Genomic DNA, 263,189 nt, shown 5'->3' on the forward strand with positions numbered 1-263,189 from the left:
ACCAGAGGTGGCATGCTTCATCATTGGGAATCCTCCTCGCATCATGAAGTCTAGTCATGATGCGGGCTACAACCCCCTTGCTGCGAGGGAGGAGCTCAGGGATGGTTTCGTGAGAGGGGTTAATACTAAAACCCAATGTGAGCTGACCTGCCGCATTGAGAGGTGCAGTGCAGGAAGTGAAGTGATGTTAAAACTAGCTACAGGGTTTACCACATTATTTTATTCTGCCTACCATGTGCTGGGATTAAAAACAAGAAGTACGACAGAAAACATTAGATCCTTTTTCGTAGTATACTTTCAGCCAGTGACCTATAAAGTGTTGTGGCTTTCTTCAGGATCTTAGTTGGCTACTGATGCAAAAGTGATAACGTTTCAAGTGTAAAGAAATTATTAATACAGCACCAGTTATCCATGTAGAACCAGGTAGTGGATTCACCGGTAATACCTATAAGGGGACATAAAAGACACGATAAGCAGTATTTGGATTAATAATGACTTGAAACAGAACAGCCAATGTGTAAAACTATAAGTCACCCAGAAAGAGATATATCAACTAGCTTGTGTTGGGCAGAGAAAACAAAATTCATAGCACACACACCCAAGACGCCTGTCCCGCAGGGTTGCATGGTGATTAGGAAGAGTTTATGGCACCATCAGTGGTTATCGTAAGTCAGAGGCCCTTACCTGCAGACGTCAGGTATCGTGCCCCACCTTTCCTTAGCATAAAGATTTAAGGTACAAGCATGTGTCTGACCTGTGCAGACAAGGTTGTAACGTTAATTGAAAGTGAGGGGAAAAGAAAGGTGCTGATTCAGAGCAATGAGTATGATTAAAAGAGGAGACCAAATCAACTTGAATGTATGATGAACACAAATTAGTCTTTGTTTTATTAAAAAAACAAGAAACAACGGAGCTATTTATGTTGTCATTAGCTCTGTACTGAATGAATAACAGGGAATGTATAGAGACAGTAAAAAGTAAATATATGTTTGTCTCATATCCCTCCTCCTGAAAGGTAATGATAAGACAGAGCTCAAAGCCCTGAAGTGGATGAGGCACAAAGGATTCTCGTGTACAAGTGGGCCCACTTCATGGGGTACCTTCTAATTCTCAAATGCAAGATAAAAACTAAATATGGCAGAAACAATGGACGATACGAAGTCGATTATGGTGGTTTGTATCATGTGCCATCATAGGGGCACGTGCATGGCAGAACTCAAGGGTTGCCGCCCAATACAGAAGACCGAAAACAGGTTTCTATACTGTCCCCTACTACCGAGGTGCCTGTAGACAAAGGTAGCTGCCCCAAGTGCATGCCGCCCCGCCCCCTTCCCTGCTCCCGCTCGCCTCACCGCTCTTACTAGTGACGGCCACCACTGGCAGAACATGAGTAGGCTCCACTCCAGTGACACATGTAACAAGCAGTGGCATAGCCAATAGGTCTCGCTTTTGGGACCTTATAAGTATTTAGTTATGCAGCACAATTTCCTTGGTGCAACAACATCAACTGTTGCATGGCTAAACACTATTGGCTTCACCCTAAGGCTTTTTGCGGCTTCCTTCAGTCTGATAGGAGTCCCTTTCTTCCGTCTCTTGTGTGCTGTACCATCCACAGACTGACCCTCCCCGGTCACCGGGGCGCGGCTAGCCAGGCCCCAATTAGACAGACACGTGGTACTTGAGGTTCTTTGGTGTTTATGTAAAGGCAGCCTGCGACCCCGCGCAGCAGCATGAAGGTCGGGCTCAGTCTGGCGGCTTAATGTCTAGAAATCTGAAACCAGGAAGCCGGGGAGTAAATCTGGGTGGCGCTGTGCTCAGGACGAGCTGTACATGTGCAAATCCCTGGGCTCGAGAGCCTGCTAATCACATGTCTTGCCTCCCACCTGTGACACGGTGTCATGTGTGGCGAGGAGGGTATCCTGTGAAGGTTGTTGTGATACCAAGTGCAAGGGACCGGGCTTTAGAACATTAGAGAGACGTTTGTTGCCATTTATGCGCCTGATTGTTTGCGCACTGACCTCCAAGTGAACACTGTATCGTGCTTTTATCCTGTTACCCACAATTCCACCTGCTCGTGTTTTTTTGGAAACCTTTAATACACTGAAGCACAAATGTTATTTACATTTGCCTGTCAGTTGGAGTCTTTCATGCATTCAGGCTCTGTCTGCAGTGAAATGTATGCGGGAAGAGAGTTTGCTCTGTAACACCAGGCTGATGTCTTTAGTACCAAGCAAAATGCCAGAAGTAGCAAAAGTCTGGTTGCAAATTGCACTCCAACCTTTTCTGATCAGTCTATAATTTTACAATACGACATATACACTAATAGCGGCATCGCGAGATTATTGGGTCAAATGAGGACATAGAACAATCTGTCTAATGAATATTAATTTAGCAGGTCGCGGTCTTTGGTCATCTGTGATTGGCTACAAAGGGATTGTGGCCTGCAAGGAACATCAGCCAGTCAACCATGTGTTGTTTTGTTTTAAAGCATCACATGTTCCTTAAAGGAACCTGAACTGTTTTGAAGAAAAATAAAAACAAGCATTGGCATAGCCAATAGGTCTCGCTTTTGGGACCTTCTAAGTATTTAGTTATACAGCACAATATCCTTGGTGCAACCACATCAACTGTTGTGTGGCTAAACACTTATAAGGTCCCAAAGGCAAGACCTATTGGCTATGCCAATGCTTGGTGTGGTTGTGTGTGTGGTTGTGTGTGGTTGTGTGTGGTTGCGTGTGTGTGTGTGGCTGTGTGTGTGTGTGGTTGTGTGTGTGTGGTTGTGTGTGTGGTTGTGTGTGTGGTTGTGGGTGCGGTTGTGGGTGCGGTTGTGGATGTGGATGCGTGTGGTTGTGTGTGTGTGGTTGTGTGTGTGTGGTTGTGTGTGGTTATGTGTGTGTGGTTATGTGTGTGTGTGGTTGTGTGTGTGTGGTTGTGTGTGTGGTTGTGTGTGTGTGGTTGTGGTTGTGTGTGTGGTTGTGTGTGTAGTTGTGTGTGTGGTTGTGGTTGTGTGTGTGTGGTCGTGTGTGGGTGGTTGTGTGTGTGGTTGGGTGTGGTTGTATGTGTGTGTGTGGTTGTGGGTGTGGTTGTAGGTGTGGTTGTGGGTGTGGTTGTGTGTGTGGGGTTGTTTGTGTGGTTGTGTGTGTGGTTGTGGTTGTGGTTGTGTGTGTGGTTGTGTGGTTGTGTGTGGTTGTGTGTGTGTGTGGTTGTGTGTGTGTGTGGTTGTGCGTGTGGTTGTTGGTGTGGTTGTGCATGTGGTTGTGGTTGAGTGTGTGGTTGTGTGTGTGGTTGTGCGTGGGGTTGTGTGTGGGGTTGTGTGTGGTTGTGTCTGTGTGGTTGTGTGTGTGTGGTTGTGTGGTTGTTGTGTGTGTGGTTGTGTGTGGTTGTGTGTGGTTGTGTGTGGTTGTGTGTGTGGTTGTGTGTGGTTGTGTGTGTGGTTGTGTGTGTGTGTGTGGTTGTGTGTGTGTGTGTGTGCTTCACAACATTTTACTGCCACTTCTAATCGTAGGAAATAATCATCAATGCACCAGATACTGCTCACAACCCAGAATTTTGTTCTGAATCGAAGGGGTTTGTAAGCAACTTACAAAATACAATACAATTCGTATTTTATCATATGCTTAGGAGACCCATGTGAAACCCTAGAACATCGTTCTGCACAGGAAGGCATAGACCACAAACTCAACTTTTGAATTTCATGTTCCTCAAAGGAACCTGAACTGTTTTGAAGAAAAATAAAAACAAGCATTGGCATAGCCAATAGGTCTCGCTTTTGGGACCTTCTACGTATTTAGTTATTCAGCACAATATCCTTGGTGCAACCACATCAACTGTCAACTGTTGTGTGGCTAAACACTTATAAGGTCCCAAAGGCAAGACCTATTGGCTATGCCAATGCTTGGTGTGGTTGTGTGTGTGGTTGTGTGTGGTTGCGTGTGTGTGTGTGGCTGTGTGTGTGTGTGGTTGTGTGCGTGTGGTTGTGTGTGGGGTTGTGTGTGTGGTTGTGGGTGCGGTTGTGGGTGCGGTTGTGGATGCGTGTGGTTGTGTGTGTGTGGTTGTGTGTGTGGTTGTGTGTGTGTGGTTATGTGTGTGTGGTTATGTGTGTGTGTGGTTGTGTGTGTGGTTGTGTGTGTGGTTGTGTGTGTGTGTGTGTGTGTGTGTGTATGTGGTTGTGGTTGTGTGTGTGGTTGTGTGTGTGGTTGTGGTTGTGTGTGTGTGGTTGTGTGTGGGTGGTTGTGTGTGTGGTTGGGTGTGGTTGTATGTGTGTGTGTGGTTGTCGGTGTGGTTGTAGGTGTGGTTGTGGGTGTGGTTGTGTGTGTGGGGTTGTTTGTGTGGTTGTGTGTGTGGTTGTGGTTGTGTGTGTGGTTGTGTGGTTGTGTGTGTGGTTGTGTGTGGTTGTGTGTGTGTGTGGTTGTGTGTGTGTGTGTGGTTGTGCATGTGGTTGTGGGTGTGGTTGTGCATGTGGTTGTGGTTGAGTGTGTGGTTGTGTGTGTGGTTGTGCGTGGGGTTGTGTGTGGGGTTGTGTGTGGTTGTGTCTGTGTGGTTGTGTGTGTGTGGTTGTGTGTGGGTGGTTGTGTATGTGGTTGGGTGTGGTTGTATGTGTGGTTGTGGGTGTGGTTGTAGGTTTGGTTGTGGGTGTGGTTGTGTGTGTGGGGTTGTTTGTGTGGTTGTGTGTGTGGTTGTGGTTGTGTGTGTGGTTGTGTGGTTGTGTGTGTGGTTGTGTGGTTGTGTGTGGTTGTGTGTGTGTGTGGTTGTGTGTGTGTGTGGTTGTGCGTGTGGTTGTGGGTGTGGTTGTGCATGTGGTTGTGGTTGAGTGTGTGGTTGTGTGTGTGGTTGTGCGTGGGGTTGTGTGTGGGGTTGTGTGTGGTTGTGTCTGTGTGGTTGTGTGTGTGTGTGGTTGTGTGGTTGTTGTGTGTGTGGTTGTGTGTGTGGTTGTGTGTGTGGTTGTGTGTGGTTGTGTGTGTGGTTGTGTGTGTGTGTGGTTGTGTGTGTGTGTGTGTGTGCTTCACAACATTTTACTGCCACTTCTAATCGCAGGAAATAATCATCAATGCACCAGATACTGCTCACAACCTAGAATTTTGTTCTGAATCGAAGGGGTTTGTAAGCAACTTACAAAATACAATACAATTCGTATTTTATCATATGCTTAGGAGACCCACGTGAAATCCTAGAACATCGTTCTGCACAGGAAGGCATAGACCACAAACTCAACTTTTGAATTTCATGTTCCTCAAAGGAACCTGAACTGTTTTGAAGAAAAATAAAAACAAGCATTGGCATAGCCAATAGGTCTCGCTTTTGGGACCTTCTACGTATTTAGTTATACAGCACAATATCCTTGGTGCAACCACATCAACTGTTGTGTGGCTAAACACTTATAAGGTCCCAAAGGCATGACCTATTGGCTATGCCAATGCTTGGTGTGGTTGTGTGTGTGGTTGTGTGTGGTTGCGTGTGTGTGTGTGGCTGTGTGTGTGTGTGGTTGTGTGTGTGTGGTTGTGTGTGTGTGTGTGGTTGTGTGTGTGGTTGTAGGTGCGGTTGTGGGTGCGGTTGTGGATGTGTGTGGTTGTGTGTGTGTGGTTGTGTGTGTGTGGTTGTGTGTGTGTGGTTGTGTGTGGTTATGTGTGTGTGGTTATGTGTGTGTGTGGTTGTGTGTGTGTGTGTGTGTGTGGTTGTGTGTGTGGTTGTGTGTGTGGTTGTGTGTGTGGTTGTGGTTGTGTGTGTGTGGTTGTGTGTGGGTGGTTGTGTGTGTGGTTGGGTGTGGTTGTATGTGTGTGTGGTTGTGGGTGTGGTTGTAGGTGTGGTTGTGGGTGTGGTTGTGTGTGTGGGTTTGTTTGTGTGGTTGTGTGTGTGGTTGTGGTTGTGTGTGTGGTTGTGTGGTTGTGTGTGTGTTGTTGTGTGTGTGTGTGGTTGTGCGTGTGGTTGTGGGTGTGGTTGTGCATGTGGTTGTGGTTGAGTGTGTGGTTGTGTGTGTGGTTGTGCATGGGGTTGTGTGTGGGGTTGTGTGTGGTTGTGTCTGTGTGGTTGTGTGTGTGTGGTTGTGTGGTTGTTGTGTGTGTGGCTGTGTGTGGTTGTGTGTGTGGTTGTGTGTGGTTGTGTGTGTGGTTGTGTGTGTGTGTGTGTGGTTGTGTGTGTGTGTGTGTGTGCTTCACACCGTTTTACTGCCACTTCTAATCGCAGGAAATAATCATCAATGCACCAGATACTGCTCACAACCTAGAATTTTGTTCTGAATCGAAGGGGTTTGTAAGCAACTTACAAAATACAATACAATTCGTATTTTATCATATGCTTAGGAGACCCACGTGAAACCCTAGAACATCGTTCTGCGCAGGAAGGCATAGACCACAAACTCAACTTTTGAATTTCATATAACTGTTCGTTTAACGCTTAGTGTATGTATTGCACAGAGGACTTAACTGGAATATGTAAATCTAACCTTGTGCAATGTGGTAACTGGTGCTCATGTAAAGCACTTCAATGCCCTTGGGCCGATGAAGCGCTATATAAAATAGCAAAAAAACACCTATGTGCAGTTCCAAGCACGTCTGCTTGATGTCCGTCACTTATTATAAATTAGGCCGCCATCTTGTCGCGGCAGTAGCAGTGTGTAATATATATGCATAATACGTTTAAGGACAGTTTTATTCAAGGTGAATGCATTTTTTTGGCTTTAAGTCGCTACAAACGACCGAAAAGCCATAGAGAAACATTAAAATATATGTACTGCGTCAGAGAAAAAGTTCAATGTCATTATTTTATTTACTATTTGCATTATGTTCACGGGCAGAGGTAAAGCGGCATGTGTGCGAGTGAGCGGATACGAAGTAAAGTCGAGTTTGAGGTTGAATTCGGTACATCAAACATACTGGAAGCCTAAGTAATCTGAGTCTTGTGTCTTCTATTGACAGTATATCGTGGGCGAAAGTGAAAGTGATCGCGGGCGCTTAGTGAGCATGACGAGGTTTGCCATATGGCGCCTCTGCTCCTAAACCCGCGCCCGCGCACATGCACTGTAGCTCTAGGCTGGCCATGGTAGCACTTTTTTGAGCCCTCACAAAAGTCTTGCCAGACCAGCGCATGCGCTGGGTCAGGCGAGACCTAACAAGCGGGCGTGCGGCCGCAAAAGTGAAAGTGATCGCGATCAAACATCAAAGCGGCCGCCTTAAAGTGAACGTAATCGCGGTCAAGCATTGCGCGCGCGCCCGCGCACATGCACTGTAGCTCTAGGCTGGCCTGGTAGCACTTTTTGGAGCCCTCTCAAAAAGTCTCGCCAGACCAGCGTATGCACTGGGTCACGCGAGACCTAAAAAGGCATGTTCTGTCTACTGATCATAATTACTAAAACGAAGTGTGATGCCACCACTGCGCTCGTCTTAGTTACGTCTTTGGTAAGGGGTGCAGCACTTTACCACTCTAAGGGTTGCGCTTTGGGTGCCTCTCTGGGTCTAATAAGACCATTATCTGTGAGACAAGCCTAGGTTATGGTGCACAGGCATGATCAGTGTTTTCCCATGATCATAAATCAGCACTAGGGATCCAGATGTTGTTGTAGCTAGACATTCAAGGAAGGGGTGCATGTCTGCCACCATCCAATCAGAGAGTGACAGAGATAGCAAGTGTGAGACACAAAGGCCCTCCTCACCAGTGGTAACGGCGATAGATGTGGTAACTTCTGATAAGTGTTAAGTATTGCCATGTCAAACCAGCCAATATTTATCAGGGGTAAACGGCCTGGTATTCACTGGATGTCAATTTTGGTGCAGTAAGCCCCAAAGTCCACGTTATTCCACAAAAACATGGATTTGGCTAGTATTTGTCTCACCCGGTAAATATCCGACAGGCGGAGTTTGGAGTTTTTAGCTGTGATATAAAGTATACAGGCGCGGTGCGTCCAATGAGGCGTTGGGGCGTTGCACCCCCGCACCCGCCCGTGCCCGCAGCTCCCTCCTCAGTGTCTCTGAACTTAGTTTACTTAAGTTCAGAGACGCCGAGGGTGGGGAGAACTGACAATGCATGTCAGTCAGCATGACGTCGGACCGTGGGCTGTCCGGCGTCATGTTGACTGACATGCATTGTCAGACAAGCCAGGGAAAGGCAGCACTGCAGCACAAGTGCGCATGAGTGGGCATGGAGAGTAATTTTTAGCCCGTGCCCAGTCATGCGCACTTGTGTTTTTACTGCCTTGCGCATGCCCATTAGGAGCCCCTCGGTCTCCTAATGGGCAGGCGGCGGGCATAGCGTAAGCTGTGCCCTCAGCCAATCCTGGCGCTGCAGCAGCGCCAGGATTGGCTGAGGGGTTGCCACTCCAGTGCTGACGTGGTGTTCCGGTTTGAAGGGGGCAGAGGTGCCAACGCGGACCAGGAGCAGAGGAGGTCAGGTAAGTTTGTGTTTTAATTTTATTCAGTTCTCCCGCTGCTGGTGGTAGGGTTGGGGTGGTTTTTAGGGTTAGGTGGTAGGGTTGGGGTGGTGTTTAGGGTTTAGGGTTGAAATTTGATAGGGTTCCCGGAATCTAGGGCTCAGGGCCCGATTCAGGTTCGTGCATAATGGTGTTGGGAAGGTTTTCGGGTGGTTTTGCAAAATTCCATCCAGATTTGGCTGAGTTGGGGTTGGGAAGGTTTGGCTGGATTTGATGCAGATTTGGCTGGGTTGGTGTTGGGAAGGTTTTAGGGTGGTTTGTCAAAATTCAATCCAGATTTGGCTGATTTTGGGGTGTTTTTGTGGGTTTGCGGGGGGCTTGTGTTTGGGTGAGAAGTCGTACCCCTTCCAGTGGATGGATTTGTGTAACTCTTGCTGGGATTCTTGGGAATGGCTGGAACTAGTGTCCCAGTGAGTTTGAAGATGATCGAAGTAGTGGAAGTGCAAACAAAGAGCATTTTCTGAGAAGGCCCGGATTGCAATGTTATCCAATGGGCGGTGTTGGTGTGCGTGGAGAAGTGTTTTTTAGGGGGTTCCAGTGGATCGACAGGAACGGGGCTGCTGTGAGTGGCAGGGAGGTAGAATTGATGGGTGTGCAGGAAGTTTGGGAGGAATCGATCGATGGGAAGGGTGTTTTTTGGCAAAGTCGAGGAAGGGAAAGAGCTGCCATAGGAGCCCATGTTAAACGGGAGTTTTGGATGTTTTTGGGGTTCGATTGTAGGGTGTTGCAGGTGGTTCCGAGTGGATTTGCTTAGCTGGGATCAGAGTTGGGAAGGTCTAATTTTGATTGCAAGTGTTTTGAAGAAAATCCATGGAGGGGAAGGTGTGTTTTGGGCCTAGTTTCAGAGTGCGTTTTGACACGACTTTAGGCCTTTGGGAGCTGGCGGTAATGCACATGTTTGGGATGTTAATTTAGGGTGTTCTAGGTTTTTGGGAATGGGTTTAGGAGTGTGGGAGCAATGGTGGGAAGGTCTAGTTTGTGTGAAAAAGAGCAGTTTGGTTGTAGTTGAAGGGGAAACGGTAATTTGGCCCTGTTTTCTAGGTGTATTTTGTGCCATTGGCGAAGATTGCCTGTACTGGGTAATTGCAGGTGTGCGGGAAACGAATAAGCTAGAGCGATAGAAATAAACAAAAAGCGGTTGGAGAGAGAGAGGTGAGGAGAGGTAGAGGCGAGGATAAACGGAAGCGTGTGCACCACACCAGGCTTGGCAGCTTTATCTCCCACCTTTGCGCCCAAGTGGTAAGCTAGCATCCAGGTTATGTTACGGGGCACTCCTCCAGCACTTTTACGCCCCGCCATTTTCAAATGTCACCAGCCACCCCTGAAAGTATACGTCAAATACCGCGCCACTTGAAACGAGGGCCAAAGATGTATGCACCGATAGAGGAGGAAGCAGAAAAACATATGCAGGAAAAGCTATATATGGTATGTATTCAGCGAGAGAGAGAGAAATAAAGAGATCTAGAGAGCGTGAGTGAGAGAGAATGGGAGAGATGAAGGCTGGAGTGATAAATGAAAGGTTTTGAGGTTCATGGATGGGTTTATTTTAGCCTTTACTCAAAAAGGAAATGCCTGAGGGTGGGGCTTGCGAGCAGAAGGGCCTCTGGGGTCGCCTCATGGATTCATCATACTTTTTCGCATAAGTCATCGGTTTGGTGGTTTCCCTTCTAAAATAAATGTAGTCATATTACAGGGAGGGCGGGGGGTGAGCGCCGCGAGGAGGCACGGGAGTCTCTGCATTCCAAAACTGATGGACAGGGGCGATGGAATAATTCCACAGGAGCACACAGGGATAAGCGAGGAGAGGGCTCCAGGGGAAAGAAAAGGGGAGAGAGAAGATAAAAGAAGAGGGGGCTCCAGGGAGAAGCGAGGAGAGGGCTCCTGGGAGAAGAGAGGAGAGGGCTCCTGAGAGAAGAGAGCAGAGCAGAGGGCTCCAGGGAGAAGTGAGGAGAGGGCTCCGAGGAGAAGTGAGGAGAGAGCTCCGGTAGAAAAGAGAAGGGAGGGGAAGAGAAGAGAAGAGAAGAGAAGAGAAGAGAAGAGAAGAGAAGAGAAGAGAAGAGAAGAGAAGAGAAGAGAAGAGAAGAGAAAAGAAGAGAGGGCTCCAGGGGAAAAGCGAAGGGGGGGAGAGAAGAGAAAAGAAGAGAGGGCTCCAAGGAGAAGGGAGCAGAGAGCTCCAAGGAGAAGGGAGCAGAGGGCTCCAGGGAGGAGAGGGCTCCAGGGAGAAGCGAGGACAGGGCTCCAGGGAGAAGGGGGAAAGGCTCCATCGAGAAGAGATGAGAGGGCTCCAGGGAGAAGAGACAAGAGGAGATGGCTCCAGTGGAAGTGAAAAGACGAGAGGGCTCCAGGTAGAAGAGAGGACTGGGCTCCAGGGAGAAGAGAGGAAAATACTTCAGGGAGAAGCCAGGAGAGAGCTCCAGGTAGACGCCAAAGAGTGCTCCAGGAGATGCAAGGATCGGCTCCAGGGGGAAGAGAAGAGAGGAGAGGGCTCCAGAGAGGAGAGGGCCCAAGGGGGAAGCGAGAGGAGGGCTCCAGGGAGAAGCCAGGAGAGAGCTCCAGGGCGAAGAGAGTTGACGGCTCCAGGGGAAGCGTGGAGATGGATTAAGGGGGAAGAGAGAAGAGGCTCCAAGGAGAAGAGAGGAGAGGGCTCCCTGGGAGAAGAGATGAGAGGGCTTCAAGGAGAAGAGAAGAGAGGGCTTCTTGGAGAAGCGAAGAGAGGTCTTCATGGAGAAGACATGGAGAGGGCTCCAGGGACAAGCAAGGAGAGGGCTCCAGGGGGAAGAGAGGAGGGGGCTCCAGGGGGGAAGAGAAGGGAGGACTCCAGGTGCAAGCGGGGAGAGGGTTCCAGGAGAAGAGTTGAGAGGGCTCCAGGGAGAAGCAAAGTGAGGTCGTCCGGGAGAAAAGATGACAGGGCTCAAGGGAGAAGATCGGAGGGGGCTCCAGGGGGAAGAGATGAGAGGCTCCAGGGAGAACAGAGGAGAGTACTACAGGGGGAAGTGAGCAGAGAGCTCCCCGGAGAAGAGAGGGATGGGGAAGAAAAGAGAGGGGTCCAGGGGAATAGATGAGCGGGCTTGAGGGGGAAGTGAGGAGAGGGCTCCAGGGGAGGAGCAAGGAGAGGGCTCCAGTGGGGAGCAAGGAGAGGGCTCAAGGGGGAAAAGAAGAGAGAGCTCCAAGGAGAAGCGAGGAGAGGGTTCCAGGCGAAATGAGGAGAGGGCTCCAGGGAGAAGAGAGGAGAGGGAGGGCAGAGAAGAGAGGGCTGGAGGGAGAAAGGAGTAGAGGGCTCAAGGGAGAAGGAAGGAGAAGGCTCCAAGAAGAAGAGATGAAAAGCTCCAGGGGGAAGCGAGGAGAGAGCTCCAGGAAGAAGAAAGAAGAGGGCTCCAGGGAGAAGAAAGGAGAGGGCTTCAGGGAGAAGAGAATAGAGGGCTCCAGGGGGTAGAGATGAGAGGCTCAACGATAAACAGGGAGAATAGAGCCTTAGGGAGAAGAGAAGAGAGGGCTCTAGGGAGAAGACAGGAGAGGGGTCCAGGGAGAATAGATGAGAGGGCTCAAGGGAGAAAAGAGGAGAGAGCTCGAGGGAGAAGAGAGGTGAAGGCTCCAGGGAGAAGAGATGAAAGGCTCCACGGAGAAGACAGGAGACCTGCTCCAGGGAGAAGAGAGGGCTAAAGGGAGAGGAGAGAAGAGGGCTCCAGGGAGAAGCGATGAGAGGGCACCATGGAGAAGAGAGGGCTCCAGAGAGGAGAGGACTATAGGGAGAAGAGAGGAGTGAGCTCCCCGGAGAAGAGAGGAGAGGGCTTCAGGGAGAAGAGAGGAGAGGGCTCCCAGGAGAAGAGACGAGAGGGCTTCAGGGAGGAGAGAGGGCTCCAGAGAACAGAGAGGAGAGGACTCCAGGGAGAAAAGAACAGAGGCTCTAGCGAGAAGAGAGGAGAGCACTCCAGGGAGAAGAGTAGAGAGGGCTCCATGAAGAAGAGAGGCGAGGGCTCCAGGGAGAAGAGGTGAGAGGCTCTAGGAGAAGAGAGGAGAGGGCTACAGGGGGAAGAGAGGAGATGGCTCTAGGGAGAAGAGAGGAGAGGCTCTAGGAGAAGAGAGGAGAGGGCTACGGGGAGAAGAAAGGAGAGGGTTCAAGGGAGAAAAGAGGAGAGTATTCCAGAAGGAAGCGAGGAGAGGGCTGCATGGAGAAGAGAGGAGAGGTCTCCAGGGGGAAAGGAGAATAGGGCTCCAGGGGAGAAGAGGAGGGGGAGGAAGAAGAGAAGAGAAGGCTCCAGGGAGAAGAAAGGAGAGGGCTCCAGGGAGAAGAGAGGAGGGGGTTTCAAGGAGAAGAGAGGAAAGGGCTCCAGGGGAAGAGAGAAGGGGGAGGAAGAAGAGAAGGCTCTAGGGAGAAGAGAGGAAAGGGCCCCTCTGCTGCTCTGAAGGAAGGATTCCACCACTCACCGTGCTCTTTTACAGACGTAGCAAACACACATACATAGGTTTATCAGGGTCTCATAACAGCGTAGGGAGTAAATATATATATTGTTCCAGAATGTGCGTCCAATGAAGTAACCCAAGATGGATTGGCTCAGATTCTAACTCGGGCCAATCGCAGAGTATGTGATTCCCCGTTACGCCTGCCATAAAGATCAGACAGCCCTGGTATTCAGCAATCTCGACCTTCAGCAGTGGTGTCGGTAGATGTCTGAGAAAAAACTATGGGCCTTGGTAGTTATGTTTTTACAAATTAAGCACTGCCTGTAGTAAAGGGATCATATGACAAGTTGTCAATACTTCACACCTAAATCTAACCATAACCCTTACCCAAATCATAACCCTAAACGAAGCCCTAACCATGGACACTAATACGTGTCCTAGGTCTAAGCCTAGCCCTCAAGATAAGCCAATGCACAACCATAACTCTTGAATAGCTCGTGAACTACTGGTAGCTCTCCAGCTACCTGTAAATAGCTGTCCTGTCTGCAGCCCAGGCTACTAAATTAGAATCTTTTGCTTGGTTGAATTAATTTATGTACACCAAAATTAAGAGCGTAGATTTGGGATGAAAATGTGCTTATATTCAGAAATCATTAGCTGACATTTGTAGCAAAATGACTGAATTTCCAAAATATATTTAATTCAGATATTTGAGTGATAAATCACATGGTCCTGGAGAGACATTTTATAAATGTTATTACGCTGGTACCAGAGTCATTGCAGCTATGCCTGTTATGCATTACCCATGCAGAGGCATTCCCTATTGACAAAGCCTTTCTTTTACATTATTGCTGGCAACTATGCCTGATGCACTGAGTTGATCGCTGGTAGTAATCTTGAGTATGGTGGTCAATATTGTAATATTTCATGATGCGGTCATTATTACAAACTAATAATATTAGTAGCTCTAGAAGAGTTTCATTGAACATAAGTAGCTCCTATTACAGCAAAGCATGGAGACCCCTGTTCTAACCATATTGGGAAACTTCAAATATAACCTTAATGAGTACTCATAGCCAATCCTAACCCTTAACTTAACCCAAATCCTGACCACTACCGACTCCTAGCCCTAAAACTCAACCACCAAACAACCCTAGCCCTACCTCTTCTAACAACTCTAGCCTGGTCCCCACCCATGCCCTTAAACAACCCTAGCCCTACCTCTTCCAACAACTCTAGCCTGGTCCCCACCCATGCCCTTAAACAACCCTAGCCCTACCTCTTCCAACAACTCTAGCCTGGTCCCCACCCATGCCCTTAAACAACCCTAGCCCTACCTCTTCCAACAACTCTAGCCTGGTCCCCACCCATGCCCTTAAACAACCCTAGCCCTACCTCTTCCAACAACTCTAGCCTGGTCCCCACCCATGCCCTTAAACAACCCTAGCCCTACCTCTTCCAACAACTCTAGCCTGGTCCCCACCCATGCCCTTAAACAACCCTAGCCCTACCTCTTCCAACAACTCTAGCCTGGTTCCCACCCATGCCCTTACAACATTTATATCATTTACAATGAAAAGTATCTTTCTTCTGTAAAATAGAGCATGCGCGTCTCCTGCCCCCGAAACTCCGGGCCTTACGCCTCTTTGAAGATGCTGTACTCCCGTCTGACCCCGATAGACTGCTTGCACAATCATAATGACCCTGCTCATTGATGCACATGACGCATACACTGGCTCCCGGCCTGATTAGAGTACAGTGATGGTTCCCCTTGATCCCCTCCCTGCCCGCCAGTATTCTCCTTATCACCATAGTCTTGCATAGATCCCTTCCCTCTGTATCCTTTCTCTCCCCTGACCTTCTTACTCCCTTGCCGCTCTCTACTTGTTCACTCTTTACTGTCTTCTTTCTGTGGCCTCTTGCTTGCCCTGTCTTCCTCTTTTTCTCGTTATGATATTATAGATGTTCACTTTGGGCCTTGAAATTCTCCCACGATTGCAATCCAATGCTATGACACATGCACTATGCGGCCGGCCCACCAAGGGTTGTAGGCATTTTACAACTTGCAAACAGCCCATTGGGCCATTTGCGACCGGTAAAATGCTTTTTGGCATGTATCAGCCCTATTTTGCGAGTCGGTAACCCATCACCAACTCGCAAAATAGGGTTAGTGAGTCGCTATTATAAGGGGCGGTTAACGGCGCACCTTCCTAATAAATAGCGAGTTGCACATGGTATGTAGGAATGTTTTGCAAAAACTTTTGCAGATACCACCAACTTCAAGTTGGTGGTAACACATTTGCAAACGGGAAGGTGTCCCAGAGGGACCCATTCCTCTTTGTGAATGTGGGCGCCAACATTTTTTAAGAGCAGGCAGTGGTCCCGGGGACCACTGCCTACTCTTAAAAAATGAAAAGGTAGCTTTTCATTTTTATTTTTGAAATGCATCCCGTCTTCCTTTAAGGAAAACTGGCTGCATTCCCCCCAAAAATTGATTTATTTAAAAAGAAATTACATCTGGCCCTTGGTGTTGATAGTAATAGCATTTCCTAAATGCCCAGTTTGCATTTAGGAAATGCTTGGTACATGTGCTTAGGGGTGCGCAAATTGCAATCCCTATTTGTAGTCATAATTTTAGGTTATCTAAGAAAATTGTGATTACCTAAAATGCACTGGACTCCAATACAAGCAATCCTGGAGCTGCTCTAATGCTGAGAGCAGCTCCAGGATTGGGTGGAGAAGGCTAACCTAGCTCTCATTTTGAGGCTGGGGCCTGTGCCAGCAATCCTCCGGCTATTTCACAGCCAGGGCATTGCTGGGTGCGCACTGCGCATGTCGGGCTGGCTGTAATAATAGAGCCGGCCAACCCAACACGCGCACTGCAGGGGCAGCTGTACTCCTGCAATGTCAAGATCCAGCCCAGCCCAGCCCCTGCCCTCGCACTGCGGCATTTAAGTAAAATGGCATTGACGTGCCATTTTACTTATATGTCTGTGCCTGCTGCACTAGCAGCAGTGGGGCCGACGCTCCTCCGCTCAAACGGAGGAGCGCCCCTGGTTCCTGCTGCATCTCTTATGATAGTCGATTGGGAGGATTTTCATTGAACATAAGTAGCTCTTATTACAGAAAAGGTTGGAGACTCCTGCTTTAGAGGAACATTTATATCTTATAAAATACAATTTTAAAATAAATTATATAAAGTGAACTGTGGGGAAACTATTGGCAAGATGGATTAAACATCAAAAGAAGAGTACATGCTTGCTATAGCTAAAACTCGGCAAAAAATGAAGATAACAGAAGAAACAAAAGCAGAAAATAGTGCATTCTCGAAAGATTTACACAATGAACCACGGGAAGCAAATGGTGAGACACAAACCCCCCATGTTGTTGCAACCAGCTGTCTTGACTGCTTTATAACACCTGTGGTTTAACCAGTCTCACCCCATACCTCCTAAAAGTAGTGCATTTGTCTGTGGCAGTTTTGCGCACCTGTTATCAGCCACAGAGTACTAGCGTGATGCAACCTTGAGAGATGTCAAAAAATATTTTAAGTGATGAATCTATCAGGAGAGTCAAAAGTGGCGTCACTTCCTTTGAATCTATCTCGGTCGCTGCTGCTCTTAATATATTTTTAGTGAAATTACAGCCATGAAACCACTTAATTCACTTTAGGAAAGTTATCAAGGGCCATATGTAGGAAGCCAAATACCGGTCGGTAACGGCCGAAATTAGGTAAATATCCCGTTACCGACCGGTATTGAGGCACTTGAGATGTAGGTGGCTGATTTCTGGATTCGGTATTTACCGAATCAGAATTTTAAGAAATCAGTAAAATACCGATTCGGTAAATACCGAATCCAGAAATGCTATGTAGGGGGCACTCAAGTGACTTCATTATTGGTGTCTGGATTCGTTATTTACCACCAACTACAAGTTGATGGTAAATGACGAATACCTTTAAAAAAGCATTTTTGTGCTATTTGTAAAGTGCCATGTGGCAGACATACATGCCCTTAGGGCATGTATGTGCGCCACATGTGCACACATGCACGAATCAGGGGTGCAACAGGGTGTCAATGTGACACCCTGCCACCCATGATAATGCCTCCCCTATTACCGATTCAGTATTTACCGAATCGGTAATAGTAACTGGCTTCCCATTCATTTCTATGGGCCTCCAGGCCCATAGGAATGAATGGGAAGGGATGCATTATTACCGATTCGGTAAATACCGATTCATAAATACCGATATTTACCGAATCGTTAATAATTACCGATTATTTACCTACATACTATTTACCGATTCATAAATACCGAATCGGTAAAATTCGGTATTTATGAATCAGTAAATAGTATGTTACCTACACATGGCCCCAAGTGTTTATGAGTAAGAAATTATGCCACAAAACAGGTGAATTGACAAAGCTTTTTATTTAAAACAGGCAAGACTTCTTGAAAAACCTCCGTGGGCTCTTTTTAGATCCTGGCAAATGATACTCCGGTCTTCCAGGGTGGCGGGGGAATTTTTCCGCCACCCTGTTGTGGGACCATAATCAGTCATAACTGGAGGTTTCTGCTTTCCCGGCGCTGTGCTCTACTGTGAAAGGGGCCCCCGTCCCCGTCATTGCAGCTGCTTTCGCAGTATTGAACGTTTGCCGAGCTGACACATGTTCAAACAATCACTCCCCAAACTTTTATGTTGAGGAAAACCAAACTCCAAAAGGAGTTTGTTTTCCATGAACAAAAAAATAAATGACCTGATGTGCAGACGACTGATCCCCTTGCTTTTTCCACTCCTATGGTGCACAGACTGCTGGGTTGATTTAGAGGGGAGAGGGTGTGGCTTAGCGGCTGGAGCGGCCGGCTTTGAAGCTGGTAAACTAGGCTTGGGTCTGGCAGGAAGCTCAAACATCCTGTGATTCTGGGCAAATCACTTAATCTCCCCATGCCCAAAAATGAATGCGTCCGTCTTTAACGCAACTTGTACTCATGTAAAGTGCTCCGATACCCGAGTTCGCGCCATATAAAACTGCAACAAAGAACACAAAAACTAAAAATTTAAAAGAGAACTGAAGAACCTCAGGTTGGGTACGACATTCAGTATATCGACAAAACATATTTATAAAGAATAAACTGATGTAAGTGGGAGTGAATCCCTGGTAATTTTTATTGACTTTTTTATTTTCATCTGAAGTAGTGGTCACTAATGCAGAAATAACATTAAACAGCAGGGCTGGTGTAGGGTGTCTTGCTACTGTAGGGGAACTGACATTTTTTGCCCCCCCCCTCCTCTTCAATGAGGCCAAATATACTCCCTGAAGGTGTGGTTTGGAACCTTCATCCTTCCAGTGAAGCTGCCAGAGGCCAATGGTCAGTATTGCCTTGCCAAAGAACTGACCCCCTTGAAAAAGGAGCTTGTTTTGCTATGGGAGGAGCTCCTATGTGAGTAGGTGGGTATGCGTATTGTATTGTACTCTAATCTGGTGGCCATTATATAAGCTGGCACGAGAAATTTTGATGGTGGGTGGTCACACATTCCTATTGTTGTTTAATGTTTAATTTGGTGATCAAGACTCCATTTGTGGGTGCGTGTGGTATTTAAGGGCCAGATGTAGGGAAGAGGTGTGGCGCCGCGGCCAGGGCGACTGACCCTGGAATCTGGGGATCACTGTTCGATCCCTGGCGCCGGAGGCAGATTAGCCCAGCACCATGTGACTCTGGGCAATAGCTTGCTTAATCTTCCCAACGGCCCCCAGCACCTAGAGACCCTTACGGGTGATTGTTCGCGCTTTACAAATGTATGATGGAAAATTACATGCGCAAATGGGTTTGTGACCCGCTTGCGCATGCAATTTTCCTCTGGGCCATGTACAAACACTATTTTGCGACTTGCAAATAATTTGCGACTCGACTCGCTTTTAGGAAGGGGCGTTCCCTTTCTAATAGCGACTCATAAGTCATGTACAAAGGTTTGCGACCGCAATTGCGGTCGCAAAACACTCGCAATTTGCCGCCCTCTTCAAGCGGGTGGTAATGCAGTCGCAAATGGGAAGGGTTCCCAGGGGACACCATCCCCTTTGCAAATGCAGGGAGAAATATTTTTGGGGGGCAGGCAGTGGTCCCAGGGACCACTATCTGCCCTTAAAAAATGAAACAAAAACGTTTTATTTGTTTTTTTCAAATGCATCCCATTTTCCTTTAAGGAAAACGGTCTGCATTTAAAAAAAAAAAATACTGCTTTATTGAAAAGTAGTCCCAGACATGGAGGTCTGCTGAGCCCAGCAGGCCACCATACTTGGGAGGGCCTGCCATTCCCAATGGGGTAGCAAATTGTGAGTGCCTCATTAATATTCATGAGGCTCGCATTTTGAGACCCCATTGGGAATCGCAATCTGTGTCTCTGACACTGTTATACATTGTAAACTGAGACTCGCAATCAAGCGCAAATTGCGAGTCGCAATTTACACTGGTCGTACATCTGGCCCCTAAAGTGCAGGAGGCCGAGAGCGCACACATGTTCCTTCTGCTGTGATTATCTGCTACTGTTTGTGGCGGAGCCAATACAGCTTGTGACAGGATCCGGAGGTTTATGCGAGTCTCTTGAAAGAGGCTCTGGGCTGAGATAAAGACAATCTCATTCCTACTGTTGCTTTTTTGTCAAGTTATCAAAAAAAAGACAACATGATGCTATTTGTGAAGATCATTGTAATCTAAACTGAGAAATTACTGTATTTGTTACTCTGCTGTTTCGCGATCTATTTTGCTTTAGTGATCCAAATTCGACGGAGCTGTGACTGAGCGGCCCCAAATTTCAGTATTAATATGTCAAAATATAGATGGGTAACAGTGAATTATGGGGATGCTTTTCCCTGACGGGATCTGAGTAACATCAACTATACACCGAGAGCGAAGCTCCAGTTTTCTATAATGCCACTCAGAAACCCGAGGTGGGAAGCCTCCCCATAAGTCATTTTTTAGCCTTTTATAATGTTATGTTATGTATGGCCCCCCAAATCATCAGCTACTTTCAACCGCTACACAGGGGCAGAGGAGTAATGGGTGAGCTACACACAACATGGCCTGTCCTCTGTGCCCAAAATCTATTTAAAATAAATAGCTGGCCTGCTGCCACTCACCCCACCACTCTCTGCCTCTCGCCTCCAGCAGCTGAGCTCTGCAGTTCCCAGCACTCTTCAGACAGGGCTCAGTGAGACTAGCCGGAGCAGCCTGGGATTCCTGATGGAGCAACAGAGGGCAGCAGCTTTTGTTAAGAAATGTTGGGGAATATTATCAAGAAACTGCGTTAAAATTATCGCCGCTTTAGCGGCAGAAACCTGCTGCTAAAGCGGCGATAATGGGCTTGATAATATGCCCTTTAGAATTCCCATAGAAGCCCATGTTCTGGTGTCAACATGGGCTTCTATTGGAATTCTCTGCGGCATATTATCAAGCCCATTATCGCCACTTTAGCGGCAGTTTTCTGCCACTAAAGCGGCGATAATTTTAACTTTTGACTTTGACTTTTGACTTTTTGACTTTTAACGCCGTGCTTGATAATATATCCCGTTGCTACATCATAGCAGTGAGTTAGTGGGTTTGAATCCAGTTATCCACACTAATGGCTCCCTACTAGAGCCATATATAACAAATGCATTTTGTCGATGGGTGACAGTGAATCATGGAGAAGTTTTCTCTACAGGGTTCTCAGTGACATCAAATAGACAACCAGAGCGAAGGTCGAGTTGTCTGTGACGCCCCTCAGAACCCAGGGTGAGAAACATCACCATAATTCACTTTTTACCCACCTAGAATGTGATGTTATGCATGGTTCATAATTTCACAAGTTCCTGATTTTAACTACTCCACAGGGGTAAAGGAGTAATGGGGAGCCATACAAAACATGGCCCCTCCTCTGTGTCCAAAATGTTAAAAGAAAAATGCCTGGCCTCCTCTCCCCCCCCCCCCCCCCCCCCCCCACGCTCTGTGCATTTCCTTCCCTCTCCTCCAGAAGGGGTGCTCCCTCGTTTCCAGCCGCCCTCTGACAGGCTCTTACACAGCCCAGTCTGAGCAGCCTGGAATTCCTTAATGGCCTACAGTGTGGAACAGCCTTTGTTAGCAACGGTTGCTACATCATAGCAGTGAGTTACTGGATATGATTCCAGTGATTCGCGGCAGTGGCTGGCTATCAGAGCCATACATAGCAAGCTGACTGTGATGAGCCAAGCACAGCCTTTGCCACCCTTGAGGTTCCCATGGGAAGATACGCCCATTATGAACAATGCCAAATTCACCTGTTGTTCTTTTGGGATAGGATTAACCTACTTAAAGAAACACTTTCAGCAAACTTTCACACCACCCGCACGTTTTCATTTACAATGTTTATAAGTAAAAGTTTTGTTGAAGGGCTGGTCCAGTAAAAACTGTGCCTCTTTGTGATAAAAAGTCACAAAAATACAAACATCTAATACTTGTTTTGCTAAAGCGACACAGTTTGTAGGCCTGTTTATGTGCCCAATTCACAAAAGTCTATATAAAAAGTCAGAAATGTACCCAACAATGGCCTACTGCATTTGGAGTAGATGTCCATCTTTTATGGGTTTTAGTCAAAACGGAAGTAATAAATATAGACTAGAATCAGTGCTATGTTGCTTCTGTTCAGCTGGACAGTATGAATTAATAAATTTGCAGTGAGGAATTTTACGAAAATACAGTGGGACACAGTCCTGCATCCTACACATAACAATGAACATCAAAACCAAAGGGACAAAACATTCAGGCAAGGTGAGGAGGCTTGTACACAGTGTGAGCAGTGAAACAAGCACCAAATGAGAGACAAACGTTACACTTAGGTATCAAATTACGTTGTGTATACGATGTAAAGCTAGTCGACGACGTTTCGATCTAAAAATTATGGGATCATCATCAGGACAAATAACATGCAAGTCTGAGAGCCATGTGGCCTGTAAGAAGGAGCGGTACGAGTCCGTGTGAGGAATCGGCTGGCAGATTCGTGATCTGCTAGGATTAGGAGGTCCACGGAGCAGGGGATAAGATTTGCAGTTCCGCGGTAGTGTGACTGAGATAACTCCGAGCCGGTGGCAGGATGGCCGGGAGGAAGAGTAACCTGCAAGGCAGTGGGGAACTTGGTCCATTTGGTATGATGGATAAAACCAACAAATGCGTTGTGGTTGGTCTGGGCAGAGGCTGCGGTGCCTCAGACAAGGAGGTGATCGCCGTGTGGGCCGAAAGCCTGTTCAGACCTGCAATATGATTGAATTTGGGTCCGTGTTAGGAGAAGATTTTTCAAGGGTCCGCAGTAGCACGACTTGATATGAGCAATTACCCCTGTGTGTAGTCCTATCGGCCACCGCTCCATTCACCGCTGGACTACACCACAGGTAATTGCTCATATCAAATCCCCGCAAGTGTTTGAGCTTCCCTCCCTCTCAGGTTCCTGAATAGCTTGTCATCCTGCGCTACTTCTCTGCTCCTCTCCCCTCATGGGCAGCAACTGGTGCTGTGCTCTGCTACTTGTTTTGTGTTATCTTCCATCATTACAACATTTCCAATTTGTGAACTGGTCCAAATCACAAATTGTGATTCGATATTTTGCAACCTTTTAGAGTTGTTAACTGAAAATGTCTTATGTTCGTACATTTTCTTTTGTGAATTGAAAATTTCCATCTGGTAATTTTCGCAGTTTAGGATTCGCAACGCCATTGCTTTGTACAAAATTCGAAAAGGTAAGAACATTTATTTCATATTGCCCCTCTAGCCCTTCAGTTGATTTTTCAGTGACTTGCATACTTTAGGTGATTACATTTCACAAGAATATGAAAATGTATTTTACATTATTTAAACTAAAATTATTTACTATTTTATGTCAGCAGAGCCTTTGGGACCTGAAGGCCCTTAATCCTATAAAGTCAAGGGACCGTCAAATATTCATGTTAATCAACATGCGCTAGACATATCTGTGACACTAGTAAGTTGGATAGTTTCAACTACTGGGGCTGGGTTGTACGATGGTACAACGCTGGTAAATGTTTTTACCACGATTATGCATTTACATCGCATGCCAATACCACACATTCTTTTTATATTTAAAAACATTGTATTTGTGGGGGGAGACCCCCCCAACTTACCTTAAATTTGTGGTATTGGTATACGATGTAAATGCAAAATAGTGGTAAACAAATGTGTGCTAAAAATGCGACGCAAATGCATGCGATGTATTTACCTCGTTGTAAAGGCTGTTTCCTCTGGGGCTGTATTACACACGCGCACCCGCTTTTTTTCCCCATGGGGCACTATGGTATTACAGAAGGGACGGAAGACACTAGCGCGACCCCTTCTGTAATACCAATAGCATTTTTCGCACATATAGCACCAGCGCTATCTTCAGAGGGTGTTCCTTCTTTTCCATGGGGGTGTGGTTTATGCAAATGCGGGAGTCACTTTGCAACAGAACCCGCGCTCTTTTCCGGAAGTGGACTCAGAGGCAAACCTGCCCTTAGGGGGTTCACTGAAAGTGCACCTCGAGGGCAGCCCTTTGGAGCGGAAAAAGGGGTCCCATGGACCCAAGACGTTTCCCTGTAGGCTAGTGCAGTAGCTCACTGCAGCCACCTGCAAGGTGACCCCTAAGCCATCTTTAAAGGGCAGGCGAGTTGCGGTCTCAACAGAGAAACACAGAGAGGCTTTGAAGCTGCCACTCATTATTTCACTGAATGGGCAGTGCATTAATTGCAATTTATAATCAATTGTAAGTTATCTATTTTGAATTTCCCTCTACAATATACAATTACTACATTACTTGCCTTACTATACTGACTGAACAGCCTTCTACAAATTGCTACTTAGACCACAAGAGAAGAGGTTGTGACTTCTGTACTTATGCATCTGTTTTAAGAATACTTTCCAAGACGAGTTCTACTTTACAAACAAATTAAATACATTACATTTCAAATATAAGTTAATTCTAGGGGTGGGCGGAATTTGCGAAATTCACTTTCGCAAATTATCGCGAAAATGTTAAAAATCTCCGCAAACACGCGGAAATATCGCGAAGATGTGGAAGTTTTTTTCCCGCCCGTTTGCGGTATTTTCTGCGTGGTCGCGGCTCGCCAACTTACCCATGCGGTTGCTCGCGGGCGCGGCCATCTTGTTTTCACTTGTCTCGCGGTGAATGATCGCGAGAAGAAAGACGTGATCGCACGACGCATGACGTTACTGCGGGTGCGAACTGTCGCGAGACAGCGCAAATGGCTACCAACAATCCAACATTTCGTGGAGAACGTGACCGGATCGGGAAAACTTGTCGGCGAATGCGGGGATTCAGGTAAGGCGATCGCGCGCACGCGAGAATGTATTATTTTACAGCGCGAGCAAGAAACAAATTATCGCTAAGCTGCGGAATGCGGAAATTTTGACATTTTCGCGCTTTCTGCGGAACACGAAAATGCCAAATTATCGCAATTTCCGCGAACGGAATGGAATTTTGGCCCAGGCCTAGTTAATTCACAATATTGTCCAGGTATGGAAATAGTTGTTTTCTATTGTAGCAATGTATGACTTTTACTACATTGGTTTACAAAAACCTTTAGCAATGAAGAATGAATGTAAGAGATTCACACTGGTGTGTGACATTTCAATGCCCAGGCAAACTGTGACAGACAGCTTCACTCCACACGGCAGCCACCATCCTCCATTGAGGGTAACCAGAGCCATTGGGTGGACACGCTTAATGCCAAAGACATTCCTGACCTTGCCTACTTGACCATTCAATTACTGCTCCGAGGAATCCAAACGTTCTATTACCGTGATCAGGCTAGCACTATATCGCACAGTGAGTCACAAGGACCTGAATATTGAGCCCTCCTAAAATAACTTTTCTGAACTCTCAGGTGCCACCAGTCTACCCTCAGGGTTGACCTCCTAAATAAGGGAATTTAGGGCATATTTATTTCATCTTCTGGTTATCGTACTTGCCCAGCTCTATACTGGTTACTCGTAAAGACTGCAGACCAGTGGGTGATCCTCATTCAACACCCACATGGCATCGGAATCCAACGACCCGCACTCCGATGGATCTGCTCCTTCATGGCTGGAAGGACCCAGTCAGTCAGCCTTGCAACGGACACCTTGGACACCCGTGGCCTCATTTGCAGAGTGCTGCAAGAATAATGCCTGAGCCCGACCCTCTTCAATGCATACATGATCCCTCTAGCTAGTTCACATGACATCAGCGTCCTCTCCTATGCCGACGACGCGCAACCAATTCTCTCACTCACTGACAAGACACCGAATGCAAGTTCAATGCCTACATGAGTGAAGTCGCCCACTGGATGAAGCCCAGCAGCCTTGGTGTCTCCCTGGCTCCGGGGGTCAGCTTTAGCTCGGGCTTCCTTGGTCTCTTGCTCAATTCAGGCGATTTCCTCTTTCTATGTGTGCTGCAGAATGGATAGAAAAAGGAAAAAGCAAGGAGAAATGAAAACATTTCTCCTCCTTGTGCCTCCCTAATGCCACCCCAGGGGAGGGATTAGATTCTGACGCATTCCCAGGTTTACGATTTCTCATAAATCTGGGAATGCTTCAGATTCCATGGGTGTATCGTGGGAATACCCACAGCTACAACCATGAAACACCCCTTTCACACTGTGTTCTGTGTAAAAGGGGCACATATTTACGAAGCCATGAAAAGCCATGTAAAGTGGCTTTACATGGCCTTGTAAATATGCCGGGGTACATTGCCCCACCGGAACGTCAAAAAAGTGACGCACCGGTGCCGCAAGTGGCCTCATAAATGAGGCCCTACATAGTTACCTGTATTGATCTATTTCATTCACCCTTTTCATCTTCTTTCTTTCTTTTTACGATTCATTCTTTCCTTCTATCATCACCTTTTTTTTAGATCGAGTCTATGCACGCTGCTCGCTCTGCGAGGCATGCTGTATTAGGGTATGAACTGGAAGTCCCGCCCACTCTCCTCCCATATTTGTCATTGGCTTGTGTCATTGTCCTTCGTAAATGCTGGCTTCTGATTCGTAAATAGGCTTGTTAGTCCCTCTTTGGGACTGCCTTGTCTACATTTGTTTCCTCCCATAACTACTGGACCTTTTACCTCTGGTGTTACACGGTCTGCTTTATAAGTTGGAGAGCACTATTTTCTTTAATACTCTTCCCCTATTCCACCATGACATTGCTTCTTCAATGCTCTTCCCGTATTCCACCCATGACATCCCAGCACTCGCCCGCTTTTATATTATTAAAGTGCTTATTTACTTTACAGCGCGGTCCGCTGCAACTATAGCATCCGTGCTTACTTACTTATTTATTTATTTATTTTATGGCGCTGTCTGAACTTGCTCCTTTTAAAATGTATTATTTACTTATTTATTTTGCAAGCACTGCACACTTTTATTAGAGCGGCCACGCACTTTATTTTCCCCTGGAGAAGCAGCCAATGGCGACCCCATGACGTTTTTTCAACAACAACTCCCCCCAGTGTGGAACAGCCTTTGTTAGCAACGGTTGCTACATCATAGCAGTGAGTTACTGGATATGATTCCAGTGATTCGCGGCAGTGGCTGGCTATCAGAGCCATACATAGCAAGCTGACTGTGATGAGCCAAGCACAGCCTTTGCCACCCTTGAGGTTCCCATGGGAAGATACGCCCATTATGAACAATGCCAAATTCACCTGTTGTTCTTTTGGGATAGGATTAACCTACTTAAAGAAACACTTTCAGCAAACTTTCACACCACCCGCACGTTTTCATTTACAATGTTTATAAGTAAAAGTTTTGTTGAAGGGCTGGTCCAGTAAAAACTGTGCCTCTTTGTGATAAAAAGTCACAAAAATACAAACATCTAATACTTGTTTTGCTAAAGCGACACAGTTTGTAGGCCTGTTTATGTGCCCAATTCACAAAAGTCTATATAAAAAGTCAGAAATGTACCCAACAATGGCCTACTGCATTTGGAGTAGATGTCCATCTTTTATGGGTTTTAGTCAAAACGGAAGTAATAAATATAGACTAGAATCAGTGCTATGTTGCTTCTGTTCAGCTGGACAGTATGAATTAATAAATTTGCAGTGAGGAATTTTACGAAAATACAGTGGGACACAGTCCTGCATCCTACACATAACAATGAACATCAAAACCAAAGGGACAAAACATTCAGGCAAGGTGAGGAGGCTTGTACACAGTGTGAGCAGTGAAACAAGCACCAAATGAGAGACAAACGTTACACTTAGGTATCAAATTACGTTGTGTATACGATGTAAAGCTAGTCGACGACGTTTCGATCTAAAAATTATGGGATCATCATCAGGACAAATAACATGCAAGTCTGAGAGCCATGTGGCCTGTAAGAAGGAGCGGTACGAGTCCGTGTGAGGAATCGGCTGGCAGATTCGTGATCTGCTAGGATTAGGAGGTCCACGGAGCAGGGGATAAGATTTGCAGTTCCGCGGTAGTGTGACTGAGATAACTCCGAGCCGGTGGCAGGATGGCCGGGAGGAAGAGTAACCTGCAAGGCAGTGGGGAACTTGGTCCATTTGGTATGATGGATAAAACCAACAAATGCGTTGTGGTTGGTCTGGGCAGAGGCTGCGGTGCCTCAGACAAGGAGGTGATCGCCGTGTGGGCCGAAAGGCTGTTCAGACCTGCAATATGATTGAATTTGGGTCCGTGTTAGGAGAAGATTTTTCAAGGGTCCGCAGTAGCACGACTTGATATGAGCAATTACCCCTGTGTGTAGTCCTATCGGCCACCGCTCCATTCACCGCTGGACTACACCACAGGTAATTGCTCATATCAAATCCCCGCAAGTGTTTGAGCTTCCCTCCCTCTCAGGTTCCTGAATAGCTTGTCATCCTGCGCTACTTCTCTGCTCCTCTCCCCTCATGGGCAGCAACTGGTGCTGTGCTCTGCTACTTGTTTTGTGTTATCTTCCATCATTACAACATTTCCAATTTGTGAACTGGTCCAAATCACAAATTGTGATTCGATATTTTGCAACCTTTTAGAGTTGTTAACTGAAAATGTCTTATGTTCGTACATTTTCTTTTGTGAATTGAAAATTTCCATCTGGTAATTTTCGCAGTTTAGGATTCGCAACGCCATTGCTTTGTACAAAATTCGAAAAGGTAAGAACATTTATTTCATATTGCCCCTCTAGCCCTTCAGTTGATTTTTCAGTGACTTGCATACTTTAGGTGATTACATTTCACAAGAATATGAAAATGTATTTTACATTATTTAAACTAAAATTATTTACTATTTTATGTCAGCAGAGCCTTTGGGACCTGAAGGCCCTTAATCCTATAAAGTCAAGGGACCGTCAAATATTCATGTTAATCAACATGCGCTAGACATATCTGTGACACTAGTAAGTTGGATAGTTTCAACTACTGGGGCTGGGTTGTACGATGGTACAACGCTGGTAAATGTTTTTACCACGATTATGCATTTACATCGCATGCCAATACCACACATTCTTTTTATATTTAAAAACATTGTATTTGTGGGGGGAGACCCCCCCAACTTACCTTAAATTTGTGGTATTGGTATACGATGTAAATGCAAAATAGTGGTAAACAAATGTGTGCTAAAAATGCGACGCAAATGCATGCGATGTATTTACCTCGTTGTAAAGGCTGTTTCCTCTGGGGCTGTATTACACACGCGCACCCGCTTTTTTTCCCCATGGGGCACTATGGTATTACAGAAGGGACGGAAGACACTAGCGCGACCCCTTCTGTAATACCAATAGCATTTTTCGCACATATAGCACCAGCGCTATCTTCAGAGGGTGTTCCCTCTTTTCCATGGGGGTGTGGTTTATGCAAATGCGGAAGGCACTTTGCCACAGAACCCACGTTCTATTACGGACGTGGACTCAGAGGCAAACCTGCCCTTAGGGGGTTCACTGAAAGTGCACCCCGAAGGCAGCCCTTTGGAGGAAAAAAGGGGTCCCATGGACCCAAGATATTTCTCTGTAGGCTAGTGCAGTAGCTCACTGCAGCCACCTGCAAGGTGACCTCTAAGCCATCTTTAAAGTGCAGGCGAGTTGCGGTCTCAACAGAGAAACACAGAGAGGCTTTGAAGCTGCCACTCCTTATTTCACTGAATGAGCAGTGCATTCATTGTAATAGGGCGCATTGGCCCTGTTTGCGCATGGCACAAACAGGGACAGTGTGCCCCATATGTAAAATGGGCCCTGGTGTGCATTGTCACACTATCATTTTAAATACCATGAAATCTACCCATAATTGCAATTTATAATCAATTGTAAGTTATCTATTTTGAATTTCCCTCTACAATATACAATTACTACATTACTTGCCTTACTATACTGACTGAACAGCCTTCTACAAATTGCTACTTAGACCACAAGAGAAGAGGTTGTGACTTCTGTACTTATGCATCTGTTTTAAGAATACTTTCCAAGACGAGTTCTACTTTACAAACAAATTAAATACATTACATTTCAAATATAAGTTAATTCTAGGGGTGGGCGGAATTTGCGAAATTCACTTTCGCAAATTATCGCAAAAATGTTAAAAATCTCCGCAAACACGCGGAAATATCGCGAAGATGTGGAAGTTTTTTTCCCGCCCGTTTGCGGTATTTTCTGCGTGGTCGCGGCTCGCCAACTTACCCATGCGGTTGCTCGCGGGCGCGGCCATCTTGTTTTCACTTGTCTCGCGGTGAATGATCGCGAGAAGAAAGACGTGATTGCGCGACGCATGACGTTACTGCGGGTGCGAACTGTCGCGAGACAGCGCAAATGGCTACCAACAATCCAACATTTCGTGGAGAACGCGACTGGATCGGGAAAACTTGTCGGCGAATGCGGGGATTCAGGTAAGGCGATCGCGCGCACGCGAGAATGTATTATTTTACAGCGCGAGCAAGAAACAAATTATCGCTAAGCTGCGGAATGTGGAAATTTTGACATTTTCGCGCTTTCTGCGGAACGCAAAAATGCCAAATTAGCAATTTCCGCGAACGGAACGGAATTTTGGCCTAGTTAATTCACAATATTGTCCAGGTATGGAAATAATTGTTTTCTATTGTAGCAATGTATGACTTTTACTACATTGGTTTACAAAACCATTTAGCAATGAAGAATGAATGTAAGAGATTCACACTGGTGTGTGACATTTCAATGCCCAGGCAAACTGTGACAGACAGCTTCACTCCACACGGCAGCCACCATCCTCCATTGAGGGTTACCAGAGCCATTGGGTGGACACGCTTAATGCCAAAGACATTCCTGACCTTGCCTACTTGACCATTCAACTACTGCTCCGAGGAATCCAAACGTTCTATTACCGTGATCAGGCTAGCACTATATCGCACAGTGAGTCACAAGGACCTGAATATTGAGCCCTCCTAAAATAACTTTTCTGAACTCTCAGGTGCCACCAGTCTACCCTCAGGGTTGACCTCCTAAATAAGGGAATTTAGGGCATATTTATTTCACCTTCTGGTTATCGTACTTGCCCAGCTCTATACTGGTTACTCGTAAAGACTGCAGACCAGTGGGTGATCCTCATTCAACACCTACATGGCATCGGAATCCAACGACCCGCACTCCGATGGATCTGGAAGGACCCAGTTAGTCAGCCTTGCACCGGACACCACGGACACCCATGGCCTCATTTGCAGAGTGCTGCAAGAATCATGCCTGAGCCCGACCCTCTTCAATGCATACATGATCCCTCTAGCTAGTTCACAAGACATCAGCGTCCTCTCCTATGCCGACGACGCGCAACCAATTCTCTCACTCACCAAATGCAAGTTCAATGCCTACATGAGTGAAGTCTCCCACCGGATGAAGCCCAGCAGCCTTGCTGTCTCCCTGGTTCCGGGGTCAGCTTTAGCTTGGGCTTCCTTGGTCTCTTGCTCAATTCATGCGATTTCCTCTTTCTATGTGTGCTGCAGAATGGATAGAAAAAGGAAAAAGCAAGGAGAAATGAAAACATTCCTCCTCCTTGTGCCTCCCAAATGCCACCCCAGGGGGGGATTAGATTCTGACACATTCCCAGGTTTACGATTTCTCATAAATCTGGGAATGCTTCAGATTCCATGGGTGTATCGTGGGAATACCCACAGCTACAACCATGAAACACCCCTTTCACACTGTGCTCTGTGTGAAAGGGGCACATATTTACGAGGCCATGAAAAGCCATGCAAAGTGGCTTTACATGGCCTTGTAAATATGCCGGGGTACATTGACCCACCGGAACATCAAAAAAATGACGCACCGGTGCCGCAAGTGGCCTCATAAATGAGGCCCTACATAGTTACCTGTACTGATCTATTTCATTCACCCTTTTCATCTTCTTTCTTTCTTTTTACGATTCATTCTTTCCTTCTATCATCACCTTTTTTTTAGATCGAGTCTATGCACGCTGCTCGCTCTGCGAGGCATGCTGTATTAGGGTATGCACTGGAAGTCCCGCCCACTCTCCTCCCATATTTGTCATTGGCTTGTGTCATTGTCCTTCGTAAATGCTGGCTTCTGATTCGTAAGTAGGCTTGTTAGTCCCTCTTTGGGACTGCCTTGTCTACATTTGTTTCCTCCCATAAATACTTGACCTTTTACCTCTGGTGTTACACGGTCTGCTTTATAAGTTGGAGAGCACTATTTTCTTTAATACTCTTCCCCTATTCCACCATGACATTGCTTCTTCAATGCTCTTCCCGTATTCCACCCATGACATCCCAGCACTCGCCCGCTTTTATATTATTAAAGTGCTTATTTACTTTACAGCGCGGTCCGCTGCAACTATAGCATCCGTGCTTACTTACTTATTTATTTTATGGCGCGGTCTGAACTTGCTCCTTTTAAAATGTATTATTTACTTATTTATTTTGCAAGCACTGCACACTTTTATTAGAGCGGCCACGCACTTTATTTTCCCCTGGAGAAGCAGCCAATGGCGACCCCATGACGTTTTTTCAACAACAACTCCCCCCAGCCCCAGCCCCACCCCCCAGAGCCATCGGAACCGGAAGAAGGCATCTGCTTACAGCTGCTGGTTGCCACGGAGTCAGATTTCACTTCAATGGGTAAGTAGAAATGCTTGTTGTACAAGGCAATAGGTCTCGCATTGTGTTTTGGTTTTTAAAACAGAAATAAAAGGCATTTTCATTTCCAATGCCAATAGCTTAAAGTTGCGTAAATGCAAGACCTATTGCGCTGCAAATGCTGTTTGTATTATGTGTATTTCATTCTTTCTATCTTTCTTTTCTTTTGTCTATTCTTCTCTCATTCCATCAGTCATTTTTCTAGCTTTCTATCCTTCTTTCTATCCATTTATTCTTATGTTGCTCCTGGTATTCTTTCACACATTTTTTGCGTCTTTTCTTTTTATATTCCTTCCATTCGTTCATTCTTTCTTTTTCTTCTTTCCTTCAATTGCCTATCCTTTCATCTCACATTTCTTCATACTTTTCTGCTTTCTTTCCTTTTCTTTTCTTTGCTCTTTCATTTTCTCCTTTCCATCCTTCATTCTTTTTTTTCTTCCTTCCTTTTCTTTTTACACCTTTTTACCCTAATTCTGTTCAGTTGTAACCTCCTACTTTCATGCTTCCTTTTTCCTTCCTTCCTTGTTTGCATTTTACTTGCTTTCCTTTGCGCTGTCTCACTCCATTGGTCTCTAACATTTTTGGTCATTTTAATAATTTGTCTTTCTTTCTATCCCCATTTAAGCTGCTTTTACATGTGTATTTGTAAAGCAAAGGTTTTCTTTTGGACCCCATACCACAACTGTGTTATTATAGTTTTTTCAAGCTGAGTTTATTAGTTTGTGACCTGCAAGCCAAAGATAAGCGTTAAGAAGGGCCACAAAACAATGCAATCTGCGCCAGCAGCACCCCTGCTTAAGCTGATAAAGCGGGTGATTCCTGGCACTTCCTCATTAGGGAGTCTTGTGTTCCCTCCGCCTTCATGCATGCCAATATACCAGAACAGGAAAGTGTGGGGGGGGGGGGGGGGGGGGGAAGAATATGTTTCCCCCATTTCCTTCTGCTGAAGCAGAGGCAGCTGGAATAAAACCACCTTTGGTCTAAAAAATCGGGTGTCTCCCGCCTGAGTCGAGTTTATTGACTAGAGACAGTTCACACCCCACCCCTACCTCGGACCAGGCAGTAGTGTTCTTGGGAAGAGAGTGTGCCCTGCCTTCGGCTTCTTTCCTGCTAGTTGTTTCTGTGAAAGTGTAACTCGTGGTTCCCCCAGCCCGGCTCTGTGTATTATTTAAGCGTTGCTAGGCAGTCGCGTGAATGTGGTAAGGCTCCCCCGACCGGTTCCTGTGAAATGCCGCTCTTCAGCTGCTGTGTGCTGGTGCACACAGCTGAAATATTAGTCGGGCCTCAGTGGCGTAACAACAGTCCCGGCAGCCCCCGCGAGGAGGGGGGCCCCTACGGCACTTTGCAGTGGCTGCTGGCCCCTGACCTGAGAGCTCCTGACTGTACTGTGCAGTGGGGGAGAAGGGGAGCTCAAGTTTCCTTACGACACTGTTCAGATGCACAAAACACTGATGCAAGGGGCACAGGCTCTCTCGTTCCAATGAAGCAGGCGGCACATATCTGGCACTCTTGCATGTGTGACTGCGCCCGGAGGCGGGGATCACTCAAGAGTGTTGCCAATGCGGTGGGGGCTGCCGGCCAAACTACGCCTGTTGCTGAATAATGATGCTCCTTCCCTACCATGCGAAGGAGCGCTTTTTGAGTGGCCCGATTTGGGCGGATACAGAAGTTTCCCCCAAATCTGTATTTGAACTAAAGCAGTGAAACCACAGCCAGTTTTCTGAGAACAGATTTTGGCGGATGAAACCTGGTGGAATTTGCCCCACAAATTGTGGAAGTACCTGCAGAAATCAATGCACAATGCCAGTGTCCCCGGCATTCCGCCATTCCATTGGGACCACTCATAATGGTACAGTAATTTCACATCTTAGAATAACAGATTCCAGTAGTTTTGCAATAACCGATGCCCGATAGAGTGGTCAGTAAACCAACCACCCATTCCATATACAATACCTATTTTTAGGTCTCGCCTGACCCAGCGCATGCGCTGGGCGGGTGAGACTTTTTGAGAGGGCTCCAAAAAGTGCTACCAGGCCAGCCTAGGAGCTACAGTGCATGTGCGCGCCGTGCTTGACCGCCATTACTTTCACTTTCGCAGCCGCACGGCCGCTTTGATGTTTGATCGGGATCTGTTTCACCTTCGCGGCCGCACGGCCGCTGTGATGTTTGAGCGGGATCACTTTCACCTTCGCGGCCGCACGGCCGCTTGTCTTTCTTCTATGTAAGGGGTTGGTTGGTCCTATCGGTTCTTTCTTTCAGGACCGCACTAATGTGATCTAGGCTAACTCGGGCAGCTTGTCTACCTTGACGTTTTTTTTTCCAGGTTCAACATCTGGCCATGAATGCACTTTGCCAAAAGCCTGTTCAGAATACATTGAGAGGCACATAATCAATGAATCAAAACCACTAGACCAATCAGATTCCTTTGAGTAACCTATTACGTAAGGGGAAATCAGAAACTGCAGTGCATTTCATTTAAGCATTATTGTCAATGACAGGGACCTCTCATTCCCTCTTATCGAGCACATAGAAAAATGAAGTCCTTTCTGATGATACTACTTCACTAAAATAACATGGGCACCTAATGCATGCACTTTTTCAGTAGATTGAAACAACATTAATTTCATTCATAGATGAGAGTCCTACTCAGATGAACGCATTTTTAATAAACATGAGACCAAAATTAAAATTTGACGCCTTTAGAATATGCAGTTAACTTAAAAAAAAAAAATCAAACAAATCCCAGGGCATGTTATTTTGCTGATCTCCAGCACGAAAACAAACCAAGCCACAGGGTTTCTGCCTTTCTGTAACTAAGCACAGTCACATATGTGTTCAACTATCACAGTCTGTGTCATGTGAATTCACATTCCTATATTTTAATTTCCCTCACCCCCACATCATGGATCATAACAAATTCCTAATTGACAACTAACCCAAGAATCGTTTTAGGCAGAATTATTTGTGTTCAAAGTAAAAATACATATTATGTATTTACAACAGAGACTATCTGTTGATGTCTGTGCCCAAGATTTATAAAAATGGAAAACTTTCAACAAACACTTTCAGGACGCTTTTATATGTAACAACAACGTGCACAAAATGACCATGTTTACATTTAGGAATACATTGGTTATATTTATAAGTTTCTATCAGTTGATTTGGTCACTGTCAAGCTGGCGGCCTGTTCTTTCCACAGTACATTAATAAGCCCCCCTCTCCAATATCATGACGTTAATCCTTTTTTATTATGTTTATTTTGTATTTACTTACTCTTCATCTGGATTGTGGATTTCTATTTTCTCTACCTTCAAGTCGGCCCCAGAGATCTGCGCTCGAAAAGCAAGAGTCACTCGCCCAGCACAGTAGGCCCATCTTTGAATCCCTATTGGTCACTCAGGGCCCAGGAGCGAGCACCAGCAAAAGGCGGGAATAGTCAGAAGTCCAGAAACCTCAGAATTCTAACCCCGGCTGTCCCTTGAGCCTTTTAGATGTATCCTCTTGACACACCCCCTTCAGCACAGGTTGGTATATGGAAAGGGGTATTTCTTTGGCCAGCAAGGAGCAGAGTTGAGCCATGGACCTGTCCACACACAACGGGGACCTGCCTATTTGTCTCTTGCTAGCGTTTCACTTTCACCACAAGGCACCATTCAGTGCATACTTGCAACAATTGTGATAAGGGTCTGTAACATAAAGGCAGTGTCCTCTGAGGCAAGATTACAGGCTCAGCCACCATGGCTAGGCCATGATTTTAAATCCATTTAAAGGAAGCAAGGCTTTTATTACAACGGATCACGCTGCTAGGGCCGATGCTCATTCCTTGTATATCTCAGAGGGACAGATTTGAAACTCTCAAATACACATTCACAATTGTAGTCTGAACAGTGTCTGCAGACAGCCTTCCCTGCTGTCTAAAATAGAGACTTTTAAAAGTTGCAAGTTGAGCTGAGCGGAAGTCTGTTTGACTTTGCTGACTCATCTGAAAAGCACTGTAATTTGACAAACGTAAGATGCTAACTCTTGTCCATACAGACAAGAAATAAAACAAGTAATTCCTTACAATGCGATGTTGTGTTGCTAATTAAATCTGTGTTGCTACGATCGTACTCATTATTTAGCAACAATTACTTCTTCAGATACATATGCTATGTAAATCTTTGCTGCACTCGATAGGTTTCAGACCTCTTTGTTTGGACTCCATTTTGCAAGACCTGTAAAAGAAACATATCCACCTGGCCACCTGGACCTCTGTTAGATACTCTAATTGGATTGTAGCTATCCACTACTTAACAGTGGCCGATCACTACATCCTTCCCTACAGTGCCACCAGTGTGGCTTGTGAGTGTGTGTAGTGGTGCTATCAAAGCTGAAATACAACAAAACCTTTCAAATAAACTAACTTACCACACTCTTTGGACAAGCCTCTGATGTGAAAACATTGTCAAGGGGACTCCTTCCCTCAGGGGCGATAAAGCTGCTACATCCTAATGGCATACCAGTGCAATTGCTAAATTTGAGATCTGTCTGGAATTGTAGATTTATTAAACTCATCTTTGTTGAACAAAACGCGTCCCGGTGAGAAAACTAAACGCTTACATTAATCAATGTGTTATCAAAAATGTGAGTACAAATATATCAATGCCTTACAACATGGAACCACAGCCATATGTCCATAGAAATAAACATCATTCAATGACTATTCTGTCCCCCATGTGGGAAGATGCTACGGATAATAAGCAGGATTGTCTGTCCGCATGCTTATCTATTCCTCCAAATGTTACTGAAGAAATGCCCATGTGAAAGTGCTTCTTTTGAATAATTGTTCTCCCATAATTTTAATGGACTTGAACATTCATCAGCTTTTGATACCTCTACCCACCCATCCGTGCTGCCAACAATACATGCCTTCTCCAGGTAACCTACCTTTTCCCAGAACATGTCTGTTCTCTGCCCCTGCCAGTCACAGCATGAGTAGAGCTGGGCTTTCCACCCCTTAGCCTGTTTGCCCTGGAATTCTTCTTCTGACACTGCAAGCACAGTCCTTGAATAGAGGTGGAGTGTGGTATTGTTTGAGTTTATCAAGCATACAGTAAAAATCAAAGAAAATTCCCTCTTAAGATGCTCGGTCCCCTAATCTATGTAAAACAAGCATTGGCATAGTCAATAGGTCTCGCTTTTGGGAACTTATAAGTGTTTACCCATGCAACAGTTGATGTTGTTGCACCAAGGATATTGTGCTGCATAACTAAATACTTCTAAGGTCCCAAAAAGCGAGACCTATTGGCTATGCCAATGCTTGTTTTCTCTGTCGGTAGTTCACCACACTTCTCCTGGGTCAGCTGTTCCCAGAGGACACCTTTGGTCCATCAGGAACTCAGTTGCTCATAATCATTCAATAGCCACCACCCCCGTAGGAAGGGTGCATCTTCCCAGAGGGTGCCAAGGTTGGTCCAGGAAGATACTGGCAAGAAGATGCTGGTCTGGGCTGCCTCCTTGGACTTCCTCCTCTTCAAAGGCCGTATCCCTCACCTCTGCTTTTCTCAAAGTACACTGAGGTCCTGAAAGGTATCACTTGAGTAAATACCAGATATACAGCCCAAATCAAACTGCATTGCACATAAGACATGCATGTGAAAGCTACTCATTCACATACCACAGAAGGTGCTGGCATATACTCCTCTTGCCGCTTCAGGTGCTGTTTGCCTATCACAGTCCCTTTCCGGCACACTGGCAACACAATTGGTAGAGACATCTAACAGGGTTCCAACTCTCCCTAGTAAATTCTAAGTGCAATGATCAGTCCCATTCTCCGTTTGCAAGTTGAACCTAGAGCTAGATTTATATACTTCTGATCAAACAAAAAAAGAGTATAAGGAAACCTGGAGCATGCCCCAGATCCAGTCTCCTACAACCGGTACACTCAGGTGCCTATTCACAAAGGTAAATTTACACAAGTAAATCTACACATGTAAATTTACTCTTAAACTTTGTAATAAATTCACTACTTTCAGCTGTTCACCATTTCTGAGTGTAAATTTACTACAACGTGTAGTCTTAAATGTCTCCACCCGAGACAAATTTGCAAGAGTAAAGTTACTACTGGTAACTTTTCACATGTTGGCGGAGTTCTCCACCATTGGGATGGATGATCAATCTATGGTAAAGTATAGGGAAGTTTAAAAACTTTAGTAAGCTTTAAAAAAAGTACCAAAAATATTTTATCTTAAATAAGATTTTATATATTTAGTTTAAATGTAGAACAAAGTAAAAAAAAATATGGCACTATAAACTCAACGTAAAAAGAAATATTTTATGAATTTAAATATATTAAATTACATATTTTTTTAAGCTGTATTAAAAAATTCCATGTAAAATAAAATGTTTATATTTATTTATTATGTATTAAACATTACAATAGGGCCTATATAGAATTAATTTAAATTGATTCCATTATTTTTTCAAAAACGAGTTACATTTATTTGAATAAAAAAATGTTGCCAATATATTGCCATAAAAGGTATTTTTTTAAATGATATATAGATTTTTTATATTAAAATAATTTCACAAAAAATGTATATATAATTACAAAGTTGAAATTAATTATTCTTTCTTTAATTTCTTTATTAAGTTTAACATTCATCATAATTATATTATGTCCAGTTCTTTCAGAGTACACAATGACTGTGTTATTATATACATGTAATTCAATCAGATTGTATAATCAAGAATAACATTATAAACGTGTTCCCCACCCACCCAATTCTTAATCATAATTCTTTGCGTGTGCGCACTTTATATCTTGAGTTTGTTGTTGGTCTTGTTTCTTCAGAGGTTCTATTTTAAGTCCCTGCCTCTGTTACATGCTATAGTAGGGTGTTGTAGTACCCATGGTTGTCCATGAGCGGTGCTAGACTTACTCCAGATCTGAGCTGGAGTACATTTACTACAGTTTCAGCACTTTTTGGCTGTAGGAACTTTAGAAGTGCAGTTTGTGAATAGCGACAGGCTTACTCTTTTTTGGGTCGGTGCCTGACACTCCCTAAACCCCTCCTTACTCCTCCCTAAACCCATCCCATTTATAGTAGTAGATATTGTAGAAATGAAGAAGTTCCATTTACTCAACAAGGTCAGGAAGTGGTGGTGTCTGCATTGTATGAGTGAATTAGGTAATTCAAAGAAAATAACCTGTCTGTGATCTGGAGTATTGTGTCGACACGTGTGTCTGGTAAACCTACCCTTTGCGGGCAACCGCTTTGCTTGTGGGGCAGGGGAAGGCACACGGTGCAAAAAGAAAATAACTACTCTAGAAAAGGGCTTGGACAGTGGTTTAATTCACAACGGCGTCTGTTGGGTGAGGATGCAGGTTCACGTGTCGATGCAATTGGTGCACAGGCACATACAGGGTCACGCTACAATAGAGTCTACTCAGTAACTAAGTCCAAGGTAGATGGATAAGAAGCTAAGATGTGGGGAGGGTCAGAGCTTCCTTCTCCAATCTCACAGGAAGAGCTTAGAGGGTCCACAAGCATTCTGGGGCAAAGGGAAGGATTAATTCTTAATGAGTGACTTCACAGAGAGCTTCAATCCCTCACAAGGGCTCTATGGAGCCGTATGCACAAACAACCTGCGGTGGGTCCTATGCACCTTCATACGCTGTTGGGAAAACATGAGCTGGAAAGGAGTCTGCGGAGAGGTGCCGGCTCTTTAGTGGACATGCCATCCCTGCATCCCAGATATCAGCTGGGCACCTGCTTGCAACAACTAACCAGAGGGGTGGCATCTCTGAGGGCTGCTCTCATGGGCCTGGCTGGGGAAGAACTGAGGGATGCCAATCATAACCAGAGAGCCAATACCACGGCTTAGGTGGCATTAATACTGATATTAATATATGTCAGCAATCCTCGCGCAAGAAGGAGCATGGCAAATGTCCCTAAGACTAGTTTCACAATGTTGATTGTTTTAATGTTTGGCTCAACTCCTCTCAATACAGTTAAATTGTAATATGCAGGCTGAACCTGTAATTTAACTTCAATGAGTGTGTGAGATCTGCCTCAAGTTCTCTCTCTTGCAACTTCTTAGATGAGAATAAAGAAAGGATAGTTCTGGGCGACTTAGGCCCAGCTGTTGTGGTACATCCTTGTTATTTTTGGGGGTCAGTTCTCAAGATACATAGTTGTCTGCATGAATTCCTTATCCAGCTCTTTTGGTATTTGGCGTTAGGAAGCCGCCGTGTCCGACCTTGCGTGCTTGATACATCCAGCAAAATACATTTACAAAATATTACATTAATTGTTCTAATTTACATTTCTTTTCTTAATCAACATTATAACCTGGAATCAAAGAACTGACTCCAAAGTGATGGTAAAAGCCACTTCATGTTCTAGATCATTGCTTAAACCATCACAGAAGTCAGTAAAGTAATTCCTAGAGCATCATCAGGGTTAAAGGCTAGATATGGTGTTGCCTTTTCCAGGCACTAGGGGGCGGGCTTTCATGTTCCAGACAACATGAAGACAGAGCAGTGGATCCTTCCAGCATCCTCTCTATGGAAATCTGCAGTGCAAAGGGATACTATGCAACATGGTCTTCTTGGCACTGGTTAATTTCGTAAAACGCACAGCACAAGTTGCACTCTCTCTGGAAGGCAATAACAATGGGGTCACTGGCTCTTTATAACCCATGGAATCTTGCAGTAAATGTATAAAACTGATTTTATCACTACTCAACTATATTACAGAGTGGCGTCGCTACTCTACTGGAATACAATATTACAGGTGAGTTGCAACATCACAATATCTGTCATTAGAAAAAGCAGACACTGAGCAAAATGGCAGCTTAGGTTTAAAGGAGGAAAGGGATAATTCGCTTTTTTTGGCTCCATCTTCTGAATTACTACACCACAGTTCACAGTAATTAGGTGTTAAGGAGGAAGGCATATCTGTACATGTATTCATTGCATCACCCCCGTCTATTATAGGAAAGCAGGAATCTCTGTGCATGTTACCACACATTCTGGACTCCAGCCTGTTTCTTGAAAGCAACATATTCAAAGGCTTAAAATATGTTTTGCAACCAAGCACATGCTGCACATTGGCGTTTCTTTTCACGGTACAGGTTCCACTCTGGTCTGTACTTCTGCCTTTGTAATATCTTTTTGATAAGTAGAAGCAGGAGGCAAGGGTTTTAAAAAGGGGCTGGGCAAGAGTGATTTTTGTAATGTATCTTTCTATCTTTTCTCATCCAACAATTATCATAGCACTCATCTGTCACAAGACGGGATACAGTCTTCTGTAATTCCCCTCAGTCAATGGACCATTTCTATTGCAAACACAAAACAAAACAAACCAGCCAAACAGTGAGGGATTGCGTCAGGCGTCGTGATTGGTGGTGGACAGAAGCATCTTCATTGTGATGGGAAAATAACCCCCTTTAACTTCCTAATCAGTAACCAAAACTTTGAAAATCCTAATGGTAAGTAATTTTCAATCATATAGTGTTAGCATGCACCATGTATGCACAACGTTTGTGGAGCTCTGCCCATAAGAGCCATTATCTGGGACACATCCCACTACTTTCCCCCTTTTTTAGGTCTCGCCTGACCCAGCGCATGCGCTGGTCTGGTGAGACTTATTGAGAGGGCTCCAAAAAGTGCTACCAGGCCAGCCTGGAGCTACAGTGCATGTGCGCGGGCGTGCGCGCAACGCTTGACCGTGATTACTTTAACTGCCCGCTTGGCATAGCCAATAGGTCTCGCTTTTGGGACCTTATAAGTATTTAGTTATGCAACTGTTGCATGGCTAAACACTTATAAGGTCCCAAAGGCGAGACCTATTGGCTATGCCAATGCTTGTTTTTATTTATACTAGTTTGCGCAGTATGGAGCTGATATGGGCCATCATTTTATGGGCCCGTGTTACTATCGAGGTCATGCTCAGGAACTTGCGCCATAGTTGCATGCTGAGTCGTAGATGTATTGTACATAACACTGAGGCGCCTAGAAGCACGCACCCAGATATTCAAGGGGTTTTATCATCCTAGTTTCTGCCCACCAACAGGAGCATCATGTTTTCCCGCGCGCCTGGACCGCTTCCCTGCCTCAGTTTAACACCAGACCCTTGAGTGCAGCCCACTACACTAGCTCATTCTGCCATGTTGTCACTGAGGGGTGTTGGTGGCCTTCCAGTGTCTGTGTCAAGAGGGGTGCATGTGTTATACAACACCCCCTACCCTGCGAGGACCCCGGAAGTCACCTCGAAGTCCAGTAACGTTATAAAGGAAATCGGCCTCCTCGCTCATTCATGGAAATATCATGGAACTCCAGGGTGACTTGGAATGTTCTTATAATGTATGGCGGTAGTGCTTGTTCCACATATATCATGTTTGGAAGAATGAAACCAACAGACTGCAAACCTGTCAATTTAGGTTAAATCCCCGCCGCAGTGAACTATATCACTGCATAAGAGAAGAGATAGCTGTGGCCTGGCAAGGGTGCACTGCGCCTTAATGCAAGCAAGGAAAAGGAGTCCTATCCCAAGAGAAGGGGTCAGAAAAATAAGGCATAATTGGGGTGAACTGAGCCTCTCGCACCTCTAAGCATGGGCGCCAGTGCACCTGCTTCCCCCATGATAGCTGCGCCCCGAGCGACAGAACACCCGGCATTCACTGCTTCTGAACCGCCACCAGGAAAGGGCCTTTCCCCATCTTATGTCTATATGTGGTTTTTCTTCACCGCGTGCCCGTTGCGCGCATGCATTGCTGCTTCCCATGCAACACTTCACTGTAATCATTTACTAACCGCGGGCGCGTCAGAGTTCTGGAACAGTCTAACACCCGCACTTGACCAAGGGCAGAGTAAGCAAAGAGCGCCCCTCCCCCCTCGCTTCCTGTTCTGTCGGCCTCTCGGGGAGCAGGACAAACCGGTTCGCTTTGTGTTTGTTCCCACACCTATTGTCTTGATTTCCTGCTTTAAAAGTTGCTAATTTCAGTTTTCCCTCCAGGGTACAACTTTACTCACGTGCCTATTGTGAGAAGTTGGCCTGATGTATGATGTCACTAGTTATAGTGTACACCTTATATCAGTCCAAATACCCTTATGGTGATTGGTTGTAAAGTCAACCTTATAGACCAGCTATCCTAGTGGTAGCATGGACAAGAGCAGTCTTAGGCTAAACTCTGAATGGCATGTGAAGCCAGCTGTGATACCATATATAATCCTTTGAATACCAAATGAAAGGACACCACAACAGATATATATATAAAATAAAGTATATTTATTCTAAGCAAACCCTCAGCACTCTTTATGAGTTTAGAGGTAAGTACAACACAGTCTTATTAATGCATACAGTAAGTCACACAGGTAAGTAATACAGTTAGGCCCTAGGGGCCACGCAAACCATATACTAAATAAGTGGTATAAGAACCACTGTCACGGAAATAGAATAGGCCTAGGCCTAGGGAATCGCTGGGGCTACACTACACTAGCGTTAGTTAGGAAGTGGGAGGCCCACGGGATTCGTGTGCAGAGTGGAAACACTCACGCGTAATGCGTAAAAGTCAATAGCAATATTACAGTTTAGAAAACGGTAGATTTAGGACACTTCCGGAGTAGCTAGGAAGTTGAGACTTGAAAACTAGACACTAGGATAGTCACTATCCTGATGAGCACCGGAGTACCCAAGTTACCTAGCCCACAGGCTGCGGGTGCATAGGGGTGAAGATGCGTCGTTTTCGTCATCGACTCCTATGGATGCCTGAAGAAAGATGCTGACAGGCAGTCAGGGGAGAGTGTCCGGTGGATCCCAAGGCTGGGATCAAGAAGAGAAGACACCTGCAAGCAGAGGGGACAGAGTCAAGGTCACTAGCCAGTGACCACGTGGAACCAGGAAGGAACCAGGCGATGTCGTGGAGAGTTGCAGGTGAAGGTGAAGCTTGTCGCTGCAGCCAGGAGGACCAGGAAGCGTCGAGGACGACCAGGACCAGGAGGCGAGCTGTCCCACGAAGGCTCTTGCTGTCGGCGGCGTCGAAGTTGGACTAGGACTCACCAAGCCTTGGCAAGCGGAACCCACGAAGAACAAAGGACTTGCTTCTGGTGCAGACCAGGAAGGTCTGGGGTGCTTCTTCTTTGCAGAGAAGCGGGAGCCAGTCTGGAGGAGCCAAACCAGCGCAGAAGATTTCAGGGAGCGTCGTCACCAAGGCCACTAGCCAGCGGGCAAGCAACCGGACAGACGCGGCAAGCAGGAAAATGCTGAAGGGCCCTACGCAGGACTCGTGGAGTGTGGGGGGCTGGTCTTCGGTGCAGATGGTGCTTGGGGTTGGGGCTTCTCAATCCCCGGTGCACAACTTCGAGGGTACCTCAGAAGCTGCGCTGTAAGTTACTAGCCACTTTTCCCAGGTAGCCGGTCCCACGTCGCTCGTCGCCTCCACGGATCTCAGCTCAGCTGCAGATGTGGATGAGGGTCGGAGAAGTCTGGAAATCAAGGCTCTGGTCGGGCTCTGCAGTCGGTTCCTCGTCGAACGTTTCACAAAGCAAAGGGTAGTCTCTTGATGGTGCCTGTTTGCACAGGGTAGCCACTCCTTGGCTACAAGGGAGATTCTTCAGTCTTCTTCTTTCGTCGAATATCGAAGGTCCAGAGTTTCTGTTCAGTTTTGCAGGTTCAGGATAATCTAATCTCTTGAGGCCCAACTCCCACTCTTATACTAATCTGGGGGGCTGGGATACCTGCTAGGTCACGCCTTATGGGTGGGACCTGGAAGGGGGTGGTTACACCCACTTCCCTTTGTCCAGTTTCGCGCCAGAGCTGGGGCTGGAGTGCCCCAGCGCCGGTTTGAACTGGACTATGCAAGGAACACCTTGTGTGCCCCAGGCATGTCTCATTCCTTTCAGCCCACCCTGCCCCAATACACTAAAGGCTGTCTGGGGAGGTGCTAGCACCTCCCCAAGCAGGAAACCTATTGTCCAGGCCTCCCTGGCTGGGATCACTCCCAGCTGCAGGAGGTCAGACTTGTGTCGTGGCAGCAGCATCCATTTTGTGATGCTGAGGCTTTGGTCAGAGGCTAACAGTTGAAGTATGATTTTAACATGTCTTTCCCTCTAGAAGGGGGGAATAATATTCTCATGTCCAGAAATGGCATGGGGGTATTATTCCCGAGTGTTAGACACCTTACACGACATGTTTTGATAAAGCCAAACCATAGTTACCATAACCGTCTAAGATTATAAGGCACTTTAAGAGTATATGGTAGGCTATATCATAGAACAGCTATAAGGACAAGGTTCCGAAAGCTGCAGACAGGCTCAGCTCATGCTAGAGCAACATCTCACATGTTACCAAGCACTCTGCCTCCAGGATTGTCAAGGCCTGCCATAGGAGTGACTGATAGGTACACATGTGTCTATATTGTAAGTTAGGTATAGGAATACTACACCTAAGCAAGGGGTGATTACACGACCTTGCCCCAGCTGAGTGATCAGCCAGTTGTGTCAAAATGGAAGGCCAGGCCAGGGGTGGCACAATACATGCTGCAGCCCCTGGTAGGCCTAGGGTACACCTATGCCCTGGGTACCTAGGGTACACTGTACAGGGGCCAATAAGGTGATCCTATCCAAAGGGGTTATGCACCTAAAGTACATAGTATTAATTTAGAGAGAGAACAGCAGGGCTGTGGGTCTGATTAGCAGGCCCACAGCCACATCTAAGTCGAAAACCAGTAAAGCAAAAGCAAAAAGTGGGGGTGAACATAGAAAGCAGACCCTACTCTCCTACACAACCCCCCCCCCCCAAACTTAGGGACATTAAACTAACCTTGACCAGTTGAGTCTTCATGTTCTAAGTGGAAATATCTGGAGAGTCCATCTGCATTGGCATGGTCAGTCCCAGGTCTATGTTCCACTGTGAAGTCCATCCCCTGTAGGGAAATGGACCACCTAAGAAGTTTGGGATTTTCACCCTTCATCTGATTTAGCCACAAGAGGGGCTTATGGTCTGTCTGAATCTTGAAGTGAGTGCCAAACAAGTATGGCCTCAGCTTCTTCAGGGCCCAAACCACAGCAAAGGCCTCCCTCTCAATAGCTGACCAACGTTTCTCTCTAGGGGTCAGCCTTCTACTTATAAAAGCAATGGGCTGGTCTTGACCATCTACATTCAGTTGTGAAAGAACAGCTCCCACACCTAACTCAGAAGCATCTGTCTGGACAATGAACTCTTTGGAGTAGTCTGGACTTTTCAGAATAGGTGCACTGCACATGGCCTGCTTCAGGTCATCAAATGCTTTTTGACAGCTTACTGTCCACTGAACTTTCTTTGGCATCTTCTTGGAGGTCAAGTCATTAAGTGGTGTCACTATGGACCCATAGTTCTTAACAAACTTTCTGTAGTACCCAGACAGGCCCAAGAAAGCTCTGACCTGAGTCTGGGTAGTTGGAGGAGCCCAGTCCTTTATGGTCTGGATCTTGCTCTCCAGTGGTTGAACCTGACCCCCACCAACTAGGTGGCCCAGGTATACAACCTTGCTCTGCCCTATCTGGCACTTAGTGGCCTTGATAGTGAGGCCTGCCTTTTGCAGGGCCTCTAAAACATTCCTCAGGTGGACCAGGTGATCCTCCCAGGTGGAGCTAAAGACAGCAATATCATCAAGATAAGCTGCACAATAATCATCCAACCCAGTAAGGACTTGATTCACCAGCCTTTGGAAAGTGGCAGGTGCATTCTTCAAACCAAAGGGCATTACCACAAATTGATAATGTCCTCCTGGGGTCGAGAAAGCAGTTTTGGCCTTTGCACTCTCAGCTAGTCTGATTTGCCAGTAGCCTGCTGTTAGGTCAAATGTGCTCAAAAACTTAGCAGCTGCCAGTCTGTCAATGAGCTCATCTGCCCTAGGTATTGGGTGGGCATCTGTCCTAGTGACAGCATTGAGACCTCTGTAATCCACGCAAAACCTTATCTCTCTCTTACCATCTTGGGTGTGAGGTTTTGGCACAAGGACCACAGGACTAGCCCAAGGGCTCTCTGAAGGTTCAATGACTCCCAGCTCGAACATCTTCTGTACCTCAACTTTTATGCAGTCCCTGACATGGTCAGGTTGCCTGTAGATTTTACTCTTCACAGGCAGACTGTCACCAGTGTCCACCTCATGGGTGCACGAGTTCGTCTGACTTGGGGTCAGAGAGAACATATGTCTGTAGGATTGCAGAACCTGTCTGCAGTCCTGTTGCTGATGGACAGTGAGGCTGTCAGAAAAGACCACACCATCAACTGAGCCATCATCAGGGTTCTGAGTCAACAGGTCTGGGAGAGGGTCACTCTCTTCCTCCTGCCCCTCATCTGTAGCCATGAGTAGCCCCATGTCTGCCCTGTCAACATATGCCTTCAATCTGTTGACATGAAGCACCCTGTGGGGGCTTCTGGGAGTCCCAAGGTCCACCAAGTAGGTGACTTCTCCCTTTTTCTCAACAATAGTGTGGGGTCCAGACCATTTGTCTTGGAGTGCTGCTGGGGCCACTGGCTCCAACACCCACACTTTCTGTCCTGGCTGGTAAACAGTCAGTACAGCCTTTTGGTCATGCCAAGCTTTTTGGAGTTCTTGGCTTGCCTCAAGGTTTTTAGAAGCCTTCTTCATATACTCTGCCATCCTGGAGCGGAGACCAAGTACATAATCCACTATGTCTAGTTTGGGTTGTCTGAGAGGTCTCTCCCATCCTTCCTTCACCAAACACAGGGGTCCTCTTACAGGATGCCCAAACAAAAGCTCAAAAGGGCTGTAGCCAACCCCCTTTTGTGGGACCTCTCTGTAAGCAAACAGAAGGCAGGGTAAAAGGATGTCCCATCTTCGCCTAAGCTTGTCTGGTAATCCTTTTATCATTCCCTTTAGGGTCTTGTTGAATCTCTCAACAAGCCCATTGCACTGTGGGTGATAGGGTGTGGTGAACTTATAGTTAACACCACACTCCTTCCACATTGCAGTCAAGTATCCTGACATAAAGTTGGCACCTCTGTCAGAAATGACCTCCTTTGGAAAGCCCACTCTGGAGAATACTCCAAGCAGGGCCCTTGCCACAACAGGAGCTGTTGTGGTCCTCAGGGGAATTGCTTCTGGGTACCTGGTGGCATGGTCCACTATCACCAGTATGAATCTGTGCCCAGATGCTGTTTGTGGGTCCATTGGTCCTACAATATCTATGCCCACTCTTTCAAAGGGGACCCCCACCACAGGTAGTGGTATGAGGGGGGCCTTTGTGGTGCCACCTGATTTGCCACTGGCTTGGCAGGTGACACAGGAGCGACACAACTCCTTAGTATCTTCTGACATATGGGGCCAGTGAAAGTGAGGGACAAGCCTGTCCCAAGTCTTGTTCTGGCCTAAATGTCCTGCAAGGGGAATATCATGGGCCAAGGTTAGAAGGAAGCCTCTGAACTTCAGTGGTATGACCAACCTCCTGGATGCACCAGGCTTGGGGTCTCTAGCCTCTGAGTACAGTAGCCCTTCATCCCAATACACTCTATGGGTACCTTGAGCATTCCCTGCATCCTCAGCAGCAGCCAGCTGTCTGAGGGGTTCAAGAGAGGGGCAGTCTAATTGAGCCTGCCTCAGATCTGCCCTGGAAGGTCCCCCTGTCCCAAGAAACTCAACCTGATCAGGTTCAAGTCCTTCTAGGACAGTTCCTTCAGGGCTCTCAGAATCATCCTCCTGGGAGGGCTGATCCACCACCTGAGGCAGGGGGGAAGGCACAGCCTTAACCCTACTGCTCTTTCTCTTGGATTGTGACTGGTCCATAGTTTCAGGATCCAGCACTTGTTCAGTGTTGCACTTTTTGGCCTGTGACCTGGTCACAGCAAGGACATGTGCATCTATCCCCAGCATTTCTGCATGGGTCCTATACTCCACTTCAGACCAAACTGAAGTTTCAAGATCATTGCCCAGTAAACACTCTACAGGAAGGTCTGAACTAACAACAACTTTCTTGAGGCCAGTTACCCCTCCCCAGGAGAAGTTAACAATAGCCACACTATGGGAGGTAGTGGCATTGCTAGCGTTGGTCACTAGGTAGTTCTCACCTAGTATGATCTGTCCAGGGTCCACAAAAGCAGGTGTCACCATTGTGACACTAGCTCCAGTGTCCCTGTAGGCCTGAGCCATTCTTTGGTTGATAAAAGGTGTCTGTCTGTACTTGCCCAGGTTACTGGGGCCTACAGTAGAGGACAAAGCTAAGTCCCCATCACAGATCAGGACAGCCTGAGTAGGTACTCTGACTAGGCCAGAATCCTCCTCAGTTCCCAGGGTTAACCCTACTACACCCTTTTGCTGGGAACCACCACTTACAGCTGAACTAGGGGGTACAGTTGCCTTAGGGGCAATGGTGGCTGGGGGCTTATCCTTTTTGGTGCACTCACTAAACCAATGTGAGGTAGACTTACAATAGTTGCACCATGGTTTCTTTTGACCTTCTTTCTTCTTATCCTTTTTGGAACCACCCTCCCCCTGAGCCTTTTGGGGGCCTGGTGAAGACTTCTGGTCTTTTTGTTTCTGCTCATTACCCTTCTGGTCTGCCTTTTTCTGATCACCGCCCTGGTTCTGGTTTTTCTGCTTAACTCTAGTCCTGACCCATCTATCTGCCTTCTTTCCCAATTCTTGGGGAGAAGTCAGATCAGAATCAATCAGGTGTTGATGCAATAGCTGGTTTTGACAGTTGTTAAGTATTTGTTCTCTCATGATCAAATTATACAATCCTGTATAGTCCTTAACCTTACTTCCCATTAGCCAGCCTTCCAGAGCCTTAGTGGCACAATCTACAAAGTCAGTCCAGTCCTGAGTCTGTGTCTTCTGGGTATCCCTGAACAACAACCTGTATTGTTCAGTGGTTAGGCCAAACCCATCAATCAGAGCACTCTTCAGGACAGTGTAATTATCTGCATCCTCATCACTAACTGTGAGGAGCTTGTCTCTTCCTTTCTCAGAGAAGGAGAGCCACAAGATAGCTGCCCACTGACTTTGGGGTACCTGCTGTACTTTGCAAGCTCTCTCCAAAGCAGTTATCCATTTGTGGATGTCATCCCCACACTTGTAGGGAGGGACAATCTTGCTCAGGTTTCTATTATCATAGTGCCTGTCTCTATCTCTAGGAATGTTGCTGCCACCAGTGGGTTCTAACCCACTTAACTTTTGTTCTCTAGCCAGAGCAAGCTTCTCTTTGGCAAGGGCAAGTTCTTCCCTCTGAATCCTCAGATTAGCCTCCCTCATTCTGGCTGCATGCTCCTTTCTCTCAGGTGAAGTCATTCCCCTGTGAGAGGAAGCATTAGAGATGTTAGAGACATGGGAGTGGATGGATTCCCTTGAAGGGGATCTGTCCCTCCTGCTTCTCTGTGAATGTCTACTTGTGGGTCTGTATGGGGGGATCCCATGCAAACTCCCATGTAAACTTAAGTTAGCCTGGCTAAGTCTCCTTACTTGGCTCTGGCTGTCTACCTCCCCATCTGAAGCCCCATCTGACTCCTCTGTGGTGGGTAGACCCTCCTCTGTGCCTAGGGCACCTTCCTGAGATGCCCTCTGAGCATCATACTCCTCTAGGAGTTGTCTTAACTGAAGGAGGGTAGGGTTTGCACCCTGTTTTATTCCTCTGGAGGTACACAATTGTCTCATCTCCTGGAATGTTAAGGTATCATACCTAGAGGGGGTCTTCTGCAGACCTGCCCCTCCTGAGAGAGCATCTACTTGATCTCCTCCCAGAGGCATGATCTAGTGAGGGTGTGGTGTGTGCACCTACCTACACTAGTTGTTTCTACTAAACCTCTCTAGTAGTTGTAGTCAGGGTGTGTTACTCCCTTCAACCTACAACCACTAAGTCCAGTAGGACTTAAGTATTATAAACTATGTTATATGTACCTAGACAATATCTGTGTGATCTTTCAATTTAGTATCTCAAGATTACAATGGTATTACAACAGCAAGCTCAGATCCCAACCGCTGCTCACCAATGTGAGAAGTTGGCCTGATGTATGATGTCACTAGTTATAGTGTACACCTTATATCAGTCCAAATACCCTTATGGTGATTGGTTGTAAAGTCAACCTTATAGACCAGCTATCCTAGTGGTAGCATGGACAAGAGCAGTCTTAGGCTAAACTCTGAATGGCATGTGAAGCCAGCTGTGATACCATATATAATCCTTTGAATACCAAATGAAAGGACACCACAACAGATATATATATAAAATAAAGTATATTTATTCTAAGCAAACCCTCAGCACTCTTTATGAGTTTAGAGGTAAGTACAACACAGTCTTATTAATGCATACAGTAAGTCACACAGGTAAGTAATACAGTTAGGCCCTAGGGGCCACGCAAACCATATACTAAATAAGTGGTATAAGAACCACTGTCACGGAAATAGAATAGGCCTAGGCCTAGGGAATCGCTGGGGCTACACTACACTAGCGTTAGTTAGGAAGTGGGAGGCCCACGGGATTCGTGTGCAGAGTGGAAACACTCACGCGTAATGCGTAAAAGTCAATAGCAATATTACAGTTTAGAAAACGGTAGATTTAGGACACTTCCGGAGTAGCTAGGAAGTTGAGACTTGAAAACTAGACACTAGGATAGTCACTATCCTGATGAGCACCGGAGTACCCAAGTTACCTAGCCCACAGGCTGCGGGTGCATAGGGGTGAAGATGCGTCGTTTTCGTCGTCGACTCCTATGGATGCCTGAAGAAAGATGCTGACAGGCAGTCAGGGGAGAGTGTCCGGTGGATCCCAAGGCTGGGATCAAGAAGAGAAGACACCTGCAAGCAGAGGGGACAGAGTCAAGGTCACTAGCCAGTGACCACGTGGAACCAGGAAGGAACCAGGCGATGTCGTGGAGAGTTGCAGGTGAAGGTGAAGCTTGTCGCTGCAGCCAGGAGGACCAGGAAGCGTCGAGGACGACCAGGACCAGGAGGCGAGCTGTCCCACGAAGGCTCTTGCTGTCGGCGGTGTCGAAGTTGGACTAGGACTCACCAAGCCTTGGCAAGCGGAACCCACGAAGAACAAAGGACTTGCTTCTGGTGCAGACCAGGAAGGTCTGGGGTGCTTCTTCTTTGCAGAGAAGCGGGAGCCAGTCTGGAGGAGCCAAACCAGCGCAGAAGATTTCAGGGAGCGTCGTCACCAAGGCCACTAGCCAGCGGGCAAGCAACCGGACAGACGCGGCAAGCAGGAAAATGCTGAAGGGCCCCACGCAGGACTCGTGGAGTGTGGGGGGCTGGTCTTCGGTGCAGATGGTGCTTGGGGTTGGGGCTTCTCAATCCCCGGTGCACAACTTCGAGGGTACCTCAGAAGCTGCGCTGTAAGTTACTAGCCACTTTTCCCAGGTAGCCGGTCCCACGTCGCTCGTCGCCTCCACGGATCTCAGCTCAGCTGCAGATGTGGATGAGGGTCGGAGAAGTCTGGAAATCAAGGCTCTGGTCGGGCTCTGCAGTCGGTTCCTCGTCGAACGTTTCACAAAGCAAAGGGTAGTCTCTTGATGGTGCCTGTTTGCACAGGGTATCCACTCCTTGGCTACAAGGGAGATTCTTCAGTCTTCTTCTTTCGTCGAATATCGAAGGTCCAGAGTTTCTGTTCAGTTTTGCAGGTTCAGGATAATCTAATCTCTTGAGGCCCAACTCCCACTCTTATACTAATCTGGGGGGCTGGGATACCTGCTAGGTCACGCCTTATGGGTGGGACCTGGGAGGGGGTGGTTACACCCACTTCCCTTTGTCCAGTTTCGCGCCAGAGCTGGGGCTGGAGTGCCCCAGCGCCGGTTTGAACTGGACTATGCAAGGAACACCTTGTGTGCCCCAGGCATGTCTCATTCCTTTCAGCCCACCCTGCCCCAATACACTAAAGGCTGTCTGGGGAGGTGCTAGCACCTCCCCAAGCAGGAAACCTATTGTCCAGGCCTCCCTGGCTGGGATCACTCCCAGCTGCAGGAGGTCAGACTTGTGTCGTGGCAGCAGCATCCATTTTGTGATGCTGAGGCTTGGGTCAGAGGCTAACAGTTGAAGTATGATTTTAACATGTCTTTCCCTCTAGAAGGGGGGAATAATATTCTCATGTCCAGAAATGGCATGGGGGTATTATTCCCGAGTGTTAGACACCTTACACGACATGTTTTGATAAAGCCAAACCATAGTTACCATAACCGTCTAAGATTATAAGGCACTTTAAGAGTATATGGTAGGCTATATCATAGAACAGCTATAAGGACAAGGTTCCGAAAGCTGCAGACAGGCTCAGCTCATGCTAGAGCACCATCTCACATGTTACCAAGCACTCTGCCTCCAGGATTGTCAAGGCCTGCCATAGGAGTGACTGATAGGTACACATGTGTCTATATTGTAAGTTAGGTATAGGAATACTACACCTAAGCAAGGGGTGATTACACGACCTTGCCCCAGCTGAGTGATCAGCCAGTTGTGTCAAAATGGAAGGCCAGGCCAGGGGTGGCACAATACATGCTGCAGCCCCTGGTAGGCCTAGGGTACACCTATGCCCTGGGTACCTAGGGTACACTGTACAGGGGCCAATAAGGTGATCCTATCCAAAGGGGTTATGCACCTAAAGTACATAGTATTAATTTAGAGAGAGAACAGCAGGGCTGTGGGTCTGATTAGCAGGCCCACAGCCACATCTAAGTTGAAAACCAGTAAAGCAAAAGCAAAAAGTGGGGGTGAACATAGAAAGCAGACCCTACTCTCCTACACCTATTTTCTGTTAGTTTGGAGAGTCAGTCAGATCTGGCCAGTGGGACCAGTCGGTCTGTGGATCTGGCGAAGTGGAGACCTGGCTGATTTCACCTGCATGTGACGTGGGGCGTTGCTGTGTGATTGTTTCGGTACCGATCGCGCATAAAGCCAGTGATCTGATGCAAACTATGGTTTAGAGCGGTTTACTGACATCTATTTTATTTTATTTATTTTAAAAGTTTTATATAGCGCTAGTTTGACCCGGAGGTATCAGAGCGCTTTACATACACACTGTAAAAACAGATGGAAATTGCATAGTGACCACACCGTCATCCGCTTCAGTCAACACGCATACACAGACGTCACCCAAAGATTACACTGACACTTTATTTGTGGGTGAAGAACTGCTGCAGGTTTATTTCATACAACACAGTATGATAATAAAATTGGGTTATCTTACGGGCGATCCAGGGCAGGCAGCCCCTTGCTGCTCCGCCCGCCTGGTGAGCCAGCACACACAGTGGGTCGATGCCCGGCAGTGTGGCACATAATTATTTACAGATCATCCACTGGGTCACGTGATCTGTCTCCTACTCCCGCCCCTTCCGACAGGGGCGGAGCGTGTTGTGGCACACCCCCGGTTGGTCAGGCCCCCCAACCGCCCGAAGGACTACCGGGGCGCCGTCGCGGTCTTCCCAGAACCCCCTTCGGCTCCTGGACCTTGGCTCGGGCACCCTTACTGTGCCGGACAGGGGTACCCTTACTGTACCGCCTGTCGCAGAGGTACCCTTACTGTACCCGTCTGCATCCAGATCGCCCTCTAACTCCGCCTGCAACGCAAAAGAAAACATTAAAACATTCCAATAACGCGCTGTGCCTGACACGTGGGGTAAGTGGAAAGGGTGGGAAATCGCGTGTGCAGGCTGGAGCGGTGCGCAGGAAACAGAGGAGGAACTGGGCGAGAGGGCCTCCTAAGTAGGGGGGCAAGCCGCGCCCCCCGCCCCCAATGGCCCGCCTCCAGCTCCAAACTATAGGGGGTTATACCTTAGTGGGCGTAGGCCTCGCGCGCGAGGCAGCAAGGGGGAAGGCTCCGACGGGCGGCCACTAACATGCTGCCCTGCTAATGTCCCACTGCTTGGGACGCGGGCAGCGGCATAGTGACCACACCGTCATCCGCTTCAGTCAACACGCATACACAGACGTCACCCAAAGATTACACTGACACTTTATTTGTGGGTGAAGAACTGCTGCAGGTTTATTTCATACAACACAGTATGATAATAAAATTGGGTTATCTTACGGGCGATCCAGGGCAGGCAGCCCCTTGCTGCTCCGCCCGCCTGGTGAGCCAGCACACACGGTGGGTCGATGCCCGGCAGTGTGGCACATAATTATTTACAGATCATCCACTGGGTCACGTGATCTGTCTCCTACTCCCGCCCCTTCCGACAGGGGCGGAGCGTGTTGTGGCACACCCCCGGTTGGTCAGGCCCCCCAACCGCCCGAAGGACTAACGGGGCGCCGTCGCGGTCTTCCCAGAACCCCCTTCGGCTCCTGGACCTTGGCTCGGGCACCCTTACTGTGCCGGACAGGGGTACCCTTACTGTACCGCCTGTCGCAGAGGTACCCTTACTGTACCCGTCTGCATCCAGATCGCCCTGTAACTCCGCCACAGCTCTGGGGAGGCTACCGTCGCTGCCAGAGCCCCCCTTCCTCCCTTCGCTGTTTATAGGTGCCCGCCCCTGCGAGCCAGCTTTTAGTGGGCTAAATAATGGGTCCTGTTCTGTAACCGTAAATATACGGCATTAAGTTGCAACATTACTCAGAAGCCCAGGGCAGACTAACAACGAATGACTCTTGGCCCCAATGCGGCTCAGCTTAGGCGTGACTGGAGTTACTAGCCTTCTTAGCGATGCCACTGCAGATCTTCCTAACGTAATTATGGGAAGATCTAGCACCTACATATGGAGCCAGAACTAAACCATAGCTGAATTCGTCAATCCATCGATTCCCTTCATATCCTAGCACTAAGGTGTTGTTTTCCGCTTTGTCTACAAAGGTGATGTATAGATAGCGTCATGGTACCTGAATAGCAGCTGCTGCTGCGGGGGATTGCATGATTTCTTTAGCAGGACAGAAGATTTTTATGTAACTGCTAAATGGACGTATTCTTCTTTCATGACTCCGGATAAAGCCAATATGACTGACTGAGCTGCCGAAGGTACATCGCTCAGCTCGAGGACCCAAATTTGTGAACGTTTCCCCCCCTCCCTGGCTCCAAGGAAAGGCTGGGCGAGAAGAGTAACACCTCATTCTGATTCTCGGGCTGGAAAATATGGCATCTGTAACAAGGCATTGGTGAAATAGGCGCTTATGGACCTGCAATCCCATTAAGATTTTTCAATTGGCCAAATTAGGCGCCACCTGGCACGGAATTGTGTTCCCAACAGCTACAGCACCATGAGCAGGGTGAAGGTAACGTGTGAGTTAACCACTTCACCTACGTATATAAACACAAGCTGACATCACGGTTACCTAAAATTGCTTCCTTTCACATCGTATTAGTCTATTGTTTACTACAAACTGGCCCATATCTTAGCAACATCTCCCGGTTTTAGCCTCTCTACTTGCAAATTAAGTTACCTTAAATTGGACGATAGAGTCTTATACTAGTCCCGCTGTTATCCCACTCTTTTCTTGCTCTCCACTGGGACAGCGTATCCAATTCCTTGCTTGTTGAATAGCAGCTAGCTTTGGACTCTATTGCTGCTGAAAGTAGTTAATATCTTTGCCTACAGTCCTTGTCACACCGGTGTTGCAGTGCTGTAGGTAAGTCGTGGCACCGACATCGTGGCTTGAAAAGGAAACTTCTCATTTCTATCAAATAATTTGTTGTGAGCCCCAGTTATGATTTCGTTCCTAACCCATAATTGGCAGTGTCTCTATCTTGCCAGTACCTCGGTCACGTCCACCTTAAATCATGACAATACATCTGGCTTTTCCGCTAGCCTTGTCCATTAACCTGTCAAATGTCAGTGGAGAGCAGCACATCTCTGGTCATGCTTGTTTCAGAAGGTGATAAGCCCTTTTCACTACTAGAAAGTTTAAGTGCAATATTCAAGGGGTATGGTCGCTCCCTGCTCTCTCAATATTACCATGTAGATGAGGGCATGCCATTCCCGGGTGTCTGGTTGAAGTATGCACAGGTAATTGACACACATTCTGTGGTGTCTGGGTGAAGTATGCACAGGGCATTGCCACTCTCCCCCGTGCAGTGCCGTGAACCGTTTGAAGTAGTTCATCAGATTCAGCCAACCACCCCCTAGGTGGAGGCTTGCACTCTCAAACTTCTGCTCGTGTAAAACCCGGCCACACCTTCAGTTCAGGGAATTTTAGTAATTCACGACACTGACAACCCCAGGGGCCAAATACTGCGCTGTGTAAATGCGGCCCAATACCACCATGAACAATTAGCTTGGAGGGATGGGTGTTAACCTAGGCTGGCTGAAGGCAAAACATTTGCCAATCACTCCTGGCAAGACGTGCCACCGCAGGTAGAATAAAGAGTTATCCAGCCCCCCTTCCTTCCTTTCCCAGTTCGACACAGGTCGAAGAAGAATGCCCCTTCCAGAAAGGTCATGGCCTTATCCCTGAAGCTTATCCATCCAGCATTCTACCGGAAATCTACAGCATTGCCTTGTAAAGGTTTTTTTTTTTTTTTTTTTTTATTGTTCCACAATTATTTGTGGTCGATATGCTCTCCCTCAGTCTGAACAAATCATAGCTCATCGTACGCCTGCCTAAGTCCTAGGGCTGTCTGGCTTAATGCTTACGCCTGGAATTGCCCCACCAAATGAAGCCTCGAAATGAACTTAACTTGGCTGTCTCAACTATCCTTTTAGAGCTCGGAACGCCCCCGTGCTTACTAAATACCTTTGTCATTTGTACTCCTGCTACCATGATAACACATATATATATATTTATATATATATATATATACACATATATATACATCCCCTCCCTTGTCCTGTTGCCCCACTCGGGACACACAAGGTTCGTCACTTCGTGAGAATGACTTTACGGATGGCTTGCATGACTCCAACCCAGACCCTCCGCTTGTCTTAAAACAGCTCAGGCTGCTGACTGTCCTGTATAGACTAGGCTGAACATTACACCAGCTGTTTCCGAATAGCAAGGCTAAAGATGAAAGGCAGCAGCATCTCCTGACCTAAGCGTGGAACTCACAATAATAAATCAGTATTCCGAGACCAAACATTTTAACCAAGACCCGATCTCATGTGACTATCTTATCCACCATCAGCCAGGCCTACTTCCTTAATAAAATCGCGGGTGGCTGGCAAGGGGTGCGTTCGCAATATCAAAGACATGCATGTTCAACATGCAGACAGGAATCGGAGGAAAGCTTGGGGGGCGATAGTGTGAATAGTGAAGGTGGCATCTGGTTCACGGCTTTCAGGAATGAAAACAGCCTTCAAGGTAAATTTTTTAAGTGTATGGTAGTGCTGCACGACCAGCAAGGTATCGAGTGTTTGTGCACCAACTAACGCTACACCAGGGACACACTCTTTTCTTATTAGGCACGGGGAGATTAAGTGATTTTCCCAGAATCACTGCATATTGATAAGGCGCTGAGACTTCTCTCTTCGTATGCAAATCTACAGTTGTCTTGAGGCATCACACCAGAGGTGTTTGATTGCATTTCCTACGTAATGAAAACACGCTTATATGTGATTAGATATTATGGGTTTTCCTAGCGCCACTTGTGTTTAAAACACATCTAGAGTAAGTAAACTTATTTGAGAAGCGGCATTTGTTGTAGGAGTTGTGACAGTCTGAAATTTAGAAAGTAAATATGTCCCCCATTTCCAAACACGAGAAAATATATGTTGAGGGGTTCACACGGAAGGAATTACGAATAAATACGGGTGGACGGGTGGATTGATTATGCTATATGCTCAAGGCCAATATGTTCATTGACCTCCCCTGGTTCTTACCCTTTTGATATCTGGCTTGACAGGGCATTTCTTATGACATTATAGCTACAAATGCTTTGAAATTCGAAATGGGATAAAATGTTGGTTCCCCAGAGCAGCGGTACTCACATCATGTTACTGGCTGCTCGGTGGATTATTCCACCTCCAAGTGAATGCTTTCATTGAAAGTATCAGGGACTGCTTAACATCTCCAAAGTACAATATATCCTCACACTCTTGTTTTCCCCATAGATGCATCAACTAGAGTGACCAATCGTTATTGCTTTATTTTCTCTGCCTTTTACGTGTTGTAGTTAGGATACAAACTGAATGCTCGCCAGGCATATCGGCTGTGCCATTGTTGCTTATGTTTGTATTATTGTTATGGTCAGTCTGGTACTTTGGTGTTTATGTGTGATTTTATTTATTCTAAACATAGTAATCGGTTTACATGAAGGTCAATGCCTTACAATTTAACCACTCATATTTATCAATGTAGGAAGTTTCATGATACGAGTGCCTAATTGCAAGTATTTCCAAGACACCTGCCTTAGTAGGCTTCAACTCACTAGCAATGTGCTGGGCTTACCCAATGCAGATAGGCTGTTAGGCCGCACGCCCAGAGTCTAGACCGGAGAATGGAGTTCTAAGTAGGCTGGGCCTCCGCTGTGTGGCCACCAAGGTTTGGGGCTTGAGGATCGCTGCAACCCAGATTCCCATATTTCAAAGTTCCCTCCTGGATGGTCTACCTTCTGCACCTATCAAGGCTGCCCGAACACTAAAACGTCTATTATTTCCATGGGGGATAACTTCGTGCATAGATGGGACCAGGGGCATACATATCCGTTGCTGCACGTAGGGCCCAGGTTCCTTGTTCTGTGAATGCGGGCAGTTCAGCCACCTTTCATTTTTTGGCCCCAAGCACCGACTGTGAGGCCCACCCCCCCAACTGCTTATGGCTGCTGCCGGCGAGACGGTGTGCAGACAACTGGGCACCACAAACGAGACAAACTGCCCTCGTGTAGCGGCGCCACGCACAAACACGAAACCACACCTGTAAAGCGCGAACAATCACCCGTCAGGGCCACCAGGCGCCGATTCGCCGCCGGCTCCGGGGAAAAGCGAGACCTATTGCCTTGCAAATGCCAGCCCGTGTTAGGCAGGGGCAGATAGGGTGATTTGCAGGATCACAGGATGCTCAGCGTCATTCCCGAGACTCTTTTCCATTCCCAGCGCTAGGATGAGCGTTCGAGCGCACTGTTGACTATCAGGGCTGTCAGATATATCCTGCAAGGAACAAAGGATGCCTCTTTTGAACCTACGAACCGGCTGACCTATTTAAATCATACGCACTCTGCAATCCGTTCTGCACACGTTCTCTGCAGCCGGCACACCACTCTCCGCACTAGCCACCCTGAAGCACAGTGGCCCACGGCGAAAGCAGGCATCATCGGCGCACAATGACCGAAACCGCTGCGCACCCATACAGCGCGAACTCGACCCGAAGGCAGCGGAGCGCCTCACATGAGCACAGAATCAAAAGAAGCGGAAGCGACCCCGAGACTCGAACTCCGGCACCCAGCCCCACAGTCGGCAGGCTAGCCAGAGCTCCACATCCCCCTCCCCGATTCATACAGGGGCCCGACCACCATGTATAGAGCGCGACTCCACCGAACCGCCCTGGGACGCACCAACGCTAGTAACCCTGAGATTCACATCGGCCCGTGACAACATCACACACCGCTGGCAATCGCTTTCAAAACAACCACAATTGTAAGGGGCGAAGCGAAAGAGCAGGAAGAGCCATGAAAGTGCAAACAGGCTTCCTCTGTAGTTTTTCCTCAACGGTATACCATTAACAAACAATGCACATTTTTGCTGCGTGCTGGCCAAGCGAGAAATATAAACACAATGAACATTATGAAATGGCTGCCACATTTTTAAAGATGGAACGAGGCATAGCTGAGGCCTAGTTTAGGCTAAGCCAAAAACACATTAAAGCACAACATAACGATTTTGTTTCAGTTGCAATCGTTTCCTGTTATTTCACGTATATAATTCAAATGTGGTATAACGTCCAAATATATACACAATGAACATTATGAAATGGCTGCCATATTCGTAAAGATGATATAAGCAACTTCGTGAAGCACAAGAGAAACACACTGAACTCCAAAACTTATAGTCATCAAGTAAAATCTGATTACAAATCATGTGAAGCGAAAAACCAATCATAAGAATAACATCAGTATTATTAAACATTTTCCCTGCGAGACTGAGCTAGCACACGAAACCGCCATGAATTCCGAAAATCTGCAACTGCGCAACCGGAAACCCACGGCGGCTATGCACGTCGATCCCTTCCTGGCCAAGCGAAACTCCCCCCCACGCCAGAATAGAAACTACAACCACTAGACTTGCGGCTTCAAAAGCATCACGTAGCCACAGTCTATTGCGTGGCACACGGACCCAATCGGGGCAGAATCTTTTCCGTAGGCACGGGGAGATAGAATGCTGTTCCCGGAGCCAATTGCCCAACCATCGAATTTAGAACAGTGGTGTAGCTCCATGCGATGCTCCAGCGCATCCCACCCCGGTGAGGCTCCGTGGAAATCTACCCGCCCGCCATAAAGCACCTAGCCATGCTCAGCTATGTTCCGCAGTCGGGGCGGCGCTGCAACCGCCAGCCCCAAACTCGCCTCCCGGGGAGCCAGGCCCACACGCACCCTTGCTCGAACCATGTGGCATAGGCCACTAAAGCCAACCAGGCCACGCCAAATATGGGAGGCCCAGGGGAGATGCCCCCCCCCCTAGACCCGGACCGAGGCATGCACTCCCACGGGGCGGGGGGATACCAAGTACATGTAGCGCGAACCTGAACCAGGGGGATTGGAGCGCTAGACAAACACCGGATGCCCTGGGGAGGATCTACCTTACACGAGGGCCTGCGCCCCCGCTCTTGTGAGGCCACCACGACTGCCTCTTTCGGGACCACTCCCGGCACCCGTACCACTTCTCTGGCCCCCACCCCTCTTGCAGCGACCGCTCACCTCCGCAGTCAAATGTCATGGGGGGGGGTGCGAACTGACCTCTTCATCTACCATGCCGATGGCAGCGTTGTCTCCCACTACGAGTGCAACAGGCAAGGTCGCCGAGAGGCCCTTGCATTCGGCGTCATTGTAGGCCTCGGCGACGACGGGACAGAAAGAGGGCTACTCTCTGGGGGGGGGGCGGGCGAGGAACAATGATGACGTAACTGAATACGTAAACAGTCTAAAAGAGCAGGGTTTAAGACTTTTGATGAATAGGTAATTATAATATGCCATGATTTGTATAGGCTGGGGATGTATGTACGCTGCCTGCATTCATTTTTATAACATAATAAATATTCTGCTATTTTTCCCAGCGTGACGTTCGTCGTGATGTTTCAATGCCCCTGGGAGCCAGTGCTGTTACTGCGCAGCTATATTGAAAATATCGCCCTTACTACCAGCTATTAAGTTATCACATGTTGAAAGCTCGCCTGCTAACAAACAGGGCAACTCTTCCAAGGTCGTCGGGGAATCACGCGCCATTTGTCCCTTTGAAAGCACCCGACACGTTTTGCACCATTGCTCGGTGACGGGAGAAGACAGACACGACTGTGCACTGAATCCTTAAAAGCAATTACCTCTGAAATCACGACAGTGTGACTAACCACAGGAACGTAAATTAATTTAAAAGGCTGCGAAATCTCCATGGATGACTTCTGACCTCTCGGGCATGTAAGTCAATCTGAAAACAGTTATCACGGACACAAACGTGTGACCCACGCCAGACCTGAGCTACGACTCCTGCTGCGGCACTGGAGACCAACGGCATGTAAACCTTGCACAACAAAGACCCCTCCCCCGGCCTTGCACCTGCACAGCATAAGTCTCGCTCCCCTCTGCCCACCTCCCGAGCCCCACCAGGCAACCCAGCAACATCCAGGCCAGTGAGGCTCGGGGACAGGGGACAATTAACACTCACCGGACTAACACGAAGGCACAACCCGACGCCAGACAGGACGACCAGAACGCCCAAGACACTCAAAACGGCAGCGTGGTGACGAATATCGCGTGTCCAGGCTGGAGCGGCGCGCAGGAAACAGAGGAGGAACTGGGCGAGAGGGCCTCCTAAGTAGGGGGGCAAGCCGCGCCCCCCGCCCCCAATGGCCCGCCTCCAGCTCCAAACTATAGGGGGTTATACCTTAGTGGGCGTAGGCCTCGCGCGCGAGGCAGCAAGGGGGAAGGCTCCGACGGGCGGCCACTAACATGCTGCCCTGCTGATGTCCCACTGCTTGGGACGCGGGCAGCGGCATTACATAGTAGGAAGGTGGTATGGAAGCAAAACAGAGATAACAAGCATTGGCATAGCCAATAGGTCTCGCCTTTGGGAACTTATAAGTGTTTAGCCAGAGAAATTGACTTTGTCTATGTCTTTAAGCTGTGCTGTACAGAAGTTTGCAGCATGCTGAAAAGTTATAATAAAGAAGTGTCAGAAGCATTTTTGTTACCTTAGATATGACCAAAGCATTATGTACAACTAAACGACCATATTAAAAAAGTATTACAAATAATGTCGAGTTTTTTTTATCCTTTCAATGCTGGCAAATTGTATCTGCCTGTCCCAATGGTTGCTTGTTATGGTTTTTTTTGTTATGGGGGGCATAAATAACAGGAGGGTGAAGGTCAGTCAGTCAGTGAAAGTGAGTGAGAGAGTCAGTCAGTCAGTGAGAGTGTTAGTCAGTTAGTAAGAGAGTGAGAGTCAGTGAGAGTCAGTCAGTGAGAGTCAGTCAGTGAGAGTGAATGAGAGTGAGAGAGTGAGTCACTCAGTGAGTGAAAGAGAGTGAGTCAGTGAGATAGTCAGTGAGAGTGAGTCAGTCTTTAAGCGAGAGTCAATCTTTAAGCGAGAGTCAGTCTTTTAGCGAGAGTCAGTCTTTTAGCGAGAGTCAGTATTTTAGTGGGAGAGAGTGTCAGTCAGTGAAAAGAGTCAGTCAGTGAGAGAGAGTCAGTGAGTGAGAGAGAGTCAGTGAGAGAGTCTGTGAGAGAGAGAGTGAGAGAGAGTCCGTGAGAGAGAGAGTCAGTGAGAGAGAGTCAGTCAGTGAGAGAGAGTCAGTCAGTGAGAGAGAGGGAGTCAGTCAGTCAGTGAGAGAGAGTGAGTCAATCAGTGAGAGTGAGTCACTCAGTGAGAGAGAGTGGGAGAGTGAGTCTGTGAGAGTGAGTCTGTGAGAGTGAGTCTGTGAGAGGGAGTGAGAGAGTGTCTGTGAGAGTGTGAGAGAGTGTCTGTGAGAGTCTGTGAGAGAGTGTCTGTGAGAGTCTGTGAGAGAGTGTCTGTGGGAGAGTGTCTGTGAGAGAGTCTGTGAGAGAGAGTCTGTGAGAGAGTGTCTGTGAGAGAGTGTCTGTGAGAAAGTGTCTGTGAGAGTCTGTGAGAGAGTGTCTGCGAGAGAGAGTCTGTGAGAGAGTGTCTGTGAGAGAGTGTCTTTGATAGTCTGTGAGAAAGTGTCTGTGAGAGTATGTGAGAGAGTGGCTGGTAGAGTCTGTGAGAGAGTGTCTGTGAGAGAGTCTGTGAGAGTATGTGAGAGAGAGTCTGTGAGAGAGTGTCTGTGAGAGTGTCTGTGAGAGTCTGTCTGTGAGAGACTGTGAGAGTGTCTGTGAGAGTGTCTGTGAGAGTCTGTCTGTGAGAGTGTCTGTGAGAGAGAGTCTGTGAGAGTCTGTGAGAGTGTCTGTGAGAGTGTCTGTGAGAGTCTGTCTGTGAGAGTGTCTGTGAGAGAGAGTCTGCGAGAGATAGTCTGTGAGAGTCTGTGAGAGCGTGTCTGTGAGAGAGTGTCTGTGACAGTGTGTCTGTGAGAGTCTGTGAGAGTGTGTCTGTGAGAGTCTGTGAGAGTCAGTGAGAGTGTGTCTGTGAGAGCCTGTGAGAGTCTTTGAGAGTGTCTGTGAGAGAGTCTGTGAGAGAGTGTCTGTGACAGAGTGTCTGTGAGAGTGTCTGTGAGAGTGTGTATGTGAGAGAGAGTCTGTGAGAGAGTCTGTGAGAGTGTCTGTGAGAGAGAGTGTGAGTCTGTGAGAGAGTGTCTGTGAGAGAGTGTGAGAGAATGTCTGTGAGAGTGTCTGTGAGAGAGTGTCTGTGAGAGAGTGTCTGTGAGAGTCTGTGAGAGAGTGTCTGTGAGAGCGAGTGTGAGAGAGTGTGAGAGTGTCTGTGAGAGAGAGTGTGAGAGAGTGTGAGAGAGTATCTGTGAGAGTGTCTGTGAGGGTGTCTGTGAGAGAGTGTCTGTGAAAGAGTGTCTGTGAGAGTCTGTGAGAGAGTGTCTGTGAGAGAGAGTCTGTGAGAGTGTCTGTGAGAGTCTGTGAGAGAGTGTCTGTGAGAGAGAGTGTGAGAGAGTGTCTGTGAGTGTCTGTGAAAGAGAGAGTGTGAGAGAGTGTGAGAGAGTCTGTGAGAGAGTGTCTGTGAGAGTGTGAGAGTGTCTGTGAGAGAAGAGAGTGTCTGTGGGAGAGTCTGTGAGAGAGTGTCTGTGAGAGAGTGTCTGAGAGAGTGTCTGTGTGAGTGTCTATGAGAGTTTCTGTGAGAGTGAGTACGGCATCAACCACCTGTTTACATCAGATTAGTGTATAGTAGTTAAAAGTTTTTTCATAGGGTGTGATATAAAATGTTGCTATAAAGTGTAAGCATGGCAAACCATTGCAAGAGTACACTGCACGTGTGAGCATGCACATTACAACACTCCAAAAACCATGCGGGTACAGTCACACATCTTACCCTAATTGCGAGTGGTTTGGGAATCATACGCATCAGACAGGGGGCATGTTACTGTAGTCATACACTTATGGCAGAAGCATACCATGATTAATGGTACTGACCACTTCTTGGAGCTACATTATCTATGCATTGAAAACACAAGTTTCTGGTCTGGAGCCTTTACAGCAACCCATGGTATATTGTTTAAGGAGATGGTCCAGAGGGTTTGCGTGAGTGAGTGGACGCTGGGGCCTCCCCTCATGTATGTGAACATAATAGGCTGGATGTGGGTATAAACCTGTGATGGAGGAGAGTGGGGTGTTGAAATCTCTTATTAAAGTTAGGGTGCGTGCATAATCCATATTAATCCCGGGAAGGGATTTTTCACAATCACCCAGTAGTCATGTTAGCCTTAAAAGGCCATAATGCTAAAATCACGGTATATGGCCAACCTCCGTGATGCACTGTCTAAATGTTGCTCCATAAGGCGGAAGCCTCTTATATATAGTCGTAATTGAGCCGGTCCCCCAGGTTCCTGCCCATAATGAACAGCATCAAAATAGTTTTGTGGTAGAAAAAATACCTCATGGTGAGTGAAAGGAACACCCCAAGGGGATGGGGCATTTTATCGTCCCCACATACATCTTCAAGGAATCAGTGCCCGCTTATGGCTGCTGAACAACTAGTGCTTTGGTGTGAGTGTCTTAAGAACAAGACTGGGAAGCAGGGATTGGTCCGTGAGCCGTGCGGGAGAGTGATGCAACTGCTGATGCAGTTCTGGGTGCTGCTAGAGGATCATAGGATTGGTAGTTTTTACTGAAGTCACTGTACCATGAGCCATCAATGCGACAAATACAATGGCTACAAGACTTGCATCTGAACGTATTAATGCGTTTCTTCAGAGGATTGATACAGCAGGAAGAAACTTTTGTTTCTATTCTTCTCAGAATAGCCATCATTCATATAGCAATTTAACCCAAACAGGGGTCTAGTAGTCTTATAAACGGGGCCCAGTGCAGTAATACACATTACATGACAAACAAGCATTGGCCGCGCGGCCGTAAAAGTAATACCGCGCGGCCTCGAAATGAAATAATTTTTTTTTTTTAAAAACGCGAGTGATGACGCGAGTTGTGCGCACACGCGCGCACAACGGGAAAAAGTGCTGTGCACGTCGCGCACGCTTGTTTGCGTAATAGCAAGCTGGTGGCCGGCCTGGGTAGCACTTTGAAACCACCTACTAGATTTCTCGCAAGCGCAGCGCATGCGCTGACTCTAGCGAGACCTAAAAAATACAACATGAAAAATAGGTAAACAGTTCAGGGGAGGGAGAGAAAACAAACGAGGGTGGCTAACACAATCCGGTCACCAACTATCCGTGAATGTCAAGAGAGAGAGGAGTTCAACCCCGTGAGGTCTCAGGGATGACCGTAGCAGTGCTTTCGGTCCCACTATGGTGACACCGATATTGCTTTCTCACGGATAATTCAACTAACTCCTTCACAGCGTACGTCACGTTTTGACAACAGCCTTGAACAACCAACCACATGCCCACAAAAATACAAACATGAGGCAACCTGCAGCTCGCCTCGTGACATCCTGCACGCGCCACAGTGCTGCAAGGGCTTTGCTAACGTTTTCTAGCAGTTTTAGAAGTTCTGGAAGTCCGCATGCGTAGCAGTGTCAGTGACGTTGTACTGTGCTTCATTTCTTCCTGTGCTTCCTTTAAGCCTGGAGGGTGTGGATAAGGCAAGAGGACAGATTTTTGCCCCCAGTATTAAATTCAACAACAGACCGCTGGATGCAAAACAAAGTCCACGGTTACTTTTTTGTACAAGAAAGCCTTTCTGTGAACATTTTGATCAAGTACCCAACATGTACCCATGTCTGTAAGGCAGCTACCGAGGAGGGCAGCTATCGGGTCCCAAACAAGTCATTGCATCCTTGACAAGCTCCGAGGAAGGGCACAGGAGTAGTCAAGACACCGCACCACTCCCTTCTGCCCGTTTCCACATGGCACAACCTGGCTGACAAACCATACTTCCCAAAACAAGCGCCATCATGGGAGTTTATTATCATTCAATTAACCTTTCTGCCACCTAAGTTAAATCAATGTATTAAAAAAAGTCTCAAAAAATCATGCCTCTACTCATAGGTAGCTGAACCCCTATGCACATAAATGTGATTGTTTACAACAACAAAAAATACCACTCCTAATGAGGATGATGAGTGGGGAGAAAACACAGCGTTCTTCGGTGAAGTTGCCAGCGGCAGATGAAGGCGCATAAGTCGGGGATGTAGTCACCATAACCCGCCAGGCCCCGTTTGCCTAATTGTTGTAACTTCCTCCAGTCCCAATGGCATGTCCCTGTCTGAACCAGAAGCAAACCTAGAAAGCTTTGCAATAGCAGTTCCATACTGTACCAAACAAGCATAGCAAGTGAGTTTCACCTTCCCGAGGAATGTTTTGGGGTGAAAATTGGGTCGCCTCCCATAGGTAATTTAGGAAAACATTGATCTTATCCCTGTTTTTTACATTTTGCCACAGTGGTGCTAGTAGGTGCAAACTATTTGAGTGCATCTATAGTGATATTGACTACTTGAGGGGCCGATTCCGATTTCGGCAGGAAGGACTCCGAACGATGGTCGGAGACATTCCGACCGAATCGGAACGTGTCGGCCTGATTCCTTTCCGACCAAGCCAGCCCGAAGGGCTCGGTTGGAAAGGACTTGGATTTCCGGATGGCTTCCGATGGGCTCGGCCCGTCCGCCATCCAGAAATCCTTCAGTACTCCCCGGCCGCCTCTTCACGACTGAGGGAGTACGATGGCAGTTTTTCACTGCCTTTTCGTGCCGGTCTTTCCGGCACAAAAAGGCAGTTGGAAACTGTCTTTGGGGGTCCCCAGTAGGGCCCCCATGGGTGCGAGGACGCCGATTGGTGGCCTGTGGGCATGTATGGTGCCCCTCTGTTGATCCCTGCACCCGGTGGCGGGCACCTTGGTGTGTCGGCCACAGGGTTCAGGGATGAACTGCATGCCTGCTTTTCACAATGTAAGCATGCATTCCGCTCGGAATGCATGCTCCCATTGTGAAGCATACGAGTGCGACCGAACAGGGTTCGGTCGCATCGTACTTGCAGGGCCGTAACCGATGACAGCAGGTCGGTTGGTTACGGCTCCTGACCGATGTCGGACGGACCCTAGTAGGAAGTCACTGTGGATTCACCAGCCATTTTTGCATCCTTGCATTCTCTAACAATGATCTTACACTGTCAAAGAGCTTCCTTTGCAATGCATGAATCACAAAGCGTCTGTTTGTTGCAGTGCACACAATCCTCAATATATAAATGGCTCCTCCTTCATCTACCAATGGAAGCAAGACCATTGGGTAAAGCTGTATATGTGGGGCTTGTTCTGGCCAGAACTGATGGTGTCAACATCAGTAACATCACACAGTCACCAACGGGGAGACGATGTGGTCTCACGGCTAGACTGCAACTTTGCAGCTGTGAAACCAAGGTTCGAGCCTTTTGGGTCGACTCCACATCCTGTGATTCTGGGTAAATCACTTAATCTCCCTGTGCCAACCAAAAAAAAAAATGAATGTGTCCTTGTGTAACGTAACTGGTGCTCATGTAAAGCGCTCCAATATCATCGGGTGGAGTTTGCGCTATGTAAATCTGCAGAAAAACAAAAAACGCACAGTGCTTGCATGGCTGAATATTGCTTTAACTCTGCCTGTCCCTTACCCTGAGTCTGCTCTGCCTAGTTATACCTCTTTCTTTCCAAATACTGCTTGTCCCCAACGTGCTCTACAACTGCCTGGACCCCACTCACGCCTCATCCAGTGGTGTAGGAAGGGGGGTGCGGTGGGTGTGGGCCGCCCCAGGTGTTATCACTGAGGGGGGGGGGGGGTGACAAAATGGCAAAAATATGTGTTTTAAACACATATTTTTGTCATTTCGTCAAGCCGGGGGTGACAAGTGTCATCACTGAGGGGGATGACAAAATGGCAAAAATATGTGTTTTAAACACATATTTTTGCCATTTTGTCAAGCCGGGGGTGACAAGAAATTTTCCGCACCGGATGCCACCTGACCTTGCTATGCCACTGGCCTCATCCTGTGCGAACTCTAGTCTGTACCCACAACAGCTAGGAGAGACCATGGAAGCAGGCACTAGCAGGCACATGCAAGGTGAGTGTGCAGGCATCACATGGTGCAGCTTGCTGTGAGTCCCTAGTGTGCTACCTTTGTCCTGGCCCCTTGCGACACGCTACCTGCCCCCCCCCAACCTGCTCGCGGTCTGATACCGATCATCCTCACTCCGCTGTCCATTTCAAGGGGACTGAACGGTTACACTACTGCTACCACAGTGGACTCTAGGGACAAAAGCTGCCCTACTGCTGGCCGAGCTGTACTTCTTGAGTGACGGCAGAAGCCTGCCCTTGCTGCTGCCTGGCTGTAGCTATGAAATGAGGAGAGGTGGCTGAACTGCTGCTGCCTGATATGTAGACTCCTTGCTAAGGCTGATTTAGAGGCATAATAAGAAAAAAATCATGCAGGGCAGCAAGCCACCATGCTGCGCTGCGTGATAGGGAAAAGGCAGGAATGTGCTGTTTTTAACAGTAAACGGCGCTCCATGTGCTGCCTTGTGCCAACGCAGGTACCCTTGCACCCATGGTGCAAGGGTGCCTGCGTCACAGGCAGGATTGCTTTTGTGCAGGAATGGACGCCTTCCTGCACAAAAACAATTCCCTGAGGCATTTTCCTCCTTCTTTGTGTGCTGGGTTCTGCAGCACACATAGAGAGAAGTAAAAACGAGGCAAACTAAAGATATCTCTCTTTGCTACGCCTCCCCTGGGGATGCGCAGCATTTTGAAGCATTCCCAGGTTTACCAGTAATGCTAAATGTATGAATGTGCCAAAATCCATGGGGGAACACCCACGCTCCACCCATGGAACGCCTCCTTGAGGCAGTGTAATGCAACGCAGTGATTTGCACTTTGTTTCTCTAGATTAATCCAGCCACTAAGGGCCGCACAAGGTGGCCTTGCATGGCTTGATAGATCTAACTTAAGAGTTGCGTCCCACTTGCGCCCATTTGCGTGGCGTAAGGGCGATGCAACTCTTTGATAAATTTGGTCTTTAGAGTCTGTGCTGCTCTCTAGCTTGAACTCTGTGTTACTTACCCCAATCCTGCGCTGCCCCATGAACCAAGCTACGCCTCTCTACCAAACTCAGTGCTTCTCTCCAGTTGGATGCTAGACTGCGCCCCCAGGACCCTGTCCTGCTCCCCCAGACCAGGCAATGACCTCCAGATGCAACACTGATTCCTTAAGACTCAGCACTACTCCCCCAGAACTCTTTTCCTATGATGCCACCTGTATCCTTCAATGCTCCCCGGGACCCTTCAGTTCTACCCATGCCCTTCCTAAACCTGTGCTCCCCCTTCCTTAACCTGGTGCTGGTTCCCTGTGGACTCTGTTCTTCCTCACTCTCTGGACCTTGTGCTGCCCTCTGTGCTGTTCCCTGCCTTGTTGACTTGGCACTGCCCTCATCTCCCTTTGCACCTTGTATTTATCCCTTACCACTTTGGGCCTCACTGCTCCCCACCCCTCACCCTCACTTGGATCTGAACGGCTCCTCATCATTTTGACCCTGCTCTACTGACCCACCTGAACCTAGCGCTGCCCTCACCCCTCACCTCCTTAGATCTCCTGTTGTTCCCTCCTCCTTCAACCCTGAACCCCTGTCCTACCACAACTCCCTTGTCATACCCTACTCTGATTCTACCAGTCCTTTTGGTTATCATATAGTGAAAAGGTATTCAACAAGTTTTACCAACACACGCGCAGAATGTACAGCGGCCGTGCAAGTTTCCCTGTATCTGAGAAATCAGAGTCTGCTGCTGCTACCCATGAGCTACCTACCTCTTCTGCATTACTGGAGCATGAAAACCACCCTGTGTATATTTGAATGCAGAAAAGACTGGCATTGCCAATGCTTGTTACGCCAGGATCTACCAAAGTACCCATGAGCATTACACACCTGGCAAAGTAAAACTGCTAACATTATACAGCTTGCCCCTCCCATAGGAATATCTGCTGCTTTCCCTTTGCCCCAGTCCAGCCCTGATAATTGTGCATGTTACGGATAAGCAGATAACATGTATACTTCTTTCAATGTATTTTTGAGCACTCTTGTACATGTACCAGCAGACAGCTTAAGCTCACAAAATAACACCCTTTGATTTGCAAGAGCATCGTTAATGTGTTAAGTAAAAAGCAAATGATCACCGTATTGCTGCACTTGTGGCATAAAGGCCTTGCAAACTCCACTGACTTTATCAGCCTATCTGGTGGAGGAGATAATGCCGCCACACTGCATGCAACACGACACTGTTGTCAAGCCAGGTCTATGGGCCTAGGAAATGCAGGGGCAACTTGGAAATCTTTGCATTAAGTGTTGCATCGCCCTAAGAACCTCAGGACCTAGATGCTACTGCAACCAGTAGCGGCTGCTACCGGAAAGTATCTTTTGCCACATTTTTGATTTTGTTTTCAAAAAGAGAGCTTTGAGTCTCTGATCACACAAACACATTTTACTTCACTTGACGCCGTCAATGGGTGTCTCGCTTTCGAGGGACAAATCTTATATAGGATTATGATTTTTCAGGCTTCCCAGCTGAGTATTTCTGTTTTTTGAAGAGTTAAGTTTGAAGTGAGTCATTAGCATCCATTGTTCAACCGTTAATAGACATTTGTTGAGTCCTGATGTATTCACACTGGAAGTTTGCTCCAATTTTAGGATGATCTGGGCTTCATCTGCATAGTTCTAGCAGGTGGGATTGCCTGATTTCATGAGGTCAGGAAGAGGGTCTAGATGGGTTTTCAAAATTACTGATGTAATTGTTGACCCCTGTGGTACGCCTACTTCTGTGGTGTTGGTTGGAGCCAAAAGGTGGCATTGAGATAGTTTCGTTTCCACCCTTAGGATAAGATGATATCCATCTCAACACAGTGCCCTGGGCACCTGTATTATAAAGTCTTTGCACTAGTATTTGGTGAGAGAGCATGTCAAATGCTGATGATGGTTCAAGTAAAAGTAACACAGCCACTCTCCTGGTGTAGCAGATTTCATGAGGTCATCCCAGATGCCAATTAGTACCAGATCAATGCTTATCCTGGGTCTGAAATCAGGTCAAGTTCCTGTTTTCTAATATTTGTTTACTGAAGGTAGTTTTCAATTCTCCTGTTAAGGGGGAGGAACTGATGGTCTCTCTGGCACAAACAGCAGCAGAGGATTCTATAAGGATGGTTTTGAAGATTTTTGGAGGGAATTAATCTGAGCAACCTGTCATGTTTATGACTGATTAGGTGAGCAGATTCCTTTTCTTTTTTATAACACTTTTTTTATTGATTTTTCAGAAGAAAACACATACACAGATTCTTCTTTCAGTCAATATGTTGGAGGAGTGCAGTTTAATTTGAGTATTAAGGGTCAGCAGTGTTGGTTGTTAGGGTGCTGATTGGAACTGGTCACTTGCCTTTGAGTGAAAGTATGATCCAAGGCGGTTGCTGTTTCTGTGTTATGCGTTTCTAAGGGATCACATAGTTTCTCAGAGCGTTTGTTTTGGTGCTTCCAGGAATTGTGTAACTCTTTGACTGTCTTTTGACTGTCTTCAAGCGCTCTCTGATAGGACGTGTAATACTAGTGAGGCCCTGAGTGTCGTGTGATCTTTTTGTGTTTTTCATGGAGATTCTGTAGATTCTGTACTGCCTTTGGAGTAATTATTTAGCACTCACCTAGCACTCATTGTTTAGCTGTCTGTGGGCAAAACCTTTTGTAAATCATTTCAAAAACTTACAGTGGACTTAGAGCCCACCCATTGCTTTCCATTGATCTGCTTTATTGTCACTCACATTTGCTTGCTTCTTATTCCGTGGCTTGCCTTCCTCTTCTTGTATTTGTCCCTCCTGTGGAGCAGAGCCTCTTTACCATATTTTTTTATTAGATGACTTGCATTCTTCCACTGCTCACATTCAGAGACATTTATTTCTTTTAGCACTCTTGAGAGTGCATGAGTTTTCTAGCTCTCTCCCTTGTGTGCCACTTCTTCCCCCACACACCCACAAATCACACATACTTTTGTTCACCATTATATGCAAATGTGTGATGGTATATCCTAGCGACACAAGTAATTTTGGTTCTTACCCATGGGGGTTAAGATGACTGTTCTAGTTTGTGGGGAAGAGTGAGTATATAAGGCGAAGATACAACGGCAGAGGTGTGCAGGTGACCGCTTGAAGCTTTTAAGTGGATGCAAGTAAAGGTTTCACCACCTAGAAAGGGGCTTGACTGTCTATTGATGCTCGGAGCATTGAGTTCAGCCGTCTTCATTTAGAGTGTTCAAATGTGGCTTTCCTGCAGAAACACTCCTTATGCACGGCTTCAATTGGTCAGATCACTCGTGAGGAACCACTGGCTAGTGCTGACTGTCAATGTTCGCCAATTCAAGTTTATCCACCAATTCTCTTCATTCTTCATTTAATTCCTTTTGGGGTGAGCACCTGAAGGTGGGCTCAGTGTCAAGCAATCATCTAAAGTTCCTCAGATCCTGCCAACTGAGCGTCTGCAAAGCCAGGGGTGCCTGTAATCCTCATGTTAGGACATTATGAGCATGGTTGGACTGACCAGACTGGTACCCTGTTGGTGGGCTCCAGGTAAGGGACTGCTTTCAGAGACGCCAGGGCTGCCATGACCCCACCAGTACCCCATTACCCGATTCTAGTAGCACCCAACTGCAGCGTGAGGCTGGTTTCAACATTTTTGCCAGGCCTGATATTTAGCTTGCGGCGGCTCCTCAGCTATGGCGAAGGAGCATCTTCCCCTTGCCAGCAGCCGCAAAACTCAAAAAATTAAAACCAAAATAGCATAGGTTTTGTTTTAAACACGAGTCTTGGGGCGGGGCCAGACGATGACAGGCTGGAGGGGAGTGTTTCTCTACTGCTGTCAGCGCGCATGTCGGTTTAGTCGGCCATCTCAGGACGGCCGAACCGACATGCGCACTGATGTCTCTAACCCGAGCTGTGTTGCTTGGTTGGAGACAGCAGGCACGGCTCCCAGTCCCTCTGGGAGCACAAATCAAGGGCACTCAGGCCAATCCTGACTCTGCTGTCATTCATGAGAGGAGCGTCAGGATTGGCCGCAGAGGAGGCTGGGAGCCTGTGCATTGCAGCAAAAGAAGGACCGGGTCGGCGATGCGGTGAGCACAAGGTAAGTAGTTTTCTTTTTTTTTCCTGTCGTCGTCACCCCCACAACTCGCCACTCTGCCCGATACCAGCCACCACTGATTTTTGCTTCCAATCATTCAAAACACTGCTCATGAAATAGTTTCTGTTGGTGAGACGCTCCCAGTCGACAGCGACAACCGAACTGAAAGAAAGCCTGGATGAACACAGTGCACCAATAGTTGAGGTTCGACTGTTAGTTTACAACCAACCACAGCTGGGTAGTGGCACCAGTAGCAGTAACTGAATGAGACATGAATCGAGAAAAGACAAAACGCCTTCGTAAGATCTAGAGAGAGACCAGTAAGGTAGAGAGGCAGAATGAGAAGAGGTATAGAAAGACAGGTGACATATTGGAATGGGTGCAGATGGGGAGAGAGATAAGGTGTGTGCGGGGGAACAGGGAAGGGAGAGGGGCAAAAAGGAGAACAGGCAGAGGAGCAGGCAGGGGAAGAGTGCAGGTGAGGGACATAGAGGGCAGGAACTGGAACAGCAGGAGAGACTGGTAAGGTATGTTCAGAATGGAGAGTGGAAGGGGGGATGCAGGCGGTGGGGTGACAGTAGAGACGGAAGCAGATTGGGTGAGAGGTAAGGTGCGTGCAGGAAGGCAAGGGGAGGTTCATAGGAGAGAATAGGAAGGAGTGGCAGCAAATGGGGTGAGAGGTAAGGTGCGTGGAGGGCAGGGGAAGGGAAAAGGGCAGAAGAGTGAGAAGGTGAGGGATGCAGGGGTGAGGGAAGGACTGGAGTAGATATGGAGAGAGGGAAGGTGTGTACAGGAAGGCAAGGGAAGGTTCATAGGGGAGAACATGAAGGAGCAAAGGAAGGAGTGGCAGCAAATGGGGGAGGGCTAAGGTGTGTGGAAGGCAGGGGAAGGGAAGGGGGCAGAAGAGTGAGAAGGTGGGGGATGCAGGGGTGAGGGAAGGACTGGAGTAGATATGGAGAGAGGGAAGGTGTGTACAGGAGGGCAGGGAACGGATCAGAAGGCAGAGTATAGAGGGGAGAGCGAGGGAGGGCATCAGGGAGAGAGGGAAGAGAGAGGACGGGCGAGGGCAGGAATGAACAGATATGGAGAGAGGTAACATATGTCTAGGAGTGCTGGAAAAGTAGGAAAGCAGGGAAGGGAACAAGGGCAGTTGGGAGTGAGTATTGGGAGCTGAAGGGGAGACTGGAGGATAAATAAAGTGTGGATGAGGGAAGAGAGTGAAGGGAGTGCATCAGGAGAGAGAAATGGACAGAAGAGAAACAAAATGGCAGTGGATCCGGGGGAGAGAGTGAGGAAGAGGAAAGTGTGGTAGAAGAATATCTCCGGCTTGGGGGGAAGGGGTTTGGAAATGAGGATGAGAGCAACGAATAAGAGGTGTAAAGGGGTGTAGTAGAGAAGTTAATATGATGGGGTAGAAAGAAAAGAGGGGAGGCTTAGAATAGGGAAAATAAGGTAAGGGTGACAGAGGTGAGGGAGAGGAGGAGTTATAATAGAACGGTAAAGAGGATGGTGGATGAGAGGGCAGAAGGAACGGGAGGTGGACAAGGCTAAGGTTGACGGGGAAACATAAAGGAAGAATGAAAGAAGGAGTTGCTAGGAGAGAGCAAGTAATGATATTAAAGTAAAAGAAGAGGACTGGAGAGAGAGGAGAGAGTACACGTGGAGCACATGAGGGAGAGTGAGGATTCAGGAGTAACATTGGGGAGAGACCTGACTTGAAGCCTGGATCCCTGGGAGCTGTTTAGGTGACAGGAGGGGAGTGGTAGGACAGTATACCCCCTTAAGGTGAATCTGTAGTGCCTTGGTGCTTCTGCATAGAGACTCACCCACAGCATTGCGAGGGGATCTCAAACCTCCACATTGACCTTAAGCCTGTCCTACAGCACACCCTGCTGTTCCTGCACAGACACTCCCACACAGCCCTGCCAGTGACCTCAGTCCTGTCCTGCAGCACACCCTGCTGTTCCTGCACAGAAACTCCCACACAGCCCTGCCAGTGACCTCAGTCCTGTCCTGCTGCACACCCTGCTGTTCATGCACAGAAACTCCCACACAGCCCTGCCAGTGACCTAAGTCCTCTCCTGCAGCACATCCTGCTGTTCATGCACAGAAACTCCCACACAGCCCTGCCAGTGACCTCAGTCCTCTCCTGCAGCACACCCTGCTGTTCATGCACAGAAACTACCACACAGCCCTGCCAGTGCACCTCAGTCCTCTCCTGCAGCACACCCTGCTGTTCAAGCACAGAAACTCCCACACAGCCGTGCCAGTGACCTCAGTCCTGTCCTGCAGCACACCCTGTTGTTCATGCACAGAAACTCCCACACAGACCTGCCAGTGCACCTCAGTCCTCTCCTGTGGCACACCCTTGTTCATGCACAGAAACTCCCACACAGCCCTGCCAGTGACCTCAGTCCTCTCCTGCAGCACACCCTGCTGTTCATGCACAGAAACTACCACACAGCCCTGCCAGTGCACCTCAGTCCTCTCCTGCAGCACACCCTGCTGTTCATGCACAGAAACTCCCACACAGCCCTGCCAGTGCACCTCAGTCCTCTCCTGTAGCACACCCTTGTTCATGCACAGAAACTCCCACACAGCCCTGCCGGTGACCTCAGTCACCTCCTGCAGCACACCCTTGTTCATGCAAAGAAACTCCCACACAGCCCTGCCAGTGCGCCTCAGTCCTCTCCTGCAGCACACCCTGCTGTTCATGCACAGAAACTCCCACACAGCCCTGCCAGTGACCTCAGTCCTGTCCTGCAGCACACCCTGCTGTTCATGCACAGAATCTCCCACACAGCCCTGCCAGTGCACCCCAGTCCTCTCCAGTAGCACACACTTGTTCATGCACAGAAACTTCCACACAGCCCTGCCGGTGACCTCAGTTCCCTCCTGCAGCACACCCTTGTTCATGCAAAGAAACTCTGACACAGCCCTACCAGTGCGCCTCAGTCCTCTTCTGCAACACACCCTGCTGTTCATGCAAAGAAACTCCCACACAGCCCTGCCAGTGCACCTCAGTCCTCTCCTGCAGCAAACCCTGCTGTTCATGCAAAGAAACTCCCACACAGCCCTGCCAGTGCACCTCAGTCCTCTCCTGTAACACACCCTTGTTCATGCACAGAAACTCCCACACAGCCCTGCCAGTGCACCTCAGTCCTCTCCTGCAGCACACCTTGCTGTTCATGCACAGAAACTCCCACACAGCCCTGCCAGTGACCTCAGTCCTCTCCTGTAACACACCCTTGTTCATGCACAGAAACTCCCACACAGCCCTGCCAGTGACCTCAGTCCTCTCCTGCAGCACACCCTGCTGTTCAGGCACAGAAACTCCCACACAGCCCTGCCAGTGCACCTCAGTCCTCTCCTGCAGCACACCCTGCTGTTCATGCACAGAAACTCCCACACAGCCCTGCCGGTGACCTCAGTCACCTCCTGCAGCACACCCTTGTTCATGCAAAGAAACTCCCACACAGCCCTGCCAGTGCGCCTCAGTCCTCTCCTGCAGCACACCCTGCTGTTCATGCACAGAAACTCCCACACAGACCTGCCAGTGCACCTCAGTCCTGTACTACTGCACACCCTGCTGTTCATGCACAGAAACTCCCACACAGCCCTGCCGGTGACCTCAGTCCTGTCCTGCAGCACACCTTGCTGTTCATGCACAGAATCTCCCACACAGCCCTGCCAGTGCACCCCAGTCCTCTCCAGTAGCACACACTTGTTCATGCACAGAAACTTCCACACAGCCCTGCCGGTGACCTCAGTTCCCTCCTGCAGCACACCCTTGTTCATGCAAAGAAACTCTGACACAGCCCTACCAGTGCGCCTCAGTCCTCTTCTGCAACACACCCTGCTGTTCATGCAAAGAAACTCCCACACAGCCCTGCCAGTGCACCTCAGTCCTCTCCTGCAGCAAACCCTGCTGTTCATGCACAGAAACTCCCACACAGCCCTGCCAGTGCACCTCAGTCCTCTCCTGCAGCAAACCCTGCTGTTCATGCACAGAAACTCCCACACAGCCCTGCCAGTGCACCTCAGTCCTCTCCTGTAACACACCCTTGTTCATGCAACGAAACTCCCACACAGCTCTGCCGGTGACCTCAGTCCTCTCCTGCAGCACACCCTTGTTCATGCAACGAAACTCCCACACAGCCCTGCCAGTGCACCTCAGTCCTCTCCTGCAGCACACCTTGCTGTTCATGCACAGAAACTCCCACAGAGCCCTGCCAGTGCACCTCAGTCCTCTCCTGCAGCACACCCTTGTTCATGCAACAAAACTCCCACACAGCCCTGCCGGTGACCTCAGTCCTCTCCTGCAGCACACCCTGCTGTTCATGAACAGAAACTCCCACACAGCCCTGCCAGTGCACCTCAGTCCTCTCCTGTGGCACACCCTTGTTCATGCACAGAAACTCCCACACAGCCCTGCCGGTGCGCCTCAGTCCTCTCCAGTAGCACACACTTGTTCATGCACAGAAACTCCCACACAGCCCTGCCAGTGCACCTCAGTCCTCTCCTGTAGCACACCCTTGTTCATGCACAGAAACTCCTACACAGCTCTGCCGGTGACCTCAGTCCTCTCCTGCAGCACACCCTGCTGTTCATGCACAGAAACTCCCAAACAGCCCAGCCAGTGCACCTCAGTCCTCTCCTGCAGCACACCCTGCTGTTCATGCACAGAAACTCCCACACAGCCCTGCCAGTGCACCTCAGTCCTCTCCTGCAGCAAACCCTGCTGTTCATGCACAGAAACTCCCACACAGCCCTGCCAGTGCACCTCAGTCCTCTCCTGCAGCAAACCCTGCTGTTCATGCACAGAAACTCCCACACAGCCCTGCCAGTGACCTCAGTCCTCTCATGCAGCACACCCTTGTTCATGCACAGAAACTCCCATACAGTGCTGCCAGTGACCTCAGTCCTGTCCTGCAGCACACCCTGCTGTTAATGCACAGAAACTCCCACACAGCCCTGCCAGTGACCTCAGTCCTCTCCTGCAGCACATCCTGCTGTTCATGCACAGAAACTCCCACACAGCCCTGCCAGTGACCTCAGTCCTCTCCTGCAGCACATCCTGCTGTTCATGCACAGAAACTCCCACACAGCCCTGCCGGTGACCTCAGTCCTATCCTGTAGCATCCTCTGCTAATCCTGCAGTGAGACTCACTTCCAGCTCTGCCAAGGCCCCTCTATCCTGTTCTGTAGCACCTTCAACTATGTTTGCACTGAGACTAACGTATACAGCTCTGCAAATGCACCCCGGTCTTGTCCTGTAGCATCTTATGGTCATCATGCAGTAAGACTCACATGCAGGTCTGACAAGGAACATCAATCCTGACCTGATGTACCATTGCTATGCTTGCTCTCCTTGACAAGAAGCTCTGTCAAAGCACCCCGATCATGATCTGCACTCCAAGCTGCTACTCAAGGCTGGGACACACATGCAGCTCCCCTCGTGCACCTCAATCCTGCCCTACAGCACAACCTGCTATTCAAGACTAAGACCCACTCACAGCTCTGTCAGTGCACGCCGATCCAACCGGTAGAACCCCAGCTATTCCTGCACTGAGGCACATGCAGCTCTGTCAGTGCACCTCAACTCTGTCACGGACGACCGTATCTATGCCACACCTGGATTCATTCCGTCTCCTAGGAAGCCTGGATCTCACTTCATTTGAGCTAAGGATCGGTACCTCTCCGTTTCCGTTTACTGGGCATGATTGATACTCCCAGCCCATGGATCACTACGAAATCTGAACACATTGAATTTCTTCCTCGCCCATTCTGACGCTATCCTGCTTCCTCGAGCCCAAGGATTTACTCGCTACCGGACTCCTTGATTATCGCACCCTTCACACTATGCTGACCCGAACCTACCTGGATACCTTCCATTCGTGATTTACCTTCGTGCAAAGTTAATATGGTTACCGTCCCACAGGTAGCCCTTTCTGCTCTTTGTACCGCACTTCTTTCCTTGCCTTCTCCCTATACCTGCTCCCCTTGCTAACACCCCTCCTTTTCATCCCCTGAACAGCACCATCCAACTTGAGGTAACCCAGTCCTGATGAAGACCCGAAATCATCCGGGTCGAAACGCTGTCGACTATTCAGCGCTTCTCTAGGCGCCATTGTGGTTCCAAAAAACAGTGCAAATCCTGTAAAAATGTCCTACCTACTGTTTTTGTAACCATCTATTATCCTTTGCCTTTTCTGCGCCGTTGTTCGCTGTTATCTCACCTTTTCCACTTGTCACTCGCGCCGTTCACCTCTCCACGAGCACCTTTGTGTACAGTGTACCTTCGGTTACCATATAAATAATGTAATGTAGTGCTGATACAACTACTGTTACCTCAAAATATACCAACCACTTCCCTGGTCTTCTTTAAATCTTTATGGTCTCCCTTTTCTATGTGCTTGACATTGATCAGTTTATATATAATATTTGCCTTTTTAAGTGATTACCAGTTGAGACATTGTTGCCTTATATTAAAAAATCAGGACACCTCAGCCACAACCTGATCCCCATCCTGCTGGTCTTGCACTCCAACACTCAGCTCTGCCAGTGCACCTCAATCCTGTGCTACACCACTGTTAGAAAAGGTAGACGGACCGGGAGGGTCGGCCGGGGTCAGGAGGAGAGGTCTCCGGGGAGAGCCGTCTCCAGCGATCGTACAGACAAGTAACTTCCCCCCCACAGACAGATATCACACACGGATAAGGTTCAGTGTTCTTTATAAGCACTTATTTAAGGTACGGTTAAATGGTACAAGGAGGTCTGGACTCAGGGGTCCCCTCGATTAGAGTCTCGCAAGGTAGGGAAGGGGGTAGCGGGACAGTCTATTTACCAATCAGGTAGTTCGGATGAGATGATGATGAGCTCACAATCCTCGAGCTTGGTGGTTAGGTGGTATGGGCCGCGGCAGCGCCAGCAGGTCCCGGTGTGGATGGTCGATACAACGGGCCGCGGCAGCGCCAGCAGGTCCCCGGAAGATATACGGTCCGCGGCAGCACCAGCAGGTCCCGGTGAGGATGGTCGTTACAACGGGCCGCGGCAGCGCCAGCAGGTCCCAGGAAGATGACTGTTGCAGAAGGCCGCGGCAGCGCCAGCAGGTCCCGGTGAGGAAGGTCGTTACAACGGGCCGCGGCAGCGCCAGCAGGTCCCAGGAAGATGAATGTTGCAGAAGGCCGCGGCAGCACCAGCAGGCAGGACGATGGTTCACAAGAGCGCCAGTAGACCGTCAGGGTTGAGTTCACTCGGTGTCTCTCGACTCCAGGATACAACTGCCTTCCTGCTCCGGAGCTGCCTCAGTTATAGGGCTGGTGCCCTTTGATGTCCGGACCCTCGCACTGGGAGGTCGGAGGGTCCGGGATGAAGGTGTCCAGACACCCAGCAGGGGGTGGAGCCAGTGCCTGGGGGAGCTGGGGGCGATCGGCACCTGGCGGGGGAGAGCCCTTGACACTTCGGTCTCCCATTGACCTGCCAAGTGGTCCGCTCACCTCCTGGGTGGATGGTGGTGCCGGGATGTCGGGGCCGGCCAGGCCCGGGGTTAGGGTCGAGGGGAGGCCATGCGGCCGCGTGGTGCAGGGCCCAAGATGGCGGCTCGACCCGGCCGGGAGAGCCGGTGGGGTTGGACCCCGGGATGAGTAGGGGTCCGAGGGCAGAGGGTCCGTCGGGAGACGGAGTACAGGTGCTTGTCGCGGGGAAATGCCAGGTGGGCCGGAGTTCGGGCCCTGTCGAGCGGGGAGGGAGCGAGCCGTCTGTGAGGCCTGTCCAACATGCGTCCCCCCCAGCTGAAGGCGGGGAGAGTCACCCATCTCCTTGGGGACTCTCTTCGTCGAGGCGGAAAAAGCGGGACAGGCCATCCGCGTTGGCGTGGTCTTGGCCGGGTCGGTGCTCCACAGTGAAGTCCATTCCCTGCAGGGAAATGGACCAGCGCAAGAGTTTTGGGTTCTCCCCCCGCATCTGCATCAGCCATTGCAGGGGTCGATGGTCGGTTTGTACCCGGAAGTGGGTACCGAAGAGATAGGGTCGGAGCTTTTTGAGGGCCCACACTACTGCAAATGCCTCCCTCTCGATGGTGCTCCAACGCTGTTCTCGGGCCAGGAGACGTCGACTGATGAAGGCCACCGGCTGGTCATGACCTTCGGGGTTCAACTGAGAGAGGACGGCTCCGATGCCGTGGTCGGAGGCGTCGGTCTGTACCACAAATTCCCGACTGTAATCGGGGGCCTGGAGCACCGGGGCGGTGCACAGGGCGGCCTTCAGCTCCTCGAAGGCAGCTTGACAATCAGGAGTCCAGTTGACCCGCTTCGGCTGGTTCTTGGATGTGAGACCCGTGAGGGGCCCCACGATGCTGCCGTAGTCCTTCACAAACCGCCGGTAGTAGCCGGTGAGCCCCAAGAAGGCTCGGACCTCGGTCTGGGTGACGGGGGGCTGCCAGGACTGGATGGCAGCAATCTTCAGTTGTAGTGGGGCCACCAGCCCGCTCCCCACTTGGTGCCCAAGGTAGGTCACAGACCCTTGGCCAATCTGGCACTTGCCGGCCTTAATGGTGAGGCCGGCCCGCTGGAGGGCTTGTAGGACCTCTTGGAGGTGACGGAGGTGGTCGGACCAGTGGTGGCTGTATACAGCGATATCGTCCAGGTAGGCAGCGCTGAATTCTTCAAGCCCCGCCAAGACCTGGTTCACAAGGCGTTGGAACGTGGCGGGGGCATTCTTCATGCCAAAGGGCATGACCTTAAATTGATAGTGGCCATCGGGGGTAGAGAAGGCTGACCGTTCCTGAGCCCTGGGTGTGAGGCCGATCTGCCAGTAGCCCGCCGTTAGGTCGAAGATACTAAGGTAGCGGGCGGCCCCCAGCCGGTCGATCAGCTCGTCTGCTCGGGGGATGGGATGAGCGTCGGTCCGGGTGACAGCGTTCAAGCCCCGGTAGTCGACGCAGAATCTCAGTTCAGGGGCGGAGCCGGGGGCAGCGGCCTTGGGAACTAATACGACCGGACTGGCCCAGGGACTGTCCGAGGGCTCGATGACCCCGATCGTGAGCATCTTGGCCACTTCCTCCTGTATGCAGGCCCGTACCCGATCTGGTACGCGGTAGGCCCGGTGCCGGACAGGGGGACTGTCCCCGGTGTCTACGTCGTGCAAACACCAGGGGGTGACCCCGGGGGTGAGGGAGAACAGGGCAGCGAACTGCAGCAGGAGGTCCCGGCAGTCCTGGCGTTGCTCCGAAGTGAGGGCGTCAGAGAGCCGGACCCCGTCCACGGAGCCGTCCTTCTCCTGAGTCTTCAGGAGATCCGGGAGGGGCTCGGAGTCTTCTTCTGTGCCACTGTCCGTAGCCATCAAGAGGCTTAGTTCGGAGCGCACAAAGTGCGGTTTGAGCCGGTTGGTGTGGAGGACCCGAAGGTAAGTGACGGGGCTTTTGCGCTCGACCACTTTGAAGGGTCCCGTCCATTTATCTTGCAGGGCACATGGTTCGGTGGGGGACATCACCCATACTTGCTGCCCAGGTTCGAATTCAACGGAGGAGGCATTGTGATCATACCACCTCTTCATGTCCTCCTGGCTGGCCTCGAGGTTCGCCTTGGCCATCTCCCTGAAGCGCCGGGTCTGGTTTCGTAAGGCTAGGATGTATTTGAAGACGTCTGGAGGGGTCGTTAGGGGGGCCATCTCCCAACCTTCCTTGACTAGGCTGAGGGGCCCTCGCACAGGGTGTCCGTATAGGAGTTCAAAGGGGCTAAAACCGAGGGACTTCTGGGGAACTTCCCGGTAGGCGAAGAGAAGGCACGGGAGCAGTACATCCCACTGGCGACGGAGGGGCTCTTCCAATCCCCCAATCATCCCTTTGAGAGTGCGGTTAAAACGCTCCACCAGTCCGTTCCCTTGGGGGTGATAGGGGGTCGTGAATCTGTAGGTGACCCCGCATTGTTGCCAGAGGGACTTCATGTATTTTGATATGAAATTCGTACCTCGGTCGCTGACGACTTCTCGGGGGAAGCCTACTCGGGAGAAGATCCCCATCAGGGCCCGGCCAACCACTGGAGCGGTCACTGTCCGGAGGGGCACCGCCTCGGGGTAGCGGGTGGCATGGTCCACTAGTACCAAGATGAACCTGTGTCCTTGTGCCGTGCGGGGGTCCAGAGGTCTCACAATGTCTATCCCCACCCTCTCGAACGGGGTGGTGACCACCGGGAAGGGTTGTAGAGGGGCCTTCAGCTTCCGGCCACTCTTCCCGCTGGCTTGGCATGTGGGGCACGATCGGCAGTGGTTCAGGACGTCATTCCTCATTTTCGGCCAGAAAAAGTGGGTCACCAGGCGACTGTACGTTTTATCCTGGCCCAGGTGTCCAGCCAGGGGGACATCGTGGGCTAGGTTGAGCAGAAAGTCTCGGAAGCGGAGCGGTACCACCAGAACTCGACCGGCCCCTAGCTCGGCGATTCTTTGCTCGCTGTAGAGCAGGTCGTTATCCCAGTAGACCCAGTGGGTTCCGGTGGTGTCCCCGGCGTTTTGGGTGCTGGCTTGCTGGCGGAGTCCCTCGAGGGAGGGACAGGTCTTTTGTTCCTGGCGGAACTGTTCTTGGGTGGGCCCCCCTTCTTGCCGCCACTGAGCCAGATCCGGAAGGTCCCGGGGTTGCGCGTCTTCTTCGGTAGTCGGGTCCGGGAGGTCGGACTCGCCGTTATCCTCTACGGGGGCAACCGGGGGCGGAGGTGCTGGCCATTCAGTTTCTTCTGATCGGGGGGCGGCACGGGCGGCCATGGATCGGGTGGTTATGCCAGCCCAGTCCGGGAGGCCCAGCATCCCCAAGTGCTCTCTTCTCTCGACGGTGGCCCACGGGGAACTCTCGAGGTCATTCCCCAGGAGGCAGTCCACGGGGGCATCGTCCCGGACCGTCACCTTCAGTAGGCCGGAGACCCCTCCCCATTCAAACGGGACGCAGGCCATCTTACACATGCTTTCAGAGTTGTCTGCCGAGCGGACGGGGCAGAGAATGTTCGGCAGGATCTGCTCGGGCTTCACCAGGTGACAGCGGACGGCCGTCACGCTGGCGCCGGTGTCACGCAAGGCCTCGGCTCTCTGTCCATTAATGGTCACCCACTGACCGTATTTTCTGGTGTTGGCGGGTAGGGGAGCCCGCGGAACCATGTCTCTTCCCCCTAAGCATGCCAGGACCATGGCGGCCGGTTCCCACCCTTGCTGGTCCGGCTCATACTCCTCGGGTCCCTCCGATGACTGCTCTTCCCCCAGGGCAGCGGCAGCTTGGGTGTTTGGTTTAGCGGGCAGTTCGGATCGTTGGCGTAGTGGCCTAGTCGCTGGCACCGGTGGCACGTGACGTTGGCTCGGTACCCAGGTCGCAACGGGGGGTTGCCCCGGCCGGCCGGAGGCGGGGTGCTGGCCACGGGTGTCGCTGGTAAGGCGTCTCTCCCTCGCCCCTGGCCCCCTCCTCCTCCCCGAGGACGGTGCTGGCCTTGGTTGCTTCTGTTCTGGTCGTGTGGCCCCTTCCGGCCCACTCGGGTGCTTTCCCACCGGTCAGCTTCGGTGGCGAGCTGCCGGGGGTCAGTCAGCTTACTGTCGAGTAGGTGCTGCCTGAGCTCGACGAAACAGTTGTTTGACAGGTGCTCCCATACCATAAGGTTGAAGAGTTGTTCGTAGGTGGTGACCTGACTTCCCTTGATCCAACCCTCGAAGGCCCGGCTGAAATAGTTCACGTATTCCACCCAAGTTGTACCTGGGATCCGGGTGCAATCTCTGAACCTCTGGCGGTACATCTCGGGCGTGAGGCCGTAGCGGGTGAGGAGGGCAGCCTTCATGTGGTCGTAGGACGACATTTGGTGATCGGGGAGCTGCAGCAGGGCATCGCGACCCTCGTTGATAAATCTCCCCCAAAGTCCGGCCCCCCAGTCACTCCGGTCGATCCGGTGGGAGGTCATTGCGATCTCATAGGCTTTAAACCACTGTTGTATGTCGTCTTCTCGGACATACTCGCGGACCACATCCTTGGGGATGTGAACTTTTTTCTCAATTGGCCCCGGGGTGTGTGGTCGCTCAGGCACCCCCCGTTCCTTATTCTGTTTGCGCAGTTCTATTTCCGCCAGTTGGCGCTCGTGCTCGAGCGTTATTTTTTTCTCTTCCAGCTCTCTCTGTCTCTGCTTTTCTTCTCGTTCCTCTCGAAGCCGCATATGCTCGAGGTTGAGTTTCTGTTCAGCTAACTTGAGCTCCCCATCCATCTTGAGTCGTGCCATCTCTAATTCGTGTAGTCTGACTCTGTCTCTTTCTCGTATCTCCTCCTGTGAGAGGCCCGTTCCCCGCTCCTCGGGAGCCGTGGCGTTCCCCTCTGGTGTGATGCTGTTTTGGTCTGGTGTGACGCTGCTTTGGTCGGAGGGTCCTGCGACCCCAGTTTCTGTCCACGACTCAAGAGCGCGCTTCAGATCATCCTTGGTGCTCAGGCCGGTGGTAGCAATGCCAAGTTCTATGCAAAATTGTCTCAGTTCGCGGTGGTTGTATTCTTCTAATTTTTCCATTTGGAACTTCTCGGTGGAGCTGCTATCTTTGGTCGACATCGTGCTTTGTCGTGGGGTGAGCTACTCTCTGTACGATTACGCGTTGATTCGGATCGCGCCGCTGGCCACCAATGTTAGAAAAGGTAGACGGACCGGGAGGGTCGGCCGGGGTCAGGAGGAGAGGTCTCCGGGGAGAGCCGTCTCCAGCGATCGTACAGACAAGTAACTTCCCCCCCACAGACAGATATCACACACGGATAAGGTTCAGTGTTCTTTATAAGCACTTATTTAAGGTACGGTTAAATGGTACAAGGAGGTCTGGACTCAGGGGTCCCCTCGATTAGAGTCTCGCAAGGTAGGGAAGGGGGTAGCGGGACAGTCTATTTACCAATCAGGTAGTTCGGATGAGATGATGATGAGCTCACAATCCTCGAGCTTGGTGGTTAGGTGGTATGGGCCGCGGCAGCGCCAGCAGGTCCCGGTGTGGATGGTCGATACAACGGGCCGCGGCAGCGCCAGCAGGTCCCCGGAAGATATACGGTCCGCGGCAGCGCCAGCAGGTCCCGGTGAGGATGGTCGTTACAACGGGCCGCGGCAGCGCCAGCAGGTCCCAGGAAGATGACTGTTGCAGAAGGCCGCGGCAGCGCCAGCAGGTCCCGGTGAGGATGGTCGTTACAACGGGCCGCGGCAGCGCCAGCAGGTCCCAGGAAGATGAATGTTGCAGAAGGCCGCGGCAGCGCCAGCAGGCAGGACGATGGTTCACAAGAGCGGGCTACGGCAGCGCCAGTAGACCGTCAGGGTTGAGTTCACTCGGTGTCTCTCGACTCCAGGATACAACTGCCTTCCTGCTCCGGAGCTGCCTCAGTTATAGGGCTGGTGCCCTTTGATGTCCGGACCCTCGCACTGGGAGGTCGGAGGGTCCGGGATGAAGGTGTCCAGACACCCAGCAGGGGGTGGAGCCAGTGCCTGGGGGAGCTGGGGGCGATCGGCACCTGGCGGGGGAGAGCCCTTGACACTTCGGTCTCCCATTGACCTGCCAAGTGGTCCGCTCACCTCCTGGGTGGATGGTGGTGCCGGGATGTCGGGGCCGGCCAGGCCCGGGGTTAGGGTCGAGGGGAGGCCATGCGGCCGCGTGGTGCAGGGCCCAAGATGGCGGCTCGACCCGGCCGGGAGAGCCGGTGGGGTTGGACCCCGGGATGAGTAGGGGTCCGAGGGCAGAGGGTCCGTCGGGAGACGGAGTACAGGTGCTTGTCGCGGGGAAATGCCAGGTGGGCCGGAGTTCGGGCCCTGTCGAGCGGGGAGGGAGCGAGCCGTCTGTGAGGCCTGTCCAACAACCACCCTATTATTCCTGCACTGGGATGCACTCTGACCAGGACTCTGTGATACTCACAACCCCAAAAAGCCCCTAAAACCAGCCATACCCTACTTAGAAGGTGCTGCTCAGATGACAGCAGTATGTGTCCATGCAGGATGTACCTGACATGTGAGAACTGTATATGTTCATCTCTTGTGACACTAATAAGGAGGAATGTGATCACTTCCCGTGAAGCAGCCATACACCATCAGGCAGCAGCCTGATATAGCAGTCCAAATGCACATTATCCTCATAAGGTCAATGGGCAGAATTACCTGTCCCAAATTGCAACGTGCTCTTGTCTCTAAAGCCGGGACTGAGCAAAGGTGTTATTCACAAAAGACACAGGCACCTGGCAGCAAAGTCTTGGGGTTACTGTTCCTCACTGCCATCCCCAAAACAAACACACAGATTGAAATGTAGCAATTTTTCAAAAAGCGTAAGGCAATCCAACCCCCCTCAGCATCACAAACCTTCTCTTCATGTTGTAATTACTGGTGGCCATTCCCCCTCTTACAAAGCTTCCTCTGGCTTTGGCCTGGTACAGCAGGGAGACTGGACTTACATGTAACATACTTCTGGTGACCCAGAGATCTGACCCGGGCATGTGACCTTCAGAAAAACTAAAATAATAACACTGATCAAGCAGTCGTATGATCTCTATCATTCGGTCCTCATTCAGTTAGTTAATTTAGAAATTTGCTTTACAAGTGATGAGTAAAAAACAAGTTAAATAATTTATTCAAATAAATTACAAAATCCTTCATAGACATATCACAGAACAATGAGCAGTTTTCCAAATGCCAGGACAAGCATTTTACCAGCACAACACTAAAGCTCTGATTTATGTTGAGCGACCCAAAAAAACATGGCTGCCATTGGTAGGAGCTGGGCTTTAGAGTGGGCAACATCAGCTCTGTCTACTTTTCCGTCGCTCCACAGCGGTGCGCAGGGCCTTCACAATCTGGTTTTTGTTGTTAAGTAGGTTGTACTCGGTCAGCTTCAGCAGCTGGTCATACTCGCGCTTGTTGTAGGTGAAATTGGTCAAGTAGTATGGGGTCCAGTAACTACTGACATCAATATTGCCGTCCACTAGCTCCGCTGAAGTTCGTCTTATACCTGTGCAAAAGACCAAACATATAATTCTTTCAATGACAAGGGTCAACGGCTGCGGGTGGGCTAAGGCGATGATGATATGATTGCACAATACAACTGTCTAACCAATAGGCATTATGCCTACATCCTTTTTTTCTCCTTGCAGTCATTACTTTTGAAGTAAGCCCACCCCTTATAGGAAAAAGGAAAAGGAAGTAAGCCCACTCAAATCCTATAAGGCTAACCTCCCCTAGGGGACTCATGTTTCTTTTTCCTGCCTCATGACTGATACAGGAATGGAGGTACATGACTCTTGCCCAGCTTGGGTTACGTAAGATCTCTGCCACCGTGGCAGCGAGCTCCCTATGGTATAGCATATAGATTTTTTAATAAGTATATTAAAATTGAACAAAAGAAATTAAAATAATTATGTAAATTAATTTATATATTTATTTTAAATGTAGAACAAACTAAAAAAGATTACAGCACTATTAAATCTTAATTAAAAATTTAATTAATTTAAATATATTAAATTAAATTTACGTTATTTTTTTAAAGATGTATTAACAAAACATCCAGCTGACAGTAAAAAATGATATTTTTTTACTATCCATAAAAAATTATTAAAAGTGAGTTATAGAATGAATTAAAAGTAATTTAATTATGTCACATTCTTTTTTAATTCAAAAATGGCTATTAAAACACTTTAAAATATATATTTTTTAGAATGGTGTTTAACAATAAATAAAAAATAATTATACTGAAAACTATTTTAAATCATGCAGTATAAAATTATTTCTTATGAGATTTTATTTTAAGTCCACATCGCTGTTATTTTCTACAAGCGGGCGTTGCAGTGTCAGTGGTTGGCCATGAGTGGTAATGGACTTACTACTGCTCCTTTTAGGCTGTAGTCCTTCTAGACTCGTAAATCAGGCTCCACGCTCTGTTGCAGGGTGTTGAAACATGAAAGTCTACAGTTTTGAGTAACTTTGCACTCGTAAATGGTGAATATCCCAAAGTACTAAAGTTACTCAAAGGAGTAAATATAGACACGCAAATGTACTCATGTGTACATTTACATTTGTGAAAAAGCCCCTTATATATTTTGGATGTTAATTGAGCTTTTTCCATACTTCAAGAGTGCTCCAAAACTTACAGAAACTCTGATCATTTGTTGGTTACTTTTGGACACTAAATGCATCTAATGTGACTAGAAGTAGATAAACTATATTGCATACTCTCTTTCTAAAGCTTCTATTCTGGATGAAATACAGGGCAGATCCTCTAGAGGGGGCTGATTCCTGGGCTGAATGCCAGGGAGGTACTTTGAAATAAATGTGCAAAGCTGCAACATGGGCTTCTACAAACACTTTATTAGACATTATCATATTCAAAATGTGAGACCTGGCGGTCATTCTTATAGTGAGTGGTTTTTAAATCAGTTATTTCATATAAAGAATCAATCTTTTCATGTGCACTAATAAAAGGGTGTAGCTTGATCAGTGTTTGAATTTTCTTTACATCTTTTATAATTAAAGACCAGTTTGGCTTTGGAACACTCAAAAGTAATGACTGGGACGAAGGGATACAGGAGACAATGACTAGTAAAGATCACCGGTGAGTAACTGTGACATTATTCAGTCTTGTGAATTGAGCGTCAGCAGAAGCACCTTTAAGACTCTAACCAGGACCTCACGGTGGGTATTTCTGTAAACCAATTGGAATCATCCCAAAATACACTATTGAACAAATCCATCTTCACACAGACCTCTCTCAATGATACATAAACCAATAGGAATCATCCCAAAACACACTATTGAACACATCCATCTTCACACAGACCTCTCTCAATGATACATAAACCAATAGGAATCATCCGTAAACACACTATTGAACACATCCATCTTCACACAGACCTCTCTCAATGATACATAAACCAATAGGAATCCTCCCAAAACATGCTATTGAACAAATCCATCTTCACACAGACCTCTCTCAATGATACATAAACCAATAGGAATCATCCCAAAACACACTATTGAACACATCCATCTTCACACAGACCTCTCTCAATGATACATAAACCAATAGGAATCATCCCAAAACACACTATTGAACATATCCATCTTCACACAGACCTCTCTCAATGATACATAAACCAATAGGAATCATGCCAAAACACGCTATTGAACACATCCATCTTCATACAGACCTCTCTCGATACATAAACCAATAGGAATCATCACAAAACACACTATTGAACACATCCATCTTCACACAGACCTCTTTCAATGATACATAAACCAATAGGAATCATCCCAAAACATGCTATTGAACACATCCATCTTCACACAGACCTCTCTCAATGAAACATAAACCAATAGGAATCATCCCAAAACACACTATTGAACACATCCATCTTCACACAGACCTCTCTCAATGATACATAAACCAATAGGAATCATGCCAAAACACGCAATTGAACACATCCATCTTCATACAGACCTCTCTCAATGATACATAAACCAATAGGAATCATCCCAAAACACACTATTGAACACATCCATCTTCACACAGACCTCTCTCAAAGATACATAAACCAATAGGAATCATCCCAAAACACACTATTGAACACATCCATCTTCACACAGACCTCTCTCAATGATACATAAACCAATAGGAATCATCCCAAAACACACTATTGAACACATCCATCTTCACACAGACCTCTCTCAATGATACATAAACCAATAGGAATCATGCCAAAACACGCTATTGAACACATCCATCTTCATACAGACCTCTCTCAATGATACATAAACCAATAGGAATCATCCCAAAACACGCTATTGAACACATCCATCTTCACACAGACCTCTCTCAATGATACATAAACCAATAGGAATCATGCCAAAACACGCAATTGAACACATCCATCTTCATACAGACCTCTCTCAATTATACATAAACCAATAGGAATCATGCCAAAACACGCAATTGAACACATCCATCTTCACACAGACCTCTCTCAATGATACATAAACCAATAGGAATCGTCCCAAAACACACTATTGAACACATCCATCTTCACACAGACCTCTCTCAATGATACATAAACCAATAGGAATCATGCCAAAACACGCTATTGAACACATCCATCTTCATACAGACCTCTCTCAATGATACATAAAACAATAGGAATCATCCCAAAACACACTATTGAACACATCCATCTTCACACAGACCTCTCTCAATGATACATAAACCAATAGGAATCATCCAAAACACACTATTGAACAAATCCATCTTCATACAGACCTCTCTCAATGATACATAAACCAATAGGAATCATCCTAAAACACACTATTGAACAAATCCATCTTCACACAGACCTCTCTCAATGATACATAAACCAATAGGAATCATCCCAAAACACACTATTGAACACATCCATCTTCACACAGACCTCTCTCGATACATAAACCAATAGGAATCATCCCAAAACACACTATTGAACACATCCATCTTCACACAGACCTCTCTCGATACATAAACCAATAGGAATCATCACAAAACACACTATTGAACACATCCATCTTCACACAGACCTCTCTCGATACATAAACCAATAGGAATCATCACAAAACACACTATTGAACAAATCCATCTTCACTCAGACCTCTCTCGGTGATACATAAACCAATAGGAATCATCCCAAAACACACTATTGAACACATCCATCTTCACACAGACCTCTCTCGATACATAAACCAATAGGAATCATCCCAAAACACGCTATTGAACACATCCATCTTCACACAGACCTTTCTCAATGATACATAAACCAATAGGAATAATCCCAAAACACACTATTGAACACATCCATCTTCACACAGACCTCTCTCAATGATACATAAACCAATAGGAATCATCCCAAAACACACTATTGAACACATCCATCTTCACACAGACCTCTCTCGAGACATAAACCAATAGGAATCATGCCAAAACACGCTATCGAACACATCCATCTTCACACAGACCTCTCTCAATGATACATAAACCAATAGGAATCATCCCAAAACACACTATTGAACACATCCATCTTCACACAGACCTCTCTCGATACATAAACCAATAGGAATCATCCCAAAACACGCTATTGAACACATCCATCTTCACACAGACCTCTCTCAATGATACATAAACCAATAGGAATCCTCCCAAAACACACTATTGAACACATCCATCTTCACACAGACCTCTCTCGATGATACATAAACCAATAGGAATCATCCAAAACACACTATTGAACAAATCCATCTTCACTCAGACCTCTCTCAATGATACATAAACCAATAGGAATCATCCTAAAACACACTATTGAACACATCCATCTTCACACAGACCTCTCTCAATGATACATAAACCAATAGGAATCATCCAAAACACACTATTGAACAAATCCATCTTCACTCAGACCTCTCTCAATGATACATAAACCAATAGGAATCATCCTAAAACACACTATTGAACACATCCATCTTCACACAGACCTCTCTCAATGATACATAAACCAATAGGAATCATCCAAAACACACTATTGAACAAATCCATCTTCACTCAGACCTCTCTCAATGATACATAAACCAATAGGAATCATCCTAAAACACACTATTGAACAAATCCATCTTCACACAGACCTCTCTCAATTATACATAAACCAATAGGAATCATCCCAAAACACACTATTGAACACATCCATCTTCACACAGACCTCTCTCGATACATAAACCAATAGGAATCATCACAAAACACACTATTGAACACATCCATCTTCACACAGACCTCGCTCGATACATAAACCAATAGGAATCATCACAAAACACACTATTGAACAAATCCATCTTCACTCAGACCTCTCTCGGTGATACATAAACCAATAGGAATCATCCCAAAACACACTATTGAACACATCCATCTTCACACAGACCTCTCTCGATACATAAACCAATAGGAATCATCCCAAAACACGCTATTGAACACATCCATCTTCACACAGACCTCTCTCAATGATACATAAACCAATAGGAATCATCCCAAAACACACTATTGAACACATCCATCTTCACACAGACCTCTCTCAATGATACATAAACCAATAGGAATCATCCAAAACACACTATTGAACAAATCCATCTTCACTCAGACCTCTCTCAATGATACATAAACCAATAGGAATCATCCTAAAACACACTATTGAACAAATCCATCTTCACACAGACCTCTCTCAATTATACATAAACCAATAGGAATCATCCCAAAACACACTATTGAACACATCCATCTTCACACAGACCTCTCTCGATACATAAACCAATAGGAATCATCCCAAAACACACTATTGAACACATCCATCTTCACACAGACCTCTCTCGATACATAAACCAATAGGAATCATCACAAAACACACTATTGAACACATCCATCTTCACACAGACCTCGCTCGATACATAAACCAATAGGAATCATCACAAAACACACTATTGAACAAATCCATCTTCACTCAGACCTCTCTCGGTGATACATAAACCAATAGGAATCATCCCAAAACACACTATTGAACACATCCATCTTCACACAGACCTCTCTCGATACATAAACCAATAGGAATCATCCCAAAACACGCTATTGAACACATCCATCTTCACACAGACCTCTCTCAATGATACATAAACCAATAGGAATCATCCCAAAACACGCTATTGAACACATCCATCTTCACACAGACCTCTCTCAATGATACATAAACCAATAGGAATCATCCCAAAACACACTATTGAACACATCCATCTTCACACAGACCTCTCTCAATGATACATAAACCAATAGGAATCATCCCAAAACACACTATTGAACACATCCATCTTCACACAGACCTCTCTCAATGATACATAAACCAATAGAAATCATCCCAAAACACACTATTGAACACATCCATCTTCACACAGACCTCTCTCGATACATAAACCAATAGGAATCATCCCAAAACACGCTATTGAACACATCCATCTTCACACAGACCTCTCTCAATGATACATAAACCAATAGGAATCCTCCCAAAACACACTATTGAACACATCCATCTTCACACAGACCTCTCTCGATACATAAACCAATAGGAATCATCCCAAAACATGCTATCGAACACATCCATCTTCACACAGACCTCTCTCAATGATACATAAACCAATAGGAATCATCCCAAAACACACTATTGAACACATCCATCTTCACACAGACCTCTCTCAATGATACATAAACCAATAGGAATCATCCCAAAACACACTATTGAACACATCCATCTTCACACAGACCTCTCTCAATGATACATAAACCAATAGAAATCATCCCAAAACACACTATTGAACACATCCATCTTCACACAGACCTCTCTCGATACATAAACCAATAGGAATCATCACAAAACACACTATTGAACACATCCATCTTCACACAGACCTCGCTCGATACATAAACCAATAGGAATCATCACAAAACACACTATTGAACAAATCCATCTTCACTCAGACCTCTCTCGGTGATACATAAACCAATAGGAATCATCCCAAAACACACTATTGAACACATCCATCTTCACACAGACCTCTCTCAATGATACATAAACCAATAGGAATCATCCCAAAACACACTATTGAACACATCCATCTTCACACAGACCTCTCTCAATGATACATAAACCAATAGAAATCATCCCAAAACACACTATTGAACACATCCATCTTCACACAGACCTCTCTCGATACATAAACCAATAGGAATCCTCCCAAAACACGCTATTGAACACATCCATCTTCACACAGACCTCTCTCAATGATACATAAACCAATAGGAATCCTCCCAAAACACACTATTGAACACATCCATCTTCACACAGACCTCTCTCGATACATAAACCAATAGGAATCATCCCAAAACATGCTATCGAACACATCCATCTTCACACAGACCTCTCTCAATGATATATATACCAATAGGAATGATCCAAAACACACTATTGAACACATCCATCTTCACACAGACCTCTCTCAATGATACATAAACCAATAGGAATCATCCCAAAACACACTATTGAACACATCCATCTTCACACAGACCTCTCTCAATGATACATAAACCAATAGGAATCATCCCAAAACACACTATTGAACACATCCATCTTCACTCAGACCTCTCTCAATGATCCATCAGCACAAGTGCTAGAGTCAACGAGAAACGCAAAGCTTCCAAGTGAGGCACCCGCAGAATGCGGAGGAGGCGACAAAGCTTTGCAACTAGCAGAAAGATGCTATAGACATGTACATAACATACACTGGTCCCTCTCTATCCACGTCACAACATTGCCTAAACTGCATACGCCAGTGTATGTTCATCGCCTGCTTTTTCATTACAAATTGCTGTGCTCCACAGCCCTACACAGATTGGTGTTCACCTAGGAGTAATGTCTTTTCTCCAGGTATAATTAGGGCACGGAAACACCAAGGAAATCTGAATAAAAGTGGAAACACTGATATTTTTGAAATTGTCAGCCTTCACTGGCAGCCGTCCTCCAGTTAAGGCTCTTTGAGCTTCATGACTCGGAGTTTCGGGACATCCCCACCTATAGTTAGCACTATCTCTCTGGTAGCCCCGCCCTCTGTAGGCCAGTGACGTCGAAGTCACACAGCGCAGTATTCTGGGTTGGGGTCTCTTTTACTTGCTTCAATTCCAATGGACAGATTTTTTCGAAGTTTTATGTCAAAACAAATTCGAAGACCTATGATGGAGGGGTGGGGCGCTACATGGAGTATCCGGAGATGCAATACATATAAATAGCTTAATTAATTAATGTGTTTATCTAACCATATCTATTATATAGTGTCATAAGGGAGTAATGAGCTAAAGGGTGGAAGATCATGGGTAACTAGCAGGGAGGGAACACGTGCGACAGTTTACTCAGAATAGAACACTGAGACACCGGAAATGGTTTTACCTTCAGGGGCAGGATTACATAGGATGGGATTACATAGCGACGTTTTTAAGATGACACAGATTTCAAATTTTAATCAACATTTAACCACCAGACAAGTGAAACGAGCACGTTGCAAATGCCAGCTCAGATCTGAACCGGTGCTCTGCAATCTGTGTCTTTCAGAAATCAGCAGGCCGCTCCTTACTTAAGTTTATTTCCCGATTGTATAAAAATAGAATCGGCCCAGCACGTGTGTGGAACACTATCTGGTTCTGTGAGACGCCCTTTCCTGTGACAAGCCTGTGCCTGCCACAGCGTAAGAGGCAGACAGAAGAGATGTTTGTGACAGTCGCAGCTGGCGCAGTCATTTTAAGCAGGCACGTTATTTACAGGGCATCAGAAGTCAAGACTCCCATCTACAGATGAGGGTTCCCATGAGTTTGTAGCTGCCAAAGGAGTGGTGATGGGGCCCTTTTCTGTAACCTTCCGCCAGCACATCAGGGTCCAGCAGGCAGTGGCGCAGCAAGAACAGGCGGTACCCGGTGCGGAAGATTTCTTGTTTCCGCCCCCCCCGCCCCCCGCGCACATTGAAATTATTAAAATAAGGAAAAAAAAGATAGTTACACATATTTTTGCCAGTTTGTCACCCCCCCACCCTCAGTGCCATTTTGTCACACCCTCAGTGATGACACCCGGGGGGCCCGCACCCACTGCACCCCCATTTCTATGCCACTGCCAGCAGGGAACTCGTGGTCATGGCTCTGTTGGTGCAGTGACTGAAAGCAGCGCAGGCTCCTTCAAACTTATCTAGGAGTTGCTTTTGCAGCCTCGACTCTCATCTTTTTAGGTCTTGTCTATAGTCCATAGACCTACTGTATATAATACTTTCATATACTCTTAGAGAGGGCTTTGTCTCAACCCACTTCAAAACACAGTTTTTCTGTGTTCTTCCTCTTTCAGCCATTGGCTTCAGATATTGTAAATCACATCTTAGACCAGCCTACAATGGGAATGGCTCTCTCACCTCATTCTATTGGATGTTTCTGTGCCCTTCAGCCTCCTATCGGGACCTTGTATGGCAGTGTATAAGGCACTATTTTGTCTCCAGCCTCTCCTGCTGACAGAGATTACTGCTGCACTCTCGGCCTCCATGACCCCATTTTCCCATTCTTACCCCTTCAACCCCTATGCTCCTCCCATGCACCATCTTCCAAGTCACTAGGGACATGGTGATACGGGTGCTCAAGGAATGTATGATGAACTTGTGAGCAGGCATTTTGTGTCATGGAGCGAAGTAAAAAGAGAACACAGAAATCTAGTATAACGATGGCAATAGCTACCAAACGGAAGTCCTGCTTATTTCACAATCCTTAAAATCAAAGGTGTACTCATTAAAACAGCGCAGAGTTTACAGGTTGCCTCATCAATGCCTCTCAGTACTAACCCAATAACTGCAGATCCACGAGCAGAGGGTTATGGGAATGCTCATTTGCATATTTCTGCCACTTTTACTGCCACATGGAAACACCTACCCCAGCAAAATATGTGGATGCCCCATCCCCTTCACTCCACTATACAACCACTTCCACCTAAATTTGAGTGTGAAGTTAGGGTGAGAATCACATTGCCAATTTCAGGATCTGATTCACAAAGGACCCGCAGTTGTGGGGCGGTCTCCGCACTCGGGCAGAATCTCTGCAATAAGAATTCTCATTGTGGAGATTCTGCGTTGAGTGCGGAGACTTCCTAACAACTACGGGGCGTACGCCACAAGTGCCGAGGCCCTTTGAGAATCAGGCCCTCTGTAGATACCACCTGCTGCAAACAAGGAACATCCAATCTTCGGCCACAAGCCCACACTTTCGAATCTGGAAAATCCAGGCACCTGGCTGATCTTGCACAGTAGTAAATGCTTCTTACAACTGAAAATTCTACAAATTCCTCAACTGTGAATCAAACTCTGAATTTTAGTGTTCGCAGATGCTAGTTTTGCACACTTAAACGCGATTTACGTGTGTAGAACAATTAGAGAATCTCCCCAATTGTAACTAGCTAACATATGAAAAGGCAGTCTGCATCATCGACTGCACCTAAATATCTTCACACAGCTAAACGTAACGTCAAGAGCATGCTCCCAAATACACTAGGACTGGAATTAGAATTACTGTCCTATCACGATACGTGGAAGGTGAGGTTGGCTTATTTGAAGAATTTAAAACAGGATAAAATGTCTTTAAAGAGATAGTGGTCTTTAGTCGTTAGTATGATTCTCTGGCAGCGGCGTACCATGGGTTGCCAGCGCTCGGGGCAAGGCAAATATCTGTGCACTTTTCTTTTAAAATGTTGTGCCCCTAAGAATATCCCTGCACCCCTAGAATGCCCCTAAGATTTTTGTGCCCAGGGCAACTGCCCCTGTAGCCATGCCAACGCTATGCCACTACTCTCTGGTACCCGGCCTTCACAAAGGCGCACAATGCCCATAGGGCTGAAAGGGCTTCAGCCCCCCTGTTGTGTGTCTCAGCCCGGGCTGCTGCAGCTCGAGCTTCTGCGGGCTTGGCTGGGCAGTGTCTGGAGTCTTATCGCCCGAGTTGTTCACAGGTCTTTAAAGGCCATTTGCATATTTGCATATCTTTGTAAACTGGTTACGGAGGCTTAGTTTTTTTTCTGGTTCCAGTACCCCCTGGGCCCCCTCTCTGCCTATTCCTTACATTTGTATTGAACTTTTACTGCCATAGTGTGAGAATGCATTTCATGAAAATGAATATAAAGTAGGGTTGCCAAAGGAAAAATACCAGCCATTTGGTGTTTAAAGAGCCTGCAAAGGCCTGGTCTTGACAATGATAGGGGTATAAACAAAATAGTATGTACTCGTTTGTAATGTGACTTTTCTGTCTTTGTTCTCTTTGATTATGAGTAATGGATCATTCAGGCAGCCCTAGAACACAGCAAAAAATGCTTTCTATTTATATTTGCTGTTCCAAGTATGCATAGAAGAGTGCTGAAAATAGGCTTTAGGTGACTGCTTATGTTTGTACAGCCTGGGACCGCAATAGAATGAGCTGGCAACCCTAATCACAAGACTGGAAGGGTGTTGCAGATAAACCCGAATATTTATTTCCTCCACCATCGATCCCTGAACAGGGCCGGACTGGGAACGCAAACCGGACAAGGCAATTGAGTCGGGTCAGCTAATGAGGGGGTAGGGCGATGCACATGGAATACACTGCAGCAGCTTTTGGCACAGGGGACCAATATTGCAGCACTGCTGCAAAATCGGACCCCTGTACCAAAAAGTACCCACTGGTCCAAAACCGGCCCCGCCCTTCCGGTCCACCGAGAAATCGCCCAGTGCCTGCTACAGCCAGTCTGGCACTGACCCTGAAAAATGCCATAATAGCAATAGTTTAATTTATAACTGAAACCCTACACCAGCCCTCAATAACATGCTGAGTTACTTCAAGTGTTTGGGAATGCACCCTGCAGTCAGACAACTCACTCCTCATTCTCGCCCTTCACTTTCACACTCACCCTGCACTCACAGCGATCACAATGCACTTACACTGATCACCATGCACTCACACCATTCACCCTGCACTCACAGTGACCACACTGCACTTATGCCACTCGCCATGAACTCACACCATTCTCCTTCAACTTACCCTGTGATCACATGAGCACACCCCTCACTCTGCACTCACAGGGATCACTCTGTACTCACAGTGCACTTGCGCTGTTCACCCTGTACCTCACTCTGCAGTCACGCAAACACAATACTGACCCTGCACTCCAGTAGCGGCTGCTACCGGACGGGGGTGGTGAGTCTGGGGGGGGTGGGAGGGGGGGGGAGGGGAGGAGAGGAATCAAATAAAACAAAAAAGACTTACCTTTAATGACCAGCTGGCTGCCGCCTCTCCTGCGTCGTTTTCATCTTCCTTTCACGGCCGGCAGCAGGAAGCACCAGGGCACACAGGCTCCCCTGAGCCAATCACAACCGTGCAATGCAGCATTGTGATTGGTCTTAGCACCGTGGATCGGCGCTCAGACTGGAACAGGGAGCCTGTGCATGTTCCTCTTCAGGCTGGTAGGAACCTGCAAAGTGCGCATGAACGGTTTGGTTGGCCCAAGAGGGCCAGCCAAACAGTTAATGTGCACTTATGGAGTGCAAACCACTCCTCCCCTGTTCTGGCCAGCCCCACCCCACCACTGACTTCAGTAGGAAAAATAAAATGATAATAATGATACGTTTTCATTTTATTTTTCCTTGTGAGCTGTGGCGCGACTTTCATCCGCCTTAGCGGAGGAGCCGCCACTGCAGCACTCATGTGACACTTTACTCACCTGTCCCACTAACTGCTCACTCTGCAATGTCACTCAAACAAGCCCATCACTAACCATACCTTCATTCGTCCCATTCTGCACTTACTTCTGCACCCATATTCATATGGTCACCTCACTCACCCTGCAGTCAGTCTCTCCTCTCATCCGACTCTCACACTGTCGCATTGCTCACTGTGCACTCACATGGGCACCCTGTCACCCACACAGTGCAGAGGGTTATTTTGCCTGCTACAAAGAACATGTACCATGCAGATCACAGAACTGAGTGTGAGTAAACTACGAGTAGGCCTATCAAAAAAATGAAATGTTTGTGAGGTACAGAAAGGGGCTATGGAGAGATGAGGTGAATTGTTGGCAAGTGGTAGTGAGGGAATTCATGGAGAAGGAGGAAATAGGGGAGGGGCGCCAAAAAAGACTGTTGCACCATGCGCGACCAGTGCTGGCTCTGAGTCTTACCCCCTTGCCCCCCCCCCCAAAAGTTTAGGTCTAGTTGCGCCCATGCCTTCTCATGAAACCAGTGATTGGTGGCTGCCAGAGTGCTGAGCCTCTTTGGCCTGCAGAGGAAGTGGTTGTGTTTTCCATGGACTCACCAGGCGCCTTGAACTCCCTGAAAGTGTCATTCACTAGTGGGAAGTGGAGCACTATGGGGGCGTTGGGGTTCTCGCTGTCTGTAAACGTGTAGCACTCCTTCGTGCTCTTCTTCTCTTCATCGCTCAGCACAATTTTGGGGAAAGCGATGCCCTGATCCGTGCAGTATTTCTCAGTCTGCTCCACCGCCTAGAGAAAAAAAGATGCAACAAAATTACTCATCAAACACACACAAGTTGTCCACATAGCCTGCAATCCAAGAGAAGAATGAATGCATTACTTACTGTGTTATTGCGTAAATGTACAACCAGCTTCAGACTATATATTAGTTACACAAGGTGTGGTTTGGCAACAAATAAAAGCAAAAGAAAGTACCTAGTAGTAAATGTTCATTAAAATATGTCTCCTGTAAACTTGAATTAAATTTACCAAACCTTGCTTGGAATATGTAAAGTATTTAGTTTAGATACTGTGTAGTTAAAAATAATCATCATAGAACCTCCATGCCCCAAAAAGTTATTCTGTAAACTAAATAAATGCAGCTGTTAGTCTTACATTTATGACATGGCTGGAGTACACAGGTAGGTTGAAATCTAGGCATGTGCTAATCGACATTTTGCAATGGGGGCCATATCTCCTCCTGTGCCTTCTCAGTCCTTACACTTTGAGTGTCTCACTTCTTAAGACAGACAACCATCACTGCCCTCTTTCTCTTTATTTATTTTTTTTATAAAACTTTAACTTTACTTCTATTTACACAACTCCGGCCCCTCCTGCTGAGTACTGAACACTCCCATCAGCCTTTGCGTTTCCTTTGTTTTTCCTGTCTCTGGGTAAACCTCCCAGAGGGAAAAGTAAGCAATGACTTTGTTTACATTTCTTGAGTATTTGCAGTCAGAAATTTCTCAAGCTTCCCCTTAGAGGGCAGGGGGTGCTCTTGGGATTTGGGATTCATGTGCGCCTGGAATAGCTCTCGACTTCACTGAGCACATCATTTTTCGCCCCTACCTCTATTCACCCGGGATGTGGCCGTGATGACGCAGGCAGGCGCAATCTGTCATTTGTATAGTCAGCTTTGCAGACAAAACTCTTAGGGGCATATTAACAAGCCAGGCGATAAAATTATCGCCGCTTTAGCGGCAGAAAACAGCCGCTAAAACGGCGATAATGGGCTTGATAATATGCTCTATGGAATTCCAATTGAAGCCCATGTTAGACGTCCTTCACATCTAACATGGGCTTCAATTGGAATTCCATAGAGCATATTATCAAGCCCATTATCGCCGTTTTAGCGGCAGTTCTCTGCCGCTAAAGCGGCGATAATTTTATCGCCTTCCTTGTTAATATGCCCCTTAGAACTTTTAGAAACCATTTCTCTATCTGTCTTAGGCAGGAAACATTATTTATCCGGCATGCGAAACAATGCATGCCATTACATCGCGGTCATTACAACGACTGCGTTGTTACTTCGCATGCCATTACAATGCAAGCCGTAACAACGACTTGCTGTAGGGGGCAGAAGGTGTTGGATTCCCTACTGTTGCACAGACTGGAGTTGGAATAGTAAATTATACTATTCCAACATCCGGCACCCCCCTACAGCAAGTCGTTGTAGTGACTGGCGTTGTAATGCTATGCGATGTAACAACGCGGTTGTTGTAATGACCCCGTTGTAATGGCATGTGTTCTAAACGCATGCGTTATAACGTGGCCTATTCGTCTTAGGCGGTAATCACAAATAGCCTGGTTAATTGATATATGTGCCGAAAGTCTGGTTACCACACATATCTCAGTTAGGAGCTTGGCGGTTGAAACTGCAGTCCCACGTTTTCCTGCATGGATTTCGGTAGGTCAAACCTGCCAACATTATCGGGGGAAATAGTCCTGATAATTACTGGGGCATGCGGATTTTGGTGAGTTATGCACCAAAATCCACATGTTAGACCCCATTATAGGGAACAAACTTGTTATTGAACGTTATTTATCAGACTCTGGGGCCAGATTTTTAAGTCTTCCATAAATATCATAACACCTGCCCACTGGTAATGAGGGCCTTAAAATCTAAGGCTTTATTCTTGGTAGCTACTGCAGCGGCTCAATAGAAAGGGGAGTTGGGTTATTTACTGTGTAAACCCCCCTTCAATCATTTATATTCTGATAAAGCCATGTTAAAACCTGATCTTTTTTTGTGTGATGCCTCTGTTACAATTTCATTTAGAACAGGAGACTGTACTACCAGTGTTCCATCCTGACCCTTCTACTATGGATGGGGAGACCTACATTAGATATACTTAGGGCTTTACCTGTGTGAATGGTACAACTTAAATAAAATAATACCCTAAGCTCTATCCTCGCCTCCTGCCACTAACTGGAGAAAGTCGCATCTTTCAGGATGTCAGACTCTATTTGGTTTTTCTTTGGTTCCTCATCCAAATGTAAGATGCCATCAGTAGCAACTTCAATGATCAAGGTTGCCTTTTATGGACGTATGTGCGCCATCTCAGGTTCTCTTCCCTGAAGGGGTACGGGGGCGATCTACAAGGTGGTGGTGGACACATGGGTGGGAGCCTGTGGAGTTTCTTCCAAGTATGTGTGCATGGCAGAGACACGTTGTCCACAAATGTCTGTTCATCACTATCATTTGCAATTATGAGATATTCTTCTATTTCTTTTGGTAAATACGTCTTGTCAGCAGATCAATGACGCCCATAAATTCTGTTTTTGGGATTAATGAGTAAAACCTCTTAGCATTAATTATTGCATGTTGTTATGTCATGGGCTGCTTGTTACCACTCAAATCGTAAGGACGGAGAGGAGGAAGGTGGATGAGAAGGTAATGATGTGATTACTTACTAGTAAACTTTAATGCTCCGACCCTACTCTTCCTTCTCACAGCCCTATATTGCCTTCCTCCCAACCTGCTTGTGTAATCATTACTGGTGAAATGACACTGGAAGAATAAAAGATGATGGGAGTGTCTAGCGCTCAGCAGGAAGGGGAGGAGTTATGTAAATGGATGTAAAATGTAAGTGCCAAAAAGAGAAATAAAAATAAAGAGAAAGGGGGCAATGATGGTTGCCTATCTTGGGGAATGGAACATTGAGGTTGTAAAGACTGTGTCGAAGAACGCTAGAACTTAAAGTAATGAAGATTACTGGTAACTAATTTAATTACTGGTGTAATCTAGCCACCCTTGCTGATGGTGTCCTAGGCGGGCACCTAATATTGAATTAATTTAGCACTGGCTCAAACTGGGCTCTAACAAGTTATTGCCACTGAGGATGATGTGCTAGACATACGACTAGAGTCGCAATATGTTGGACAAGTCTTCTTCTGAATTGTATCGTGGGGTATGAAAATTCATGTCATAACTATTGGCTTGAGGCTGTATTGGTGATGGTTATAATGACAACCCTACACCCTGTCCAGCATGAGTGTTGGCAGGGGGTGATTGGCTCAACTTGTACATCCTGCCCAAGACAACCCTCTCTATTTTAGCTCCATTTTCTGTGAAACCTCCTAATGCACCACTCTGAACCCTTTGTAGGTCCCCTGGGTTGGAGCCTGGCAGCACTTGTGATTTTTGTATATAATGCCAACAGTATGATAGTGAGAGAGAATGGTTTCTGCTGGCTGATTAAAGATATTTTCACAAGCCAGTGGCTCAAACATGTAGGTGAAAACAAGCTAATGGCTGAAGGAGGCCAGACCTAAAAAAAGAAGGTGCATTTGTGCTTAAGCCATTGCCTGCTGATTAGAATAGCTGAGGGAAGCCTGCATCTACCTGGACCTTGTATTGGCCACCTAGGCATAAGCAGTGCATGGGTGACCATTTGTCTGTGTTTGTCACAGAATCCACCCATTTAGTCCACCTGTAGTGCATATTTTCTAAGCGCTGCTAAAGAAACAAATCAGCTGACCAGCGAGACTAAAAGAATAAAAATGGATTCTACCACTTTTGCTTATCGAGGGAGGATTTTCATACCACCCCAATTCCTGACTTGTATTTGTCTGAAGAGCCATCAGAAACAGGCGCCTGATGGCATTAGTAATACTAAACTCATTGAGGCCTAGTCACAAAGGTAAATATACAGGTGGGTAAATCTACACATGTAAATTTACTCTTAGACATTTTAGTAACTGTACTACTTTTAGCTATTCACCATTTCTGAGTGTGAAGTTTACTATAAAGTGTACCCTTGCATGTCCCCACACATTTTACAAGTGCAAAGTTACAACTAAGAACTTTTCATAAATAGGAGGAGATCTCCGCCAACAGGGCAGGGATCTCCCTCTGGTGAAAACAAAATATATATATATTTGTATACATATTCATTTAATTTTTTTTAACATATAGCAAAATAAAATAGTGCTAGAGCACTGGCAACTTAGTTAAGTAAAATACATTAAATTATTTCTTTTTTTAATACTCATTGAAAATATTCTCACCTGAAGCAAAATGTTTATATTTATTTATTATGTTTTACAAATTATTAAAAGATATGTGTAGAATTAACTTAAATTAATTTCATTATTTCAAAAAAAATTAAGATAGATTTCTATTTAAATGAAACACATTAGAAAAATATTTTAGAATAAAATACAATTCTATATAGGTACAATTTTCTAACAATACATCAAATGTATTTATATTTTTAAAAATTGTGAGCAAATTCATTTATTTTAACTTTATTTCCTATAAGGTTTTATTTTAAGTCGCTGCCTCCATTATTTTCTAATGGATGGTGTTGCAATACCAGCAGTAGGCCATGTGTGGTGTTGGATTTACCCCAGGTGTGAGCTGGAGTACATTTATGACTGTTTGAGTCCTTTTTGCTGCAATAACTATAGAAGTGCAGTTTGTGAATACTAATGAGCTTACTCTTTTGTGGGTGGGTGTATGTCCTCTCTAAACCCCTCCTTAACCCTCCCTTGACCTCTCCAGAAACCCCTTCCATTTAGTAGTGAGTATTCTTCATTTTCCAACCTCTCCCCCATCGCTCCACATTTAGCCCTAAAACGCAGGCGTACGTTTGCAGAGATCTCTGCAGTCAGGGCGGAAATCCCCACACATAACAGATAGGAGAGGCGGAGACCAAGACCTCTACATGCAGGTTTGTGAATAGTATTTTGCAGTATGTGAGTAGTACTACTAAATCTACAAAATGCAGTTTGTGAATAGGCGCCAACACATCCACATCCCAGTAAATTCTTGTTGCGCGCCTGAAGAGCACAATATAATTGTGTGATTTAATTTTCTTTCATCGCACTCGAGGTATGCTTGGCATCAATACCCAAGGCCTAATTTATTTTATTCTCTTTATTGTTTTTAACAAAGGTATAACCCCTAGGCCAATTTTCTGTGAGTAGTTAGGTCTTGCTCTAGTCTTATCTATGAGTTTTCAGCAGTAAAAGATACCAACTCACTGAAAAAGCTGGGTGAATGAGCCACTCACTGAGTTAAGTGATTGCTCCTAACTTCTGCATGTGACCTGAAGTTTACAAGTTCAAATCTTGGCAGTTCCTACTCAGCAATTCATCCTTCCAAGGTTGACAACATTAACTACTCTTATCTTGTAGTAAAACCCGTCATTTACAGCAATTAGGTATGGTAAAACCATGGCATTAAAAGTCATATTAAAAAAGACATTGCAATTGGACATATATCCTCCCCATCCTTCTACAGTATCCTCACCACCTGGTTCATGGCACAAAATTCCCTAAATCCACCTGGATTTGAAACTCAATACTTAATTATTGAAAGATTTGCCAATCCATGAAAGAAGGGCATTCAAGCTTATATATCAAGGGGTGTCCAGTAAAAAACACAGATGTAAGATAACTCATCATGGTACACTTATCCTAAAGACATACAAGATACATCCATCCAGTTGTGCCCAAATGTAGGGCATTTAATCCCCACATTAATTTTCAATGATCTTGAATGGAACCAAGATGCCCAAAAAAAGAAGAGCATAAAGTGTCCCTCTACTACCTGCAAAGGTGTGTTCAAGGTGTAGTCAAATGACAGGATGATGTCGACTTTTCTGTCTGCTTTCAACAAGGGTGGGTAACTGGCATTGATGAAATAAGCCGCATCCACAAGGCACAGTCGTTCTGCTGACGGCGTTAGTTGATTAGGGTGAGAGTCTAAGGGACAATCTGAAAAGCAAACATCTTCAATTAAGGTGCTTGACAAACCCAGATCTGACTATGATAAGCAGCAGAGAGCTTTACAGAAAAACCTTTTTACCACAACAGGATCTCATCAAACATGAGGTGCTTTTCATAGAATTAGTTGCATTGCTTTGTTTTTTTACCAGTAATCTAATTAATCCAATTCCTGGTCGCAGTCCTTACATCACGAGGCATGAAATCACACACTGGAGACATCAGCCCTGCTGCCTACCTAAAATAAAAAGTCTGTGCTCCCCCCTCCCATTAATGTATTGTCATAAAGGGTCACCTCTAACCAAAATCATCCCACGAGGACTACTATTGCAGCTGAACAGGCCCATGATTTGGAAAGATCATCCATTAGGCCAACTAACAAGAAGGGGCAATGCCCAGATACAAAATGAGGATGGAAAAACCCCGGAAAGCCAATTGTGCCCCAAGTTCCAGAAGCCCAAAAGGCTGAAGGTACAACCGTGGCTCCTAGTGGTGCAGGCCCCAAAGAGAGGGGGTACTTACAAGACAGACCCCTGCAAGAGAAGTGGAAGCCAAAGTTAGATGCCTGTCAGGGACCAAACCCACAACTGAACAGAGACCAATCAAATAATGAGAGTTCTTGGGTGAAGTATGGGATATGAACAGGGGAAAGAACACAGAACATAAAAGGAGATGCATAGAGACAGCCTGTGACATGAGATAAAGTCACTAAAACAAATCCAATTGCAACCACACTGGAGAGAAAAAAACAAAAGGCACAAAAAGAAATTGTATCACGTCTTAAATGGTAGGTCAAGTGCACACCAGCCTGAGCTAGACACTAAAGGTAATCGAAAGGGAAAGGCTAGAAGCAAGGACAAATGTCACCGACAAGACAGGAAAACAGTGCCAAATACCATATAATAGAAAGACCCTGCTCTGTGAAAACCCCACGTGGTCACAGGAGAAATGACAACCCCCAGAAAAAGGCCAAGACACAGCAAGCTAAAGAAAGAGATAAGCCAAGAAGGTGACAAACACAATGCCATGCACACCATTGCACCTACCTGCACAGGAGCAAAGACCCCTTCTGGGACCCCACCCCAAGTTCTAGGGGGTCAGGGTACCCCTACCCTGCCCCCTTATACCTTATTTTGTTAAATGTTTAGGACATGGAGACCTGGTAGCCATGTCCTGTAATGGCAGCCGCAACACTTCTCTTCATGTTGCGGCTAGCCAATCAGAGCGCAAGCTCCTGCAGGACTCACTGGAGCTCCTCACTCCTGTGGGAACGAGGTGGCCGATGAGAAAGGAAAACCTTCTCGGTCCATGAGCTTGCTCGATTATTTAAAGTTGCATGCTGCCCACAGGATTCCTGTGAGAGTTCCACGAATCCAACCGTCCAGATATCTATACATTTTTAACCTTAATTTCTCATAAACTACTGAACAGGTTTTCACCAAATCACAAAAAAGCACACTTTCTGGGTAAAGATCAAGCTTTCTGCCAAATTTGGTGTAATTCTGTTCAGCTGTTTTAGCCGTAGTGGTGTCTAAAATTCCATATGGAAATTGCTTGGAAATTTGCGTTTAGGGAGCCCTTTTTTTTGGACCCCATTTGATGGATCACCCCGAAACTTTCCAGGAAGGAGCTGATGTGGACAAACTTTCTTTTGGAAAGTTTTGTAAGGATTCAGAAACCACGCCAAAGTTATTAGCAAACCCAAAAAATCAATTTCCTATGGACACTGGGTGGTAACTAAAACGAAACTGAGTCGACCGTCATTGTCTCATATTTATATAGTTACAAGAAAAAGGTTGTTTTGATGTATTGGCCCTGCGCTGTTCAAACCCTTTTAGGTCAATAACGATTTTGACCTTCTCAAAAACTACTTGTTCAGATAAGGGGAGCATTCAATTAAAACATACTCATACATTTAGGTCCATCCCACATGAAAAAACTCTAACACATTTTTTATACAAATCCGTATAGTATTTATTACATCTTTGGTTACACAAATAAATAAAACACCTTATCGCTACCTTTCCATGTGGAGAATCGGCTGTGGTCACTGTAGTCCCTGTGCATTTGGAAACCTCTCAAGAAGTTGTGCTGTTCTCCATCTATGAAGCGATTGGTCAAAATATCCTTTAGTGTGTTGGACAGCATCCCAGGTGGAGTGTGCATATGGGTCTTCAGACGTGGGGTTTTTCTTTTGGTTTGGACTGTATCCTTGTCTACAACAACACAATGGAAAATAATATTGAAGAGGGAGAGTACACCATTCACAGTAAGTGGTGTTTGCTGACATGGAAGGCATAGTTGATTGACTTCTCCAGCCTGTATCCTCTATAAGGAAACATGTTCCAAATAAGGATTTTATGTTTTTTATTAGAATTTTATTAACATTGTTTTCGGCCCACATATAAAGCAGGGTACCCTTTCACACAAGAAATACATATTTGACAACAGAATACATAACACACTATGCACAGATTTGTGCAACCCCTTAAAATTATTAAAATCATGCTGAACAAGTACAAAAAGGCTTCTTCTTAAGACCACAAAAGCCCGCACTGTTCCCCAAAGTATATCAAGGCATTGGTCTAGATAGTTTGCTTCAACGGACCAGCGCAGGGCCAATATGATTCCCCGTCTGTGCCAATTTTGCCGTCTGGTCCCAGCTTTTCCTGAGAAATATTTCAGTCTATTTTTTAGCTTCTCTGAACAGATCACTTAGGAGAAAAAAGATGTGTTCATCCGCTCGTATACCTGTTCTCTTTGGAAAAACTTATGAACCCCCACTCTGCAAGCATTCAGGAAGAGCCTCAAGACCTGGCTCTTTGGATGAGCCAGAGATGCCCGAAATCCTCCCTCCCCCCCAGCGCCTTGAGACCCTCATGGGTGAGTAGAGCGCTTTCAAATCCCTGATTGATTGATTGATAGTGCTCATTCTTATGGCACTGCACATAGGGCAATTCAATATTTAAAAAAATCAGATCTTCTGTGGCACCAAAGTGGCATTAAGTAGATATTGTTGTATTTCAGTTCAGAGTTTTATTTAACAGTAAGCAACCTACTCTTGCCAGTGCCGGAAGCCTCCTTTCTCCCTGGTTTACCAGCAGGATTAAATACTGCTGTGCACTTGGCGAAGGGTCCAACATTCCCTTATGAGTGATGTGAGATTTATCGTGCACTGCACTCATTCTCTATTCTTTTTCAAGATGCATGCATTGCTTGGTGACCATAGAGTTTTTTGGCTCTTCAAGATCATTTGGAGATTTTTTCGGGGCTTGGGATAGTGCCAAGTTCAGCCTCCTACTTTCTGTAAGCCAAATCCACCAGATTGTTTTACTGTGATTTTACTCTTTTTAGACCATATGTTTTGGGATCCATATGACATTTATTTTCGATTCATGTGTAACCCACATCTGATTCCAGGATGGCAATGGGATCCAAAGAAGGAAGACAAAACATCATTTCCATTCACTGAGTATAGGGATCAGAAAACATGCGTGTCGATTCTTTCAAACATCCTCCCACAATTTTAGGATGCATCAATGACATACCGCTCTAAATCCTGTTCCAACCTTGCCTCAAAACATTATTGAAAACCCTGCTCTTCGCCAAAAGGGATTCTATTCTAATCTGTAAGTGCCCTTCTTGTAAAAAAACCCTTCGTATAGTGGCATAACGAAAATCGAGGGGGCCCGTGCAAAGTGTATGGAGGGGCCCCCCAAGTTCCGGACCCAGTCAGGAGTTCTGAGCCGCTATACCTGCACAGTGTCTGAGGGGGCCTCCTGGAGCTCAGCCTCCCCGCCCCCCCCCCCCCCGCACCACAGTGGCTGCAGGTGCTGTTGGTACGCCACTGCCATCCTATTAAGATGACAAATTCTTTTCTATTCCAAATGTTGGTGAATGGTCATGTGAGTTCTATAATTCTGTAGCTGAACATACCTTTGGTATATATTAATGAAAAGAAGAAGAGGACATTTGAAAGATAATTTGTCCCTAGATACTAATACTACAAACTATGTTAACCCAATTTGAATTTACTAATTTAACAAATTTGTCAGGTTGAGAGACTTGTTCAACTTGCTAGGGTTTGTTCTGCATATTATACAGACATTTTGATGGTGCTTGCATTATCACAACTAAACAACTAATCTTTGTACTCATGCCGTCTATCGCAAAATTCTTTTACTAGCCCTTCTTAATTTTTTTTTCATTCCACTGTGGATTTTTTTTCTCATAAATTGTATGTCTGCTTACATTGACCACAATATCAAAATGTGATTTGACTAAGTTTGCTAAGGTAGTTCCCTTGTAAAACGAATAATAGTAACTTTTTTAATCCAGAACTGAATACTTCAATTTTGACGTTGCTAATCAAAAAGTTAGTTTTTGGATGACTATTTGGCAAAGCTAAGGTAACTTAGAGGTAAGTCAGCTGTATAGTCCTTGCAGTGTGAATTAATTAAATCATGATTTGCAACTGTTGTTATTGCACTCTCTATAAAAAGCTGATGCACTGTAACTGCTGCCTTTGTATGTGTCATGACAAGAACTCACTTTTGAACTAGGACCAGTTAACTTCAGATACCTTACACCGAATAGAAGACTCGAACAATGTATGAACAAAGAGGCGAAACGTGTTTGCAGTTCAATGTATCATATCTTGAAACAAGAAGAGCAAATGAAAAGTAACCATGATATACTTGTGTATTTAGTTTCTATTGCATTTTGTGTCTTATGAACGCAATTAGGTCTGTAATCTGAAACCTTCTGCCTTACTGTTGAAAACAGGGACTAGGGCTGACTTCCTTTATGCACCAGGTGTAATAGAGTGACCTTCCAGTCTGGCTCACTAAGATGAGGAGTGTGCCCCCTCTGTTCCTTACTGCAGAGGTGAGTAGTTGATTAGAGTAATGTGCAGATGTGCCCTGCTGCAAATTGACCTCTTTTGCTTATGTATTGATTTAAAGCAGTTTGCCAATTACGGAAAAAAACAACTGAATGTAATGGACATTTGAGGTATAAACATGATGAAGATACACCTAAAATAAACCCTTAATGGACGCAGTATATCATACCCTACATTCTAGCATTCATGTGCTGCGAATAGGGATAAGTAACGAAAGGCAATAATCCCATGACTTGTTCTCCAGATCGCACATCTAAAGGTACTATTTGTCCACCCAGACAAGGCTGAATTCTGACAGCCTTTAGGGCACCTAAATAGGCGTATAAAAAATCCATTTGATAAGGAAGTCCCATAAAATTCTGATCCGAAGGACCAGGATTGCCGGAATCTGACCCTTAAAACGAGGTTTGTGAATGTGGAATTCTGCCTTACAAAGGGATTACGGTAAACACGAATTTACAGTTAAAGTCGGATTTCTTGGTCCTTGCCAGCAAGAGCAGGTGAACACCTACAAACGCGACTGATTGTAGGTGTGCTACAGCATTTGCAGAGAGATTCTCTCTTCTGAAAACCCTCACAAATGTACTCCTGTCAAGGGCAGGAGTAAGTGTGTTTCCACTGTAGGAATGGAGAGTGAACAATCCAATATTCAATGGCAGCATAGCACAGATAATGAAGTTTTTACATGCCATCATTTCCCTAAGGATAAATATATATTTGGAAAAGGTGCAACTGGACAGCTGTTTCAGATTTCCATATGGAAACTTTTGTTTTAGTAATTTTCAACCAAGAGAGTATTGCTGGAAAGCTACGATTGCTTTAGTTTTCTTTCCAGTAGTCATACAGGGATACTTCCTAAATCTTGAAGTCAGAAGATTGATTTAAACTTGAAATAAATACTAAACAGCACCAAATTTTACACTTCTGTTCACTGACCTCTGAGTAGTGCTGGCAACTCTTAGGAGGCCATTGTGGCTTTGATTGTATCTTATACAACACAATGGAGATTGTTGATATCTCCAAATGTTAAAGTCTGACCAAACAAGGGCATTTACGGGAGAAAGGAGGAGTTTGGCTGCTATATGGGCATCAAGGGGAAAGCTGCGGATGCAGGGGTGTGAAGTAGATTCAAGAGGGAGCATCATGCATGTTGTACCTGCATGCCACACACAGGTAAACAGGAAATCATATTCCTTATATGCCACAAATATGAAATAACTAATTTTTCTAAGATCCAAAGCCTTGCTCCACCGGACTTAAGTAAGTCATGGTTTGTTACTCCACACAAACACGCTCAGTCATTATCCCAATTTCTTGTAAAATATAATCTGATTCTCAATAATCTATACTGAGGAAGAGACAAATTTCTTGTTCAGGATTTTGTGGTAATACATTATTATGTTTTTGCAATCACTATTTCAATAATGGAGTTATCATTATATTATTGGTTCCCTTTACAGGCTGTGCAACACTTGATACTTAAAAATGTGATTTTTCAATTTTTTTTTGTTCTGCAACAAGAAGTTATTCGCAGCTTTGTTAGCCTGATGTGATATTTTTGATAATTATTCAGCCACAAGAAGACAGCAGACAGAATGTGATTCTTACCAATTTCATTTCCTCAGCTGTGTTTGCCAGATTTGATATTTTTGATAATTATCAGGCGAAGAGAAGACAGTAGACAAAATGTAATTCTTACCAATTTCCTTCACCCTGTTTCTGAACCACTGATCCCAAAAATGATCCGAGTTTGTGGCAATATACCACGTGTCCACCAGATTCACTGAGTAGATATTACCCCATAAGCCTGCACATGCAAACAGAAAGAAAAGACAAAACATGAATTATACTAGCATTATGCACAAAGATTGACTTTTGCAGCAGTACCCCACCAAAGTCTGGCATTGCAACACTCATGCAGTGATGAAGAAAGAGATTTCAAATGAAACCAAACAGTGCCCATTGTATTGGTCATCAAAAGAACGGTCCCTAATGATATGAACACAGAAGAAACATACAACCACACGGCTATCAAGCCCACCTAAAGGACTGTGCTGGCGTAGAAATTGTGCAGTGAGGATATACTGTGCAAAGAGAAATATATTTCATGTTACTGTGCCAGGAAAACTAATACTTGAATATATCAAGGCACGACAAAACACAATCATAATTATCCCAAAAAATATATCCCATGAGGACTGCAGCTAACCTAGGGATTTAGCACTCTCTCTGTATAATATGATGTAGCTACAGCTGACAAGTGTTTCGCTCACAGGGGTATGCTGCTTGGAGCTTTTATTAAGGTCAAATCCAATTCAGACAGTTCTAAGGATAATAAAGTAAGACAGGGCCAGAACTGGTCACTGAACAAGCATCCACTTCCCCTGTTGGAAGTTGGTGTTGGAAAAAAAGGATTCATTTTTGCAATGGAGATATTGACATTCCTGATATCCAATAGGATGTACCATTTCTAGAAAATCAGGCAACCAATCAAGACTTATGAGAGGGGCTAACAAGGAAAGTGGAGGATGTCATGTTATGTTCCATTGTAGTGATAAGCCTGGTAATGAGTCTGTGGAGTCACGAGACATTATAATGTCTTTTTTTTTTTGTAGCATGGCACAGCATTTCAAGAGGATGATCCTGTTCGGTTGGGTAATCCCAGAGTACGATACCAACGCTAATTACTCAAGTACTAAGCACTATCACAAAGGTACTGTTGCATCCTAAATCTGTTGTTGACACTGTTAATCCCTTAAACTTGCACAACTGTTGAAAGACAGGTTTACAGTTGTTAAACAAATTAGTTGCCATATCATTCAAGGGAGAGTATAGCCAAATTGGTCAAGAGTTACAGTACTTGCTATTGGTGGTGTGGTTTTAGTTTGTCGCAAATGCTGTCCATGAAGATTGTGTCACCAGAATTTTGTACTAGGTTGAGCAATGTCAGTAGAATATTTTTGCAGGAAGAACATGCCACAGCACACCTTGATTACAGCAATGTTGCTAGTGTCTCATCTGCTAGGGAGGATTACCACCAGAATACCCATATTACAGCACCAATATTGGGCTGTAGTAAGAGGGATAGAAATTGTGACTAAAACACAATCACCCTAAAATTCTGAACAACAAGGAATAAAGCCCTAGTATATTATACCATGAGAGTCTTTTCGACAGAAGGATAATCAACATTGTTCTTGAAATAGTCCCATATGGAAAATTCACCTTGAAGATGAAGTACAAGACACATGAATACTGTGCTGAATACTGTGCAATTGTGAATAATGGGCCCAGAACATTGTGCGTGGAGGAACAATTACATCAGAATGTTCTGCCATGAAGAAATGAATGCCCAACCCTTGTGCCAGTAGAAACTATGCCACCATATTATTTTGACAGGCGACATATGTCCACAGAATAGAGAACCAGGTAGAATTACATCTCCAGATAGGTGGAAGGGAAGAAATGCACCATGAGACTGGTACGGCATGAAGAATAAAATACCATTATCAATGGAGGCTTCCTGCTTGAGTGATTCTCCTTCAACTACCTCGCAATGAGAGGTGACGAGTCCCCTCAGGCTGTCTCCCTATGTGCTGTTGAGTCACTGTGGGACTTCATCTATGATGTGCCTCTTCCGATCACACCTGTTCTCGTCTGGGAGCCATGAATGAGAAGCAGTAGAAACATGATCCACATCCTACTAGCGTTGGGAACGCAAGTAGGTACCTCTGTCAGTCTCCTGGATCCCACACTCTTTCTTATAGCTCCTGGTACTCTCTATACTGTACCATTGTTGCATTTATATAACAGTTCTGTCACTCACTAGGCTGTTTAGGTGGTGGTGTTTTTTGTTGCTCACATACTCTCTAGCTCAAGGATACTTTAGTGAGATTACCGTGCGCTCAGTAAATGCCACTTCATTCGTTCTTTCACAGCATGTTTTTTAAATGTTATTACAGAAGGGTCAAACCGTATATAAAAACACAACAAGCGCTGTGAAAGCCAATAGGTCTTGTATTGGCTGTCAGCCTTTAGGCTTTCCTAATTCTTGTTTTGTTTAGTCACACTTTTTGTAAATCTTTATTGTCAGCAATACTGTGGGACCCCCACCCCCTCACATCCCACCAATATAAAACCACTGGCTAAAAGTCACACTATTTTTGGGTCTCAAAAGGCCACACATAGGTATGATTGTATTAGTACTAAAGGGACACATTTGGGGCCGAGATCGTTAGTTTCACTTCTGACCGCCAAATTACAATTTAGGTGGTCGGAAGTGAAACCGGCTGGTCATTCCAGATAGATTCCGATGGGCTCAAGGAGCCCTCCAGCCAGACGGAGACCAGCCCATAATCTATATGGCTGGCGTTTTATGCCGTCCGTATTACGATGCTCTGTCTCCGACAGGCTTTCCATGCCGGGCTTTCTGACATGGAAAGCCTGTTGGAGAGCGAGTTTGTGGGCTCCTAGCATGGCCCCCTTCAGTTTGCAGACTCCGGTTGTAGGCCAAGGGGGCACCTATGGTGGCCTCTTGTTGATCCCTGCAGTGTGTGTCAGGCACTCTGAGGTGCCTGCCACACGGTGCAGGGATGAACACAACCTCCTATTTCCCTATGGGAGCCCTTGCTACGGCCCGTTTACGGACGAGGCATATGCTCCAATAGGGAAATGTGACTGCACTATGTGCGGTTGCATCATAATTAGGCGGTCGGGACCGCCGACTGGAGGTCGGTCGGTCCCGTTTCTGTGACGACGTTCACCCAATATCGTAATAAGCCCCTAAGTGTGTGGACGTAATCCTAGTGAGATAATCCCTCCTAATAATGAGTTTTGCAGGTAGGAATGGGGGATAAAGTAGCAAAAGCACAAGTTATCTACATGTGCTCCTGGAATAAAAACCTCAGGAGGCAGTAAACACGGCCAGGGTCATTTTTATCCTGGACGGCAGCCAGCCAAGTCAATGACATCATGATCTCCACTTTCCTAAAAGATGTTTGCCTGGGAAAGTTGGATATCCCCACCAGGCAGAAAGGGATTTCTATGCGATCAGCAGAGATGCCAGGTCTAGTGGCTCTACTACAAGTTTTGAGGGGTGGGTGCAATGCTTAATCAGAGTGCATCTCCCTCCCAGTCAAACTCTAAATGATCCCCCTATGTTTTTACTTTGTGTGATAACTGTAGTATCAGTATTTAAAAATATTTAACACATTTGAACCCAATTCCAAATTAAAGATAAGCCCAACTAGAGTTAGAAGATATGTTTCTGGTGGAATGTATAGGAACATTTTATTATCTCAGAATGTAAATCATTACATTACAACTTCAGAAGGTGCTATCTTTGACTTTCCCCCCTTGCATTCGTGGCAGCCCCAGTTATATGACAGTTCTGTATTTCAAGGTGGCGCTGATAAGGTCCTAGCACCACTGTGAATTGGATTTTAATTCAACAATTCATAATATTGTAACCAACTGCTCTAAAAAATCTATACTGCAACAATTTAGTGTACTATTAAACACTATGGTGCCAACTATATAAATTCAAATGTTTGGGGTAATTTTCTTTCCTGTGCCAGGGTTGTGCTGCAATTTTCGCAGTGCTTTGCTTCTAACAAAAGCCACCGTTCTCTATACATGTAGTAAACTGTATGCTATAGTAAGAAGGTTTTAATATAAAGTAATACTTTGTCAAAAAAACAGGCAGAAAAAATAATGGAGATACAGTAGAAATTACCTGTGGCAAACTTTGTACTCATAACTTAATAGAGGTTAAAACACCACTGCTGAAACATTTTGCAAAAAAAGTACCACTACTCCACAAAATGTATGCAATTTGCCCCCAAAAGCAAATATATAAATTAACTAATACATTAATAGAATTTATAATGACTCTCGTTTAAAAAGGGACCATACACACAATAGCCCATACAACACCCCAAAAGATGAGCTCCCACCCAGACCCTTGACTCTTTGTCTATCCTTTACCTTGCAGGAAGCAGATCCGCTGTTCCGGGTGCATCTTCATCAGTCGCCCCATGAAGAACTCGCTGCCAAACAGCTCTGAGCGGATGAAGGCGCCATATTTAAGGAGTCCCACCTCATAAGGAGAGAATTCACACCATTCTGCAAATCAGAAGCAGAGAAACTAAGAGCCCCTGCTTTAAAAAATCCAGCCCATCTGATTAGACAATAATGAATATGAAATATTTGAAAAATCCAATTTGTTGTTCTCCACTAATCCCAAATCACTGTTAGAAAAGCGGTATTATTTTAGCAAAGTAGCTAAAATATACTAACATTAAGAATTTTAGGTTGGATATAAATTGGGTTAAACTGAGGACCAGTTTAAGTTATTAAAATTCCAAAATATATATTTTGCCAATTAGATGAGTTTGCATTCCTCCAATAAAATAATTATTTCCTTGGCGAACAGCTCCTGCTGAACTTATGTGTGAGATGTGGCATGCTCTGTCTCTCTGGGCATTGGTCACCTTAGCTGGCAAAGCTTACAGGTTGTTGTGAAATGAATGAATTTCATTGGTATCTATCAAATGTTTATCTGAAATTGTAAATTAATAAGAAAAGGTCTACATTGTGGATGTTTAAGAGGGCTACTGGGATTTACATCCCTAGTTTTAGGATACTTTAACTTTATCTCTTAAAGAAATTCCAAAATGGATGACACTTTCAGTACTTCCTGGTCTCATAGGCCTCCCTACACAATATTTAATATTAACAAGAAAACTAGCTCCTTCAGGGGATTAAGCGTTGCTTGTGATGCTAATCATATTTCACACAAGTGGGGGCAGTTTCCAGACACATTTTCTCACTACTTTATAAGCGGTGAGGCCACCCTGCCTTTCACACAGAATAGGTGAGGGGAGCAGCAGTATTAAAATCTATGTTGGTAAGATATTTGAAACTATACACTGGTTCTGATGAATTCACATCTAATCGTACATGCTATGTTTCACGGCAATGATGAGGGTACTTAATCAAAAACAGTGTGCCAATATATGTAAAGCAGCAAGATCATCAAAGAGTTGCTCAATATGGAGAGTTCATTGACTTTGTTGCATGATGTATCACAACAATCCCATACCAAGATGGTTTCTGCATCGGCTGGAAGACAAACCAGAACATGTCTTCCAACAAGAGGTCCTTTACTGGAGCACACCGCGGCAGTACCCTCAGTTGCATTCCCAACAATATGCCAACATTTGCCATTGGATGAAGGTCTCCACACCCACATTGCATGGGTGGGACTGGAGTTGTTTATCAACACATCACAGTTCCAACCTGGATTACAATACCAAATAACTTTCATCAATTTACCTTTAAAATCAGTGGTGCTATTTTCGTCCAGTTTTACATTCATGGCCAGGTAGAGAGGCAGCGGATTCTGCCCCCTTTCCAACGCCTTCTGCTGATCCGAGAGTTTGCTTTCTGTCCTCTGTTGATGGGAAGAAACAGAAGTTGCATCTTGAATTTGCATGAACAGATTTCACACTCCTTTATGAACTCTCAATGCATGGGAAACCTTCCTGGCACTCTTTTTGTCTCCATAATTCTAATGGTGGACTCGGCATGTCATTTTTCAGTCTTACCTACATCTAATTGTTGTCAAATACCTATTGTCACTAATATATTAACAGAGTGGCCCTTTGGTCAGCATGTTGCTCTGGATTTCTTGTCAATTACATATACCTGCTTCTTATTCAATGGCTTTCCTCGCTATTGTTTGTTTTCACCTCTGCAGTATTTCTTATTTACTGTGTTCCAACTGGAGGACTGTGTTGTTCCAATGTTTGCATTCAAGGAACTACTTTTTTCTTTGTTTTTAGCCACCCAATAGGAGTGCATTTGTTTTCTTGCTCTCGCCCTTGATTGCTACTTCCCCCTCCAATACCCACTCCCCAGCGCTCTGTATTGCTCCCTCCGCAACATCCATAGCTCATTCTTTGCCTCACTACTTTTTTATTTAAGCCCCCCCTCCCCACTTCAGGTCCGTCTTTTGTTCTTTTTTTGCCAATGCTTCTTAGCTTTGGCAAAAAACATTTCTTTTTGTCGATGTTGTAAATCATCGGCAAGAAGCATTTATTGTCAAAAAACGTTGGAAAAGCAAACAGGCCTTCAATGCCAGCTAAAGGGAAAGACCTACTGACTCTACCAGTGGTTGTTCCAATGAGCCACTAAATATTGTAGTGTTTTAGCCCTTGCTCAAACCCCACCTTTTCAAAATTATTCTGGCAAGGCTGCTCAGTCTTATGTGCACAGTAACATGTTCAGTGTTCTATCCCTCAATAAATCATATGAACTTAATTGAATTGATTTCTGCTTATGTTTACTTTCTAAATTCAATAGAACAGACATACTATAAACCAAACTGAGCAGTCCTTTTCCATGCCCACTAAGCAGGAAGATATGTGCCACTAGCTGGGTTCTATTCCGGCAGGTACTGTTAAATGTGTACCTTGGAGCACCATAGGCAACAGTAAGGTGACCACCTCACTCCAGGTCATTATAGACACTATCTCCAATCTTGAACTTTCACCTTGATGTCACGTGCTCTTCTAGTTAGTGCAATAGAAGCAAAGCAAGACTACAAGACCCAGAATCCTAGGACTGGAAAAGTGTCCCTCATGACCTGGAAGGAGATACTCACCCTGGGAAACAGGAAGGTATGCGGTCTGCCTAGTCTTATTCTACTTTACGTAAGTGTGAAAGCACTGTAGGCCATATATGAGCTCAAAGATACTGTAAACGCAATGGGGCACTGTGCAGCCCATGTCAACAGAAACAACATTGACTTTTCGCATTGATAACTCAGTTTGTGATTGAAAAATATTAGATTGACCTAATGAGGATCAACATTTTCTGCAGGCTTATAGATGTAGAAAATATTTCATATTTTATAGATTTCATGGTCCACAATTGCTAACACTGAAAGTTAGGTAACACTAAGAGAAAACTTAGATAGAGTGGATTTCAGGTCCTGAAAATAACAGAACAATTTGCTATTTTTAGGCAAACATTTACAGCTATGGTAAAACCATGCACATTTGATATTTACAATCTTCAGACCTGGTAGGGATGGAAACAGTTCTATTGAAACAGAATTTGGCACTCGTCTCAATATTTACACAAGTGAGCAAAGATGGTTATCTTTGTTAGAATTTACCAAAGGCTGTAGAACTGACCATCTCTTGATGGTCTCACATTGATCCATTACTGCACAATTGTCTATCTATGTACTTCAAAAATGAGTAAACAGAATGGATTGTCTTCTTCTGAATTTACTTGTTGTTGCAGAAATTTAAAATGTGCCATAGAATATACCCAGTACCCACTTGCTTCAGGATTTACTACATAACTTAGAATTTACTGACTGCTGCAAAGGTGACTACCATATGTATAGCATACATCGTATTGCACTGTTGGATACTTCTATAGGAATGTATGCAAATGTCCTCTTATTTAGAAAGGTCATACCATGTGTCTTCTACGGTTCAAGTGCATCGCTGGATGCTGCAAAATTTGATATTCATTGAGGCAGCATCTATATGAGGTTAGAGGTAGATCTATTTCTGCACTTATTGCTCCATCAAGGAGCCCCTTGTGTCATTTACTGTTTGTATATTTCAGATGAGCATTCTCAACAGTTGGGGTATAAATTAGCACTGAGTAACTTTTATACTGTTTCTTGTAGCAATCCACTAGTTTCAGAATAATTGCAAATAAGGATGTGACCTTGCGGCTAACATGCACACTGCAGAAAGGGATGGATAATGTAGAAAGCAAAAGTGAACACTGCTACAAGGGAACAAAAAAGGTCAAGGCCAGAGTACTAAGCCAGTTAATCCAGGTACCTGTCACTGAAACAAGGAAAAATCAGTTGTTTTAAATCGCTAGTCATCAAAATAAATATTAATTTTATCGGGCAAAGGGCCTATCAAAAAAAAAGTGCAAATTGGGCCCCCAGATGCAGGAGTAACCTCTACGCACCAGCACTTCAGTTCCAGCTTGGACAATTGTTCTTAAGATTTTTTAAGTTTTAAGCAAACTCAGTGAGCCTTTTAACTTCTCTTTCTTTCTCCTTTTTTACATCATATTGTAAGGGGAACAGCCATTACAACGCGGTTTTTACCACGCGCACCTTTTACATCGCATGCGATGTTACAACGCAAGTCTTTACATCGACTTGCGCTAGATGGCGTGCTAACATTACAAATAGTGTAGTTTACTATCCCAACACCTTCCCTACTGTTAAGTGGACTGGAGTTGGAATAGTAAATTACACTTTTCTAATGTTAGCACGCCATCTAGCGCAAGTCGATGTAAAGACTTGCGTTGTAATGGCATAGCGTTGTAACATCGCATGCGTTGTAACGCATGCGATGTAACTGCACGCGTTGTAATGACACGCGTTGTAATGTCATACATCCTATTGTAATGATAGTATATTGTAATGATTTTAATTAATTGAACAACAAAGTACAATATTTATATATTCACTGCTACAAGATTACTTACCCCACTGTGGAACATGGATTCCAGTATCAGGCCCCACAGGTCGGTGAAAGATGTCTTGTGGCCCTCTTCGCTTCTCTGAGCCAACTCACTACGATAATACTTGAGCCTCTCCCATGTAAAAGCGTTCCTCTTACTCTTCATCACATCTTTGCGTGCTTTGTCTATTGGATCGGTCAGATCCTTGCTCGACCAATCAGCATCTTCATATAGCTTCGACATGGCCCTGGGTTGGCACCAACCAATAGACAGTAAAATTACATTTAAGGGTAAATGGCCACTGCAGACCATAAGCAATGCAAGTCCAGTAACGGATGTATGATATTACAACGCAGGTATTTACCACGCGTGCAGTTACATCGCATGCGTTACAACGCATGCGATGTTACAACGCTATGCCATTAGAACGCAAGTCTTTACATCGACTTGCGCTAGATGGCGTGCTGACATTAAAAAAGTGTAATTTACTATTCCAACTCCAGTCCACTTAACAGTAGGGAAGGTGTTGGGATAGTAAACTACACTATTTGTAATGTTAGCACGCCATCTAGCGCAAGTCGATGTACAGACTTGCGTTCTAATGGCATAGCGTTGTAACATCGCATGCGTTGTAACGCATGCGATGTAACTGCACAGCGTGGTAATAACCGCGTTGTAATGGCTGTTCCCCCCAGTAACAATGATTCTATACAGTAGAGTCACGTTTCATCAAATGAATGAAAAACCAAAGGCAGTCGCTAATTTATCACACAAACATTTTTTTTCACATCTATTTTGCACTCACAGGTCATGAAGGTAGTTCTGAGGCAGCCATATCAAAGCTATTATTTGGCGCATTCTTTATAATGCGTTGGGACATGAACATATTTGAAGATTGTCTCTCCCTAGAGGAGAAACCCCTTCTAGATCTTCTGGAAGGGCAGCACATCATCTGGAGTCGGCCATTGGAAAAAGCAAGGACCATGTAGGCTTATGAGGAACGCATTGGGAATAACATATATATATATATGTTACTGTTTTTTATTGAGGTATTTAAGTGCAATGCATTTGCCCAATATATGGAAAGAGCCATGACTATAAAATGACCACTGTTCATGGGATATGACTTTAAAAGTTTACGAAAGATCACAGGAAACCGCAGCAGTGTGGAGACTCTATAAGTGGATATTCAAATCAATTGCACAGCTCATCTCCTTCTAGTTTTCACACTAAAACAAACATTTTAGAACTTTATTTTACACTCTATGGCGAATTATTTCGAAATGTTAAAAATGATATTAAAACATAAAAACAAGTTGATTAAAGATTACGGTTCCAGCAGTACTTGGCCACTAGATAGTCCAGTCCACCTGTTATTACACACCACTTCCCTCTCATCCTCACCATGTGGATCCAGAGGCGCCTGTTATGTACATGACACAGTCCAGGAGGTCCATCTTCTGGAGCGTGGATAGGTGGCTGTACATGGACGTCATTGCTCTGATTCCACCCCCAGTTGCTGTAACAGCCACAACTGGAATCTGCACCACAGAGAAATTACATTAGTAAAACATTAAGCATTTGAAGTTTCATTAGACTAATGACATCCCAGCTTGGACAACCTCTGATCCATTGAATGCCCCAAAACAATCAGGTTTGAGCATTAACACTTGGGAGGAGATGTAGGCCAGTGGTTCGTGGTCCTACCTTTGGAGACAGTGACCGAGATTTGAATCCAGGCCTTGGCACTAGACTCAACATCATGTGATTCTGGCCAAATCAATCTCCCTGGCCCTAAATAAATGTAAAATGTACTTGTGTAATGCCCACTCGATGTACACAATCTAGATTGTCTCATGTAGCCTTACGTAATGCAGAGCGCTCTGTTGCTTCACAGGTACGTTTGCACTCTTTACAAACCAATACATAACCACTCAGGATATAGAATATCTCTCTCTGGCAGGACGTCCACTTCTCCCACCTCCTTCCCTACGGACAATTTTGAGGCATCCTTACACTTCTTGTATTGTCCGAGATATAGACACTCAATGCTTCACCATAAAGTGAGGGGGTGGCAGGACAATATATCCATTATTCATGGATTTCAGACGTATTTTCAACACATCTGGACTGGTCTCTAACATGCCTCATAGAAGGGGAAATCACATACATTCTCGTACCACACCAGAGCCCAAGACCACAAGGAAAGATGGCCTGGATGAGCAGAGGACTCAAAGGTTCAGGGCCATTTGATGTGTCTGTTTATGATTTATGTTTATTATTTTTATATCATCATATCTGTTGACTATTGAAGAAAGCTTGAAGGCAGATAAGCATATTAAACAGATATAAGCAATATCAAATACTTGAGTAACAAACAAAACATAATCTCAGATACAAAACGGACAAGTCAGGAAAAGAACAATGAACAGAAATAGATCATAATGCATGTCAATGGTGAAGTTCCTCGTAGGCCTGTATTTGCAATACACAGAACTTAAAACTGACCACATGTATAAGAAACCCAGCCTTTTTGCAGATGCCCACCACTTTTTGCCCCCATGTAGGCTACTAGATGCTGTATTTCAACTCTGTCAGTGCACTGAAGCCTGCTAACCAGGCACAAGTGCCAGTGATTGCTCACTAAAACTGATATGTGTAAACTGGCAACCCCAACTGGCAAATGTCTTTAACCCCCTTATAAGTCCCTAGATTATGGTACCAATGGTACCCAGGGCATGGGTGTGAAAGGGGCCACCAGGGCCTGAAGCACTGCTTGTGCCACCCTTAGTGACCCAAGTAAACTACTGACAGCAGACCGCCATTGCAGACTGCAAGAGCTGTGCAAACTCGCCTTTACCCTCACCATATGTGGCAAAGTCAATGCACTATTTTTATATGCCAGTCATCCTAAGGAAGGCCTCCTGAGCTCAGAAGTCAGAGTTCATTATACTAAAGGTGTGGAAATGTAAGTGCAAGCTTATATATGCCTATTGTGGCCTTTACCACTAAATACCGCTGTAAGTGATGGACTGTCCACAGGATAACATTTGCTAGCACAGAGACAAACCAGAGGTTGGCAGCTCCATTATGGCACTGCCTAAATATGTCATGTTTTGTATCAAACAACGTGCCTCATCACCCCTGGCATGAATCTTATGTCAAAGACGATGTGGCATGCACCCAGGTGGTTACCTTAGAGGTTGCCCGCCTGGTTGCCCCAGCCTTATATGTGCTCTGGCTAGCAGCCCACTCTTGCTGCTACCAAGACAGGAATCTGACCCCCTGCCAGGAGGTGTGAACTCTTCCAGGAGTTAGACACAATGGCCTGGATGGGATGGAGGTCACATCTCCCTCCTTGACAGGGCGGCTAGTGAAGTGGCACATCAAAACGGTGAGCTTCAAAGGCTGCACCGCCTGTTATATGCAACCAGGCTGCCTCCCAAAGGAGGAAACAGCCCTCCCCTCGACCCCAGGCATATTAGCACCCTGCCCGGCAGGCCAGAAAATTAGATATGAAGGAGGTGTACACCCCAAGAAGGCTAGCTAAGGAAGACTTCTGCCATTTTTAAAAGTGGTAGAATAGTGGGTTCGGGGTAGAAAAGGTGACCTACACCCCCGGTTGTGGTCGCCTCAGGGGCTAATTAGCCACTGGAGCTAGTAGCCCATTGGACACTGGCACCCACACCCCTAACATCCCTAAATCAAGGATTTAATGGCTACCCCTGACACAAGAACCCCAGCTCTGATCCGAATTGCAACAACGACAACAGGGGCTGCACAAACCAAAGAAGTGATAGTCGGCACCTGTGACAACCTTCCTGGAACTGCACGAACGTGGCTCATCCTGGATCAAAGCTCGGTTCGCACAAACAGAGGGACCTCTTTAAGAGCCAAAGGCATCCCCAGATTTCCCTGGAGTAGTGGTACTAGTCCCCTGCAACCGCAGGTAAAAACAACATACCAGAACCAAAGAGTCGCTAGCCATCCGGCCCTCTGAGGAGTCACCCAGAAGTAGATGGTCCAGTGCATTACGGGGGACATAGTCCTGACCTCCACAAAGTTTCAGGTGGCTACCATACTCCCCAGGACCTCTGGACGTTGAAATACATTTCTACTCTGCTTACCATTGCCAAGGCTTGTTGGTTGCCTGTCTGGCAACCACCCCCTTTACTCGATGATGCACTTTGAGGGAACGCCGCAAAACCTTCACCCAACATCTACAGTGGCTTCCTCAGCTCCCACTTCAGCATCAAGGACAGCCCATGCAACCAGACCTCCAAGTGAATGATTGTCACTACCACTTTTTCCCGTTGACTGCAATGCAAAGGTTTTGCAGTAGTGAATTGCTGTGATTTACGTTTTCTTCTAAAATCCATCACTCCGGTTCTATGTATCAGATTTTGTTTGTTTTGGTGTCTAAATTAAGATAAAAATCTGTTCTATGTTTATAGATTGGTGTCGGATTTCTTTTTTGAGTTGTGTCAATTTCTTACCGTCCATGTTGGTACTCTGAAATGCTTAACACATTTTCCTCTAGTAATGCCTGACTGCTCTTTGCCACGCTACCAGGACTGAGCTAAGGATTTATTATTGTGAATCCAAGGACCAAATTGAGCGTATTGCGAGAGTACTGCATTGTGAAGCCTAACCAGCCTCACCACATCATACGGCACCTTCCTACAACATGCCTTTGCTAACAACCAGGGAAGGATGAAGAGGCTGACACATGACTACAGTTACTGAGGCCAAAAACAGGATTAACAGCAAAAAATGGATGGGACACACAATGGAAATTTGCGTTTGATAAAGAAACCTCTGCCACATACAGAAACTGAAAGTCACTGAAGAGGTTTGTGATGACACCCTGGAATGAGGCTGATGGCTGAGTTTACTTTATGAGGTCCAAGATATCCTGAGTTGACTTTCAACCTCCTATTATAACCTATGGTAGTGGGAATTGTATGTTTTATAGTGCAAAGTCTGGTCAGTGCCCTTCTATTTTGGTCTGCTTTTATTAATGCTTGGTCTCTGTTTTTTTCTGAAGAAAGAGAGCCTCTTTTTGCATATATGTACAATAAATATGGGACCTGTACTGTGAAATTAACCCAGCCGAATTGCATGTAGGGTGCAATTTGTTTAAGGGTCTTATTTTCAGCGGTTACTCACTTTCAAAACATGCTATGGTTTGGAATGTGTGGCAGAATACAAATTACTCCTTCGCAGAAATGGACTTCAGCAGCAACAGCCACATCTGCTGTCTGCCTTACCCTGAGACACATACAAGACATTTGACATCAATGGCTCTGTGCATTGCTCAGTCCAAATCTAAAGAAAAGTTCTGTTCTGCCTGTGCAACCCTTGCCCAAGTGCCTATGGTATTCGTGAGGTTGTATGTGGACATAAACTGAATTTCAAGGTCAGGCATTGTGCTGGTACCTGAAAGAGAAGAGCCCTTTTGTAAAGTGATAGTTTCAAAGGTCTGATTTAGTATCTGCAGGCGAGCTGGAGGTGCTTGGTGCTTAAGAGGCCTGGGCCCTCAAACTGAAGTGGAGCCCTTCATAGAAGGAGAATCATTTTAAAAGCTTACAAATATGTCATATGGGGAAAGAGCAAATATCTAGTGGAATTTAGCTATATAAGGGGCCAAAGGTATCATGGAGAAACGCGCAAGAGCGCTTGGCCGCATGCTTCAGACTGACCATCGTTGCAGGAAACGTACTTCCGGTCACTTACCTCGTGATCTTTAAGGTCTTCTTCCAGGTGCAGGATGTTTCTCAGAGCAGCAGCCACCACTGTTTTCCTTTTCTGCAGAAACTGTTTCTCCTGCTCGCACAGGTCGAATCCGAGGCGCACTGAAAGGTCCTCTGGGCTGGAAACGAAAAGGAAGGTCAAATGTGCGATGAAGTGATGCCTTCGAATGTACATCATATTTTTGGAAAAGTGTTCAAACTCTTAGGAGTCTGCAGCGCTAAAGGCAGGGCACAAGTCCTAAAAAAACAGAAGTGGGGGTGACTAACCAATTCACAGGAAGTGCCATCATAACCCATGATCTCAGAGGAAGTGACATCACAAGAAGTGACATCAGAGCTTAACACCTCATAGCAGATCTATCATCAGTACATTTGAGCACATTACGTGATTTAACAAATGAGATTTTGCATCACGTGTATGCCAAAGAAAGTGATGCAACCCTGAAACAAAATCTGGGCCTCAACTTATACATTTGTTTTTTAAATCTACCACAAAGAACTTGGCAACAAGGAGAAAGTTGGCAGGTAAGCTGTTCTGCCTATTTGGTTGCAAAGTCTGCATTTTGAAATATCTTATGGGGTTAAGGCACCTACTGCAGAGATGTGTGCCCAATAAATCGTAGGGAATAATAATAATGGTAAAATAACTCTGGAGGTGAATACATTTTACTGAAGAGATCTGTGTTTTGTCTAGTCCCAGTTTTGAATCAAAGTAGCACAGAAGGTTAAAATGTGTCTCCTGCAAAGCACACCATATAACATGTAGATGACAGATTTGTTTTATGTAGCTAAGTAAGTGGGTCACTGCTTTCAACACAGATATGTTTTTGTTACTTGTAGTTCATTATTTGTAACCATTCTAATACAGTGAACCATGAAGGACATGTGACTCCTACACCTTGACACCCTCACAGTCTTATGTAACACGCCATGTACATTGATATACACACATGATTTATTGTCAATGTATAATGTGTATGTGTGATGTAAAGCGCTCTGAAATCCTTCATTGGGATAGTAGTGCTATAAAAGAAATGAAACAAAATAGTGGTATTTAAATTGTTATTTGTGTAAATACTGGGACAGATGAGCACATCAGACACCCTGGAAAAAAGCCTCCTGGAACACTACTGTCTGGGGGTTGAAGTCCCCTTGGCTCCAGAAGGCCATGGGGGCCCGCCAATTACAGAGAGTAGGTCCCACACAGTGGGATTGCTGAGAGGTCTTGGGAGGCCACGCCCCTTTTTTCACCACTCTGCAAACGCGCCTCCTGGTGCACTACTGCAGCATTTGTCTTAGCCCCGAGGAGGTGGTTGTCCCCGGGGTCAGCGACGGAACCTCTTCATTATGTCATTGGCGGTCTCCGGGGCACAAAGGGGCGGTGCACCCCCATACAATTTACTGAGACCCCCGGAGAGATGGCAGTCCCTGGGGCTGCGTGGGGGCGCAAGGGACTCAAGCATTATTTTGCACATGCCCTGTCCAAGTGGGCACGCCCGCATACATGATAAGAAGTGCTCTGGGGAGGTGGCGGTCTCCAGGGTTTTCATAAGCCCTAGGAAGGGGGCCTAGGGCGCCGTCCTCCTATTTTGATTATATGTCCCCAGGACCTGGTCAACCCGGAGGGTTATTTGAAAACAAGCGCAAGAGTTCACCCTTGCTTTTAAAAAAAACATTTGCCACAATTTCTCGAATAGCGTGATTTCATTTCAATTTAATTTTTTTATAAAAATGATTTTTTGGCCTGTTGGGGTCCTTCTGGGAACCTTGGTCCAACTTTACAGGGTCAGGGTATTCCTACCCTGCCCCCTTTTCTTTTACTTTTTTTTTGGGAAGTCCCAAGATGGCTGCCAGCACTTCCTGCCTGAAGTGTTGGCAACCAATAAGAGCTGTGCATTTCCCTGGATGGCCGTGTCTTTTTTCGCGAAGGTTTCGCAACCACAGATTTTACTAACTTTTTCTTCTTAAGTTTCTCAAATCTACTGAACAGATTTGCACCAAATTACAAAAAGCACAATCTGTTTAACAACATCTACCTTTCTGCCTAATTTGGTGTAATTCCATCCAGCAGTTCGGCCTGTAGGTTCGACAACGCTTTCCTATGGGAATTAAAATGGAAAAACACACTTTTTTCTTTAACTCCCTGTTCCTCAGCCCCCACTTAACAGATCACCCCACAACTTCCCATGCACAACAGAACTTACTTTGACACTTTTTTGGGAAAATTACTTGAAGATTTGTCAAACGGCGCCAATGATATAGGCAAGTCAAAAACGCTTGGAAAATAGGTCCTAACTATAACTACCTACTGGCAGCAGCCAGTAGGTCATATATATATATATATATATATATATATATATATATATATATATATATATATATATATATATCCATACGCAAGGTTGCCCTTTTAGAAGCTGCCGCACACAGTGGGGTTAAAGCACAAATCGCCACAGGTAGCTCCGTTGACAGCATGCCCCAAAGCTCTTCATACAGGCCATACGCGTTTCGAGCGTGTTTGCCGCTCTTGTTCACTGGCTGAAATGATGGAAGAAACAGGCTAAATGAAAACAGGTGATTTATTGTGATAGCGAGTCCCGCCCAAGTGGGCGTGTACACACAGGCATTCTGGTCACAGTAGTCCCGAAATAATGCCTCAGACTCCCAGTTTTCTCAAAACAAGTGTGCTGCTTCCTTCATCATTTAAAATTAACTGTCCTTGTTAGGTGAAGAGCGATGATTGCATCACTGGCCTCAGCGCCAATATCTGCCTGTGGTTGAGGCCCCCACCGTTCCCTTGAGAGTCCGTGAATCACAGCACTCAGGATCCGCCCAAAAGCAGCGGGGCAGCTCCGCGACCGAGCCAGCCGCTTGTAGATCCATACGCAAGGTTGCCCTTTTAGAAGCTGCCGCACACAGTGGGGTTAAAGTACAAATCGCCACAGGTAGCTCCGTTGACAGCATGCCCCAAAGCTCTTCATACAGGCCATACGCGTTTCGAGCGTGTTTGCCGCTCTTGTTCACTGGCTGAAATGATGGAAGAAACAGGCTAAATGAAAACAGGTGATTTATTGTGATAGCGAGTCCCGCCCAAGTGGGCGTGTACACACAGGCATTCTGGTCACAGTAGTCCCGAAATAATGCCTCAGACTCCCAGTTTTCTCAAAACAAGTGTGCTGCTTCCTTCATCATTTAAAATGAACTGTCCTTGTTAGGTGAAGAGCGATGATTGCATCACTGGCCTCAGCGCCAATATCTGCCTGTGGTTGAGGCCCCCACCGTTCCCTTGAGAGTCCGTGAATCACAGCACTCAGGATCCGCCCAAAAGCAGCGGGGCAGCTCCGCGACCGAGCCAGCCGCTTGTAGATCCATACGCAAGGTTGCCCTTTTAGAAGCTGCCGCACACAGTGGGGTTAAAGCACAAATCGCCACAGGTAGCTCCGTTGACAACATTAAAGGTAAGCATGCCATGTGTTTCTTTTGAAGTTGTGATAAATATATTAGAACTTGGGAAACACAAGCTATATGTGAAATGTTTGTTTGCAATTTGATAAACATATTTTGGGGTAACAGTGCTGTTCTAGGATTGTCACTGTGTCAGACAGAATGTTTCAATTTATTTTTTGCATAACAGAAATGAAGCCCAAAATGCTGTAGCTTTAGAGGCATTATTGTTCCTAAAAGCATTCAGCAGCACGCTTTGTAGAATTGGTAAATGCTACCTACCATTCATTCAGCTTAAGTTGCAAATCCACGTGTTCCTTCTAAAATAAGAAATAAAAATAGGAATAAACTTTCAGAGATACTCCTCCAATGTGAACATAAAATGGATGCATTTTCTGACAAATTCAGTCTACATCTGTGGTACATTCCTCAACCACGAGGTTGAAGAATGTGCCAGAGTTTCAAAATAATAATCTAGTATATACATAATTTCTATTAAATAAATTGGATATAACTTTATCTTAGGTGGAAGTCCTGAAAATCTGGCACGGCTTTGTTAGACACATAATGGACACACATGTTCTGCTGGATCCATGCATAGATGCAGACTAGCAGGTGGCCCATGCATGAGTTGGACACTGTGCCAGTCCTTTCCCCCTTTTGGAGGGACCAGTTGGTGGACTTGTGCCCTGACTTCTCTAACCAGCAAGGTGTATTGTTATCACATCAGCAACCATTGCGGCATCGGAGGCATCATACTTTTAAATAGACAAAACCTTTACAATAACATGGCCATAAATGGACTTGCTTTGACTATAAGCACGCTCTGGCACTAAAGATGCAAAGAAATGAATTAGAAGAATAAATTAGCCAGGTTGAGGTTATGACAAGTTTGGATAATGGTTTCGAGGACCTGTTATGTGAAAGGTTGTTGATGCAGTGACTTAAATTCGACAGTGTTGAACTCACTGTGAACTCCTGGGGTTGGGATACGCTCGGTGGTTGTCCAAAAGCTACTCTATGGTTACCTGGATCAAATGGGTGGTCCATTGAGGGCTGTGATGTGGTTGCTGCCTGGTTTAGCCAAATATGTCAATTACAAGTCATAACCGACTTCATCATCAATTGTAGCAGCAGGGTCTCCACATTGTGGATCATGGGTTTGTAGAGGGAAATGGTACCTGCTGAGCCAACACTGTTGATGAACTTTACTCTGGAGTGGTCCACGCCAGAAGCACATTCAGGTCTCCTACAGAACGTGCTGTCTCACACCAGCAGGTTTAACCGCTGCCGATATCATATTAAAAGGAGGTAACTTTCCTTCTGAAGGGTATAAACCCAGCACCCCTATTCGACGGGAGTGCAGGGTTTTCATGAAGCCGGTGAAGGATCGGCAGCCATGCTCATGATACACACAAAGACTGGTCCACCCCACTCCCTTCCCTCTTTGTACTTTAAGAAATGGACGATCAGTTCTTTGCTTGTTTCTTTTTCCTTTTACAGAAATATATTTTACCTCAGAACATAATGATCTCTTAGTGAAGGGTCTGAAGTGGCCATATGTGTTCTGTGGTGAACCGTGTAAGGCTCATACCCAATGCTCTGTGTTAGTTATGGGAAGGGATAAAATCTCATTGAAAAGGGAACAAGGGGTGATATGAAGTGTGGTGAGGAGCACAGGAAAGTATATGTTCTGTTTTAAATAGGGAGAGAGGATGTACATTTTTTTACCTTTGTCGCTTCAAGTTTGACTTTCACATCCTGTCCCACAGGAAGCGTGTTGACGGGTGCTGTCACAGAGCCAATAGGGCTGTCTGATGAATTTACGCTCTAAAAATAGGATGAGTGTTGACATGGTCAGAAATCATTTAAAACAATTGTATTACGTTGAATGTTAATGAGTGCAACAACTTACAAAGGTGACATGGAATCGTGAAGTGGGTTTCTTAAGGCTGGCGGTCAGTTCGCGCTCCAATCCCCTTACGGAGTGGAAGAGGAAGGTTTCCTTGGAGTGGCTGTCAGAGGGAGACTTCACCAGGGTTTTGTGGCTTTCTTCATATGATCCTTTCACAGTCAGCATGAGCTCTTTCTTCTCTAAATATGAGCAAAAGTGGTAGACAGAATTTAATCACCAAAGCTGAGAGGAGTTGGCCTAACGGCTAGGGCGGTTGACCCCGAATCGGGGGAACTGGGTTCGAGTCCCGTCAATGACGCTGAACATCCTGTGATTCTGGGCAAATCACTTTATCTCCCCGTGCCTAACAAAGAAATGAATGTGACCTCATGTAATGCAACTGGTGCTATGTAAAACACTCTGATACACGATTTGGGTCACGTTCGCGCTATATAAAACTCTGTAAAATAAAAAATAAAATAAAAAAATAAGGTATGAAACAAACTTTCCTGGTGAACTGGAGAACAGCTCAACAGTGCATGCATTATCCATACTCAGCAAAGTGTTCATAGACCCCAATCTAGTACCAACAGAAGTCAATACATTTCACCACAATATCTCACAACAAATGGATGATCACATTGCCCAAAATTCAAGAGAGTCAGAAAGGCTTACTGAGCTACTTTGGAAAACTGAGTAAGGAAATTGCCACTATATTTATTTCCAGATGGTTTGTACAAAAGGACCCTAAACCGTGCTAAAAAGGCCTTCTCCAAAAACAGGCTATGGGTATGATTCCTTTGCCCTCCTTAGAAGGCTAACATGGAAGTTGCAAGCCTCAACGTAGCAGTAACAATCTCTACTCCTACCTGCCCTTAAATTAAGCCCCAAACTGAACATGGACATTAATTTAGGCCTGGGCCGAGTTCGCAAGTGACCAAAAAACTCCACCACATGGAGTTGTGCAAGCGGCAGAGTGCGTTAGGTCGCACCAATCGTGCTGATTTTTAGTGCCAGGTGTTTGTCCTGCGCTGGAAAATCAGCGCGAATGGCACCATGAGCAGCGCAAGAGGGCGCTGCTTCTTCCTGCCGCTCGAATAGATGTTCTACTCGAGTGGCAGCTTCCTCAACGCGAACGGAAGGTTTCTCAACGCGAGCGGTAGTGGCCATCCGCAACCACCCGTGACAGCTCACATTGAGAAATCTCACCGGGAAGTGGTCTGGAGTAAGATTTTCCTCGCTCGCCAACTTCACGTTGGTGAGCGCGTGTGAAGAAAAAACTCTGCTCCGCTATGCCGAGGGGGGAAAACTCTACAAACTGAGCGAAATGTCACACCTAGGCGTACATTAATTAACATTGACAGACAGTTGTACAGTACCAAAACTCTGTATTTTGATTTGGGCGATATCTGCCCAGGGGATTCATAGCAAGAGCATGAGGCAAATCCCAGTGCAATATCAACCCACATCTCACTATACCCCATCCCCCAACAACTACCTGTGAAGACCACAATACAGAATCAGAGTAACAACCCAAGTCCACAGAATGTGCCTGCAATGGGAGGCATCTTGCTGGAGAAGACAGCTTTACAGTCATTGACTTTCCTGGTCAGAAGGCTCAATATACATGATAACGGTTCTAATCTCTGCTTCGAAAGGTTCCTTAAAGAAACGAGTCCCCAGAAACCTTCCTTTCATTTCAAAGTTTGTCCAGTCTGTGAAAAGTGTGTTTTCACTGGTGTAGTTGTCTCGTTGTTTTTTCTGATCAGCGAGCTTACTTAATTAAAAAAAAAGAATTATTTGCTGCTATTTATCAAATATACAGAAAGACCTTTTTATAGACCAAAAATATACATTTTCTAATGTGTTTATTCTATTCCTTACATCTAAATAAAAATGATGTTGAAACCAATGTAAATACATGCAGCTACTGACCAAAGGAAGAGGGAGAAATGAAAAGAAAAAAGAAATGTCCTAACAGCAAGTCATTCTGAGGGTCTCAAATCCCATACCAATACAAATGTATTTAGTTTAATTTTAGATCTGTCTACAATTAACTTCATGAACCTCTAAAATCTACTTCCATACATCTGGATGGAAAATTAATAACATCTATATTTACCAAAATGTCACGTGTTTCTAATTAAGGAGGTATTAAGTGACAGAGAGATGGATAGTTTGAGGAAACAGATGTGAAGAGGAGAGGCTGGGCTTTGGGATCTCTCTCATCAACTCTTTTATGTCCTATAATATTATATTATGCAAACGACTGAAACCAACACTTCCTCTCACAAATCACTAATTTCATATCTTCATTACTCGCTCAATGCTCGCTTACGTCAGTCTATTTCATAGGAAATGCTTTGCATTTCACAGATCCCGCCCCAGTAACATAACTATCCTGAATACCCTATTTTTGCAATGAATTTAGAATGTTAGCAGTCCGGTGGTTCATTTAACCTCTGGTGCAGCTGCAGTAGAACACCGCGGATGCAACTGTCTGACCGCTGCCGCGGTTAACAATAAATTTCACTGGCCGTGGCCAAGATCGCGGAGCAGTAGGGCGCATCCCACTATCACTTCCACGGGCCCAACCCAAACGCTGGTTTCCATCCACTCCTAGAGCACCAACTTTGATTCCGGGGTGGCCCCAGGGATGGCCACTGAGATCCTGACACTGTATGGGCCTAAGAAGTGTTCCTGCTGTGTCGGGCGGCCCAGAATGAGTCGGGCCGCAGAACTCAGAGGAAAGGCCTGTGCGAAACCACTGAGCGGCCCGGTGACACAGTAGGCCTAGGGGCAGAAGAGACAAGTGCTGGCCCTATGGGCCCCCTAGAGGTGCGACCTGGAGAGATGTTGTGGCCCCTACCTGGGGCAGGGTCTAAGGCCCTAGAAGAGGTGAGGTCTGTGAGCTGCGCAGCAGTAGCTGCCATGTAGGAAGCAGGCTGTGAAACTAGGAAACATCGATGATGCAACCAGCAGGAGATGGAGGGAACCCTGATTGCGTAGCGATGATAGGAGGGGGACCAGCTGATGCTGGATACCCGCTTGAAATTGCTGACCCGAATGACCACTGCAAGACCCACAATGTAGAGAATTGACTAGTCACAAAAGAAGGGGGTGCTCCAAAGCCCCCTAAAAAAAATGCCCTCCCGAGGGGGCCTTCTTGCATATCTAGACACATCCATAGCATGATCCGAGGCCTCTGTAACCACAATGGCACTTACCAAAACAGCTTTGGTGGAGACTCACATATCTGTCAAAAAAGAAGCTCGAGACAAGCTCAGGCATGACTTCACCACAGGCCTGACTAAGCTTTGGCTCGGACTTAACCACGAAAATAACAGAAATGTGCACAAGCGTAGATGGAGTGGGCCAGCGGTTTTAAAAGGAGCGTCTGGTGCAAGCAAGGAAAATGCACTGTATGCGTTATACAGCACCAGGTATCTATTGCTCTGCATTTTGAATGAACAAAAATGGTGGGGGCCATCACAGCATACAAATTCAACAAGTTATCCTTTTCATAACCTTCCACCATGAAAACCACACCATGGGCCTCATGTAGGTAGCATACAAATTACCACTTCTTAAATACCGAACGTTACCGAATCGGTATTTAAGAAGTGGTAACTTGTATGTAGGTAATCATTTGGGAAATATTACCGAATCGGTAAAATTCGGTAATTACCGAATCGGTATTTACCGATTCGGTAATGAGGCATGCCTCATTACCGAATCGGTAAATACCGATTCGGTAATGGGGGGAACACATGCAAGGGTGGCAGGGTGTCACATTGACACCCTGTTGCACCCCTGATTCGGCCATGTGTGCACATGTGGCACACATACATGCCCTAAGGGCATGTATGTCTGCCACATTGCACACGTGTAAGCGCTTTAAAATGCTTAAACACATCCATTCATTATTTACCACCAACTATTAGTTGGTGGTAAATACCGACTCCTAAAAACACCCACACACTCCCCCTACATCTCATTTTTGTATTCGGAATTTACCGAATCGGTAAAATTACCGATTCGGTAATTTTACCGATTCGGTAAATTACCGAATACAAAAATGATCCCCCTACATACCAAAAGCCAAAATACCGGTCGGTAACGGTATAATTACCGAAAATCGGCCGTTACCGACCGGTATTTGGTTTCCTACATGAGGCCCCATATATCAAAAGGTTTTGAGAATTTACCCCAAATTTCAAGATTCTGATTTACCAATATCCAGATGGAGGACACCCCCAGGTAGTTATTGACAGGAGTGGGGTATAGCCCTTTATCTCCAGCACAGCAAAACATACCTGGGAGTCCCCATCCTGCAGGATAATGAACATGGCTGCTCGCACACTCATAAGAATTAGTCTTATAGGGCCAAATGTAAGAAGCTTTTTTCTGCTCGCAAACGGCCCAATTCTGATGTACCAAACCCTATTTGCGATTTGGTAGACTATTACCGAAGTGCAAATAGGGCTTGAGCTTCAGTGTTAGAAAGGGGCATGTTTAAGGCGTCCCTTCCTAATACCGAATCGCAGCAGTATTTAAGAATGCTTTGCAACCGAAATGCGGTTGCATAACATTTGCATTTTACTACCAACTTCAAGTTGGTGGTAACTGTCTGCAAATGGAAAGGGGTCCCCAAGGAACCCTTTCTCCTTTGTGAATGGCAGTACAAACATTTTTTCAGAGCAGGCAGTTGTCTTACGAACCACTGCCTACTCTAAAAAAATTAAAAGAAAACATTTTGTTTTTATTTTTGTAATTCAGTCCGTTTTCCTTTAAGGAAAAGGGGCTGCATTAAAAACAAAATTGTTTTATTGTAAAAAGCAATCACAGACATGGTGGTCTGCTGACCCCAGCAGGCCACCATTCCTGTGACTGTAGCCATTCCCAATGGGTCGTAAATTGAGACCTGTCTCGTGAATATTGATGAGGCAGGTCCATTTGCGACCCATTGGGAATACCTGCTTGCGATTTCCTAATTGCAAATTGCAAAAATTCACAATTAGGGAATTGCAAACTGACTTTTTTGTACATCTGGCTCATGTTCTTCAAGTCTTGTGCGCACAAGCTCGTGTCTATGCTAAAGATGCCATTTACTTCCGGGTGGTCATGTTTATCTAGACTGTGCCTACATTATAAATCAGAACACACAAGAAATACGTATTGGATGAATTGATACTCAATATTTAAAACGAGCTGGCAAGATTAAAATAAAAATACAGGGTGCCCTTGAATATTCCCACTTGGTTCCCCTCTGAAAAAAAACACTTCAGACTGCACTTGACCCAGTCAGACTGGAACTGCTTGAGACAGCAGACATCTCTCTATGACTGTATTTGGCCGTATTCTCCTCAGCGGCACTCCTTTCAGAGAAAAGACTTCAGACCATTCAGGATTGGGGCAAAATTCTTTGAATATGGCTGCATAAAAAGAAGACAACAATTTTGCTACATAGGACAGTTGGCTTTTAGCTATGATTCCACTGGACAGAACTGTGTGCCATATAAGCAACCTCTCTGCTCACATTTATGGCTCTTGTAGCAGAAAATTGTATTTTTATATAGATAATTCTACAATTCCTAATTTTAAATTTGATTATTGCACAAACACTAGATGACCAGCAAAAAAGTAGTTGCCTGAATTCTTACTGGAGCATCATTCGGTATTTCTGTAAACTGTCGATGGCAAAGTCACCTGGGACAGTAATCAGCCACGAAGATATAAAAGAAAGCACCTTCAAAGCCCTAGAGAACATAGCCCAGCGTCTTCTTGTAAGATTGTGGTTTTACATAAGAAACACAAACAATTATTTTGTAGAGAGGAGTTCAAACGAATTAGTCTCTAATTAAAGTTCTACAACATTAGGGAGGGAGCAGAGTGGCACTTGGCGGAAACACATAGCTGTGGTGTTCTTATAATTTAATACAAATTGCTTATGCACTGCGGGTGCACAATAGCTGGGATGCAAAAGTGGAAAGTATCACAATCCTTGTCCATCTTGATTTCTTAACAAGGATTCAGTGATATTGTTTGAACTGCCAAGCGAACGTGTGTCATGTGGTACATGTAGTGTTGGGCCTCAGGCCCACATACTGGTAAATGACGGAGACTGACACTGCTCAGTTGAATGCAATAACTGGCCTGGAGCACGTGCACTCCGGCCCCTTTTCTTGACAGGGTCACCTGACTGGTGACGCCTGTGGTGGGTGGATGTTCAGTGTGGGTGAAACACTAGAATGTATCCAGCCAGATACTACATCCCTCCCAAATTTTGATGAATAGAAACAAACAAAAGTCCAACCTGTAAGAAAAACACATAAGCAAAAATCACCACCAAGAGAGTCTCTTCAGGCCGTCTACTGGGCAGTGTTAGAGTTCTGGACCGCATGGTCAGGATGCCTTCTTCGGCCTTGGCGATGTTTTGTAGACCGGCCTGGTCTTGCGGTGATGAAGTTTATGTATACAAGTTCCCTGTCGATGCATCTGGAGCTTTTGTGAAATCCACTTTGGTGTCGGAGACGATCTCTGTGACTGAGGTCTTCCTGTGGGGGTGTTGTGCTTCGTGACTCTCCTTACTCCTGACGGTTGAGCGACGTTCGACTTGCCTCTCTCGCCTAGACTCCTCTGTCACTGGAGCCTCTTGGACGGCTTTCCTGCTGGCTGCCATGGGACTGTGTGGACAGTGCGGGGCTTTGTGTGAGGCGCGCGAAGGTGTCGCTGGGGGACTGCCAAAGGACTCACACCCAAGCCGCTCATGTAGGGGTGGTGTCGTTGTCTGGATGTCCTCGCCATCTGGACTTGGGTTCTGCGCCTTCCTCTAGCGATCTTGTGGGTGACTAGTCTTCAGCCGAGACCTTCGTGTTTCCTGTGCCTGACGTGGAGCTGCGGCCGACCCATCTCTCTTACTCGGACTCCCTTTTCACGGGAGCTCCGTCAAGGCCCTTGTCCCCTGGACTGCCACGTGACCGCATGGGCTGTGCGGGACATTGAGCAGGCCACACTTAGGGGTTGCTGCAGAACTCCCAACAGGACCACAGCCGAGTTTTGTTTAGTCCCCAAGGGCGGATCTTCCAATGGCCGGGTGTGCTCGACTTCGTCAGGCTGTAGATTGACTGGGGTGCACAGACTGTTCCTGGGTGATTCGCCTCCTTGAGCTCCGGTTGTTCGGGGTGTGTGTGGATTCACTCGGGTGGTGCGATGCTCCTTGGTGATGATGCACCTGGAAGGTAGTAACAGGATTTTAGTTTTCTTCAGGGGGCAGACAGGCGGCGCTCTTCTGTCTGGATGACCTTAGAGAGTGAGGAGGACTTGAGGGACTTCGTGGCACTGCGAGGTGTGGTGCTATCGATACCAAGCAGCCGATGACAGGTAAGAGGACGGTCGAACTGTGAAGCATGGGGCCAGGACGCAGACTGCGCTGCTAGCGGCTTACGGTAGGTCCTCCCGCGGAGCTGTCTCCAGTGACGTCTCTGCAGCCCGGTGGCTGGCTTGTGTGGATGAACACCTTCCTCAGTGCTGGTGCGATTCCTCAGTCCTGTCGCTCTTCTCTGTTCCATCTTGCGCGCCTGTGGTGGTTGTCTGCCCTGTGGCGTCAAGCCACTGTTCTTTCCTCCTTTGCGGAATGGCATTGTGCCACACTCTTCTTCCGACCAGGTTTTTCCTTGGATGTGGCACCCTGCCACCTGTCTCATGTTTGCTTCACATGGGCATCTCACTGGTCGCGTCGATCTTATGACAGTCTTCCCTTCTCTCTTGTGGGCCTGTTGCAGGCCTGTCCCGTCCGTCGGACTCGCATGTGCTTCTTGGGGACTTCCATTGGCACCATCCCCTCTTCAGGGATCTCGCGGTGTCCCACTTCTCTTCACTCGAGGGCGTCTTGCTTGAGCCCCGAGGCTGCGCCGTCGTGGCGCCTGCTTCTTCCTTTCTTCCGGTGCGTTTGTCCAGACTGGTCACTCTGAGTGATAGGCTCCTTTGTTGCTGTGCGCTGTGAAGTCCGGTCACACGGCATTGTGCAGTCGAATCACCTGTTGCTGTGGCGGCCTGCCACATGGAGTGTGCGATTCCTCTCTTGCCTGTCTTGGGTCACCGCCGACTCCGTCTTGCGGCAGTGTGAAGGAGGACACTGTGTTGCGTTTGGCCCCTTCCGGGCTCCGTCGCTGCTGTGGAGATGTATGAGATCTCCTTGCTGGTTCCAGCAGTGCTTCTTCGTGGAGATGTCTCTCTCTCCTGTGCGTCGTCCTGCGCCGTATTGGCTTCGTGCACTCGGTTCTCTTCTCAGGGGTCCTCTTCTGGTGCTTCATGTGCCGGTAGCATAGCTCGCGATTAGGTCTGTGTACCAGGAGGAGCAAGTGATGCGACCTCTCCTCCGCTCCTGAGCTGTTAGCGGGGACAGTGACCTTGAGACGTTGCTGTCCTGGCTGGTCGTCCACTCTTGTTGGTGGTGGCTGTCCATGCGTAGCTCTGAGCTTCTTGTGGATCTTTGCGGGGTTTGTCAGTCTCTCCCTGTACTTGCAGAAGTGGCAGCTACCTGGAGACTTCGCTGTCTTCGAAGGCGTCCTGGCTGTCCTCACTTGCAGGGTGCAGAGGGCCACCCTATGAGCATTCTTCTCTGAGGGCGCATCTTGCTGTGCCTGGTGTGGTCCGTCTCCTCCCCTGGGTGTGAGCAGGCAGTCTTCCTGGTGGTGGTGGTGCGCACTCTTGGATCTGCTGGTTGCTGCTACCGGCTGGTTAGCAGGATGCTGTGCTGTGTTCCAGTACTGCGGATCTGTAGGGTGCAGTGTAGCCACACTTGACGCTGATTTGCTGACGTCGGTCGCGGTGGGCGGTCAGTGTGCTGGACCACTCTTATGGTATGCTGGTGTGGGTCCTCCAGCTTGGATCACTTAGCAAATTTCTTCTCGCTGATCCTGTTATTTCCTGCAGGGTAGTGAGGTGTCAGGGCCTCTTCTCTGGCCTCCGGTGGATCTAGGACTGTCGGTCACGAGGTGCGCTGGCTATGTGCTCTGGCTAGGCAGTACGTCCCTCCTTCAGCGCATAGCTGTCGGTGGCCACAGCATGGGAGCTGGGAATACTGCGTGGTGCACTTGGCGCCAGGGTGAAGTGAGCTGCCCCTGCTCTTAGTGTGGAGGTCTGAGGCCTTTGCTGTAGCTCAGCCTTCCTCCTGGTCACAGCGGCTCTGTGGGTGCGTGGGCTTGAATCCCCCCTTCCTTGGTGCATTTGCCGTCCTGCTTATTGCGCTGCTGGCTGTTTCTCCCTTGCGTTCTGGGTTGCGGTAGCTGCAGTACCGCAGGTGGCCACCGGGTGTCAGTGTAGCACTCCGTTTGTGCCGGCCCTGATGTTCGTTCGTTGAGCTGTGGCCTATGTTGCTCCTACCTGCCTGCAACTTGGTGAGGCCACCCTCTGGGCCGTAGGTCGTCTGTGGAGGTAGGTGGAGCCGTTTGCCACAGGGAGAGGTAGGTGTTGCTGGCCAGGGTGCAGGGTGGCAAGCTGGGTGGTGTTGCAGGCTTTTACTGTGGGCCGTTTTCCTTTCACCAGGGCTTAGGAGCTTTTTTGCGGGGAACACTGAGGCAGCCCTGCTGTTGTCCTTCTTGAGTTTGCCCTGTGTGCTGTCAGTGTGGGGCCTGTCTGCCACTTTCCTTGCAGTGTGTATTGCTGGGTGGTGCTCTCTCTCCCTGCATTTTGTAGAGTGCGTTAGGATTGGCAGGACGTGGTGCGCGGACTTACTGGCTTCTTGAACTGGGCATTGGGACTTTCCTGGGGCAACTGGCTGGCAGCAGTGTGACGGCCTTATTTCTCGTGCTGGCAGGTGGGCATCGTGCTGCTGTGCATGCTTTCCCTTGTAAACGAGCAATTCTAGGCCATGTCGTGGCGCAGGCACGTTGCTGCTAGGTGGTGCTGCGGCAGCGGCTCTCTCCCGGCTGCGGCAGTCTTTCCTTCACGCTGTGCTCTAGTCAGGCGGGTGCATCCGCACACAATGCCCCGGTGCTGGCGAGACGACAGGCAGGAGCCCCGCTCTGTGGAGGCTGTCAGTGCGCTGAAAATCACTGTCTTGGCAGGTGGGTGCAAACCGAGCCGCGGAGCATGGCAGGCGCTGCGTCGTGGTAGGGTCACAGGCTCTCTAGCCGCTGCGGGCTGCTTTCCATGCTAGCATTGGGGCTTTACCTGCTGGAACGGCCTTGTGCTCTGGCATGCAGCCTGGTAGCCTTCACGTATGAGGAGGGGGCCTCACCGGATTCTCGGCCTTTAGGTCGTCATATGTGCTTTATCCTGGCCCATTTTTTATCAGCACGCTCACCGACCGGCTAGGACAGCTCGTCACTGTCGAGTAGCCGCTGGCTCTACTGGGGAGGGAACGGGCGGAGTTGCTGGGTTGTCTCCTACGCTTTGATCGCCCGTTCACTGTCTTCAGCCTCAGACGTCCAGGGGTGTGTGTGGGGCACGGCCAGATTCAGTCGTGGCTTTGTGGCTGCAGAGAGTGGCGTCGCGCCTGATCACCACTGTAGTCGCTGGGGGCTGTAAGCATTGCCGTGGGGTGCCACTTCTCAGGCACGTCCCTTATCTTCCCCGAGTGACGAGGGTGTGTCAAGCTGCAGGCACGCGGGATTAGCGGCCCGCCTCGTCGCCAATGTAGTGTTGGGCCTTAGGCACACATACTGGTAAATGACGGAGACTGACACTGCTTAGCTGAATGCAACAACTGGCCTGGAGCACGTGCACTCCAGCCCCTTTTATTGACAGGGTCACCTGACTGGTGACCCCTGTGGTGGGTGGATGTTCAGTGTGGGTGAAACACTAGAATGTATCCAGCCGGATACTACATCACACACTCAGTCACTCCTGGTTCCTTAACTAACAGAATTTTGCTTTCTGGACCTTAACGTTTCTTAATTTTCTATTATTTGCATAGTGATGAAAATCACGGCAGGAAAATGGTGTTGGCAAATTTTAAGGCTGGGCCTAGCTGAGGATGGAACATGTGGTACGGGCCGCCTGGCAGTCATGCATAGCCCAGTTGATAAATAGAATATTGTGGTTCATGGAAGCTGTGGATAGCCAAGAAGGGTCACACTACAGGTTTACTTAACAAGGCAGTGTTCAAAAATAGTACATTTGACACATATAGACAGTCCCCACCTTTGACATTCTCCGGATTCGTGTCAACTTCGACTTCTAAACAGGAAACTTCTCGGGCCTAAAAGTGAGCAAAGAGGACAGTTCAGTGTTTGTTTTGCTTCCTGTGCAGTCGCTATCGCGCGCCGCGCACTGCTTCCTGCTGTCAGCCCCTCCCTCCCTCACCCCGGTTGACTCGAGCGGCTGCTCCCATGGGGCGCTCGCGCTCTAGTTGCCTGTCTGGACCGCAGGGCTAGGGGGCAGCCAACGTGAGGCGACGGGACGCCATTTAACGTCATGGACTACTAAAGCTTTCTCGAAAGGACGCCGAGCACACAGGGCTCATGTTTCTCTGCTGGCAGAACAGACAGAGCTATCAAGAATGTCTCATGAGGGGCAGCTGGCGAAAAGAAAACTACACTCAGCTCTCCACCCCATTCAGCACCTCAAACACCAGCTGCAGGGGTGAAGAATATGCTTTTGTCTGGTGACGTCTTGTTGGATTTTAATGTACATTGGGGCGTTATGCACTGGAAGAATCATATGCAGTCCTTGCGCCCCGGTAACTATCTATACCCTTTTGAAGCAGGATGAAAAAGGCGGGCTCTAAAGGGTGTGGCCTAATGAGCGCATCCAAGAAACTTCTGCAAGACTTTTTCTATGTAACTTAAGTTGCTTAACACACCCCTGTACTTGACAATTTCATAAATGCCCCAAAATGTATAAGGGGGAGTGGAAGCAATTCTGGCTCGTGGGATAGCCACCCTTCCAATACTGTAATCCAAACAGGGGCGTAACACAGGCCCCCGCATCCCCCGCGGTTCGTCACGCCACTGAATCCAAAAATTATCAGCCATCGTCATATAATTCTGGTTTCTCTGTCCCTTCGGAGAAGACAAATAAATGGCTATTTTAAGAAAACCCAATGAGTTTGCAAACACTGTAATGATTTTGTAATGTCATATAGAAGTCACAAGCAACAAAACACTTGGCAAGTTAAATGTACATGGAATTTGGTTATTCACGTGGAATGAAATAATATCTTAGGCCCTGGGACACCAATGGTACCCATCTGGGTCCACTTTGTCGCTTCCTCCCATGCCTCAGAGGGGACAGTCAGTGATATTGTATTTCATCTCGCGCTTGTGAGACGCAAGGAGATACACTACTTTCTTTCTCTAGCTCGGGAAGGACAGAAACGGAGGACCCTACTCAACCCTTGCTCAATGTCTGTACTTTTTGCTTTGCCAGGGCTTAACCCTAGAAGGCCCGAACCCACTTGGAGCACTTTCCCACTCTCCATGCCCAATGCACATGGAAGTTGTAAAGAATATTAGAAAAAAAAATAAGAAAGGAAAAAAAGAAAGCAAAATAAAATAAAAATGCAACAGGGTGAGGTAACGGAATGGTAGGAGGCATGCAAACAAACATGCACGAATGGATAAAAAGAAAGAATGATAGAAAGACTAGAGGAAGGAAAGAGAGAAAGAACAAAATGAAAGTGAAACTAGAGGTAAAGGCTGGTGGGTTGGCTAAGTGGAAGGAATAGGGTTGCCACCTTTGTCAAAGAGAAATACCGCCCATGTGTTCATGGTTAGGGATTCTGGAAGGACCAATAGCTGGTTCTTGAATAAGTGTGTCGAAATGATCAGCATTATTTTTTAACATGGCAAGTCTGACCTGGTCGCATTAAAACGCATTGAGGAACAACCTAGACAGCTCTAATATGCTCTTGAAGTTATTTCTACTTGAATGCGCTGTTTACGTTTATATTTCAGCGGGGCGAAAGGGGTGAATACCAGCTTTTGTAATTTCTCTTTTTTTTTGGCAGCCGTGACATAAAATATCAACCATGTTGGTAAAAAGCTAGCGAGGTGGAAACCCTAGGGAAAGAATAAAGGAAAGAAAGCAATAGGAATTAAGAAAGGAAAGTGTGACGAAGGCAGGAAGTAAAGTAAGACAGAAGAGGTGGAATGAACAAAGGAAGAGACAAAATACAAGAAAGAATGTAGAAAAGAAAACAAACGAAGTTGGAAGGAAAGAAGAATGGAAGATAAAAAAAATAGGAAGAAAGGTAGTGATGGAGGGTTGGATGAAAGTAAAAAATAAATGAATGAAGGTATTAAGGTTAATAAGAATATTCATAAAGGGCAAATAGTTACCACTATTACTCCATTGGTGAGGATTTTTTCAGATGATTCAGGGCTGAAAAATGTACAAACATGGTTAATATAAATTAATCATACCAAAATAAAATCATACAATTTTTTTTTTTAGTTCGTGGCGGTAAACGTGTAAAGCTGTGTTGTAGGGACATCTTGTGGCCAGTTCTGTTTATTCCAGTTAGAGGAGAATTGTAAATCCAATATATGAATTAGTTAGCTCTGCTGAGAAACCGGAGAATAGTGCTGTTATAAAATAAAATAATCCTTCGATCATACTGTTGTAATAAATACAAATTATTATCTCTTCCTTCCTTTCCTGTAACTTTGAGACCAAGTAGTTCCGAAAGTCCTTGAAGACCTGGCTGTTCTGCTAATCATCTTGACCCTGCCAGCGCCTGGACACCCTCACGGGTGACAAGAAGCGCTCTACAAATTTACTGATTGATTGGTTGAAGCTTAACCTGAGACATCCGCCTCCTATAGCGCACACCCCGATAGTTTAAGAACTCCTTCCCAGGGAGCAGCGCTCCCAGAATTCTCTGTTTTCTGTCTGCGTAGATTGCAGAAATCACTCAAAGATGCCGGGTGTTTGTGTGTGGGTATCTTCGGTCTGTAAAAGAGGACATTGGTTTTAGGTACCATAAACACGTATGAGCATTGAAATTAGGATTTCCTGGTTCCCTCTGCATCTGACCTCTAGGATTTGAGGCTCACCGGATGTCTGTCCCTTTAACCCCAGTTACCAACAAGATCTTCACTACTTTCGGTCTTTAAGAATGTTGAGAGCGTGCAATTGCTTAATTCCATCAGAGGGCACCTGGGGTCTGGTAGGACTTATCGTATGGCAATATTATGCAGATGATTCTGTTGCCTCATATGATGCTCATGTGCCTAGAAGACTCAAAAGTTAATGCACAAGACAAGAAATGCCCCCCACCTCATCCTCCCATTCATGTCCTTCTCCATGTGGGACGCTTGTCCAGTTTCAATCTTTCAGCAGATTGCACGTCAGGATATCGAGTTCCAATATTGTGGTTCCATAATATTCTAGCAAGAACATCGACAACCAAAATATTGAGAAGGTCCTTTTATAGGTAAGTATAGACTTGCTATAATCGTAACTTCACATCTACATACCTTTAAGCTATATCCGATCAAAGTACAAACATGTGGAATTAAGTTTAGTAAAGCTGTCATGTCTCTATATACTCACCTTGTCGACATTGCCGATGTGTTACGATATTGCGATAGCACGATATCCTGGTACCATGCCCTTCTACGAACGGATAAGATCCAGAACGCAGTAGTCTTTATTTGTAGTTAGAGAGATGCTCACCTGGGCCAAGAGCCTCCTCTGAACTCCAGATTCCAGTCCAGAGTCAGCGCATGATCACTGCGATACATGTGCAAAGGACATTGACGAGAACTTTGGAAGAGTTCCTGGCTCATTTTAAAGATCATTTGGGTTTTGATAATGCTGAGCCATGAACTTACGGTAGATGTTTTGGCAGCTCTAGGCTCCTTCGGCACCTGGGCAGCCGCTGCATGTCTCCATTGAAGGGACACTGATGGACAGCGTGCTACAAGACTGAAAAACAAATATGTCTCTTTCGCAGCAGAAAGGACTCAATCCAAGCATTTGAATATAGTTTTCTTTGACTGTGAAGGCGGACTCCTTACTGCCTAGTTGTGGCTTCCAGAGGATCCTGCTTACAGGAGAGTGGAGGCATCACTCGAGGGGGCCTATGGCATTTCTCTATCTGAGCGGGCACATTTTGTGTTCTTCTCACCACTGCACTCCTGAGGACTTCCTTCATTGATGAGAGATGATTGAGGCTTGGACAGACTGGGAAACTCTGCCCACCCAATGGAAAAGCAAGTGCAGCTTATGTAGGACTGTTGTCTACTGTCTCAATTTCAAGATGGTAATGATCCAATCCATCCTATATGTTCTGGCACCAGACTGGTCTAGTGATGTATTAACCTTTGGGACACCTATTCCCACATCCCAATCATCCACTATCAGCATCAGTGGCTCCTAGAGTTCTCTTTGGATGGGCCACATTCCAATTCACTGTTTTGTGCTTCAGTCTCTGTTTGTTTACCAAGGTATCAGCACCTCGTGTGAGGCTTTTACACATTGCAGATGTCACATTCACCCATCTATATGATGATTGGATGGTTTACACACCATCTTAGCAACCCGCATTAGTAGACATTCAGAAGTGTTATGGACCCAGGATTGGGTGGACAACCTCACTTCGAACTGGCTCAAGTGTTTCAGCACTTTTTAACAGAGTTAAAGACAAGGTCTTCCTCCCTCTACAGCAAACCTGCAAGTTCCTCTCTTGCCTGCCAGCGGTGCAAACAATCTGATTTCTTCTGTACCACCAGTGGTTAAATTTTCAGAGGGGCATGATGGCTGCGTATCTCAAGGCGCCCTGGACAAGGGTAAATCTGAATCCACGCTATGATATGTCCACCAGCACTTAACTCTCATTCCTTGGTTTTTGATTGTTCCATTCAGATATCTCATTGGCTGGCAACCATCCTGCAGGTTTTGTCTTTCTCTACATCCCTGACAAGTTGGCCTAATTTTTTCAGCCAGACCTGGTCCAACTACAGCTCTCAATGTGGAGAGTAATTGGCAGGGGTTGCTAGATGTGGTCATTTGGAGGAGGTGGCCCTGGCACTGAAAAGGTCCACGTAGACTACAGCTTTCAAGTTATGTCATAGACCCCTTGTTTTTGACTAGGTGCTCACATTATGGTCTATTAAAACCACAGAAGAGAACTTAGTGGTTCATGCAACACACTAACCCTGGGAAGTCCAAGGGTAGGGAACTAGAGGCACAGGGTATTCAGGGTGAGCTAGCCTCCAGCCTTAACATGTATACACAAAAGAAGCTACCCTGAATGAAATGAACCAGCGGTTTTCTAGGTACTTGGTAGAGTACCGGGCATCTCACAAAAAGTGAAGGATTGTCCTCACACACTACCAGGTGCCATGCCTCATCATTGGCAGTCCTCACTCTCTAGAAACTTTGCTTGGTAGAGATCGGGCCTACACCGTACTGCCTCAAGGTGTGTCTCTCGCCGTCTGCCTAGTTGTGTTTGCCCCTCTTCTCTGATGTAGAAAGAAGGTGTATGGGAACGTAACCTTAAATAGGTCCCTTAATTGTTTAATTGGTAGCACGCGAGCCCACAGGCTTGTTTACTGGGTTTCCGGTGTACAGAAAGTATCCTGCATCCAGGCATGATCAATGCCTGATCCTCGCGTCATAAGTGCCCTTGAGTTGATTGCCGTGTTTGCTGCCGGTATTTCAAACACATGTGCATGCCCCGGTGTCCCAGCTGAGACTGCCTGGGCCTCGCATCAGCTGTGCGTTCGCATCTGCGCTGGATCACTGCACGCGTTTGAGCCCATGTGTCCAAGCGGGGACTGCCTGGGCTTCGCGTCGGGGTACAGCGCATGTGGGCGTTGCCCACGATGCTGAGTACAGAGCGTCACAAGTGACGTGGCGCGGACGGATGTCTCATGTCTGTCCAAAAAAGAGATGGGATGAGAACCAGATCTTTGAGTTTAAGCGATGTTGCTCACATTGAAAACCAAGTTTAGAACTAAAAATGCAAATAATGATAAAGGAAGCAAAATACGATTAAGCCAGGAGATTTATACTTCCTAAAGATGCGCCCATTCTGGCTAATTACCGGTTGTTACGTATCATACTGTTGAATGTTTTCCGTACTGAAAATGAACGCACACTTCTATATGCAAGAGGTTACGAGCCTGAAAAAGGCCATCTGTTGGTATTACTGTGGTCACAGAGGCCCCCACCTTTTCTCAAGGTACGCCACTCCCGGTAACAGTGTGGTGGGAGGACTTTGGATTCCTGGGATGACAAAAATTAGTAATGTTAATACGTGGAATACAAGCAGGCTGTCTGTTTCTTTGACAGGATCTGTTCACCTCAGCTCCGGCGCTGAATTAACAAAGGCCATGTTTCCTAGGCAGTTATGGACAACAGGGGCAACCCTGACAAACCTGAACCAGGGGCAAATACTGGAATCCTAACGGAGGTTCAAGGCGACAATACATACATCAAAGAACAAACGTACATTAAATTGCAAAGAAATATGTCAATTTAACGGATCAGTGAAGAGAAAAGCAATTAGAGAAGAAAAAAAGGAAAAGAAAGAAAAGTAATCAGGAAACCTATGTACAACAAAAACAATTATAAATTCATACAAAATTTATTAGCAAATTTCCTAAAATACTAAAACACGTAAGGCAGTGGCGCTCAACACGGTACACAAACAATGAAAATAATCAACAATACAATGTGTAATCAAACAAGTGGCTGTGGGAAGGGTTTATACATAAATAGGGAGTTCAGAACAAAACTGAAACTACACAAAAACCAGACAATGCGTCCTTCATTAATTGCGGCCACATATGTGCGTCGACGACATTTCAACCGTTATTGACATTCACGGTCATCATCAGGACAGAAAAATAACTATCTGAGCGTCCAGAACAATTAGATAAGACATCTATTCACATAGGAAAGAAGATCCAACCAGAACTTCTGCAATGAATGGGAAGCCATTAAGAAATTGGCTGAAGAAAAAATTATTCTAAAGCAAAATAACGAAGATATCATTCCATCGTTATATATGGGACACAGAATCAATAAGCCCACACGAGAAGATTGAAAGGACCGACCAGAGATTCAAGGGATTGCAAAAAGCCAATACAATTGGCAGTGAGCAAATCCGGAAACCGGTTATCGTCTTTAGAATTTGTGACCATTTGGTTATAGCTGTGTAACGCGTTGACATGTTGGACATGTGCAAAAAATGTATACATGTCCACCGGGCTCTAAAGTTACGATTCGCATCCCAAGGGTCCAGCTAATGTTGTGTCAACTTGGTGTTTGTCTTCTTGCACCTGATGGTGCTCCTATGTTCGTTAATACGTATCTTAATCTTTCTTGTAGTCATTCCTACATACATCCGGTTGCATGGGCACGAGATCAGGTAAAGGACGTTTTCGCTGTTACAATTGCTGTAATTTTTCAGGACCCATGGTCTATCTGTCTTGATGTCCACCTCTTTAGTTGCCCTAGTATAATTGCATGCTACACAGTTGCCTCATGGGTATTGACCGACTGGTCTTTGGTCACCCCATAGTGTTGTCTTGGTCCGGGTCTGTGGGGATGGTGTCTTAGCATGGACCAGTTCATTCCGCAATCTCGTGTTTCGCTTAAAAGCACACAGTGGTTGGGGCCAGTGTTTAGTTGTTCCATTGAGGATATGCCAATGCTTCCGTATGATGTTCTGGACTTTGTTTGATATCAAGGTGTACGTAGTGATGCACACTAGTCTGTCATTTTCTTTTTCTTGGTTCTCAAGCAGTGCCTCTCGGTTGTTATTTCTTGCTCTTTTCCTTGCCTTCTTGATTAATTTTCTAGAGTAGTGGTGAGTTATCAATTTGTTTTCCAGTGTCTCAGCTTGTTCGTCAAATGTTGCAAGGGAAGAGCAATTTCTACGAATTCTAAGGAACTGACCCACAAGAAGGTTTTGCCGGAGGGATTTCGGGTGGAAGCTTTAAACAAGCATTTGCAATGCAATAGGTCTCGCATTAACGCAAGTTTGAGCTATTGACATTGCAAATAACAATGCCTTTTATTTTTGTTTTCTTTTTAAAAACATAAATAAAAGGCATTGTTATTTACCATGTCAATAGCTCAAACTCGCGTTAATGCGAGACCTATTGCATCGCAAATGCTTGTTCTTCATTGCCTGCAAACTCTGGAACTTGACGGCGTTGGAACTGAGATCGGAATCAAACCACTCTTTTTTTAGAAAGTCTCTGAAGAGATGGCTGTTTACCAACAGCTTGACTAGTCAATAATGGAAATAGGTATTCTGTCTTGTCTTTCAGTAACTGATCGCGCCAAGACGCCTAAACAATTGCACGCTCTACAAAAGTTTTACTTACTCACTTATTAAAGTTGATTTCGTTCGCTTTAAATGGTTAATTTCAGCTTCCACCATTGCATGTAAAATGCAGTTGAAATTACGCAGCATTGTTTAAATTCATTTTCAGTAGCAAATTATTTAGAGCTTTCTTTGAAACTGTTTCTGTTTCAAGAAATTCAGCAATTGGTGCTAATTGCACAATTTCCTTAGCTCGCATCTGCTACAAGGATAACATGCATGTTTTATTGTACCTATAAATTGCCCCCGGCCATTGGAGGTGAACCTGGCGCCACGGTGCAGTGTTGACCATTTGACCTGCGCGGTCCCGACTGGCGCTGTTTCGGGTGATTCTGCCGTTGCGGTGCATGATGGTCCATGTTTTTTGGAGCGGACTTACATCCGCTATGAGGGCTGGAATTGGCTGATTGCACTTGGCACCGGTGCCCATGGCTACCTGGATTCTTGGTGTGTTGTTACCACCCGTGATTGATATTATTGTATAATCAATTCAAGCATTTACGGTGGAAAAACGTATCCAAGTGACTGTGGGCTCCGGTGCCCCTAATTGCAAGTGGTTCATTTTGGTCCTTGTGTAGGAGATGGATTTGTTTCGGGCTGCATGTACCATCATGCACTGCAGTGGCGGAATCATTTGGGGCGGCCCTTGTCGAGATTGCGTAGGTCGTGCGGTTGGCATTGTATCATGGCGTTGATTACTTGTAACCATTGTGTATCACTTGTTTCAATTGTTATTGAATTTACGGTTTCATGGCATTGCATTCACTTTGAATTGTAAATAGCAGATATACCCGATGTGTATATAAACACAAACGATGGACTATGCAATGTAGCCCGTAATCAAGGTCTTGTTGACCGAAATGTATTGGGCGATTCTTTCCATACCGACTGTTTGTTTGTGAAATAAACAACAAAATTAGCAACTGAAAAAAAAAATCAGAAAAAAAAATCATGAGCCAGAATAGACAAGAAAGACGAAAGAGAAAGTAGAACAGGAGATGGTAAACAAGACAAGCCCGGCGGAGCGTGGCGCGTGCACTTGGGGGCGGGGGAGCGCATTCCAGGCGGGGGAGCGGACCCTTTGAAGTGCGATGCCAAACGGATTGCATGGCGGCACAATGCGCGTGATTGTGCACGTGCTAGCCATGCAATCTGCTTTTTGGGAGCACTTTTAAAACCCCCTTGCAATAGTCTCGCTTTGCGATCGCTTACGCGATAGCAAGGCGAGACCTAAAAACGAGGAGGCTTGTACTATCTGTTGTCTGATTTTGGACCTTAGTTGTGATGCCTTCCTGGTTCAATGTTATTACCAAATTCAGAAAAACAGCCTCTTCTTTGCTGAATGTGTGTGTGACCTTCAGGTGTTCGTCTCTGGTATTAACCCATTCAACAAAACCTATGGCGTGATCAATGTACCGTCGCCAAAGCTTCAGTTTTGTCCTGTAGAGGTTGTCCTGGTGGAAGATGTGGTCTGTTTTGAATTGGTGCACGTAGAGGCACGCCATAATGTGAACAAAAGTGCCTAACCTATTATTTTAGTATAAAGGCACATTTTAGAACTATGGGTAGAATGCCGTTTGCTCCATCCTTCCCGGTGTTTATTGCAGAGATGTTAATGAATTGTTTTTCTCTTATTCAGCAATAGTTATACCATTTCTGTCTTCGACTACTGGTTCAGTAGATGGGGATTTGTTTCACCTTTTGGAGACTAAATGGTGATGTGCATGTATCTGGTCAAGGCAATAGCTTTCCAGTCATTTGATACGTGGCTTATGCCTATTAGTGCAACACACAAGGACAGGCAGCCTTTCATGATACCTTTGAGAGACCCTTGTTTAAAACGACTGTGGTAGACTATGAGCAATTACGCATGTCCTCGCCTCCAGATTATCCTAAATATTTCTTGAAAGGAAATGGCAACTCCTAAGAGGTATGCAGGAAGAGAATATAAGAAGGATATTTGGATATAAGTAGGACAGCCACTTGATTAACCTCAAATATCTTCATCTCTTACTACAAGCTCCAGACCAGGGAGGTATTCATAGTGGGATTTGTCAAAGCTGTATAGGACACAGTTTTCCCTTGTTTTATTGATAAGCCTAGACGATTACCAGTGCTTTGGCCTGAGCTGTGGTATTGATAAAACTCTGTTGATACTGCTTGGTACATCCTCATTGTTTAAGGACTGGGGTGAGGAAGGGGGCTTGATTACCTACAGGCAATCGTCATTTCACTAAATCCAACTTTTCAGTGTCACAGCACTCATTCACCTTTTATCCCTCCAGGCAGAGATAATGGATTTTGACATGTGTTCTGCTTTGGTAGACATTACAGTGGTTTTGGGAAGAGGTCGTGGCTGCATATCTACTCACACTTAAGTGGGGGCCTTCATTCAATTAATTGTAAGGCTGGGAACCACAACATCTGTATATCTTGGGCTGGTTCATTGTGCATAATCGAGGGACTAGGACAAGAAAGGGCTGGAGTCTGTAATGATATTCAGTGCATCCCACCTGGTAGCCTACATAAACCTTTCTCAATCACTGACCTTCACCCTGGAGGGAAAGGCAGAGCTTAGAAGTATGCAAATTCCTACCGAAGAACTACAGTTAGCTTTATAGTTTCATTAAAACCCACAGCCTATTGCTTTTTTGTGATTTACACAGAAACTGCATTCTACCCATAATTCTAAAATGTGCCTTTATAATAAAATATTAGGCTAGGCACTTTTAGAGGTCTCTCTCCCCGTGGGTGGCAATCGGCCACTGTAAATAAATAAATAGAGAAATAAGCACATTTTCTGACGGGTTCATAAACAGAACAGCAGGATTCTCTTTTCCTTCGCAAGTTGCAATTTAATGGTATCAGAATATGAAGACCAGAAACTTCTAATGTTTGGCCCAATGCTGAAATTAGACTGGATTGCTGGCTTTTAAAGGTGGCCGTATGGTTGCTTTATATAGGCCAAATACATCTATTTTGATAATGATAATTTCCTGCACACCTCTTAAAATCTTATGTCATTTTCTATTTGTGTAGTGTACAATCTGCCCTTAGTATGGATTTTCACCGCTTTGTGGTAGTCCATGGGCAACTATTGCGATGAGTCAGAGGTTTCCATGGCACACTGGAATCTGAGTCGGCTTGTAAAATGTGGCTATCATCAGTCTGAAGGATTTGATGGAGAGAGTGTAACCTGGCATAAAAATTACTACAGGAATAGATACAGAACAAATTATAATTGACCCTGTTATGAGACGTGATGAGGGGCAGGGCAGAGAATAGACCTTTGAAGCTATGTATTTCATCAGCTCGATTTGCAGTTTTCTAGCAGTTGTGTATAGAAATATTATGTCCTAAATATTATTGACTAAATACCGTCCCACTGGGTGTGCATTTTCAACAATTAACTTCAATGAGGCGAAATGTTTGAAAACCATACTTAGGACAAGATATTTAGGTAAGATGATATTTTGGTTACAAGATTGACCTGCCATACCAAATCAAATTGATTCTAGAACCAAGAAATGTTGATATTATAGTGGGCGACCCAGCTTACCCAAGAGATGACCTTTCTTAAAAGCCCACATTATTAAGCACTTCAATTAAAAGAAATACTTCTCGCTGTACTCACATTCTGGTCATTTTGAATTCTACATCCAGCTCCTCCATTCCCTGGAATTACAATAAAAACAGGTGGTTAGGTGTACCTTACAGTGCTATACCTATAGCAGAATAATAACAGAGCACACAGGGCTTAAGAGGGCATCTTTTGGGTTTCAGAACGGGAAACAGGCATGCCTTCCTATGCAGTCCGGTGCTCAATCTATGGCGGTAATTACAGCACAGCCGTGGGGACGTGCAGTGTTACCTCAGACTGAACATTGTCTAAACATAAATGGGAATACTTGGCAGGGGTCACATTTACCACTAGTTTTTCCACTAATGTACAGAGAAGTTAGGCCTTTATGTACCAGCCCTTTTCCCCATAGACACAGAATGGGTAAAACCCTTTGATACATCTAGCCCTTAATTCTGCACACAATGTGGCCAGAGTGCATTTTGGTCGAATGTTCCTATCCTATGATGTGCAATATCAGTCTGTACAGGGAATCACTGGGAGATTTTAGTACCAATAATAGTTGGTGTTTGTTATCTGTTTTTTTTTTTATATGCCAATAAAAAGGTTCAAACACACAGTGCATGTTGGCAATGCGGGAATCCAGCACTCCTCTGAATAGGCGGAATCTGCGGTAATGCGATTAATGCACACTTCAAACATTTATTGGACACTCTAACCGAGGCCCTGGAATTATTTATTCGAATGTGTCTTAAGAACCATGTACTGTTGCGTGACAGAAGTCAGGGCGCACAAAGTAGGTTATAGGCCCGCTAGTTTTTTTTGCCTCAGGTCTCGCTTTTTCCCAGACTGCCTGTCTCAAGAGAAAGTTCCCGAAGTATACCAAGATAGCCCTTGGATATTCTCCTGATTTAGGTATCTTTTTCAACGTCAGGGGCACGCGATGTGCCCGCTGGACCTCCACCTCCCAATTCCACGATGATAGTTCTGGGAGAGAGTCTTGAAATACTTTAATCATAAAAGAGCGAGGATCCCCTCCTTCTGCTCCTTCAGGAATACCCAAAACACGCAAATTGCTTCGCCGCATCCGATTTTCCATGTCCTCGAGCTTCCACATCATATCAGAAAGTTCTTTTTCATGCGTGTCAATCTTTTCACGATTTAAGACTGTCTCTGACTCGTTGACCAGCACTCTAGATTCCATTTCAGTCATTCTGTCATTGAAAGAGCCAATTTTTCTTGATAGTTTACGAACCACCCCCTGCACCTTACGTAGCTCGGCTTGAGCTTTGCGACCATCAAGGGATGTCTCCTCCCTGTGTGCGGCTATAGCAAGTAATACAGTTTCCAACGTTGGTGCTGTTGTGTCTTTAAGATTACCAGGCTCCTGGTGCTGAGCGGGAGTTGGCCCATATGTTTGTGAAGGAGTAGCCACTGGAAGTAGATTACTAGTAGGTGCGTAATCCCAAGTCAAATCCGCCGATTCGCGATGGCCTTTTCTATACTTAAGCGACCTTTTCCGAGCTGTTTTTGCTCTGACGGTGCTGCCTGCTTCACTAGATTCGCTCGAGTGGGACGCTGTGTCTGTATTAGTGTCAGTTGACCAGCCTAGTTCATCGGAGAATGAATAGAAATCGCTAGGATCTCTATCTTTATCTCTATCCTTATCAGGATCGTCTTCGCTAAGATTTTCAGGGTTAAGTTCGGCAGACTGGGCACCATCCAGCGGGGCTGCCAAATTATTCACTAGGATTTCCGAGCCCTCGAGGGAAATAGAGGCTGCTGGTAGGTGATTAGATAAGACTGGATCGGCATTAGACACTGTAAGAGAGTTTTCAATATCTTTCTGTTCAGACATGCCATGAGCCTGCAAATTAAGTCCACTCCCATTTTTTAGGATTTTGGGGCCGCTGCCTCTTACCTGGGGAGAGATCCCTTCTGTCATTACACCATCTTGGCCCCGTGTACTTCCAGACTGGGGCTCGCTGGCCGCAGCGACCAGCGTTGCAGTATCTGTAGCCTGAGAAGCAGGCGCGCTCTGGGACCCTGGTAGACTCGGCTGGCTCCTCCCGCCCCGACCCGGAAGAGGACGCGCTGAGCCGCCGCGAAGGAGCTCCACCACAGAGGGGGTGTTTTGGCCACTTTTCCGGGAAGACTGATTTTCGTTTGGGGCTCTAGAGAGAGCCTTCTCTGCTGATCCCGTCGCAACACACAGTGCTCCTGCAGATACATCCACGGCCCGGGTAGCCTGTCTTGCCGCCCTGGCTTCTCTTGCTCTCATTGCAGCCGCAGCAGCAACCGCGTTCTTCGGTGCCATCACGTTGTAGACCTGTGTCAAAGCAGCACCCTGGTGAGTTCGGCAGCAATTCCTGTAGTTTTGACCAATAGCACAAAGATAGCGGATTATTGAGAAGCCGATCACCGTAGCCAGTGTTGAAATTCGGCCGTGTGCTCTATCTTTAGCGGTTATCTCCCCATCGAGCATTTTACATGGGTATACTGTAGTTCAACTCAGCTTGACGGCTCAGCACAGCTTTCCGCCCAATATCCCCGCAAAATCGGCACATCACCATCAACCATCAGCGATTGCATTTAGGCTCCATCTTCACTAGGCTCAAATTTCCTCAAAAATTCCTCATTTTTCTTCCATAAGCACCGGCCAGGCTGCACTACGGTCTCACACGACCGCCATCTTGCCTCCCCGAAGTTACATTCCAACTCATTAAACCGCTCCAAGACAAGAAGCTTCGGGTTTTTTTGAACAACCCAGCTTGTCTAAAGGTTATTAATGGGGATCAGACAAAATTTTTTACCTCTGAAATCAAGGCCAAAGAGTACCTAGACAGCCTTTAGGGATCTTTTTCTTCTTTCCTACATAAAATGAGAGAATCAAAAAAAAAAAAAAGAAAAAGAGAGAAAAGGTGGAAGAAAGAGGGGGTGAGGGGAAAAAAAAAATATATAAATAAAAAAATAAATAAATAAATAAAGTATGATGATTAAATAAATACACGGGAGGAGACATTGGAGCATCGGTCAGGGACTGCACGTCCATTGCTACAGACTCTAATGGAGTCTAATTGCCTCAAATATGCGGGGCTTGGGAGGGGGGTGGGGTGGTTCCGGGGGGGGGAGGTCAGGGGTAGGGGGAAGAAAGCACATAAAAATGGCAACCGCAAGGCTGGGAATGTAATTAGAACTGATAATGGCAAAGGAGAAGGAATTCACGAGACTAATACCGAGACCGATACTGATTCTGAGTCTGATCACGGGGTTGAATTCGAGTCAAGAAGAAATACAGTAGAATATGGCTAGGCTAAAGCTGTGCTCCTGGAATATAGCAGGACTTAATGATAGGGGAAAGAGGGATCAAATGTTTGGAATGATTATTCAAAACTCTTTTGATATATTATGTCTCCAAGAGACTCATATACCATGGGCAGAAAGAGATGTACTGAGAATCCCCGGGTATAATTTATTGGTGAGTACCACCCACACCGCTAAAACATGAGGTGTAGCCATTTTGGCTAAATCCTTTTTGGGACAGCCTACACGGAAGGCAGCTGATCCGTTGGGTAGGTGGGCGATTGCTGATCTCAAAATTGGGATTACTATATGTTCAGTTTATGCTTCTAATTTGTACGACCCCTCTATTTTTATCGATCTTGAGATGGAGTTAGCATCATGGCCGCATACATTAATATTCTGTGGGGATTTTAACATATCACTGAAGCAAAAAGGGCAAGCACATAATCAAGATTGATCCAAATATATTGGTCGCAAACCAAAGGTATATAGAGCCATCACACAACTTAAAGAAAGCCTGGGTTTGGCGGATGTTTGGGATACAAAAAATTATCATGACCCGGGATATACGTATTTCTCCTACCCGCACAATAAATATGTGCGTATTGATTACATCTGGACGACTACTAATTTTGTCAACAAGACACAAATAAATAAACTACCGAAGACTATCTCGGACCACAATCCGTTAGTACTCACAGTTAGTATTGATAATTTTTTTAGACCTCGTTCAAGCTGGTCCTTTGATAGAAAACTCTTAGTTAACAACGAGTATATAGAATATATCAGGTTATGGGCACAGGGATTTATTGATTGTAATCGTTATAGTGCCTCTCGAGATATGGTCTGGGATTGTTTCAAGGCTTCACTTCGTGGGGAAACAATAAGCTTTGTGGCCAGACAGAGGAAGGAACTCGCCAGGGCCTACGAATTGCAACTTTTGGAACTAGCTGGCATAGAGGAGAAGCACACTGATATAATAATGCAAGGTGGCGATGGAGGGCCAACTCTCAGAAAGATGTTGATTTTGAAAATGAAGATAAATAGTAGGTTATCTCAGAGAGCGGCCGAGATCTATCAATCTCACCGAAATAAGATCTATGAGGCAGGTGAGAAAGTCGGTAGACAACTGGCGCTCCGCACTCGTCAAAAACAATCCCTTAGTTTAATCACCAACATTAAGGCTGATGGTCGAGAATATACAACACCCGAGACTATTGTGGAGGTCTTTAGAAAATATTATCAAAAGCTATATCAAAATGAGGACACTTTAGAACCGGCTATAATCAGAGATGAACTTGCCAGGTGGGCAACTGAGCAGGATACTAATTCTGGAATTGGGACCATTTCTAGACAAGACCTAGAAAGAGATATAACACTGTTGGAGGTAAAAACGGCTCTTACAGAGCTTTCGTCAGGTAAAGCGGCTGGCCCGGACAAGATACCATTAGAGCTGTATAAAACTTTGGGTAATATTATAACACCTTTATTACTTTATCTTTTTATAGGTATTCAAGCCCGTGGCCTTCCTCCAAGATCTTGGATGGAAACGAATATAGTGATCTTTCTAAAGAAAGATAAGCCTTCTGACCTAACTTCATCGTACCGTCCAATATCTCTTATAAATTCTGACTCGAAGCTCTATTCCAAGATTTTAGCTAATCGTCTCAGGGGGATCGTCGAGCGTCTGGTCTCCCCGTGGCAGCACGGATTCATCCCAGGCAAGGGTACCACGGTTCATACCCGTCGTGCTATTGCTCTGTTTGACGCCGTGGGGGTCGGGGGGGGGTCAGATGTCGATGATCCTCCTGGATGCTGAAAAAGCTTTTGATCGGGTGTCGTGGGAGTTCTTGTGGGCGGTTCTTGAGCAAAATAACATCGGGCCGCGCTTTTTGAAGTCTATCAGGGCTATATACTCTACACCTAAGGCGAGGGTTCTTGCTATGGGTCTGGAATCTAGCCTTTTTGATATATTTCGCGGAACTCGGCAGGGCTGCCCATGCTCCCCGATTCTCTTTGCCCTATATATAAATCCTCTAATTCTAAAACTTGCTATGGCAGCAACAATTAAACCAGTTACAGTAGGTTCATTCGACACCAAAATTTTAGCCTATGCAGATGACGTGGCAGTAATAACATCTCATCCCACTGATGCAATCCGGGAAATAGAACGAATTACACAACTCTTTGGTCGGATCTCTGGATACTCTCTAAATCGAGATAAAACAATGGTTTTATGCACCCACAATACTCAATTTCTAGATGCAAGAAGGGTTGAAAGTGCAGTATATCTGGGAGTTCGCATATCCCCCAAGATTGAGGAAATTATTAAAATAAACTACGATCCTCTACTTCAAAAAATTAAGAACGATCTTAAAAGGGTAGATGGATTGCATCTTTCAATTATTGGAAGAGGGAATTTCCTTAAAATGAATATTTTACCCAGGGTCTTATATCTGTTCCGTGCGATTCCACTGTTAGTGGATGATAAAATTATTAAAGCCCTGGAATCCCAGATGGTTAAGTTCGTTTGGGGTTACGGAAAGATAAGGAGATCTATCCGATACCTCTCTCTCCCAGCTATAAGAGGGGGTTTGTCAATCCCCAATCTGGGATTCTACCTATGGGCAACCATGATTCAACAGATGACTGTACTATTCTTTGTTAAAATACCTGAAGAAGTTGTAAGGGATAAGTATATACCTTCTATTTATGAATTGGTTATTGGGGATAAGGCTAATGGCCTCTTGGCAAAGCAACTGGAACCCTCATATTACAAGAAAGTTAAGTTCAAGATATTATCCAGTGCCTGGGCAATCTGGAGGAAAGCTATGAGACATCTAAATATTCCGAAATACAACAAATATACCTCACTATGGCATTCTACAATACTACCAGTAGAAATGTATGATAAAATATCTAGAAGATGGGAATACTCTGGAGTATTAACGATAGGTGATTTTTTATTGCCTAGGAATGGGAATAGATTTCAAACCCTACAGAGTAAATTCTCAATCCCAGATAATGGGATATTTAAATTTATTCAGACCAACACGATGTTGAACTTAAAAAGAGCTGAGTATTCCCTGGATAATATTCCTTTATTGGATCGTATGGCCATATGCACGACCAGGATTGGGACTATTTATGATATTCTAATTGAAAGCCAACGGGATGATCTTGAATATAGGGAAGAGAGGTGGTCAAACAAATTAAATAACCCCAATGTGGATATTTATATGTCTCTGGCTCTTGCAATGAAGGTGTTTGTTGCTTCTAATATGAAAGCTCAGCTCTATAAGACCATATTTGATCTGTACTTTACACCTGCCAAACTTCACTCTTGGGGGAAGAGAGCAACCTCTGAATGTCCAAGATGTGGTAAAATCGGAGCACATCTACTACATATGCTTTGTGAGTGCGACAAACTTATTGTGTTGAGAGGTATGATAGCAAGCTTCTGGCAGGAAGTCTTTGGGCACTCGATAGCTGAATCTCCCACACTATACATCTTGGGCTATGATAATACACTGAAACACACTAAGGAGGAAGAAACATGTCTTTTTTTGGGTACGGCGGTTTATAGGATAATCCTTACAGCTCGCTGGAAGGATAGCGATGCCCCTTCCTTTCAGGTATGGCTAGGTCGGTTGTTGGGCATGTACAATCAAGAAAGTGCAATTTTTGCTTGTAAAGGAAAGGCGGCGAGGGCCTTGGGTAACACGATATGGAAACCGATTGAGATCTGGACCAACAATAATAGATCTGTATAAATGAACTAGCGGTAACCCTCTTGAACTATGTTTACTGAATATTTAATGAATCACTCTCTTGAATCCTTCGATATTCTGTTTTGCAATTTCCGATTCGTGATCATTACAAACGATGTATGATTTATGTTGTATGATTTTACAATTGAATGAAATGTCAATGTAATGCCTACGGTTGCAATAAAAAAAAAAAAAAAAAAATTTAAAAAAAAAAAAGGATGAATGTAAAAAAAAAAAAAAGAACCATGTACTGAATACCCAACTTCGGGGTGAGTTTACTGCTATGACTCAGTATACAGGTGAGTGGTTTTTGATGTAGCACTGCACATGAAAGCTGAGACTTGTGGCTTAGTGGACTGATGTGTCCACTGTAAGGGCCTCAGTTTGACCTCATGGTCACAGGTTCAAATCCCACCGCGTCCACTCATCCTTCTGACGTCAATAAAATGAGTACCATTGAGTTGGGTAACAATCAACATCTGTTAATCAGCGCCAAGATACCCTTCTGGGTGAACGTGCGCTTTACAAATACACATGCTATGAGGTGATGTACACAGACCACATTACAGAAATCTGGGTTTGAAAAAGACGAGGAGTGTGTCAGATGTCTAGGCACGGGTTCTATGTCAAAATATTGTATGTAGAAATTTCATCTGATACAGTGTCCTAAATATTGTCCCATTGGATATAGATTTTCTATTGTTGAATACAATTGGGTGATATTTTTATAAATGATATTTGGGACATATTTATGCCAGATGAGATTCTGATACTAATATTCTGGTCTCATACTGAGGCAGAGAGATCAAGTAATTTACCCAGAATTGTACAACTTTTTGTTCAAGTGGGAAGTTGGAATAAGAAGTCAGGCTCGATGGTTCCAAAATCAGCATTCGAGTCACTAGACTACATCTTCTCACTTGAGGAAACGTATTCATGCTTACATTAGTCCCTGTGTGAAGCCTTCATGTTACCTCCTAAACAAAGAGTCTAAATGGGTTGACTCTTCTTCAGGCTTCATTCTGAGCACTCCTGCAAATGGGAGTTTGTAGCTACTTCAGAATTACAATATACCTCAATGTACCGCAATATACTGGAATATACTGCAATGTACTGCAATATACCACAGTCTACTACAATATACTGCAATATACCGCATATACCGCCATATTCTGTAATATACCTCAATATACTGCAATATACCGCAATATGCTGCAATATACTGCCCTTGGCAATTTTTCCCTATACAGATTTTGGCAGGACTCATCTGATGAAATATGAACAAGGAATAGTGATCAAAGAAGGGAAAATGCACTTCAGTCAGGTGTGCAAATTCCAGTACCATATGGTATGCCTCATTCTGAGTACTGGAACTCATAATGGCGAGAAAATGCAGCACCTGGTAAATATCGCACCCTTCGGGGTCAGTATTTACCAGGTGCAGTATTACCACCCCAAATGCTCATTCCAGACTACACCTACGTTACGGGAAAGAGTTACTTTATAAAGAAGCAGTGACAAATGAAACCCATGCAGGTTGATGCAGTACAGTGCAGAGTAGTTGTTGTTTAGATGAAAAATCTGAAAATGTTGAGCTGGTTACCCTAACCTCAGAAAGTGCTTACTTTGAGCTGGTGGTTGTCCATGGAGGCTACCGGTGCTCTTTTTTGGGGTCTAGCAGCGCATATTTTTTCAACTTCAGACTTTTCTAGAGAGCAAGAGAGTGAAAAACACTCGAAGGGGAAAGAAGGAGGAAGAGAAAGACGGAAAAACCCTCACAAAGGGAGGAAGCAGAAACCTGCAAGAGTGAAATAAAGGTGCAGGGAGTGACTGGGAGCGGATAAAAGAGACAGGAGGTAGCTCTACGTCAGTGCTTTATTTGTTAAAGAAAGAGTGTCAGTGCCCAAAGCTCTACTCAGAAGCCCACTGCCGGCGCGCAATTAAATGTCGGCAGGCAGCATACCAAGGCTGTCTAGCCTTGAATCCTTCCCAAGCCCCTTTAATCCACTTTCAGACACTGCTGCCCCTTTAGCTCACTCCTTTGGGTTCCTGCTTTCTCCCTTTGTGACAATGTTTTCATCTTTCTCCTCTTTCCTCTTTCCCCTTTATGTGTTTTTCCCTCTGTTGTTCTCGGGAAATATCTGATGAAGAAAAATAAGTGCCTGTCTCCAAAAATGAGTGTTGGTTCTTTTACAAATTAAGCACAGCCTTCAACCTTTCCGTTTAGCACTGGGAAAAAAGTGATTATTAAATTCATACATTGGATGTTAAGGCTAATCAGAAAATCTTGAATTCTGGGATTAACATTTGTTTTCTGCATTGTACATCTGCTCGAGATCAGTGAAATTGCATTACAGGAACACGATGAAGTCAGGGTCGGGCAGCCGAGGTAGGTGTCTGCCTTTTACAGGTGAGGGTGGATTTGTTAGAGCTAATAGTCCGGTTTATTAATTCATGTCTGGTTATCCAGGAGATCCCACCGGAGTCGCCATTGAGTATAGCTTTCACTTATGTCAAACCACAAGTGTGAGACTGGCCCAAGGCCAGGCCCTGCTCAGTTGTCTAGCATCATCAGACCCGTGTTTCTTTCACTTTCACCATCCAGGCACAGTACCATCTGAGAGTCAGTGCGGCGCTGGGATTTTGGGGCATTGCTATTTGCAGTAAAATCCAGTATTTGTAAAGTGCAAACAATTGCCCGAGGGCGTCAAGGCGCTGGGGGCCATTGGGAAGATTAAGTGAGCTATTGTCCAGAGTCACACGGTGATGAGCTGAGCTGACCTGCCACCACTGATCGAACTGTGAGCCCCCATGCTCTGGAGTCAGATGCCCTGGCCGCTGTGCAACACACCTCATCCACTGGCATTTAGATTTTCCTGGTATGTGGGTGCATTGGCATATGCGTGCCACTGCTCTTCTGCATACATTGTACCAATAGGTGTGTTTCCGTTTATTTTGAGTAACACGTACTGTTTAAAATAATTTACCTGAACTAACAGTCATGTAAATATTTTGTTTTCTTATTTTGGAAACCAAATTCTGTACTCTGGCTGTCAATGTTCCTAGCCAAGACCTCCTTAGGTAAAATGTTAATACAAAGACCTGGCTTGCTAATTCTAAAGTAGCATGTTAGTGACACTGTTTCCTCAAATATCCATAATGTGAAGAGGAGTTGTCCTAATGGCTAGGGCGCTCGACTTCAAACCTGGGGAACTGGGGCTGAGTCTCGGCAATGACGCTGAACATCCTGTGATTCTGGGCAAATCACTTAATCTCCCCGTGCCTAACAAAAATTAATGTGGCCTCATGTAATGCAACTGGTGCTATGTAAAGTGCTCTGATACCCGATTCGGGTCAAGTTCGCACTATATAAAACTCTGTTAATAAACCAATGTGAAATACTCTCCCAAAACGTGTACACTATATATGATGGTATAAATATAAGAGACTGTTTTATTGGCACACCGAATAATCAGAGAAAAACGTACTAAAATGAGCACACACAGACTTTTATTCCCTGAACTCGATGGGAAAAATGACCTACCTGAGGGTTGAGAGCAAAGGTTTTGTGAATGGGTTCCGCAGGTGAGACTTGAGCCAGGTCGATACTTAGAGTGAACAGGTGGTCATCTTTAGTGGCAGTATCTTGATCATAGACGGACAGTTCTAGGACATTCTGGAAAAAGAAACTAATAGTTAAGCCATTACATATACTCCAATATGAATTGAAGAGACAGATTGGAGAATTAAACTACAATTAAGCATAGGACAAACACTATGTATTGATGAGCCAAAAAATTAGTAAATGTTTAATTTCCGCTTTGTCAGTTCATATAACTGTGACAACATCATCACCCACTTGCTGCCGGAACATGTTTCATCCGTGTGACTTTCTCAAGGCTTAAAATTAGGTATTGTGATCACATAATGCAATAACAATATGAATCAGTCTCTCTACATGGGTTGCTAAAGATGAAGGGCCCGATTCACAAAGGTAAACATTGACTTAGGTCTAAGTTTGCTACTTTTTTGTATATACAAAGATAAGTTACTACTAGTAACTTCACTACTAGTGATTTTACTAGTAGTAACTTTATTACTAGTAAATTTACTACTAGTAATTTTACTAGTAGAGAAGTTACTAGTAGTAACTTAGCTTTCTGAATACCAAAAAGTAGTAATCTTAGACTTAAGTCTAAGTTTACCTTTGTGAATCAGGCGCAAAGTCTTTGGTGAACAATCTAGATATCTGTTTTAAAGCCTTGTTAAGAGTTTGACAGACAGAATACATGATGGATATCAAGTCTGATGCGTTACAAGTGCAGTCGGCTATAATGCACTTGTAATACAGCGGAAGGAACATCCATTACGTTTGTGACAGTATCCTGTCCACTACACTCTAAATAAGGCTCTACAAAATCTAGAAATGATTGCTTAGTGCAGTCAGGAAGTCTACAGTGTATTTGTGTGTAGAGGCATGCAGCTACAAAATCTAGAAATGATTGCTTAGTGCAGTTAGGAAGTCTACAGTGTATTTGTGCGAAGAGGCATGCAGGCAGTAGAAACTGAAGACAGTGCCCGTGTGGTCTCCCTTTTGTGGTGGCATATCACATTGAGCTCCGTTGAATACAGTGGAGTAGCTCTGGGCTTCTAATGGCTGGTTTAAGCCCGGAGCTCCAACTTTCCAATGTTTCTCTTCATGTTTCTCCATTTTTAATTTAGAACATTCTACCCTTAGTGGGTGGAATGTTCTAATATCCCTATAGCCCTTATGCATCAGGCTCTACCGGTCGTTAAAGGCCCTCACCCTCATTATAGGCCCAAGCCGCGGGTTCAGGCCCTTTATCAACCGGTATAGCCCACGGCAGGCTATAATACCCCTGCTGAGCGTTGGTAATGTTCCATTAAAAGTATGTAGTCCCAGAGATATTACAGAAGGCACGGGGCATAGCCAGAGAGAAAGAGAGAGAGCAAGAGACCAGAGAGGGAGAAGACTTAGAAGAAACAGGAAAAGAGAGAGAATGGATGATACGTGAGCGGTAGAGCAAGGAAAGGAGGAGAACAGGGCTAGTTTGAACATTTTTGCTAGGGTTGCCTTTGGTACCCGGTCCGGCCCGAATGTAATAGCATCCCTTCCACAAACAGAATGAGACATTAATGCCCGTATGTATTGATCATGATGTTTTTATTATGCATGCAAGCTGAATGTCTAAAATAAACAAAATGAAGTGTCAGGAACTTAGCTTTCCACCTCTATTAGTAATGTATGCAGACTTTGAGCCTCATTTATTTTGCCGATGGGCATTTCGCCGCCAGCACTGCAGCGCCTAATAAAACAGCACTACAGTTGGAGGTGGCAAAATGCCTGTGGGCAGGGTGAGGAGGGAAGAAGGGGCACAGGGGACCAACCTCGTAAAAAAAAAAAAAGATGGCAATCACTGCAGTGCAAACACCAGCGTCAAGAGCGTATGCGTGTTTGCCCCCGTGAACTGTCTGCTAATCTATGAGTAACATCTCACCCTTAATCGAGTCTTACTCTGGTATGAATCCCATTTCAAAGTCCTTCGCCGGGATGGTAAGTTGTACTATAAGTACCATTGCCTATTATGCACTTGTAATAAGGCACACAGGCCCTCTGCCACCATTGTGATGGAGTATCCCGACCGCCAACCTCTAAGTAAAGCTCTCTGGGGCATATTATCAAGAAACAGCGTTAAAATTATTGCCGCTTTAGCAGCAGAAAACAGCCGCTAAAGCGGCGGGTAAATGGGCTTGATAATATGCCCTTGAGAATTCCCATAGAAGCCCATGTTCTGGTGTCAACATGAGCATCTATGGGAATTCTCTGCGGCATATTATCAAGCCCATTATCGCCGCTTAAAACTGCCGCTAAAGCGGCGATAATTTTAACGCTGTGCTTGATAATATGCCCCTCTGTTCTCACGAACACCGTACACTCCTTGGAGCAGGTAGCTCTTGTTGAGCCACCAAAGAGACGTCCAAATAGAGACCGCATGACACCAGCATGGGATTCAGTTGTGGTTCAGCCCTCTGGTGCCACTGCTGAGATGGTGCCCATGAGTTACTCTTCCCCATTTACTTCACCTGGCATTTAATTCTGTGCATTTACATCGACAGTACCTTCACTTTGTTGCAATAACTGAATTTTACCATCACTTCACCCAAAGCATAAAAAAAACAACTTTACGGTAGGTATAATTTCGTATTAGGAGTAAAAATACTAAATTAGTTGTAAATTATATATATTAATTATATTGTTCTTAATTAAGGGTTAAGGTGAATGTAGTATTTTTGTTATATTTAATTAGCACTTAAATGCCATTTACAATTAAGGGGAAGGTCAGTATTAAACTACTTGAATACAATGTAATTAAAATTAAAGTGGTTAATAAAATATGATGTTAGGATTAGCGTCGGGGATAGAATAAGACTTATAATTATTTCAATGTAATTTAGGGTTAGGATAAGAATTAATGTAATGATAACTACTTCAGTTTAATTAAATGAATGCTTATGATTAGGATTGCAATACGGTTCATATTTTTATTTAATGAAACATTTAAAAGACAGGGTTGGAGTTATTTTTGTTTTATAACAAAAGTAACTAACTGTAATTTATTTCAGGCTGGGTTAAGACAGGTGTGAGACAAAGTTAACTTGCTATTTTAATTAATTAAGGCACGAAACTTTATTCCGTTTATGGCTAAAGAAATTAGTATTAATTAAACTGAATATGATTTAGTTAAAATATGAAATAAGATCACGAATACAGTGAGCGTTACAGTAAAGTTTCAGGTTAGGTAGGAATGGGAGTCGAATGAAGTAAAGAGGTAGAAAGGGGATAAAGTAATGTCATTCAAATGTTAAGTACAGGTGGGAGAAGTAAAGTTAGTCGAATAAAGGTCACACAACCCTTGAAATGTAGGACGCCATGATGCTACATACTCTCTAGAACTACCAGCTGACCCTGACACTCCCCTGGAATTAGAAATCTTTGTCCTATGGACTGAGATCCGGCTTGTAGAAAGGAATGCCCAGTGTTCGTCCTCATCCATAATGACGTCATGAGGTGTGTCCAGCTCTGTTCCATGAAGGCTGGATTCCTGTGAGATTTTTAGGACGTTCAAGTGGAATAAAATGATATCCAATGTCGCTAACTGGAAGTCTTTACTTAGTGATTGCGCTACTAAAAACCAGGCATTAATGCAGCTCTTGTGCACCAACATAAGACACACCTAGCAGCAAGCAATAACTGCTGACAGCAGACACTGGCCATAAACAATGACTCCTGCTGTTAATTACTGGCTGCTGACCTTAGATACCGCCTGCTGCTGATAGTTACAGGCTGCAGGCCCTAGATACTGGCTGCTGACTCTAGATACTGGCTGCTGAGTCTAGATACCGCCTGCTGACCCTAGATACTGGCTGCTGACTCTAGATACTGGCTGCTGTTGTCTAGATACTGCCTGCTGACCCTAGATACTGGCTGCTGACTCTAGATACTGGCTGCTGAGTCTAGATACTGGCTGCTGACTCTAGATACTGCCTGCTGACCCTAGATACTGGCTGCTGACTCTAGATACTGGCTGCTGACTCTAGATACTGGCTGCTGACTCTAGATACTGGCTGCTGACCCTAGATACTGGCTGCTGACTCTAGATACTGGCTGCTGTAGTCTAGATACTGCCTGCTGACCCTAGATACTGGCTGCTGACTCTAGATACTGGCTGCTGAGTCTAGATATTGCCTGCTGACTCTAGATACTGCCTGCTGACCCTAGATACTGGCTTCTGACCCTAGATACTGGTTGCTAATTCTAGACAATGATTGCTGAAACTAGACGATAATTGCTGACCGTAGAAAATGATTGCTGACCCTCGATATCTGCAGCAGACCCTCCTGACCGTATATACTGACTGGAGACCCTAAGCAGCCCTAGACAATGACTGGTGACCCTAGATATTTGCTTCAGCCCCTAAATACGGTCTGTTGTACTTAAATACTCGCTACTGACCCCTGACAATGGCTGCTGACCGCAGATACTGACTGCTGTCCCTACATACTTGCTGTTGACCCTAGATACTGGCTGCTGCCCCTAGATACTGGCTGCTGACCTCTTACAATGGCTGCTGACCCTATATATTGGCTTCAGCCCCTATATACTGTCTGTTGGACTTAGATACCAGCTGCTGACCTTAGATACTGACTGCTGTCTCTAGATACATGCTGCTGGCCCTAGATAGTGGCAACTGACCCTAGACAATGAATGCTGAACAAACATAATGACTATTGACCCTATATATTGTTTATTGCCCCTAGTTAATAACTACTGACTCTAGACAATGACCGCTGAGCTTAGATGCTGACTGCTGCAACTAGATGCTGACTGCTAACCCTAGATACTGGCTGCTGACCCTAGATACTGGCTGCTGACCCTAGATACTGGCTGCTGACCCTAGATACTGGTTGCTGACTAGATACTGGCTGCTGGCATCAGATAGTGACTGCTAATCCTAGACAACGAATACTGATTGTAGACAATGGCTCTTGACCAGGGGTGTACTTTTGGGGCGGGGTGAGGGGTTTAGGGTGTGAGACCCCCCAAAATAAATACACTCTTGGCTTGGTATTTGCGACTAGGGACTGGTCTGGTCTGTCTGTGTCTCTGCCATTGTTCTTGTCATTCTGATTTTGCAAAGAGATATTAAATTGTTAAATTTTGGATCTGGAGTATAAATATATTTAATGACCGGTTTAACAAATAAATACCAAATCTGAACCCACAGAAGTACTACTTGAATGGATGCAAACCTACTACTTTTTAGAATTCACAAACATTAGCAGGAGCAGACTTTAAAAGCTGCATCAGCATCAGTCTTACGGTTCCAGGCATACTAGTGGCAATCAACGCCCAAAGGGTGATGGGACGACTGTTTGCAAATAGTCGAACGACTGGCAGTCCCTCAGGGTAGTATTCAAAACCATTGTTTTTTGCCCACTGTGCCACCCTAGACCTTAGACTTGATTCAGAATTTAGCAGATGGAGTAAAGGCTGACAGGGAGGCGGAGGACTTTGCTACCTTTACTCCACCAGCCAAATTTAGAGATGTCTGCCAGCCTCGCGGACATCTCTATACATTGACAGGAACCACCATCATGGTGATTCTTGTCCATATAGGAAAACCTTGACGCAGGGCTCCATCAAACACGACGGCTGGCATTCAAACTTTTCCAATGTTTTTTCTTTTTTTTTTTTAAACTCCTAAAGCAGGAGTTTGTTTTAAAAAAAAACAAAAAATACTGACCCACCCACACTATGGGAGACTTCTCCCATAGTGTGGTGGTAATTTTGTAGGTCTAGCCTGTGTCCGCGCATGTGCTGGTGCATGCACTCTCGCTTGTGAGAGATTTTGAGTTCTTCAAAGGGCTTGTAGCTTCACCCATTGCTTACCATTCGTGCGCCTCACTGTCACACTCATTTACTGCCGTCTAATTGAGTAGTGCAAACCGGCTTCACTTCCTCTTCTTTTGGCTAGAGCACAGACCATGTACTGATTGTTTCAGTTGGATTAGGATCCTTCTGCTGCAGGTGCTGTGACTGAAGTACTATTTTTTATTTTGTTGCTACTTCCCCTCCCACCCTCGTATGTGTGACATCTTCTCTTCCTACCCCCGTCCTTGTTGGTTCTCAACCACCCACCCCCTTCCATGTTGCTTCTCCCTCTCCCACCCCGTCTGTGTTGCTTATTCAGCTCCCACCCTCCCCATGTGTGTTCCTTATTCCTTCCCTCCCCTCCCATCCGGGTTGCTTATTCCCCTCCCAACCCCTCGTTGTCCCTGCTGCTTATTTCCCCCCATATAAAATAACCGATATGACACGGCCAGCGTTGGCTGCTTCATGCCATTTTTTTTACTGTCTCGTTGACTTCCACCTGCCCTTCCGGTTATCCACCTATACCCAACTGGCAAAGCCAATAGCTCTCCCATAGGCAAGACCTATTGACCTTATAATGGCTTGTTCTTTTTTAATTGTCTGTCACTGCTAAAAAACAAAAAGCTGAAGTCCTACAAGCCAGGGCATTAACATTTCTATAAATTTCATTGGGCCCGATTCACAGAACTAATTTAAGACAAAATCCTAAACTTACTACCATTTTGGTATTCACAGCAGGCACTTACTCATTTTGGTATTCACAGAAGGCACTTACTCATTTCGATATTCACAGAAGTTAGGAGTCCTAACTTTAGGACTCCTAAATGCCTTCTGTGAATACCGAAAGTCTTAAAGTTAGGATTTTTCTTAGTTTAGGAGTAGTAAAGTTAAACGTAAGCCCCCCGTTGTCCTCTTTATTAACTGATGTCCTACCATCACGTCCTTCACGATCCTGAATTGGAAGGTCTCATCCCAGACGGGGCTTTTGGAATTCCAGATGGTTTTAGTTTGTTTCTTTTCACTGGAAGATGTGGGCAGGTAGACCAACACATAGCAATCAGGCTTAGAAACTGAAAAACACATGAATTACATTTAGATCAGGAAAAATTATGTCAGGGTCAGGTACTCCAACATTTCTCTATCAAGGACTTATTATTAATAACAAATTGTACTATCTATTTTCTCATTGGCCATTTTCATCCCTCCCTCCATAAATACTGTTCTTGTAAAGAACCAATTTCACGTTCATTGGCTGAGTCTTGATTAAGTATATTTTTAACAATCCGTTGGTAAACAGATTCCATGGGGTAGTGATACAATGTTATCCTGAAAATGTTTAATTACTAAAAAGGCTGGTTACCTGGTAAGTGTTGTCTACGAACACAGAGTCACAAATAGAAATCAGCCCCTGTGATTATCTGTTCCTTACAACTGATACAGTAGGGCCACACATTGGCTTCACTATTGGATTCCCTGCTGTAGATTCTCTAACACAGCATTAAAGTTCTAAACTAGTACACAAATAAACAGTTGCTCTTTTTACTATTGAGTATTAGAATGTGTGAGTGTTTGTTAGAGCCTGAATAAGTCCGGTCTAGTGATCTACCTGAATTCTTTTTTTTTTTTAAATGGAGGTGGACCCCCACCCACATAAGTGACACGCTTCATCATTGGGTCTGCTTCTCGCCTTGGCCAGTTGCACTGAGGTGGTATATCCCAGGGTTCTTATTACAGGTATGTTCTTTGTGAAGCCGTATTAAATCTTTGATGCATCGTCTTCATAATACAGTATTAAAACTAGGAGAAGCCGGGGAGATTAAGACCCTTAGGGGCATATTATCAAGCACAGCGTTAAAATGATCGCCGCTTTAGCAGCAGAAAACTGTCGCTAAAGCGGCGATAATGGGCTTGATAATATGCCGCAGAGAATTCCAATAGAAGCCCATGTTGACACCAGAACATGGACTTCTATTGGAATTCTCAAGGGCATATTATCGAGCCCATTACCGCCGCTTCAGCGGCAGTTTTCTGCTGCTAAAGCAGCGATCATTTTAACGCCGTTTCTTGATAATATGCCCCTTGGTTCTTCGGTGTAAGCACGATTCGGCCCTTGCCCTCGATTGCCACACCAAAGAGGTAGAACATCAGTTCTAAACAGCTTATCTTCTGACCCAGGCCAGTTAAAGTATTTTTTTGGATATACACCATCCTAAATGATTATTGGTTTGTTTTCGACCCTCATTTGGTCTCTTCCTCCATTCCTACAGTACAGTATGTGTTTCTTTCCATTGCAGAAAAGCCCCCAGTGGCTGAAAATGTTGTATCGAAAGGTCATTATGTCTACGACAAATAGCTAAACTTCTAATTATTACAGAGCGATAGCCAATCAGAGGCTGACAAGTGGTGTCCATGTGAGAGGGCAATAAATGCCGGTGAATGATGCTGTGGGAGTATGCTGTGCAGTCTGACAAATCCACTCCACATGTACTTCTGCCAGAAGGTGAGTGCAAGTAGTTCAAGGAACCTAGGTGAGCATAATGATATGGTACTTACAGGCATCTGCGCTCCGGATATTTCTGGCTCGTATGATCCTTACAGACAGCATGTAGGAAGACACCTCATCCTGCAAGGTACAACAAGAATTACTGACTCACTTCTCATCTGTAGAAGCATGATGCATTACTTGGCAGTAGATAAAAAGTACACAAGTGCAGTACACAAACAACCCCATACTAGGGTCACTGTCATTATGGTATTCTGTAGGCCGCATAGATTTCGGCATAATTAGGGCTTTGTTACACCTGACACTTAATCCACCATCTGCTGAGTTATTTTCAGATTTTGCCAAAAACGTTATTTCACGATCAATTAGATCAAAAGTTACTAAAAGAAAAAAACACATGGGGCCGTATTATACATAAGGCGCATTTTCCTTGATTGCGCTGGGCGCAACTTTTTAAAAATGCGCTCAGCGCAATCAAGGGAAAATGCACCATATTAGAGTGAACGCACCGCCCCCAGGCAAGCTGCGAGCTCAAACTGCCCTGGGGGCAGCGCATTCAGGTGAAAAACGGAGCGGCTGCTTTGATTTGCTTGTGCGCAATATGCGTATTCGGCGAAATCAGGTGTACCCATGCCCCCTCGTGTCAACGGAAGCGTGGGTAATTCCAAGGATATTCTTGCTTGCCTCCTGCCCAAAGCAGAGATACTACAATGTAGCGGACCCTTCTGAAAAATGCAGAATTGAGCAGTAAGGGTAGGTTAACAAAACAGATACAGTAATTTGGGCAGTACAATAATGTTCGCTCTAGCTATCCTGCCAGCCAGCGATATGGGTAGCTTAGACCAAACTACCACCTTTCCCTCCGGCCATGTAATTGTCCCGCCTTAGTTTAAGTTCCATAGTTCCGGTGTGTCTCTACTAAGGCAGATTCCCAGGAATTTGACAGGACCCTCAGCCCATGTTAATGGTTTTTCCAGTGAGAATGGCAGCGTATCGTTGGTTAGGGAAAACAATATTGATTTGGACCAGTGGATATGTACTCCAGATATCCCAGCAAATCAGATAAGTTTGCGTATCATGGGGCCACGGTTTTCTTTAGGGTCATGTACATAGAGGGTGATATTTTGTGCGCTTTTAATGAAACAACCAGTCCATGAGACGTGAAACCCAGTCCATGTTAGCATGATGCTATCGCAAACGCGCGGCCAAGGGCTCCATAGCCACAGCAAAAAGGAGCGGAGACAAGGGACTCCCTAGACACGTATACTGAGTCATAGGGAAAGGTGGTTCAGACAGGAGGTCAGTCATTCTTATACGGACAGTCGGGGCAGTGTATAAGAGGCGTATCTTTTGTATGTAGTTAGGGCTGCGGCCAATCCTAGTCAGAAGTGCAAAGAGATATGGCCACTCCAGGGAATCAAATGCCTTAGTAGTGTCTAGGATGGCCGCCAGTGCTAGCACCTAGGGGTTGAGATGGTGTAATACAGCAAACAGGGTACGCAGGTTATGGGCAGTAGAGTGCCCGGGTATAAACCCAGATTGATCGGGTCTGGCAATGAGGGGAAGGAGTGGCTGCAATCTGTTAGCTAGCAGTTTAGTGTAAATGTTATTGTCGTCATTGATGAGGGATAAGGGACGATATGAGTCACAGATGTTAGCAGGTTTTCCTGCTTTAAGAAGCGTTATAATTACCGCCTCTCTCATAGATGGAGGCAAAACTCTGATTCTCATCGCTTCCTGATAAACAGCTAAAAGGTGGGGTGCCAATATTGATGCATAAGATTTATAGAAGGAAGTTGTCAGCCTGTTCAGTCCCAGGGCCTTGCCTTCAAGCAAACTTTGTATCACCTGTATAATATCATCAGTGGTGAAGGGTTCATCTAGATATGTGCGGTGTGCCCTATCCAGCAATAATAGCTGGATTGTGTAGAAGTATTCATTCAGGTCAGCTGCTGAGCTACTGGAACTAGAGTAGTATACTGTCACAAAAAAGTCAGGCAGTCAAGAGATCCAGTAAAGCATTTGGGGCTCTCACAGGGTTAGAATATGCATCTAAGAGTTTAGTGATGTAGGTGGAGGTGCAAGGGGGCCTGAGTGTGGTTGGCAACGTTTTACCAGCTCTGTCTCCCTCCCCGTAATGTCGAACCAAAGCAAATTTTCCTAGGAAGTGTCTCTCCCCTTAGGCTTCGTCACCAAACTCAGACATGTTCTCTCTGAGAGAGGCGAGATGCTCAGGCTTTTTAATCCGGAAGTATGCCTGCTCTAAATCCCGAATATCTAATTTCAGCTTCATCAAGGACTGACTAATTGCCGTCAGCACTCCCGCTTGTTTTGCGATGCAGGCTCCTCTAATTACCACTTTAAAAGCCTCCCAGAGCACTGCAGGTGAGGACACTGAGTTTTCATTAAGTGTAAAACAATCTATTATCTCCTTACGGATCTCCTTCCAAAAGGCAGTTTCAAGCAGAGTATCTCAAGGTAGGCACCAGACAAACGCCTGGGGGATAGACAGAGGCAGCAGTAGCCGGAGTCATACTGGGGCGTGATCGGAAATCGTCCGCAGCATATGTGCCACCGAAGCTGTCTATGTTGCGACATCTTTGGTCACCAACCAAAAGTCTAGTCTAGACTACGCATTATGAAATGTCGATATGCAGGTACCCTCGCGAGCATCCAGATGCCATTGTCTCTAAACATCCACCAATTGATGTTCGTTGAGGAGTGCCTCCAGTATCGTCCCTGCCCTAGGGTGAAAACTGCGGAAGGAGCCCGATCTGTCCAAAGTGTCATCGAGAATTGCATTGAAGTCACCCCCCCAAATGACAGTGTGACATCCGAGTGTAGAGATCTTGGACCAGACGGTTCCGAAGAAGTCAGGCTCATCTGTGTTGGGCCCGTATATTGCCACCTAAATGATCCGTTTACCCCCTATGTCGCCGTCCACTATCAAGCATCCGCCATTTGGATCCATACTAGAACGTGATGTAGACCAGCCTAGCCCTCTATATATCAGTATAGCTATGCCTCTGTTACAATTGGAGTATGCTGTTGCATATATATTCCTCCATCGTCAAGCCTGTAGTTTAGGTGTTGATGTGCTGCAGAGATGAGTTTCCTTAAGCAGACATCAATTTTATGTCTGAGCAAGTATGAGTGCATTAAGCGTGTTTTCCTATGGTTGTTTAGACCGTGAATGTTCCAAGTTAGGTACGTTATGGATGTCACACTAGGCTGTGGGGTGTAAGGGCTATGTTGACTATTCCCAGCTGCGCCAAAGCCATGTTTTTTTATCTGTTGGTTTGTAATAACGACTTGCATGCTACGGAAATTGACTGTAGTGTTGTTGTGTGAGGTAAGTGGAAAATCATATTACTAAGTATGTAACAATGACCTCTATTCCCCCATCCCAACCCAAAACGAACTGTTAGAACTTCCCCAACCATTCCTCCACCCACACCAACCCCAAAATTAGGTTGTGACCAAGTACCCACCCGAAACCCAACAAACATTTCCAGTTCGCAATCTAGCATGTAAATGGGAGTTCTCCCTGGAGGCTGTGGGATGCCCACAAACTACCCTGCCAATAGCGGCAGGGTAGCGAGATATATACATATCTGTAGCAATTCAAGAAAGTGACAGAATTCAAATTACAACATTTGAAAAGAGCAATACAGCATATACACAAACAGGGGTAGCAAGTGTCCAAACTGCAGCTTGGTCATTACATTTGGTCATTACATTGTGATGTGTAACAATACCCACTCAGTAATAAACATTGTTGGCCAGGTCAATTTCGGTGATGTTTCAGTCATTGTCGCTCAGTCTAGCATCTGCCTCAGTGTGCGGGGGGACACACACAGGAGAGCACTTCTGCCCTTCAATGTGTTTAGCGAATTTAAGGGCAAATTTCACATCTGTAAAGTAATGGGATTTCCCTTCAAACGTGACACGCAATTTGGCGGGGTATAGGAGTGCATATGGTAATAAACTTGTTGAAGTATGCCTTTGACAGGTAGGAAGTTGCAGCGGGCCGCTTGAACCAGAGCAGTGAAATTGGGGGAAAGTGAAATATTATTACCTTGATGGCGTATGTCTCCGCGCTCCCTGGCTAGGCGCAGTATCATGTCTCGGGCCCAGTAGTTTAGTAGGCGTGCCACTATGGGCCGTGGTAGAGTGCCCACCGGTAGTCTAGGACTGAGTGAACGTTGGGCCCGCTCTACAATGAACATAATCGATAGGTCTGAGCCAAATAAGTCTTGCAGCAATGACTCAACAAAATTTTCCATTTTAGTTATTGCAGTGGTCTCCGGAATACCAGTTATGCGGGGGTTGTTACGCCTCGAGCGGGCTTCCAAGTCTTCATTCTTGGCCCCGATCACATTTAGAACCTTTTCCATCTGAAGCAGGTGCTCCTTAGATACCACCTAGTAGTTGTGAGCATCAGACACCCTGTTCTCAAGCTGATCTAGTCGAGTCCTGTGGGTATCTACATGCTGCTGGTCTAACAAAGAGGCTCGTAGGTCCAGAATGGTGTCAATAGTTTTAAGGCTTGTTTTGAAATCCAGAAGAATAGCACGGAGGTCTTCGTCCTGTCCAGGGCCGGCTTTAGGGCGGTGCGACCGGTGCCACCGCACCGGGTGCTGGCTTCCTGGGGGCGCCGTGTTTGAAAGTTTATTATGCTTTTGAAGCACCTGCTGCAGCGTTTCTTACTCCCGCAATTACCAGGCCTCACATAAATGTCAAGATAACTCATGTGATTAATTATCTTCCTGGAGAGAGATCAGAATTTTGAATAGTTGAGGTTTTGACTTAGGTGAAGTTAGTGCAGAGGGTTAATATGCCTGCTGCAAAGAACGTGTACCAAGTAGATTACAGAGTGCGTATGATGTACACAGATCAGCAGGTTACTGCTTTCAAAAGAGACATCCTTTTGTTACTTGCAATTTATAACTTAAAGTCCTAATATAGAATAGTGAGCTATTAACTTTCATCCTAGAACTGCATACACACTGCAAAGTATACATTATTAGAATATTGGTTAATGTTGCAAAAAGGGTTAATTTGTCTAGAAATCGATTCTTATTATTAAAGAAAGCTCCCAACTATGCTGTTTCTTTTTCGACTCTGAGTTTGTGCTTCTCCACACCAAGCACTCTTAAACTATACTGCCTACCAGTATGGATGACATGTGACTCCTACATTTTTAGTCCTTTGGCTTATGTAACATTTCCTATACACTGATTTACACACGTATGATTGATTGTCTCTGTGTAATGTGTGTGTGATGCAAAGTGCTCGGACACCCTACACTGGTCTGATTGGCGCTATATAACTAATTCAATGTGTCTGAGAGAGTGTGGTTATGGAGACTTGGTGACTGTTAAAGGGTGCTAGTGAGAAAATCCGTGGTGGAGGTGGTCATTGGGGGGCGCCAACAGACATTGTCGCACAGGGCGCCACCAGCACTAAAGCCGGCCCTGGTCCTGTCGTTCAGTTTCCTCTCTGGTTCCCGTGTCAGGATCTGACTCTGCACCAGTGTCCAGGTTAGTCTTTTATTTTCAAATGATAACTTAGATTGCTTTGTGTCGTCTTTACTCATTGTGTAGCAACGGCGGCCCTCTCTAGGATCCACGCAGTGTCTCTTTAAACTCACAACACTGCGGCGTGAGTATGTAAACTGGTCTGTGGGTTGCTGTAAGAAGGGAATCATCGGTTTCATAAATGTTGGGGCCCGCCTTGCAGTTTCATCCATGCAAGGGGTACCTGCAGACCCAGTATCTAGGTAGAGGTTGTGTATCCTAGCGTCAAGATGGCGGGTTTAAACACGAAGTGGGTACCCAAAAAACACTACCATTGAATTATGAACTCTCCAGTATGCTTGCCGTGTTCACGCAGTTTCCCCAGTCTAGGGGCTATACTTGCAGACAGGGCATCAACGGGACTTCAGAGCTCAACGTCAAATGCCAGCAGGGGCAGAATGAGTGTCACGTGGGACTTGTCACCAATATCACTCTCTGCTGGTGGTTTGTCGGGCCGGTGGGTTAGGGCGGCCTGTCCAGGGCTTGTGGGCGCATAACTCGGCAGATCCACCAGGGATCCCCACATGCGTCACTGCCACCCACGCTCCATCCACACAAGTCCGCCACAGGCTGCCGCGGCAATCGGGAAGGTGATGCAGCCCGTAGCAGGCAGGGCGGTAAGGGCCCTCCATCTGGCAGTGGCAACGGGACAACAGTAGGGCAGAAGGGGGGCACTCACCTCTCTGTTCCTCCTATCAGACATGCATCTCTACAGTCACAGCCATTTCAGCCAGCGCAGTCCGGTCCTTGTCCCACAAGTCAGCCAGTCATGGGGAGACAGCCGCCTCCGGATCATGTCGCTCCGTATATCAGCCGCTTTTGGGCAGACACGAAGGGCCAGCGCAGCGCATGGTCACCCGGGAGTGGGTCACGATTCTCCAGTCCCGCCAGGTGTGTTGGCCTCTCGAGCAGCAGCACTCCCGCAATTCACTTCCGGAGAATCACAGGGCTCCAGGCTCGTACTAAGGGTGTCCGCAGTTGGCTTACGGGTGTATTGCACAGTGGGGATCCCTCCGATTGCCACGATGATGGCCGGATAAGTGAAGGAACCTTTGTCGGCCTGCAGAGCCCTCTCAGCCAGCGGCCATCTTGCTGCTCGGCGAAGCCACACACCCACCCCACTGTCTTCCTTGCTGACATTTCGATACCATTTCTCACCTGAATCCCACCCAATGCCATTCTCGTATGGTGTGAAGCTCACAAACCGAACACAGAAACAGTAGAACAACATTGCTCTTTAAAGACTCATGGAAATTAAAATCAAATATTCACAAGCTCACAGAAGGTTAATGAGAGGTGTACTTCAGAATATCATTAACAACAATATCCTGTGGCAGAATTATTGCATTCTTTATTAATATATCAAAAAGGCTTCCTGCAATTTTTCCACTCATGGGAAAGATTTTTGTTGGTGAAACTGTGGATTTTATCACAGTCCAGATTTTTGCCCAAAAAGTGTTTCTTCTTTTAACTATGTGCTCTGCTTTCATTCACCACATCCACATCCTCGAGATACACCCAGACTCTCCTTCCATCTGCTGAACGCTTGATTACCGCTCAAATCTGGGCCACTGATCATGTCTCATCTTTGGAAATCTCCTCAATGTTGAGGCCAGCGCTCTATTCAGCATCCATTGAACCTTCTTGCTTTACCTCCAGGCCTGCTTGCTCTGTGTCCAAAACAATGCTCAGTGTACATTTCTCACCATGGTCTCTAAGTCCAGTCATAAACTTGCCTTCCACTATTTCCATCAAATGATTTCATACTGTACGTGAACTACCTCTCTCTCCTTATCCTAGCATTGCATTGTGCTCACCCACCCACTCCCATGAGCATCCTTTAGATGAAGGGTGTTGGTCCTCCTAGTACCCTGCAGAGGAACACCGACCCTACTGAAACCAATGTCCCACAGATCCAGGACTATCTGTAGGAAGACCCTTAATATCCTTTCTTGGCCAGCAGATCTATTGATCATACCCCACCTGCCGGAGCAGAATGCCATTATTTCTGTGACACAGTGACCTCTTGCAAAACTGAGCCACTGTGACATGTGAACCACTCAAACTGTAGGGATATTGGCATTCTATAAAGGCTGTAAATATGACCTATAGCATATACTGGCATGTTCTGTACTCTTGGTTTATCTTCTATCTCCCTTTATTTTCCATGGTGGTTTACTGACTTCATTGTCAATGCCCTTATATACAGCTACCCTATCCTGTGTACACAGTCAGTGCTGTTGATATTCTTAAGCAATAAACACATACAAATAAGTGAGTTCTGGGCTTTCCTCTCTAAAGGGTGGACTGTTTAGTCAATGGATCTTCCCAAACTGTATTGAGTTCCGCTGATGGTTGCCTATATGGCCAACTGAACTGAAGGCAATGGAGGCATCCAGGAAGTGGAAGATGGTAGCACCTAACTGCTTATCTTTTCCTGAGCTTGATGTGCACTTAGCAAATAGCAGACATGATAATAACTGGACTTAACTATCTGATAAAACTGGGTTATTGGTCCCCTTCCTGTTCCTGGTTGTATGTCAGAAGATCATTCACAAAATATTTTCTGGCATAGATATCTTGTCCTAAGCATCATTTGCAAAGACATTAATATTTTTGTTAATGGCCTTTAGCACATAATATTTATGTCAGATGATACTTTGGTTACAAATACCTAGAAACCATACTACATACGTTTCTTAGCAAAGCTATCCACAATGTTTACTAAGGTGCTCCCTCGTTCCCCCTCAGTTACAGGTTACACAGGTGTGTTCTAGATTTGGGGGGTGAGGGGGGATCTTAGGACCGTCCGCAGAAAAAACTATGTGGCTATAGTGAAGTTCTACACAGTTGAACTTTCAGTTGAAAATCTAGACTTTCATAATGAAAATTTTACATGTTCACCTAAAAACTTTTCCATGTGGAAAAAATGTTGTACGAAACCTTGTACAGGGCCACTGCAATTATGTCTTTTGTATGTGAATGGCACTAATGTGCTCTATCTTTCATCCATTCAGTTTCATAGCTGTAAGGAAAACGTAGAAAGCACAACACACTCAAAAGTATCTTTATTCGGATATTAAAACATCCATACAAGAACAATGTATTTACACATTTCACATATAGTAATCTGAACATTTCATCTAAAAAAGTTAAAAAAGAAAACATATCTGATGGACCATTCCAGGATATCAGTTAGGCTCAGGATTAAGACTAAATTTCATGTTAAAAGTTATAAAGTGCAGTGCGAGGACATCTGTACAGGTAGGGAATACCAAACTTATGACAGTGAATAAAATACAGGATCGTAGTTCATATAAGATCAATCACATTAAAAATAAGCCGTAGCCTAATTAAAACAAACATCTTATAACGTCCCAGGTACTGTAAACATTACAGTTCATCCTTTGTGTAATCTCCATAAATCATCTCCTGTTCTGTGTACAATGTAAGACTATCGTGCGGGGGGCCTTTTAATCCGGATGCCTACAGCGCCCGGCAAATAAACTCACTTACATCTCCCCTCTAGATTTCCTCAGTTTCGCGGCTAGTCTTAAAAAATTTACGATACAGAACAGTGTGAAGGGTTCCACAGCCAGTTTTAAGTATAAAAGGGCTACTCTAACCTGGGTAAATTTATTCGCCCTTAGGATGGATTTTAAAAAAAGAGCCCGCGGATATTCATAAAAACGGCAAAAGAATACAAAATGTAGGGTATCCTGTGGAGATCCTAGATCGCAGCCACAGGGACCCTTTGTACCAATTTCTTTCGTGTACCCCGCGGGAACTGCTAAAATGTGATGTAAAAGATCCAGTCTAAATCTGGTCATTAAAAATCTATCATTTTTGTTATGGATTAGTGCCAGGTAGGGTTCGAGACCTTCAACAGATTTAGTTAATATATGAGACCTCACTGACCCTTTCAGAATTTCGCTATCTTCCCTGGCACAGGCTATCCGCCTCATATATTCTGCCTTTAGAATGCCCTTTAACTGAGGTGTTAATGTTGACGGTTCCCTGAAATATTTTGCACATCCCAGCCACTCCAGTTTATCCTGAACATATTTAAGCCATGGAATTTTATGACCTTTTTCCCTGTTAATGCAGTCTGTTATTATTTCTCTGCTTAGGCTTGCTTCGGGGTTGGTCCAAATTTTGATCCAGCACAGTAACGGCCTAAAGCTTAATCTGTCAGAGATATACGGGATCCCTAGCTCCTCGTGAATAATATGGGCTGGTGTGCTTTGGGGAACCTGCAAGATCCTCCTAAGGAACTTGTTTTCCTCTAGTTGTATAGAGTCCACATTTCTAAATCCCCAGACCTCACTCCCATAAATAATTTTAGAACAACAAATTGAGTTATATAAGTTCAATATTTCCAGCACTGACCATCTACCTAGTCTTGTAGCACGATTCATGATTGAGCCCATGATGCTCGCGTGCTGTTTGCATTTATCAGTCGCTAGTGCTCTAAAATTAAGATGTTTGTCGAAGGTAATCCCTAAATAATTGAAAACCTCGACCTTCTCTAGTTTGTGTCCCCCAATTTTACAAATAAAATTCTTGGTTGGTCTTTTTCCTACTTCCATGATGTAGGATTTTGTGAGGTTAGGGGATAGATCTAAGTTTGCCATAAAATCGCAGAAGCCATCTATAAGAGATTGCAGACCCCTCCCTGTACGCGAGAGGAGTACTGCATCATCTGCGTACAATAAGACCGGGATACTTCTACTTGCGACTCTCGGGCAGTCCACTCCCAATGTGCACAGGGCCTTATCCAAACCGTTTATGTATAATGTAAACAAGAAAGGCGCCAAGATGCAGCCTTGTCTCACGCCCCCTGTACAAGAAAAGTGGTCCGTTAGGTTCCCCTCGTTACTATACCGGACCTGAGCTGTGGTACTAAAGTGCAATGATTTTAAAATAAATAACAAGCTCGAATCTACCCCTAGCAACTCTAGAATCTCCCATAATTTCCCTCGATTAACCCGGTCGAAGGCTGCTGTTAAGTCCATAAAAGCTAAAAAGACTGTACCTTCGCCAGCAACCGTGTATTTAGCGACCAGGTTATATAGATTGAGGCATTGGTCAGTAGTTGAGCGGCCCATTCTGAAGCCATACTGGGTGTCTGTGACGATATCTTTTTCCTCTGCCCAGTCCATGAGACGGTTTAATATCACCTTCCCTAACACTTTTGCAGACACATCAATTAAGGAAATCGGTCTATAACATTGTGGATTACTCTTATTTCCCTTTTTAAATATGGGGACGATATGGGCAGTTGACCAGGACCTTGGCAGTCCCTCTTCCACGGCTGTATTAAAAATTCTTACTAATATAGGTGCCCACAGCTCGACCTGCGATAAAAATAGATCTGGAGGAATCCCATCTGGCCCCGGGGCCTTATTTCTTGTCAGGGCACAAATTCCATTTTTGACTTCCTCCACTGTGAACTCTACCCATGAATTTGGCAGAGTCCCCACATCTGTGGCTGATTGGGTTGAATCACTGGCATGATTGTATAGCTTGCTAAAATGAGAGACCCATTCATCTGGGAGGATATTACAGACCATCTTCTCACTATTTAATGTCTGGAAAATTGGGTCATTAATCACCTTCCAGAATTTAGACATGTCTCTCAACTCCCCTGCCTCCTTCAGATTCCCCCAAGCCTCAGATTGGATAGTTTGTTTCCTCCTTTTTATGGCCAGCTTGTATTGGGCCCTACATTCCGAGATCCTGCTTTTATCTTTCGGTACTTTTTTGAGTGCCCGTTTTAATTCTTTTTGGGCACTAGAGCAAGCTTTATCAAACCATTTCGGTTGACTGTTGGCCGTAGATGGTGCTTTAGCCCTGAGTAACTTATCGATTTCCTTTGCCATATTTATGAAGGCATTTATCAATTTTTTTCCTTTCACATCCGGGTCTAGACACGTCCAAATCCCACTATCGGGGGTTGCAATAAGATTTTTATAAAATACTTCCCCATCTATATTCGACCAACGTATGCGCCTGCCTTGATCGATTGCATCTAGTTTGCCCCTTGTCATACTGGCCATTGCCTTAGCGGGTCCATCCTCAACCCTTAATAACAGCACCAGGGGGTTATGGTCACTAAAAATACTAATTTGTATACTAAAATCTACAATCCTGTGTTTAAGATCATTTGATATAAAAATAAAATCTATGATGGTGTCCCTCCCTCTGCCTTTAAACGTCGGATTAATCACATTAGAGTGAGTAAGCTTAATTAACTCCATCGTGGGGATCAAATCATATGAGCCCAAGATGTTACCAAGTTTGCTACCTTCTAGTGTGTGTTCTAGGTGCCAGTCCTTGGTAGAGGGGCAACAATCCCATTTAGCCCCTTCCCATTTTAAGTGTGGGCATTGGTGACAATTAAAGTCGCCCGCCAGAATCAGGGTTGGGGGGTTGAATCCTCCAGCGTGTAAATCTGATAATCTATCCTCGAGCTCATTCAATCTATGCGTTGGTTGGGCTGCATTATAAAAATTTAATAAGACAAAACCTAAGCCCTTCCTGCGGTAAGAAATACCCTGTAGATGATCCGAACTCCAGCCCATAACCTCCCAGGATCCTTGTAGTTTGAGAGACACATAAATGATTAGTCCACCTTTCGCTCTTCCCATATTAGATTTCCGGGCCGGTACGAAAAACATTTTGTATCCCTCTAGATGTACGGTACTACTATCTGTCTCCCATGTCTCTTGCAAACAGATGATATGGAATTTCTGGCTGAAATCCAACCACTCCTTATTTTTTAACTTGGAAGATAATCCTGCGATGTTCCAAGAAACCACCCTAAGTTCCTCCTCCTCGTGATTTGTTGGCCTCCTTGCTAGGGTGAGCTGATTTAGGTCGAGGGACCCTGCAAGACGAGTCTCTCCTATAACCACGCTGGTAACTAAAGGAGTTGGTGAGGTTTCAATTCGCCTGAGGGATAGTTCTAGAGTGTTTCCCGTACTATCCAAGCCTTCCCTGTACTCTAAATTGGCTAGGGGAGAAAGGGGCTCTAAAAGCTCTTCATGGGCCAGTCAGTCCAATTCATCCATCACTGTTCTCTCACATAATGGGGTGAACCGATTGGGGCCAGCCCACGGGCTATTAATTCTTGTGGTAGGCTTTTCCCTTCTTCTCCAGTTCGTTTGTCTTTGCTCAGCTCGGTAGTCCCTATAGAAAAAATTAAGTGGGAGCATTTTAATTGTCGACCCACCATCAAAGAACCCGCAACTAAAAGCCAGTAATTCTTTTACCATTTGCGGGTCTCTGAAATTAACAACCACGCAATCTCCTGAAAATTTTTTCTCTGATGGTCCTACCCAAGCTACCCTTCTAGCCATAAGAATATGAGTGTTCCTTGTATTAACTCCCCTAACGTTATTCAGTAACCAGTGCTTAGTTTTGTTTATCAGGGAGTTTGTCGATTCTTCTCTGTCGGGGTTTTGGGCTGGAACTCCCGCTAGGATTATTGTGTATAGGCAGGAGGCTGGGGGCAAGTCCAATGTCTGAAGACCCGGGGTACTTTTGGTCTGTGCATCAGGAGGACTGTGAGCTGTTACCATCCCCCTATTCTTACCCTCCTGTTGTGATCTAGGGGTTGCAGTGATGGGGGGTGTAACTCTGTCCTTATTCACTATAGTGGCAGCTCTCGTGTTGCTCCCTGCCAGCCTACTATTGTTTAAGTCGGCGCTGTCTGGACGCAGATCCTTCCTCGGCCCTTCCTGACTTGCATTAATTCGGGCCACCGGCTGATCCCTATTTTGTGCGTCCAATAGTCTAATTATTTTCCCCTCTATTTTGTTAATATGATCTGCTAGGGGGGCCAAGTGTTTGACTAGAAGGGCTTCTATATTGGATTCTATTACTTTCATTGCTTCCGTTAACCATTCCTTTCTAACTACAGTTGAACAAGATTCACATTGTGTGCAAGTAAATTGCGATCTTGTGTCTTCGGTGGCTATGGGCTCATTCCTAGGTATACCTTTTTTGGTTTTATTAACGTTTCTGGCTTTTTCGGTACCTTTACGGTGTACATTTGGCAGGGACTTGGTATTCGTAATAGGACCAGAGACTGGGATGGGGACTGTCCCTAATAATGTTTTTTTCGATCGGGTAATCACTTCACTTTCTCTCCCTAGTGGTCTGTCAGGATCTCTCTCTACCCCCGTGGCGTTCCCGGCTTGAACTTCGGCTCTATTTTCCCTGATGCCCGGGGCTGGTGACACCACCCTATTTGAACTTGATGGAGAAGTATGATGTTTACATGGGGGGGTTATAGACCCCTCCAAGCTTATTACCTCTTGTTCCCCCTCGACTACCGTTGGAGTATGAACTAACGCTGTAGTCACAAGCTGGATATTACTATTGCTATTAGCTAAGGTGTTCTGACCTTCAAGGGTGCCCCCCCCAGGTGTGACACATTCAGCGATTGCTCCCAGTGACGATCGTTTGTGGGCCAGGAGGGAATCAAGAGATAGCCTCCGCTCGGTCAATAATATTTCGTGTGAGAGTAAGGATTCTGCCCGTGTTATAAAAGCGTCAAGGGTTCCCCTTGCTCCTCCCCCTGGTCTACTCTGGGGTTTTTTCGGTTTTACCATAGTCCAATATTACCAGAAACAACAAGTTTTGTCCGCCAGAAATGTGTAGCCACAAAAATTGCCCCCTGCTACTTATCTCTCCTTGTCCTCTTGAGGGTATAACAGTGTTCTGGAAATGACTCAGGAACCAAGATTTGTGGCCCGGCCCGGCCTCCGACGGCCACAGACGGTCCCGCCCTTGTCCCGGGCTTCTCCCGGCGTCGCCCGCGCGCGTCCCGCGACGCGGAGGGAGCCTCAGCAATTTATGCGCCTCCGGGCGCGCAGCTCGTTTCCACCCGGAAGTGGTACCGGGAACTCTGGGAGCTGTAGTCTCCCCCCACAGCGGCCAGCGGTAGCGATGGCGGCGGGAGAGACCAGCAGCGTGAGCAGCCCAGGCGAGGTGCAGCAAGAAGTGTCAGGGTGTCGGCGGCGTCAGGTGAGTGCAGTTTCAGGCCCCCAACACACACTGGGGGCCAGATTTATCAACATTTGGCACTACGCAGCAAGACAACTTTCTATGTGTTGTGATCTTTCAAAGTAAGCTACATGCGCCACTTTCATTCTGTCTCCATGGTTGCATTCTGTTGGACAGTTTGCTGGTGGAGTAACTGTGTGCTGGCAGCAGGAGTTGGTGGCTCATTCCTCAAGCTCAATAAAAGGCTTTAAATCTTACCTGGAAGCTTCTTCATAATACTGGCGACGAAGGAAACTTGCTGGGGTCAAGTTGCCACCACCTCTACCCATTATCGACGAACCCACGGCGAACCCACGGATGACTTCACCTCACGTCAAGTTGTAGTGAGACCTGTGAAGCAGTGTCGTTCCACCGCCATCGACGAACCGCCTCCAATGATTCCCATCCCATTCTGATGATTTTTGCCAATCTGGGACATTTTTGAAGCTTTTCTCCGGTTTCTGCGGTGTGTAGCTCGAGACATAGCTCGAGACGTGCTGAACCTCGTCACACGTCTTCACGCACGTCACGTACATCCGAATTACGTGCGTGCTTGCCGCCATTTTGTTTGTCACTGTTACCCTGACAACCACACACACGGAGACTCATCGGAACGTCAGCATGATCAACTGATCATCGCATATTGGGAACAAGCATTTACAATGCAATGGTCTCGGCATTGGAAAAGTTAGAGCTATTGGCATTGCTCATGACATTATTTTTGTTTTTAAAACATGTAAAGAAACGGCATTGTTATTTACAATGTCAATAGCTTAATCAGTGTGTGTGTGTAGATGGCTCTGTGTGTGGGTGCAAATGCAATGAGGGAGACAATAGTAGTGCCACACCACATTCACAACCTATGAGACCCCACAGAATGCAGGTTTGAGAAATGGCTGCATCACTTTCCAAAACATAATTTTTTCCAATGAAGATTTTGCAAATCGAACAGCACAAAGCATCCTCGCTCTCAATGGAACAGCGCATGTTGCCGTTCACAATCTGTTACCCACCACCTTGAAACACTGAATAGTTGGGTTCGGATCGGAAGGCCGGGCAGGGGCAGGTAGCATCGCAAAGTAAAGTAAATGACCGCCCTTGTCCTACACTTGCAGCGTCTGCCGCACCACCACTGCTTTCCGGGAAACACGTCCCATTAGAAAAGTAGGTCACCGTGCCGGCGTCAGATTCAGCCCCGCCTCTGCACGCGCCCCGCTGCTGCAGCATTACAGTGAATCACACGGAGCGCCAACAGGCACCTGATTAACCCCGGCTCGAGCCCTCTTGTTTACATCTGTCAACAGGAAGCCGTCACCGCCGGCTGCGCTAAGTTCCATTCAGCACCTTTCATTATCACAGGACGGTTTTACATTGCTGGTGCCGTAAATGAAATGTACTTGCATTTTGTACGCGTCAATGAAACATGGAGTGATGGAGATGCGAGATTCCAACGCATATGTGGACATTTCGAAAATTTCAATAAATATTTTTTACGTTTTATATATTTAAAGATGAAGTATATCAATTTAGAGTTCATTTATCATTTACTCCTTTTTTATTTGGCGTTTTTGTTTATCACATTTTGAAACAACTGAAGTTTAAGAGTGTGGATAGCAGGCCGAGGGACAGCGAATTTGCATAATCCGATCCATAGCCCGCGATCGCCGTGACAGCAGCTTTTTTCCCATCCTCAGGCTGGAAAGGCAGCAGTTTCCTCAAGACTTTAAGGTGAAAAAACACATGGGGATACTACAGAGGAAATCTGATTCGCGATAGAGAGAGCATTATCGGTTTTTTTCTACAAGGCTTTTTACCATGAAAGACTGCATGGGTAAGGAATCAACTTCTGTTGGCCGGTATGTGTCCTGCCAAAGATCGGATTTACCAATGATGATTAAAACTTCCGTTTTGTCTGTTCAGCTTCAATTTCCATCCAGTTTCGAATAAACTACCTTGACTGGCTCGTGGAGAGCTCCTGCTTTCCACAACAAGTAAAGAGGAACAAGCCGAGGGCACCGGAAGACACCACCGCCTTTCTCCGAGGCGAAGCAGAAATGCCTCGGAGAAACGCAGTGGCGTTTTCGGATTCGGGGGCGTGTTTTTCTTTTTCTCTCCTCTTGCCATTGGCTGGAGGAGATAATTAGAAAAGTAACGAAAAAACACGCCCCCGAATCCGAAAAGGACGGGGCCTGTTCGGAGTGACAAAGCCTCTTCTCCAATGGCTGGCCAGCATTCAAGAGGCCAGCCAATGGAGAAGAGGGGAGAAGAGGGGCGGGTTCAAGCCCCTCTTCTCCAAAACATTAAATCTCCGACTTCCGGTTCTGCCTTCGGCAGACCGAACGGTCCTCGACCTAAAAACTGAGAAATTCAGGTATTACTCCACCGATTTCCAGTAAAAGCTGCCTTTGCCTACATCTGGATTAACAGACAATTCTGATACACATTTTGAATGTTTTTTCTACCTACTACTTTGTTAAAGACTCTCTTATTTTCGATCTACGTCATACCAAACCTCTTAAAAAAAAAAAAGTATTACAAACTGTTCTCACGATTATTTGTTGATTACACTGCCATCTAGTGACACGTTTGAATTGTGCATTGTTCTGCTCTTACATTTATCTCAACATTGACTATTCTACAACTGTTTGGCAAATAAGGAAACGGCTAACACTTTATTGACTCGGTCTTCTAGTGACCAACTTGAAAAGTATATTGCTTGTTTGTCTCATACATTAATTCAATACCGTCAAATCTGCAAATTGTTTAGCACAATTTCTCTTCCCTTAACTGCACAATTGTAGTACTTTTCACCTGTGGTACTTTTCACCGAATAAGTCAACCACCTCCTTTTCTCTGTGAAAAAGGCGAACCGCTTTTACCCTGGAAACAATGGAAGTTATTATTTGATTTTTATCTAGTTGCAATTGGTGGAGAGAAATTTTCAGCTTACAGGAAACAAGCAATCCTTCTCCATAACCTAGGGATTGAAGGACGCAATATCTATGAAAGCATTGGCGTAATTCCTATTGGTGAAGGAAGTGGTGAACCTTCAGATGTCTTTGATATGTCCATGAAAATGTTGGAAAAATATTTTGGACCGCGTATCAATGTTGTTTTAGAAAGACACAAATTCTTCATGAGAGTCCAGGAACACAATGAGAAAGTGGGCAACTATGTAGTGTCACTCAAAACTCTTGCTCGCACGTGCGAATTTGGTGATTTAACTGACTCACTGATTCGTGACCAACTTGTTAGATGTACTAACAGCTCCAGAGTGCAAGAAAAACTTCTTTCTAAAAATCCTTCACTCAAAGAAGCTGTAGCCATTGTTGAAGGAATGGAAAATACGTCTGGTTGGGTCAAAGAAATGAAAGCTCAGAAAACTACTTCAGATGACACTCCAACACCTAGCAGCATTCATGAAGTAACCCAAAAAGAATCTTGTAATTCTCATGAATCTGTGGATAGTGTTTCCAAAGTTGTCCGCGGTCCTAAACCAAGGACATTTTCAGACTTATCAAAAATGAAATGTTACAGATGTGGTAGTAACAATCATTCATCCAATTATCCTCAATGTTATGCTAGAAATACTACTTGTCTAAAATGTGGAATCAAAGGCCATTATGCAAGAGTATTCAAATCTGGGGGGAGGGTACGCACTGTTGAGGTCACACATGAGAATGTTGGAACTAATGTCTCAACCAAAACGACAATGTTAAGTGTAAGGAATGATGGTGCGGTAGATGCTGAGCATATTCATATGCCTGAATGTGACGTGATGATTGGGGATAAATTGTTTGTCGTTTTGGCTGATTCAGGCTCTCCATTTACCATGATTGGGAATGAAATTTGGGACAAGACTTTTCCTGATCTCGAACTGTTTCCTCCTGACATTAATCCTGTAAGTTATGGAGGTTCACATATAGATGTAACAGGTTATGTTATTTTGAAAATTCTTTTTAAGGGTAGAGAAACAATTGGGAAAATTTACGTGGCAAAACGTGGTGACAACCTCTTAGGATGGAGGCACCAAAGAGACTTGGGCATAATTTTGAACCCTAATGCTAGATGTCCCTCGGAACAAGTAATGTTAGTGGATCACAATGTATCATCCAATAAGTTCTTTGATTAGTTTCCCCAAGTTTTCTCTGATGATTTAGGTCTACTTAAAAATTTTGAGCACCAAATTATACTCAAGGAAAAGGCTATACCAGTAGTGCATAAAGTCAGAAAGGTTCCCAATATGATGTTGGGACCTCTTGAATGCGAACTAAAAAGATTTGTTTCCCACAATATCATTGAGGAAATCGAATCCTCAGAATGGTTGGCCCCAGTGGTTTTGGCACCTAAGGATGGAGGGAGGAGTATTAGGATGTGTGTGGACTTGAGAAGCCTAAATAAATGGATATGGGTCGATCGTCCACCCCTTCCTAATATCTCTGAACCGATTACCATACTTGATGGTGCAAAAGTCTTTAGTGTTCTAGATTTATCTTCCGCGTACCATCAAGTTCCCCTCCATCTGGATTCCAGACACCTCACATCGTTCGTCACACCACTGGGGACCTTTCGATTTATCAGAATGCCGTTTGGATTAGCCTCCGCGGCTGCTTGCTTCCAACGGATAATGAAATTGGTTTTGAAAGGAGTTCCCAATGTCATGTTTTTCCAGGATGACATTTTAATTCATGGCAAGAACGATTTTGAGCGCGATGCAACTTTGAGAAGCACTCTTCGCAAGCTGGCTGACAGTGGTTTAACCGTCAATCTTATGAAGTATAAAATTGGTGTGTCTTCTGTAACATACTTAGGGTATGTGATATCGGGGGAGGGCATTCAACCGAAGTTAGACTTAGCTAAAGTATTATTGATGCTCCAACCCCAACGGACAAGGAGCAGGTTAGGTCCTTTCTGGGTCTCGCAGAATTGTATTCTAAATTCATTCAAGGCTTTGCCTCCAGTGTTGAACCCATCAGAGTGTTACTAAGAAAAGGTGTGCATTTTGCGTGGTCCCCTGAGTGTGCCTCTGCCTTCAATCTTATCAAGCAAACTATTGGCAAAATGCCTACCTTGGGTCATTTCGACTCCAAGAAGAAGACAATTCTTACTACTGATGTCAGTCTGAGTGGTCTTGGGGCTGTACTTTCACAAATGGAGTGTGGAGAAGAAGAGGTTGTGGCGTTTGCCTCCAGAGCCTTAAAAAAACCTGAACAACAGTACCCTTGCCTTGAATAGGGAAGCTTTGGCTATAGTGTAGGGTATCAAGCATTTCAAGTTTTATTTATGGGGCATTCCTTTCTTGGTTAGATCTGATCATCGGCCCTTAGTGCAAGTGTTCTCCTCTACTGAAGGTGAAAGACTTACTCCTAGACTGAAGCGTTGGAGTGAAGGTCTTGAAGAGTACAACTTTTCTGTGGAATATCTCCCTGGCACGGCCAACATAGTGGCAGATTGTTTGTCAAGATTGCCCGTTGAGCACACTGAGAACTTCATTGACAATGATACTTCCTGTGTTGCTTGGTTTAAGGAGTCTACCATTTCAGAAGATGAATGGGAGAGTTCCAGACTAGAGGATCCCTTGTTTCCTACATTAACACGTTTCGTTATTGAAGGTTGGCCGAACAGCAAACAGTATACTCCCCTTTTGGGCGGTCAGGTGTGAACTCACCCTTTTCAATGGACAACCCATGCGGGGAGAAAGAGTGATTCCTCCAGAAGGACTTAGATCAAAGTTGATTAATTTGGCTCATGAAGCACACTTATGAAGAGGTCTTACTAAGTCTCGCTTGCGAGAAAGGTACTGGTGGCCAAGAATGGATGGACAAGTTGAGAAAGTGGTTAAAGAGTGCTTTGAGTGTGGTTCATGTGATAAGTCCCGAGTCATCAACAATCCTCCACATTCTCCTGTTGATGTGCCCAAGGAACCATGGGTTAAACTGGGTTTAGATCTGTTGGGTCCTTTCGAGCTATTAGGCCCTGGTGACAGATTTGTGATCCTTTTAGTGGATTATTCTTCCAAATGGGTCTCCACCAGGTGTGTCAGTTCGGTGAGTACTAGGGTGGTGATTGATTTTCTTAAGTCTGAATTTGCCACTGAAGGAGTTCCCAAGTACATTGTAACAGACAATGGTCTCCAGTTTGTTTCACAGGAAATGCATGAATTCTTGAATGAGTATGGTATAATGCATCAGAGAACTGCTCTATATTCGGCTCAAGCCAATGGATTGGCAGAACGCATGAATAGAGCAGTCAAGGCATGTGTGCAGAGAGCTATGGTGTCGAGACTGCCTTTAAAAGGAATTTTGAGAGACACATGGTGGGCTCATCGCACCACTGTTAACTGCATTTTGCAAAGCTCCCCCTTTTCAAATATTGCGTGGCAGGACCGCTCCATCTAAGCTTAATCCTAATTGGTTAAAAGGTTGGAGAATGGGTACTTGTCAAGAGACCACGCTGGCATGGGAAAGGAGCTTCTGATTACATGGGACCATTTGTTATTGTTGCAGTTTACAAAAATGTTGTCACTGTACATGATGGTGGTAAATGGAGTATGTCTCGGTTGGTGAAGTTTCAAGGTGATAAATCTATGTTTCCATCTGTTCTGCTTGGGTTTTCGGATCAGATAGAACCCGCTCATCAGAGCCTCACTAACCCAGCCAGAACGTTACCCCCTCCCTAGAACCTATTTACAATCCTGCAACCACATATATCTACCACCTAAGGACAGGGGATTCCTACTATGCATACCAAGACCTCTTATAATCGGCGGCCTCGCGATCCCATACGGATCCAGACCTCTCTGCCCATACGACAGTATCACAAGTGGCGGCCTCGCGATCCCACACGAATCCAGACCTCTCTACCCAGACGGCAGTCTCACAAGTGGTGGCCTCGCGATCCCACACGAATCCAGACCTCTCTACCCAGACGGCAGTCTTAGCACAATCGGCGGCCTCGCGATCCCATACGAATCCAGACCTCTCTGCCCATACGACAGTATCACAAGTGGCGGCCTCGCGATCCCACACGAATCCAGACCTCTCTACCCAGACGGCAGTCTCAGCACAACCGGCGGCCTCGCGATCCCCTACGAATCCAGACCTCTCTGCCCATACGACAGTATCACAAGTGGCGGCCTCGCGATCCCACACGAATCCAGACCTCTCTACCCAGACGGCAGTCTCAGCACAAGTGGCGGCCTCGCGATTCCATACGAATCCAGACCTCTCTACCCAGACGGCAGTCTCAGCACAATCGGCGGCCTCGCGATCCCCTACGAATCCAGACCTCTCTGCCCATACGACAGTATCACAAGTGGCGGCCTCGCGATTCCACACGAATCCAGACCTCTCTACCCAGACGGCAGTCTCAGCACAAGTGGCGGCCTCGCGATTCCATACGAATCCAGACCTCTCTACCCAGACGGCAGTCTCAGCACAATCGGCGGCCTCGCGATCCCCTACGAATCCAGACCTCTCTACCCAGACGGCAGTCTCAGCACAGTCGGCGGCCTCGCGATCCCACACGAATCCAGACCTCTCTGCCCATACGACAGTATCACAAGTGGCGGCCTCGCGATCCTATACGAATCCAGACCTCTCTACCTAGACGGCAGTCTCATACGACAGTTCATCCTATGATCACCATAACATACAAAAAGGGAATCAGTCTCACTATTCATCAGATCACACAAGGATTGCCAGTTCGAGCATAGCCTGTTCTCAGGTTCGAGGGGCTCCTCTTTCCCTTATTCAGTTACCACTTACCTGATCAGGGTTAACATCTGTTCATGTAGCCGCAGCTGACTAGAAGAATAGGCTACCCTCTTATACAAGAACACGCAGCACATGTTGGTTCACTACAAACTGGGTACTTTATTACTCATTACATACACAATCACATAACATTACGATATAACACATAACCTGCAAAGAAAAGTGAAAGATTAAGTTGTACACTCTAATAAGAAAGGGTCGACATCACCTTAGTAGTATGTAGCCTGCACTCAGTGGTCATCTAGGTTCCCTCCTCGTCTGTGCCTCGGCTCGCCTGGAATCACCCTTCTCCGAGTCACTGGGACCTCTTCCTTATCGGCTACTCTCTCCTCTCTGGCTATTCTGCTAGGAGAGCATCTGTCTCTCGGTTCTTCTCCGCCTTTAAGATGGCGTCTGTCTTCCCTGGAATAAGTAGTAGCTTTTCTGCTAACGGCTAGATGCCGCCTACGGACTGAACATGTAACTGCCTCAGACTTTCACTAATATAGAGGTGCGTTTCCTCATGGAAAATTCCGGCCTGTAACCTGCCGCCCACCAAATTCTTGTACCTCCCCGTACCAAGGACACGTTCCCAGCCGGCCGGCCTGATGTAGTGTCTTCGGCATGAAGAAAAATACAATCCTTCGATAAGGGCCGGCCTGAACCGGTTCTCTCCAAGCGAATAACACCTCATAACTAAAACATTACATTTGACCTAGAAGCATCCCAAGCTGCCGGAGCAGAAAAAAAGATGGAGTCTCTCCCGTTTGAGGCCTACCAGGCCTGAATTCAGCACGGCTCCATGAAATACCCTCACTACAGGACAGGTTATCCCTAATACTAACGAATCTATCCCCTAGGCTATGTGTGCGAGCCCTGATCTATGGGGAAGAGCACAGAATCATGTCGAAGTGCCTAGTAAATAGGCTCCATTCACTACTCTAACCCTTAGACTTGAATGATAAGAGACTGAAGTCACATTCCATCATTGTGCCACACAAGAAGGCCGGGAAAAATCGAGCAGAACACCATCATGTCCAGATGTATCACCTGCTTCTGATGGCTTTCCCAACAGAGACTCTTCATCTCACCCTCCTAGATCACGTCATCTTCCAAAAAGGTATGAGGATTATGAAATGTCTTAATTCTTTCATCAAATGCATTACTTCTACTGGGTATAATTATATTTAATTTGCAATGTTTTGTAACTTTTGTGCAAGTTGTTTATTAACTTTCTACAGTTTCTTTTGTTGTTCTTATTTTATTCTGCCTTCCTTTTATTTCCTCTGTAAGGGGGATGTGTTGTGATATTTCAATATACTCTGCATGTGCCGCTTTCATTCTGTCTCCATGGTTGCATTCTGTTGGACAGTTTGCTGGTGCAGTAACTGTGGGCTGGCAGCAGGATTTGGTGGCTCATTCCTCAAGCTCAATAAAAGGCTTTAAATCTTACCTGGAAGCGTCTTCATAATACTATTCTACACTACGTCAAACGGAGAGAGCAGGAATGAGCCATAATTACTAACATATAGTGCCTTCCTGCTCTCTTTGCGCCTGTGCACTTGTGGCTGACAATCGCCAACGTAGGCACCCTTGTGTCATGGTGCAAGGGTGTCTGCATTATATGCAGGATTGTTTTTGTATAGAAAGGCACCTTTCTGCACAAAAACAATCCTCAGGGGCATTTTCCGCTTTCTGTGTGTGCTGCATAGAAAGAGGAAATAATGAGGAGAAGGCGTAGCATTTTGACACATTCCCAGGTTTACTAATCTTAGCAGATCTGGGAATGCACCAAAAACAATAGGTGGAGGCGTGGGAACCCCCCCGCTCGACCGGTAGAACGCCTTCCTAATGCCTTGCGCTGCCTTCCATTACTCCAGATTTACTATGCCACAGACAGCCATGTAAGATGGCTCTGTGTGCGATTGTAAATCTTATTTAAGGGCTTGTATCGCCTTGCATGACATAAGGGCGATGAAAGCTCTTGATAAATTTGGGCCTCAGTTTCACACCAAACTCACAAGAAAATGACATATCGAGTTTCAGCGTAATACTAAAACTTGGGAGAAAATATTGTACTATAATATTATACACAGGGAAAATATTGCATGGGCATAGTGAAAGGAGATTCAGGAACCTCTACAAACTGTGTAAAGACCAAAAACTGGGAATTTAACAAATGTTTCCATATGTAATAATAAGTTTGCATTCTCCTAGTCTTTGTTCAAAAACGGAAAAGGAACTGATTTTGCATTGTGCACTCAGCTGCGGCTCCTCCGCTAAGTCGGAGGGGCATCACCCCACTGCTTTCCAGCATTGCAAAAATGGAAAATTAAAATGATAATGCAATGCTATTATCATTTTAACTTTCCGTAGTGGCTCAGTTGTAGGTGCGGGCGGGGCGGGGCTGGGCAATCAAGAGCAGGGGGAGCAGTGGTGAGCTCTCTCTAAGTGCGCATGACAATTTGGCCGGCCGTCTTGGGCCAGCCAAACAGTCATGCGCGCTTAGCATGTTCTCCACCAGGCGGTATTGCACAGCCTGGATGAAGAACATGCACAGACTCCCAAATCATGGTGCTCAGACCAATCACGGCGCTGCTGACAGGGTTAGGGGAGCCTGTGTGCTTCCTGCTTCCAGGATTCATCAGGAAGAGAAGCAACAACAGAAGAGAGACAGCAGCCATGAAGATGTAAGTGTCATTTATTTTTTACCGCCCTCCACCGCCCCACAACCCTCACCCCGCCATCTCCGATCCATGCCAGCCACCACTGTGTGCACTTCTCACCTACAGCAAGCCTCTCAACAGAGGGTGAGAGGGGTGATTCTGCACTAGGCCTTGCACTATTTCAGGACCCCCCCCGCAAAGGTGCAGCACTACTTTTTTAATAGATTTTAAAGCAAGGCATCCATCATGGCTAATACCAGTAGACGGCACCAGACACTGTGAGTTTGCTTACCCAAGCCCTGCAAAAACTTGTGGCATGCTGATCTACAGACGGCAAAGACAGAAGCCACTGCCCCCGAGAATAGCAAAGGACAAGCAATTGGTTGGATCACAATTTAAGCAGGTAATTACTTGACCCCCACTTTCCTTCAGTAATTCTTTAAGGACACACTGAGAATCTACCATAGTCCACCTACGTATAAACCCCTTATTTTTTGGTGTGTGTTAATGGGGGATTTAAAACAGTGACAGCATATCACACATCTTTACCAGAATTGGGGGAGAAGGACAAAGGATAATGGTCACTTAAACAGTTTGGCACTATGACAGACTCAATGGCCTGTGGCTTGTAAAACTGGGAAAGTGCAATTAAATCTATGAGACTACCATGCCCTCTACCTGGAAAAGAAATGTGCTCTGCGTCTAGATGTAACATAAAGCGACCCCTTATTCAGTATCGAATTAATGATATCACCCCAAGGGGTGGGCACGCCACCCCACCCCAGTTTGGGCAGAGTCATTTAGCTCTGTCAGGCTGGTTCCAAGTTGTTTGTTGGGGAGGGATGGGGTTGTTGATGTGTTTGCGCAGGGGGTCGGAGATAGATGGGAGGGCAAGTTAGGTGGCTGATAGGGTGCTAAAAACAACAAAAACTGCACGTTAAAAACGATTAGAAGCGCCTTAAGTGGATTCACAGGCGCCAACTACGAGAGGTGTTGCTATTTGCAGGACTTTTATGCAGACAGTTCTTTTCACCCCTCTGAATACTGGTGCGCTGGGACTGAGCCCAGCTTGCCGATGCCAAAAACCGACACTGCTGGCTACAACCACAGGGCTCTTCCATGCACTTGTGGTATAATCAGGGCCACTGGAATTATGCGATTGTGCTGCTGCTGTGATTTGTGCATGATTATAGATTTGCTGCATTTGCCACATAATCCATCATCTGCCGCAGAATCTGCAGATTTCAACAAAACAACATTTTGTTTCTAGCTCAAACTGTTCAAAAGTTAATAAAAATGCAGGAACGTAGGCTGCCGCACAGTTGAAGTCCCTTGGCAAAGCTGGACTGGTCACCTTTCTGTTGCTTATTACTACATTTGGGTATTAAATTGATACAATGAGGTGCAACCAATGCTCCAACAGTGTTACCAAGTTTAACAAGCATTGGCATAGCCAATAGATCTCGCCTTTGGGACCTTATAAGTGTTTAGCCATGCAACAGTCGCATAACTAAATACTTATAAGGTCCCAAAAGTGAGACCTATTGGCTATGCCAAGCGGCCTTGCGGCCGGGAAAGTGAAAGTGATCGCAATTGCGATCAAACATCAAAGCGGCCTTGCGGCCGCGAAAGTGAAGGTAATCGCGGTAAAACGTGGCGCGCACGCTCGCGCACATGCATTGTAGCTCTAGGCTGGCCTGGTAGCACTTTTTGGAGCCGTCTCAATAAGTCTCGCCAGACCAGCACATGCGCTGGGTCGGGCGAGACCTAAAAATGACTAAATAATGAAGTGATACTATTACAAATGTGCCGCATTATGCTGCATAATTTGCCTTTTCTTGCAGCATATTGTACTCAACCCTATGAATAATTTGGCCCTCTCCTGCTACATAATTCCAGTGGCCCTGGGCATAATGATCCTCGTGCATGGCTGCTTGCAGAAGTCCGGATGACGGAAAGACGACAGGCAGTAACGCAAAGCAGTGTAGAGAGACGACAGCAAAAGCACCCCACTCCTGGTACCAAAATGTAGTGCAGGGGAAAGTAACAGGAACACTCGGAAACGTCCTCTGCTAAAATTCAACGTTGCTTTATTTGAGTACAGCACATAAAGATATATCGTAGGGAGCCCAGGGCAGGAACAGCTGCAGGAACAGGAGAGAAGCAGCAACTGCCAGAGCCAGCATAGAACGAAACATGACACAATACGGGTTCTATGAACAACATTCCGAAAGTTAAAGAAACAGTAATATCATAACTTACCACAACTACAAGCAGATATACAAGAATGACTGGAAATGACTGACACACCGAAGTAGAATGAGGCGGGCCAACCACGCCACATGCCCTACATGTTTCAAAGTTTTAGGGCTGCCCACCACACTTGTAATCTCTGACTGGGAGCAGACAAACGGCCTCCTGGAGACTGTGAGGCACACACAGCGCTCGGCCCAAGTATATCCTCAGATTCTGGGCAAATCTCAGCCTTTTGTTAAACAATCTGACTTTGAGTAATGTAGCCCGGGCGCCCCTGTTTAAATGCACGTCAATACCTTTGGGTTTTGTTTAACTACAAACTCTCAGTGAACACCACATGGCTGCTCAACTGCACGCAAATAAAAAATCCACAAAAAGTTAAGTAATAAGTATATTAATTACAGCTTAAAGTGAAAATAGGCACCTACCAGCCTGTATTCTTTTGAGCCTACGCTGTAACAAACACGAGACATGGCTCAGCTTCAGCTGCATAACGCTTTCAAGGAAAGGGCTGAAGAGAGCAGCGAGCTGCACCCCTCCTACAGCCCGCCCCCTCTCGTGATGGCTGGCAATTGTTGCCACCCACTACCTCCTTCTCCCTCTCGGCCTGCCCTGCCCCCTGCCGTTGAAATGAATAGAGTACTGCCAACTCCTCTCAGGGCCAATTTGTAAACGCCCGATAAGCAGCCATATCCACCGCATTCTAACTCAGCACACCCCCTGCCATGATGTCACTGCTGTAGCTTGTGCCTGCAGGTCGAAAGATGACCTCGCCCTGGCAGGCACATGTGCAGCAGGACATCTGCAGTTTATTACAGCTGCCTCATTAAAAGTAATAAATAGAGGAGCCAGCAAGTAGAAATTTATTTTCGGCTGCTTGGTTTTTTAAATTCATTTCTTGCCTCTCCCCTCAGGCTCAGGATGGCAGGGCAACGCCCCTTTTGCCCACTAACACCAGCCGTCCCTGCACTTCATTCAATAAACAACTACACATTCTAGTTCCAATCAGTGTCCTCCGTTAGCTGCACTTAGGAGACAACAGCTTTTTCAAACTAACTATCCCAAAATAAATGTTATATAAAAAATAAATATACCGTAATGTGTAATATCGTGGTACTTACAAACTACTCTGCTTTCAGTTTTCTTCTTTGTGATATCTCTTCAATGATTGGTAATGTATCCACTATACAGATCCGGCTTTAGCCCTGGTGGCTCCCGGTGTGACAATGTTTGTAGGCGCCCCCCGCATACGTAGTGGCGCTGGTGACCACCTCCACCACGGATTCCCTCACCACCACCTTTTAACGACGAGGTGTAGGTGTGACATGTCATCCATACTGGTAGGCAGTATACTTTAAGAGTGCTTGGCCTGGAGAAGCACAAACTCCGAATTGAAAATGGAACACCATGGTTCAGGCGTTCTGTTTAATAATAAGAATCGAGTTCTTTCCTCTAATCTATGCTTTGCAGCGTGCATGCAGTTCTTTTAAATTTGGATTTTAACTTATAAACTTAAGGTAACAAAAGGATGTTGCTTAGAAAAGCAGTAACCCACTGACCTATTTACATTTTATGCACTTTATGATCTGCATGGTACATGTTCATTGCAGCTGGCATATTAACCCTCTGTGCTATTTTATGATCAGTCAAAATCTCAACTTGACAAAACTCCGATCTCTCTCCAGGAGGAACATGAATCACCAGAGTTTTCTTGACATTTTTATTGTTGCCTGGAAATTGCTAGAGGCAAGGAACACGGCAGCAGGGGCTTTTAACCCCTTCAATGCTCATGACGGAGCGGTGCAGTCATGAGCATCGGTTGGCCTGTGCTCATGACGGAACCGCTCCGTCATGGCACCCACCCATGGGGGAAGCGCTGGTGCTCCCCCCATGGGCAGCCCATCAACACCCCCAGGCAGGAATGGCAGCACCCCTGACCCCCCTCCTCAGCGATCCTGTGACGTCAGCATGCACAGCGCTCGCCGACGTCATCAGGAAGTGCTGGGACGCCTTGAAGCCATTTGCTACCAGGCGTCCCAGGGAGGAGGAGGTAGGTTTTGGTCTCCGGTGGGGCCAGGGGGGCAGATCCATATGCCTTGAGCCATCGGGGGAGAGGAAACAGTGTTTCCTCTTCCCGATGGCCCAATGCAGGGCATTCCTGCTGCACGATCTCGCACAGCGTCGCGATCGTGCAGCAGGAATGCCCCACTAGACACCAGGGATGTCTTTTTTAAGAAAAAGGAAGCGACCCTTTGGGCAAGGGTCGCTTCCTATGGGGGATAATTATTTTCAAGACTTTTCTGCCCCCCCTGGGGACAGATCACCCGATTTTTGGGGCGTTTCTGGCCCCAAGGGGGCAGAAAACCCCACTAGACACTAGGGATTTTTTTAATTTTAAAATGGAAGCGACCCCTTGGGCAAGGGTCGCTTCCTATGGGGATAATTATTTTTAAGGCTTTTCTGCCCCCCCCGCCCGATTTTTTGGGACGTTTCTGGCCAGGGGGGGGGTGGGGCAGAAAATTTGGAAGAGACCCCTTGGGAAAGGGTCGCTTCCAGGGGCCATATTTTTTTGTCAAAGTATATTCTGCCCCCCCGGGAGCAGATTGGTTTGTTTATTTGGCCTTTCTGCCCCTGGGGGTGGGGGCAGAAAACCCCACTAGACACCAGGGAGTGTTTTAAATTTTAAACGGAAGCGACCCCTTGGGCAACGGTCGCTTCCTTGTGGGCCTTCACTTGCAAGTGAATAGTATAGTTTTTGAGTATATAGATCTTTGTGATAAAGGCACACATCTCTTTTTACTTACTTTTTTTGCACAGTGTTGGTTGTTGTTGACTTGTTTGTGCAATCTCCTTCCTTAGAAAGGATAATGGGTAGCTGCAGGATTACTGCTCAGCAGGTTGTTGGTATGCTTTTTGAGTCTTCCTCTGACCATGGTTCAGAGACTGACTCTGCATCTGAGGCAGAGGACGGAAAGGAAAATTCAGGCACTGAGTTTTCTCTCCACATGGAATCATCAGATGATGAAGCTACTCTCAGTGCGGATGAAGGGCCTGTGTTACAGGAGGACATTGATGTGCCGATAGTGCGGCAAGAGGCATCTGGGCTGCAGCCTGAGGCTACAAGACTTCCCGTTGGTATAGTGCAGCTGCAAGGCATCTGGGCTGCAGCCTGGAGCTGCAAGGCTTCCTGTTGAAAGTGCTGACCTCTGGGTTGCCACAGGCATGGTGCAGCCGGCATTGCCAGACTTTACTGGTGTTCCAGGGTGTAGAGTGAATACAGAAAACGTTTTGACAATACATTTTTTTCAGTTGTTTATGGACGATGTGTTTTTGGCAGAGATTGTTGAGCAGACTAATTTGTATGCTGAACAGTTTTTGAGGGACAACAGTGCCAGCCTTAAGCCCCATTCTAGAGCTACCCGGTGGACTCCCACAAATCTGGAAGAGATGAAGAAGTTCTTTGGTTTAACTTTTTTGATGGGCTTGCTAAGGAAGCCATCAATGTCTTCATATTGGTCTACTAGTTCCTTGATGGCAATGGCTATATTTCCGGCAGTCATGAGTCATGATAGGTATTTGCTTCTGCTTTCGATGCTGCCTTTTGTCGATAATGGTTTAACGTTGCCACGAAATTACCCTGAGTGTGGCCGTCTTTTTAAGATTCGGCCTGTCATTGATCACTTTGTAGATCGATTTTCTGAGATCTATGCTCCAGGGAAAGAAATAGCAGTGGATGAGTCTTTGGTCTTGTTCAAGGGCCGCTTGGTTTTTAGGCAATACATTCCTAGTTAGAGGGCACGCTATGGAATTAAGCTGTATATGATGTGTGACAGTAGGACTGGATATGTCTCTAATTTCAGGGTGTACACCGGTAAGGAATCCAGGATTATCCCACCTGGTTGTCCGTCCACTTTTGGAGTGACTGAGAAAATTGTGTGGGAACTTGGTAGAGGACTTTTTAACAAAGGTCACCATTTATATGTAGATAACTTCTAAACTGGTGTGCGTTGTTCAGGGAATTGGCCAAAGTGGACACTGTTGCTTGTGGCACAATCCACTCTAACCGTAAAGGTTTCCTTAAAGAACTAGTTTGTCAAAAGCTTGTGCGGGGACAGTGCAGTGCGTTGCGTGGCGAGGAACCTCTAGCTGTGAAGTTTACATGCTGACTACCATCAATGATGAAAGCACTTCACCTGTGACTTTTTGGGGTCAGGTTGCTGAAGCGCGCAAACCTGTGTGCATTTTATACTGTAATAGGCACATGCGTGGTGTTGACAGGGTAGATCAGAAGTTGGAACCTTACGCTGCTCTTCGTAAGCCTTACATTTGGTTATAAGAAGTTGGCTATCCATCTTTTCCACTTGGCAACCTTTAATGGTTTTGTTGTATTCAAGGATTCTTGTCCTGAGTCAAAGATGACTTTTGCGAAGTTTTCGGAGCCTGTAATAGGCAGCCTTGTTTTAGTGGAACAGGCAAGTGATCCTAGAGTTGGAGCAGTGGAGGATGTGGCTAGATTGAAAGACGCAGAGTGGGCTAAAGAACGGTGATGGATCAAACCCAGATCTGTTGACTGGGTGTGAGTGTTTGATTGGTTCTGATGCTCCGTCCATCACCACCCCCATTTGTACCGCTTTGTTCGCCATAAGTTGGCAGGGTATGCTCAGACGTGAGTCCCTTCCTCACTTTGCCACTGGATTCAAGCAAGCCTGGCTGAAGACGGCTGAAATGCCAGAAACCGGTCCTAGGAAGCTTGTTTCCGGTCCAGGGAAGGCATGGCTTGGCAGTTCGGGCTGGACTGTTCCCATGAGGCACCGGGTCAGACTGATTTGCATATGACCATGTCTGAACTGGGGTGGCAGAGTGGGCTAAAGAACGGTGATGGATCAAACCCAGATCTGTTGACTGGGTGTGAGTGTGTGATTGGTTCTGATGCTCCGTCCATCACCACCTCCTTTTGTACCGCTTTGTTCGCCATAAGTTGGCAGGGTATGCTCAGACGTGAGTCCCTTGCTCACTTTGCCACTGGATTCAAGCAAGCCTGGCTGAAGATGGCTGAAATGCCAGAAACCGGTCCTAGGAAGCTTGTTTCCGGTCCAGGGAAGGCATGGCTTGGCAGTTCGGGCTGGACTGTTCCCATGAGGCACAGGGTCAGACTGATTTGCATATGGCCATGTCTGCACTGGGGTGGCAGAGTGGGCTAAAGAACGGTGATGGATCAAACCCAGTTCTGTTGACTGGGTGTGAGTGTGTGATTGGTTCTGATGCTCCGTCCATCACCACCCCCTTTTGTACCGCTTTGTTCGCCATAAGTTGGCAGGGTATGCTCAGACGTGAGTCCCTTGCTCACTTTGCCACTGGATTCAAGCAAGCCTGGCTGAAGACGGCTGAAATGCCAGAAACCGGTCCTAGTAAGCTTGTTTCCGGTCCAGGGAAGGCATGGCTTGGCAGTTTGGGCTGGACTGTTCCCATGAGGCACAGGGTCAGACTGATTTGCATATGGCTATGTCTGAACTGGGGTGGCAGAGTGGGCTAAAGAACGGTGATGGATCAAACCCAGATCTGTTGACTGGGTGTGAGTGTTTGATTGGTTCTGATGCTCCATCCATCACCACCCCTTTTGCACCGCTTTGTTCGCCAAAAGTTGGCAGGGTATGCTCAGACGTGAGTCCCTTGCTCACTTTGCCACTGGATTCAAGCAAGCCTGGCTGAAGACGGCTGAAATGCCAGAAACCGGTCCTAGGAAGCTTGTTTCCGGTCCAGGGAAGGCATGGCTTGGCAGTTCGGGCTGGACTGTTCCCATGAGGCACAGGGTCAGACTGATTTGCATATGACCATGTCTGAACTGGGGTGGCAGAGTGGGTTAAAGAACGGTGATGGATCAAACCCAGATCTGTTGACTGGGTGTGAGTGTGTAATTGGTTCTGATGCTCCGTCCATCACCACCCCCTTTTGTACCGCTTTGTTCGCCATAAGTTGGCAGGGTATGTTCAGACATGAGTCCCTTGCTCACTTTGCCACTGGATTCAAGCAAGCCTGGCTGAAGATGGCTGAAATGCCAGAAACCGGTCCTAGGAAGCTTGTTTCCGGTCCAGGGAAGGCATGGCTTGGCAGTTCGGGCTGGACTGTTCCCATGAGGCACAGGGTCAGACTGATTTGCATATGGCCATGTCTGAACTGGGGTGGCAGAGTGGGCTAAAGAACGGTGATGGATCAAACCCAGATCTGTTGACTGGGTGTGAGTGTGTGATTGGTTCTGATGCTCCGTCCATCCCCACCCCCTTTTGTACCGCTTTGTTCGCCATAAGTTGGCAGGGTATGCTCAGACGTGAGTCCCTTGCTCACTTTGCCACTGGATTCAAGCAAGCCTGGCTGAAGACGGCTGAAATGCCAGAAACCGGTCCTAGGAAGCTTGTTTCCGGTCCAGGGAAGGCATGGCTTGGCCGTTTGGGCTGGACTGTTCCCATGAGGCACAGGGTCAGACTGATTTGCATATGGCCATGTCTGAACTGGGGTGGCAGAGTGGGCTAAAGAACAGTGATGGATCAAACCCAGATCTGTTGACTGGGTGTGAGTGTTTGATTGGTTCTGATGCTCCGTCCATCACCACCCCCTTTTGTACCGCTTAGTTCGCCATAAGTTGGCAGGGTATGCTCAGACGTGAGTCCCTTGCTCACTTTGCCACTGGATTCAAGCAAGCCTGGCTGAAGACGGCTGAAATGCCAGAAACCGGTCCTAGGAAGCTTGTTTCCGGTCCAGGGAAGGCATGGCTTGGCAGTTCGGGCTGGACTGTTCCCATGAGGCACAGGGTCAGACTGATTTGCATATGGCCATGTCTGAACTGGGGTGGCAGAGTGGGCTAAAGAACGGTGATGGATCAAACCCAGATCTGTTGACTGGGTGTGAGTGTGTGATTGGTTCTGATGCTCCGTCCATCACCACCCCCTTTTGTACCGCTTTGTTCGCCATAAGTTGGCAGGGTATGCTCAGACGTGAGTCCCTTGTTCACTTTGCCACTGGATTCAAACAAGCCTGGCTGAAGACGGCTGAAATGCCAGAAACCGGTCCTAGGAAGCTTGTTTCCGGTCCAGGGAAGGCATGGCTTGGCAGTTCGGGCTGGACTGTTCCCATAAGGCACAGGGTCAGACTGATTTGCATATGGCCATGTCTGAACTGGGGTGGCAGAGTGGGCTAAAGAACGGTGATGGATCAAACCCAGATCTGTTGACTGGGTGTGAGTGTTTGATTGGTTTTGATGCTCCGTCCATCACCACCCCCTTTTGTACCGCTAGATTGAAAGATCGCCACTTTCCTGATCACAATCCTCCCACACCCTCAAAAGACTTTCCCAGTAGGAGATATAGAGTCTGTTGGCGAAGAGGTACGCGGAAGGAGACTCGTATGTACTGCCCCGAGTGTCCTTCTAACCCTGGGCTGTGTATGCCTGCTTGTTTTAGAATGTACCACACGCAAAATAATTTTTGGGAGCATATATGAGTGGTAAAGTGAACTGCCTGGCCTCTATTGTTTAATATTTTTTGTTCAGTTTCAAGGTTGGGATTTGTGTAGTGTATTTAGTTTCAGATTTTGTGTTAGTAGATTTGTATCTATTTGCAATTTGTTTGTGTTTCCTTATTTGTATAAAAGATCCTAAATGTGATGGCGGTGTGCTTGGAGTGGTGCTTGGCTGATGGTGTGCGTAGACTGGTGCTTGGCTGGTGGTGTGTTTGGATTGGCTCTTGGCAGGCGGTGTGCATGGACTGGCGCTTGGTTGGCGGTGTGTTTGGACTGGCGCTTGGCTGGTGGTGTGTTTGGAGGGGCGCTTGGTTGGTGGTGTACGTTGACTGGCACTTGGCTGGCAGTGTGCATGGACTGGCACTTGGCTAGCGTTGTGCGTGGACTGGTGCTTAACTGGCTCTGCGTGTGAACTGGCACTTGGTTTGCGGTTTGCAAGGACTGGTGCTTGGCTGGCGCTGTGTGTGGGCTGGCGCTTGGCTGGCGGTGTGTTTGGATTGGTGCTTGGCTGGCGGTGTGTGTCGACTGACGCTTGGCTGGCGGTGTGTTTGGACTGGCGCTTGGCTGGCAGTGTGTATGGACTGGCGCTTGGCTGGTGGTGTGCATGGACTGGCGCTTGGCTGGTGGTGTGTGTGGACTGGCGCTTGGCTGGCGGTTTGCCTGGACTAGCGCTTGGCTGGTGGTGTGCGTGGACTGGCGCTCGGCTGGCGGTGTACGTGGACTGGCGTTTGGCTGGCGGTGTGTGACTAGTGACTAGCTGCTGGTCACTACAAACACTGCTAGTCAAACGCCACTCCACGCAATCCGTTAGCTGGTGTGGTTGCTGTGTCAGAAATGTGGGCGTGTGAAAGTGATGGGCCCTTGAATGGCGCTGTCTGCTGGTGTAAGTGTTGTAATGTGCTGGGCCCGCGGTTGGCGGTGTGAATGGTTTTGTATGTGTCACACGTATGAAAGGTGTATGAATGGCCTGTAAAGAGTTTGGTGCCTTGACATGGCTTTACAGCTCACGAGCTGTGAGTCAATGGTTCAGGTTCTCGTACTTTCAATTATTAACAGTGCATTAAATTTTTGTGAAATCTCTGGTTAATACAACTATATATACTGAACCATCACTCACCCTCGTGCCAAATCCAACCAGTATGTATGTGTGCTTGAGAAATAGGTGGTTGAGCCCGGGGCCAAAATCTCAGGTGCCCGCCCCCACCCCCCCCCCCAACAAACAAGGTAGTTTTCTTATAGGTAATTTTGAAGTCTCCACAGTACGATTCGGGCCATTTCCTGTTGCAGCCACCCTGCCTACCCACACAAGTGAGGTACCATTTTTATCGGGAGACCTGGGGGAACGCTGGGTGGGAGGAAATTTGTGGATCCATGCAGATTCCAGAACTTTCCCACACAGAAATTTGAGAAAATGAGATTTTTTCAGCGAAAATTGAGGTTTGCAGGAGATTCTGGGTAGGAGAATGTTGGGGGACCCAAGAAAGCCATACCTCGCTGGACTCCCCCGGGTGTCTAGTTTCGAGAATGTCTAGTTTCCAGAAATGTGTGGGTTTGGTAGGTTTTCGACTTTCGCAAATTATCGCGAAAATGTTAAAAATCTCCGCAAACAAGCGGAAATATCGCGAAGATGCGGAAGTTTTTTTCCCGCCCGTTCGCGATATTTTTTGCATGGTTGCGGGTCGCTAACTTACCCCTGTGGTTGCTCGCGGGCGCGGCCATCTTGTTTTCAGTTGTCTCGCGGTGCATGATCGCGAGAAAAAAGACGTGATCGCGCGACAAATGTGTGGGTTTGGTAGGTTTTCCTAGATGGCCGCCGAGCCCAGGGCCAAAAACTCATGGGACTCCCCTTGCAAAACCAGGTTGGTTTGTGATAGGTAATTTTGATGCTGCCTCAACCATTTTTCTCTGAAGACTTTGGGGAACGCTGGCAGGGTGGAAATTTGCGGATCCACGCAGATTCCAGAACTTTCCACCACAGAAATGTGAGGAAAATGTGATTTTTTGGACAATTTTTTAGGTTTGCAAGGGATTCTGGGTATTAGAACCTGGTGAGAGCCAGTAAAGTCACCCCATCCTGGATTCCCCTGAGTGTCTAGTCTTTAAAAATGTATAGGTTCGCTAGGTTTCCCTAGGTGCCGGCAGAGCTAGGGTTCAAAAGCTACAGCTAAGCAGTTTGCTAAAAAAGGGTCATTTTTCACTGTGAAATTGTGGTGTGTCCACGTTGCGTTTTGCACCGTTTCCTGGGTGGGCACCAGGCCTACCCACACAATCGAGGAACCATTTTTATTGGAAGACGTTGGGAAACGCGGGGTGGGTGGAAATTTGTGGATCCACACAGATTCCAGAACTTTCCACCACAGAAATGTAAGGAAAATATGTTTTTTTTTACAATTTGTTGGGTTTGCAAGGGATTCTGGGTAACAGAACCTGGTGGGAGCCAGTCAAGTCCCCCTATCCTGGATTCCCCTGGGTGTCTATTTTTCAGAAATGTATAGGTTTGCTAGGTTTCCCTAGCTGCCGGCAGAGCTAGGGTCCAAAAACTACAGCTAGGCACTTTACCAAAAAAGGGTCAAATTCACTGTGAAATTGTGGTGTGTCCACGTTGCGTTTTGCACCATTTCCTGTCGTGGGCACTAGGCCTATCCACACAAGTGAGGTACCATTTTTCTTGGAAGACTTTGGGGAACACGGGGTGGGTGGAACTTTGTGGATCCACGCAGATTCCAGATCTTTCCACCACAGAAATGTGAGGAAAATGTGTTTTTGTGGACAATTGTTTAGGTTTGCAAGGGATTCTGGGTAACAGAACCTGGTGGGAGCCAGCCAAGTGACCCCACCCTGGATTCCCCTGGGTGTCTAGTTTTAAAAAATGTATAGGTTTGCTAGGTTTTCCTAGGTGCCGGAAGAGCTAGGGTTCAAAGACTACAGCTAGGCAGTTTGCCAAAAAAGGGTCATTTTTCACTGTGAAATTGTGGCGAGTCCACATTGCGTTTTGTACCATTTCCTGGTGCATGCACTAGGCCTACCCACACAAGTGACATACAAGTTTTTCTCTGAAGACTTTGGGGAACGCGGGGTGGGTGGAAATTTGTGGATCCACGCAGATTCCAGATCTTTCCACCACAGAAATGTGAGGAAAATTTTTTTGGGGGATAATTTTGTAGGTTTGCAAGGGATTCTGGGTAACAGAACCTGGTGGGAGTCAGTCAAGTCACCCCATCCTGGATTTCCCTGGGTGTCTATTTTTCAAAAATGTATACGTTTGCTAGGTTTCCCTAGGTACAGCAGAGCTAGGGTTAAAAAACTACAGCTAGGCACTTTGCCAAAAAAGGGTCATTTTTCACTGTGAAATTGTGGTGTGTCCACGTTGCGTTTTGCGCCGTTTCATGTCGCAGGCACTAGGTCTACCCACGAAAGTGAGGTACCATTTTTCTCGGAAGACTTTGTATAACGCGGGGTGGGTGGAAATTTAAGGATCCACACAGATTCCAAAACTTTCCACCACAGAAATGTGAGGAAAATGTTTTTTTGGTGACAATTTCAAACGTTTGCATGGGATTCTGGCTACCAGAACCTTGTGGGAGCCAGTCAAGTCACCCCATCCTGGATTCCCATGGGTGTCTATTTTTCAAAAAGTTATAGGTTTGCTAGGTTTCCCTAGGTGTCGGCAGAGCTAGGGTCCAAAAACTACAGCTATGCACTTTGCCAAAAAAAGGGTAATTTTTCACTGCCAAATTGTGGTGTGTTCACGTTGCGTTTTGCACCATTTCCTGTCGCGGGCACTAGGCCTACCCACACCAGTGAGGTACCAGTTTTTTTCGAAAGACTTTGGGGAACGCGGGATGCGTAGAAATTTGTGGATCCACGCAGATTGCAGAACTTTCCACCACAGAAATGTGAGGAAAATGTGTTTTTTTCGACAATTGTTTAGGTTTGCAAGGGATTCTGGGTAACAGAACATGGTGGGAGCTAGTCAAGTCACCCTATCTTGGATTCCCCTGGGTGTCTAGTTTTCACAAATGTATAGGTTTGCTAGGTTTCCCTAGCCGCCGGCAGAGCTAGGGTTAAAAAACTACAGCTAGGCAGGTTGCCAGAAAAGGGTCATAATTCACTGTGAAATTGTGGTGTGTTCACGTTGCGTTTTGCACCATTTCCTGTAGCGGGCACTAGGCCTACCCAAACCAGTGAGGTACCAGTTTTTTTCGAAAGACTTTGTGGAACGCGGGATGCGTAGAAATTTGTGGATCCACGCAGATTGCAGAACTTTCCCCCACAGAAATGTGAGGAAAATGTGTTTTTTTCGACAATTGTTTAGGTTTGCAAGGGATTCTGGGTAACAGAACATGGTGGGAGCTAGTCAAGTCACCCTATCTTGGATTCCCCTGGGTGTCTAGTTTTCACAAATGTATAGGTTTGCTAGGTTTCCCTAGCTGCCGGCAGAGCTAGGGTTAAAAAACTACAGCTAGGCAGGTTGCCAGAAAAGGGTCATAATTCACTGTGAAATTGTTGTGTGTCCAGGTTGCGTTTTGCACCATTTCCTGTCGCGGGCACTAGGCCTACCCACACCAGTGAGGTACCAGTTTTTCTCGGAAGACTTTGGGGAATGCGGGGTGGGTGGAAATTTGTGAATCCGCACAGTTTCCAGGACTTTCCAATACAGAAATTTGAGGAAAATGTGTTTTTTTTTACAATTTGTTAGGTTTGCAAGGGATTCTGGGTAACAGAACCTGGTGGGAGCCAGTCAAGTCACCTATCCTGGATTCCCCTGGGTGTCTATTTTTCAGAAATGTATAGCTTTGCTAGGTTTCCCTAGGTGCCGGCAGAGCTAGGGCTCAAAAACCTACAGCTAGGCAGTTTGCAAAAAAGGGTAATTTTTCACTGTGAAATTGTGGTTGTCCACGTTGCGTTTTGCACCGTTTCCTGTCGCAGGCACTAGGCCTACCCACACAAGTGAGGTACCAGTTTTTCTCGAAAGGCTTTGGGGAACGCGGGATGCGTAGAAATTTGTGGATCAACGCAGATTGCAGAACTTTCCACCACAGAAATGTGAGGACAATGTGTTTGTTTTGACAATTTTTTAGGTTTGCAAGGGATTCTGGATAACAGAACCTGGTGGAAGCCAGTCAAGTCACCCTATCCTGGATTCCCCTGGGTGTCTAGTTTTCACAAATGTATAGGTTTGATAGGTTTCCTTAGCTGCCGGCAGAGCTAGGGTTAAAAAACTACAGCTAGGCAGTTTGCCAGAAAAGGGTCATTTTTCACTGTGAAATTGTGGTGAGTCCACGTTGGGTTTTGTGCCGTTTCCTGTCGCAGGCACTAGACCTACCCACACAAGTGAGGTACAATTTTTCTCTGAAGACTTTGGGGAACGCGGTGTGGGTGGAAATTTGTGGATCCACGCAGATTCCAGATCTTTCCACCACTGAAATGTGAGGAAAATGTGTTTTTTCTGACAATATTTTAGGTTTGCAAGGGATTGTAGGTAACAGAACCTGGTGGAAGCCAGTCAAGTCACCCTATCCTGGATTCCCCTGGGTGTCTAGTTTTCACAAATGTATAGGTATGCTAGGTTTCCCTAGCTGCCGGCAGAGCTAGGGTTAAAAAAACTACAGCTAGGCAGTTTGCCAGAAAAGGGTCATTTTTCACTGTGAAATTGTGGTGTGTCCATGTTGGGTTTTGCGCAGTTTCATGTCGCGGGCACTAGGCCTACCTACGAAAGTGAGGTACCATTTTTCTCGAAAGACTTTGGGTAACGCTGAGTGGGTGGAAATTTGTGGATCCACGCAGATTCCAGAACTTTCCACCACAGAAATGTGAGGAAAATGTGTGGTTTTTTTAACAATATTTTAGGTTTGCAAGGGATTCTGGGTAACAGGACCTGGTGGGAGCCAGTCAAGTCACCCGATCCTGGATTCCCATGGGTGTCTATTTTGCAAAAATGTATAGGTTTTCTAGGTTTCCCTAGGTGCCGGCAGAGCTAGGGTTAAAAACTACAGCTAGGCACTTAGCCAAAAAAGGGTCATTTTTCACTGTGAAATTGTGGTGTGTCCACATTGCGTTTTGTGCCATTTCCTGTCACGGGCACTAGGCCTACCCACGCAAGTGAGGCACCATTTTTCTTGGAAGACTTTGGGGACGCGGGGTGGGTAGAAATTTGCGGATCCACGCAGATTCCAGAACTTTCCACCACAGAAATGTGAGGAAAATGTGTTTTTTTTTTTACAATTTCAAAGGTTTGCAAAGGATTCTGGGTACCAGAACCTGGTGGGAGCCAGTCAAGTCACCCCATCCTGGATTTCCCTGGGTGTCTATTTTTCAAAAATCTATAGGTTTGCTAGGTTTCCCTAGGTGCCGGCAGGCCTATGGTTCAAAAACTACAGCTAGGCACTTTGCCAAAAAAGGGTCCTTTTTCACTGTGAAATTGTGGTGTGTCCATGTTGCGTTTTGCGCCGTTTCATGTCGCGGGCACTAGGCCTACCCACGCAAGTGAGGTACCATTTTTCTCTGAACACTTTGGGGAACGCGGGGCGGGTGGAAATTTGTGGATTCAGGCAGATTCCAGAACTTTTGACCACAGAAATGTGAGGAAAATATGTTTTTTTGACAATTTTTTAGGTTTGCAAGGGATTCTGGGGAACAGAACCTGGTGGAAGCCAGTCAGGTCACCCCATCCTGGATTTCCCTGGGTGTCTATTTTTCAAAAATGAATAGGTTTGCTTGGTTTCCCTAGGTGCCGGCAGAGATAGGGTTAAAAAAGTACAGGTAGGCACTTTGCCAAAAATAAGGTCATTTCTCACTGTGAAATTGTGGTGTGTCCATGTTGCGTTTTGCGCCATTTGATGTCGCGGGCACTAGGCCTACCCACGCAAGTGAGGTACCATTTTTCTCGAAAACTTTGGGGAACACGGGGTGGGTGGAAATTTGTGGATCCATGCAGATTCCAGAACTTTCCACCACAGAAATGTGAGGAAAATGTGTTTTTTGACAATTTATTAGGTTTGCAAGGGATTCTGGGTAACAGAACCTGGTGGGAGCCAGTCAAGTCTCCCCATCCTGGATTGTCCTGGGTGTCTAGGTTTCAAAAATGTATATGTTTGCTAGGTTTCCCTAGGTGCTGGCAGAGCTAGGGTTAAAAAACTACAGCTAGGCACTTTGGCAAAAAAGGGTCATTTTTCACTGTGAAATCGTGGTGTGTCCACGTTGCGTTTTGCGCCGTTTCCTGTCGTGGGCACTAGGCCCACCCACGCAAGTGAGGTACCATTTTTCTCGGAAGACTTTAAGGAACGGCGGGTGGGAGGAAATTTGTGTATCCACGCAGATTCCAGAACTTTCCACCACAGAAATGTGAGGAGAATGTGGTTTTTTTTGATAATTGTTTAGGTCTGCAAGGGATTCTGGGTAAGAGAACCTGGTGGGAGCCAGTCAAGTCACCCCCTCCTGGATTTCCCTGGGTGTCTAGTTTAAAAAAAATGCTAGCTTTCCCTAGGTGCTGGCAGAGCTAGGGTTAAAAAACTACAGCTAGGCACTTTGCAAAAAAAGGGTAATTTTTCATTTTGAAAATGTGGTGTGTTCACGTTGCGTTTTGAGCCGTTTCCTGTCGTGGGCACTATGCCTACCCACACAAGTGAGGTACCATTTCTTTCGGGAGACTTAGGGTAATTCAGATTTGTAAAGCAACTGTTATTACCTATTGACTTTCAATGTATTTCTGCCTTCCACTTGAAAGACAATGTGTAAAAAAGAAGTTATTTTGAAAAATGACCGATAATTCTCATGCTAGTATGAGTATTCCCAGTTTTGGAAATGTGCAAATATCTACTGTTTCTAATCTCTATATTTTGTTCGCATTTCAGAAATACATAGGTGTCTTTCATACCGATTTTTCCATGTATACATTTTCCCAGAATAATTGGTATATACCCATTACCCGGTACATAATAAAAAAACCATTGCAAGTTGCTGCTCAGTTTTTGGTTCTGGGTTCGTCGGGTTCTTGGTGAACCTACAAGTCCTATATAACCTCACAACCAGTACGGTCCCGTGGATGTATCGGTATATTGCTTTCAAAGAGTTGTCATAATTAGAAGAAGTTACAGGTGAAAACGTTGATACAAAAGGCTGTTTTATTTCAACTAATTTTCAATTTTTCCTATATTTAACTGGTAGTTTCTATAAAAAAACCTTGAAGGATCTACACAAATGACCCCTTGCTGAATTTAGAATTGTGTTTACTTTACTAAAATGTATAGCTTTCCAGGATCTACTATTGCCTTCATACCCATTTCTACCATTAACTGGAAGGAGGTTGAAAGCACAAAAAATAGCAAATATAGGCTATGTCTCAGAAAAATGCCAAAACTGTGTAAAAAATGTTGGTTTTCTGACAAAATTCTCTCATTGCCTAAAAGCTGGGAAATCGTGATTTCTGCCCCACAAACCCGTTTTTGATACCATTTGCAGGGAAAAACCCAGACGCTTTCATTTGCAGCACTTTTTTCCCATTTTTCCCCCAAAAAACTAAATTTAGGTGTATTTTGGCTAATTTCTGGGTCCCCTCCATGGGAATCCACAAATCCTGGGTACCTTTAGAATCCCCATGATGCTGGAAGAAAAGGACGCAAATTTGGAGTGGATACCTTATGTGGTCAAAAAGTTACAGGGGCCTAAGCGCAAACTACCCCAAATAGCCCAAAAAAAGGCTTAGCACAGGGGGGGGGGGGGGGGGGGGAAAGGTGTTAAAACCAAAATAAACTTGCAAACTCGGCGCACCCTGAAGTCAGCACCTGGTGCAATGGCACCGGTCGCACTGCCCTAGAGCGGGCCTTCTCACAATATATGATGTCTATAATGTCATCAGAACCTCTTGATCGTAAAACAGGCTGTATTACACAGTTACCTGTTATATATATATATATCTATATATATATATATAAATTCACCTAAAAAACACAGATATGGATATGAATTAAAACATGAAAATCAATTAAATTCCCCAGTAATTATAAGGAGCACAAACCATAACTTAAGCAACAGCCAAGCAAAGCTTAACATGTTTTTACTTTGCAACATTGAATGGTAAGTGTATTTTTGTAATTAACTTATATTCATTTATATATAGTTTTTTTTTTAGTTAAATGTATTATTTTAATATACTGTTCAGTTTTAATTCCAAATTACCTTATTTTCTAAACATATCAATTACATTATTTAATATAATGTTTCCTAAACTATATTTATAAAATGTACCTTGTTTCTCTTGATATATATGGATATATCGGTATATAAACATATATATGCATATATATACTCATACATATTTGTGTCATTGTGAGGTGTATATATATATGTGTGTGTGTATGTGTGTATTGTGTTGTGTGTGATTAAACTTGTGCCTCAAACAAATATATGTATTTATATTATGATAACATATTTATATGTCTTTTTGAAACAGAAGGGGGATGGGAGCACACTGCTACCTCCCAGCACAGTTCGCCCCTTTGCATCCTGGTACATGCAGTTCAATTTAAATGCTTACTTGAAATTTTGCAGAGTGTCTCACCAAAGTTGGTGCAGGCTAGTGCTGTTAATCTCTAGACACATGTGTTTCTGGATTTCATCCTTCTTCAGTAGAGATAAAACAAAATTCTTCTGGGGTTTGCTGAGAAAGCTGCCACAATCCTCTCAGGTCTCTGTACCTCTCCCTGGCGCACAGGTGCCTCCCATGAGCTCGTCAGCCCAGTGGCTCAAGGGAGCCTTTTTGAAACAGAAGGGGGATGGGAGCACACTGCTTCCTCCCAGCACAGTTCGCCCCTTTGCATCCTGGTACATGCAGTTCAATGTAAATGCTTACTTGAAATTTTGCAGAGTGTCTCACCAAAGTTGGTGCAGGTTAGTGCTGTTAATCTCTAGAGACATGTGTTTCTGGATTTCATCCTTCTTCAGTAGAGATAAAATGAAATTCTTCTGGGGTTTGCTGAGAAAGCTGCCACAATCCTCTCAGGTCTCTGTACCTCTCCCTGGCACACAGGTGCCTCCCATGAGCTCGTCAGCCCAGTGGCTCAAGGGAGCCTTTTTGAAACAGAAGGGGGTTGGGAGCACACTGCTACCTCCCAGCACAGTTCGCCCCTTTGCATCCTGGTACATGTAGTTCAATTTAAATGCTTACTTGAAATTTTGCAGAGTGTCTCACCAAAGTTGGTGCAGGTTAGTGCTGTTAATCTCTAGACACATGTGTTTCTGTGCGCCAGGGAGAGGTACAGAGACCTGAGAGGATTGTGGCAGCTTTCTCAGCAAACCCCAAAAGAATTTCGTTTTATCTCTACTGAAGAAGGATGAAATCCAGAAACACATGTGTCTAGAGATTAACAGCACTAACCTGCACCAACTTTGGTGAGACACTCTGCAAAATTTAAAGTAAGCATTTAAATTGAACTGCATGTACCAGGATGCAAAGGGGCGAACTGTGCTGGGAGGTAGCAGTGTGCTCCCATCCCCCTTCTGTTTCAAAAAGGCTCCCTTGAGCCACTGGGCTGACAAGCTCATGGGAGGCACCTGTGCGCCAGGGAGAGGTACAGAGACCTGAGAGAATTGTGGCAGCTTTCTCAGCAAACCCCAGAAGAATTTCGTTTTATCTCTACTGAAGAAGGATGAAATCCAGAAACACATGTGTCTAGAGATTAACAGCACTAACCTGCACCAACTTTGGTGAGACACTCTGCAAAATTTCAAGTAAGCATTTAAATTGAACTGCATGTACCAGGATGCAAAGGGGCGAACTGTGCTGGGAGGTAGCAATGTGCTCCCATCCCCCTTCAGTTTCAAAAAGGCTCCCTTGAGCCACTGGGCTGACGAGCTCATGGGAGGCACCTGTGCGCCAGGGAACGGTACAGAGACCTGAGAGGATTGTGGCAGCTTTCTCAGCAAACCCCAGAAGAATTTTGTTTTATCTCTACTGAAGAAGGATGAAATCCAGAAACACATGTGTCTAGAGATTAACAGCACTAACCTGCACCAACTTTGGTGAGACACTCTGCAAAATTTCAAGTAAGCATTTAAATTGAACTGCATGTACCAGGATGCAAAGGGGCGAAATGTGCTGGGAGGTAGCAGTGTGCTCCCATCCCCCTTCTGTTTCAAAAAGGCTCCCTTGAGCCACTGGGCTGACGAGCTCATGGGAGGCACCTGTGCGCCAGGGAGAGGTACAGAGACCTGAGAGGATTGTGGCAGCTTTCTCAGCAAACCCCAGAAGAATTTCGTTTTATCTCTACTGAAGAAGGATGAAATCCAGAAACACATGTGTCTAGAGATTAACAGCACTAACCTGCACCAACTTTGGTGAGACACTCTGCAAAATTTCAAGTAAGCATTTAAATTGAACTGCATGTACCAGGATGCAAAGGGGCGAACTGTGCTGGGAGGTAGCAGTGTGCTCCCATCCCCCTTATATTTATATGTGTATTTAAATATATATTTTCTAAATATGTAAACATTTAATGATACATTTTCAAATTAATTATCTTTACATTTTACCTTACAATAAACAATTTGCATAATTTTAGCATTAAACTGATATTATATTTGGTTTAATTAATTTTAACAATTACATTTATTTAATATATCAGTTTTCTTATCAATTTAATTAAAAATGTATTTTTGATCAAATTAATTTATTACTAATAAATGAGCACTATTGACTTCTATTTAATTTAAATTTGTTTTAACAATTACATTTAATTGATTATTGTCTAATATATACCTATATCCATCTGTTTGTGTATATACGTTTATGTATATGTTAGGATATATTTACATATTTATTGACTTACCTGTGATGTAAAAGACTCCTGATGAAAGATTGCCGAAGTAATAGTAGCATACTGGTTTATGCCATGCGAAGTACTTTTTAATTAAAGTATTTACCAGCACCAGGATTCAAGAGGGTAAATTCTCGCACTGAGATAGCCTTACACTGCTACTATCAGCAGCTGTTTCCTTGCACAAGTCTTTGTAACATGCAATCAGTGACACAGCAAAACAAATACAGATGGAAATAGATGGAATGCCGAACAATGTCAAACATTCACCCCAGTACAGAGATATGGGCCTAAATTCATCATTTTTTAGCTATCTATTCCATTCCAGTTTGGACCCATGCAGAAACACATCAGTCTTGACCCTGTTCCCCATGGGAACAGTCCAACCTAAACTGCCAGGCCAGGTCCTCCCTTGACCGGTAACAAGCACCTTGGGACCGGTTTCAGGGTATCACCCCTTATCAGCTAGGCTAGCCTGACTCAACTGGCATGGAGGGCACAGGACCCACGTCTGGGCATACCCATCCCACTTAGGGCGAGACATACAAAAGCAGCAATTGATGGACAGAATGCTGAACAATGTCAAACATTCACCCCCAGTACAGAGATCTGGGCCTAAATCCATTTGTTTTTTTGCTCACCATGCACTTAAGTTTGGACCCAGCCATATGCAAATCAGTATTGCCCCTGCTCCAAAGGGGAACTGTCCAGCCTGAACTGCCAGGCCAGATCCTCCATGGACCAGAAACAAGCATCCTGGGACTGGTTTTGGGGTATCACCTCTCATCAGCGTCAAATCTGATTCAAATATGGCTGGGTCTGAACTGGAATGGTGTGGCCCTGCAAAAAAAGAATGAATTTAACCCAGATGTATTCAGCATTCCGTCCATCATTTGTTCTTTTTGCTTGTATCGCCCTAAGTGGGAAGACTATGCCCAGACGTGGATCCCCTGCTCACTATACCACTGCATTCAAGCTAGCCTGGCTGATGAGGGGTGAAACGAGTGTTGTGTATTTTTCCATTCCTGACATTTTTGGGGGGGGAGGGGCGAGGCTCCTCCGGCATAGCCACCAAACCTAACCTCCATAGTGAGAAGCTATATTGATCGGAGATGTCCGGTTTAATAGAAGAACATCAAGACAAAGAAGGTTATTTTTTTAGAGTGAAACTACCCCTGTTTCCAGATATTGCGACACTCGCACAGGGCCCAATCCCGGCCTGTGATCTTTCACCATCTGCTGCCACGCCTGTGAGACATCTCACGAGCAGGAAGAGTGACGTAACAGCACTGATGTCTTTGTCACCCACGCTGCTAATTTCTATATTGGGTGCAGTTATTAATAAACTGCTTTAATTAGCTCTCTCTCAGTCATCGCCTTCCTGTGCCCCGTCACCTACTCACAAAACATGTTGTGCAAGTTACATCCTGCTGTGTGAGCATCGGGGAAGTACTCAGCTCCAAAGCACTTCCTCAAGTTATTGGCCGGAAACAACCTGGGGTAACTTGCGGCATTAAGTAATGTTAACTCAGCTTGTCATCCTTGCACACTCAGTCGTTCCATTCATTGATGATAGCCCTTATTCAGCACTTTTTCTCAAAGCGCTCTAAAAAACCTCTGAAAACAGAACAAGAGACAAAAACAACTATGTACTTTGAAACCTGAAATATAAATTGTAATACCTTGTCTTACAGCACTTGCTGCAACGGATTGCTTGTTTCATAGCACTAAAGTGTCAGGTGGACTTCTACCCGAACACAGTGTGGTCATCTCTTGAACGATGAAAGGCTGAGTCAGCCCCAATAAAATGTAAACACGAATCTGCAGCTGAGGGTTACACACACATACACAAACCTTCCCGGAAGTACTTTCCCAACTGAACCAACGATCTTGCTGGATCCAAATGTGTGTGAGGGAATGTAGAGGCTTAATGTGAAAACTAGGCCCTTGTACGACTACTCAGAGTTTCTGTTGTGGGTGGAAAGAGGAGTTTCTGCCCACATCGGGATTCCAAGTTGACTTATGGTTAAGGTCAAACATGACAACATTTTGCCCCAAGTAAAAGATCCATAATCTGGGAATGAAGTACCGAAATCAGCGCAGGGTCACCAATATCCCCGGTCATTCAACAGGGACGAACACATAACACCAAGGTCATCTGACTTATTTTTTTTAATGCGATTTTATATAGCTTGAACATTACCCAAAGGTGTCATTGTGCTTTACAAAAGAACCAGTTGCGTTACATAAGGACTTTGGATTACATGAGTTACGTAAGAGATACAAACAGAAAATAATTGCAAATGCACAAGTTGTAAAGTCACTCAAGGAAGAGATACAAACAGATAAACTCTAAAATCATATAGGAATGGTAATAAGTACAAAGGTCTAATACTAGTGGTTTGAGTTATATATATACAAATTCACTCAGGATTACATTTAACAGTGATTAGGCTTGGACAAATTTATATTACATATTTACAGAGCAGGAAATTCTTGCCATCGTTCAACCAGGTGTTCAGGTGTTGTTGCACTCAAGGGTGGTGGTCTTGGCTTTGGAGGGATCCCCGAGTTGGAGATGTCCATAGGGGTAGATGGCCAGATGGTGGTGGGGGAAGCAGCATGCTGGATCCCCAGGCCAATCCCGAAGCCATGCTGGGCTCCATTCCATGTTAGACGTATCTTGCGCCGACTGCGAACGAAGCTGCGGTCGCTGTTTCTCTGTCGATCGGCCGCCAAGTTAGGGTCAGGCAGGTATACATTGGCCGAAATCAGTGGTTAGCAGTTAAAAATCAGATCCAATTAAGCCTATTTAATAGCAGACCATGGTGATCTTTAGTTTTAGCTGAAGTGACTGTCTTTCCGCGTACGGCCGCACTTCTAGGGATCACAATCAGCCGCCATGTTAGGGTCAGTCAGGCAGACAGGCAGATACGCGCTTGCTGAATTTAGCAAAGTCATCAGCCCATATTTTCAAGACTCGTAGGCAGCCTTACTTATGTGAAGATTATGAAACAAAAGCTCCTGCTGCCCCTTGATCCCATCATGCCGAAGCAGGGCATCCCCGCCTCACCAGTTGCACAGACGGCGCCATCCCAGGGGTTACATGTGCGCAGCAAAGACCCTCCACGAGCTCCTCCGGTCATGGGCTGCAGGTGCTCCGGAGTGATGCAAAATCTCCCGCACCCCGTTCCTATAGAGGTCACGGTGTGAGCGTGAACGCCTCAAGTCCTTCCCTTCTGCCCCGGTAAGGCGTCTGGGCATCAGAGGCTCCTCCGTCCCCCGGAAACGGCGGCCACCAATTTAGACTTAGACTAATGACCTTAGGCTGCAAAGTCTCAGAAATATTAAATTCATAAAAATGGGCTGCGAAAATGTCAACTGTCAACTTTACAAAACTACCTCCCATCAGTAAAATCGGCCACTTTTAATTCCCTAAATCCAACCAGACTAGTCTCCAAAAGAATGCAGGACTGGCTTAATTTAATTGACATAATAAGTGTGTCCGAAGAGTGCACATTCACCCCAAATAGCAAAGATTTATTATTACCCAAGTCAATGACATCAATTCGATCTACCTTGGAAGGATGGATGGCTGGGTGGGTCCGTCAGAATTTGAACTTGTGACCTTGAGTTCAGACACAGATCCCTGCAGAGGATGCATTTGTCCACTGAGCTACCAGACAAGGTTAATCAGTCTCTAGTCATATATGAGTGCAATTGCTTCTTTGTGGGATTAGATGTGAATCTGCTGTTTTTGGAAGACATGTTTGTAAGGTCAAGATGATCACATGCTGTATTTTTTTATTTTTTGCAAGAACATTTACCTATCGTCATGTATGTGTATAGAACAATGCATGCCCGAAGACCACAGAAGGTGTTGTTATACCCCGGGGAGTAGCTTTGGGGGTGTTTTGGATGTGACACCCCCAAATAACTGCATTCTTGGCTTGGTAGTTGAGCCTCAATGCCCCCGAGATATGAATGAATTCCAAAATATGAAACCAAATAGCTTGGAATCAATAACAGCCTCCCTGCTTATCCAAATTGTGTGATCCTAGGCACATATTCTATTTCACAGAGCCTCCTTTTTCTTTATTGTCACTTAAGAGATCATTTTAAATGCCTGAGTTCAGGGTGTGTGCTGTACAAGCACCTCTTAAATTTGATTTAATAGACTATAATGTTGCTCCGTCTATAACAATCTAGACCTGTTTAGGGTTTATATGACTATTGACTAGCCTCATGCCATTAATGGCATTGTCAGTGAGGTGGGGGGCGAGCCATGAATGTCCCTAAAAACTTTCACTTTAATAACTATTTGTCTGCAGTGATATAATCTGATGGACTAAGATGCAACGCTGCCACATGGTAAAGAAATACACTTTTTTGAATTTTAAAGAGATTGTATCATATTTTTACATTATATTTGTTGGATAATATACATTCCAAACATTTTCATGGCTCAACTCATGCTGGACTCTGAGAGCCAAGCCAGACCCATGGCTTGGCTCTGGCTCAGGTTGGTCTATTAATTTGTCTGTGCACCATCCTCTATTTGGAACATGGGTGTGGTATTATGAAGTGTCAGTCACTGGATAAAATGATTTATATAAGTCCAGGACTAGAAACATGGAGCCCTGCCCACTGGCACTGATTTGACGACTCTACCATCAAGGCTTTCTGTAGCAGAGACGAGGAAGAGTGTGTGCTAAAATACATTTAAAGTAAGCGATCAAAGGGCAGGGACTCCAGGCCCTTGGGACATTGTGATGTATGTGACCATAATCATGAGTTTTAGGAAGAACTACACGGCCCAGGTGAGATGAGCAGGGGTGTAGCTTTAGGGGGAATGTTTGGGGTGCAACACGAGGCAATCCCTAAATAACACCCATGGGGGTATTAATTACTGGAGGACACCTGGGGAGGACATTTATAGAAATTCACATAGCGTAACAAAAATAACACAACACAGTGTCACACCACACCCCATCATGGATAACAGTGAGCCCTACAACACAACACAGAACACAACATTTAAGGATCTGCGAGGTGGGGAAACACTGACGAATATAAGGGGTGACAGGGGCAAGCGTCGGCAGGTTAGAGAAGAGAGAAGGGGTTGTCCGCAAGAGGACAGGGAGAGGATTCATTTCTGACTATAACATATATTTTTGTTAAGAAGATGGAGTGGTGTCAAGGAAATATTGTTCAGATCTACGCTGGGGCAAAAGGACAGTGGGTTAAGATTGATGCGGCGAGGGTGGGAGCCTACAAAGTGAAATGGAATGTAGGGGCACAAAGAAAAGACCCTCAAACACAGACATGGCACAAGTACAACCCTTTAGTACAATATCAACAAAGTGCATGACATGCATCAGAGTGCCCAATGCAGGTCTAGCAAGACCGGATCCTTTCCATATCTTGGGATTGGCATTGACCGAACAAATTAACCCCATGTAGAATGACTGATTGCAAATTTATTGTGAGTGGCTATCCTGAAACCTTGGTCTGGCTGCGGTCCTCCTGACAGTATGTGCGACACTCCTGCCATATGTGATATCACCAATTATTACTCAATTTAAAAACAAGATTGTCTTAGTACTTAAAATTATACTAAATGCCAGATTTTTTTCTGGTAGGAAAACAATGTACCAGGTGACGGTGCAGACAAGCAGCTACATGGACGCACGTGCGGTCACACAGACATATGTTTACTAACTAGTAAGCCCATATATCACGATGTCTAGTCGTCATGTTTCATACGCCGTCATCACATGCCATCACGTGTGCCTGTTTCATGCCTTCTCCCAGACAACAGATTTTAAGTAGAAGAAAGACAGATCTTGTACCCAGTTCTCACGATCGGGCACATGTTTTTGGATTTCTGTATTATCTGTCCTTAAAGGTATTCCACACAGCGCGGCCTCCGTTGCCAAGAGAAACAGAGTGATTTACAGAGCATATATTTATCAAAAATAAGCATTTCGAGCATCGGGAGCTGTAGGATAGGCACGTCATCGACGCAGTATGGACAGCAGGCTCTACCCTTGTGGTTACATATGACATCAGAGACTGGGGGTGAGTGTTTGAAAAGTTTCAGCGCTCCGTGTTTGCTTTGTGCGCCCTAGGTTGGCAGGGTATGCCCAAACGTGGGTCCCTTGCTCACTTTGCCACTGGATTCATGCTAGTCTGGCTGATGAAGGGTGTTAGCAGAATCCGGTCACAGGATGCTTGTTTCCGGTTCAGGGAAGACCTGGCTTGGCAGTTCTTGCTGGACTGTTCCCATGAGGCACAGGTTCAAGACTGATTTGCATATGGCTGGTTCTGAACTGAGGTGGCGAAGTGAGCTAAAGAATGATGATGGATTCAACCCAGATCTGAGACTGGGGGTCGAGTGTCTGAAAAGTTTCAGCGCTCCACCCATCATCTCCTTGTGTTTGCTTTGTTTACATTTGACATCACACATATATTTATAAAATGGGTTCCCACCAAAAGCACATCATTTTTGGTTAAGTGTCAGGAGCATAACTCGGGTCTCCATATTATATTGTCGCCTCTAGACCAGTGCCTGGTTTTCTGTCTAATCATTGAATATGCAAATGACTCTCATTTACAATAGGCACCTGTACATTGATCTGATGGATAGCCTGAACATCTGTTTTGAACCCAGCCATCAGGGCCTGCATGGACACCCACGAGAACCCTCATCATCCTCCTACGATGACCCCAGCTCCGTTTCACTTGTTTCAGCAACAATCCCGAGATGCCTTTTAAGACAATATTCCCAGAAATAAACACCAAAAAATTAAGATTTTGGTTAAGAAAAAGGCCACCATCCCATTTCACAACAACAAGAAGAAAGAATAAATGCTTGACCGTACTCGTCAATAAGTTACATATTGTTATGAGTCCCCCAGTGATGCGGTATATATGGCGCAGGGGGTGTACCTGGTAAGGGTGGGTGGACAGGGCGCCCCTCCTCACGGGCCCAGGCTGGGGAAAGTCCTCTGGGAGAGGGGGCACTGTGCTCTGCTGCTGCTGCTGGGCCATGGCTGTCCACGCGCTCGCCCGGCTCATCATCACCTGAAGTCTAAGTCCTGTCGGACGGCACGTGCCCTATAAACTGATCCCAGGCCCCGCCCCTCCATTAATTAGGGACTTAAAGAGGCGAGAGGAGGACAGCATCACACCTGCTGCATCCTGGTTCCGCCCTCCCTTTGGCCAGGTGCCACGAAGACTAGTGTCACACTGCAGCGCTGAGTTTCAATAAGCAGGCGCCCTGCCAGGCTCACCAGCTTCAGGACATATGAAGGAAAAACACGGGATGAAAAACAAAATAAGTGAGAAATTGAGTCTGATGCGAAGATACCAACAGCAAAAGGATATTCAGCCCCATAAAGCACAGGTTCAAAGGCCGAAGGGCCTGGTTTCGAGTTTGGCGGGCGGGCACCCTGTCACAGAGGTGAGGGCGTTCCCCTCTGCCACACGCCGCACCAGGCCCTGCGGCCTTGGCTGGTAAAGAACCCGATGATGTTTATTCTGAAGACACTACTGGCACAAGAAAGTCCATGTGATAACAGATGAAAAACACACCCGCAAAGATGAATTCAGTCCTGCAGTGAATCACCTCTGACAACTCCACATTTGGGCACTGACGCACCTTATGAAGACGTAATAAATATAAAAGATACAACAAAGACAGGACACCGGGGGGGCGGGGGGGGGGGGGGGGGGGGTGGTAAACCTCCGGGCGGGGGCACACTCAGCAAAACAGTACCTGGTTCAAGAGTGGAAATGAACTGTTACCAGGAAAGCGATGCACCTGTGCATCTGACACCCAAGTCAGTCAAACAGGGGCGACACTCCTCACTGATGGGTCAGGAGTGGAGGCTGAAGTGACATTCGCTGACAATAGCAACCCCCCCCCCCCCCCCCCCGCCCCCCCACACACACAATGGACACCATTGGAAAGAGAATCACAATAATAGACATCTAGGGCACACCTGCCAGGGGGAGAACGAACACAGAGGTACATGGTGTAGGGGGAGGCTGGCTCAGTATGTAGTGTCCACCTATGGTCAGGCACTGTGCACTGAGTCCAGGCAACCCTCAGTGATAGTCTTAAGGTCCCTTATAACCAAAGCTCTCAAGGGGTATCTGTGGAGAGCAGCTAAGGCTCATTCAGGAGTGTGTGAAGCAGTTGCATTTACCACATAGTCAGTTAGTAAGCTTTCATACAAGAAAGAACCACACAAGTGATCACAAAAATACAGTAGTATTTATTATCACAACACTAATAACTAACTTGATATATCTCCTACCTGGAGATATCAAATACACATCAGAAATACTTTAAGAACAGGTAAGTAGCATACAAAACACATAGGCCCCTATGGGGGGGGGGGAACCATATACTAAGAAGGTAGTATGTGAGGTATGTACCAAAATGTGACTAATACCCACGAGAAGCAAGGAACCACCTAAGGTGAGCAGCTAGGGACCCCAAGGCGCCCGGGTGCAGAGTGGTTACACCCAGTCAGACTTCCATAGGATAACACAGGGTAAGTCGCGATTGGCATTTTCTTGTTTCAGGACCCTTTCCAAAGGACCCGAGGACACCAATTGGATTACGGGAAGGTTGGAGAGACCCCACTTTTTTTTGTATATATTTTTATTGATTTTCAATTCTTGAACAGCATATTACGAACTTGAGCCTCCTGTTACATCAATTCTGCTCAGTATCCACCTTCAACTTACGGCTCTCCTTCGTCACCACCCCCGCCTCCCCTTCCCTTGTCCGAGTCTCAGAGTATTTGGTTCTGATGTTTTATAGTAGTATTTTGTATAGTCCGTTTTCTTGTGCCAGCACGGGACCGGGCCACCCCCCCTTTTTGGGACTTGCTAATATCCTGACCAATTACTCCAGCCCAATCACAAGCATTCACAATATTCACGGTATTATGGTCTATGGCTGCAATATATCCGGTGGCGTCAACAATTCCATGAGCATTGCCGTGCATGCTCTCATGGCGAACAACCATTACCGCGCCGGCAACACTACGCATGGCGTTACCATGCGTGGACATAGCGACGCATAACATTACATCGCATGCGCATGCGCGTGCGATGTAATGGCGATGCTGGAACCGGGAGCAGAGACGGCGACGCTGCACAGGAACCATGAGGAAACAAAGGTAAGGGTATGTTTTAAGGTTTAGGGCTTAGGGTTGAGGGCTTAGGGTTTGGGGTAGTGTCAGGGGTGGTAGTGTATATTACTGTTTTACTGTTTAGGGCTTAGGGGTTGGGGTAGTATATGTTACTGATTTGGTGTTTAGGGATTAGGGTTTGGGGTAGTGTTAGAGGGTGGTAGTGTATGCTACTGTTAGGGCTTAGGGGCAGGGGGTCGTAGTGTATGATCATGTTTGAGCGTTTAGGGTCAGGGTTTTTTTATTTAGGATGCAGGAAAATGGGGTCCGTTGTAAAGGCATTTACTATGCATTTCTAAGGACATGCGAACTAATGCCATACATTGTAATTGCATGCGTTGTGACGTACATCGCGAACGACAAAACCGCCTTGTAAAGGTACGCGTTGTTTTGGTTCACGATGTATCGTCATACATCCTGCTCTCATATCATCTTCCAGTTTCACATCCCTGCAAGTCAGTATCATATGGCATCCCTCCGCAGTGACCCACTCTGCCATATCCTTTAACCTGTCACTTACTTTCAGGCATCTGACAGCCATCCAATCGCAATCCTACACTTAGCCAGTGCTAATCACCAATATAAGTAACTTCCTGGTCAGCTTTTTCTTCTTCCGGAACGGGACATGCCCCCAGAGGAACTGTGTAATGTCCTGGGGCACCTCCCAACCAGTAGCCAACTGAAGACTTTGAATAACAGTTCGCCAGAAACCCTTGAGCTTCGAGCAACTCCATATCAAATGCAGAAAGCCCACACCTTGTTCCCCACATCTGTGGCATCTTGCCGACCTCTCAGGGTATATGTTCTGTAACCTCTCAGGTATCAAATAGTCCTGGTGAATTACATAGTATGAGACCCCACTTATGGATTCCCAGGGAAGCAGGATACCTACACCAGGGAGTCCCGGTGCATAGGGGTGAAGTGGTGTCGGCCTGGTAAAGCTAATGGAGGATCTTGGAAGTACAGCGACTCATGGGCCAGGACAGTGGAACCCAAACGTGGATTCTGAAGGAGAAGTACCTGAAAGCCGAGGGGACAGAGTCCAAACCACCCAGAGATGTCCAGGTGGAGCAGGAGCACAATGCCACCACTTGTCACAGGTACTTGTTGAAGCACGATGGTCTTGATGCAGCAGCTGTGGAGCCCAGGTGATGACGTAGGAGCACAGGAGCTGTCCACGAGCTGTCCCAAAATGAATGAGAACTGCAGGAAGGTCAGTGGCCAGCAGGATCACTTACAAGCCTCGACAACCACAACAGTCGGGTTAAAGGAAAAGATGCTTGGTTGCAGACCAGCAAGGTCTGTGGGACTAACCCACAAAGGATAAGTCAGGGCCGATCCTCAGCATGCAGGAGAGCCAGCAGGAATCTTGTAGCCCCCTCAAGGACCCTCTGGCAGCTGGCACAGGGAGTTGCCGGGAAGCCTCAGCAGCCCACGGGAGATGGAGGCCCACGGTGCAACGGATGCAGGCATGATGCTGTTTTTGGAGTTGGGCGATGCTGCAGGCTGGGGCTTCTTGGAGCTTGAAGAGCTTCTGTGAGGAAAGTGAACAAGCCTTGGCAATGGCAGAAAGACATGGTGCACAGGGAGGTAGTTCAAGTCGGCTGGAGAGGGATTGCAGTCTCCCAAGATGCTGGAAAGACTGGTCAGGGCTCTGGGGAGCCAACAAACCCCCACCCATGTTGCAGAGCCTGGAAATGTCTGTGAGACAACAGTATAATCAAACTGGTCGTCGAGGTAGAGATGCCTGTGGATGCAGGGAAGTGACTCCTTCGCTCCTACGCTCCAAGGGAGATTTCCTCTAGCTTGGAATGGATTAATCGTCCTTGCTGAATCGGAGGATGCATGGCCATGCAGTTGCAGAATCTTGGAAGAGCATGGAAATTAGCTTGCAGCAGGACTCTTCCCATCAAGAGCAGTCTTGTCTTTAGTCTTGGCTCAATCCAGCAGCAGAGTTTCAGTGTCCAACAGCAGAAGTGTCTTCACATAGGTCATGGCAAATATTTACGAAGTCCAGGACGAGTCTAAGGACCCACTGTGATGGGGAGGAGGGCAATGACGACATTAACACCCAATACCTTGGCCCTTCCACACTGTTTCAAAGTCGCAAGATGGCCTCTTCTTTCTCCCGCAGGATTTGTGGAGTGTATGGTCCTTTAAGGAAGGGACAGCCCAGTTGGAAGATGTGTACTCCTGGATCGCAGGTGTCGTGGAGGCCCAATCAGGAGAGGATGCCGCACTAAAAACCCACTGAAAAAGATGTATACAAGGGGGACACAGCATCGCTGGAAGCTGGGAAGACACAATCAGGAAGGAGAAAAGGGGAAACCCGAGACGCAGGACCACAAGAGAGCTAGGGGGTGAGACTGAGTCAGCCAGAGTCCACGGTACAGCCAAGGAGAAGCCAGGAGGCCACCGGTTCAGCCCTGAGCCCCGCCATGTTCCCAGAAGAATGTGGCTAGCACAGGAGCGTGACCGGGTACTTGAGAGGTGGGGGAGCCAGAAGTGGGTTACCAGGGGGAGGCGAGGCCCGGGGCATTCGAGGGCACTCCCGTGTGAGAATTCTTTATAGAGGAGATTCTATCTAAATAGGAAATAGGCATAACTATCCCCCAAATACGAGTAGAGGGAGTTTTCTTTCTTTCTTTTCTTTCGCTACTGCTGTAAAATTTGTCTCTCCCCCATGTCTTAAAAAACAGTGGGCGAATTATTATAAAAGAAGTAAGATTTAACCTTATAGTAGGGAGCAGAATCACTTTAAACAATAAAACCCACTTGGTGACGGGTTAGGAAAGGGTGTCTCCCCTCACAGACCCCACCCCATAAATTGGAAAGAATAAAACCTGCAACTTACCTGTCGCTTTCATCTTCCTTTGAGGGCCATCTTTCTTCCCGGTGGTCCCGGTATTCTTGGTACAGACCTAAGAAGAGAAAGAGAGAAGAGAAGAAAGCAAAGACACCTTACTATTTATGATTAAAAGATAATAATAAAAGTCTTCCTACAAATCAAGTGCATCAAATCTCTTATGTCCTGCTAAGCATAATTAGAGGGCATTAAGACTGTAGCTGCTCCTTGCTGACACCCACCCTCAGGGGAGCCCTTAAGTAACCCTAAAAGGGGGGAAGGCCGTCTTCTGCGGTGACCCACCTATCAGAGGGGCCAGGAATGCTACTCAGCTAGCCTGGGGGTGAGTGCTTGCAATGTTCATCACTCCGTCCATCATCCCCTTTGGTTTTGCTTTGTTCGCCCTAAGTTGGCAGGGTATACCCAGACGTGGGTCCCTTGCTCACTTTGCCACTGGATTCAAGCTAGCCTGGCTGATGATGGCTGATTAGCCAGAAACCGGTCCCAGGATGCTTGTTTCAGGTCCAGGGAAAACATGGTTTGGCAGTTCGGGCTGGACTGTTCCCATGAGGCACAGGGTCAAACTGATTTGCATAGGGCCATGTCTGAACTGGGGTGGCGGAGTGAGCTAAAGAATGATGATGGATTAAACCCAGATCAGTTGACTGGGGGTGAGTGCTTGCAATGTTCAACACTCTGTCCATCATCCCCTTTGGTTTTACTCAGCTAGCCTAGCCAGTCAGATGCTCCCAGGGGCCAAGATTCAACATGGCAGACCAAAGTGGCCACCTGTAGGAGCTCTGGACACCTCCCGAGGGAAGAGCTGTACAGAGGGTTGGACACTCCCCTGTCCTTTGTGTAGTTTGGTGCTAGAGTGGGAGTCAAGGGCTCCTGAACTGGGCAAAACTGGTTTATGCAAGGAGGGCACCAAATGTGCCTCGCAATGCAGTCTGGTGGCGCTCGGAAGTGCCTCTACCCTACCTAATTCTAAAGTGATCACACCTTTCCTTCATGGGAAATCCTTTGTTTAGTTTTCCCTGCCCGAGTTAAGCTCATCAGCTGGGGGCAGAACAATGTCTGGGGTTAGCAGCAGCACAAGCTGGCAGGCAGACCCTGTAAGGCTACACTGGATGGTAGTGGAGGGTGATCTAAGGAGCCCCCCAGTACATGGTATCTTGCAACTAACACTAGAATCAGTGTAGCTGCATGATTCCAATTTGTTTGATACCAAACATGATTTGGTTTGGGGTAGCCATTATGTAGCTTGACATCTCGACATTCCAGTGTCCACTGCATACCTTTAATTAGTTGTCCGCATTTACGAAGCCCAGAGAATGGAGTCCGTGGTATGTAAGGGTACCTCTGCTTATGCAGGGGTACCCACACACTTAGAACCATGCACCGTGCCCCGCCCTTGAAGGGCCTACCTTAGGCGTGACTTATAGGTCTAAAGTGCAATGACTGGGATATAAGGGAAACCTTATATCCAAAGTAAAAGGTGCATGCACCATTTCACACAGACTGCGATAGCAGTTGGGCAGAAAAAGTTTGCATGGACTCCCATGGGTGGCACAATACATGCTGCAGCCCATGGGAGACTCCTGGTGAACCAATGCTCTGGGTACCTAAGTACCATATTATTATTATTATTATTATGTGTTCTTATATAGCGCTCAACTTACCCTTGGGCATCTTGGCGCTTGCATTGGGAACCCATCCTGGTTTTTCCCTGTGAGATAACCCGTACTGGGCATCCCCAAGGTGAAAGCCAGGCATCCCGCCGCGGGGGGGCCGTTGTGGAGATTAAGCAGGCTTGTTGCCCAGAGCTGCATAGTGTGAACTCGTGCTTAGAGTGGGCACCGAAGCGAGAATTATCGAGTCCGTGGACATTTGGGCTCCGGACCCTGCCGCGTCGGGAATTGAACCCTGGTCCCGGGTCTGACCTCTGCTTCAGGGTATGCCTCCTCTAACCAGTGAGCTACACTTCTCCACCATACACTAGGGACTTACAGTGGTACCCCAGTATGCCAATTGTGGGGAGTACAAAGTACTTACCAGTAAATTTAGAGGAGAGAGCACAGCCACTGGAGTCCTGGTTAGCAGCATCCCGGTGAACAGCAGTCAAAACACACCAACACCAGTAATAAAGTGGGGGTATCTATGCCAGAAAGATCCTACTTTCCTACACATGGTGCACGCAAATGAAAAATCAACAGGAGCAGCACACGCAAACAGTCAGAAATTGGTGAGACACACAGCTACTCTTGCAACATTTTCTGTAAATTCAGCAGCCATTCCCGTCCCGCCTGCCACATGAATCAACACACGTGTAAGTCTCAACTGTCACATACTTGTTGTGATTGTGTTTAACCCTGACATGCAAGGAGTGGCGATGCACACACTGACCACAAGGGGCATGGATGGCACAGATACCCTTCACATAGGAGTAAGTAACATTCCACCGGAGCCTATAAACGTACAGGACCAACAGCACATATGCAACGTGTGCATCCCAGGTCAGGGGTGACACTTACAAAATGCCCATCTGATTCCAAGGAGGAGCCTCAAATCACTGACTGCCACATCCAGGAAAGGAGAAGGAGTGTCAGCAGGTGAGCCTCAGCAGCACAGCCAGTGACGCTGCCACCTCATGACACAAACAAGAGACCTCCGAGAGGCTCCTGACAGCCAGTCATACACACCCAGGCTGGCTGACAGGAGTGTGCATGTCAATGGGGGGTCTCATGGGTTTGTGGTGCCATGAATTGGGTAACAATAAACATCTGTTATCCTTCTGGTGAGTGTGTGCTTTACAAATACACGTTATGTTATGTTATGTCATGTTATGTTATATTATGGTATGTTATGTTATGTTATGTTAGAAGGGAGCAGCAGAGTTCATGGACAGGCATTGCTAGAGAAGGTCCTAAGTTTATGAGTACCTCTAGATCCTCTCCAGAGGTCCAGGCCCATGAACACATATAGCGCTCATGCTGGATGACGTGGCTTTGTAACAGGAAGGTAATGTCAAACTTTCTGACACTCTTACCATCTGCTGCGTCCTCGCCCGACGCGAGAACAGGGTCTCCCACATTCAACATCCCACATTCAACCTCTATCAAATGGAAGGTAAACGAATCATGTTCACATAACAGGCAAACTACATCACCCATTAGGCCAGTTTGCATGTCCTACACACACAGTGAGCCCCAACAAAGACAGCTTCGAATTGTGTGGAGCCGCACACGATACCATCGTTACCATAGCCCATTCCATCTGTGGCCTCTCACAGGGTAGCATCATGATTCACCATTTCAGTGACCCGAGTGGGTATGTGTACTTGTGGCATCTATACTCCACATAATACAGGTCAATCTAAAACCAGCTACACTACTCTGTTTTTTTACATGTTTTTTTTTTAAACTTGTTTTAATATCACATTAGATGACAGAGCAACAGAGGGATGGTCAAACCATGCCAGTGCCTTGGGTAAAGTTCTGGCCCCGTTGAAGCAGCATCCTTCAGGCCTCACACTTGTCACCATGCACGTTCCTACCAGCAGTGCTCACCCTTTCAACCATCTGCCATAGCGCCTCCAGCAATGCTCACCCTTTAACCAGCTGCCATAGCGCCTCCAGCATGCACATCTGCCTCCCCTGGAGGGTCTCCGGGTGCTAGTGCCTACCCATCGGGCCTCCCTTTGTCACATTGAATGCATGCAGGGCTTGCAGCAACAGCATCCGAGGATGTCAGGCGAGGAGGTACCATTTAGGACAATACTTTCCCAGCAGGAAGATGAGATGCTGGAGTGGGGAGAGTGAGGGATTGGTGCGTTGTCAGCCATCAGCCTGCCACGAAGGAGGCGGGAGGCTGTAATGAAGCCTGTGTTGGTTTCCCACCCTCACAGGGTGTGTGTATCCTGAATAGGACATACACAGCACTCCCCCCTCTCAGGTGGGGCAGCCAGAATGGCATTTGCAGCAGAATGGGATGTTATAGCAGAGCAAGGCATGGGGATCAGTCACACCAAGAAATTGGGATGGAAACCAAGGGACAGAGGTCACCCACATCACTGTTATAAATCTGTAACTTGAGTTCGAAATCCCTTAAATGAAGGAAGACAAGACGTGTTTGGCTGGTAAAACAGGAAGGGTTTGTTTAAATAAACATTAAGGCTTAGAGAGCAGTTACAGGCACAAGGCCTGAGGACTGTCTCAATTTACAATCAGTATGTGCCCTTCTTTTAGACAAAAAACATGATGGGTTATAAAGGTTTACGGTGTACGATATATGGTGCTGTCGCGGCTGGCACCGCTAGAGAGAGGGGAGGAGGGCAAATGGGCAGGCGACAGTTTATAAAGAAAATGAATAAAAAGGCTCTTATCTGAATGAAGTTCCTTGTTGCTCCAGTGCGGTTTTCTTCTGCTCTGCTCTGCTCTGCCTCCAGTGCGGGACCCTCAACAACTCCCGTAACCAACCCTGGTGCTGCTCTCATCAGCATGAGAGCCGCGCCGGGATTGGAGGGAGCAGCCTCTCTCAGCACTCCTGGGGGCACTGGAGGCCTGATTACATCTTTGCGAGTCGAGGTTGATGTGGAGTTCACAACAGGCAATTCTGTTCATAAGGACAAAGTTTCATTTTCTTCGATGAATGCATTTTCATATTAACAGATCAAACTGGTTATCGGTGCAGTTAAGATTCATGTTTCCTACACACTCAACATGAGTTGGCATTGGACTGAACACTGTACTGTAGAATTAAGTCATTCTGAGGCTGAAGTTATTGAGGGGTCACACACTGAAGGGTAACACAAATATGGAAATGTGTGACACTGTGTGTGTGCCTGATGCTAGTGGATGACATGAGGGGTCCCAACATGTGTAGCCATGTCTGTGAATTAGCCAACAATGGTGATGGCTTAAGAGGGCCCCAGTCTGCAAGCAATTTTGTTAGTAGGGTCGTTTTTTATGAGTAATTCTGTTGATACCTGCAAGACCCAGGAGCCGCCAGGTGTCCATGGTTTCCACCTCCACCAGTTCCAGCAGTGACTGGTCCTCATTTTGGGAGCAGCAATGTGCTCTGTGCATCTGGCCATGACATCTCCTACTTTCCTATGCCAGTTGCAGTGTGTGAGTACATTTAGTTACATGCCTTTGGAGATCTGTCGGAGTATAGTGGTGTGACCATGACCATGCAAGTTGAGGTGGAATCCAGGATACTTTGGAGGAATCCCACGATTCTCTGTCATTGTCAGGTGCATGTGGATTCCTCATCTGTCTGTGCTCCCGCAATGCACCCTACACACAAGTGCCGCCGTCCTTGAGTCCTGAATGTTGTGGGATGTGGGTGTGATGGTGGCTGCTGCACTGGCCCTTGTCTGAGTAGATATAGCAGGGGACTGGCAGGGATTAGCCATGGATACCTAGAACAGGGAATCTTATGTTGATGGAGATGTTATGATGAATGAAGCAGACATAGAACAGGTCCACTGACTTCCACAGATGCACTTGGCTCATGCAGATGCCTATTCGCAGGCTCATAAACCATTGTTTGAGAATCTTAAAAAGCAATCTCGGGGCGTGGCTTGGCGCCCGAGATGCATGGCGGCACCCGAGTGAAGCTCTCCGGTGTGACCTGGCGGCACCGCGCTATTTGAACATCTCCCGTGGAGTGAACATCGGCTGAAGACGTCGGAAGACCTGCTGACTGCTACATGAACCTTGCCGTTCCTGTTTCATAGTGGGAAATGTCATTTTCAGCACAGTGAGTTCCTGTTTAGCGGTGACGCGATATCGCGGCCGCCATTTTGTTTTTTTCAAGCCCGCGTTACGGAGCTTTCTCAGCTGTGGGGATTCTACTTAAACTAATAATTTTGCCTGGTCGTGCTCAGACAAATGTTTTTGCACTGTATTTTCTTCAAACTCCCTCACCAGATGCTGTTGCCTTCATCCCAAGCATTTTATAAAATCACCTGAGGGAAAACAATTATGGCAGCCATTTTGTAGTTTGCCCTCGCCTCTGTGGCTTGCACGTGCACACATCGGGCTGCAATGTTGTTTTTCTTCTCTGCAATAAGGATCACCATCTACAGATAGATAAATTTGGTTACCATTGGCCTCATTAATTCTCATTTTTTGCGGAAGTGGCCCTTTTGCTTGATATAAAGTTGATGTTGGGTGTTTGGTCAGGACTGTCATATTTCTGAACTATGCCTTTTTCTGCGACCTTCTTTCCTTATCAGTGACTCATTTTTTGCTTTGACCACGTTTATGCCTATTTTGTCTAGACCTTGCGATTGGTTTGAACTCTATGGGTAGAACAAAAGGCACTCTCTCTAAGCAACCCACACCTAAGCATATCTTCGTCAAGAACTCAACATTTTTTACTGCCTTTTCCAAATTGGAGGATTCTTTATTATCTCCACCTCAAGTCTTTGCGACAAACATGGATCCCTCTCCCTCGCCAGCATCCTCTGGGAGATCCATTACCAAGCGTCTAAAACAAAATCCTCCTTCTCCACCTAAAAAGCAATCTCTATGGGTCATCATGTGGAAACGTGAGCCTTGTTGGCTGGACTGTGGTATCATGTGGATGACCAGGTCTTGAGTGAACAGCTACGGTTACCTTTATGAGGGAAGGCAGAAGTTATGAGTAGTTTGCCATGAATTGTATTGTTCCGAGCGTGACTCAGTAGTAGACTGCAGATGCCGGCACTTGCGCCTTTGCATCTGTCTGGAGATTCTACTGCTGCATAAAAGGGAAGGATCTTGCCACGACCCAAGGAAGGGTTTTTATTGTGTCATAAATCCTAGGTGTACTTCACATAACAACAGGGTGTTTAGGCGGGTGTAACTTTACGTTCATCGGGGCATATTATCAAGCACGGCGTTAATATTATCGCCGCTTTAGCGGCAGAAAACTTCCGCTAAAGCCGAGATACTAGGCTTGATAATATGCACTGGAGAATTCCAATAGAAGCCCGTGTTGACACCAGAACACGGGCTTCTATTGGAATTCTCAAGGGCATATTATCAAGCCTATTATCGCCGCTTTAGCGGCAGTTTTCTGCCGCTAAAGCGGCAATAATTTTAACGCCGTTTCTGGATAATATGCCCCATAGTACTGTAACAGGTGTGGGAGGCCTCATGAATAATGGCCAACTCTGATGAGTCAATGACCCCTACAGTGAGGGACTTGTGTGCCTTGCTGATGTGGTGTGCGGAGAAATATGTTGTATCGTCCAACATCGGGCTCGGTTTGTCTGTGATTATCTATCCCCCCTTGCAGAGAGGTGGCTGTGAGATACTGAGGCAATGTTTGTAAGTCTCTGCACTGGCATAAGCGTGACACGAAGCAACGCAAAATGGCAGTAGTGATTTACTTCCGAGTGTGAAAGGGTTTAGCACTGGAATGGTGCTCTTTTCATAGCACCGCATTCGCTTTGCACCCTGTGCATCAAAAGGGCGTTACTGGGAGCAGATCATTGCAAACACCCATAGGATTTTACGCAAAAGCCGGATCAGCTAAGATAGCCAGACTGTACCTTGCATCTAAACCTAACACATACTGGAAGCAGACACCAAAGAAGGACGTGGATGTATGTTTAAAATGGACTCAAGCACGTGTAAAGGGCACACATGATTGCACTCTACATAAGAACCAGCAGGCACCCCTTTCATGTATAGCGCTATTTCCTATTTTCACCGTAGTTTTACCTGTGTACTGAGGGGCTTATTTACAAGCCCCTTGCGCCGCTGGTGCGTCACTTTTAACATAGCAAAAAGTGACGCATCTGCGGCGCAAGGGGCTTGTAAAGAAGCCCCAGAGTGTTTACTTCCATAACAGCAAACTCCCATGTATCTTACACAAACACCAGCTCCAACAATTATACTCTTGGTTTGCAAGATTCGGCAAAGGTCGCCAGGTCAAGTGTCCGCTGTTAACACAGCCTGTGAAGCACCCCACCCCCCTCCTTTAACTTGGAGCAGTAAATCAAAGAGAACAAGCATTGGCATAGCCAATAGGTCTCGCCTTTTGGGACCTTATAAGTGTTTAGCCATGCAACAGTTGCATAACTATATACTTATAAGGTCCCAAAAGCGAGACCTATTGGCTATGCAAAGCGGCCGTGTGGCCGCGAAAGTGAAAGTGATCGTGATCACGATCAAACATCAAAGCGGCCGTTCTGCCGCGTAAGTGAAAGTAATCGCGGTAAAGCACGGCGCGCGCGCCCGCACACATGCACTGTAGCTCTAGGCTGGCCTGGTAGCACTTTTTGGAGCCCTCTCAATAAGTCTCACCAGACCAGCGCATGCGTTGGGTCAGGCGAGACCTAAAAACAGAGTCTGCTGAAGTAAACCCTCTCTTTCTGGACAGACAGTAAGGCTGGGCTGATCTCAGACACTGAAGGACAAACCTGGTACAACTGTGGACGTCCTGCTGTGTGTACAGATGTATGTCACTTCTGATTAGAGACGAGGGCTTTGCTCCATACAGCCCTTACATAGCAATGGACTTATGAAGTAAACACCCAGAGAAGGAGGGGAGGGACGTGCTGGAAGGTTGTGCTTCACAAGAATATAAAAGCCGGAGCTTGTGCCCACAGAGGGCAGAGCTCTCACGCTGCCCTCACTTGCTATGTTCTCATAGACCCCGCATGCTTTGAAAATCTGAGATGATTTGTTGTTACTGTGATTGCATGTTGTTACTGAGAAGCTGTGTTTGCTGTGCTGCGTCTTGAGGTTCTGGCCTGCTGACCAGGAAGACCACTGCCACAAGTGAACACATCCATCCTTCAAAAAAATCTCAAGGATCTCCTCCTCGCTCGACACCTTTAACCTTCGGACAAATCCACTGCAATACCTTCGCATAGACTCTCCTTTTTGCTCTGTCTGTCTGCCCTCTCTTATTTATTTGTGTACTTGTTGTAAAGCGCTCTGATACCCTCTGGTCTTGCCAGCGCTATATAAAACTCTCTAAATAAATAAAAAGTTCCTCAACCTGCTGGAACCAGGGTTGGAGACCAACACGCGTGTGGAGTCCAGATGAAGTCTCACAGGGATCCCTGGTGCATAGTGGTGCATGGTGCATTGGTTTTCGCTAGAAATGCATGCGTTGCCTGTGTGCTGCACGGAGCACATCTTATGTGCTAGACCTTTCTGCGGTTGTCTAAGCATAGAAATGTGCACAGGAAAGGCATGGCTCCGGTACAAATCCTCCACTAGACATCACACACTCACCCTGCCCTCAGGTGTGAGGGTGTGCATGGGGTAAGGCAGCCTGTTTGTGTATCAGCACCAGGGACAGCATCAGCAGCAGGTCACCCTTTGTAGAAGGACCTCTGTGCTCTGTTTCCCCTTCACACAATGCGGCAAACTTGGACGCTGCACTTCGTTGTGTGAAATGATAGTAAATCTGGACCTGAGTGTGTCTTTGGTGACTTAGAGGCATGTGGCACAGTATCGCAGAGCACTGGTCAGCTTTACTGCTGAAGATGCACTGTGCAGAGATTTCTATTGGGTAATGATGTGGGGCTTCACATGTGCATGATGTCTTTGGTGATGCAGAATCTCTGTGGGCAATCTGAGTCCGTGTCCTTGTGAAATGTTCACCTTGTCTGAGTTGCCCTTGTCCTCTTAGGGGCATCTAGCTTGAGTATGTTTGTCATGTGGACTTGCATGTCAGCATCACCACCGCCCCTGCAGCACGCTTCTTTCTTTACTCTTTTGGTTAGTGAGTGGGGCTGCAACTATTTCTCCTGTTTTAGCTTCTAGGCGCTGACACCCTCGCCCACCTGAGCAGCCTGCCCTGTGTGCTTGCCCGTCTGCAGTTGGCTCCCTCCGACGAAGACCTAAACAATAAACATGACCGAGCCTCAGCACATGTAATATAAGAAAATTATTGACAAAGATCCGTTGCTTCCTTTATTGTCGGTCTGAAATGTCTGATGCTGTTTACATAAAAAATTCCTGCAAGCACAGTAATGTATGGCCACAATTTGTGGCTGTATCTTGTGAAAGGTGTTTTGACAGTAATGTGTGTGAGGAGTCTGTAGCAGTAATCTGTGGTAGTACTCCAAAGGATTATTTTGTGACAGTAACTTTCAAATTTAAGTAATCCCTGAAAACGATTATTGGCACTGATTTGTGGCAGTCATTTGGGTCAAGACGATAATGTGGAGCAATCTACTGGTGGATTCTGTGATAGTAATGCAGGGCAGTAATCTAAGGCAGTACATTGTGGTAGTTTATTTAAAGAAAAGGTTCAACAATTACACTCCTATTATTTCTAAAATTCTGATTAATCTTGTGAGCTCAGTCTACTGTGGACGTGTTGCAGGGTGCGCTTTGTGTGTCCGGTAACCTCAGCCAAGTACATCAAAACATGCTATTCCTAGAAATTGTATGGTCCCCATGCGAGCAACACGTGTTCGAGAGCTGCACCGAGTAGTCCTTCTTTGTGTTCGAGGTAAATAAGTCTGCACAAGTTTTTTTTCTTTCTTATTATTATTGTGGTTAGTGAAAAACATCAATGGTAAATGATTGAAAGATTCTTGGCTAGAAAAACTCGAACTCATGCTTAATGGAGTAAATCCTTATGCATCTGTCTGTTATAGACCCCAATACGTTTCGGACCTTTTTGAGGTCCTTCATCAGGGAGATGTGTCCAAGCATTACAAACATTCATTTCACAATCACTAAAGTCAATAAAGGCAACTACATCACAAAAACTGGTAATATAAAGCTGTGAGTGTTACCAGGTGTAGTTCTGTGTTAAACCATGTCTCATGCACTTCTAACAGTGAGCAGTTATGGCTTAGTGTAGTATCACTAAATATAGTTTAGTGTGTGACAAGATCACACGGCGTGTGGGGTGGAATGGGGTATAAGATCGAGGCACTAAAGAATCGGAGTAACACAAAATAGTCCCTCTATGGCGAGGTAAACCACAATCCTACTGAAGATGGCAAGTCCTAAGAAAACGTTTGGAGCCAGACACATATTTATTTATTTTGATTACAAATTCATTATTTGCCTCTCAAAGATACCCAACCAATAGTTAATGGATCCTGGTTATTTGGTAGACACTGGTGGGACTCTGCACTCGAGGCACTGGCACGTGAAAGCAGATGTGCCACCAGCTCCCACTCGGTGCACTCTACTGGTGAAATGGATGCCTGGCGCTATCTGATTCTAAGCGCTGCCCTGACCGTGCACCGCCCCTTCTCCCCATTACTCGCCTGCTGCTCTCCTCTTCCTCTTGCTTCAGGCAGGAGTCTCATCACCTGGTGTTTTTGTCAGCTCCCACACCACAGGTGTGGCCCCGCCCCCTTTTACACTGTCTGAAGGTGGAGCTCAGGTGCCATTGTTGACATTGTGCTCCCTTGTCCATCCTGGCACTGAAGGTGTTTCATCTCGTGCCTGTCACCAGTTCAGCACTGGGAGCAGCCTGGGAGTCTCCCGCCTGCGGAGAGTGACGTATTGACGCGTCCTGGCCACTCCCTCCTCCTCCCTCAGTTCCGGCAGAGCTCGAGAGATCTTCAAGCCTTGAACTAAAAGCCTCAGTGACGTCACCCCGGTATGCTCCCTGGGGCAGATGTGAGGAGGATGTTTAATACTGTGCAACGCAAGGTTAGGGACTGGTAGTAAACAAGGCAATCCCTATAATTACAATGACAAGACAATACAACGCTCAGGTGATCGCTGCAGGCGTCAGACTGGAAACACGGAGACCGCGGATCCCGTCCAGGAACTCCTGCACCGAGCATCACTGCACAGGAAGCTGCAGGACTCTGACGGCATAGCTGGAAACAAGGGAGAGGCAGGCACAGGCTGCAAAAATAGGCCATTTATCATAGTTTGGTAAACTCTGAAGCTCTTCGGGGTGGGTGGGAGTCGACGGGCTTCTGTGGGAAAAAGCCAAAGTCACCATTCCGTTGGTTAGAAAATCGTCACTTGGTCATTATCCTCGGATAATTGTTGTGTTATGTTATAAATTAGTTATAAAGCGCACGTACACCAGGAGGTTTCATGGTGCTAACTCTAGAGTGTGCCGGGGCCGTCGGATGAGGTTAGTCATGGGCCTGCACAAACAGCCATGTCTTGAGCATTTTCCTGAAGCTTAGCAGATTGGCACATGACCGAATCTCCAGTGGGAAGGAGTTCCACAGCCTAGGGGCCAGGGATGCGAACCTACAGCCTCCCTGACGTTTTAGCTTGAAGGCAGGGGTGGTCAGTAGCTGGAGGTGAACTGAGCGAAGGTTGCGGGAGGGAGTGTACCTTGATAAGAGGCAGTTAATAAATTTGGGTCTAGGGCTGTGAAGAGACTTAAAGATGAGACATCCCGTCTTGAAGGCCGTGCGTTGGGAAATGGGGAGCCAGTGTAGTTTTTTTAGGAGAGGTCTGGCGGATTGCCATCTGGGTTGCTGGTGGATCAGTCTTGCCGCTTGGTTCTAGACCACCTGAAGCCGTTTGATTAAGAAAAGTGGCATGCCTAGGTATATAGAGTTGGCGTAGTCTAAGTGTGATAGTACCATGGCTATCACAACCTGTATCAGTGCTGTATGAGTGAGCAGACGGCTGATCTTTCTAATTTTACGTAACTGAAAGAAACAGGTCGAGACCAGTGCACCAACTTGTGTTCTTAACAATAGGTCGTTGTTTATGGTGACCCCTAGGCTCTTGACAGAGGTAGAGGGTTCGGGGGGGACTAGGGCCTGACTAGGGCTCTGAGACCATGGACCGGGCGTTTTACAATGGTCGGTTATTACCCAGGGTTGTACTCGCCTTTCTCTGTAAGTTTGTGAGAGGTGTGACTCAGAACGGAAACTGCTGCTCAGATTACAGTTAAAAGTTAAGTTAAACGGAGAAAAGCTGAATATGTAAAAGTAGGGGGGCAACAGAAACCTAATTTCACAAAGCCTACGGCTTATAAAGTGCAGTAAACGTGGGTGACAGAGTAAAGCCATAGACTAATTAGGGTCACTGGGTATTACGATAGGTGAGGCATGGGTACAACTACACCAGCCTTGTAGTATTTTTATGGACTTCCTACAGACAACTTTACCTCCCTGTCACAGTCAGCAAATAGAACCAACACCTTCACATATACTTAGAGCCTGCTCTGGGCCTTCTCCTTCCTCACCAGTGGGCAGCTGCCTGGTCCACTTTGATTCACTGCTCCTTTTGTGTATCATCCCACCCCTGGAGCATTTTGGTTTTATCCTTCTTTTTGGTTGGTTGAGTGTACACTTCCACCGCTGGCGTGTGGTGAGGGAACCATTTTTCTTTCTGCGTGTTTTTCTGGCATTCCGGCTTTAGTACTCGATTGAGATGCCTGTCCTGCTCCTTCCTTCTCCGGCAACATAGACATTATGAGAGCGTTCTGAGTGGAGACAAAACTGCATCTGGAGCTGACATTAAGCTGTTGTGGACAAAGCATCTTCTCTCCAGGAAAAACTCAGCAAAATCTGTGAGTGACAACATGAAGATGGAATTCATTGTGTCATCAACTCTGAAGTTTGATCTTTGACCAACGAGTCATTCCAAGGTGTGCGGTCCACTGATTTTAGCTAGCGGCTACTCTTCGTATCTGGACATGAATACACTGGAGCAGCATTGCTAGCAGCAAAACTATAGCTATATTCTAATTCTGTACACATTACGGACACATTTGGTAGGTAGCTGACAATATATCTAGCACCAAAGGAGATGTGCCCCAAAGGGTTTTCCCAGGGTAAGACCTGCAGAATGCATAGGTTGGTTGGTGAATTGCTTCATATTCCAAGAAGCCATGTTCCCGCGTAGTGATCAACATTGCTGGTGTGAAACCTTATCCAGATGTAGATTCAGGTCCCCAAAAACCATAAAGTTGGAAAATTTCAAAAGGAATTTGCATAAACAGTCCCCTAGTGATAACAAACACTCTCCAGCATAGCCTGTGTGTCAATATACTAAAACACCGCCAAGGCCTTTTTGGCTAATAATGCTAGACAGAAACCAAGCAATTCTTCCCACTGGAGCCATATTAGCTCGAACAAAACACATTTGAGGTACTGTTTAAAAACAATAGCTACACCACCGCCTCCTTTTTCTACTATTACAATAGGGCATGTTGCTTCTTTCAGGGATCATCACTGCGATGTCAGGGACCGAGCTATCTGACATCCAAGTCTCGGCAAAGAAAATATTGCCAAACTGTTCCTCCCTGAGTAGGTCTAAAATGTGGACAGCATTTTTATGAAGCGATCGCACGCTGACCTGTGTTGTGTCGTTACCCGACAGCCCAGGATGGATAGAATGAACAATGACAGCAGGCCCAGGACCCAGGCAAGGAAGAAATGAGTGCAGTTTTTATATAAATGACAATACACCGCTCTTTAGGCAAAGAAGCATCTCAAAGGACTTTCGAAGGTCGAACCATGCCTGAATTCTAACCCGGCTGAAGTCCAACACCATCCTGAAGAGGACGGCAGCCTGTTATATACCAAGGCTGGTTGCCAGACGATACACGTTTGCAGTTAATTGGAGTTATACCACTCTAAGGTAATCTGTCAGCCCCGCACATCCTATGGTTTATAGCACAGGCAGTGCTAGGTAGGAGTGCAATTATATGTATTCATATAATCTATTGCAAAGGCACGATGGATGAATTATTCATTCTGTTCACCATTCTTGTAATGCTGGTAACCTTGTTTTACTCCATTCTATTAATCATTGCAGCGCACATACTTTACACAAGAGTACAATCGCTTCAATATGTCTTTAAAAAGCCAATTTGGCTACTTCTTGTGTATCCCTTTGGGCATGCCTGAGTTCCTAACAAAAGGGTAGAATCTGTTTCAACGATTTCCTTGAGAGAATTAGGGTTGTCATGTTCTGAGGTTGCAGACACCATCTGGTGCCCTGTCAGTTTAGGGGCCCAGATGACGCACTGTGAGCTGGCCAGGAATTAAGTCAACATATTTTGATGAATGGACTCAGTCCCTCATAGTTTTGAAGCTTATGTTGCCTAAACGTGCAGTCTTACTGAGAAAGTAGGAACCGTACATTACCAGCTCTACCTGTATCTCTAAAGAGCTCCCAGAATTCGTAGTGACTGGGGAAGGCACGTGAGAGTAACCTTCTGTGCTATCTGGTCCTGGCAGGAAGCATGAACAATAAGCACACAAAGGAGGGAAGGTGTTGCCCGGAATTAAACACAGACCACTGCAATTGGCTTTAAAGTGTGACAAGTGAAGTTCAGAAGAAGAGTAGGCTAGGCGCGGACTCTGAGCTAGGTTAGAATGGGTAACATATCTGGTGCTGATTGCAGGCCGAGCACGGACGGCCTCTTGCCTAAGGCGCGCCCCAATGGCAACATGGTTACTATCTACCAAGAGATTTCACAGTGTATGCAAAATTAGAAAATATGTAGTTTTGCTACTTTTATTATGAGTATTGGGATTGATATTTGTCCCCAAATTACATTCTCCACAGTCCTTTTCTGAGAGAATTCTTTCCATAATTGCTTACATCTGCAGTTTCAGATGCAGCGGGCCTGGAAATCTTAAAGTATTGAAAACCTTCACATGTTACATTGTGTAGTATTGTATAGCAGCCCATCACCACCAGTGTCTCCTCAGTGCTGACTGGCAAACAGATCCAATTGATGCTCAGTGTTCCTAACTCTCTAAAGTAAATATCTATCCCCGTGGTTCTCATACTTTTTGACATCTGTGGACCCCCACTTGATTATTCTGTAATCCAGGGGTCCTCACTGAATCATTATTGGAAGCAGGGGAACCCTACTGAGTCATTATTGGACCCTGGCCTAAGTAATTTCAATGATCTGAACTACAAAATTGTACACAAATATACGGAAACAAACTTTCATCAAATGAAAACACAAACCATTAAATATCTTATTTAATTCAGAAAACAATATTAATATTTTAATGGGAAGGTTAAAGCTTTTCTAAATTCAACCTAGGCCACTCTTCGCCAGTTATATAACCCATCGATCACAGAGAAACCTCCGCTCTGCTCACCTCGCCCTCTTACAGACATTGTGCATCCGCAGCTGCTGCGACGGAGGACGGTCCTTCTCCCACCTCACCGCCAAGTCCTGGAACACCCTCCACCTCCGAACAGGACCCTTGTTGACAGACTTCAGGAAGTGACTCAAGACCTGGCTCTTCAACTGAAACCTAAACCTGAAAACTGAAACCCAGCACCAGGATACCCTCACAAGTGATTAGTCATGTTATACAAGCACTGCATGATTGATTGATATTCTTTTTGATGCATTTGCACTGTTCCCACAAATCGATCTGAGGATACCAACTAAATTTTAGGCTTACATTTTCAAATTCCTTCACATTTACAGAACGTTTAAATATATTTTACATTTTACCTCTTTATTTATACACATCTTATTAATCTGTAATATTATTTAATTTTCGAAGCAGTCGTAGACCCATTGAGTAGGTGTTGCGGCCCTCTGTGGTCCCCGGACCACAGATTAAGAACCGCTGGTCTGTCTAATTTGCAACAAGTGCTGTTGGAAAACCTTTGAGGTGATGTGTTATCTCAGGCCACCCTCCCACCCACTGTCCTTAACCAGATAGCAAATGATACTCTGGATTCACCAAACTCTAGTGAGCAAGTGCTTTGGGAGCCTTAATTAGTGCCCATAGCGATACCAAAGGGGATGATGGACGGAGCGTTAGAGCAAATCAAACACTCACCCCCAGTCAACTGATCTGGGTTTAATCCATCATCATTCTTTAGCTCACTCCACCACCCCAGTTCAGACATGGCCATATGCAAATCAGTCTGACCCTGTGCCTCATGGGAACAGTCCAGCCCGAACTGCCAAGCCATGTCTTCCCTGGACCGGAAACAAGCATCCTGGGACCGGTTTCGGGTTCATAACCCTCGTCAGCCAGGCTATCTTGAATCCAGTGGCAAACTGACCAAGGGACCCACGTCTGGGCATACCCTGCCAACTTAGGGCGAACAAAGCGATACCAAAGGGGATGATGGACGGAGCGTTAGAGCAAATCAAACACTCACCCCCAGTCAACTGATCTGGGTTTAATCCATCATCATTCTTTAGCTCACTCCACCACCCCAGTTCAAACATGGCCATATGCAAATCAGTCTGACCCTGTGCCTCATGGGAACAGTCCAGCCCGAACTGCCAAGCCATGTCTTCCCTGGACCGGAAACAAGCATCCTGGGACTGGTTTCGGGTTCATAACCCTCGTCAGCCAGGCTATCTTGAATCCAGTGGCAAAGTGAGCAAGGGACCCACGTCTGGGCATACCCTGCCAACTTAGGGCGAACAAAGCGATACCAAAGGGGATAATGGACGGAGCATTAGAGCAAATCAAACACTCACCCCCAGTCAACGGATCTGGGTTTAATCCATCATCATTCTTTAGCTCACTCCACCACCCCAGTTCAGACATGGCCATATGCAAATCAGTCTGACACTGTGCCTCATGGGAACAGTCCAGCCCGAACTGCTAAGCCATGTCTTCCCTGGACCGGAAACAAGCATCCTGGGACCGGTTTCGGGTTCATAACCCTCGTCAGCCAGGCTATCTTGAATCCAGTGGCAAACTGACCAAGGAACCCACGTCTGGGCATACCCTGCCAACTTAGGGCGAACAAAGCGATACCAAAGGGGATGATGGACGGAGCGTTAGAGCAAATCAAACACTCACCCCCAGTCAACTGATCTGGGTTTAATCCATCATCATTCTTTAGCTCACTCCACCACCCCAGTTCAGACATGGCCATATGCAAATCAGTCTGACCCTGTGCCTCATGGGAACAGTCCAGCCCGAACTGCCAAGCCATGTCTTCCCTGGACCGGAAACAAGCATCCTGGGACCGGTTTCGTGTTCATAACCCTCGTCAGCCAGGCTATCTTGAATCCAGTGGCAAAGTGAGCAAGGGACCCACGTCTGGGCATACCCTGCCAACTTAGGGCGAACAAAGCGATACCAAAGGGGATGATGGACGGAGCGTTAGAGCAAATCAAACACTCACCCCCAGTCAACTGATCTGGGTTTAATCCATAATCATTCTTTAGCTCACTCCACCACCCCAGTTCAGACATGGCCATATGCAAATCAGTCTGACCCTGTGCCTCATGGGAACAGTCCAGCCCGAACTGCCAAGCCATGGCTTCCCTGGACCGGAAACAAGCATCCTGGGACCGGTTTCGGGTTCATAACCCTCGTCAGCCAGGCTATCTTGAATCCAGTGGCAAAGAACGGTGATGGATCAAACCCAGATCTGATGACTGGGTGTGAGTGTTTGATTGGTTCTGATGCTTCGTCCATCACCACCCCCTTTTGTACCGCTTTGTTCACCATAAGTTGGCAGGGTATGGTCAGACGTGAGTCCCTTACTTTTTATAAGATTGGGCTAAATAATATATTTGATAGCCCAGACCAGATTGGTAAGGACTTTAAGCCCCTGATAAAAAATGCCTACCGTCATAACCTTGGCACCTTACATTCTAGCAAGCATCAACTGTACTTGAGGGGTAAGCTGTCTTGTCCATTTTATTTATCTTACATTACTCACTCGCAATGGCGTTTCTATCTGACAAGGTTTCGTATTAGCTCTTTTCATTTCCTACTTGCATTTCCAAAGCAAGGGGGGAGGTTCGAGAGTTTGCCTTTCTGCCCTTGTAATAACAGAGTTTCGCAAAGCACCATTCATTGTATTTTATTCTGTGCATTGTATAATGCCCCAAGAAATAGATTTCTTAAACCAGTCCTGGTATCTTTTGGTTCCAGTTTTTACAGAGAGGCCTATGAACATTTATTATCCTTGTCCACCCCAATTATTTGCAATGCTGTATTGAGTTTTATTAGATCGGCCCTTGCCATTAGAAACCGTTACTGAAGTTAGCGAGTGATAATATTTTATAATGGATTTACCTGTCAAATGTTATTTTTAACGCACTGTTTAAAATTTTTTATTGTATTTTGGATCGTTGGGTATCTCTTTTAATATGTGTGTACTGTTTTTATTATATGTGTATACTTTTATGATTCCTTTTTGGATTCGAAATAAAGTTATTTGATGATGATGATGATGAGTCCCTTGCTCACTTTGCCACTGGATTCAAGCAAGCCTGGCTGAAGACGGCTGAAATGCCAGAAACCGGTCCTAGGAAGCTTGTTTCCGGTCCAGGGCAGGCATGGCTTGGCAGTTCGGGCTGGACTGTTCCCATGAGGCACAGGGTCAGACTGATTTGCATATGGCCATGTCTGAACTGGGGTGGCAGAGTGGGCTAAAGAACGGTGATGGATCAAACCCAGATCTTTTGACTGGGTGTGAGTGTTTGATTGGTTCTGATGCTTCGTCCATCACCACCCCCTTTTGTACCGCTTTGTTCGCCATAAGTTGGCAGGGTATGCTCAGACGTGAGTCCCTTGCTCACTTTGCCACTGGATTGAAGCAAGCCTGGCTGAAGACAGCTGAAATGCCAGAAACCGGTCCTAGAAAGCTTGTTTCCGGTCCAGGGAAGGCATGGCTTGGCAGTTCGGGCTGGACTGTTCCCATGAGGCACAGGGTCAGACTAATTTGCATATGGCCATGTCTGAACTGGGGTGGCAGAGTGGGCTAAAGAACGGTGATGGATCAAACCCAGATCTTTTGACTGGGTGTGAGTGTTTGATTGGTTCTGATGCTTCGTCCATCATTACCCCCTTTTGTACCGCTTTGTTCGCCATAAGTTGGCAGGGTATGCTCAGACGTGAGTCCCTTGCTCACTTTGCCACTGGATTCAAGCAAGCCTGGCTGAAGACAGCTGAAATGCCAGAAACCGGTCCTAGGAAGCTTGTTTCCGGTTCAGGGAAGGCATGGCTTGGCAGTTCGGGCTGGACTGTTCCCATGAGGCACAGGGTCAGACTGATTTGCATATGGCCATGTCTGAACTGGAGTGGCAGAGTGGGCTAAAGAACGGTGATGGATCAAACCCAGATCTGTTGACTGGGTGTGAGTGTTTGATTGGTTCTGATGCTTCGTCCATCACCACCCCCTTTTGTACCGCTTAATTAGTGCCCATGGCATTCATACTCTTCCATTTGATTTCTGAGATGTAAGTAGGAGAATTTGACAAGGTTTTTGAAATTAGAGGGCAGAGTCTTCATAAAAGATTCATACCACCAGACATAACTGGGAGAAAGATCCAAGAGGAAACTTGGACCTCACAGCTCCAATTCCACAGCTCCCTGCACCATGACGTCTCAATCAATCACCAACTACAACACTTAGATCATCATCTAACAAATAAACTAGCTCGTCGAACAACATCTCCACTTCACAGACAAGACCACAAGCAAACTGGTGCACAGATGATGTATGACTCTCCAAATGCCACTGCAAACAGCTGGCAGCTGATAGTGTCACTCCCAAGACAGTGACAGAAACATCTACAGATCAGCTCCTCAGATTCTACCACTAGCAACTCAGATCCACCAAACGCTCCACCCTGACCAAACAGATTAAAAACAGATCAAATTCTAAAGTAATCTTCTCAATAGGGAAATAATGCAACTCCCTGCCACCTGTTCCATGACAGTCACACATTCACAGGAATTCTGCATCCATATCGCTCACTGCTTCAGCAACAAAATCAGCACAATATACAAGTATTCCACACCTCAAATGGATCGCTCTGCCCTTGCAGCCCTCCAAGCAGACGAGAAAAACACAATAAAAACTCCCCAGACCTGCTGGTCCATCATCACCCCTTTGGGAACCATCAGCCACCATGCCGTCCATCCACTCAGGAGCCTCATCAATCCCTGCCTATACTTGATGTTCACCAAAGGACTCAACTCCATCTGTGACAGTCTCACTACAATAATCAACAACCCTTTCACCACTGCCCTCGTCCAGGATGCCTGGAAACACACCATCTGACCTCTACTGAAATAACCATCATGAGACCCGAAGACTGGCAAATTACAGACCCATCTCCCTGCTACCCTACCCAGCAAGAGTCTTAGAAAAACGTATCAACGACTGACTGGCTGACCACCTAAAAAATAACCATCTCCTGGAACCTTCTCACTTTCAGGTCGAATCACAGTACCTACACCGTTTGTCACTGCTGCCTGCCCTTGGATCGCCCGTAAGTTAACCCACCATGTTGCATTCTTTTGTATGGAATAAACCTGTAGCAGTCTTTTCCCAACAAAGAATTGTGTTGTGTATTTATTTATTACCTTGTGCATGCTAACTTTGCAAAGGGTGGGGAGTGTTGCCTATATAGGCACTATGTGGCTGCCCCCGGCTCAGGCAGTGGGCCACTTAAAAGGACGCCCACCTTAGTGCCACTTAGGCACACCAACACCCTGTGGAAATTTAGCTTGTAACTGAACATTATCTGCGCCATCTTGCCTCTCCCCAGCGCCACGCACAGCGAACGCACGGCCGCCATTTTAGGCACCCCACTCTCTCCCCCGCTCATTGTCGATCGCCAGCGCGTTCCCCTGGCGCTGCAAGCATCCCCCGCGTGCCGGCCACCCCCGCTCTCTCATACGCGAGCCATAAACCCTCTCCTTCTGCGCGACCCAGCCATGGAACCACATCCTACGCCTGACCGACATCCCATACATGGTCATGCATCTCTTTTGATAACCCCCTTCCTCTGCGCCCCATTGTCTGAATCGATCCCAGGCCATCACCTAGCCCTGCGGATGCAGTTCATTGCCCCTACTGTAAGGGAAACACCCCACATCAAAGGGATTACAGTAGATCAAAGCCCCTACTCCCTGAGACCCGGCCGGTCGCACACACCCCCGGGAATTGGCGGAATGTCCAGCTGTGTGATAGCCATCTCCTACTGTGGATGGGGTGGGGACTTCCACTGTAGATATGTGTGGGAACGAGCTCGAAGTGGGGATTCCGAGGATGTTCTTTCATGTTCCAAAACAATCTCAAGAATGTGCCATGTATAATAAACCTGCAATAAAAGTCATAAACCTGTGTATAAGAGGCCAGGCCTCAGAGATGCAGTCAGAGCACCTCGTGACGATACCTTGCTGTCTGATCTGATGTGTTCTGCTCCGACGGAATAAAAACTTTGTTTCCTGCCTTCCAGTCTCCGGCGCCTGCCTCTTTCATTGGTAAATTATCGAATGGTATGAGAGGCGATTACCGCCGGGCAATACTTGAAGGGTTATCGACTGAAATTGCCGCTACCATTTAACAATTGGCGTCCCAAGCGTGGGGCCCATCAGCGACACGTGGATCCAGTGGGAGAGGTCCTGACGACAGAGTGAACGACTGCAACGATCGGGAGAGCTCCTGCCCGATAGACCCTCGTCTGGCAGCCGATCATCCGAACTTCACTGGTTCCGAGCAGACCTCTCTCGAGTGATCTACGGTCCTGACTGGGAACCATCAGGAGTGCCGCAGCAAACACGGAGAGTAGAGGACGATCGGGCGCTGGAGGCGGAAGACGAGAAACTGTCCACGCGGTCCGGGTAAGGTCGTGAAACACGACAAATTGCGAAATAATTGATTGATTGTCTGAAATACTAGTATTGCTCATTGATTGTTCTCTTTGAGATATTCGCTGTCTACAAACGGGGAGGAGTAGAAATACTCTCTCTCTCTCCCTTTGCAGATAGTGAAGGGTAGGTAACGCAGACTTTTGTCCCCGTTGTAACCCGTCGTGCCTATCTTTATCTCCCCACTGATTGATTGTCCGAACATTGATTGTTTTTGAAGAATAGTGCTCTTTGAGATATTCTCTGTTTGCAAATAACGTAGAATAGAAATATTCTGTCTAGTCTTTGCAAATAGTGAAGGGTAGGTAACGCAGACTTTTGTCCCCGTTGAAACCCGTCGTGCCTATCTTTATCTCCCCATTGATTGATTGATTGATTGTCCGAACACTAGTTGTTCGATATTGGTTCTTTGGAGGTATTCTCTGCTTACAAATAACGAGGAATAGAGATATTCTGTCTAGTCTTTGCAAGCAGTGAAAAGATAGGTAGTGCTGACTTTTGTCCCCGTTGAAACCCGTCATGCCTATCTTCTCCCCACTGATTGGTAGTTGGTTCTGCCCGGACCGCTTATTAGAGGTGGACCATCCGGCTCCACTGGAAGGCACCCCTAATAAGGACATGTTCACTAAATATGGACTAGTCGCCGTAGCTTATAGCAAGCTATGGCATAAATATACAAAGAAGGACCCCGAGAGTCAGTGGCCACTGATGGGATCCTTCGACGACCATAAGATAGAAGTGCTAGAAATAGCTCTGCGTAGCAATAAGACGACGCCTACTATGCTTGACAGTATCGGCATGTGGCGCAAAGAAGCAACACAACGGAAAAAGAGGGAAGAAGTAAAAGCAGAAAAGGAATTACGAAAGGCAGCTCACCTTGCCGCTAGAAAGTTAGAAGAAGAAATAAAGGAGAGAAGGGAAACTAAACTAAGGCAGGAGCCCGAAACATCAGGCCAGTACGCTGTTAGGACCCCCTCTATGCTCTACCCTGAGTTGTCCTCTAAGCAACGAACGAATGACGAATTACTATTAGGTCCCCCGATCATTTACATGCCCCCTCCATACGCACCCTCCCAATCGGTAGTGCAACACCAACAACCCCCAAACACGAGCGAAAGCAATACAGGGGCCTCGGTCCTCACGGCCTCCGCGCCGGCCGAGCCTCTTGTACTGAACAAAACGTCGGCAATAACGTTGGATGACCCTGAGATGAGAAAGAAAGATTCCACCAGAATGAATCGACTAACAAAGGATGAACGAGCAGGAATTGACAAGATAGTAAAGACACTGGTGGAGCGTAAGGAAAGTGAGGAGTATATAACAGACGTATATAACTCGTATGCAGACAGCCGCAGACGACACTTTGTCGTACGACTTTGTTATCACGCCCTGAATGCATATGAGGATAGGTACCACGATAAAGGTCCCGAAGGCTTAGCGGCCCTATATAGGAAGGTAGACATTGGGGAAGAAGGAGAGGGCGATGTGACGAACCTCTTCACTCGTACACTCGAGGTCTATCGACACCTTAAAGAACACGGACAGACAACCAAAGCAGAAACCCCCATAGCGACTAAGCCCCAGGAAGGAAGGACTGATACCATGATGCCCATCAAAGAGGCCGCCCCCTACTGGGTCCCCCCACGAGGTCAGGGAACACATGACGACATCAACCACCAAGATGCGAAGGGGAGGGTTGTATATAATTGGGTCTACCAGCCATGGGACCGACAAGATATTTTGACCTTTAGAAAAACTCTACCCGACTTAAGAAAGAACCCGACTGCCTTCTACACCGAACTGGGTACAGCCTTAGGTTCAACAATAATGACTTTAGCTGATATCGACTTGTTCTTCGGGCTATGTCTGCCGGCTGATGTGTGGAAACAAATCCGGAAAGTAGACCATGCTGAGCCGTTTGGATATACCTGGGTACAACTCGATACCATAGATAAACAACGAGAACCGGGACAGAAACCCCCGAAAGCCATATTGGAGCTCCCAGACAAGATTGTACAGAAGTTGAAGACTCTAATCCCAGAAAGAAAAGTAGACTGGTCGATAGTGACGGCTTGTCGCCAGAAACCCCAGGAGGATGTGTCTGAATACTTCTCCCGATTCGAGACTGTGTTTTCCGATTATAGTGGCCAGGACATGACCACTGCAACCGGACATCACCTCTTTGTCCAAAATTATGTGAAAGGTCTGTCACAAGAAGTCTCCCAGAAGCTACAGACCAGCGAGAGTAGTTGGGCAGCCTCCAAACCCGCAGCGATCCTCCAAATGGCCCAATACTACGAAAACCAAAAGAATGAGAACGATAGGGCGTCAGAGAGGAAGAAAAAGGAACTGAAGGAGAGGGTAATGATAGCACAGTTGCAGGGGGTGACTATAGGAAGGGAACCACCGAAAGGGAATTACCAACCAACCGCCCCTAGAAAGCTATCCCCTAGAGACCATACACCTGCACCCTACAATGGACGGAGAGACTTAGATGGGAACCAATGTGCGTTCTGTAGAGGGTTCGGACACTGGAAATCCCAGTGCCCGGTCCTTCTGGAATTGAACAAAAATAGGGACCCCAGAGACACAGCATATGACCCCAGAAATAGAGGACAGGGACGAGGGTACACGAACGACGCCATCAACGACAGGCCAGGCAGACCAAACACCTTTGATCGCCCCCGGCAAAACCAGTGTCAGCAGTCCGACTACGAAAGCACCCATGACTTCGCATAGGACCGCCAGGGGCAAGGGAGGGATCCAGTCGAACTCCGTGTTGACCAGCAAGGTCCTTACGTCACCGCTAAGGTCTTGGGCACAAAATCTCCATTCCTGGTAGATACTGGGGCGACACGTAGTGCGTTATCTAAACGACTGATTCCTAGGGCACCCTTGTCTGGCTCACACGTAACCTAAATAGGCTTCGATGGAACGCCCTCCACTAACCCCTTATCAGCACCAATCTCCTTTGACGTAGAAGATAACACCACTGACACGACCTTTCTGCTCTCCTCCAACACCCCCGATGCAATTATGGGACTTGATTTGCTAAAACATTTTCGAGCTACCATCAGATGCTCCCCAGACGGAGTTCGAGTCATCCTGCACGATAACCCAGATCTGTTCAGACCCTGTCACACACGGCGTATGCTCTCTATAACCGATGCTGACCTATCCCTACTCGACACATTACCTTCACACCTATGGGCCAAAACCGACTCAGATGTAGGGCGCATGGTGATCGACCCAGTACACATAACCGTCCGACCGAACGCAGTGCTCCCAAAGCTTCCACAGTATCGGATATCGCCCGAAGGCGAGAAGGCATTGGTGGAAATCATCGAGTCCCTAGTCGATGCAGGAGTGGTAGAAGAAGTAGTCAGTAATGTTTGCAACAGCCCTATCCTACCCATTGTAAAGAAGCAAGGCGAGGGAGATGAGAAAGCATACCGCTTTATTGTTGACTTACGAGAAGTTAACAAAGTGGTCATACCTCAGTACCCCGTGGTCTCAGACATCACCACCATCCTCACCCTGATTCCATCCACCGCCACCACCTTTACCGTTATTGATCTCAAGAACGCATTCTTTTCCATCCCCATCCACCCAGACAGCCGCTACCTGTTCGGCTTCACTTTAAAAGCCCGTTCGTACAGATTCTGTAGAGCACCCCAAGGCTACACTGAGAGTCCCAGCATTTATAGCCAAGCCCTCAAGAGGCAACTAGATGCAGTCCAACTACCCGATGGAGTGGTGTTAATACAGTACGTCGATGACATTCTTTTGGCGGCCGACACCACTCCACTTGCCGTCACAGCCACCATTCACCTCCTCCACTTCCTCGCGGAGAACGGTCACAAGGTTTCCAGGAAGAAATTGCAATTCTGCCAACCCCAAGTAACATATCTAGGCCACCTACTATCCAAAGACGGGAGAAAACTTACCCCTGACCGAATTCAGACCATCCTAGAAACCCCTGTTCCCAAAACTCAGAAGCAAGTGCGGTCCCTAGTAGGCCTCACCTCCTTTTGTCGACAATGGTTGCCAAACTTCAGTCTCATCGTAAAACCTCTGCTTTCCCTGCTGGCTAAAGATGTCCCCTTCCCCCTCCCCTGGACACCCGAATGCCAATCCTCCTTCAAAGAATTACGAGACGCCCTCTGCTCGGCCCCAGTCCTAGGAACCCCAGACTACACTAAACCTTTCTCCCTCTACACCCACGAAAGGGAGGGATGTGCGCTGTCTGTCCTAACCCAGTCCATAGGCCCTAAACAACGCCCTTGTGCCTACTTCTCTGCCACTCTTGACCCTGTAGCCAGAGCTTTGCCTGCCTGCCTTCGAGCAGTAGCCGCCGCTGCTGTCTCTATTCGGCAAAGTGAGGGGATCGTGCTCTCGAACCCCCTCACAGTATTGGTACCCCATGCGGTTGACACCCTCCTGAACCAAACCAAGACTCAACACCTGACTAGCGCACGACTGACTGGTTACGAACTGACTCTGCTTGCACCCCACATCACATTGAAACGATGCACCACTCTGAATCCAGCTACTCTACTACCTCTCCCTGACGCTGACCCCAATGCGTCCCCTATACATGACTGCGTGACCCTCACCGACGAACAGACCAAGAGTAGGGTTGACCTCCGGGATACTGCCTTCCCGGACCCTGACGGAGAACTGTGGGTGGATGGCTCATGCATCAAGCTCCCCGATGGCACCACCTCAGCTGCCTATGCAGTCACCACAGCCCGAACAGTTGTTGAGACAGCCCGCATCACACAGCGATCCGCACAGGCGGCGGAACTAATTGCTCTCACACGTGCATGCATCCTGGCAACAGGGACAACCGCA

At 46.2% G+C, this 263,189-nt stretch overlaps 1 protein-coding gene and 1 long non-coding RNA gene across 4 annotated transcripts; one reads left to right on the forward strand and one right to left on the reverse strand.

The window, feature by feature from the left end:
• Positions 1-31,839: 31,839 nt before the first annotated feature.
• On the forward strand, positions 31,840-116,291 carry LOC146799519 (uncharacterized). The gene is made up of 3 exons (XR_014968931.1): positions 31,840-31,905; positions 113,504-113,605; positions 116,237-116,291. It is a non-coding gene; the product is annotated as an uncharacterized LOC146799519 (long non-coding RNA).
• On the reverse strand, positions 89,207-235,875 carry LOC146799520 (cytosolic phospholipase A2 delta-like). Of its 3 annotated transcripts, none has more exons than XM_085627088.1 (20): positions 235,817-235,875; positions 177,173-177,242; positions 175,553-175,689; positions 168,710-168,841; positions 158,147-158,187; positions 148,508-148,550; positions 146,370-146,427; positions 135,243-135,421; positions 135,059-135,157; positions 133,610-133,647; positions 129,867-130,002; positions 125,535-125,671; positions 124,155-124,377; positions 120,957-121,074; positions 119,607-119,744; positions 115,321-115,428; positions 110,740-110,934; positions 108,543-108,709; positions 102,550-102,736; positions 89,207-89,610 (listed from the first exon to the last, which is right to left on the reverse strand). In XM_085627088.1, the coding sequence occupies exons 2-20, from the start codon at positions 177,222-177,224 to the stop codon at positions 89,402-89,404; spliced, it is 2,397 nt and encodes a 798-aa protein (XP_085483214.1). In that variant the 5' UTR covers positions 177,225-177,242; positions 235,817-235,875; the 3' UTR covers positions 89,207-89,401. The 3 variants fall into 3 exon arrangements, with proteins under 3 accessions (XP_085483214.1, XP_085483212.1, XP_085483213.1); XM_085627086.1 differs by lacking the exon at positions 235,817-235,875 and adding an exon at positions 230,705-230,833; XM_085627087.1 differs by lacking the exon at positions 235,817-235,875 and adding an exon at positions 204,857-204,975.
• Positions 235,876-263,189: the final 27,314 nt, after the last annotated feature.

Source organism: Triturus cristatus, chromosome 9 (genome assembly GCF_964204655.1).
Source record: "Triturus cristatus chromosome 9, aTriCri1.1, whole genome shotgun sequence".
Lineage (NCBI taxonomy): Eukaryota > Metazoa > Chordata > Amphibia > Caudata > Salamandridae > Triturus > Triturus cristatus.

Coding starts and splice junctions, on each gene's coding strand:
- LOC146799520 (XM_085627086.1), bottom strand. CDS start 230,833: ATGAGCCGGGCGAGCGCGTGGACAGCCATGGCCCAGCAGCAGCAGCAG. Junction 148,551..158,146: donor GAATTCAAAATGACCAGAAT/GTGAGTACAGCG, acceptor TACATTTTTCAG/CCCTGAATCATCTGAAAAAA. Junction 125,672..129,866: donor AAGACCTTAAAGATCACGAG/GTAAGTGACCGG, acceptor TCTGTGGTGCAG/ATTCCAGTTGTGGCTGTTAC.